Source organism: Larus michahellis, chromosome Z, assembly GCF_964199755.1.
Source record: "Larus michahellis chromosome Z, bLarMic1.1, whole genome shotgun sequence".
NCBI classification, from domain to species: Eukaryota; Metazoa; Chordata; class Aves; order Charadriiformes; family Laridae; genus Larus; species Larus michahellis.
The window spans coordinates 62238173-62481965 of NC_133930.1; the positions used below are offsets into that span (position 1 = coordinate 62238173).

The 243793-nt window shown below is 39.3% G+C and overlaps 1 protein-coding gene across 4 annotated transcripts; it reads right to left on the reverse strand.

The window, feature by feature from the left end:
* Positions 1 to 15590: 15590 nt before the first annotated feature.
* Positions 15591 to 227547, reverse strand: EFNA5 (ephrin A5). Of its 4 annotated transcripts, XM_074569672.1 has the most exons (7): positions 226741 to 226989; positions 226459 to 226631; positions 225272 to 225381; positions 52046 to 52338; positions 25363 to 25428; positions 24891 to 24971; positions 15591 to 19816 (listed from the first exon to the last, which is right to left on the reverse strand). In XM_074569672.1, the coding sequence occupies exons 3-7, from the start codon at positions 225379 to 225381 to the stop codon at positions 19695 to 19697; spliced, it is 672 nt and encodes a 223-aa protein (XP_074425773.1). In that variant the 5' UTR covers positions 226459 to 226631; positions 226741 to 226989; the 3' UTR covers positions 15591 to 19694. The 4 variants fall into 4 exon arrangements, with proteins under 4 accessions (XP_074425773.1, XP_074425770.1, XP_074425771.1 ...); XM_074569669.1 differs by lacking the exon at positions 226741 to 226989 and adding an exon at positions 227133 to 227547 and having other exon boundaries at positions 225272 to 226631; XM_074569670.1 differs by having other exon boundaries at positions 225272 to 226631.
* Positions 227548 to 243793: the final 16246 nt, after the last annotated feature.

The following is a 243793-nucleotide window of genomic DNA, read 5'->3' on the forward strand; positions in this document are numbered from 1 at the left end:
GAGCACAGAACAGAAATAGAGTGTGTCCAAGACAAAACGAATAATTTTCAACCTGAAAATCGTAAGTGTTCAAAATTAATGAAGTAAATAGAACAAACTGTGTGCCACTGGAGAATGAAAGAACACAAGAACAAAAAGCATAATCTGATACCGACCAGGTTCTCACCATGTTTCTCAACCTTTTCCAGTTTGTGAACTTCAATGATTTTACATCTGTAAGCCTATCAACTGCTTTGGTCTCCCTGTAGGTTAATTCACACAGTAACTATATAGGATATGTAACAATATCATTTCCTAATCATGGCACAACATGAACCATTTGGTTAACTAAGAGTAATCTGCCTACCAAATAATGCTCACACCTATTTAGACAGAAACCTAAAACCTTAATAAGGTGCAATACTTTAAGCATTAAAAATGCAGATCTAAAGGGATGTGAAGATTTTAAATTAGCAAGTGAGCATCACACTGGTCTAGGCAACACAATGAATCATTGTGAATCACCTGGCAGAAACTGCAACTCAACTTCAAAGCAAAAATTAGTGGCTTGGACCTCTGGGTGGAGGGAGCCATAAAATACTAACATCAGCTTTTGTATGTAGCAAGCTCATTATTGAAAGCTAACCCAGCCCAGTATCTTGTATTACTAATCTAGGGACTCTTCTTGCAACTCACCTTCTTTTCCTACGCTCTCTCATTTGCAAATGCAAATGCAACAGGTAATACGACTACAGTATGTGAGTAGAGTTTCTCTCTCTGCAGCAGTTTTTCCCCTTTTATTTGCTTTGGTCTCTGCAGCAGCTTTCTGAAAATTCATGTTTTCAAGCACAGCACTCCCCGAGGAGGATCCCAAAAGGCATTCTCAAATCATTTGACCAACCTTTTGTATGGTGTTCCTCCCCTCGTTGCTGTTTAGTCTTATCTTTGTTTTGAATTGTGAGTAACTAAACTGAGTTCAATAGATTTCCTGAGTTTGAGTCTGAGAAATGGGCATTTGGTGGAAAGCTGCAGGATCCATCCACCTCTGCTGCACCCTGCTCTTCTACTCACTTTGCAAAGCAGATGCAGAACACTTTTCTTCCCCTAATTGTGTCTTTCTGGAGACTCAGTACTGAAAACCAGGCTGAAAACACACCATACCACCCAGAAGCAACACAACTGATTTAAAAATTATTCTCCAAGTATTAAAGCGACAAACTTTTGTCTACAACCAGGTGTTTTCCAGAACTCTGGCCTGCGTAGGATGAATGCTGGAAATGGTCTTCACCAACTTACACTGTCAGAACAATGTATTCAAGCCTTCAGTATAGATAAGATTGAAACTCAGGATCTCTCAGTCTTGTATAACTCAGCTGTGGATATGTCTGCATGCACTAAGACTTAAGTAAGAGTGAAACTGGACTGAGAAGATACCTCCCTACTTAAAGAGGACTAATTAAAAATTGGAATGCAAAATAAATCAGCTAACTCCTCTTAAAACGCAGAGAAGCACATCCCACACAGGAGAAACAGCCAAACTACTGCCATCCTCCTTCCAGGGGATAAAAGGGGACATCTGTGAAAAGTCCTCCCTTCGGTTTCTCCAGAGTAGCAAGCGCGGGAGTCGAGAAAACATTAATCACATTCCACCCTTTGTATCTGAGGGAAAAAAAACCTCTGTGGGGGGAATAATATGACTGAGAAAAAACACCTACCTCTGGGATCAGATTTCATGATGAAATATAACCACCTCTTTGTTGAAGAGGTTCTGAATCCCTGCGTCCGTGTAAGTGGGAAGTTAGCTGTGTTTCTCTGTTTTACAGAGGGAAAGATTCCCATCAAATCTCTCTGTCTCGGGATACCTTCCAGCAATGGAGGGGAAAATATATACAGACTTCTTGCAGCCTGAGTGTACTCTTAAGCTGTCCTTTCAGACAGTGTGTAAATTCAGACCTTTGATGGTCAGTGCTGGTGCCACCACCCAATTAGTGCCTGTGTTATTAAGGCTCTCAGATGTGTGGGTGCTCTGTAATAATTTCATTTGAATATGATTAATGTTCTTTACTTTCCAGCTCAAGCTGTATTCTTGTGTTGCTTTGCACAGGCAAACAGTTGACACCCCAGTGGTGGCTAAACTGCACATAGTAGTTGAAGTGATTCATGCATATATATTATGTCTCTAAAAACACTTCGTGATCCTACAGGATAAAAGACACGTTTAGAAATGCAAGTCGTCATTATCATCAATAATTTGGATGTTGGAGACACAAAAGCCAAATTCAGAGGCATGAACATTTTTTTAGTTTCATTTATATCTAAAAATATGGGAGATATACACCCCAGTGCTCATGAAATTCTTCAGGCTGATTTAATAACAGTCATTATGTTAAAAAATGAAACTTCTCCTTGTGTCAGAGATGAACTGGGAAGAAACAAAGAAAGAGGAGTAACTCCTGCAGCACCTTTGTGCCCTCATAGAATTGCTGTTCATCATTCTTTCTTTCAGCAGTTCCCTTGCTCCTTTTGTGCAAAAGGTACCACCATCTAATGAAACAATTAAGGCCTGACAGTTTAAATACGCTATTCTGTTCTTTTCAAGCATAAGTGCCAGCCATCAAGACAAACTATACCCACTCTTCACTATCAGCAGAGTCATTGTTATCCCAGATAGAGTGCCCTAAAAATAAAAGCCATTCTGTATGTGCAGCTTCATCAAGTCAGGTCATGTCAGCCCCGCAGGGTAGACAGCACTGTACTAATTTTATTATTCTATTTTTAAGCATGGCCTCCTTAGATCTTTTAGTGTGTCCCACATAACAATGCAGAATTGACACATTGCACTGAAGTTCCTACTCCCAACCACCCCCAATTTCTGAATATCCCACCCAGTCAGTATGTTTGCTGTCCAAAACAATGACGAAGTGGTCACGTTTGTCTTCACATCACCTGTTGTGCATTGCTTGGCTGTTGAGTGGTCATGAGATCAAATCAAAATGCGTATCTGCAAGACTGATCAGTGTTAACAACATAGTGCCCCGGGCACTATATTTCACAGACGGATCCACCCCCAAAAGCTGAACTGAATTTTACAAGCCCATGAAAACAGTTGCAGCAGGGAGGGTTTCATGCTGAATTACCTCAGATACGTTAATGGCTAGAAGTCACCCTAAGGGTGATCATGTCTCAGAGATAAATCAAAAATTCTCATGTCTTTTTTGGTACATGTGAGGAATTTGGCCCCCAATAGCTGTCTTCCCACAACGCCGAGGTCACCCAAGCTATCTAAGAGTTATAATGCAAGCACAGACATGGAAATTGAAGAAGATTTGCCTATATTTTTCAAGGCAAATTGAAGCAACTCCATTGATGCATAGATTTATATCAGGCAGTAGCTCTTAGATTACATTTCATATTTGAATTTTTTGCACCAGTTGACATTGGGCAGGTACATACAGCCTTTTATCAAAGGGCTGAACAAGAAAGTACTTTTCCTTCCCTTACACCTACCCCTTACAGCAATAAAAATTAAAAGCTGATTTCAACCAGACCCCAAACTTAGCCCAGTATTGACTAGAAACGTGAAGCAATTTCAAGGCAGATAAAAGATATTGCTGGTGGTGTCGTAGTGGTGGTTTTAGAACATAACAAGAATCTATTCAGTGTTCAGCATGTGCACAGCAAAAATTACACAATCATATGGGAGAGGAAGGTAATCAAGAGGAACTAGGATGTTTTCAGCAATTTGGCGTGGCATGTTCTTTAGACATTTAAACTGTCATTTTTATCATATGCAATGTCATATTCCCAACGGTCATACAGGCACATTTTTTAGGAGATTTAGGCTGAATCTGTGGACAGCAAACAGCTTTCGATACCCTGTCACGGTATGTCCTGAAATAGCCATACTCTTCCCTTGCAGTGTTGGCCAGTGTATTGGGTTTACTTGGCAAGGTTTTGGTAGCGGGGCAGGGTCAGGCTACAGGGGTGGCTTCTATGAGAAGCTCCTAGGAAATTCCCCTACGCCTGATAAAGCCAATGCCATCCGGCTCCAAGATAGAAGCAACCCTGTCCAAGTCTGAGCCCAGCAAGGGTGGTAGTGCCCCTCTGATAACATATTTAAGAAGTGGGAAAAATTGCTGCGCAACTGCAGAGTGGGAATATGTGAGATAAACAATTCTGCAGACAGCAAGGTCAGTGAAGAAGGAGGGGCAGGAGGTGTTTCAAGAACTGGAGCAGAGATTCCCCTGCAGCCTGTGGTGAGCTGGGCTGTATCCCTGCAGCCTATGGAGGTCCACACTGGAGCAAGTTTCCACCTGCAGCCCATGGAGGACCCCGTGCAGGAGCACATGGATGTGCTCAAAGGAGGCTATGATCCCGTAGAAAGTTCATACTGGAACAGGCTCCTGGCAGGACCTGCGGACCTGTGGATAGAGGAACCCATGCTGGAGCAGGTTTGCTGGCAGAACTTGTGACCTCATGGGGGACCAACACTGGAGAAGTCTATTCCTGAAGGACTGCACCCCATGGAAAGGACTCATGCTGGAGCAGCTTGTGAAGAACTGCAGCCCATGGGAAGGACTCATGTTGGAGGAGTCCATAGAGCACTGTCTCCCATGGGAGGAACCCCACGATTCTGTGATTCTGTGAAAAGCGTGAGGAGGAAAGAGTGGCAGAGACAAGGTGTGATGAACTGACCGCAACGCCCATTATTCAACCTCCTCTGCCACTGAGGGGGAGAAGGTAGAGAAATTGGAGGTGAAGTGGAGCCCAGGAAGAAGGGAGGGGTGGGGGGAAGATGTTTTAAGATTTGGTTTTATTTCTCATTATCCTACTCTGATTTGATTTACAATAAATTAAATTAATTTCCTCAAGTTGAGTTTGTTTTGCCGATGATGGTAAGTGAAGAGAGATCACTCCGTCCTTATCTCAACCCATGAGACTTTCATCATATATTTTGCCCCCTGTGCGGCTGAGGAAGGGGAGTGATAGAGCAGCTTGGTGGGCACCTGGTGTTCAGCCAGGGTCAACCCAACACATCTGGTAATATCACCCCAAAGAAGTTTTGCACAAGATAATCAGATCATAGGAGACAACAGGTTCTTAGAAAGGTCTGGTGCCTGCTGCACCATATTCTGTTGGTTAATCCCCAGCTGGGCTTCTTCAGACTTGTGAGGGTGCTGCAAATATTTTAGGCATTTTTCATTCTGCCCAATTATTTCTTGGTATGGGTAAGGGTCTGGAGCTTGTTTTGTTGTGGGTTGTTTTGTTGGGTTTTTTCTCATTTATTTGGATTTCAGCCAGGAAAGAAGGAAGGAAGGACATTGGCCCGATATTTGAATTGTACATTAGAGATTACTTAATATCTCTCCCCACATACCTCACTAGCTAAGAAAATAGTACTGAAACAGGACTTAACTTAGAGGTGGCTATCATCTCCTCCTCTGCTTGACTACTTCCACAAAAACTTATATACCTTGGTAAACATAAATGATTGTCTAACACAGGATGATGACCTGCAAGCAAGCTTGTTCATCCAGTTTCCAAAGGCTTTCCTGCCAGAACAAAACTGGCTTATTCCAAGAAGCCGACTGTAGAGAACAAAGAGCATGTCTTTGTAGAAATGCAATGTCATGAAAAAACGTGGAAGATAACTGTGAATAGGGCAGTTTTAAGCACTAATATGTCTGTGTTAACACAGAAGCCTGTCTGACACACTTGGCTCCCAAGACATTGTGAAAGTTTGCTCAGGTGATTTTATTTTTTTTTTTGCTACCCTAGCATAGCTATGCTATTGCCATTATCCCAGTCAGCCAGATGGCACAGAGCCAAGTATTATACCACAAGAATATACCCAAGGGATCAGTGTTAATTGGTCAGATATTGAAATTCAAACTTGACAAAATAGGTACCTATTTATCTCAGATTGTTCTTCTGTTTGCTTTTATTTTGTATTCTCTATCTGTCCTTTGAATGATCAAGGCTACAGTGAACAAAGGAGGATGACAGACCCAAGGTCTGTGTTTATCAGACACAGTCTGAAAGACTTGCCGCCTCCTGAATGTTTCTCTCCATAGGAAGCAACCCTGATGTGTTCTCTTGCCGTTGGGCAGAACAACATGCCAGCCTCACACTTGCGTCACTAATATTTTCTCCACTTCTCAGAAAAATGGAGAAAAGGCATACTAAAAACTTCTCAGACACACTTTCACATGTTCTGCTTTAACACATTTTGTAGGCAGGCAGAAGAATGTTGAGGAACAGCAAGCTATGGAGATGCTAATAAATATATTTGTTTGAAACATATTAAAAGTTGCTCATGCTGAACACATGGAACAGTGAAAGTTTCACACAAATCAAACCAATCAAAAATTGTTTTAATGTCTCTCACCAACATATGCTCATACTTTATGTCCAAACAGGCTGAGATGTCTCCCCAGTACAGCTTTTGGAGTTTGAAGCCCCCACACATGGTCTTTGAGAATTTCATTCTGGCACTTCCCGTACAGCCATCTTTGCTGATGTAAGCTTCAAAACTGTTACTAAGTGGTAATTCTACTGGAAAGCAAAGACCTATCTGTGCTGTAAGAGCTTAAATCCCCCCAAAATACAAAGTGCAGTGAAATGTTTCGTTGTTTGTTTCTGTTTGTTCTGTTGCAGAAGTGTGTTCATGTAGTGATTTTCAGGCCTTGCAGCTGACTATTTCTGCAGGACATTGGCATTCAGTGCCTTCTTTGTTTCTGGATGAATATGTAAAAACAAAAGTGTCATGTTGTTTGAACAGATTTCTGGCCAGCCTTAATTTAGAACTGGAGTGTGTGCGCATAGTTGGCTATTTCAAACTATCAGTCATTCCAAGAGGTTTGCTTTGTTTAGTTAAGAGGCGAAAAACAAGAGTTGGTGAGGCTAATTCTTGGAGGCTGGAATTATCATATCAAACAGTGCTCCAAACTTGCGACAACCCAATGTCTCTTCATTTGGCTTGTGCTTTTCGAACAAACAGTACATGACTTAAACTCAGTTTTCACACACATCATAAACTCCAGCCAAAGGGAAAAATAAAAAGAAAACCCTAGATTGTTATCACATGGCTATAAATAGAGACAGTGAATTGTAACAGTAAAATACGCTATGCAAACTACAGCTAATTTTAAAATATCCCAATCTGAGCGCCTATAGAGTGCATGAAGAATTATATAGCATCGTTCAAACTCTTAGTTCATTTTTTACCCCTGTGAACCATTCTTGTTACTCCAAGTTTTTAGTTTTAACAGCCATTGAAAAAGGATTTATATTGCCACGTAAAAATGGAATTGGGTAGATCTGTAAAGCACTCTGAGTTACAGAATTTTTCTAATTAGCATTTCTTATTTGCTTCAGGTGGGTAGGTAATGATTGCTTCTCCTTGTGCACAACAGAGCTTCTGCTGTCTGCTCCTTTCTGTGACATTAGACAGATTTACAAAGATGCCATTTGGCAGAATATTTTAGAGAGATTTGTTTTAAGATGAGTGTTTCTTCAGTGTGAGGCATCACAAGTGGTTTTAGCCTCCCAGCTGTGTTTCTCAGCAGATGGGGCTGGCAAAAGCTGCATGTGATGTGACAGCACAGAATTAAGTTTGAAACAACACTTAAAGAAAAGATTTGAAGAAGAAAACAAGGTCGCTATCCATCTGATGGAAATCACACTGGGTAAACAAATTTAGTGAGAGGTCAATGAATTCTGGTTAAGAAAAAAAACCCAGATCTTTGGACTGGCAAGACAGTGCCTGGGAGCCATTTAAAGAGACCACACTACTTGTCACTGTCCTTTTCTAGCTGTGTCTGTCCTCTGCTCCATGTAACATATGTCTTAGAAGGAGAGCTTTCTGATTTGGGCAATATCTGCCTGCCACATAAAGAGCTCCATCCTTCCTTCACCCTCACAAAAGCCTGTCGAAGGCAGAGTGAATTACTATATGTAAAGAGTTTCAAAGAAATAGGGCAGGGGGAGAAGGAGGGGAGGGAAGATAGCGGAAAAATTGTATATTAAAAAACTTTTGGGGAACCAGCCAAGAAGCAATGCCAACCTCTGATCTTAAAACTAAAATATGTTTGTCTTAGGGGGCTTTCCCGTCTCCCTGGTTGTGTGTGGACGGCCAGACGGGGTTCATAGTGGAAAATCTCAGGTTGGGATGAACTGGAAACTCAGCAGTCCCCAGAGTGGCTGTTGCCTCTGTCCTCACCCTGCCAGCATGTCCCCAGTGGACTCATGGCCTACTGCAATTAACTCTTTTGGGGAAGATGGAGCTCTGTTTCCTGTGTTCAATAGCCAGGCTCAGCACAGACTGACAAGGTGTTTACAACGTTTCTTAGGGCCTGGAGCACTCTTACCCATGAATATGTAGTTTGTCATAGTCACGGTCACCTTCCTCTGTTAAAACCAGTATTTCATGAGTTTTTACCTGTGCAAAGGCTTTTCAACCACATACGTGTATCCACATCTAGCACTCTGCCCAAACAAGTTTGTCACAGCATCTCTCCTGGCCACCTATCCTGCAGCATTAGGTAATGAAGGGAATGCTTTCAAGTTTATTTACTAAGAAATGACTGTCTGTTGGGGTTGGGCAAAAGAGAGAGTACACTGGCTCACAAGGAAGATCTGATGTATTTCCTTAATTCTGCTGTAGTTTCCTACCCATTCTTGCTCCCAGTCCATTCAACAGCTGTGTTTCTAAAGATTCAACTTCTGCCGCTAGGTTTTTATTTTAATTCCTAATCGTGGAGTTAAGAATTCCCTGAAAATTAATAAACAGGCAAATTACACAGCCATATTACTGTAGAGTAGTGTGTGAGTATATTTGTTAGTAGCTGGACTAGAAGGACTGTCTACAAGACACTCTTTATATGATAATACAGTGTTTAAATTCTGTTCTTTCCAGCATGCCCTACAGACAGAATCGCTATTAGATATGCTGCCTTCTCTTCTAACTTAGTCAGAGACAGATCAGAAATTAAAAGCCAGGGATCACAGCACAGCACCAGGTGCCCAATTCATAAAGTTCCTCTCTGTTTATTGCTAGATTTCAAACACTTGCATTGTTTCTCACTTGCCCTTTTCAACTAACAGTGGATACTCTGAGGTTAGATGAGACATGACGATTTCCAGGCTTGGTATCGCTCACTCTGTGTATGCAATAAGCAGCGTATTGTGTTGATGTAAACAGCTCCCAATTCTGGCATGTTAATATTTCTTACCTAATTTTTCCAAATGGAAACTGCTTGCCCAGTGAGTCACTATGTGTTTTCTCCCTCCTTCAGAAGGTTCTTCTTGGGAGTCTCCACGCCCTGCTGCTCTACCACAAGAATGGCTTTCTTTTTTCATTTCTCTGTAGGACGCCTGATTAGGACATTCTTTTCCTTTGGGTTTTTGTTGTTGTTGTTGTTGGTTGGTTCTCCCCCCCCAAACTGCATTGCAAGACTGTATGTATTTTCTTTTTCCATTTCTGAAAGCATTATGCTTTCCAATTCCTCAATCCCAGATTCAGTGTCTGGGATATATATTCCGAGGACTTCTCCCGGGTTATATCTGTCCCTCCTCCTGCAGATACGACATGTGCTTCATATGGCAGAGGTGTGTGTTTTTCATGCTTCAGACGTCACGATTTATTCAGGAGAGGAAGAGGGAAATGCAGAGTTCTTGTAACGTGCTGAATCACAAGCAGCTAGCAAGCTGCACTACATCTCAAAATAGAAGAGTTTTATTATTCTTCAGTGTATCAAACCACACATTTAAGACAGTTATCTGCTGCCTGAGAGAGCTGAAGCCAGGGTAGTGGCTGGGAGCTTTAATTTTCTCCTTTGTGATCTTCTTGTTTTAATTATGTTTGAAACAAAGTAAATAGCTTTTGTGGTGTCTTCTGGGACAAGTTTTCACTGAAAGGATGCAAAAAGAGCAAACTGTTGAAAAGAACAGTGACAAGACATCCAGATAATACTGTCAGGGATAACTTGCTCTGTGATACTGGTTGTGTGTCATGTATAAACACGCACAGAAGAGGATCTACCTGTTTCATAGTAAGCTTATTGTCCCATGATGAAAGTTTTAAAAAATAGATTTAAAATAGTTTAGTTGTATAAAATCTGAAAGAATTTTTCTTCTTTTCTGACAGTGTTAGATATAACACCAAAAAAAACTTCCATATGGAGGAGACAGCAAGAAAGTAACATAAGACTTATGTTTATTTATTTCAGCCTGCACTGAAGATCAAAAGTCTTCTTTTACTTCCCTGTCCATCCATGCAAATTAAATAAATCTTTCTAAAAGCACTCAGCTGTGACTACTTTCAAGCCACTCTCATTTTAAATTTTATTTCCTTTTTTTTTTTTAGAAAAGCATTTCTACCATAATAAATTCCTTTATTTTTCCTCAAATGCATGTGATATCACAGTCTCTCTGACTCATATAGAATCCCATGCCTAGCCCTAGGCAGCTTTTCCAGTCCAGCTCTCACCTGAAGCATCTTTTAGCTCCTACTTTCAGAGCAAGGCTGCTGTCAGTGGCCCAGTTTGAGACCTGATCTTCATCAGATGTGCAGTGAACTGTTGCAGGCAACCTTGCAATGAGCAGGGGGGTACAGACCTGAACATCAGCCTTGAAGGACAGGTATGGCCAAAGGTCAAAATTCAGGCAAACGTTTTTTGGTATCTCCAAGTGGAAAAAAATATGGAATGGAGAGCAGCTACCCAGGATCCAAACCAACCCCTGAATTTAGCATTTTTACCGGGACAGTGGCAGCAGGGATGGCAGCAAAGCAGTCTGACAACAGGACTGTGCAGGGAGGTGCTGGCTGAGAGAGAAAGGATGAGCACACAGGTCTTCTAAGTGGGTGTTTCTTTGTTTGCTTGTTTGACATCGCTTATCTACATGCGCATTGCCCGACACCTGCTCCCACAGATCCAGCATACCTAGGTATAGTAAACATGCAATAAACCCTTGCTCAAAAATTCATCAGAGGATAAAATGCTCAGTGTTCCCTCCAAGCATGCCATTACGATGACCTTACATTATCTCACTTTGACAGTAAAGAGATCAGGCTTTGAGCGGCTGTGGCTATAGACAAGTACAAAGAGGGCTGTGGTCCTCAGGACCATGCAGCTTCCCCTGTACGTCACCAAATATGAGAGCCTAAAGTGATCTCCCTCCAGCATCATTCAGCTGGAGCAGGGACCAGCAGGGGTTGCCCCTCCCTGCACCAGCTCATGAAAGCCATGCTACTTTGACTTACAGCCTTCAAAGCTCCCTATCTTGTAAACACCTGTAAGTCAGTTGCTCCTGAACAGACAAAGCAAAGTGGCAGCTTCAGATTCAAATGCAAACACTGCTGGAGAGTATCTGAAATAAACACGGTGTTCAGAAGTTGAAGAAGGTCCTCTTTTAGTCAAAAACCTTGGGCTTCCTTACAAACGAAGCATGTAAGAGGTGGCTGTAGCACAAAGCACAGATAAAACACCTGCTTTCTGCAAAGCTATCTGGCAGATCTGCATGTCCCATCAGACTAATTTTGGTGCTAGAGGAAGAGAAAGGGGAGGGAGGCATGCATTGCCTGCTGCTCTCAATGGACTCCCCCACCCCCACCCCGCACAGAGAGGTTGCTATATTAACCACTTCACTGTTTTGTGCCAATCTTGTTATCTGTTCTTGTTAAAACCTTTATTATTCATGGATGCAAAAATCCCATCATTAAAACAGCATAAATATTCATACTGTGTGCATTTCATTTAGCCACTTGGCAAAACTTCTCTGGAGTACAAGAGTTTTGAGGAAATCTGGCTAATGAGACCAGAGCACAGGAAGTGTGCATGGATTTTCCTTTCTTTTTACCTGCAAATAAATGCAGAATAACTAATTAAATAAACAACAACAAAAGGGGCACGTATTCACTAGCAAGGATGATATGCACACTTGTTTTGGCTTCTGTGTCAAGGGGAACACAAGGCCTTTTGTAATGCAAGTATGTGCAAGAACCAGGATATTGTAAAACTAATGTACAAAGCCTGATAAGCATCACTGCATGGGTTCATCCGGCTTTGCCTCACATTTAATGCCTAACCATTAACATCATCCACGCTCTTGTTCAACCCATTATAAGGCAGAGCAGCCATCCTTCTCTTTGCAGTCATCCTAAATTGAAATGTAGCTGTATCCTGCCTCCTTAAAGTCAGGGGGCAGGATCTGTGCTGCACTTCTGATTTAGCTTCAGGATATTTTGGATGGCACAGATAAACCAGTAACAACAAAAAGTTACTCCCAAAACCAAGTTTAAAAATGACTATCGAAATACTCGCTACACAGAGTGCTCAGAAATCAGGGGAGACCTCTCACAAGGGTTCTTCAAAATCCTGAGCTGCTGGCTCCACATGCAGCAGCTCCAGATACAGCCTTAAGGAGTCTTGCCAAGTGCAAGATTTCAAGTTTTCCCTGTTTTAGAATGGCAGGGGTGAGGTGTATGTTTTTAAATGCTAGTGGGTTTTCAAAACTGATCAATGTTGGCCTGATTGAATGGTAAATCTATCCCTGACTTCCACGAGCATAGCACTTGACCAGAGAACCACTTTTAAAGAACATAATCCGGCACCTTGCAAGTTTTCTATGTAATGTTTTTATGAATTTCAACAAATAATGAAGACTTTTACTCATGGACAGTTTACACCAGTAGCCATTTCCTTGGCTCAAAGTCTGCTGCTTAGCCGCCTGTGACTGAATGAGCTCTCTCTTTCTTCCCCACCCCTTCTCCATCCCCATTGTAGCACACAGAAGCACTGGGATACACGCAGTGCTATGTAACGCACAGCATGCCAAGTTCCCACTGAAGCATTCACACCCAGCCAAAGGCCGGATTCTTCTGACCCTCCCCAGGCAAGGACAGTTACTGCAGGACCACAGCTTGCCATTTGCAGTATGTAGCACCCCATTTATTCCCAATACCCAAGTATAAAAGGATCAGAACTTCAGTATCACCTCAGGAAAGCCTCTTAAACTTCTTGGACTAGGTGGTCAGTGGTTATTTGAACCTTTAGTTGAGATACTGCAAGTTACAGTACATGAGAACAAAAGGCACAATTGGTTCTCTGCAGTAGAAGGAACAGAAGGATGCTTATACCTACAGTATCCTATCGATTCACTTGACCTTTCCTTTTACAAATACCATCCAGACAAAAACTTCAGTTTTGCCAACAGCAGTTTTGTCTGTGGATAAAGAAATGCGTTTAAATGTTAAAATCAGTACTGGAAAATATATGTTGCTAAGTGGGCAAGTGTGTCCCACAAAATAGCACTTAGCTATATCACACTTTGAACATAAGAACTGAAAGACGGCTGTGTGTAACAACGCACTTAAGATTGTATATACAGAAAGAGGTACCTTCCTTCCTGTCTTTACTTCAGAGATACACTACAAGGTGGATAAGCATATAGAAATCACTCTATATTCTTGATCTTGAATGCAGTGTATGCTTTCATAAGTTCTAGGTAAAACAGAAAATTCTCCTTCTTTCCCTCCAAGTAGACATCTAGCTTGTTCTCCTGCAATTTTTTTTATTTATATTCCTCCTTATGTAACCAAACGACATGAGAACTTGCTTGAAGAACATCATAGGAAAAATGAATGTTTCAAGATGTGCTGGTGGCTGCGGGAGTTATCTTGTGGTTTGAATTCTTCCAAACTAAACATGATTGACAGTATCAGTAAGCTACAGATTTATCTGGAGGGACAGAACCAACAAAAAACCTGCTTAGCTCTTCAACATTTTTGCAGTGTCACTTGAACATTTTGAATTTTCTTTAAAGGATATTTTTGCATCTAACAAATACTTCATTTTAAAAGCTTCAATGTGGTCTAGGAGAAAATTTTAACAAAAATTTTAAATGGGTTCTTCATCTTGCTTTGATTTGTAGCAGCAAATCGAAATGGTGCTGAAAGCAAACAAACATAAATAGCTGACTTGTACAAGAGCTGTCTGTACAGTGCCTTTACAGTGAAGACTAAGTCTTGATCTGGGCTCTCAGGCATACACCTGTAATACAGCGTTAAATCATGTTTTAAACTAAACTTCCCAGTAAGGGCAAATGCTAACAAAAATAAGAGTTATAAAGAAAGAGGTACTTTTCAATCCTGTGCTGTTAAAGCCTGTAAAAAATTTAACCATCCCAGTTGGTTACCACATCGCTAACCTACATAAATCAAAGCTTTGTTTTGAATGAATAAAACCACTTTGGCACACAACCATATCATAGTGGTATGATGCATGCCTGAATATTCCTAAGAATGCCCTCAGAGGTACTCTGTGAGCAGAATTATTCTGCAGAAGGAAAGATGAGGGAGCACAAAGGCCCATTGTGCACAATAATGCAGAAAAATGAAATCAAATACCATTCTCAGCAAAAGCAGAGTGTCTTCTGAGCAAAGGCTATTAAGTGTGTCAGACTGCAGGATATTTTCTGGACATGGCTATTATGTTAAGACATACTGAACATGTGTCACTTATAACCCTGCCCTGGTTGTAATATCACAGCTACAGAGGAAAAAAGTCTGGTGCATCAATTCTTTGTATCAAATATTCACACACACTTCTCCTCTCACAAAGCTGTCACTTCTCATTTGTAAAGAAGGTTAGAGTAAGTTATAATTAGTACTTGCTGCCCTGTCAACTAATTAAATGTAATAAAAAGCTTTCAGTGAGTTTAATGGTAACATGGTGTAATTACAGCTGAGTTTTGAATGCACAGAGCATGTATTATAGGTTTCAGTGTGTGCCCCCCACCTTCTATGACCTAAATTCTCAGGTTAAACCTATCATATGATTAGTGAGCAGGCACTGCCAAAGACAACCATTTCAGACCTAAATACAAGCCAACACCAATCCAGTCCTGTGCATCTTTAGAGGCACTACATCAGCCTCTGGGGGCAGGGGTGGAAGGAAGGAGGAGGAGAAACAGCCAGCCAGTTGCTTGCTTCCCCATTCTTCCTCTTCCCTTAGGGAGGCACCCTTGCTCAAGTTCTCCCATCTACATGGCTCCCACTGCTCTCAGCCCTTTTCCTCCCTTTTGTAAAGAAAAACATGGCTGAGATTTCAAAGCCATTTCCAACCCCATCTCTTTGTCAGCTTGAGGGGCATCCTGGGTAGAGGGGTACCATGTGCAGCTGCCCTGTTTGCACATCTCTGGGGCTGGCTCCGTTCCTCAAGAAGCGGGAGTTACGCCATACAACCACCTGTTACCCAGGGGAGTAAGGAGGACTGCTTGAGAGGCCCAGAGCAGGGCAGAAGAGATGATGGAAACCATGTAATGCTCCAGCAGTTTGTTGACATAGTTCTTTACTCTCCTGTGTATTTGGAAGAGCTATGAACACATTAAAAAAAAAAAAAAAAAAGTGAAGAGCCGAGCAGCCACACTTTAGATCAGCCAGGATAGTGGTAGTTACAGCTCTAGATAGTCAGTCGTTGTGCCTACTGCATTCTTCACACTTTCCCACTCCTCATTGCTTTCCATTGCCCACAAATATATCAGGTAGGTACAAATAGTTCCCCACATAAAGACGTAATTGATTGAACAAAAATGTAGCCTAAGAGAACCAATTAAAATGATGAAAATCTTTAATTTTATTTAAGTATAATTGTACGGACACGTGTATATACAAATACAGATCTTATAGGGCAGGGATTTTGGGTGGGTTTTGTTGTGTTTTTTTTTTAACATTTTCTTTTAAGTTCATATAATGTAAGCATTTCAAAAACAGCACTCAATGAATAAGTGCAAAGAAACTGCAAAGCAGGGCAGTACAAGCACAGGACCACACTGAGCTGGACTTTCATACCCAGATGCATACACAATGAGTGTCTTCAATGGGGTGTCAAGAGTAAGCATGGAAAGCGGATTTCGCAGACTCATGGGTAACCTCCAACATGCCAGCATCTATTAAACTGTACAGACAATGGCAGCAAGCCTATTGTAGGGAGATTTGTCTCACATCCGAGAAGCTCGAGGGCGAATGCATGGGAAAAACGCAGTGATGCCAGACCAGAAACAGATCTGCCCATTCACAGCTCCAAATTAAAAAAGGAGGAGGGTGGGAGAGGAGGAAGGGCAGGAAGAGGGAAGAGAAGTGCGGATGGTTGTACATTAAAACTGGTGATTACAAAATCCAAGTGTAATGAAAGGAGGGGAAGAGTTAACACTCTAAGCCTCTGAAAGTGACTGAACAATTGCTCACACAAGGCAATGGATGAAGTTCAGTTTTGAGGGTTAGGGCTGGGAATCAACAGGTACAAATACAACCATTTTCCTTCCACAATTATATAGGAAAGGAAACAATCTACTCATCTACTCTCAGTACCTCCCAAATGTCTTTCTAGTTTTTTTGGAACCAAGTACATACATATATCGCACATGACACTGGCAAGATCCTTTCTGGAAAAAACTATTAATGGAAACAAAACCAGAAGGAAAACAGGAACAAAAAAAAATAAAGAAAAAAGAAACAAACAAATAAAACAACAGAAGAGCTGTTATATCCCCAAAGCCTTTTTAGAAACAAACATGATACAAAAGAACAAAAACTAACACAGAAACCACAGGGCTCCAACATCAGACCTTTAAACACTGAGGACAAAACATTGATCATCAAAAGTCATGTTGTTCCAGGTCTTGACATTGTGAAGTCTTGCAATAGATGAACGATTTTCAAAGATGAGTCCTGTATGCTGCAGTGTCATGGCCACTTGTCTCTCAGTTCTCAGCCATGATCACACTTGATGCTTCAAAGCTCTGTCTTGTAATCAACGCATGATTTTAATATCCTGAAAGTCTATTGTTCTCACTTACAAAAGACATAAGAATCAAATTAATACTTTATTATCAAACACTATATACAACAGAGGTTGCTAATAATACAGAATTTAAAGAACATAGCTTTACTTGTCTTTCCTTCGCCATCCAAGTAAGTACAGTACAAAACAATATTCTAAACTAACACGAAATGTTACCTTGTCTATTAAAGGATACACAGTATCCACTAAACTGACTGATCCCTATTTTCCCTGCTTCACATTGCAGTGCACTTGGCATCCAGGAGTGCAGGTCATGGGGGTAAGCAAGCCACCCACCTAGGCCGAGGGAGAATCGGTCCCTCAGATTCGCGCTGGGGCAGATAAAGGGGAAAGGAGAAGACATCTCCTGAATTTGCACCAACACCTGCATTTAAAGCGTCCAGAGATTTGCAACGCAACATGAAGCCCATCAGCACTTACGTACTTGGTATGACTGGGATTGCCTGATGCCACCAAGTATCAAACTGGAGAGTGTCTGGTACGCTCCCAGCCATGCCATGCCAGGCAGCACAGGGACCTGCCTCGCAGCTGCGTCACTCGTGTTGTTCCTCGTCTACTCTGTGATAAAACGAAGGGGTGAATTTCACCAGGAGTAACACTAGTGAAAAATCCTTTGCCATGGATAAATGTACGTCTTGAACTCCGACATCATTCAGAGACAAAGGATGAAAAATGAAGTCACCATTTCTACATTAAATTGGCGCTACTGGTATGACTGCCTGCAATTGCTATGAATCATTTTAATATGGTTACCTATCATGCAATATTATCTGTACTCTGGTTAATAGTCCATTTGATAAGGTGCATTTTGATTAAGCTCACCTCATCCAAAGCTTTTTAATTCCTACCACCAGGAAGTATTAGTGTGTCTACCAAGCACATCCACATTAAAGAGAGCAAAGTACCAGATAGCCTGTAATGAGATGACGACTTCCCTCACTGTTTAGACTGCGTATCTTTATTGTGTGCACTTCACGCCAGAGGAAATTTCCTACATTCCTTCTGTAAGCACAGGCCCTGCATTAATGACTGTGTTGTAGGATATCAGGCAAGCCCAGATCACAGTTTAGCATGCATAAACCTCCCCCTACATCTTAAATTTATTTCCCCCTTTCCTCCTTTTTTTGAATGGCGGGCTGCTTCAACTTCTGGAAAGCTTTTCTTCAGGAAAAACAATCAATCCCACGAAGTCCCATCCATTAATGGTATCACTCAGACTTCCTCTTCACGATTCATATAGAAAACCCTTGTTTTGCTTGAATACGCTCCAGGTTTTGTTTCGCATTTAACATAATTATCACAGTTTTTGTTAGAAAAGCTCTGTTTCAGTCTTGGTCTGATATTTCCCTGATTATGCTTAGCAGTCCAAATTTCATGGCAGCCTAGCCAAAAAATACCCCAAGGTGTGCACTTCCTGGCAAATGACTTTTTAAAGTTCTACTTAGCCAAGGCTCAGATTCCTTAAACAGGGTCACTCCTAATCCCATCAAACAAGACAGTCCCATTTCCTAATTGCATCAAGGGTTACCACTTCTCTCACATGTTTAAATAGGACAAGCATATATACTCACTCTCAGCATAAAGTATATCTAAATAATGTATTTTCTATTCTAGTGGATTTTTAAAAAAATATTTTGTTAAGTCTTTGGGAGCCCATCTAGTTTATCTCCGTCTGATAAACACGTTTCCTCTACTCTTCAAACTGTGCTGGAAGGGGAAAAGATTAAAAATCAACACTTGAATTCATATTTCACACTTCTTTTCTTTCCCGCCACCAAACAATGCTACTAGGCTGTCCTGGTTTCTTCTACATGTGGTTTATTCCCATGGTTGAGGAACTTGCAGGAGAGACAAATCAAGAGCACACTGGAGATCCTGTGTCCCAAACATGTTTCCTCTGGCCACTGATGTCCTCTCTTAGCATGTATTGACACCCAGAGCAGCATCCAAGGCTATCCGCTACTAAGTCAGCGCTGGGGAAGGTCACTTTATTCTCAAAAGTGCCTCTGCATTTCAAGAAAAAAATTGTAGCACCACGGTGATTTGTTTTAAAATAAAATAATCCGGTGTGCATTATCCCCTTAAAACGAAATAACAGAGGCACTCACACCCCCAGTGAAGTTTCCTAAATCTGACCTTGCCTGCTGTGTGCTAACATTCCTAAATACTAACTTCCTCCTCTCACCAAAGACAGCACGTCTACTCATGAGCACAAATTTTGCTGTCAAACATGTTTCAAGACAGTCCTATAAGAAACATCGTCTTTCCCTTTCAGGAGCCTGTTCATTTAGAAACTCCTGAAGGAAATGGTGTTATATTATATCTACTCTTAATATTTCCCCTCCAGTCCTGACATGGTGACACGATGCCTTGCATGATCATCTTACAGTGCTGAACGAGAAGGCATAAATATTGTATCAGAGAGAAAAACTCTCCCAGGCTTTCACTCACTTCCCTTATCCTTCACTGACTGCATCTGCCACTGTTCTTCCTTGTCCACATACAGATGACACAGTGAGCTAACAGAGGTGACTTCTTAAAGGAGAATGCAGAGGAAAATAAGAATCACTAGTGTCACTATTATAGTTTGGCATTTTCATTTGGAGTCCTTTTATTTATATGGAGGGGTTAAGAAAGTCACAGGGTAGGTAGGGATGGGTGCTGAAGCTAGTTATCCCCTTCAAAGTTTTGCTGAGTTCAGGCTAAAAGGGAGAAGAAAAGGGAAAAGGGAAAAATAACAATTTGACATCTGCAAAAACAATAAAGTCCCTTTCCTGGGATGAGCAGTTAGGTGGATCTTTGATGTTCCAAGACCCTGATATTTTCTGCGACAGGTTGCCGGAGCATACTGTGCTATAATATCAAAAGCATTGCCAGGAGGAACAATAGAGTTGCCAAAAGCCGGCTGGGTATCCTTGGTGTCTGTGCCGCGTTCTCACCACGGGATGGCTCGGCTGACTCATGTACGGTATCATCTGTTCAAACAGAAAGCATACATTCCAATGAGATTTTGCATCCTTAATAAACTCTCACTGAGCCGACAACTGTAAGTAGATTTCAGTGCCTTTATGAAATAGGGCAATGAACCTTGTGCTGTCATTGACTTTCACAAGCGTGTAATACCTCATTATGTAACCAACTTGGGGCCAAGTCCTGCATTTCTTACTGGCAAAACTCCCACTGAAGACCAGAGGAGCAGAAAGTAAGTCTGATTTCAGCAGATTGAGGAATGAAAGATTCCTCTTCTAATAAAACACTGTAGCTCTAGCTTTGGATGGCTCATTAGATAGCAATGTCAATAGGGAGGCAGCTAAATAAAAACACCTGATTTTCAAAAGGGCTTGAAGAAGAGTTGCACGTGCTCAGAATTAATTTCACAGTTAATCCCCTTACTGAGTTACAGATTTTGGCTTCTGGGTTTGAAATGACAGCCTGTAAGCCCAAGCATATATTCCACTTCCACGCATAAAATTCCCACTGAAGTATACCACATCTGGAGATGCGCAGGGGATATAAGACCAATCTCCCTTTCTTGAAAAAGAATTTTAAAGGCTAACACATGACAATCTCCAATTTTATAGAATATACACTCCATCTGGAAAACCTCACAGGTAACAGGCTACCTTTTATGGTACACAAAATACAGATTTACATATACGGCTGCTAAAACTAATGAAAAAAAGAACCGGCTGAGATGGGAAAATATGCTTATGCATTAGTGGCAGGAGAGAACACAGTAGCAAATAATAAATTTATGATACCAAAAAAAGCCCTGTTTCGTTTTTATAAACTAAGATCAGCCTTAAAGCCACAGCTTGCAACATACAAAAAGGCAGGTAAAGTCAAATTCAACTTCAGTGTTCTTATAGGTGTGGTATTTTTCTCTGGAAAGCCCTCCATATCCCCATCTATCTAATTTGGATATTTTAAAAGTAATCTGTCTGAGGCTTGACATAAAAAGTGAGCTCTGGGTTTGAATTTTCTTAGTACTAAATGAATGAAATAAGATAAACCTTTTTAGGAAGTGTGAAGTGGCCTCAAAATGTATTCCTAAGTTATTTTAGAGTGCCTAAGTTTCCACGAAAATTAATAGTATCTCACTACTTGGTGTAATAAGCTCCCCCATTTTATGAGAAATGTCGACATATCTATGATATATCTGTCTCGTAGCTCCCATCTCAACAAATTGCACTGCCAGGATTAAACTGGGTGAGAGCTGTGCAATTCCAATTAAAGGCACTAAGGGAAACAGGAGTCAGGACACTGGGATCACCATGCCGCTCCAGCGTGGAGCCTTTCACGTTACTTGGCTTTAGCTGGAAACAAGCTCCCTTCCCTTCATACCCTTGACACCCAGCACACATGCAGGTAGAGCACTTAGCATAATTTAGGTTAATAGGCTCTTCAGGCCCAGTTTGGTTACACAGCAAGAGGCACAGTAAACTGGATTAGCAATTTTTCACATTTTTGTCTAGCACTAAATGATGCTACAATCGCTTCAGGCTTATCAACAGGTGATGCCCAAGGCAAGAGTATGAAAAGCAAGCACTGATCAGCCATAAATAAGTTCACATTAATAAGAAAGGGATACCATCAGATCAAAGTCCCACTGATGTCAGTGGGAAAGACGGGTCGGAATGACTTTGGTTACAGCTCCTTACCATGTATGTCAGGGAGACCCTCCCAGGCACTCTGGCCCTGAACAAGGCCTTAATATTTTTCCTCAAGAATTATTCCGAAGGAATCTGAAAATTTCAGTGAATGCTGGCTACTGAAAAGTTCCAGTTCCAGTGGCTGTCAGTACCAAAAGCTGTTTCATATTCCGCTTCCAGGGCAGGGGGGTTGGAACTAGATGATCTTTAAGGTCTCTTCCAACCTGAACCATTCTGATTCTATGGTTCTGAGTTAGTTACACTCTTGTACTTTGGTGACACTGCAATGAGAATAAAGTACTTCGCAAGAGCAGCTTCACAATCAAATCATACTCTAAGAAGTTACAGGGAAAAAATATTCCTGTTCTAACTGTCACCACTACGTCCTTCATATATTTAGTCAGCTCTTCCCGATTTGGAAATGTTTACTCACTGCTGATGAACTAAAACTACAGAGGAGAATGATGTGCACTACCTTCTACCTCTTGCATCATCAATAGAATTGCAAATAAGTCTGAATTTGCAACGCTGAATGTCAACAGTTTTGTCCTAATTACATCCGTGAGTCAGCACTAAAACACAATAGGGCAGAACTAGCGTAGAGCAGTAATAAATCCTCATTCTCTTTGACTATCAGATACTGCCATGACTGGAACGCTGGCTACTGCTAAAAACCCTCAACAAAAAAGCCCTAAACTAAAAAGATTACTTCTCTTAGATGAAAAATATGGAGATCTTCTATGATGTCATTTTTATAAAGCCATCCTTCACAAGAATTAATTTTCATGTAACATTAAGGGGTTCCTTTCAAGAAACCATCTGGGTTTTCTGTCAATGCAGTCCCAAGGTTTCTGCACTCATACAGTTAGAGCACGATTCATCTGTGGTTCTCAAAATCACTTTACAAATATGATTTTCCTTGGAGGTGCAGAGTTATAACACTGCACAATCTTTAATGCTAGGGGAAAAGGATTTCTTTTATTTTAAACACTGAAGGCAAGTGATGAAGAGGACAAAATTCCTGAGTAAAATCTGTAAGGTCATTGCTAAAGACTGGGAACACCAGCAGTAATTAGAAAAAACTATTTTGACAGCCATGAATTTTCCAGATCACATAGCTTTATATCTTATGCTTCAGGTATAAGTTTTCCAGATATGCACAGCTCCCATTTTTGTTTAGGGACTTTTAATTTTTATTATTAAGGAGGAAGAGAAGGGGAGGACAGGAATAGGGTCAATTTCTTTCACCACTTCTGAAACAAGTGGGATCTCTCTAGACCAGTTTCCTACAAATTCCTGAACAAAACCAGTGAAATTATAAGGGTTCAACAGTCACACAAATGCTGATTTTTGAAAGAAATGTGAGAGCAAGTAATCTGCTGAACATGATCCTCCTGCCTCCCAATTCTTCTGTCTACTGTGGAAGAAGACAGTGGCAGGCTAGGGGAGAGCAAAGAAGCAGAAGATGCACGTCAGAGGCAGGTAAATTAGTACACCACACAGATCACATGCAGTAAGATCCACCCAGGCAGCGGCAAGTCTAACAGACTAATAACAGAAAAGCATGACAGCAGTCGGCAGATCGGGGAATGACTATCTAATGGTGACTGGTCCAAATAATAATGCAAATATACACTGATGTCAGGAGTGGGAACTTTTCAGTACCAAACCTTCTCGTTAAAGCTATTATTTCCTCCTGATAACACAAACAGCGTTTCTTCTTAGACTGCAGGATGTTCTTTGTACGATTTTGGTTCCCTGGTTTGCCTGCTGCTTTCTAATGATATGCTTTTGTGATGGTGCTAGTTAGGTATAGCCATTCAATGGGAAGTGAACGGCACTGCTGGAAAAGAATGCTCAGCAAGTTCACTAAAATGAGGCATTTATTGCTTAGATGATCTCTTTTGCAAACCAGTAACAGAAGAAACACACATTAATTAGCATAAAGAAGTGCATTGAGTTCCTAGATTCATAGGCTACCTAGAGGTAGCAAAAGATCATCCTAATGCCTTCTCTGGAAGAATGCTGTTAATAAAGGTACAAATGTAGCTAATGAAAATGCACTCTCCTTGCATTTAGATTTGCTTAGAGAACATTTTTGATTCTCAAAACCAGAATTTTTAGGAGAGTTCTGAAAGTCCTCTTAAAGAAAAATAATAAAATCTGTTGTGTATCCATAGGTAAATCATTCAAACTGGATAACATGTGAAAGCCTTATTTATAATTATGTATAAAGAATGACTTTTATTTAAATGAACTGCAAATAACAAAGAGCAAAAAAAATGGTATGTTGCTTCATATCAAAGGGCAAGTCTTTGTCAAATAGCATAAGAGTAACAAAAAAAAAAAAGAAAAAAAAGATCTTGGTAATCTGGTCCTTAGGGTATGTACTAAATGGTATGTGTGTAATTCTCTTCTGGTATAATTTGGTTATTTAACTGTATATTTTAATTATTGATGCTTGAATACAACCACGTGTGAGCAGTGTGTAGGTACTATACATTGTGTAGGTAATACTGCTATTGCAAATACTTTTCCTAGATATCCACTTAATTTTAATGTCATGAGCCATCCCATTGAAGCTGGCGGGATTACTCACACCCCTAGAAGTAAACATGCTTCTATCTGTCATAAACCTGAGCCATACGAACAATACGCATGCACTTTCTACACAGAGACACATCCGCTTGACTGATGGTGAAGGTTAACATAACTTTGCCCTGGGCAGATGAGGGGCTTTATCATAGCAAGCATTATTCTTATTCTTAAGGCAGTGTTTTGCAAAAAAAGACAGAAAACCCCACCAAAACTTAAATCTGCTTCAATAAAAAGAGGAGAGGAATTTATACATATCAGAGTGTGTGCACGTATGTAAAAATGATACATTGCCTAACGAAATACAAATGTATATAATTTTAAAGGACTAATTTCTTTCTTAAACACTGGCAGTTGCATGCCTGTGTCATGCACCAGCATTAAACAAGAAGTGGTTCTGCTTTTCTGAAAGTCTTCTGAAACCACATAATAAATGAAGTGTGCCCATTGACTTTATTTCTAAAACTTTGGGCCCATTTAGTAAATAGAGTGTTTTGCCAGCATGCTGGGTGTTTGGCTTGGATGGGCCAGTGACTTCAGAATACTGGTGAAAATTTTACACTGGCACACAGAATATTTTATTAAACCACATCACCCAAAAAGCAAATAAAGCAACATTTTTCCTCCCCTGCATTAAATAAGGATATAGGAAATATACCATAAGCGATATTAGCACTGCTAGAAATGTGCAAAAGCAGAGCAGTTGTACCATGCAAAGCATGCAGAGAGAAGAGGAAAAAAAGTACTGAAGCACCAGAGGGACACACGCATTTGTTAAAAGAGATTCTCTAAGCATACTAACCTGCTGGTTCTAATGAATTTTCTACTTTGTCGTTAACATCGAAAACACGATCATGAACACCTATAGTTTTCATACAGCTGTCTATAATAAAAATAGAGATAACAGCCAAATATGTTAGTGAGACACCCTTGAACTCCCCACTTTCCTTTTTTTCTCTTTTTTTTCTCTCTATTTACTATATAATTAAGCATATTTATATTTAAAATCTGTGGCACTTGTCCAAATGCCAGTATAGTCTTCCATTTGTACAACAGTTTAAGAAACAACAAGTTAGCAACTGCCATGTAATTAAAGCTTTATGAAAAATGACAAGAAAATACGATGAAAATCATAACACAAATGTTGCTGTACAGAACAGATACACAAGATTTAACAGTAAAAAAAACCCAAAAGATTTACCGCTGTTTACTAGACCACACAGTAAAGCATGCGCTACAAAGCCACCCTTGAAAGCTTAATCTGAAGAACTTACTTGCTGGCCGCACAAAGACCTTAAGCTTTAGACAGGATCTCCTTCCGTTATCTGGGATCGCAGAAGCTGTACATGGGGAAGAAGGAAAAGACAAGTGGAAGAGTAAGAGAGTGAAAATGCAAATCATCTTTTGTGCTAAAATAAAATATCCTTTATCTTCCCTTCATCTGAAGGGCTGGACACATTTCAGCTTCTGCTTCTAAGGACTTCAAGTGTACAAAGTAGCTTGATTATGCAACAGCAGGGAAAGAACTGCAGATTTTATTCTAAACCCTTTTTTGATTATTTTACATGGAAGAAGCGAAGCACATGGTATTTTCAATGTTTCATTATCTCCTTTCACCTTTCCACACCGTTTTCTCAAGAGGTTGCTTCATATGGTTTCTGCTGTAATGCAGGTGTCTACTCTGAAAAATTACACTTCAGAGTAATTAAGATCATTCAGAGAAAAGCCAGTCTTGAAATGCTAGGCCATAGGCCTCAGCAACCCCAAAACAGATGAAGAAACAAAATGACACTGAAGGTGACAATGCTAAAAATAGGACTATGTATATACTCCCACAAAAGCAGAAATGCACAGCGTTAAATTTTACAGCAAAGTCAGCCTCCATATGCTCCAGCACATCCACCTTTGCTGAGAAAATACTTATCTTGCATCAGTCAAAACATGATTCCCCATGTTACACGACTAAAAAAACAAAAACAGCTTACTCCTCCTTTCTGCCCTCCTTCATCATTTCCCATTCAAAGTATTTCATTTTAAGAGTACTTACTGTATTAGGAGAAAAAAAAAAGTAAGTGGAAACAACATGTCTAGCACTAATGCAAAAGATCATACACATAAGCCTAGTGTCAGCACCTACTTATTTCCCAGGAACAAGTGCTGCTGTGAAAACTTCCTTTCTAGAAGTGCTCTTGCCTCAAAATACACGATCATAGGGAAATACACCTGCCTCTCACCACAGACCAGACTTCCTAGTGTATTGTCGGCCAATCTGAACACACTGGTATCTTTCATAAATGTCTGCAATTTTGAAATTGCACACCGGCCTGCAGTTCAACATGCATTCTGGCAACTAAGCAACTTGACTTGGGCATGCAGATTTTCACTTGTGAAAGACCATTCACACACACATTTATTTTTGCCCTTGCAAAAACCCTCAAAAGCTAGAGCTGAAAAATATTGACCGAAGCACTGCAAAGTAATTTTTATTTCATTGCATCGTCTCCCCCATCATTCAAAAAGCTACATACCAGGGCAGAACAAGTTGCCTTTTGCAGAAAATAGCAACTATTGGAAGCTGTCTTGATTTTAAAAGGATGATTGGGCTGGGAAGATGTTAGTTTGTTCTGTTTATCAACTGTTTCATCCAGTTTTATTACTTCTGTCCCCGTTTGTGACAAATAACTAAAATGATTTATACACAAACATATGAATGCACACTCTTTGTCTTCATGCTAAGCTCACATTTGAAAGGCTCCTCAACTAACATGAAATAAATTCCCTTAGTCTTTGATGATGTGTTTCCAAGCAGGCATCATCTTTTTCCTGGAAGAACTTACCAAGAGGAACTAGCAAATTCAGTACAAACACAAAAAAGGAGCAAAGTAAAGAGTCCAATACAGCTAATGCTGTGGTTCTGCACCTGTTGGGAAGTCCTTGAAAAATTGTTTTCCTCTTTTAATCAAAAGACAAAAGTGTGTAGAAATGATGCTCTCCCCTTCTCAATGACAAGCACTTAAGAAGTGTTAACAGCTGGCTTTGCCATAGGCTCTTACTAAATCAAAGTCAGAAAAACTCCCTCTACTGACATTTCCAGTAACTGGTGTGTTATTTAGGGCACAATATTTGCACTCTGTGGTTATATTCAGGAAATTGTGTCCTTTCTGTGGCCCTCATTGAATATATGCAACTGGCTAAATGCTTTGCTCAGACTAAACAGACACTTGTGGATTTCTCAAAAGATAAGAATTCTATAGTCATTACCACATTACCAGCATAAAGGTGAAAATAGTATTTCCAACGTTAGCCAAAATAGAGTCCCTACAGTAATTTTAGAACTAACGGATTTTTCCTGCTCAGAAATCATTTCAGAAGTGGATCATGACATACATTTATTTATAGGCAATTTTTAGCTTTGATGCTTACATGCTGTTGCTTATGTCCAAAAATAAGCACATTTTGCTCACTGATGTTTATTACAATACTCTGTTAGTCAGTGACTAACTACGATACCACTGACTAGCTAGGATAGCTAGGAGCTAATAATATTCTATCTGGAAAAAACAGAAAATTAATCCTTTGTGCATATGAAGTGTATAGAGCTACGCAATATTTGCACACATTTAAGAGCAAACAACAGCTAGTGACTGGCCATGTTCTTTGGAGAAAAATATTAAAACCCATTCCCTGCTTAAGTCTTTCTTTTCCAGCAGTGTGGTGTTTGCAACTATAGACTATATCATGAACTGCAATCCTCCTGCAGCCATAGCAGTTGCATTTAAATCATCATCACACAAACTGATGCAGTTTCAGCAATAAGTATGAAAAAGTGCCTTTTTCCTTTCCAGGCAAATTATGTACTGTCAATGTTTGCAGTAAACCCAGAAAGCTTCCTCTTCAATTAGTGTTTTACTGCTTCAGAAGAAATAATAATGAATAAAAAAACAATAATCAAGTGACATACTGTTCCAGTCTCGCATCTGCCTCAACAACCAAGACTAAGGTGATGAAGGGATACAACGAAAGAGGTTGCTCTTTGGCCTTCCTGAGAAATTAAGAACTATGTAGCAAGTTGGATGACTGCAATAATTTTTTTTTTTCCCTTTCTTTCTTCTTCTCCCTCCTTCTCCCTTCCCTTTTTCATCTTAAAAGAAAAACCACTGACCAATTGCAGTTTTTTGCCTTAAGACCTGTATCACCCACAGGGAAGAGTCAGGTTGGCTCACATCATCTGTCTTCCTCTCACACACATTGCAGAAAGTTTGGCAGTTTGTTCTCTTCTCTGTCTTCTTTATTCTGCAATATTTTCACTAGTATCCTATGAAAACTCTACCTGTTGAATTCAGATGTCCAGGATATGATGGCAACAACTGGGATTTCTTTTTTCCCCTCTTTCAGCAACAAGCTCCAGATATTTTTTCTCTGAATATTAGGCACACCACACTTGCTCTCTACTACAGATTACTTCTACTCATTAAATCTGGGGGGTTTTTTTGTAAGTTAATGCTTCAAAGCTGAACTCAAGTTGAAGTCCTTTTTTTCCTTCATTAAAGTAGCTTTAATGGCAAACTCTTGCTGAAGAGGACAAAACTCCAAGTCAGGGTGACATGGTTGACAGCATTTAACTAACAGCTGCAAAGAAACACTAAATGACCAAGGCAACATAGTAAAAGAATAAATGGCACATATTAACATTTACTAAGAATAAATGCTAAATATGCTTTTTCTGCTGCAGAAGTAATTCTGCAGCTAGGACCTACAAGCTGAGGCTTACATGAAAAAATTCTGTGATCAGGTTGAATCAAAAATCTCCTATCAAACTGACTGTAACTGGAGAAATACAAGTCTTAGCTTCAGGACCTAGGGCTAGGAAAGAGCAAAGTGTTAGCAGAAGGAAGTTCAGTGGTTTTACAGGTGTTTTACTTTCCAGGAAAGGTGGGTTTCCAAAGCAGCAGAGTCTGGCAAACTCCCCAACATTCTCTTGCACGCTTGCAAGAGAGCAAATCTGGTGAACTCTGGAAAGGAGAAAGAGAACTGCTCTTCGTCAGTTGGGATCTGTTAAAGTTGCTTCCCAGGCAAACTATTGCTGTTGTTGCTACATTCCACTGAAATTAGCTATAATGTAGGAAAAGATGTCCTTTCTAGGTGGTACAAAGAGAAATTTCATTCTCTGTTCTGCACAAAACCAGGTGAGCCCCTAAGGCTTTGGTATAAGGCTTTTCTATTCGCCCATTTTAAAGGTGATATTAGCTATAAAATAGAGGCCAGTTCTGAGAGCAGGAAGCCTCTGATGCTAATGGAACCTGTCCCAAGCAACACTTTCCATTTCAAAAGCTGAAATTCCCAAGGAAAAAAAAAAGGCAATTGAAAGCTTGCTGAACAACAAAAAGAAACCTTTGAAAAAAAGACCCCTTATATGAAGTAAAAGAGGTTATATCCTCTGTTTGCCATGAATGATATTAGAATAGAAAAGGTCTGACTGGTTTAGTTTGTGTCAGGAAGAATTACAATGAAAAACAGAAGAGGAACTCTGCAGTGGTGCTAGTTCCTATGTTTCATTACAATTCCTATGATACTTCACTCTTCCCCCTGCCCTACCTCACCTTTACCAGCAACTTCATAACAATCTCCTGGGTCTCTCTTTTAAACAACATATTTTGTTTGGTTGGTTACACAAAGACTTGGGGTTAGAAGGAAGTGCACACTAAAATCCCTCTGAAATCACAAGACATATGAAAACACCTCCATGTTTATAAAAATAACTGGTTTGGTCTCTTAATTTTTTTTTAATAGGAAAATTCCACAATTCAGAAAAAATTCAAGTCATGATCTCTGTATTCTTGAGATGAAAATTCCATCTCCGTTAGTTGAACTAGAAAAAAAAATAAAATGCAATGAAGCACTGCACATAGGACTAGATCCAAGCTGGATCCAAAAATGGCCCATAAAGACAAATTAGATGAGAAAATTTCTCTTCTCTGAACATTTCTGGTTACCATTTTATACCCTGTAAGGAAAGGAAAGAGAGTAAAAAAAAAAAATCATTCTCTCCTCCTCCTCCTATGAGCCAAACCATAAATATTTCAGTATTTGCTAGCTATATTTAAATATTGAAAAAAAAATAATAATCCAGCTCCCTTCATCCCACTCCTAAGCAGTCCTCTGCTAGAAAACACATGGTACATTATTAATATATTAGATATAAATAACAGGTTAGGTCCTTCCTCAGCCTCATAAGGCTTAGCTGAGTTCTTCAATGACTGCAGGAAGCCACGGATAGAGAATGAAAAGTAACATACACAGCAAACGATGCAAGTTTTTCTTCCCCAACCAGTTGAATTTACTATGTTAAATCCCAAAGACTACTTAAAGGAGTCATCAAAATATGGGCCGATCAACCTACAAAGCTAATTAAAAAGTATATGTACAAAAAATAAAAGGTATTAAAATTTCAAAAGTAACTTGGTTATCAGGACCTGCTAGCCATGTGACAAAAGCCGTAATTAAGTATTTCCTTTCCTGAGACAGGCAGCAGTTTGGCTGGCAACTGAGGCTCAGTTTCTAACCTAAGAGCAAGTTATTGGGATGCCACATATAAAAAGGATCTCCACCATCCTATTTATTGTTATTCACATGTAATCAGTGGTTTTCTCTGCTTGCCTCCTCACTCATTCTTAGCTTTCTAATCACAGCATTGTTTCCTAAAACGCAAGTTCCGATATGGAAAAAAAAAAAGATCACAAATGCAATTCAAATCATCATTTAGCGCTACAAATATATTTCATATTCAAGGCAAAATCCACTGTGAGCCCTATTAGACAGCAAAACCAGAACCGTTCACTGTACAAATAGCACTCCGTTTATCTAAGTCACTCAGACGGCACCTTTGTTTCAGAGCAGGGGGACAACGGTAAAGAAGCATCCTTTCCTTATGCAGAAACCCACCACCCACCACCATGTCTCCTCATGGTCCTGGTACAACATACTGCAGATACTCTGCAGATGATAATTCTCTTACTATTTTGTATTCCAAGTTTCTATTACCAGTTCACTTGGAGTATTCTCTGAAGGATTATAAAGTAGTGTTCACGAAACACTGTGGAGACAAGTCTGTTCTCACTATTTTTTTGAAAACTGCGATGAATGTTTTCTTCTGCTCTCTTCTAAGATGTCCAGCAAACAGGGTCTGAGAAATCACACCAAGATCTCACTTCAGTTCATTGCAGATATACTACTACCTGCACCCTTTGTGTGTTACACAAATTCTGGCACTGACAAGTGCACCCCAACCATAAGCACTGAACGGAAGTATTGTTTCAGACTGGGAAGCCAATAGAGAATTAATTCTCCCAGGCACGCTAAATCGAGATGGCACATGCATAGAGCTGGAATAAACACCTAACACTTATTGCCCAGTCAAATGGGTTGCATGTGTAACTTCTGTAATCACTTGGAGAAACACCACAAAGAGAGAACCTGCAGCAACCCCATACGCAGGGCGCAGCGTGTTGCAAATCAGAAACTCATGTTTACGCAGTCCTTCCACTCTCTTGGTCCTGTAAGTTAAAGACAATCTTTTCAGGAGAAAATATTTATAGCTGAGATTTGCCTTTAGCCCTTTCAGGAACAATACCACTCCCATTAGTCAAATCCAATATCCAGGTAACGTTATACAACCTGCAAAACATAATTCCACCAACCTGAACTGTTTTAGCATCCAATATCCTGTGTCAGCTACAGAGCTTTAGAAAGTTTTATTTTTAAGAACAGTCATTTGCTTCTTTCTTTGTAAAGAAATGAGTATGTGTGAGAGCATTAAAAATGCAGTTTTCCATTATGTTTGCCACAGGCAATATTTCTCAATTTGTGCAAGTCAAAAGAAAAAATAGCCTATTAGTTGTTGGAAGAGCTGAGCCTTTCCCCTGTAGGTTTTCATGTGATTTACCATACAACACAAATGTATGCAAATTAGCAAGGTAAATGCAGAATTAGTTATTAATATTCTTCTCACAGTTTAGATTGAAAAAAGTTACAAATTAGCATAAAGAGTACAACTGAAAAAGTCAGGTAGAATTTAATGAATTAATAAAACACTCCTTACATGAAGTAAGACCCCTATCTAAGGACAGCAAAGGGGTCTTCAAAATTATTAATCAAAAAAGAAGCTACCTGAAAGGATCTACCTTTCATTTTTTCCTTTTAAGTGTTAAAACAAAAAATTAAAAGTAGATAAATACTGGTCCTATGGAAATCCCAGCTTTCACCAATACCTGAGTTTAGTTTAAAAAAGAGTCTTTGCATGTCTGCTCTCTCATTCCAATATATCAGCAAAAGTTTTGTCTTGGTAGCATAAACACAACTCCATTTTGAGCGAATTAATGACTTACTCATTTTTCATACCTAATAATTAGGCACGCTTACCTCAGTAAAAAAAAAAAAAACTAAAAAAAAAGTGCCTAGACTTATTTGTACCTTTGCTATTGCCGAGTCTACCATCTCGCTGTATTTAGTCATCACCGCGATGACATCACCAAAAGAAATTACTCACCAAGTTAAAGTCTCAGAAATCTCAAGCCAACAGAGAGAGAGAGAATCTCGTCTGGAAAACCACCTCATCTAGGACTGCCAACATCACTTGAAAATTAAGAAAAATATATCTAACAAGTAAAATAAATAAATAAACAATCAAAGAAACAGATGCAAGGTCACAGCTAATACTGCCTGTGCCTCAATACAGGCAAAGTACTATGGGTACTAGTATTTCCAAATGACGTTTTAAAATCCACAGTATTAAAAGGCTCCTAATGCAAATGCATATTTTGCTTTACTCCGGCATGTTCAACTATATCTGTATGAAGTGAAGGTAAAAACAATCATATCGTATTTCTGTACTCATCTCTGTGTGTGTGTACATACGTGCCTACACACGTACACAGACTTACATTCTGTACTTCATGCAAAATAGGTGTCACAAACTGCACACCAACGGAGAAAAAGACTTGATAAAAGCTGTGTGCACAAGCAGCTGATTGTGAAATACCGCTTTTATTTCCTAATGTCTTATATCTAGTTTTCATTAGCTTTGCACTGTGCAAAAACACTAGATTACTATGGCCTATCTCACAAGTGACTCTATTTCACAGATCCCCTAAAAACAGCCTAGTAAATGGAAATGACTTGCCAGACAAATGCTATTTTAGTGAGAGCTCTTGGAAGAAAGTAATACACAGTTACTGTTTCTGCATTAGCAGTTACTGCTGAATTAACCGTCCCATTGCAAATGCTCGGCCAGGAAGAATATAATTTTTCTTGCAGTTTCTAATCCACTCCAGTTTATACATCTGGTTGAAGTCTGCATGGATTGAAAGTAGGTTTCATACCAAAGTCATATAAAACAAAACCAAATTGTTTATGATAATAGATGTAAAACATGGACTTCGAGTTTAATTAAGCCATTTGTCCACTATTTCCTCTTAGCATGGTTTATCTGCTCTGGAGGATGATTTAATGACAAGACCTCTCTGTTGTTGGCCTGGCTGGTGTACTGGAGTCAGACTTTTTTAGTGCAAAACACCAAAGCATCCCAAAGCCCAGTCCTTCACGGCGCTGGGCACCTCCAGAGGTGAGCAGCTGCTGAGGGCTCACACGAGGCAGACAGCATCGCTTTTGGATCCAGTCCAAAGGTTTATTACAGTCATACTGTTATCATCTGTCCTCCCAAGTTGCCAAGTCCAGTTGAGTTCAGGAAAACACAAAATCACCTCGGTGCAGGGCAGCCTGTACCCTTCACACCTTCAGGAGAAAACAAAGCAGACATTTCAGCTGCAGAAAAAAACCAACCCTGTCTGAGCTGCTCCTATGAACCAAGCCCTCAACCAAGACGAGAACCAAGTTCAGCTGTTCTTTGCAAAGACCTTTTTTTTTTTTTCCATAAAAGAACGAACAGTTACGTTTGTTTATGAACCAGTGCAAAGCTGTCATCTAACTGCAACCTGAGCTTCCCAGAGAATCAGTCTTGCCTCTATGGTGTTTCTTCTCATTAAAAAACAGACAAAGCTTAGCTGCAAATACATGAAAGGCATATGCTACTTTGAATGGACTTCTTGTTGTACGTAAACTCATGTGAAATATAAGGAGGTATAGATGAGTAGATCATATAGTTGCTCACACATGAAATATCTGCAGGCTTTCTCTCATATACGCAGGTTTCTCTTTCATAAATGCAAACTGTATTACATACCATAAAATAAGGGCTAACATTTCTGCACTAGCACAATACAAATGACTGATGTCATACTTTTCTATTGCAAAAAACCAACACTTATTAACTAGAATGAAATAAAAACCTCAGATCTCATTACTGTTTTCAGTGGCATTAACAAAACCAAATACAGTTATTGTACAACATTAAGACTGTATTAGAGTAAATTGCTAATAAAACAAGTTAATACTATCAAATAGAGCACTTAAAGAAAAATATATCCTCCTCATACTTTTCATAAGCACTTTTGTACTTTGATTTTCCCTTGGTATCACTAGAAATAAAATGTTTTTCTTCAAGCAGGCTATCCATTTTGCTAATTTCCATCTCTAAGAACTAGACATAAGTAAATCCTTTGAAGAGACATTATAGTCTTGTTAGTAATGACCTTCTCTTTTTGATCTTTAAAGCAACATGTTCACCCACATGGAATTTGTGGGTATTGTATCATGTTACTAAACCTCATATATTTTAATGGACTTCATATTATCCATGTCTAGCTTTACCACTGCTGACACTATAATTAAAGCATAGAGAAGCATTCCATTCTCCTCCATCTTCATGGGCTTGCCACTACTTTTAAAATATTTAGAAACATTTCTAGCTTCCTATGCTATGCTTGAAAATTCTGTCAGTTTATAAAAATACAGAAGTAATTATAGATGTTGTATTGTGCTAGGAGTGTGACATGTACATAGACACAAAAAGTTGCTTCTGCTGACTCACCCAAGCAAAGCAACAAAATATCTTGTTTATGTCTTGTGGAGGAGGGAGAAGATGTAAAGGCAGGAAAAGATCTTCAAGAAGCTGCCTTAGGACAGGGGAAATTTAGAAAACAAGCACAGACTGAGGGCAAACAGTAAAAATAATGTGAGTTTGAATGTGTTTGAGTGCACATGCACACCCAAAGTTTGCAAACACACTGCTTAGAGAGAATACCATTGCTCCAAAGATTTCTGAAGGGCTTTTTCTCTTGGCACAGTTCTAATAGCACCTTGGCACAGCCTTCACAAAAAACGCCTGTATGCGCTTACACAGATAAATCCAAATTTGTGCAGGATGGAAACCAGATATGAAATTGAAAAGCTAAAGTTTGTAAAACACACGACAGTCCACTGTAACTCAAGTTCTGATTCTGACAAGTAAAGATTCTCACGGCAGAGACCTTCTGTTTTGTTACACCTACTACGGCAGTGTCCCAGGCCATGACCGAGTAGAAAACGAACACAGTAACAGATGCCAGAACTATAATAATGACAGTACATCTTTATCAGGTGAATTCCCAGTTTGCTCAAGTCCTGCAGAGGGACTATTGAACCTTCAATCACTCCACCATACGAGTCAGAATTTTTTCTTCAGTTCTTAAGAAGGGTTTCCTTAACCCTTCAATTTGTCAGCTTTACTATGAAAAATTCTGGATTACATCAGGCTGAAGTTTTCTCTTTAACCAAAATTTGTCCAGTGTATCAGGTGATAGAAGTTTTATTTAAACTTCTAGATCTCTGCTTTTTTCTTTCACTTGACTAGTTTGTGTTCAGTGCCACAGGTTGCACTCGTGCTTTGAAATCTGTATTTCAAAAAAGCCAACCTATACGTGAGAATAGCCTCAGCCTCATCAAGAACTTCTGCCTTGTCAGGAATTTGACATGTCTCACCTATGCCAGAAAAGGACTGTAGACTGTCGTAACTATGACTGTGGGAAAGTCTAAAACACCCACGGGATAGCTAACCTTTCATTTTACTCTGCCACAAATTATTTCCTTCTGCGCGTTTTTTTTTTTAGGTTAATGTATACCACAGGATGTTTAGCCCTATTTCCAGTGATCATTCCCAGATGAACTCAAAATTAGATATATATGTGTATGCTTTTCCATAAGTGGGACTCAAAAGCCCTGGTTGTTTGGAAACCATTTCTTAAAAGCAATGAATACTGCATCAGACTGTTGAAACTCACAGGTACCTCTCGAGCTTTTTTCTTCCTGAATGCTTTAACAATTGTTCCCTCAGAACTGAAGCATTTCTCCACCTCTCTTCCAGAGAAGTCCCTGTTTCACACTAACAGTCTTTCCAAGCAGATTTGGAAATTCTCATCTCTCTTTTCCACCCGCTATTTTCTGATCTAAGCAAGCACCTCCCCACTGCAAGCTTGCTCCTCTATTTTTTACACATTAATCAGTTAAGGAACTCGCGTAACCAAGCTGTGAGCAGCTTCTAGTGGTGCTTCCCATGTGTATCTAAGATCAGACATATGGAAAACAATATGGGATAACACAAAACCACTTACTTGAAACTTCCTTGCTGACGCATATTTCACTTCAAAAGAGATGGACAAAAACTCTGCCAAATGAACTTCTCTCAACCACAAAGTATCCTTCACAGCTCGATTTAAGCGCCTCTAACCTAATGTGATGTCTCCGCTCCCCAGCGGGTGGAGATCTGAAGCCTGGTCATACTGAAGCAACCCTGACAGTGAAGTGCACACTCCCTGTCCCGCATTCTGTAACCATGAAGGGCTACTTACATTTGTATCTCAGGTCCTGGCTAGTCCATATCAACAAACATCTGCAGTGGAATATAGTTCTGGCAGCTGTGCAGAGCTGCATGACAGTGTGCATCAGACGCTTCTTTCCTCTCATGTCTGAAAGATCGTTCAGTGTACTGAGTTTCTCCGAAGAAGCCCGGGTACACCCTCATTTACCTTTGTTAGGAAAAGAGTCACTTGAAATGCATGTGTTTTCTCCTTGAGTTACTGCAGCAAAACATGCAGCACTCAAAAAAACTCCCAACCAACCAGCCAACAAAACCCAGTCTGAGACTAAATCTCTCACTTTGGGGTGGGGGGAAGCATCAGATCTGCAAATAGGTGTGTACTGTTTGATCTGGAGCCTTAAACAAGCAGGGCAGTGGACGCTTTCACACACATCTATGAATTATACAATACGGTACTGTCTGGCTGGAAGGCCAAAAAAAACCCCCCGAGCATGCCTACACGGATGCTGCAGTGCCAGCTAAGGCAGGCTATGCGTGCCTGCTGCTCGCCCATCCCGCTCCCACAGCTGCCCCAGGCACTAACCGTCCTGGAACACGGAGACACATGGGGTCCAGCACGCCCCAGCAGGACTTCCAGCCATGACCACGGTAAATTGGGGCCTGTCTTTTGGCCTCTTTTGGAGACTGACCAACGACACAGAAGGATTCTTCTCAGTCTGTGTTCCTAGTTAATTTTTTAGGTCTTTGTAAACTTCCAGTTCACCTTTTAGGGGTCACTGAATAATTTGTTCTTTAGCCAAGTAAGAGTGCTTGTGGTACACTCCTGCATTTTTCTGTTCTCCCCTTGTGAAATACCCTGCAGAGACAAGAATATTTTTTTCTTGGATCAAGCTGGATTTTTTTTTTGTTTGTTTTTGAAAGCCCACGAGGTGTGTAATCAAAGCTGGCACAGGAGCATCCTAATTACGAAACCCAGCAAGGAACTTTCGCACACATTTTGTGGACTTTGGATTTCTCATTCACAGAATCTTCTTGCTGAGAAAGTAGAGATCATGAGAAAAGTTCAGGAGACAGAATCCAGACTGGCAGTAAATCATTTTTCACTTCTGCCTTTAATACCAAGATCAAATAAAGAAAAATTGACCCTGTATTTGTAACATGTCATTCCATTTTTGTCAGAGAAAACATCCTGAACTCCTCAGAAGGAGAATTGACATGGTGGGGCGGTGTGGGAGGGTGGAGATCAAGGTTTATGGTCTGGTTTTGTTTTGTTTTGTTTTGTTCAGAGAAAACACGCATCTTGAAACAGAGCTGCAGAAAAGCAGTGGGTCTGAAGCGCTATCAGTGCTAGCTGCTTTCTGCTGAGCTGAAGTGACCATTTTCAGATCCTTTCAATCTGTGGTGAAAAGATCATTACCATGCTACTCCCGGGAAGTCAGTCCTCCTGCAAGTGAGCTCCTTTGTTATGAATATGGAACAGATGGAACCAAATCTATCTGCTCCATAGGAACAAAAACACTTACAACCTAGCTCTCTCTATTAAAAACTCTACTTAGCTCCTTTATAGCACTGGCTTTCTGTGCACTGCTGTGAGGTTTTGACTTTATAGAAAAAGGCACTTCATAAAAGCAATAGTTCTTACTCTTAAACCAAAAGCGGCCTAAGAACTGCAGAAGATGAATGCAAAGTTTAACCCGCATGGCTCCTTGGAGATATGCAAATATTCAATTACTTTTTTTTTTTTTTAAGCTAGAGAAAGGATTTTTTCTGAGGAGGAAATATAGCCATATGTTGCAAAGATTGTGCATCAATGGCAGTGAAGTACATAGATGGTAATATGCTAGTCACTCTAATAAAGGTTGACTCTAACTATGTTATTGCAAGAAAGAACATGGATTTTATTGGTACTTATGTAAGTGCTGATCAAGATGACACTTCTGCACAGAAATCTGTACCAGTCTTTCAAAAATTGACTTTTTTTGGTAGGAGACAAAACCCCCTGAAATTAGGTCCCCACCATGAATACAAAAAAGATTTAATGCGTCAATTTATCTCCAAATACTGCATCTTGTAGGGCCTATTTCCTAAGATTTTAACACAAGCTGCATCAATATTATACCAATTAACTTTGCAAATTGAAAATATGCATAAACCGTAGCTGAAACCAATAGATTTACTTACTGACTCTGCTCATTTGCAGCAGAGTTAAGCAAGTACATGTAGAGTATCTGTCACTTCTCTTACTGTCAGAACAATAATGAATGTTTATTCCTAGCCACACATGCACACATACACACAGATATGGTTTATATCAACTTCTTGCAAAAACCCACACAACAGAAATCAGTGGCCTCCTTTACTCACTGTTTAATATGTTAATACATTTACCGTCTGGCTGCTTTTTCAGAAGTAATCGAAAAAAGGATTTCTGTGGCAGGATGCTTTGATTCTGACTAAATCAAGTCTTCAGGCAAATCTCCCCCTGCCAGCGAAGGCACAGCTTGCCTGAAGTCGTAACCTTTGTTGGCGGAAGGGAACTGGCCTTGAAACAGATCATGAAGCAGATGTTTTATGCCAAATCAGAGTCTAGGGATACACAGGCTACTGCAAATAAAACTCTGCTCCTGTCTGTTCAATCATTTCAATTCCCTGCAGTGTGAAATATGAACTTGCCAACAAATGGCCAGTGCGCTATGCAGCACAGCAGGCAGAGCAAGTGCCACAGATGCACCAAGGGCTGGAAAACTCCTTCATTAGGTCTGCTTTTCAGCCCAAGCCTCAGCAGTGACATGTGGGAGGCACCTCCAATGGAAGGTGATGGCGTTTGTAAAGACAAGTTTCCATCAGCTCCAACTGCAGAAATCGTGTGCACTCGCTTGGGGAAGAAGGAGGTTCATATGGTATCCACAGATCATGATCATTAGCGGCTCATGACAAAAGTGGGGTTCTTTTAATGATTTTTCTTTAAAATTTTCCCACTTGAGACATGACTGCTGATAAAAGACCCACCTACAGGCTCACAAAAAAAATCCATCAGCTTGATGTCAGGGCTCTGCTACACAATTTACAGCAAAGCCCAACAGGAAATCCCGTTGTTGAGTAGTGGAGCACCTTCACATGAGCCCTGCTCCCACCACCTCCGAGGAGCATGGCAAGCCTCTACTGGCATCTGAGCAAAAGGCCAAGATAGCCCAATGCTCCAGCTTGCTCTGGTATTGGTCTCTCTGTCTAGGTGTTTCCGTCTGATTAAAGCATTAGCTATCTAGAGACACACACTTGCTCTTGAGAGATATCTGCTGAAAACACCAGTTAAATGTAAAAGAAACCTTGTACTTTCAAGTCGGTTTCCATCCACATCAACACTACAATGACTCTCTTATGTGTTTCTAAGCTAACAGTTGCACTTTGTGTTACAAGAAAGGAACAGCTAACAATGCTAGACTATCTTGGCCCTTGATTATGGGAGAGCAGAAATGGGGCTCAAGTTGATAAGAATATTGTATTTACACTCATAAAAAACAACATCCCAAACATAAAAACCTGGTAAAATACAAACATACCATTCAAAAGAACCTACTGACATGCTTTCAAGATGCTTACAATCTGCAATAGAGATCACATTTTCATAAGAACTCAGTGCTTCATGTGCAAAGCATTTTAGAAATCTGGCCAACTATTTGGATACCTAAGTGACAGCTAAGTACTTCTAAATTTATGACTCTAATTGGGAATGCTAAGCACTTCTGACATATGGCCTGTAATATGCAATCTATTTATTTTACCTACTTTTGGACTGGGATCAAGGAAGAACAGGATTGACGATGCATATGTGCAATTTACATAGAATAAATTACAGATATTGTAACTCCCCTGGGTTTAGGTGGGTTGTTGTTTTTTTGTTTTGTTTTTTTTTCTTTTTTGAAAATTTGTGTGTTCGGGTGCATTTCAGATCAGTTCCCTAATGCCTAGATAAAGATTCCACTTAAATGTAGATGCACTGAAATCAATGTCATTTGCACTGATGGTCAAGTTCAAAAAAGACCATGATGATCAAGTAATCTGTGAGCACAGTTGTCAGGATTTTTTTTTTCAGAAGTCCAGTTAAAGTGAATCAAATTCATATTTTTTTAGGATTCAATGTACATACACAATCTCTTTTTACTTTTCGAATGGGAGCAAAAACCGTCAGTGGGAAGTTTATGCCTATAAATAAAAAAAAGACGCTTCTTCATGAAACAGCACAGAAAAAAACCCTTTACTGCTACTTTTAGTCTTTTTTTCCCCCTCCCCTTATAAAAAGCTATTATTTCAGGACTGCCTTTCTTCAGCCTAAAATACAGTTGCTGAAGAGATGGGGCAATTTCATGGGACTTTCTGCTGATGTTTTATTTGTGTGGCTTTCATTGCTGACTTCTTTGTACAATGTACATGTGCTTATAATTTCACCTCATGTTTATATGGGTGGAGTGCAGACTTACATGTATATATTAGCACACAGAATACCATATGTTGTTCACAAGCACTCTGTGGAACAGCATACATCCTCGTGAAAACCTTGTGAAAACCCAGCTGTACTCGCGCAAGTATCAAAAGTGTAATTTTAATTTACATTTATAAAGCATGATGTTCCTCATCCTCATAGTCAATACAGTTCCAAAAATTTTCTCTTCCTTTTCTGCCTGCAACTTCGATGTGGTACCAGGTATCCCAAGACATTTATTTTTGGTTTAAGACTATTTTTCACTCAAAATATTCTTTAGTTCACTAAAAAGTCCTAGGCAGAAATATCTCTTCTTAGCTAAGTTAGCATATTAAGAAATATTCTCCCTAGATAGTCCTTTGTATGAGCTTTTCCCAAGCTAACTCTTAATGTACATTTTAAACCTGTGCAAAATCTGGGACAGACTATTGGATTTCCAAATTATCCTGTACTTTGGTTAGAAGCAATGCTATTGTTTCCGATGAGCACAAGCAGCTGGTGTGTCCGAGCAGAGAGCCGTCCAAGGGTCTGAGAGTGCACAGCACCCTCAAATCACCCCTCACAGCAAACACTGGCCACTACACAGGATTAGGTGCCAGGTAACTGCAAAGCTACTGGAAAAGGCAGTTTCTCCCTCTCTTAAGACGACAGCAATAACATGGCATGACACATAGTGTGGAGAACTCCAGTGAAAATGAACATTTTATATTTTGCATCCCAAGGATTTTGGTGGCAAACTTTCTGAAAAGCGGACATATTTACTCATGGAAGCTGGAGCACATTTGTAGGGAATGGCTCCTTCTTGCCATTTTCTTCAACAGGAGAGATTTCAGTGGGAATGTTTCTGCTCTAATACACATCCATTACCACATTAGTTACCAGGAAGAAAGAAAGGGGAACTAAGCACAGCAGGGAAGTAAAGAGAGGACAGTCACACCTCTACCCCAAGGAGCGTCGCAAGCAGTTCCCTATCTAAACTAGGGCTGAATTGAACCTCACTTTCATTTTGGAAAGTGTAAGTGATGTGTAGTGATTATGGCATAGTTATGCCACATCGAGGACAAGAAAGAACAACTGGCCAGCTCATTCCATAGAGGAGAATGACAATCTACTGCAAGTATAACACAACGCCCAGGAGGCACTTCACTGGCATTTTATATTACAAACATCTTATCCTTCACTGGCGTTAAAATTATGTATATTTTTAGTTTGACAAAATTAGCATTATAATCAGGATAACTAAAGCCTTTAACACAAAAAGATTATTTTTAATCCAAGATTTAAGCAATATGTGACTTTTTCATATTATTATTTTTTATATATGTGTATATGTATGTACATGTAAAAGCGCACAATCCATACACACATAGCTGCTACATAAATACATGATAAATATAGGAAAAATGGTCAGACGGTAGAGAAGCAAACATTGTTACAAATATTTTGTCATTTTTGAAAGAACAGTACCTCTAAGCCAACACTTTACCTTAGGAAGAAAAAAATAGTAATAGAACCTTCACTAAATAGATTCACTGCAAGTTTCACACACACTTATCTTAAGCCATGGATATGATCAAGTTCTCAGACCCCAGTGAATTCATCATCTGCCCCATACTAATCTGGGGGAGAGAGGGGGCACATGAACTCCGTATCACAGGAGTTCCAAACCTCTATGAAACAGCATCACCCCTGCGGAAATCTCTTAAGTTTGACGCTGAACAGAAGCCTTCCCTATTACTGTTTGAGTATGAGCCATACTAAGTTTCTCAGGGGAATAACAGTACCTCTACTGATTTTATCATGCCCTTTTCTTGTGAAATATTTCACTGAAAATAATTGGAACCTAATGATGCTTCAGAGGAGTCTCTACACGAGAGAAAGAAATAATAGGAAGAAATGTTATGTTTGAGACTACACTTTCTTTTCACAGGATCCTTAGACATCCAATGGGAACTGTCAGAGCCACCAATCAATTAATTTTCTAATCTCTCTGTAATGAGCTTTTTTCTCCTTCAACCCTTGTTTGTCTCCTCTGTAGCAAACAGCTGATTTTTCACTTGTGTTTTGATTTCCTTCATTATATACCGTCCTAAAACGCAAAAGTGGGAGAAAAAAGGAAGCTAGCCATAACAGAACAAAATATAGCATGTCTATTCTGTAATTCCTTGGAACACGATAAGCGCAAAAAGTAGTATGCTAGGAAATTGATTTTGTCTGTCCAAAACACATGAAAGTGTGAAGGTCACGTTGGCAGTCTGCCCTGCATTGCTGTTAAACCCTGCAATATTAATTTTGACCTCTTCCTTACCATTCTAGTCGTTTTTTCACACCCTCTACCGAGTTCATGGACCACGCCTACAGTATTCCACAGAACTGCTTGCAGATGCACAGAATAGGAAGCGGCCACCTCTACTACTTTTTCCTGGAGATCTAAATAGGGCACATGAAGCCATCTTGAAGAAAAAAAGGCATGATGTGGGCAAAGAAAGAAGAAAGCATGAAGACAAAATGACCCAAAATGTAGTAAGACAGCAGTTAGATAGACATCTCACTTCTCCTATTGGAAATTTTGTGGACTTGCCAATAAATTAAGAAATGTGGGTCTGGTTTGTTTTTTAACCTCATTCTGCTTTGTTGATTAACCTGTTTCTGCTCTTAGAATGAATTACACCATCTTGTGTCTCCACTGTATAATTTTATCAAGGAGGCGACAAATCATGCTGGCGGTGACGGTCTGTGCTGAAGTGGAATGTATGGTAAAATACAGTTTTCCTCAAATGAATTGCTGAAACCGTTAATCTTTATCTAAATGCCCATAATAACTGTTTTGTTCTCTGTGGCAGCTGGGAGAAAAAAATGTCTTCCAGAAAGCATTTTGGCAGCCAATCTGGTTGTTAATAAAACCTGGAGAAACATTTGTGATTAATATAAATTACTAATTCCACTTTTAATGCCTAAACGTGACAGTGACTAATTTACACAGTTTCGCTTGAGCTGCCACTGAGTATTTCAAGTGGGACCGTGAACAAAAAAAAAAAAAAAAAAAGCTGTTGCACTGGTGTATGTTTCTAAGCAAAGATACCACAGGTGCAGCGCTACAGATGAGGAACCTTATCTCTGGCAATTATTTCTAACCATACTGCCTGATCGCTCTGCTCGGGCGGGGGGAAAAAGGGTCAGTGGTGAAAGCTACCTAGGAGGGTGTCTCCTGTTGTAAGGTGGAAGTGGCACATTCCGTACAGGCGTGGGAGCTGGTTACAACAGACTGTGAGGTGGCTGTTGCTTCTGCTACCTAGTCGGCAGCATTTTTTAGCGCAACAATGGGAGACAGCCAAACTCCTCCCGGTTTAAGTTCGAAACTCAGTACCGTAGCAAAGCGTGTGGGCTGGAATGTGGGCGCTCCACAGCACAGCTGTCAAGGAGATGCTTCATTCCTCAGAGGCAGTCTTGTGATCGCACAGATCGCCCCAATGAGACCCAGGTAAGAGACACAGCACTATCAATCAATGGTAAAAAATAAATAATATCCGTACTTCAAGGCTTCAGACAACTGGTTTGACAACTAATATCTGTGACTTTTTATAAATGTACTTTAAGTGTATTCTTACACATGGTGATTAATTTGAAACCCCAGTAGCATTATAATTTTCCTGCTTATATCCAACTGCTAATAAAATAATTTAAAAAGTCTTTTAAAAGTTAAGTATATGAAAAATTAACAAAAGAGACTGCTGAACAATAACCTACCCATGTCAGTTGCTCACATCTGAGCTACACACACTGTCATCAACCTCACTGGAACAAGAAACCTTTATTTCTGAACAAACCTATGCTTTGCTTCTGCACATCTCTCCGAGAAAGAAATACATTTTCTACCTTGCTAATGTGCTTATGGAGTTTTGACTCCCTTCTACTTCTACTTTGACCCCTTCTACTTCTTGATCCTGTTTACAGAAATGACCTAAGGAAGTCAGATCCCACCTCCATGAAGTACCGATGGGAACCGCACGCATAACTCCATTCCCCTGGGGAAAAACAAGTTCATGACTTTTCTGTGCATCACCAGCCAGCAGCAGCGAGGTTTTAATACTAAGGCCTCTTCAAGACGAGAAGCTGCATTCTTTTACAGTACCTAGGATGCTGAAGAAAGACACATCGTCTTTTCCTGCCTGGGGCTACTTTATTTCTGCTCGAGATTTCTCAGGCAGAAATACATCCACATGTACACAGAGAGCAAGCCCTGCTGCAGCTGCTGCTAGGGATCCTGACTTCAGTCCCAATACAGGGCTCTATGCTGTAGGATAGTGCATTCTTCAGTCCCTCACAGCTGAACGTCTTCTGCAAAACCCTAAAATATTAGACAGAGGTAGTCCACGTGCACTTTTAAATGATACAGGCATCAAGATACAGGAAGATGAGCCAGTATTACTAAAAGCAGATGTATCAAAAAAACATAAGAAGAAATCCAAGCTCATATCTTCATAATATCCCCACCTAAAACTATTAAAACATAATGTACATTAAGCCGTTCTGGTGTATTTTTCCCCGAACACATTTTGAACGCCATTACGACTGAATTGTCAAGGCTCTTTAAATTGATTAATATACTGCCATTCTGATTATACTTCAAATAATTAAGATCATTTCACCCCCAGAAGATCAGCAACAGCAATGTTATTCCCCATATCCATCATCAGGAGCCTGGTTACTTTTGTGTATAGAGGTATGGCACGAGTGAGATTCTGATACACCTTCAAGCCATTCCTAATTCCCCAAAGCAATGCTGTATCTAGCTGGCTATACCACTTGATACTTTAAATATTAAATATCCATGATGTAAAAGAGAAGCCAGGGAGATTTTAGAGGCAGTAAAAATCTCATTTGGCCAATAATGTAGATCTGAGGATGACCTACTACTGTCCTGAGGGAAAGTGGAAACATTTGGAAGTCTGAAGAGATTTTTCTGTAATTTGTCAGAATAAAGCAATTCCATGCATTTCTGAATACTCTGCGAAAAATCTTATTCCATGTGATTTATGTTGACTTGCCAAGAATCCTGGAGACAGGAGTATGAACTGCATGTGCCATTTGGAGCCCAGAGTCTTGGCCACCTTGTCTACATAGCATGTCTCACCAGGGAATAAAAAGAAAAAGTTACTGAGAATTCTTTAACATTCTCCTATTTTACAGCCTCCTCTAATATCAGAGAGTTAGGTAGCTTAGGAACAAATTTGCTTCTTTTAAATCAGAGTATTTATGAAAATACGGAGTTTAACGTTGAGTATGAACTTACGAAACATGATCATCAGACAATTGCTCAGCACGCAGAAGCATTTTTTCATTGAGGGAGTTTGGTTTTGGTCTATTGGTTACAGGCATGCATATATACTCAGTTTGTATCATGACACACAGATAGTATCAGCAGAGGAAATGCTGCCTTGGTGAGGTAGTCTAAGGAACAGGGAGACTAACATGCTGATGACATGGAGGCAATGAAGTACAACACTGTTATTCCAAATGTCACTGCTACGTTATTTCCACTTCTGTTGGCATCTGCTCCATGTTACAAAACGCATACTTCCAATACAGCAGCTCATTAAACAGGTTTCAGTTTGCTCAGAAATCAAATTAGAACACTGTTACAGAGTTATAAGTCCTCAGATAATTATTAATAATACTCTCCACTTCTACGAGTTCTTTCATCCAAGGAATCTACATGCTTCACCTTATTAATCTCATAACATCACAGGGAAGTACCACTGCAAAGAGCCTCACCCACCACTGAAGTGCAGCCACCTCTGAGATGTTAAGTTGTAGCTGTTGAACATCAAAACTGATTTAAAGCAAGGAATGATGAATGGTCCATCAGGATTTAAAGGGCTGCGTGTAATTCATTCAATTGTACTTCCAGCAGAACACTGGAATTTAAATACTTGCTTTTAAGAAAGTTTCACTGGGATTTTTACAAGAATCACAAATGTTAAAAATTACAGTAATCCATAGCCACCAGTATGGAACATTTAGTCACCACTTCCCTTAAGGCAGTGTGTCACATATGGCCTTATCAAGTTCCTACTGCTCCTTGGAGGTCTTTTATCCAGGTTCTAACAGAGCTATCTTTTTAACATTTGTCATTTGATGATCACACAACAACATTCAATACATGTTTTATTTTCCTCCAAAATGAACTGGCCTTTGTCAAGCATGTTAGATGAGAAAGAAAAAAAGACAGAGTAAAGAAAACCCTGTCCCTCATCCTTTCTGTCTGTGGGCACTCCCTCATTTGTCTGAAGTCCAAAATGAGTACTTCAGTAGAAAGCAAGACAAGTCACTGGTCCTCCTACAGGGGCAAAGACCTTACATGATACGCTCATGAGACAGCTTTCAAAGTTGCAGATATCTAGTATATCCTCCCCTCTTTTATATTTCTCTTGCTATCAGGATCTTAATGGCACTTGAATTTTTGAAGCACATGAATCCAAATCATCTTCTTTCAACTTGTTATCTGAAAGACATTCATTCCCTTTGAAAAACTCAAACAATAGCGACCAGCACTTCCGTGGGTTCTCTCTTCATTTTCTTATATGGATTTCTCCTGAGTCCCAAATTATTCAACAGCTTTTAAGGCTCCCTTTGAGGATTCTAAGAACACTACCAACGTCAAAATCTATTAGACACTGGTGATTGTTTCTGCTTTCTTTTTAGCAGGACCAGCACTTAATCCTTCTGATGCTTTCTAACAGAAACCAGTCCTTTAATCTACACACTAGGCTAAGCATGAATTCCCTTTCAAAGGTCACCTTCCTTGTCTGTCTAATATTATCACACAAAAATATTTTTTAAAGTACACATTTACCAAACCCTTTCAATTGCTTTGATTTCATTCAGAACATCTTGAGTGATTTTGGTAAACCAGCTATCAAAGCAGGATTCATCACAGAGTGGCATGTCTGAGCCCACTGCTGTCAAAGTAGCATCAGTGTTTATGCTGATCAGATCTTGATTGAAAGGTTAATGGGGGACCTGGCAATAAACAATGTTTCCCCAAAAGAAAAGTGCAATTAACACACTAAAAATGTTTGTAATTCCCTCAGCATCCTTTAATAACATTCTTTAGTTAACCTTCATTTTTTAGCTTTTGGTGCGGACCAGGATGTCCAGAGAGAGAGTTCCAAAAGGCATCTTCTAACCTCGTGTCTTCAAAAAGCAATGAGAAAACACAAACACCAGTAGTACTTGCATTAACTAACACCTGTTGAATTGAAGACAGACAGCCTTTTTTCACTCGCTGAAAGACAAATCCAGCCTACACTTTCCAAGCAAAATATCTGCTACTTAACATCATATGTTTTAGGACTGTTTTTTTTTCCTTCCTTGCTTTTGTGTTCATCACCCTTGTAGAGTAACCCACATTAACCTGCATACCCAAAACTTACGTTCCCTTCCAAAGGATATTAAAATCACTGTCACACCACTAAGTATTTAGTATCTGCTTTCTCTATATTTCATTTCCTTCTGTTTCAGTAGTAATACTATTTTGTCTGTTTTCAGGCTAACGTACAGTAACCTGAGGTGAGCACCTGCTAAGAACTAAGTAAAAATTGAGACTTCACGTCATGATCTATTATTTACTTTCCCCAGCCTCGCACTGTGCACTCCCTAACTAAATAAAAGTTAATTTCTCTGTAAATATTTAATAACCTTTTATTCTTTCAAAAGTAAACTCAATCAGTACTTGTTGATTGCATGTCTGCAATGTTGAATTCACTTTTTCAATGTAAATTTGATATCAGAAAGATAGATTTCTTTTTTCTTGTATTTTCCTAGAATGAACATGCAAAGAAAGGAGATCCATGTTCATCTGAGCCATATATGAAGGCAATGGCACAACAAAGAAAATTGGCTTTTTCAAAACCAACAGTTCAGAAAGACAGACAGTGGTTGTTCTCAAATTATTGCATTTTCTGAAAATAATGGAAGCCAGAGGGCAACTAACATCCTTAAAATGTAAGTTGCGAAGATTTTCAAAAAAGCACCAGCTAAATACCTAACCAACCACTTAATATTTCTGTATTTCCAGAGGCCTAGACTACACAACTTTTTTTGTAACCCTTAAATAGAATATACCAGACCGATGCTACATAATTAGCCTTCCCCCTCTCCTGCAGAGAGGGCAAAGGTTTCAGATCTGCTGGAGAAAGGAAACCTGTCGAAACAGTAATTTCTTTAACATGCAGATATAGAAAGGTAATAAAGGCAGTCTCCGTAGCCTGGAATAGAGTCTGCTTACAATTTTGATGAGGAAACAAGGAGCAACGTTTCACCATCTTGTTTCTTCAGCACAAACTAAGAGAAAAACATTCCAGGATGGACAACTCTCCCCTGAGAAGGTTTGCATTTAATTGTTAACTTCGTGTTAACAGTGCTTCCCTGCAACTGCTGTAATGCCAACCTTGCTTCTGTCCTCAGCAGAGTGAAGGATGAAGGCAAAAAATTCTTAAGCTACAGAAAAAGGGGAAAAATGCTTTTGTGCCTCTGAAACATGCCGAAAAATTCAATTTCCATGAATACCAGGCCAATAAGCTACTAGTAAATGAACACCTCTTTGCTACCAATTTTTTCCTATTTTACCTTTCATTAAAAAAAAATAATTCCATCTAAATGCAGCTGAATATCATAAAGCTATTCATATTTTAAAGCACTTTGGAACAATTATTTTGAAGAGAGCCCTTGACAGTTAAATGACTCAGTTAAATGAATGTTATAGAAGATACATAATGATTTTTAGTGAAATATTGAATATAACTACAAATGAGGAAAACCAGGCATAAGCAACCTGGGTGTATTTGAATAATAATGTCTTGCTTGAGAGTTCAATGGATTTTGTATGTTCTAACAACGAAGCTATTAGCAAGACAGACCAAGCTCAGATTTCTCATATTTTTTTCCTTCATTTTCATGTTTGGTTTTCATCTTTATTAAACATACCTATTTCTTTTTTACAATTTAGAAAACAAATTTTTTGTTATTTTTTTTTTATGTTTGCAGCTACTGATGCCAGCCCTTTGCTACATTTTATTGTGACCATGTGATGGTAAAGACTGCACTCCTTAGCATAAGAATTCCTGCTTGTTTTACCGATGATACTCAGGAACTGAATTAAAAAAACAACACAAAAACAACAAAAAAACTCCCACAATAAAAAAACCCGCAAACCACCAAAAAATCCAGTGCTCCAGAGGAGCCTGATAATGGAGTTTTGAATGACACAAAACTCCTGTTGACATTAATGGGAAGCTTTTGTGAGTGACATGAATAGGACTGGGCCTACACAGTACAGATTTATTTATCCTAGAAAATTATCCACTTCACTCTGATATCTTTACATGATTTCTCATTATCATATTAAAAAGCAGTTTTAAGTAACATTATGGTTTGCTTTTTAAAATTATTTTTATTATTATTATTATGCTTCAGGACAAGAACAAGGCACTGTTCTCATGCTGACCCACCACTCATTAGAGGTTTTTATCTGCTGGAAGAAAAAGAAATGAATGGCAAACTGTCCACTAGTAATGTATTTCCCTGTAAATTTAGAAGGGGAAAAGAAAAATCTCAACGCTGAAGAAATGAAGCTTTAAAACAGGGATCATGCATACTCAGTTTCTCTGGTGAAATGACGTGGAATGACTTTTTCACAGTAGAAAGGCCAGCCACACATATGAAGGCAATATTTATTGGGATCTACAGTCTGTCTGAAGCTTTCAACTCTAGTCTACACTAAAAACAGAAAAAAAACCTACTGCTGGAGCAGTCAAAACTTGTTAGGAGTGGAAGATTCAGGTAGAAAACAAATTGATGAAATAAGATCTTTGTTGGAGGATTAAACAAACGAGACAGCTGAAGCAACATCAACTCCACAGTGGAGTCAGGGAATCCGTTTGCTTCACCCGCGGGTTTTTAACTTCCTGATGTTTTCACTCCTTAGCCCCAGATGTTATCCTGCATCTCCTCTGGGTGCCCGGCGCGGGCCCCCGCGGAGGAGAGCGCGGAGCTCTGGGAGAGCACTCCCGACTGCTCCGGGGACTGGGCAGGAAGGTGTGTGAGCCCATCCACACTCCCCTCCCACGGCACCCCACATCGCCTACGCTGACAGAAACAGCTCGTCCAAGAAAAAGGTGGGGAGTGAGGGGTGGGGAAAGAAAGAAAAAAATAAAAAGGAACCACTTGGCTTGATGCTTGCAGTATTCACCCTAAGAGATTACAACTTTAAATACCACTGGACTACGGACATCAATGGCCATACCATTTACAAACTACACAGACCTCATTTCCCTTGGGTGATAAATATTACAGAGACAAGAGTATTTCATCTGAGCAAATAAGAAAATCCAGGAGTTTCACATGCAAAGGATTAATTATTTTTCCTCATATCCGGGGACAGCGGAGTGCTGGAATAAATGTAATAGTGTGTTTTGCTTTAAAAGTCAGCCACGGTTCAGTGAACAGGCTGACACGCTATTTCATGTGAGAAAAGAAGCTGTGATTTAATCTCATTTTCACTAGCTAGATTCCTAGCTAATATCTGGGGATAGTGAAGCCTGCATTCACTGTAAGACATCTGCATTATATACCGTTTGGCCCTCTGTATTTCCACAGAGCATAGGTGAAAAATTAGCTGGGTTTCTTCCACCTGCTGTGCGACAGTGGTAAAACTCTGTATACTCACAAATGTAGAAATATTCCCGGCCTGGCCTGAACTCAAATCCTAGCGAGAAGGGCGTGAAGAGCTGGAACTTTTCCGAGAACTTCAATGGTCCATTCGGGGAATGTGGCCGATTACACTCCCACCTCTTGAACCCTTTGGAGGTGTGATCACAGGAGCTGTAGCCATCAAAGTTCACCATGTACAGAACATAGCGTTCGGTCTTATCTTCTGGCACTGAGTCTTCATAGTGAGGGCAGAACACATCCAGGTAGTCATTGATGCAGACATCGATGTGGTAGTCGCCCCGCTGGAATCTGAAATCACACAGAGTTCAGGCATAAGCACAGTTAACTCAGGATGACCTGGTTGCAGGGTATCATTTTCATAAAAGGGGCATCACTAATAGCGCTTCATTTCACTCCAGCCATGCATATTCACTCTCAAAAATAACCCTTACAATTCACCAGAGCTATCAGAGACTGCTTACGCAGGACTACGATCATACAGCCTTCTGGGTAAAGGTTTTGGTCTCTTCTCTTACTAAATGAGTCCGTTGCTAACACACATCAAGTTATAGGCTTTCTTTTCGTATGGTTTATTGAATTAAAACAGAAAAAAAAAACAACAAAGAAAGTATCTGCTTTATTTGGTTGTGGTCTTTTTTTTTTAATTAGAGAAAGAGCAAGAAGAAGCAAAGAAGCCAAAGCTGTATCAGCCTCCCCAAATCACTGTCTAAATAAACATCTACATATGCATGCAAATAAATAACCCAAACACATCCTCTTCTCTGAATCAGGCAGTAATCACCCCTGTGCTGAAAGCTGATTTGACTGCAAGTACTTAAAGTTACTATAAGAGCACAAACAGGTTTCCTCTGTCTTCAAGAATAGCAGCAGTTTGTCAAGATGCAAAGAAAAGCCTGTATCGCTTTTTAAAGATATTTGAAAAACAGTGCATCTCCTGTGCCCAAAGTACACAGTGGAGACATTGCTCTGTTCAGATAAATGGATTCTGGGATACGAATTATCAGCACTCAGCCTAATGTGACAGTTCTGGATGAGTGCCAGCTAAGAAATGCAGCACAAGGCACGAGCCCAGATGCACTTTATTATTACTATTATTATTACTGAGGACTCGTTAGAGATGCGGGGCTCTTGTTTTGTTGGGGGTGGGGAAGGCGTCCCTTTTTCTCCCCTCCATTTTTCACTTACTTCTCTAATGCCTACCATAGTATCTGGAAGAAACTACGGGAACAAAATCACTGCCTCCATGGGAGCTTATACCATGATGGATTTAATGATTCCATAAACCAGGTCTGTACGTCTATCAAACTCCCCGGGGCAGGCAAAGAAACCAACCACTGACCTACTCCACTTCAGGCTGACTGGGCTACTTGTAGCTTCTCTCATTCACCGCTGCAGTTGTCAAGTGTACCACAGAGCAATAAAAAGGCCATGACAGATTTAACTATAATACTTCTTTTTAGCTGAGGGGCATATTTTAAACACCTGATGGGCTTGAAATCTGCCATCTGGATCCTTCTATCTAATTTCAGAGAAAAAGCAATGATCTGCTGGCCCTCCAAGGATAAATTCAGAGCAAACTACACCTTTTCATATCCCTACAATAATTTAACTTCAATAAAATAGCTTTTTAAAGGGGAAAAACTGAACACGCATCAAAGCATGATATATCTGTATAATTTCAGCCAGTGCACAGCCTTACGGTTCCATTCTGTAACATGGAAAAGCCTCTCTGAACCACGGTTCTTCCAGGAGAATTTACATTTATCTAAATCATCAGTTAAAAATATATTTTTGTACTCCACTGCTTTCAAAACCTGTCACCAGAATAGATACTGTCTTAACACATTTGCAAAAATGTATTGTTTTCAAATTGGTGTCTGTTCTCTGTATCAGTTAACTGTATGCCATTTTTTACAGGTAATGAAAAAGAGTATCTTACAAGTTATGAATAGGAAAGCCACATTCTGGTAATTGTATCACTATGGTTTTTTTTTAATTACAGTTTTAGTAAGTAAAAATGAATATATATGTATTTTTTTATATATGCATGTGCTTGTGTGGGCGTGCCTTTTTTTTTTTAACCTTGCAGGTGACAGACAATGCAGTTTTCTCACGGGATTCTCAAGGTTATCTCTTATATCAGCTTGTGCCTTCACCATAATGCCCAATTACAGTTTTGTGACAGAAACTATATGCTTTCAGAACTACACTTACATAATTGTAGACGTTCAGAATCAGAGTGTTCTCCTTAACATTAGACTTTCACAACACAACCAACCTTATGTGAACTGCTTCTCCACATTCCCTTTCAGTCAATGGAGAGAAGCAGGAACTTCCCAAATCCAATTCATCTGGCCTGTTTAGGCCCAAGGTACACTGGGATGTGACGGATCACACGGCAGAAGCAGCTACTTCTCTCCTTTAACCAAAATAAGAGTCTAGACAGACACTTCCCAGACAGTCTGTACTGTAAACAGCTGAATTTGAAGGGAAGAATCCAACCACAGTCTATGATAACAGAGATGACAAGTACCAAGAGACAGACAACTAAATTTCTGATCACACCTCAAATCCACTGAATTAGCAATGAAATCAAACTTGTAATCTGCACCAGTGAGCTGTTCTACCCAATACTGCACACAAAGAGCTCACCTGACTCCCTTTAGGCAAAGTCCCCAACTGTATTCTTGTTAATCAAACAAAACTGCAACACAAATGTCCTCTTTGGCCACTGGTATTTTGGTAGACTCATTAACTGCTGGAGCAGTTAAGTGTCTTCGTTCGCCGCAGCCCACTCTTGCCAGTCAAACACGTGGGAAGTAAGAGGCAAGCACTGCCTGCAAAGCAGGTCTGAGGGTGAAGCACACAACCAAGACCTTTTTATCCCAGTGTCCTTTCCTTCCCGCTCCCCTGCTCTCTCAATATTTTCATTCCACAGTCATTTGCCATAGCCGGAAAGTGTTTACATTTACATGTCTAAAAAAGGGAGAAGATCGTGCATATTTCAAGTGATCTAAACTGGCCTTTAGCCAACACTGCTGGCACAGCAGTGAACCTGCTCCAGGGAAAACATGTACCAAGGTATTTTATCAAGCTGCTCTGAGTGAAGTCTCTTCACTCTATATAGCAACAGCAATACTGAACAGCAATTATAAGCCAACTAAGAAGCAGAAAGCCAGTATTTATTTCCCCTCTTGTAGTATCTTAAAGAACTCGGTAATCAAAACCTCAGCATGCATACGGAAGAGATGTAGAACTAATTTTATTTTTGCAAAAGAGGCTACGACATCTCCAGCATGCCTCTTGGAGTGAACTGAGACCATTCTCGCTTTTCCAGCTACAAGGCAGGGTGTTGTATTTACCTTCTTGGAGAGGAAACACAAAGGCCTCTAACTTGAATAGAAAGGCAAGGGATGGCCATGAGTAAGTCACAAAAAAAATCATCAGCTCAGACTCCTCAAAGCTATTAAAAGAAACACTTCAGAAGCACATTTACAAGAATTTTAAACCACATCCGAGAGGAAAACACTTAACATTTACAGGCTGTAAACCTCTTATTATTAGTGTAATGTCAGGTGTTAGAGTGAAACGAAAGTTCCACTTCAAATGAAAGCATTTATCAATGTTTAGCCACCTACATAGGGTAAGAAGCACAACATGTAAAGGGAAGGTGGAATCCGTTAACAGATATACACGTAAAAAAGACAGGAACAGCAGATCTCCTGTTGACTGCAGTTAAGGTTTAAGGAGTTTGTCTCTTTTTCTCCCATCCAGAATAGAAAGCTTGTTTTCCTATGCTCTCTAGCAATGCTACTGATGTACTTCTCCTTTTCTGAGTTAGGTCTTCATCCTGTTCAGGCAGATCCTCATCTGGACTCCCATGCCCTTCTGGAACCAAGCAATAACCTGGATCTTTACATAAATCCCACTATGAGGAAGAAAGCAGTCCTGTCTATGCTTTGCATAACAGAACATTGCGTTGTGGTAGAAACCAACCAAAAAGGCTTCTCAAAAACTCTGACAGGATCTACAAACCTTCTTGCAAATAATGTCATTTGTCTCCATGCACTCTGGCTTACACATAGGCAAACATAGTTATTCTTCAAGCACAATTAACCTTTGTTTTGTGTCAGGTGGCATTCAAACAGTGTCTCGAAAAACTGCATACTACAAAGCTAGCTATTAGGCAGTTGGGCTATAAAAGCTATTTTGAAGACAGAGACAGATAGTTAAGTAGCTTCAAAACCTAAACATTTCCATAACCAACAAACATCAACTTGCTACAGAGAACTTGCATGCTGCTTCCAGCACACAGTCATAGGAATGTTTCTGTGCCCAAGTGCCACTGATGAAATATCCAGGTATTCAGGATACAGAGAAAGAACTTCATGGTAATTTTAACCACAGAAACACAAGACTAGAAAAACATTTTCAAAGTAATTAATGCCTTCTGTATTCTGTTTACCCATTAACAAAAGTGAAAGTACACAGTCTGTGTGCATGCTTCTCTTCATCATTTTAAGTTCTGAAGCATATGTGGCTTGTCTTGAATTTATTAACTTTGCTGGTCACTGAAACAAGTGATGATTTATTTAAACAGATATTTAGAATGTAACAACAGTGTGTTTGGTTTTTTTTTCTTCCTTTCTTTCTTGGAATAAACACTATAAAAATCCAGTTTAAGAACAGCACAAATAACACTAATTGCCCATTATCATTTAGATAGATAAAAAATTTCAATAGCTTCTGCTTGTTGCTTCCCATACAAATCTTATTAGTTATATTCTATAACCCTTCCTGTAAAATCGACACACCAGATGCTCTACTTCAAGATAAGCGTACTGGAAAATGTTCCTTTTACTACGTCGACCTTTCTTTATTTGGAGTCTGTTCAGTCAGGTGCATGCAGCAAGGCTTCATTGGGAACCAGGAAAGACTGCAAATAACTGCTCTAACAATGACTGGTAAAATTCTGGTCTTCAGTCTGGCATCAGAAAGGATCAGATGCAAATGGCCCCAGTTCTGCTGCCTGGAGCCTGCACAGCCCATGACACCAATGCGCGGAGGACACTGCCACCGCTCAGTGCCTCACACCAGCTGCCTTGCTCTCAAATGATAATCTGAAATCCAAAGCAACATCAACAAAATGCACTGAATCGACTTATTCTATGTACAGTTCTTCAGAAGCAGCACCGCAAAAACTTACTTGTTCTGTTCTCTAAGGAAAAAAGGCTTCTGTGAGCAGCACATGTGCATAACCCTGTAACTGCTGGTCACTCAGCTCCTCCTTTTTACTTTCACGGCCACTAGGACAGTTTTAACTAAATTTAACGGAGACAGAGAGGTCTCAGAGATAAGCCCATTCCTACAACTATCATGAAAAAGGCAGCCAGGTGAGAAGATCCCCTAAGTATCTCAACAAAGGCTGAGCCACGAGTAGATTAAGTGTTATTTGACAGTATAAATATCTCTTACAAATGCTCTAGACACGGGAAAAGCTTCAACTGGAAAAATACAGAAATAGATTGAAAATTTAGTTTATTTCTATTAGCTAGTTATGAAACTACTTGCTTAAATTATTAGTAACAGAGGGATGAGTATATAGTAGGCATTTGTATATGCAATAACACACAAAACCCAAACATTTTCTGGAAAGTGTTAGTATCTTTTAAAAGGACGACATTGTAATTGCCCTTAGGATGTGATGATGTCAGTTATTTAGCATTCCACACTACTGAGCTTGCTCACAGCTTTTGCCTCTGTTTAGGTTGCAAGCGTAGTGCATTAGACCGTCCCTAGCTTTACTCACACGCTGTGACTGGAATACAGCAGGGTAACTTGTGCCTCATTATTCTTTGAGACAGTCCAAGCCTCCTCATTTCAACTAACTTAAAGCTGTTATGTGTGATGGGGGAAATCGTGTGGTTGTTAATTATCTGAGGGGTTGTGGGATTAAGTGTACCATTTTACTGCAGATAATTTTAAAGATGCTATTTCTGTGCTACGCAAAAATAACCTCTTTAATGCTTTTTTGCTCTTTTTACTGGCTTTGTCACAACATTTAATAAACTCTGTTCCCATAGCTCTGCTGACATCAACAATGAGTCTGATGCACAAACAATGAAGTAATCAAAGAGCTATTTTAATTTTAGCTCTATTCAAACCAAAAGAAAATCCAGCATTTTCCAGATGCTAAGAGAAGTGGGTTTGCTAACAGTAGCAAGCCAGTGACATTTCAGATCTCTAGCAGGATATTGCTACCCTGAGCAAGCAAACAAAAAACTCCTGTAATATAAAGGAGCTGTCTATGACCTTTTAGTCCTTAGGTTACAGTTTCACAAGTTAAGACAAGTTCAAAACACCATGAGAAAACACTATGTCGGAAGCAAAATACTGACTGACAAAACAAAAGACAAACAACTAATCAAGGCTGTTGTTCAAAAAAACAGTATTCAAAAATTATGCCTAGAAAAGACTGCAAGTTAAGTACACAATGCAGAGAGAAACTTATTCTCTTGTCATTAAGTCCTCTATTCAATTACCATTTATTGGAGTAATTAAACACTGGGAAAGGATGCCAGGCTAATTGTTAGATTATGATAATTACACAGCTTTGCTGTGCTACAGCTGATCAAAATAAGATGTGGTCACACGCACTCAGCTAAAGCTTCTCTGCAATCATCGGGCTTCCATGGGAAACTTATTACTATAATAAGGCCACTTATTACTAGTTCATTATCAATCAGGCAGAGAAACTTATTATTTGTAACCTTCATTTTACTCTCCCACCCATTCTGCCGGAACAAGCCTCCCGAAAGGTTGCACCCTGGTCTCTGCTTTCGGCTGGCTCCCTTCCATCACAATTACACAGCTGAGCAGAATCAGGCTCCTGCACTTGAACGAGTTCATCAGACTTCAAATTACTGTTTCACAACCGGCTGCAAGAGCCTATCACATTTCTTGAAAGAGCTGAGTGATCTCCCCGCGTTTCACTTCACATGCATCTGTTGGAGATCTACCTTCCCTTTTTATTCCACCTATGTCCCTCTTGCCTGGGAGATTTTTCACACTGCTTGGATAAGTCCAAAAGCATAAATGACAAACAAGTGAAAATCAGAAAGAACAGAGCTGCATTAAGCTGGACTTATGAGTAAAAGCGTCAGTTTTATGTGTCTTGTCTCCGTGGAGAATCTCATGCTTCTACCCCTTATTATCAGCCAACGGTCCAAGAGACATTGTGCCTTCCTATTTGGAGGTCTGGGATTTTTTTCTTGTTAAATAACAGGATTCTGATTAGTTACCATTGTATGTGGTACTTCATCGTGCCTATTTAGATGAGACAAACAAGTGATCTGCTACAGGGACTAGAACATGGGAAAAAACATGAAACAAATCAGTCTGAGCTACCATTTAGATTTTTAAAGAAAAGAACTCATTAAGCATGGAGTAGCTCTAAAGAATCAAAGAATGTTTGGCCAGAACAGAAGAAATTCACCAAAAAATACCAAACTCATGATAATTATTTTTATTCTGTGCTGATACAAAAACTAGACCTTTTGAAATGTCAGAAGCACCTGCCCCTGCATAGGTAACTGATCTGGAAACTGTCCTTAGATAGGACAGACCAAGGTCTACAACACTGGTGAAGTAACTGCTCAAGCTTCACTTTCTCAAACTTCATTTTCCCCACGCTTTCAAAGTTTACAGCTATCCTGCAGGTGACCACTTATAACCTTTTAATTCTCTTAACTTCCAAAACCAGGAAACCTCCTCAAACAGAGTCTGGTAAAAGCCTTCACCTTTCTGGGGAAAAAAAAAACCAAAAAAAACAAAAACAAAAACAAAACCCAACATTCCACTTTTATTGGTTGGTTTGGGTTTTGTCGTTTGTTTTTCTTTCAATAAAACCTGATTTCATTTGAAAACTTCCTAATGTGCCTTGACTGAAACATACCCTTTGCAAAAGAAAGCCCACATCAAGAAGGAGAAGGTTTCTATTAGCAATAAAGACTGCAAAACACAGGAGGAAAAAAAAAAACATAGGCTTGAATGGGAAAGGGATATATCCTATTTAAAATGTAAGAGTTCTTTGAATGACATATGTTGTGTTAATTCCATTAACCTGAGAGACCTGAGATACCTTTTTTTCTGATTTTATTGATGAACAAAAATTTCTGTTGCATCATAACAGTTAACAATAACATTGAATTTAAAGTATAGACACATCTTTTATTTATTTTTATGCTTTAAAAGCTCTTTAAGAAATAAATTCTGCAAAAATGTGTTTACGCCACTTACTGTTAATAATTGCCCCCTTACACTCATAACTGTGTTTATTTGTACAGCTGGGTCCTGTATTGACTTTTTATAGCTAGCACTGCAGAAAGATATATGTTCAATGATAATGCAAACATCAAAAAATAGAAACTAATTGCTCTTCCCTGAGTAGATATGAGGAAGGGAGGGAATAAACAAATCAACATTTATTTCCCACCTATAAATCTGTGTACTCCAGAGATTTTCAAGTACTGCAACACCCTCACCCACTTAACTTCCCATCATTCTGCACCTCCTAATCGATGAGCTGGACATTTTTCATTCTGTTTATTAAAACTGTTTCCTCAGACTCTGCATTTGCAAAATTTCTTCCAAGCTGGTACACATGAATGTCACCTGATCACCCAGAATTTTATTTTGCTGCAACATCTGAAGCAAAGCACTCGTTGCATCTTGGGGGCCTCAGTGACACAGTCATGCTGTGGATGATAAGGGTGATAAAGGGGTACAACAAGTCCCCGCATTGCTCCTGAAGAGGTCAGGCTCTCATTCTCAGCTGTCCCAGCTCTGACAGCTTTAATCCCCATGACTACAGAGTCTACCTGGCTATCGATTTTCCATTGCTGTGAGCATTTAACTTGCAGAGATGGATGAGGAGAGGAGAGAGGGGAAGGTAAAGGAAGAGTTACTATTCTGTCAAAGGCATCCCTTTGCCTTGCAGGACAAACTTCAGTGTTGAAGACTGCAGTAACATAATCTGAAAAGTACCACACCCAAACAGACGCTAAAGGCAGCCTGAGATTTGTGTTTGGGGGCTCTATCCACTCTGTGAATCCAAAGTGTCTGGGCTGAAGCCAGTCTCTTTATTAAGTTGATTTATGGACACAAGCTCATTACTCGTGTTCACATTAGTACTACTCTAGAGCTCACCAGCAACATTTATCCCACTTTATCTGAGGTGGAATGAGGAGATCTGGTAATTACTACTCACATAGTTTTAAATGTGGTCATCAATACCATCCACGCATGACTCTCCATTTGTCTACTTTAGACACTAACACTACACAAGATGTCAGCTTCATCTTTTATTCCACGCTTTTGCTTGAAAATACAAAACCTACCTCATCTACCTCTGGCCTATACCAGAAAAACTGCAGTTTGCTGATTCATTAGCATATGTACCTTTCTTAAAAAAGCAAGCAGGTCTTACCTGATCTCTGCTGTTCTAACGCGCTTTACTATCAGATGCATTTGGGAGAAAATAACCTATTCAGAGTTTAAATTCTTAAAAAAACCAAACAAAAATAATAGTAAAACCCCACAGGTAGGAGTACAACTACAGAGTCTGAACTGGACTCTCACAACATGTGTTGACCATGTGTCTAACCCAGAAGACACAGTCTATCAGCCTTGATGGAATGTGATTCTGTGACTGGTATTTGCTAACCCTGCCCCAGGCATGTGCTGACATCTGTTAATGGATATGGAGAACAATGCCCTATCTGCAGAAAGGTCTTGCTTCTCACACTCACAAAATGAAAGAAAAGAACACTTGCCCAACAAGCATGTTGACCTGCACGCTGAATAATAGAGATAAACTGCAGTCTGTTTCCATGAGGAAGTGTACATAATGCAAGTCAGCTTTGCAAATTTATTTTCCCACTAATATATTAAAAGCAGAGCAATGGCTAACTTGTAAAAACTGAAACCTCCATCTCTTACATACTCCTAGGGAAAAAAATGCCACATCAAATCGCACCAGTAAATATACGGGCAGTATTTGAGAAACATATTTTGATAAAAGTGCCTATCTGTTGCATGTATACGTACGCTTGCTGTTGCATTAGAAATGCTTTTCTCTGACATTAAGCTATAGCTGTTTATTATTAATCTCTCAATCTGTCAACAAACTTAATTTAAAATATTTTGTGATCAAGTTAGAATTTGGAGACTCAGATACCTTAATAACTTGTAACTGGTAAAATTTACCTCTTCATTTCCCAATATTCAAGTGTATAAAATGAAAATAATCCTCAAGATGTTTCACAGTTTTTTTATGTTTAATAAACTGTATGTTTTAAGAAGCTATGGTCATAATCCACATCCTCCAGCTAAAAGGAATCAAACCAGATGTAATATAAAATAGCCTAAGCAAAATGTAGAGAAAAAAAATAATAAATCACAGACCCACACAAACAGACCCAGAAACATAACAAGAAATTCCAGTATCAAACCGCAACTTGCTATTAACATGAAAAACCTATATATTCAAATATGTTCTCAAAAGCTATTTCAACTTGCTATCAAGTGCATAAATATATTTGCAGACAATTTGCTATCAGGTAAGCGAGCTTCAATCAATAAATTTATTTCTTGCTACACAATTGCCTTGTGTTTATTTAAGAGACCCATAGGAAAAATACTTCCTTTCCTGACACGGAAACAGCATTTTAGAGAAAGTTCTATGGAGAAATCTAATAATTTAACCATGTTCCTGTTACCCTTCCATATTAGTCTCTCTCTTATGCTAGGCAAACTAGCAAAAGAAGAACAGGCAGAGTTTTAGACTACAGACTGCAGCAGCACGAAGTAGCACAGCTATTATTAATGTTAGCATTTTTTTCTTTTCACTCCTGTAGTTTCTTCTAAAGACTTACAGCACATAGACAATAGAATTTTCTATCAGGTTTAATCTTGATACACATGGTCTCTGAACAATAAGACTTAAAATGTTTTTTCACCTAGAGAAATTTATCTTAAGCTTTGTATATCATATGAACAAGCTGGGTCCTGATTCAAACTGGTTTCTCTGTTTAGAAATATGATCTAAAAAGCTTTGCACTATAAAGTGACGGTCTGTAAAACACCTAAGACATTACAAAGATTACAGTCTAATGGGCAACAATTTTTTTTTAACTGAATGAGATCAACAAATGTTGGAATTCAATGCAGCTTTTATATTATTCCTCCCCACCTCTTTCCAAATTATGAAGCTCCCATAATGTGGTTCCTGTTATGGGTTTTGGAATTCTTATTTCTTCGAGAGTGGCAGAAACAGTTTTTCAATATGTATAAATAAAGCTTGAATTGATAAAGGGTGCAAAACCTGCTCATTTAATTTTAAATGCATGTGTAAAATATTCATATAGGAGAAAAATAAGGAGGAAAAAAATTCATTGCTCTCAGATCAATCAGAAACTTCAGAGAGGTAAAACTGAAACTATTCTCTTAATTTTCCTGTTGCATTTTTCCTAAAAGTGTTTCCAAATTAATCTTAGACGAATTCTAATCTTCAAACTGTAGTGAAATTGCTTCATTCATAACTGAATGATGATCTTGTCTGCATAAAACGTAGTAACTATTTTTAAAAGTAGAGACACTAAGGTTTAAGGTAAGAAGCAGAGAATATCACAGACAAATTAAACCAAAGGTTTCTTCCCCTGCCCTCCCTTCTTCTCCCTACTTATTACAAAGACAGAAGGCAGGTGTGAGGAAGGGATTGCACAGGACTAGCAAGAAGCATTATTGCCTGTTGGGAAGCCTTCGCGTCGTTCCTCAGATGTCAAAGTGAATTATTGAGCATAAAAACTATATCTTCCTTTCATTCTTACTTTTAAGTACTCGTTTGGCAATAAAGAAAAAAAACCCAAACCCTAAAACTCAAGAATGAAGTGTTCATAGCTTAAGCACATAGCTGGGGCATAAGCACATAAACTGAGACTAACGAGACAGCACATAGACCAATTGCGTTGGGAAAAATCCCAGCTACAGAGCGTCAACGTGAAAAGCAATGAGAACAGTCGTCCTGGGCCAGAGCAAATTCCCATCAGGGCCAACAAAATACTCCAAACACTACTAACTGAAGATGGCTAGATTACACTAAATACCTACATAGTCATACCTCCCCAACATATTCTCACAACAGCAACCAATCTTTTGCATAGCCAGAGGTTCGGGCTCTTTGTGCTTAACAGAGAATGATGGATTTTTCTTCATGAGTTGGTCTGATCATTTTTTGAACCCTTGGAAACTTTTGGAGTTTGGTGAACTACAGTCCTTGGACACTGAGCTCTACAGCTTGGTTGCCAAATGGAAAAGTACCTGCTCCTCTGCGCTTCTAAGAATGACACCTTATAATTTCTACCAGAGACACAATTTGTATCATAAATTTCATAGCTAAGAAACTAATTTATAATCTATGATGTGCTGCATTGTTTAGAAGAGTGATAAGAAATGATACATCCGATTACAAGTGTCTAACCAAATGCAGTAGTCCTCAAATTTTTACCAATTCAACATTTTCACCTTTGCTACCTGTAACAGTCAGAGGCAAGAGTGCACCTCATCAACCCCTCAGAGACAAGATTAATTTCTGGAGACAAATTTACACATTGGAGAAAAAGTAAGTCTTGATTTCCACTATCCCAGTTTGCAATTTTAATCAAAATAAACACTCACTTAAAAGAATATATTAAAATCTCTGTTTAAATGCATCTCACCAGCTCTGCAAGGAGGCTGCCACATAAAAAAGCCTAGACAAATGAAGGCTGCCTGGTTTTCTGTCTGCAATACAAGTTTACCTTAGGATTGACAGAGACAGAATACAGACCTCAAGATTTGTCCTTTTATTTTGTAAGTTCTGACTCATAACAAAAATAATACAACTGAAAAATCTTTTGTTGCACTTCAAAGATATCTTTTTAGGGATGTACACTTCATAATGAGATGGTCATTTCTTTAGGAACACTCTTCTACTGCTCAAGCTCGCTCTCTAAGGTTGTTGAGAGGTTATCTATACCCAAAGACATGTTGCAAGAATTTTTACAGTGAAGCAAATGTAATCAAACTTGGTTTGCACCTGCTTTTTCCTACCACATGGCAAGAAATATCTGTAGAGACCTCCACTTCCTTCCCTCAAATGAAAAATCTTCTCCTAAATTATGCCTTCCAAGCTCCCAGGAGCAAAAGGCAATTTAAGACTTTGGTGTTCAGCAAACTTGCAGACAACGTGCTGAACAGCTGGAGGTCATTTGCTTTGTTTTCCTAAATTTTCCCTTCATCAATGAAGTGAAAAAAAAAAAAACTTCGTTATTTTCTACATTAAATATGTCAAATGAAATACAAATCACAGTTTAAAATATATTATCAATAAGTTTATTAAGACAATAACTTAAGTATAGTAATGGATCTATCTAGCTTTTACTTCAAAGAAACAAAGCAGCCTGAATCTTCCAAATCCTTTAAAAAAGGTTAACAGTTCCTTGGATTACAGAATGAAATAAACTGACAGAAAATTACTGCCTTTTGCTAAGCTATTAGACTGCTTTTGCTGAGTTGCTCAACGAAGCTGTTTAATTGTGGTTTTTTTTCCATTTCATCAGTTATTTTGCCATTGTTTATGAACTAGTTATGTTAAAGATCAAGCATCTTCAGCTTTTTAGTGCATTTTTCCCTTTACTCACACCTTGGCATGTTTTAACTCAGGCATTTAAATGCACTTAAATATATGTTAAGAGATCTTTTGTTAGATTACAGAATGGTCTGAGTAACAGGGCATGAATATTTATTCTTTATTTAAATCACAGCTATGACTGATGTAAAAAATATATCCTGACAGAGTAGCTCCGAAGTTCCCAAAAGGTTACAGATATGTGACTATTAAGGTCCTCTGTTCTAATAAGTAGCTTTGTTCAAGACAGCAATTAAGCTGATGCTTTAGAATTAAGCACATACTAAGCCGAAGGATTTAGGTAAATGGTTAAATGCTTTCCTGAATTGAGGCCTAACTGTGCAGAAAGCATTCAACAAAGCAGTGAATCCGCATGGACTATACAGTGGTGTAAAATTATTCATTATTATGCTGATGCCAGACAAAAACTACCTCAGCCAAAGAAGAATGTGTGAACACAGCATTTTATGATATGAAACATGATAACGAATAACTTCATACTGAGAATCATTCATTACCAATATTATTACAGTAATTCCTCTTATGACTTTCATTTAATTATTCTATCTCCGGGAAACTGAACTACAGATATCTTAGCAGTCAATACTTGACTCTTAATCCACAGAGGGAAAGGGTTAAAAAGCTTTTACTTTAATGAGCAGGCACTTTTTATTGCACAAAAGACAAAATTCTTACCAGGATTAACATTTTAAATATGGTTCTTTGGTCCATTAGAAGGTCATGACATCACCACCACTATCCCCACGCTAAGCAAGATAAAAAACGACCTGAGATTTTATCAATACGCTACCATTGATTTTACCAGTAATCTGAACATAGGTGGCAGCACATAATTCCTGTGTGTTCAAACATTAACGCTTAATTCACTTCCCCCATCTGATTTTCTTGCTTTTATGTGCTGCAGTGATGCTCTTGTTTAAATACCCAGACAGCAAGAGACTAAATCGTCTCCACTGGTTAGTATCAGTTATGCATGTGTGTGTTGCATAGAAACACAGTCTGTTCAAACGTGTGTGCTCATAACACATGGGGTATGGAATATCTCCTCTCGTTAATGCATTACAAATGAGTAAACTTGCATTAAGGCTAATTGAAACCTGTTCTTCCTTTCAAAATCAATTATTTTAAACTTCTCAACCTGAAACACAGAGATCATTTTCCGGTGCAGCACAATAGAGAAGATGACTTCTTAATATGTTGGGGTTGATTGGCTAAACATTGTTTCACTCATTTCTATACACTTAAAATTAGATTTTTTGTCTGCTGAACACTGATATTTAAATTATTCAAAGTAGATAAAACTCAAAAATCTCCATACTGCTGTCTAAAACTACAAAAACCAGCTCCTGTTCCCAAAATTTTTCCAGTCACAGTGGTAGCAAGATCACATAGCTAAAAACCAGCAACCCGAGTTCTTCCATCAACAAATACAGAAAAAGAATCATCTTGACATGAATAATTACTTTTAAGAATGGATTAAATTTGGTGCAAAGCTACCAGATTATCCCAAGAAGCAATTCTTATATTCAGTAATATCTGAAGAAATCCATATTCTGAAAAAATCTCAAAAATTTTTTGTCACTCCATACTGATTTTTATGCTAGAGAAATATTATTAATTTACATTAATAGTTCCAACAAGCTTCAGAGAGTCATGGCAAGTGTTGAAGGGAATTACCAGTTCAGTCACCTTCTGTGCTCTACTTTTTCTTCTGCCTGTGTTAGGTATAAGCTAAACATGCCTTTTATATTTTAAATATATTGGGCTTGTTTTATTTTTTTAACAATAGTAAACCACACACTATACAGAAAGAGACTAGAAGCTGAGGGAAGAAAAGCATTATTGAGTCATTAAGGGTTTTTAAGAATACAGCAGAGAAAAGGGACGATTAAGTTAATGTGACAGCTTGCAATTTACTTCAGTTACACACGGTCTGTAGACAAAAATGTCCACCCCACAAGAGCTACTGGATCAGGTTTCACCTCTGTTGCAGTAGGGCAAAGCAGGGAGCAACTCCTTGGTTTCAGCACATAAATACATGGGATGAATAGGACAAAACCAGGCCTACTAACTATAATATTTAGTTCATTTAGGCATCAAGTAGACCACTTGGGTAGATAAACTCCAGTTAAGCCGAACAGCATCGGCTGTGTGCAAAAATAATAGGGGAAAACCGGAATTAATGAGTGAAGCCAGCTGCTGGCAGAAGGAGCACGTTGCCATTTACAAATGCAAAGGTTCACCACATGACACACCCAAGTTGTATATTTGATTACATAGCTGACTGTTTAAATATATGTGTTTATTCTATGTGTGAAAATAAATGTTGCTGATAAAAATACAGAATTAAGTACACATTCACAAACACATCCATGGTATATCAAAATAATGTCTATAGTTTTATACTACACACTAGAAACTTAAACTCTGCATTTATTGTCTAGGCTAGTAAGCTTTCTCTTTTGTAGGATAGCTAATGCCTTCCAGTATCAGTGTAATATAAATAAGCATGCACAGAACCAAGCACTTCAGTAGAAGAAAAGAGGGTCTTAATGACAACAGGTGGAGCAAAACAGGTATTACTCAAATACTTGTTGATAGGATTCAAGAGTGCTCAAGGCCATCTGATGCTTAGGGCCACAGGAGAAATCAGCAGAGACCTAACCTAGCTAATTGTCTCCCTTGATTGTGATGGTTCTGATTAGAAGAATAATCAGCTCTCAGCAGCCCTTAGGCAAAAATGCCAACCGAGGGCTTTTTTTTTTTGTTTGTTTGATGATGATGCACTGCAGAATGAAAGCCAGATCACATCATTAAACCACTCTTCCAAATATTAAAGGGGTTCCTATATGAACAAAGCCAATAATTCCCTTCGTAATTAGCTTGAACATTCTCCTTCTGTCATTTTGAGATTGCATTCATATAGACTAAAAAAATGCTGATCTCTAGTTTTTCTTGGATATGGAGAACCAGTCATACTTGGTGACTGAAAAACACGAGCTGTGAAATTACAGCAGTTCCTGGATCAGCAAAAGGTTACCTCATGTTAAATTAAATTATTAAGAGCTGGTTGCATATGACACAAATCAATTTGAATTCTTTTTTATCAGTGTTTTGACTGATTTTATCTAAATATGTCCATCCACAATAAAACATCCATTTTCCTTTCTGTAATTGACTACATCATCTCTCCCAGTTTTTTTCACTACATAATTTACATTCCCAGTCACCAGGAAAACTTCAAGCCAGACATACTCAAAACAGATTTCATACTTCATTTTCTTGGTACCGCTCTCTTTGGTATTCTGAGACTTTTGGTTTCCAACTACAATAATTTCATCCTTCCATTAGTTGCTTGCTGCTGTAAAAAATGTGAGTATTCATTTGAATGCAGGGTAATATGTATTGACAATTACATTCCCAGGCTAGTAATTTTAAGAAGCACGTCTTGCCACCATTTTTGCACCATGGTAGATTAGCTGATTTAATAACTTCCAAAACTGTTAAGCATATCACACACAAAAAGCTTAAAAGCAAAGGAACAAAGGAGCTCAAAACAGTTTTTCATAACCCTCTAGCTATCACGCACACAGAAGGAAAGGCTTAAGAGCAGCTTTCAGTGCTTAAGTTATGCAAGGAGATCTAGGCATCCTTCCACACAGCTGACTGAAAAAGCAGACCAAACGCATGTCTTCAAAAGAATTATCTACAATGTGATACCAGCCGTTTCATAAGGGAAAGTGAAGTCTGAAACAACTGATCTTTCACGTCCCCCCTTCAAGAATGTCCACATTAATAAAATTAAATACCTCACCAACAACAAGGTATAAATCTCTGAACAGCAAAAAAAATTAAAATCAACAGTCACTGAGTACACTTGACACCTGAAGGTAATTACATGTATGGGAATCCTTACAGGAGCGATTTCTCCTGTGTCCATTTTGAGCTATTTATCTTACAGAAAGTTCACCGAAAGAATGTGTCAAACTGTCTATTAAAGGGACAACCAAAATATGCAATAAACACATCCATATTTTAGCCTCTGACCCTTGAAAGCTGGTGCATTTTTTACATTCTTCTTGTCAGGATAAGCAAGAATCAGCTAGCTGTGCGTATCCTTGCCCAAACCTGCTCACACTGCTAACAGGTCTTGTCCAGGGAGAGATGCGCGGGACCCTTACATTTACAGCTGTCAAGTGAGTTGCCGGAAATCATTTAACCAAAGAAGGAATGAGTAAATGTGTGAAAGAGCTTACTGCAGACCTCGTTCATACATCCTCTACGTGTCAGGAGACCATATGTCTTTGCCAAATAGAAATTTGCTTGAAACAATAACCATCCCCTGCTCTCAGAATACTGTGCAAGTACTGAAAGAAAAAAATACATTTTTCCCCAACCCCAACTCCCTCCATCCAAACAAATGCCGACTGACAAAAGATCAGCTGTCTCTCCTCAACATTGTAGTTGGGGCTCAGAGTATTCTAGAAACAGAAACTTTTTCAGATGGCTCAGTATGAGCTGCTCACTTCACCAAGGCTGCTAATGAACTGTAAAACCAACATTTTGGTTCAGTTAACATCGGCATCCCAGCTTCCATAATAGATGACCACACTGACTTACTGAAGCAGAACCTCCGGTTTTGAGTCTTCAGCGTGTAGATTTCACCTGCATCATTTTGTTTCGCTAGCAGGATTTTCTGATCATTTCTAATGCATATATACACACAGACCACCTATACCTTCCCTTGGTAAACTTATATATATTACTGCAACTACTCCTCTGATACGAAATCCAGTAAGGCACTCAACAACACTGTAATTAGAACTAATAGCTAATTAAATCACCTTTTGATTGCACTGTTTTTTTCATTTATTAACTTTGTTGATGCCTGCTGGTTTACATTGATGTGATTGATAGCAGTAGTCAAGGGCACTGTCTATGCTCCTACAAATCCCGGCTGCTGCCAGAACCTGAGTCAGCTCAGGATCTTGCTTCTCTGTCCATCACCTGGTTCCTAGTCTCCACAGAGATGCTGTTGGACCTCTTCTGCAAAAGTGTTCTTAGCCCTCTCCTGAACTCCAAAAATTGGTATCTGGGCTAAAGGCTTCCCCTGCCCCCTGAAAGCAGTTCTACGGTAACAGGAGTACACGGCAACACTACAGACAGCAGAAAAGCCAGCTGCTCTCAGAACTGCCATGTAGCCAAGAAGGGTTCGTCTGAACAAGTAGAGCATGAAGTTGCACTACTTTCAAGGTTCGTAACAGTAGCAGCATGTGATCAATGTCTGCCTCAGCTTAAGGACACGTCCCAGACCTTTCAGTACCCCGTAAGACTGCAGAAAATTTAAACATCCTCTTGGAACAAATAGTAAAAATCTCAGTGTAAACACATGTTCCTATGAGCTTAACCAAACCACTGATGACCCAAAAGCAGTCTCGTACAAGAGTCGGTGCAGAAGAGTTGCCTTTGTTGCTGACTTATTACAACTTCAGGAAATAACTGTAGGTTTTTGCACTGCAAATCCCCCTCATCACTAAGCCTTAGATTTACATCACCGACAAACATTCTGCAGACCTGGTTTGGATTGGGCCGGCAAGGTCACATCCAGCATCTACAAAACTGCTCTTGTTTTTGTTTCCAGCCTGCTCTGAAGGATTTTTCAGGTCAGCATCAAACTTTTTCATTGACACTCAGTCAGCAGAATAACCTGTATAGAGTCTTACTATTTCACTATTTGCAGCTAGGGGCTATAAGATACAGTGTTCTAACCTTAGGCTGGAGACAGTAGTTCCACACTCTCTCTGTTTTGGTCTAAGGCTTTGACAACTGAAGTCTGTGTTATTTTCCATCCAGACAGCATTCTCCAGAGCAGAGCTCATCTGACTTAAAGCTCCCACAGCAGGAAAGGTAAGTGACAGAAGACAGCTTTTACTGCTCTGCCCCTCTAACTTGCCAACTGACAAAGTGCAAAGAAACCTTTTCCCACACCTACAGACTTATCAGGAACTTGCATGCACCTCCTGGCCACTTAGCACCTGACTACATATTACTCTGAGACCCATCAGCTGATGAGCACAGTGTCACAGCACCATGATGAGATTGTTACCGCAGGGGCTCCCTGTTGTCATTTTTTCTCCTGCAAAGAAACAGATTTCTCCACAACTTTAACATGAAGAAGGAGGAGCTCATCAAGGCATTTTGAGAGACTGGAAGAGCGGCATGTGTTAATAACTACCCACATTATTTCTTTAATATTACTCATTCTTGTCCATTATAGTCTGCAACAAAAAGGTGGGTAGATAGCCTCCATGAGAAAACAAGGCATGGAGCAGTAGATTAGGGACCTGAACAACATGGTCCAGTGTTGGCCTAATAACGGATTTCCTGTATGGTGTCCTACCTCAGGTTTTCCTTGATAAAAACAGCAGTATTTCACTGCTGTGGGAAAATAACCACTGATGACTGAGTCATTTGGATACTATGAGGCCACATAAATATCTAATTAAGCAGATGAGAAGAGCTGTACATCCAACTTTCAGATTTATCTGCTATTCCTGCAATTTCAACCCCCAGTTTTGTTTTCTGCGATGAATTTTGAGCAGCTGCACAGGGAGGAGACCTGCCAACAGCAGGAGTACCTTCTGCCACCTGAACTTCACCCAAATCTCTTCATATAGTCAGAAGATATAGGGGCTTACACAAGACCATTTCCTCACTGAAAGCAATCACCACAGGAATCAGCTGGAAGGAACTAGCTGTAGTATGTAGGACGAATACACATGTAAGCATTACTACTGTGCAAGTAACTTTTCGGTTTGGGACATGGGAAAAACTTAACTCTTATAATTTAATTAACCCTCTTTAAAAACTAAATTTTCTTTTTAAATGCTGAAATGATTGTTTCACCTTTTGCAACCATTTTCCCTAAACCACTCAATGAATTGAACACAAATTTATGAACACCTTTAGTCCACCTGAATCTGATTTTTTAATTATTATTTTTATGCAAATAAAAACAGTTGAAAAATAGAACTCAATGAAATACATGATTTTATTTTCTTCCTCTCTCAATAAATTCTAAACAGACACTTCAGGGACCAAACACAACAGAAGTCAGCTCCTTTCACAACAGGCAGAACTCCCCTCAATCAAGTGGAGAATGTGGGTGAGAATTTCATAGGAGAAACAACAAAAAGGTATCCAGGATCCGTATTAGTGGGTGATCATGATACGTAGAAGGAACAATGAGAAGCTGGAGCATAAGATTTGTTAACAGAGAACTAGAACTTCCTGTGACAGAGATCAGAGATCTCAGCTGGGCATGTGCTCAATGGTCAAAAGGAGTCCAAAGCAACCTCCTCTGCATGCTCTAGTGGCAGAGATTGTAGGTTGGCTGGTTGTGGGGTTTTTTTGTTTGGTTGGGGTTTTTTTTGGTGTGTGTATGGTTGGACTCGATGATCTCAAAGGTTCATTTCCAACCATGAAGATTCTATGATTCTATGATTCTTTCTCCGTGCCTGCTTCTGCACTGTGTCTCACCCCAGACGCCATGCCTGGAGCTAACCTCCACTCCAGCTGCCTTCCTGCTTCATAGATAGGGACCCCTGCAGAGGGCAGCAGCCTATGTCCCCCTGTTCTACTCCCTCCACACCCTGGGCTGTGGCTTTGGCACGATGTCTGGGATCCCCTGGGGAGAACAGCGCTGCTCGGTGGGCAGGATGAATCGCAGGGGAATCCTTGCTGCCTCCCTGCAGGCTGCATCAGGACTCCAGGCGGCGCTTGCCAAATGCACATCACTGGAGACATGTGGCACTTGGCAGTTCTGCCTAGAAACCTGGCTGGAAGAGTTTCTCTCCCTTTCAACCTATTTTTTTACTATTATTTTCTTTTCTTTTTAATAACTGCGTAATGTTTTGTTTAGGCACTTTACAACCCTGCTGCAACACTGTAAAGTCTCAAGTGTGCACAGTGATGAAATGCCTTAGGGAGCTAGTTTGCAGAACATGAGGTAACATCGGCTTTGTAATTTAATTCCCAGTGCATTTAGCACAGCTGAGAATTAGAAATAAAATCAAACTAAGTTTCAGAGAGTAAGTTTCATCAGGCAGTGAGGGAACATAAGAAAAAACTTTTTGTCTTTTTAATGAGGGATGGTGAAGCCCACTCGAGAGAAGGAATGCATTAGCTCCAAGCATCCAAGAGGTGGGTGACAACTGGCAGTGAAGGACTATACTGGAATTTGCACTCAGTGGATGCATTTATAGCATCAGCTGCCAAAGGTCAGTGAGTGCACCTGTGTACTTTACAAGGCAAGCAAACAAGGGATGATGCAGAGAGGAACAGTAACTGCACTGCATCCAACTGCAGTCACATAACTGCAGAAGTCATTCTGACTTCCTTTTCTGATTGATTTCGTGTCCTGTCCTTTCAGGCTGCCATCTTACTTCCAACTCGTGGAAAAAAAAATGTTTCTGAGATAAATCAGTGAACAGAACTGGAAAGTAAGAGTATGAAATTACCACAGAGCATGCATTCCCCAATTCCTGAACATGAGCAATACACCAGCAAGTGATGCATCCTAGATTTCTTTCTCTCCTATTTACTAAGCTTGTAACAACATATTGCTCCTTCATTCATGCTATGAACGGCATCTCAGCACACAAGAAATACCCTGTGCTTTGTTGTTGCCTGGGCTCTGGCAAGACTGGCCTGCCAAGTCAATGCCTTTGAAGAGAATTACATCCAATAAGCAATTACAGCTAGGCATGGCCCTTTTCTGCCAGTCAGACAAGATAGAGACCTTTCCCTACCCTCATTTAACTTTCTGCCTGTTACAATGTAAAAGGATTGATTTATAAAGAACTAAGAGTGTATCTGCCTTTTGACTTAGCATCTGCTTTGTACATATTGATGAGATAAGGAAAAAAACTGAAAGTGGATGAAAGAAGGACCTACTGCCATGCAGAAAGAGGTTGTGGACTCCATCCATTTTTTGCTTTGTCTTCTACTATTGCCAGATGACTATTTCTGCTTATAAGAGAGTGCAAAGTACCCATAAGTGCAAAATGGATACAGCGCAAATTGATTTGGTAACATCACAAAGACATATTGTATGAATAATGAGGTTCAGTTGCAGCCTGTCACACAGAAACATATCAGCGTAACTGATATTTTGAAAAGTTGACTGAGTAACATATAGTTCACCGAAGGAAAAATACAAAGAATAAAATCTACTCTTGATATAATTTTCCTTTGCATTTTAAAGAAATTGTTTGCTGGGAAACATAGTATTTAAAGTTACCTGAATCATATTCCCCTTACAAGTAACTCTGGTAACTCCAAATGAAAAACTAAAACCATCTTGCCCAGGTAATCTTTATTACCAGATAAATTCCAAGTTCTTCTGAAAGAGCTTGTTCATTGGTGTGAAACACTCCAGAAAAAGCAGCAGCTCCATCTGAATATCTTCAGTCTTTAATTTCCAGTTATCTAGATCCTTCACACCTATTTCTAAACTCAGACAAGGTCATTGCTCAAAATGAGAACTGCAAGCAACATTATTTCGTTCTGACCAATTCACAGGCTATGCACACTGGACACCAATTTATTCTCAGCCAAGGATGTAGTCCCCTTACGTACTCATGGACAGTATTTTCCTCTGACTAACCATTCAAGATGTTCAATATAATTGAATAGTAGTTCAGATGACTACTGTCATCTCTGAATTATCTAAGGTAAGAGGCAAACAAATACTATGCGTAATAGAAAAGCCTGGGTAACGTAACACAGGGTATTTTACTTCAATATATTCACTTGGGTTCATAAAGTCCTACTAGCTATGCATTAGCTCGGCTTTGTCAGCCTACACTGCCTTCAGAGGCACTCAGCCGTCTTTTTATCAATCTTAGACATATCAGGTAAGACTTAAATGGAGAACAAGTCTCTTTTTGCTAGCTTTCTGCCCCAGAAATGCTGTCCCCTTGGTAGCTCATGCTTGGAAATACTGACTAGCCTCCTGGCCTGACGGAAACCCCCAGCCCAATGGGGTGACAATGGTCCAAGGTAGCACAGCTTCCTACACTGCAGCTCAGCCCAGCTCTCCCGCTGCCACACACAGCTCACAGTGTTGCACCAGGTAACTGGCTTGACTGTGAACCATCCAGCTTCAACACCAGGAGATCTGCTCGCCCCATTCACCCCCTGCACCAGCAGGAGCCTTCCAGAAAGGAGGGGACATCCCGGGACCATGCCAGTTGTCCTCGGCTAGCTGGCCATGCCTGCATCCCAGCAATCCCTATTGACCCCCCACTCATCATCCCATGGTATCAGCTGCCACTTTAGCTGAAAAGTGTAGTACCGCTGAATAGTGCAGTAAGTAACGATGGAATCGAGGTTGCCTTCTTATGCAGAACACTATAGTAACAATCAATCTAAAGCACAATAGACATAAAACAAATACAGCAATAAGCTGATTAACTGATTTAATCAAGCTGATTTGTAAAAAAGTCAATTATCTAATACAGGCAATACCTTTAAATAACCATCTAACTTACACAACGGCTCCTGCAATATCGTAGACTCAAAGCTAAACTGAGTTCTGAATTTGTCACCAAATTCAAAGGTTTCCAAAAAGGCTTGACAGGAAGAAGGAACCTTCTGCTTCAGGCTACGCAAATTCCAGTGTGTTCTATATACTGTAACCTCTTGATCAATTATTTCCTGCAACTTCTCAAAATGTTCTTTATTAGGTTTGCCTTGACATGCCTTGGGTATATCAAGTGATCAGTGAAACTACAATAAATTGTAGTTCATGCTGAAGATCTTAACTGCATGCAGTTATTTGACAGACTAAGACACAAGCTTTTTCGATGCACGTAATAAGCTTTTGGACAAAGAACCAAGGCTTGCATTGAAGAATGTAGCAAATAAACAGAAAATAAAACATCTGCTCCACTGCCGAGCTGGTATTAGTACTGTAAATTCAATTGCAAACTTTGTTCCAAGCAAGCCACCCACAACGCTGCATAAGAGACAACAATTTAATACAGAAAGTCTGAACCTGTTTCCATTAATGTCACTGGGAATTCTACCACTATCTTAAATAAGATTCCACAAAACCTCTGCTTTTTGGCTGCAGATAAAATAAAATAAAATAAAATAAAATAAAATAAAATAAAATAAAATAAAATAAAATAAAATAAAATAAAATAAAATAAATAATTAGCACCTGGGTGGCTATAATTCTACTTGTGATTTCCAGATGATCCTCATGTATGCTTTTAAAGCTCGCTTTTCTTGCATGTTTAGAGTACGCTCTAGTCACTTTACAAAATGGAAAAACCTTTTCTCTTTCCATGAAGCGGTTTGAAAAAAAGGAAAACAGAAAACCAACATAACCCAAGCAGTTCATTCAAAACAGCTGGACACTAACACTGTGCCTACAAAAAAAAAAAAAAAAAAATTAGGTTCTTTTAACAAATACAAGGAAGTATTCAGATTGAATTGCTTCCCTTAAGGAGTGATCCTCTTTCTGTATCTTTGAGACTTTTTGTTGCTTTTAACTGTATGACCTTTCTCTGAACAATCCCTAAAGCCTCTTCCCAGCCAAAAATTAGAGAAATTGATCGAATATCTCTTAAATCACTATATAGCAAGGAAATAGATTAAGCTAAAAATATATTTTCTAAAAAAAACATTCAGAAATAAACTCACTTGGGCTTAATACTGCAGACAGCATAAGAATGTAATACTGATATAAAATGGAACTATAACCAATAGAATGACTAGATCTAGAGTATGTGGTTGAGAAAACGCCTGCCAGAATTGATCTATGAATGATATTGCTGGATATGTTTCCCCACACAACAGCTGAATATTATGTTTTACATAGTTTTAAGTAAATCCACAAACCTCCCCACATCCCATTTTTTCTTTCCTTTTGAGGAAGGGGGAGGGAAGCAACATGGAGCGGAAACTTTCATCTGAGAGACTTCCATCTGAAAATGCTACAATTGTACATGAGTCATGATCTGTTTTAAAGGTATAAGGATGCGGTTATTGAGCTATATATCTGTGAATGAAGTGTTTAGCTGGCAAACCTCTTCTAAGCACAGCAGTAATTTTCTTATGCAGGATCCACTTTCAGTAAGGCTGGAAGCAGGAGGGGGTTTAAGTGTGAAGGAAAGTCACTCAAAGCAATACATAAAATTTAAAGAGCACTGAAGAACTTAAAGTATGAAAAGCTTTTAAGATACAGTAAAAGCAATTACTTGCTGATACAGCATCAGTAGGAAATTTAGTACACGCAATATCACTGAGAGACAAATAAGAGGCACTCTTGCACTGGAGGAAGTTACCACGAAGTATTTTGGCCCTGGCTTCACCTCTAAAATGTTGTAGCTTTCCGTTCCCTGCCTGGCACATAATTCCACTTCTTGACTGAGGTATTAGAGTGATCCAATAAAACTCAGGCTTCTACCACACTCTCAGCTGTCCTAAATTCGGAAAGAAAGTTGCTGCAGGTTGCCTCTCCTCAACGTAACTGAAACAAACTTCAACTGAAATAAACTTCCATCCTCAATTTCTCAATTATTATTTGCTTCAGTAGAACCTGCCATTAAATCAAATACCGTACATGGCAGGTAAGTGTCTCACACACAAAAGAAGGAACGTAAACCGAAGAGATAAACATCTGGAAAACAGTTTACTGCTTCTCATTCCAAGCTCTTTTGTTTAACAGGGACGGGGATGGCACTTCATGGCCTGTACCATGACTGAGGCATGATGATATCTATTCACAATGTAAAAGACTCTTTTGTTTAGTCCTTTGTGTCAATTCACGGCCCTGTGGGCAAAACAGCATCAAAAGGTTTGTACCTGTGTCCCAAACATAACCAAACCACGTTTTCTTCAGCGATCATTTCATAATACACATTTCTGCTTTCCACCAGGCTGGTGTTTTCACAGAACACGCAGGTCATTACATGTGTTCCCTAAACACAGGAATATTGCTGAGCCTGTTGCTTGTAAAAAATACAGCTCATTCTTCTACTGATTGCATTGTTTCCACAGGCTAGCAAAGTCTTTTACTGGCTTAAGAATTACACAGAAATGAACTGTCACTTCTCTCTATCCCTCTTCCTATTCCCTTGAAAACTTCTTTAGCTTCTTTCTCTTTAAAAAGAGAACAAAACAACATATTTAAGATTCCCCTACGATAGTTATTTAAAACTGAAAACAAAACCATTGTCAAAGGAAAATCATTGACGTATTCTTTTTGTAAATACGGCTTAACACGTTGGCCAAGCAACTGTTAACTATCTTATCATAGTAACTATAGAAAGAATTCAGACCACTCAAGCTGAAAGCATATGAAGCAGATAATCAAAATACTTATTAGACTTTGCTCCTAAGTAAATTCATCATAGGTTGCAGAAAAAAATCACTGAACACTTAATCATGTAGAGTTCCCATCAATTTCTATTCCTAGTTTTCTAAGGGGATTTCCACTTAACAAAATGAGTTTGTCCAAACACATCAGCCTCACAGCTTGGGGACAGCAAAGAATGCAGAGAAAAACCAGACCAAGGTCACGGCAAAACAGTCCTCCCAGATTCCTGGGGAGGGAATGCATAGCCATGCTCTTTACAACCCTTGCCTCCTACACCATCCACTGGAGAAAGTCGCACAGATTACATCGTGTATCTTGTGACTATAATAACACTTATGAACTGCAACTGGGGCCCAGAAAAAGAAGAAGTTGAGACTGAATGAATGAGCAACGATATGTATTTACATGCATGCTATGGTAGAAAATCTCAGGTCAGACTCCCTGTAACTGTTAAAGAGTTCATACATATCTTGTCAGGGGCTGTGAAAAAGCCTAAGCACAGCCAAAGTAAAATTCAACATCTCACTTAAATCTGTTAATTCAAATATGGAAAGCCAAAACGTGCATGTACTGATCTTTATTTTTTAATATTTCTTAGTGGGGATTACTTCTCTTTTATGTTGGTTAGGATATATTGCACTCGTATGCACGCACACAGACACACAGAGCATATTCATCTGGTACTTGCTGTGACAATCATCTGCACAATCATGAAGCCAGCACAAATTGTAATTTGCATGGATGTTAGAAGAATGTTCCAGCAGATGCAACAGTACAGCACAAATCATACAGAATTAGGAGGAAAAGAAATAAACACTTGTTTTACAGCAACAGATTTTTTCCAGACTGCACATAGTAGAGTAGAAAGGCACATATTACTGAAGGACTGAAGGTAGAAAAATGTATGTTGCCTATTACTTAAATTCTCATTTCATATCTCATGTGGTTAGCACCTACTTCCCAGCTTCTTTTACATGTGTTTTGTAAGAAACAGGTTTGCTAGGTTGTTGATATGGGATTATTTGCCTTGCCCGGCTTTTTTGATGAGAAGGATGTATTTCACTATTTTTCTTTTGGTCTCTGCAGAATTCCAGTTGTGTTTGCCTTGAAACAGAAAACTAATATGCATGTCAGGTGCACAGCTAGTATAGATTAGATGGAACAAATATATCTACATAAAATCTGTCCTGAATGAATGATATTTAAAGGAACATTAAAACACAGACGCTTATTTATTTAAGTAGGAGAACTCTTGAAAATGTTTTTTCTTCCAAAGTCTGAAAGTTGAAAACCAGTTTATCACCAAATAAAATGGGATTATAACACCGATTTAAACAGGCAAAACCCATATAATCCAAAAAATGAAGACTTAATTTTAGACAATCTTCTTTAGGCAGAGAAGAAAAAATTTGCTTTTAATGACAATATTTTTAGCCTATCTTTTCAAGAAAAGGGAGGTAGGAGGGAGATGGTGTTTATGAGAAAACAAACTAATGATTGTATTATCATGAGAGCAGAAGAAAATGAATTTTATAGTTTCTTACTTGTCAGCAAACTACTTCATAAGATATCAGCTCATGCTAGAAGCCATCCTTTCACAGACATTCCTGAATCATAATTGTGCTAATCAACATTATTTAGAGGAGTGGGATCACTTTCCAAAGGTGTTTTTGAAATACTGCAGTGTTCAGCTATCACACTCCTACAATATAAGGAGTTCCCTGGGGTCCTACAATAAAACCTCTCCTCCTCCTCCTCCTCCTCCCTCCTCCCTTTTACACACACATGTATTTTGTTTTTAGGAACCAACTTTGAATCATCAGCTCTGACAGATCTAAGGACTGAAATTATATGCTAAAATACACATGACTGAAGATTAACCATTTGTACTCCAACAAAAGAGAACACAGCTGCAATGTGCTTTAGAAATTTAGTGAAAATAGACCTAAAGGGAATTGTTGAAATATAACTGAACACTAGTATGCACAGCATTATGGAGTATTGTATCTAGACAGCTGGTGGACAAACACTTTTTTTTATATAATGTTAATATCCTCACAAGAAGATGTCTGCTAATCTCCAGGAAGGAAGGACGTGAACAGAGCACGACAAGGACAGTTCCTCCCTCTCCTCTGTTTTCCCTTTCTTTCCTGTTCTCCTCTGTGCTGGAAAGCTCTGCTCCTTTTGTAGTCTTCCCATCTTGGACAGCTACGGGAGAACCTCCCAGTGAAGGAAGTGAAGAAACAGCACAACAAAAGGGCACCCCCTTCAGGGAACCTCTGCAGCCAAGAGGTAAGGGAACTTGAAGGCAAAGGAAGGAGTTTTTTCCAGTCAAGAAATCTCCTTTGAGTCTTTCTTTCCACTTACCTTTACAGCCTCCTACGGCTTCTGTCCTGCTAGAGGGAAAGGCTCAACCTATATTTTGGAATAATTTTCTTTTGAACCAGTGAATAGAAGAGGGAAACACCTGGTAAACTGTCACCAATTTGTACTTGGTGCTAGTTTGGCACAAAGCTTCCACCCCACTGGACAGCAATGCACAGTCTACAGAGTGGCACAAAAACATGAGGAGTATGCTGCTCCGCTGACATCTTCATGAATATTCTCTTCACTGCCTTTAGGAAGTGGACTGTATTAAATGTGTGTTGCTTTGGTGAACACCACTTATACTTACAGACTTTCACACTTCTTTTTCTCTTTTCTCAGTTTCACTAGACAAAATGGCATTCGAACCATGTGGACATTGCTAAGGCTGATGAGAGGATCTTATTATCTGAACTGTTTTTAATGACTGAAGATAGCACTCCTCCAATGCTTTCAAGGCAAGTATGTGCTAGTTTTGATAAAGTGAAGGGACATTGTGACCATTCCCTATGTTTCTACAGTAGATCTGAATATATAAATGTTGGTGCTCAGTGGACAGTCAAATCCATTCCTAAGGGTTGTTTTCATAAAGAACTTGAATCTGGTACGAAGGAAGAAGTTCCAGCCATCTGGAAGGGGAAAACTGCAGACCACCACTGTCAGCCTGACCTTGCCCATGTGTAATATTTCCATCCTTACTGATGTGTCTTTCAGCACAAGACAGAATGTACAAATGAGATAAAGAAAGCCAGTACCCATCTCTGCCTGTGATCATCACTGTAGTATTTATACTACACAGGAGTTCCTGTTTCTGTACAATAAACAATTTTGTCAGTGCAATTTAGCCTCTAAAAGAAATTTGACTACCCAAAAGACAACAGACACAATTTTCAAGAAAATAAACATATATATCTAAATTATACCTTTCCACCTAAAGATATGTCATATGTAATCTTTTCTGATTCAGTGATTCCAAATGCTCTTCCAATGTAAGAACATTCTCTGGTGATGAAATATGAAGAGGTGATGATTTCCTCAAATTAGGAGGACATTAACAATTAAGTGTTAATGTGAACATTGTTACAGTAAGGCAATTATAACTGTATTCCATGAAGAGCAATAGGAAATAATTACTCTTATTCTCAAGTGATAGATCTAAGAGAACAAGATTCCCAATCTTAAATTCATTAGACGGGCAGCTCTCATTTCCTAGCCTAAGAAAGAATCAGTCTGTCTTTATTGGAAAGGTATCTCCTATCTTTCATTACTGAAGCGTGCATGCACCTTCACTTCTTTTTGATAGTATCAAGCAGTGAGCTGAAGACATTTTCAGGTTATCCATGTATCTCCAGGTGCAGCTGCAATATCCTCCTCGTGAACACTGTTCACCTCTTCCAATGCAAAGAGGTTCACCCAGAACCAAGGAACACTCATGCTCATTTAGCACAAGAGATTCCTTATGTGTACACAAGTACTCTCCAACTGATGGTTCTCTGACCCAGTCTGAGGAAAAACTTTACGCAGGGACAGGTACAAGTGCATCACATAGCACAATCACCACTTAAAATTTGCAAGACAAAGAAGTTGGCTCACAGTAACTTGCATACCAATGCTTGGCTGCCAATGATCTTTACAATCTAAATCTTCCAAGAAAGCAAGAATATCACAGTCCTTCCTGTGGGTAATTAAGCTTTGATAAATTACTGGGGGGCAATCTTATTTGTGACCATAAAGAACAAAGAAAGCCTAAGTGCATTTTTGGTGCAAAGCAAAACCGAATGTAGAAAAAACTGAAATCGGGCATGATGGCAGCACCAATGCCTCTAACCACAAAGCAGATACTGAAACTCTTTGGTGCTCAGAAGCCTGTATTCTTTGCTGACTTTTAGATGCTATCACTCCACACTCTCCATATTAAACACAGAGGTACTAGTTGGCTGTAATAATTAGGAAAGCTTGCCAAAAAGATGTTAGCACAAGGAATGCGTCAGGTGACAGAACAGTGCCTCCAAGGACTCTGGGACCTGTCAACCTCTGTAACTATATCCTCCTGGCCTGTCACAGTAGAGTTAATTAGAAACATCTGTAGTATAGAGATCAAGCAGAGGCAGTAGCGGCAGCTTATTTGCACAAGAAAGGTACAACTCATGTGGGAGGTAAAGAGGGTAGAATCACAAACAGATACAGATCAGTTACATGAACCTGATCGGTTATCTGAGCTATATGCACTTCTGAAATAAAACTACCTAAGTAACGCAAATGCAAGACTGATGAAAAGCCTTAACTGTAACATTGGCAAACTGACTTATTGGAATCTTTACAGTGAGAACAAGTCTCCAATGACATGCAAAATGCCATTCATCTGTTCAGACATTATGGTGTAGGCTGCTCCACGTGTTCTTCTGAAAAGCAAATTATGTTGCCTTCACCTTATAGTTTTGCTAAGGACCTTAGGACAAGCTAAAAATGCTAATCTGTTTAATCACAATTCCTGCTGCTGCAGTTTATGGCAAGCAAATCTTTTTAACTGTGAATTCCCTTCTCCCTCCCAAAATGAGATGTACTTTGGGAAAAGTCTCTGTTACAGGTGGAACTAGAATTTTTATTTCTCCCATTCCCGAAGCACAGATCTTTCAGTCTATCTAAGATAATGTGCTACAATTAGCGGCTGAATGACTGAATACTATACGCCAGAGAGAATTCAAGAAATTCAAACGGTAAAATAAGTTTATGGCTGAAAGAGAGCTTGACAGAGTTGTGCACAAGCAAAATTACAAATCAGAGAACTTTGCATTCCTACAACTCTGCCCTCCTACATCCCCATTAGAAACCAAGAGCTTTCAACAAATTAGGGACAGGATAGCTGCAAACTTTTAGGGTGATCCCTCCTGTTTTCAACCACACAAAAGCTTCCATGCCTGCGCACATCAAAACTTGTCAGACAAAAGAAACAAAGTGAAAAAAAAAAATCTATTTTGTTTAATCTGTAAAATACACGGTTAAAGAAAAACAGGATGCAGAGTCCTCGAAGTGAGCCAGAAGAACTGCATAAGCAAATCACAGGATCGAAATATAAATCTGTAAACAATTTTTGGCAAGCATTTTGTGAAGCATTCATTCTCTGCTTAATTGTAATTTGATATGTTGTTGCCCCTTCGGCCCCCAGCACATATTCCCCAAGCAAACAGTCACAGCTGTTTAGGTGGCTGTCGCCCCAGCGCACCTCATCCCTCACAAGCTCCCTGTTACTATGCGAGTCATGGCATACGGAAACACTTGCCCATGAACCAGTACGTCCACGCTTTTGGACATCCCTGTCCATAATCGTAGCACAAGCAGATTTCATGGGCTCCCTAATGAGGTAAGCCCGAGTCCCAGGGCATGGGCACCTTCCGCCACCTCCCCTGCTGCACCAGGGTTGGCAGCAAAATACGATGGCCAGCTCTGGGTGGCAAGACCTCAGATCATCCAAGCTACGTTTGTTGAAGGTAATCTGTTAGAAATACTAATTTCCCTGAGGATTTTTGTCAAAGAAGATCACCCCCAAACTTCCAGAGGAATGCCTGTTTGCTAACTGTAGTCCTCCTCTCTCCCTCTCATGTCCAGCAGTCCCACTTCAGAGAGCCTTCTGTTTCAAAGCTCAAGAAGTCCCAGCTCTTCTTTAGTCCTTTTGTACTTACTCTTCACACTGCTCTTTTTTTGTTTCAATCCTGATTCCTTCTGCTCAACCACTTGGAAACTTAACAGGTTTGTATTACCACATTGCCAACTAACAATTTATAGTCATGGTACTTAAACAACTAATTATCAGATTTTGACACATCCAGTTTTTAAAAAGGGTTTGTGTTTTTTTTAAAGTAAAAGAAAAGATCTCAGTCCTTAAGAGCAGTATACAGAGCTGCATGAAATAACAGCTGGAAGTAGCCACATTAGTGCTTGGTAAAGCAGGGGAGCTAATAACAGAAGACTGCAAAGATTTACCCACTTTGGTTACTGATAACTCCAAGTGTGAATGTTACTGAATTCTGTAGCACAACCTGCAGCAACACAGAAGTGCAGAGTGGTTGCACAGAATGCAAAGATTATGGCTTTCTGTGTTTCATTTTCATTAAAACAAAATGCCATGAGCAGTCTATGGGCAAAATCTTAGCAGTTCATTCAAATTTGGAGTATGTGTCCCTCGAATCCCTGGCAGGAATTCGAGAAGGACCTTAGTATTCAGACACTCCTTTAATATTCTATTACATGTAAGGTACATCCTGGAAGAAACCCAATAGCCTGTGCTGAAATGGAATAAAGCTTTCTTTTTCCAGATCACTTTTGCCACTCTGAAATGTCTGCATCATACACCACCGCAGAAAGGATATCAGCGTGTGACTTAATGAGGTACCTAGACAAGACACTTGCTAATACACAGGATCCTTAAAGCAATGCAAAAGTAGGAACAGATTTTTTCAAGGGTTTGAGTTTGGAATTTTTTTTAGTATCTCCATTCAGCCAAAAAAGTGTTCCCTATGGAAAGAAAAATCTCTTTTCTTTCACACCACCAGAGACTGCTGGCTGTTTCAACTGCTTTCAAAACCAAGTGTCTGTGCAATTACAAAAAAACAAAAGAAAACAAAACAAAAAACTGTTGTTAACATGTTTCTTCTTTAATGGTCATTAGAAAATACGCATACATAACATTTTCAAAACATGCAGGTACAGGACGCATTCCTGACCTGAAGAGGAATTAAAACTTTGTCAGGTGTTCAATTACACAGATTTCTAGTTACAAAAAAATTACCTAGATGCAGCCATGCTGCCTAAACCTTTTCAAATCCATACTCTCTGTGTCAAGTTACGGCTGTGTCCACACAGTGTAGGCTGAGCTCCCCATGGCTTCCTAGCTCAGTTTAACAACCCATCAATTAAAGGCAGATATTTAGAGGAAGGAAAACTGATTGGTTGCAGAGGGATTTCTGGACATTTTAACTGATACCCACTGAAAATACATGAGAAGGATTTCAAACTCAGAAAAAATTGACTGCCAAAAGCCGTGACAGATATATAATGCCATGACAGAAATACTACACATTATGTCATATCTAATAACCCACTTGTGCCACATTACACAGCTGTTTTTGTTACACTGCAGTGCCAAATACAGTCCTCTTCTCTCTTTCCTTCTTCCTTGCTCTAAATTAAGCAAGAACAAAATTATACTAGCAGTTTTGTGGACACCACCTCTATGCAGAACACAAGTTTTACCCTGAATGGAAGCCACAAATGTGAGGTAAGTAATCTTCTTGAGCGTGAACGAAATTTTTAGTTGCTTTCCCAAACTCATTAAGAAAGGGCCTGATTCCCACAGGTTTACCCAGAATAATTAGCAGCAACAAACACTGGTAGGATTTCAGTGTGTAGGTCAGCCTATGGGATTAGTCACAAAGGTTTTGTAAATTTCAGAAGATATCTACACAGATGTTGGAGGGGGGGTGGGGGGGAAGGGCTATATAATGGATGCAGCCAGAACCATTAAGTAGTTTAGAATTTCTAAGACTCCCACAACCGATAAATTTTATGGAAAAAGTCATGAAAGTCAGATGGTAAAAAAATATATAGCATAGAAGTTGCAAACTTCTAGTCAGCTTGTAAAACAGTGGTAATGCAAGAGGGAAATGGTAAACACACTAACAAGAGTTCATCAGTCTTAATAAATAGGACAGGGTCACACGGGTTTACTTCTGGAACCCATAAAGGTCCCTAAAGTATCTAATTATTTCTGAAAAAAAAAGTCTGAGGTTTTAGTCCCTTCTGTTCCTCAACAGATTAGCTCATTCTTCATCAGATACCATTTTAATGCTCCTTTTATGCTCCTTTTAAGAAGCTAAGGTTTGTTTCTTATTGACACAATAGAATACTATGTACCATACCTTCTTCCGAGGGAGTATTATGAAGCAATATTAAACACTACATCCTAATGGAAGTAACACAAAATGTGTTTCTTAGAAGTACATAAAAAAATCGGTCATGGCATTAGGCCATATAGTAGCTCCAGATTCTGAAGAAAATGTCAGATTAAGATCAAGAGCTTTCAATTCTAGATTTCTACTTTACTACTAAATTTCTACTACAAAAACATCTTTTCTATCAACTTGCCTGGTGAAAGACAAGGCTATATTGTCACCTTTACAAGGAAGCCATCATCCTCCTCACTAGGCAGATTTTTAGTTCATTGGGCCTGACATAAAACTGACAAGTGCTGCTTGTTCATGTTTTTGTGATCAATGATCTTCTAGCTTTGCTCAGGTTGGTAACTTCAGAAATCATAAGTAACAAATGTGACCTTTGTGACCAACAAAAACAAATAATGAATAAAGCATCTGTAACTTCAGGGTACACATGTAAGCAAATTTATTGTAATGGGTAATAAAAATAGCACTTTGTTCTGACTGTGGTGCTAATTAGAATCTGATTTGACTATTTAAAAGCTGTAATTGAGCAGAACCCATGCTACCAAAACTCCCAGGCTGGTTTCACTTTTTAGGAGCTCATGCACTGACCGCAACAGCTGAAAAATGAAAGAGCAAGTGGGAGTAAGAGGTCTGTAAATGTACCCCTGCCCTCTGTTACTTCGGCCAAGTAATATTTTGTGTTCACGTGTGGTGCGTTTTTGCTGAAGGTGCCACTAAAGAACTGGCTAGGTACCACTGCTGCCAAACAGGGCATTACCAGGGAGCTTTAGAAAGTAGGACATGACACAGTAATTGATTTTGAGATTCTTTCCCTCCTCTCTTCCTTTCCCTGGTTCCTTTTTTCCCTTCCAAACCCATTGCTTTGTTTTTCAAGCTACAAACCTATATTCCATAGTAGCATACTTAAGAAATTTGACCTCAAACACAGCAGATGATTACCACCTAAGACTTAACATTTGCAAAAAGATTTGTATTCATTAAAAACATAACAAAACAAAACAAGCTAGACAGATAGACTTCTTTTTCATAAGTAATAGTGTAAATATCAACAACTCCCAAGTTCTGCTCTGGTTATATACAACAGAATGTCATGTGTGTCCCATGGAAAGCAAAAATCATTACAAAACCCAGAGGAAAAATCAAATCTCCTCCTCCCCTCACCTCCAGAAAGCAACTGATGAAGCCTCAGCTAAATGATGTATCCATTATGTCCTTATTATGTTACCTCAGCTATATATTCAGTGCCCCTCAGATATTACTTAAAACCCCTTGGGCTATTGTCCAAATTGAAACGTTCGCTATCCTCAGTATTTCAGCACTATTAAAAATACAACCTGAAGTCACAATGGGATTTCTCCCTCCCCATTGTCTCTAAGCAAAACTATTCTTATACTTGCGCGGGCACCCCCAAGCACTACTTTCTGATGTTCTCATCTGATATGAAAGTTTATGTAGGGTTCCATATGGTCATATCCCACATACTGCTATACATATTTTAAAAAAAAAAAAGTTAGAAAAGAGGAATCTGTATTGCTATATTTCTGTAGAGTGGCAAAATCCTGGGTATTATGTCCAATATCAAGATACAGGAATATCTTCTTACAAACATGACAATACTGGACACATCTGATCCAGTGCTTAGGTACGGTGCAAAACAAAAATAATTTATCAAATTAAATATAATTTATCAAGTTATATTTATCAAATCGTAATGATAAATAATTACATTAATTAAAGCTACTGGCTTCCTAAAGGAAAGCCACTTCAGTCCACAGACAAATGTATGTTCTAGACAGTATGTGGAACATTTGCACTATTTGGCCTGTTACCCAATTCATGTGTCAACTGACAGAAAAAGACAAAAATACAAAGCTGCTGAAACACTTACCATGCCTAACACCTGTCATTGCTATTCCCCTGTCCAGCCAACCTCCCGCAACACACACAGACACAGCCCGTGCAGTGTCCCCGTTCGCCTGCCTCCCCGCCAGTCACCCCAACGCTGGGTTGAGCTAATTAGCGACTTGTCAGCTCGCCTGCGCATAGCTTAGCATGGAGCTGGGCACAGGGCAACAACAGAAATCCCTTTGGGCCTCATCACAACATCATTTGGGCAGTGTAGCCTGTGATAGCAGAAAATGAAACTGGTATTTATACACGGGCATTAGAAGGGGGTCCTCCCGTCTCAGGCTTAAGATGACAAAATGTCAGCTCCAATGATCTGACAGACTTTGGTCTCCCTCTGTAACCTCTTTCTTTTTGGCTGCTCTTTTTTTATATACACATATGACACTAACAGAAAAATAAATTGAAAAGAGCACTGAGGCAGAGTGTATTTCACGCACTGGTGCCAATGTTTCATATCTCATGAACCTCGGGAAAACAATTCGTCGAACTAATTAGTTTACAGTGTTTAAGCAGCTTGTTTCCTGTCTTTAATCTTCTTTATGTAATACTGCGAACAAAGCCATATTATCTTCTGACTTTTTTTCTTATACAGTTTAACAAATATAATCTTTTCTTTTTTTTTTCTGGAGATTACTTCATTTAGACATCAAACTACCCTATCCTCCCTTACTATTTTTCTTCTTGGGGACAACAATATAAACTGCACCAATTCATTTGTTTTTCAAAGATATTCACAATTATGCCATACCTTTTTTTTTTTTTATCTTACCCAGTTCATTTAATTTCTCATTTTTAGCCATCCCTCAGAAAACAACTGTGTTTGCCTTCCTCTGAAAATAAAACAACTGCTCTTCTCCCTCATGGGTCCTAGTAATAGAAGATTGTCCCTAGCTTAAAATCTTTGTTCAACGTGTTTTTAAAAGTAATGGAAAAGCTAATAATAACTAGTTAGAAATAAACCAAGCAAACCTTTAAATCTGAAACAGGTTAATCTTTTTATTTTCATCAGCAAGGACTGGCTTGAATTAGAAGAAAATATATATATAAACAAACAAATAAACCAAATAACACCTATTCAGGAGCCTGGAAACGTGTCTATTTCCTAATTCCCTTAGAAGTTCCTTTGGTGATGTCCAGGACTGTGAGGGTGTCTGGCTCAATCACAGCACCTGACTACCACTCTCCCTATTTCACGCTGGCATCCAAAAACATGAGTAAGTCCTTTAAAAGGCTTGACCCAGTAGGGACACAGTATGAAATCTGCAGATTACTGTCCCCACCTGGTCATTCTGCCTCTTGTCATTACCATGTGATAAGCAAAATCAGCAAAAACCAGCCAGGTGCATACTGAGCTGCAACCGCGTCAAGGCAGCCAGGCTAACTTCAACCAACATTGAAGATGGGTTAAGTAAACCCATACTGAAAGATTAGATTTTCTACAAAAGCTAGTTATATTTTTAAGTCAAAACATATGCTCAAGCTTATTAATGGATAGCTGGGGACAGCAGCTTTTTAAGTGACTCCAGACAGGGTCATGGGAGGATTGTCTTTCATGCCCAACACGTAGGGCCAGGATTGGAATTTTTGCAACACAGTCACAGCCACTGTCTTGATTTCAAGTATGGAAAGGGAGGTTGTAGTACATGCCTTTTATACAGCATTTCAGTGGCATGTTCTACCAGTAACGTGCACATTACTGGTATAATTCCTGCCTTTGGTATTATTTCTGGTTTTACACAAAGGCTGCTTGATGTAAAATGCACAAGCCATCCTGGAAACGGGAAACGATACTCCAGCCACAAGGTGAGAGAGAAAAAAACATTCCTCTGTGCTTTTTAACAGCTTTTATCTCTAAGCAAGATGCCACACATCTCAGTGTTTAGTTGGTAAAGTGCCTAAACCCTTTCCTTGATATTGCCCTCCTACAAGGAGGCGTCATTTGTGAACAGTGACCAAGTCCTCTACTTGGACATTTATTTCATGCAGACTGTTGAAGTCCACACAGTCAACATTATTTTCCTTTCTGATTCTTCGTTTGCTTTAGAACTGTCCGCTGTCCCCCTCTGCTTATCCACATTAAAGTTCACGCTGTCCTTAGTTGTCAGATTGCCAGAAACCCTTAATTAGTACAGAGAGGTGACACCGCCGTGGCTTCAGAAGCGCAAGAACACCAGCGAGAGCTCCGTCCGGTTGTGCTCAAGGGATTTCTGCCTTCTCCCCCAAGGTTAATGCCTGTCACTCCTCTGGGAGCTAGCAGCTACGCAGGCTGCTTAGCTGAAGATACCCAAAATCTCCCAGCTACTCGGGGATTTAGCAGGACCGCTTGCATTATTTCTGAATGCCTGAAAGGTTACAGGAACAAACGTTGTAAATGAGAGAAAAGCGTGACAAATATTAATGCTATATTAACTTCCATTAACCTTCAATTTACATCCTAAACTACTGGATTAAAACTTTCTGGGTTGAAGTTTTGCTTAAAAATTTTCTCATTAAGAATACATGCAGTCCCAGAACTGTCTAATGTTAAATATATGCAGGCTTTTCTATTCAACACAGACTGGTACCAGTAAACAGGCTGGGAGAATGAAAGATGAAAAATGACAAAGCTGCATAAGCACATAAATCTTTAACCCTTTATTCACAGGGAAGCTTGCAAGCTTCTAAATTTCTTTCCTCATTTTATGGTTTAGTTTTGGACTAATTTAATGAGGACTGGAGAGGGATGAAAGATGTCTGATTGTTCCCATTTCCTTTCTCTCATTTAAAGCAAAAAAGCCTGTATTTTTCAACTTCTATATAATGCTTAGGAATATATGAAGCAGAACCGTTATTACTCTTAATATAATCCACCAATGTATCCCAACATCCTCTAGACAGTTTTAACTGTTAGTTCACAAGTAAAGAGAAGAGGTTTTTTTCATAGAAAAAATGGTGTTTATGACTCATGGGAGCTGATGAAATGGGCAAAATTCTGATGTTTGCAATACTTCTTAAGAGAATTAACTGCATCAGCTAAGACTGGCTAAGACCAGTTTGGCAACAATTTTTTTTCTGGTCAGCAGGAAAATTCATTCTGCAGCAGAAAAGTCAAGTCTCTGTAGGCTCATGTTCACAGATGAGTCTTTTAGCTTGTTTTTTCCCTGATTTTTCTGAACCTATTATAATGAATAACAAAATATTATGAAGTGTCATATTAAATGTATTCCGGGGGCTGAAATACTCTTATACAACATTTCATATTTTGTTTTATTTCTCATCTTCATCCTGTCACATTCCTGGTAAGTTTTTTGTGTTCTGTTTTTTTGTTTGCTTGTTTGTTTTACCTAAGAGTAAATAGCTAAATAATTTACGGTGGCTAGAAAACTTCTATGCGTACCTAGAAGAGCTCCCATGTTCTTTTCTCTTCAGTTAGAAGTCTACAAACAAGATTTCTCATTAAATGGCCATCTGACAGAAATCCATCAAACACTGCTCCCACTAAATGCAGCCCCTCAACCTACCTACTTTTCAGTCAACCAAAAAACACCACTTAGTCAATATCTGGCTCATTTCCATGATCATCTTTTTTTTTTTTTTTTTTTTTTTTTAAATCACTAGCCAAAGCCTGGCTAGTTTCCATGTGTGTGATGTCCCGCTACCTTTTCTCAGAGGTTTTTTCCTACCTTCTGGGGTTTGGGGGTTTTTTTGTGTTTTTTTTTTTTCTTTTTTTTCCACAAAGCACAGACAGTGTTTTGTACCTGATGACTGTATGCTTTGACCGCACGTGCTATCATAGTTTAAATCATAGTGCGTGCACTACACCTGGAACTCTCCTCTCCCAGCCAGCAGACGCCACTGCTAACACCTCCTCCCTTGACCGACAGCGGTCTGCTTCAAGACTAACTCCAGTAAGAATTGCTAACAGAGACCTACAGATTAAGCCCACAAATTATATTCCAAAGAGAGCTGTTATTATAAAAGATGTATCCACTCACAGCTATTGTACCTACTCCTATACAATGCACAAAGTTAGGAAATACAACATAAATTGAATGATGTAGAGCACAATTACAGATGGGAAGCATTTCAGCCTTGATTACACTTGAAAAAAAATCCACCATTTTTTTGCCTAAGAAATCCTTTACACAGCTCTGCGTTACAGATGTTATGTTATAGCTGCTCTTTCCCAAAGGAATTCTCACTCTCTTGTCACACTCAAGACATACACACACCTCTGCCTGAAAGGGCGAATGCTACAAGCTCTGCTTGCCCTTCACTAGAGAAAATCTCCCCCCAGCACTGCAGGACGGCTGCACTCTGCACATCAGCAGGAGAGGCTCCTGCCACCTATTTCAGCTCTGAATGGTTTCTTACTCAAATGTTATGCACACATCAGTAAATCCCTAGTCACTAGTGGCAAAGGCAACTAAATGCAGCTCCTCAGGTACATTACTAAAAAAATCTAAAAAAGAAATAAATAGGTAATTGTGAAATAATTGAGAAAAACTACAAGGAACTGTTACTTGTCCTCTCCTGCTGCAGTTTTATCATAAAGCAACACCACTGGGGTTTGCACTCTGCGTTCACGGGCATCAGATCGTTAATTACTAATCAAGCTGGTTCACAAGTATTAGTCAAAGGTGCTTGTTGAACACTAATAAAAATCTCACACTCATAACAGTCTGTAGGTTATTACAGTTTTACCTACAAGAAAAAACTGGTCCCACATACTTTCCCCAACGGATTATGGAAGTAAAAAGTGTTGCAAGATGTTTTAAAATAAACTTATTTAATTCGAACACTCAAACTTCCTGTCTACTGCTGTTTGCTATCTACCTACACAGCCTCATTTCAGCTTTTCACTTTGTATTTGAAAACTATATGCTTTTCACCAAATGAAGAGCAGCACTCCCACAGTAAGACTTGCTTCTCAAAGCTGTATTTTGATCTTTAACAACATTATCAAATCTATCCCCCCTGCATTTTCAGTAACATACCATCTTCTCTTTTCCATAAAGTCCCTTGTTGAAAACCATTACCATTAGGAAAAAGTGTAGGACTTTATTCAGATGTGTACAAGTTCTCTTCAAAGCTGAGAGCTCAAAAGACAATAAATTAGACTGAAGTTGCTGCTGTGAATTGTGTTTCTGTCTGAGTTGATGCTCTGAGATTTTTCAAACTATTCCAAATAAGTTCTGTCTGGTACTATTCCTACCTTGGTAAAAAGGAAACTGCTAGGTCATAACACCAGTGGTGGCTAATGTAGGATTTAATGCATCAACCTGATTACTTTTACCTGCTCATGTAGCAATTACTGTTGCTAAAAAGATGATATTGTAGGTCTCAGGAACAAAGGGAACATAAGCTAAAAATGTTAAGAGACATAAAGAAGGTTTATCTAAAAACATCACTAAGCAATTACATGTTAAACACCCTTCCATTTGCAAGCATGTGAAGAATAACAGTCTTAAAAATATTTAAGAACTATATGAATGGAAACAGAGAATAAATAGGCATTTTCTTTACTTGAAATGCTTGGCAGCATAAATTTAGTGAGCCTAGAGCAGTAACAATATGGCATAATTCCTTATTTTGCCAGTGAATAAGTCACAAGAACAATTATATTCCTACTAGCCATTATCTGTGGCTTCAGTCAATGATAACAGTGATCAGAAATAATATTTCTACCTTAACAACCTATTGGGTATAACTCCTAATATTCCAATATGTGTGTAGATATGGATTTACTTTTAGTGTTTTCTTGTACTAAACCCTCTCTTCTTATCGTTGAAAAAAAAAAGTTAAAATATATTTGTGAATCAAACTAGGATATTGTGAACTGTTTTATGTCAGCAGGCACCCTGTGAGTTGAGAATTTGGTGCATTTGATCACAAAAATTCTGAAGTAGTAACTCTGCAAATTTACATTGTAGACTGTATCAACTACAGACTTTTCTGTATTTTTTCCCCTTCTTGTTTGAGAACATTCAAAAAAAGAAAAAAAAGTATCAGTATATGAACATACTGTTTCCTTGATATTATAGATCCTTTTGATTTAATGGAATATTCTAATCTCTCACCTTCTTTATGTCACAATATGAATTGGAAGGATTCAGCTTGACTCCAATATTCTGTCTCTCTCTCGGTATTTCATATGATTGAATCTAAACCATATCTCATACATATGATAGACAGCTGACAAAGAATTTAATCTTTTGTAAGTACCCAATAAGCATGTTCTGCTTAGAATACGTTAGAACACTCACAACGCAATTTCATTTCCAAGTTACCTTTCCAATTATCTGGACCATCTCACTCAAAGACATTCTAATGATACAGAAAAAATATTTTGGCTTAGTATGTGAGTCAGCTTTAAGACAGCTTTGAAAAATTCCAATTTTGTCTTTTTGTATGTGTTTCAATGTCTTTCAGAGAAAACCCGAGCAGCGTGCGTACTGAACAGCTATTTTTTCTAGAAGCCAGTCCTGTATTTAGAATTCCCTTTAGATTTAGATCCTCATACCTCAGTCATCATCAGTAGCAATAAATAGCTGGGTGAATGAAAATTTAGCAATAGAAACACTTGTGCATTTTTACTGTCAATGCACAGGTGCTTTTTGCCATCAGAAACTGTCTGTGAAACAAATTCTAAAACTTCATTACCTTTGATAAATGACAGAAAATAATTCAGCTCTTTGCTGGTCCTTCCTGTTTGCAAAACTAAAGGTTGGGAGAGCAGATGCACTTGTGGACTGCAATACCAAAGAAGATGTGCTTTTCTTTCTAACTGCAGCTGCAGTTCTTAAATAAGCACAACTTATAAAACTATGCAAAGAGGCAACAAGAGAGATGAAAAATGGTAAAGAAGCACCACATGCAAAACAGTGGGTGAAAAGGGCCAGCTGGCTGGCTTGCATTTATGAATCTGTATTGTCTTTGTAGAACCTAACAACTGCAACAGCCCTGCAAAAGAAAAAATATCTCAGCTCTCCAAGAGAGGTACAGAGTTCTCTATGTGGTAAATTAAGAAATTACCTGCTTGTTAATTACATCCTTCCACCACTCATCATCCCAAGTACCCCTACACTATCACAAGCATCATCTCATCGTGTGAAAAAGGAAGATTACATGATCACTATAATCATTATTTTCCAACAAAAACGACAAAAAAAGCTAGGTAAGTACTCTTATTTGAAGCTATCAATGTGCAGAGAATCATAATTAATCTTTATGTAGCGTCGCAATTTCTCCTCAACTACTTAAGTATCACCATAATTGCAGGTCCAAAACAGGAACCTCTTGGCATTGCTTAATGATTCTCTCATATGCACTTCTCCCAAGACAAGGCTCTGATTTGAGAGCAGTTGAGAACAAAATGAAGTGAATGCAAATAAGAGCAAGAGCAGGGCAGGTCGTAATGTCTTGCCCCAGTGAAAAAAGAGTTAACTTTAAGTATCTGTTCACTGGACTGCTAGAAATTAAGACAACCATAGTGACAAGGAGCAAAGAAATGATAGGTCGAGACCACGGAGAGGAAAACACATTTCAGTCCGTATCTGCCCTCACTTTATTTACTATGGACAAAATAGTTTTGAGGGTTTTTTAAATGTTACAGTAAAATGCTCTTTAGAATAAGCTGCTAAAGGCCAATAAACCCTCTGTTTCCTCCCCTTTGCTTCCCCTTGAAGATCAACTTTATCTACAGAATTCTTATCTTAAGTGAATAACTGATAAGAAAAATTAAAGGGCTTGGCAGCAGAATGTGTTAAGTAATTGGACCCCATCTCCCACACCTCTTTGTCTCTCTACCGAATCTCTGAATCTGCTCTGTCTCTCTGCTAAACCAATTCTCTCTGAGTATCAATCACAGCTGAGGTTGGAAATCACTGATGGACAAAAGAAGTAACAATAATAAAATTTTAGAACAAAAACAACAACAAAAAAACCCTCCCAAGAAATCCCACACCACATTTGCAAGAGCATAATTTTCTCTGCTTTCAACCACTGCTTCATTCCTTCGTAGATTTATTAAAACCTTCTGGTGCACAGCATTTCCCCCAAAAACCCAAATTCGCTTAGCACCAACTCAGAGGTAAGCACCTAAAGACAACCCCTAAACAAGCATCTGTCTGGCAAGACAACCTACTGCTATAAAAGGAGTTATTATCCAGAAAGATTATTACATTCACATTTATCTATCTGAGGAAATCAAATCATACTACTACACCAGAATAATCACAGAACTATGGCTATATTACAAGAAATTCCTGTACAAAGAGCTTTAGAATAGAAATGCATTAATATTTTGGGGTTTGTTTTTCTGATACGGCATACACTGCTTCCAGAACAACATGAACTAAAAGAGCAATGAAATTAATCTGTTTTATTCTGTCATAAGAATGTGCACTGGTGAGCCAAAACCCTGTAGTCACTCCCACAGCTGAGCCAACAGAATGGAAAGTGTGAGTCCTTCTCCTGCAAAGTCAGCTAAGTTTTCTTGAATGGCCTAAATTCAGGGGGTTTTGTATCAGTAAAATTTCTTGCACAAACAAACTCTAGCAATGTCAAAATGATCTTTCTCTAAATCCCGAATGTCAAACTGATATGCATTCTAAATAAGAGGGGCTTATCTCACCACTACTCTGAATCCTCCAGAACACTTCTTTTGTTAAAATTACGTATAGCTGTTTAAGAGCCTACATGAAATGCAAAAGGGACCGACTATAAAACTGTTAATATTTAGTAGGATATAGTACTGGGTTTAGACACAATTTTTTTAAGCAACCCAAAGCAAGTTTCCACAACATTGATACATAGACACAAACCAGAGCTCCTGAAAAATACTCCATAATCTTCAGATAAAATTCTCACTGAATTTCTCTTTGAAAGAATTGGGTACTTCTTTCCTATCCCAGCTTGTTAAATGAGGGAGAGATCTAGGGGGAAAAAAGAGAACCCTCTGGTTCATAAAAAGCTCTGTTTCGGACGATTACATTTGGAGCTTACGAGTTCTTCTTTGGTCTGCACCTGGATCAATACTTGTAAAGTGTCTGTCCTGCATGAAGAATTCTGCAATCAAAGAAATATCTTCCTAATCGCATGGGTAAACCGAGCAGCTGCTTCCATCTTCCTTCGGTCTTGTCTACATGAAAAAAATATTCCCAAATACAACAGGCTATGAATTTGAAGTGCAGTAGGTGTTCCAAAATAGACACTCCATAGGACACTGGTTTTTTAGGTTTTGGTCTGTTTATGGTGTTTTGTTGGGGTTTTTTTTGGGGGGGGCGGTGTCATTCAAAAAGGCTTTATAGTACAAAGATTATTCATGTCCACTTCTGAGTGCCCCCAGTGAGAAGCCTTCTCAAGACAAGGTGTGTTACGTTTCCTTTCTGGAGCCCAGGCCAGTGTTATAAAGTAAAGTAGCCCTTCCAATGGAAGATACTTCCAAATACATGCCAAAAAGACAGCATGGGGACTAAAATATCATTTCCAGTTTCACTGTCACAGAGCAGACCTAGAAACAGTGACAATTACAATAGAAATATAGCACTTTTCTAAGGGCATATTCTTTGCCCCTCTGTTTTTCAGGGTGCTCTGTTTGAATGAGAAAAACCTTTCTGTTTTTTCCAGATGGCATATAGGAGCTATGTTACCACTGTAAAAATCAGGCATAACAGACCTAATATTCAGGCTTGCCAGTTGCTCCACAAAAAATATTACAACAGCAGTTCTAGTTTTGTAACGTTTTCTCCAGCTTATGACTTCAGCCCGCGGGGTCTTTAGCAACAGTTTAATGCCTGGATCTGCTTTAAATAATAATTATGCAGGTTATACTTCAGAATACCTGCTGACCCAAAATAGCACACCGCCAGTCCTCCTCTAAATCCCATGACAAAAATCACATGCTGTTAGTGTTGAAGAACTTTGTTTCTCACCCACGATGTACTATTCCCTCATAGGGTCAAGGAGGATGCCATCAGGGAACACTCAGCAGTATGCAGGTTAATTCATATTAAAGAGATACAGTGCATCTGCAACCAGCAGTTTAAATTTGGCACGCAAACATAATCCTCTTTGCTTATTTTCTAATAGTACTTGTTTGTACTTCTCATATTCGGAGGCATTTTCTCCACATGTTCACATCACCCTTGCTTTATGCCTTTTGTGGCATAAAAATCCTGACATATTTTCACCCTGAAGCTGTGATCATCATCCTTTGAAACTAACAGGCACAGACAATGACGAAAAAGCCCATAAACCCTAACACTTGAAGCAAATGCCTGGCAAAAGTTTTAGCCCAGATGTATGCTAAATATAGAGGTATCAACTAATGACTACACCAGAATAAAACATTTTTTCTGTTTTTAATTAAAGCTGCCATAACAGGGAGTTTATTTCTTCCACACTCACTCTTTTCGCTGTCAGGATAAGTCATTTTATTGTAATGCTTTATTTCAACATGGGAGAAAAGATATGAATGCCCTAAGGTGGAAGTATTACCAACACAGATGGATCAATCTTCCAAGCACGGAATGACATACAGATCACAAAGCAGGTAAACCAAACAGAGTATCTGGAGAAAGCTAAATAAACAAAAACAGGTCAGTGACTCAGTTCTGTGGTGGTCTACAGCCATCCTGGTAGAGATAATTTGCCTGGTGAAATCGTACTGATCAATAGCTCCAAGGCAGCTGTGACTTGGCTCTGTGACAGTCTATTGACTAGAGCCTTTTTTTGTTTCTTAATCCAAATGCCATACTTTTGCAGCCTGACCCAGGCTGCAAGGTCCCATCAGCAGATGTTGACATTATCTCCTCCTGATTGTAACAGCTCATCATAAACAAATAGTCTGCTTTTCGAGCTTTGTTTTGGTTGGGTTCTTTGAAAAAAGGCCACATAGGGGAATAGAGGGGGAAAGAAAGATTATCATTTATAACTTGGTACAGAATGCATGTTGGCACTTCTATCGTGTGTTTCCATTGTGATGAAAATAGCAGGATGTCATTAATCTGTATTTTCCTACCTAACCAAGTGCCGTTATGTTCTATGGTATGTGGCTGTTTCATTCAACAGAAACTTCAAGAAATGTCCAAAAACAATGGGTTTGTGCTGCTGTTGTCTATTAACATTTCTAAAAGTATCTCTCTTTCCTCTTTTGTATCATGCTGCCAGGCATAAAAGCTGAACTCTATGCTAGACCTTCACCCATGTTTAAGGTCAATGGCACACGCATTGTTTACTGTTTTACACTGTGTTGAACAGTCAAGAATTTGAGAAGCAGTCCTGTGTTACAACCACAAGTTTTAAATATGTCAAGGTAAGGGCCATGCTGCACCGTGTAACCTTGACACTACCGTACCAGAAATGAAGATTGAACTGTTCCTCATGCATCACCAAACCAGATGCAGCAGAACAACAGAGCACTGCAGAAACTGTCTCATGAACAGGGAGCTGCCATGACCTGGAAAAAAACAATTCCTTTTGATGCAGCTAAGAGACTTTTCAAGCATGGCCTGTTGCACAAAATTATTCAAATGGTTTTATGATTTAGGTTATTGCCTATGGACGCCTTCAAGGAAGCTACTGAGCACCATTTCATCAGGATCATTAGCTAGAACTGACCTGAAATGCCACAGTTAAATCTAAAAAGAGCTCAAGACCAGCTCCATCCAAAAATCAGAGGGATTTTTTATATTGATGTCAAATAAAACACAGTGGGATTAGCGGGGAGATGCAAACCCAACTAACAGTCACACCTACAAATGCCCTGTTTTGGAGTCAGTGAGCAGCTGTACAGTCAAAAAAGCTCTATTACAGAAATTCTGATTATCTCTCTATCTGCTTGATGTACAACGTGATAGGAAAGGCGTGTGACCTAGCAAATCGGCCAATAGATTCAGCATAGTCACCTATCTCCAAATCCCAGTTTGATCAGTAACGTGCTCTATGACCCTGGATAACATGCTGCTTTATACCTGTTTCCCTGCCTTGCCTTGTACCTCTCCTGCACGCTGCCCAGCCCCTCACTTCAAGGCAGCACACTTGCCACAAATGAATCCAGCTTATGATTCCAAAGGACACCGTTACACAAATAATTCCTATAATTTGTAGAAATAGTTGAAGTTTGACATTTGCTTCTGGAATCACTGTCTACCATAATTAAATGTAAGATTTAACTTCATTTAGAAAAAATGAAAAAGCTATTGAAGAATCAGCTCCGACCCACAAACTTAACTTGTCTCACTTCTCTTGTGCACTCTATACACTTGAGCAGTTTCTGCACGGAATTACACCTTGTACCATGGTGCTGTGTCAGAAATTGTGCTCATTTACTGGACTAGTGCAATCATCACTGAAGATTAAATCCCGCATTTGTTAAATTCTAGCATTATAAACAGAACTGTCTCAGGCTATTCAGAAAGTCCAAGTACTTTCACCTCTTACTCTCCTTCAAGAAGGCGAACTGAACCACTGACAGGTGGCACTGAATACAGATCAGCAATCTTAATTCCTTAGCTACCCATTTTATATTAAATACGTATTCATAACATCTTGTCATAAAACTAAATCAAATACACGTTCATTAAATTGGTAATTCAGGATTCCAGCAACTTCTGGCAGCAGCATAAGATTCTGTGATTCTCACCACTTTCCTTTTCCTTGAACCAGGATGCATAGAGTGTAAATGTATGCAGTGTGTATGATATAGGAAGGTTTTGATGGATGCACAGTTTCTTTCTTGTATCTTTCCCCTGCCTTTCCTGATTCACAAAAGCTGAGAGCTAATGGAAGTGCCCAGATTGTACGGTTCATCAACAGAAACTGTAGATCAAGCGGAGCCTCCACACCATACCCTGTTATCTGAGCAGGATTAACCCTATCTGGACTGGTAAATTCTCCTTCCACCCTTGCTGACTCAGAAAGGAGATTTAAATGAAGCTGCTAACTCTAATGAGCAGCGCACTGCTGGTTGTCTGAAGTGAGCTATACACCACTTACAATCAAACTGTAAACCAGTCATTTCACTTCACTGATCGTATTCAGGCTTTCCAGAGTTTAACAGACAACTCATTATCCACTCCATCACACTGCCTGTCTACCTCTCTCCTCCAATTGTTTCAAGACACAGGATGAAGCGACTCACCATGCTATCTTATACAAAACCTGTTTTCTGAGTCTGCCTGCAAAAGAAAGCTGCTGCTCACAGTGGACTGAAGGGAAAAAAAAACAACACTCCAAAACAAAACAAAAAACCCCACTCCAGCAGCAGACTTACTCACAGCACCTTTAACAGTGCTATCATCAGCAACAAGCAGTTACAACTTCTCCAGCATGTCAAGGATGGATTTCCTAAACGTGATCCCCTAAAATGGAATATTTCATCTGGCATCTTTTTCTTCTGAAGTAAATTAACTAGCAGGAACCTCAGTAGTGGAAATGGAATTAAAATAACCTAACCCTGACACATGGGGGTTTACTCATTTTGTTATGAATAGCAGCTGTATCCTGTTATTTGTGATGGGAGCCTTTTGACAGCCGGCTGCTGGAAAGCACACACACCTTCACACGCAAGTCGGGGAACAGACAGGAAGAATCAGGCCGTTTCTTCTGTTCACATACAAAACTGTGCCTTCAGAACTCCTCTCCATCAAACCCCAGCAGAAATACTTGATGAACGGGCCCTGAGAGAGCACTTCTCCTTGCCTTCAGCTGCAATGGCTTGCAGGCATACCACACTCCATCAATACTGAGAGCTGGCAGCTTGAAAGGCGGGAAGGACGTTCACTGATAGCACGCATCTGCTTACTAACAGCATTGGTGCTCCACTCCTTTTCCCATTCATTGCCTGCAGGAACGACTCCATTGAGATACTCACCATCAACAGATGGTCCCAGGCTAAGGTATAATCAGGAGCAGCTTGCTAAATTTACTCCAAACAAATAGAATTACAGGCTTTTGCTGAATCTGAAACTGAACTGGGAACTTGGGTGGTACAGACAGTGTTAACACCAGTACATCCCAAACTGGCGATCTAAAGTTGTCAGCAAAAATCAGTTCTGCCCTGAAGTTGCATATTTATACTCATGCTGCTTATTGTCTCAGCTTATACAATAGATGCTTATTTTGAGAGAATTTTTAGCTGCATCCTAATTAAGTCATTTACCTCCTACAGTCCTCTTTTCCCCTCAGGATATACTCTGCTAAAAATGTTTTAATGCAAAATCTACACTTTCATCACCTTCCGCTCATGAGTATTTCAGTATGTCAACTTTTAACTCCATTAAGAAAATAAAAACTACTATTGAAATTGAAAAAGCCTTTACCAAGACAAAAAACTATGTTATAACATAGGATTGGATGTGTATATGCCTTGAAAGCATCATTACCTTGAAGTTATTTGCTGTTTTGTTGAATGCAACATTTAAGTTTGGAATCATGCCCTGTTACAATATACTAATAGCAATTCCAAGCAGAAGGGGAAAAAAAAAAGGACTGATTTCAAACACAAGTTCTGTATCGAGATTTAATATTGGAATTTACATTCACTGTGCAGAAAATAAATGTTTTTAAACAAAAGTTTATACAACATCACCTTATTGGACAAAGTTATCTTGCTGCTAGAGATGTTAAGACCTATCTGCTCACTCTAATGACAAAAATAAGATTTTAAATGGCTAACTTCTTGTAGTCACACTGCATATAAAAAAAATTTAATAGAAGTAACAGCCTCCTCTGCCTCAAAAGAATCCTTTAGCAAATTTTACGAGAGAAAAATCAGTTCTCTTCTACAGACTGGGATACACACATAAAAAAATACACGTTGTGCAAGTAGGCTGCACTAGTATAACTGCATATCTACCCTCACCAATGGATTTCATACGGTAATTACATGCAAAATAATGTGCATTTGTGTGTCAGTGATTGGACAAATTTCATTTGTAGCAAAACCAGCAAAACTGACCACCGTTTTATGTTTAATTTGTTCACTTGAAGGGCAAATTGTCCAGGTGACAAAACCCATGGAATACCAAAGTCATGAGTGCCATTGCTGAGGCTGACATGCTAGTGCTGCTGTGAGGTTAAAAACCACCCATATGAAATGTAACATTTCTCCATTTTGTGTGATCCCACTGCCTTCAGATGGCAAAATCTGACTTAACAGTGAAAGCACAGATACTAGCTTTGAAATAATTAAGTACCTTTAGGCTATTTACACATTGATGAAAACTGCCTCCTGAGGCTGTAGTTCTTCAGCAACACAAGCTTTTCAGCACTGTTCTTCAACTGAAGGAGTCCCAAAACTTCTGTCTCCGGGCAGTGTACTGCCCCCTAATTGTGCCAAAACAATTGCTTTTGGGGCTACGACAGGGGACAGCAATACGTGAAGTGATTTGGTTAAAACAAGAACTGGTGGCCCATAGCAGAGTTATTTTTGATCTTGATCAATCCCTTGATCCTCTTCATAGTGTGCAAGCTGTCAGCACAACTGAGAATGACAAATGCACAACCACAGGGAGATCTCAGCAGTCAGCCAAGGACTAAGAAACTAGACCTAAAACCAGCAGATCTGCCAAAACCATTCACACCATGGTGCTGTGGCTTAGAAAAGAACTTTCAGGGTTGGGTCGTACATCACAATACGAGCCTTGAAGTTCGAATCACCATTTGTGCAGTCACTTGCTTAACCCCTTTTTAGCACTGAATGCTTGCCATCAAGACCTCCTTCAGAGTTACCATTTCTGCCATGTAAAACTTTAGGTCAGAGCTTACTGCCCTTACGGACCAGAAACTCTTCTTCTGCGTAATTATAATCTACTGCATCTAGTTGGTACGCATACCTGCACTGCAAATGACTACAACTGTGGATTTTTATTTAAAAAAAAAACAAAAACACAAAAACCAAAAAACTACAAAGGCGATTTTTAATCCTTGCCAAGATCACAACTACATTCTTCTTCAGTTTAATTATGTAACAAAAATTGACTTTGATCTAAATATTTGTCAATGTCAGAAATATTTTTAAAATCAAATCAGAAGAGGTTCCTAGTGTAAGACTTCTTTTATCTCGTAAGTTTGGGGTTTTTTTTTTTTTAGAAGTAGCTATAGATATTTATCCTTTAAAACAGTCAAGATCTAAGTGCTATGACTTAGCTGATAATAAATGTTTCTCAGTTTATAATGGAAACTCTGGCAGACGCTTAAGTACTTTGACAGAAAAGGTGAGCTGCATGCCAAATCCCTCACGCAGCCCCTGGTTCTTCATGAATACCAGAGGCAGACCTGATAGCTCCTAGTAAGCTATGGAAAAGAAGATGCTTTCAGGAATAGTCCCCAGATGGGCAACAGCTACCATCTTCAGTGACCCCTGTAGCTTCAACACGGGCTAAAGCCAGCTTACTCTGGATTGGAAGCCACGCTCAAATCATTGAAGAGGTGCAGACTAGTTGTCCACTACGTACAACACGTGGCCAAATACAAGTGCAGCTTTGGGTAATACAAGCCTCTGAGTAAAAGCAAAAAGTTTCTAGCAAGAGTTAGCATGATGCTAATAGCCAGTGACAAGGACAGCCCAACTGAATGAAAAGGAACTGTAGGAATGCTACATTCCAGAATAACAGAAAATAAGGCTGAGAAGGACATCTTCCCTGAGAGATATCTGTTTCAGATTTGGAACTATATTCATTACTGTATAAGTTTTCCTACATTTATCACATGTACTTTATAACGAGTATTAATGTTCTCTTTTTAGAGCAAAATTAATTTTGTATGAAGAGAACTGGTGAATGCTTACACTTGGAGAACACTCTGCAAGATGATGTCTTGCCTCTGTAGCACCAGTATTATCACATAAATTTAATGCAGTGGAGTAAAAAGACCAAGCTATGTCTTACCACTTACTTGGGGAAAAAAGGTAATAAAGTAATAACTTCAAGACTGCATAGAGCAGCCTGAGATGTATTGTGTGTAAACTGCAGATCATGTACAAAATCCACCTAAGGAATGCGCAATTTGTAAATGCAAAACCTACCATCCATCTATCTGATTACAAAATCTCAATGATAAAGCTGTTTCATAAATGAGTCCTAGGTAGGTTTTTCTGTAACTTGTGCCATTTTTCTGTTCCCAAGTCAAAAAAAGGAAATTAAAGTGTCCTTTGTGGTATTTACTAAATTTGGCATTGAATAATTTTCTCTTTTTTAACTTTGTAAATGTGTAAGGTTAGCAAGCCTATGTAACCATTAGCAATAGTTTTTACTCTTTGACTGAAGTGTGTGCCAATATAAAGAAGCCAGCAAAATCATACAAATTTACTCAAAAGCCTTCTGTTTGAGAAAGTAATTAAAGAAGCAGGCCTCTTCTCTGGGAAGTATGGCTTGGCTTCGTAGCCTTGGATAAGGAGACTCCTCAACTTGAGATACTCCGCTATCGTGCTGTGATCACAGACAATTTGCTCATCTGAAGTCAAAGGAGAATTATCACCAGCTTGCTACTAAATTCCTGGTAGGTGGATCTGCCAGCAACACACACAGCCCCCGGCAAGTTCAAAAGCACATTTCCAGTGTAAAGGGTGCAGAGGTTTTCCTTTGCCCATTCTTAAATCCCCGATAGCTGGCATTTAGGAAGATAAGGAATTGGCTAATGAAACCCCAATCTTTGTTTCTTTAGTTGTGGTATCAGTGAACAATTTTTTAGCGATGCTGATCTCTCCTCGCTTGCATTCCCTGAGGTCTCATGCGTAACTGGATCCACAAAAAGGCATGCAAGTAGCACAGCAGAGGTGCCTCTTTCTGTCACTCCCTCCTGTTTCGCCTTGGTCCCCCAGCTTGGCTCCTTTCTTTCGCATGCCACACAACCAGGCTGCTTCACAAAAATGCGGTATATGATGTGCCTCTGCGGGCTCTTAGGAGGGCACCTCTGGCTCTGGCCATGTCAGCAGTGCTTTGCAGAGGAGGCAAGGGGTGCCTGCCTGGTGGGAGGAGATGTCCCCCCTAGGAGTCCTCGCTGGCGGGAGGCCTTCCCTCCATGGCCACCTCGCTTCTGGTGAGGCTTTGAAGCCGCCCAGGCACAAGAGCACTGAGCGGCAGCCATCTTGCCTCAGCACACTTCCAGCTTCACGCAGCAAGCCTCCAGCAAAGGCTTTACTTTTTGTTCTTTATTATCCTGACGTCAATGTAAAATAAAGGTAATTTAGGCTCAGGTTATAAGCAACATAAAAACAGAAGGAGGAAGCTGGCAGCAGCAGCCTGACTTCAGGCTTCAGAAAGCCTGTGAGAGCCTGCCAAAACACAATCTCAGCTAAAAGCATTAGCACATCTGAGACACCCCCCGCCCCCCGGATGCCTAAAACCAAAAACAAAACAAACCCGAAAATGCTCTCTAGCAATGCCACTGTCTCCACCTCCTGGTGGGGGGAGATGCCGAGCCGCGATGCACGGGTTTTGGCTGAGAATCGACGAGAGACCAGTAACTCCTTCCCCAGATGAAACTATGTATGACAAGTCCAGCCTGCAGCAAGTTTGTGCAGCCAAGTTATAAATCCCTCAAACAGGGACTCATAATGAAAATGTGAACGCGGTCTTAATAGATGGCACCTTGACCTGACAGAAATTTGGCCTCGGTTCCTCTGCCACAGAAGCCTTGAGACACAGAAACAAGCAGTCCGTCCCCCGTCCCCCCCGCCCCGTGTGCCCCCACCCGGGAGGTGCGGGGAGGGAGGAGGGGGTTGACGGATGGTTTTGTGGACAAAAGAGAGAGGGATGAGGAATAAACTGCAAATTGATCTGTGCAGCAGAATAAAAGCAGGATGTGGCAAGGTAGACCTAGGTCAGTGTCACACAGGTGCAAGCCTTGGAATTAGTTTCCTGAACATCTGCAGCAAACATAAAAAATAACTGCCAGTACCAAGGAGGGTGAAAAAATAACACATCTCACGTTGCACGGAGCAAACCAACCAACAGAACAACACAAAAGGAAAAAAAAAAAAGTTTTTTCTGCGACCATCGCATTCACTGGCCGCTCTGTTCCTAATTTCCTGGTTTAAGCTGTGTGTTTTGCCACATCATTAAAGAAAATAATAATCCTTCTGCTTTCCCTGAAACTGTTTGGAAACATCCCCCTGTTGAGATCTTAACAGAGCCAGTCTTCCAGACCTAAACAAAGGAGGACCATTGCAGAGGGTTTCTGGCTTGCCCCTCCCCGGCCCCCCCGCCGCCGAGTACTTCAGACTAAATACAAATTGGAGTCTCCTCCTAGGAATCCACAAAGATCCATCTTAACAAAATGTCCAAGTACGTGATAGGCAAGGAGTCATTTGTGTGTTTTTCTTTGCCTATGAGAACGTCTGGGAGAAGAAGAAAAGGTTACTGTTTTGCCCGTAATTATTTCTCCTCCCCCTTTCATCCTTCCTATTCCCAGGGTAAGCAGACGAAACAGCATACCAGCACCCCAAACTGAATTCATTTACAAAGCTTTAATTTTTCACTTAGCTGCGTACAAAGCAAAGGTACTGAGGAATGACCGTTCGCATGTGAAGGGCCAAATTAATTTGCCAAGAACGTGAGTGCCTTCAGCGCTAACAGAAATAACCCAAACTAGAGGTCCTCTTACCTTGTCAGGGAAACAAACTCCTTGCTCAAAAAAATGGAAGAAAAAACCTACATACCCTAAAAATTCTTCAAACCTGTTTATTGAACCTGATGTTTTCCAAGTGACTGACTGCTTTTTAATGGTCAGAACATTTTTTTAACTACTTGGGCTTAAAAATTTGACTTTTCATTATTTTTCCCCTCATACGGCTGCTACTGCCTTCCTTAACTATCTGTGGTAAATGAAAAAAAAATACCTCAGCTAGGAACACCACAAAATCTATGAATAAGTGTTTATTAAAATTATATATATATTTATTTTTTTTAACAAAACACCTCCCAAAAGGCTCTATTCTGACAAATGAAAGGATTCTCACAAAACCACGCTTTCAAAACACAAATCTGGCTTAGCTTTCCAACAGAAGCTGGTAGAAAAATGTGCAGTTTACTTACTATAAAACAAAAAAAAGGATGAAAGAAGGAAGTACTACAAATAAGATAACTATATTGTGGGAGGAGACTGAGAGGAAGAGTCATTCAAATTACGTTGTGGTTTGGGGAGCTGGTATCTTTTCTCCCTCAAGATAAAATCCGGGCACCTAACAAGTTGGAATAGCTCACAGCTGCCCCTGAACACGAGTTCTTTTATAAGGAGTATGGAAAATGTCAGGGAAAGAGCATAAAAAATTAACAAATCCTGCTCCATTTATCTCTTGATGGATGACCTCAAAGATGCAGCAAGGGCTACTGTTTTTCTACAGGCACAACTCCTCCACAAACAATAGCATAGTTTGAAGGGTCTGTCTCCCCAGCTCAGTAGTCTCCTGCCCACCGCCTGCCTGACCACAGCCTGTAACTACCCCTCAAGCACATAGAAAGTTCTCAAACAGCTGCCCTCTCCCTACGGCAGCTGTAAACTTCTACGCACATGCAAAAATACCTGTGCTGGAGGCAGCCCCAGGTAACACGCTATCTAATTTGGTGGACACCACAGCATATTTGCCCAATTTTGACAATGACCGGAGAGTCCTTTTTCACTCTCCTTTCACTTGTCCTTTTTCAAGCCAACTAAAATTAAAATGAGAAGAAGGCAGCACAGGTTTTCCCGATGCTGTAAGAAGTCCAGCACTGCCAACACACTGCGGCGCATGAGTTTTCTCTCTCCTCTGCAACGGACAACATGACACCAGTACTACTGGTGGCAAAGGATCATACAGGGAAACCTGGGCTAGCTCAAACAGCGTAGTATGTCTGAGCAGACTGGTTTGGGTGCACAGGTGTTGCTTCCTTTCTGCAGCCAGAGCTGGCTCAGACATCTTACTGCATCACACAGAGCAACCCAACAGGGAAAAGAGGGGGAAGTCGCTTTGGAAAGAGGAGCAGCAGAATCTTCACATCTTCCCACAAGCTTTGCCCTGTTGTGCCTCCTGCTTCCCAGTTTTATCCCTTCTAACACCCTGTCTTGCGTAGAAGACATTTATTTAATAACAGTAACAGAGCTGTGTAAGAAGGCCTCGTAGTTCCGGTTTGGAGTAAGGATAGAAGGAAGACTGGAAATGGTGGGGGACTTTTGCATCCTGCGTCTTAGTAGTAAATGAAGCCAGGGTGTACTTTGTGCTGAATTCAAGTCTGGAAAAGAGTCATCTATGGTGAGGATTTGTCTTCAATCTGTGTGTGTGTGTTTTGATTTGCCTTTTTTTTATTATTTTTGGGAGAAGGGAACTAGATAGGTGTTTTTATTTAATAAAATGTAACTAACCAGAATGCAAAAAATGTGTACAATCTGGATAAAGGACTTTTTAATGAAGGCACTGCAAATGACATTTTCCCTCTACTTTAGAATGCTGCAAATAGCAAATTAGCATACCTCGGAGTGGAATTTCTGCTACAGGAGAGATGAAAGGTTAACTGTCTGAAGAGTAAAGAATATGTTTGACATCTATTTAGAAAAAAAGGAGTCTCCTAATAAAAGCAGAGGCCCCACTTGATGCTCCTAATTCTCCTTCAGTGTTTGCATACACTTCCAAATAATTAGAGAAACCCACTCCAAAAAGCCTGACTGAAAAATAAAAAAAAAAAAAAAAAACCACTGCAGACCTCAATGCCTTGTTTGCTGGGCTTGTTAGAGGGCTCTGGAGGTCACAGTGATTGACAAGCCTTTGGTGCCTGTAGGAGGGCTGCTAATGCATACATATCGCTGGAGAGGCAAGCTCTGAGTACTGACCATGCCTAATAAGCAACGGGCAGCCAGTAGGCTGAACAATGCAGCAAGGAAACCCTCGTGAACTAAGGGTGGCTGAAAGACTGCAAATTACATTTTCCATCAATTAGTACCAATTAGAAAGCAGGAGGGTATAGTATATCATGCAAATAAAGATCTCTCCCCACTCAAAGGCATTTTCATAAAGCTACCTTTGTTGCTACTTCTTAGCATGCACCTTACTGCTGCACACACATGCCTGGGCTCCCACGAGGGAATTTGCTGTACGTGTTACCACAGCAGTAAAGTTGTTTAGAAAAGCAATTTGAGCCACGGCACACAGGCTTGAGTTTCTACATCCTACTATAACCTGAGCGCTAAGACTGGGGTTTCATAAGGTGTGACAGAGACAGGAAACCACGGCCTCAAGCCAGACAAGGCTCCTTCCCCACGGATCCCACCCCAGTCGCTCACTGCAGCCTGGCACAAACACCGCCCAGCGCATCGCCGGGCACCAGCAGCTCTCGGTGCTTCCCCGTTCGGTCCCTAGTCTTCAACTTGGGCAGCGTGAAGGAGGAGAAGCACCACCGGGGAAGCAAATGATGACCCTCCTTTTTCTAACTTTTTCTGAGCTAGGTCTTGTGGAGTTCGTGTGTTTGCTCTATGTATGGTTCAAGACAGCAAACTGCTTCCACAGGCGCGCTTGTAACGGTGGTTTATGATGTGACTCCACAGATTTGTCCTCCTGTGTGTGTGCGCTTTTCTGCTTCTGCAGCTGTTTTAACTTTTCCTTGCTGTTTTGAAGGCATAGTGTAACTTGTTAGGTTACACCTCAAGTTGCATCTAACTTCAGCTAGCGTTTTAAAGACAGCTGTGTCTGTTTAGCAAAGGAAAAACAGCCTTATTCAGTGTTTAAATGTATACCTTCAACGAACAGAACTATTGACCGATAATATTGACTACGCTTTTCAAGCTTTAGTGAATCTCTACGTAGGCTAGAGGAATAATAATATAAATGTGATTAAACTTGCAACAACAGTAAGCAGCAAGAAAAAAAGAGTGTTATATTATTTTACTGAAATCACCTTAGGCACGGCCCTTGTAGTAAGAATAATACTTTGATCTTAGCACTTATCACTAGTAAAACTCAGTAGTATTTTACAAAGGAAGTTGGCATCACCATCTACATACAGGATACCATTACCGCACAAAGAACTACTGTTCATTTCTTTTCTCATGCACTTTTTCAAGTGCTAGTGTGACAAATTGAAAAAAAATATAAAAAATCTAGTAAAAATCATGGAGCCTTGGCACAATTATCTTTCAAAGACCTGCTGGTCCCTCATCTTTCTCCCATTCACCAACAGCTGGCCTTTTCTGTCCAGAAAGGATCTGGGGCTTGGTCCAGTACTGGAGACAATGGGAGCACCACTGTTGTGCGACTGATCTCAGTGGGCAGGGCTGGGCTCTTCATCTCTTTCATTTCACCTATTGTTGTGAAAGCCTAGTGTGCTGTTCAAGTGTGATATGAAAACAAGACAGAGATAAGTACAGCAACAAAGTTCCACGGAAGAAATAATACATTCGACACTACAAGAAAATTGATGCCGGAGCCCGCAAAGTCTATTCTTTTTTATACCTTTTTTAAAAAAAGGTATTGTTAGAAGGCTTGGCCGGGTAATTATTTTTGGCAAAACACAGGCATTCCTGGAAAAGCATGTAACACAAGAAAAGAATAAAATATGGGTGTACCTCTTAAAATGAAATTAACATCTTAAATAAGTGCCACAGTTATTTCACAGACTCGCTAAAAATGCTTGGGGTTAAAGAAAAATGGAGTCTTGCTTAAACAGCTTCATTTGGATATTTTCTCTGAAAGCAAAAACAAACAAAAAAAAAGGACATGAACACATTTGAGAAGCATTTTAGTATTTCAGCAGCTCTGGAACTTAAACTAAATGATACCAGGGTAAGGACTGGTTTTCTCCTTTGAACTGTAAGTACTGCTCAGCTTGTGTCAGGTGTGATAAAATGAGTGCAACTGTGACAAAGCACAGTGACTCACTTTCCCACTCTCTCCCAATTTCTCATTCATAGCTTGGTTTTTCCTACTTGGAAAGAAAGAGAAGGCCTTCCATTCATTTCCAACAGGGGCACAGAAGTATTTCAGGAGGTAGATGGACAGGATGTCACCAGGACAGCACAAGTAACCACAGAAGACAGATACAAAGAACAGACTCATTCAGTGGCATGTTTGCTGGATGTTTCATAAATCAGTGTCACTGTACAACAACAATAACCGCTCTCCCCTAAGGTACTCTGGGTTATCCCTCTCTGTATGGGCTAGTTGATATAGTTTGCAAATACCTGTCACTAACTACTATAAATGGAATAAACCAAGAGATTGTTCTTCAGTTCTTGATACGCTCTGTGACAGACAGCTTTCACAGACACAGACCACATGAGGTATTACCAGCCCTGATTACCAGGCTCAAGATAATGCCTCAAATTACAAGACCCTCAAGAGGGTACAAAGGCCGGTTTCGTCAGCGTGCTTCACACCACGGTAACTGTCATGGACCTGGTCTGCTGCGCTTCCATGAGCACTCCTGCCAAGGTCACCACCTGAGTCTGTTCATTTTAAAGCACTTTTTTTTTCTACCTAATTTCATCCAATCTAATCTAGTTTGACAGTGATAAAGGATGGGTGGGGTCTCCATGGTACTTGTTTGGAAAATTCACTGTTATTCCAGCTCCTAGCATGGGTAATCATCAGCTGCCTCAAGCTATTTATACATTCAAACATAGCACTTTAAAGTTTGCAAGTAGGGCCCTGGTTTCCCCTCCTCCAAAGTCTCTGGCCCACACCATAGCACACACTTCAAAATATTTAATGATATTTAACCGGTAAACCAGTTAGAAAAGGGTAGTCTAGAAGGAAAACTTACCTAAACATATCGAGCACAGAAGAAGAAATGAGGTAAAAAAAGAAACCTTCTCCAAAATCATTCCCATATTGCAGAAATAAATGATACTGCCACTTTGGGGCAAGTTTATTGAAAAAACGCACTTTCACTCTTTTCTGCAAATTGTATTTTCTAGTCTATTTTTTATTTCCACTACACTTCTATTTTCTCCAAGTCTTGGTTGTTTATTTATTCACACGCACACACACATGGTCGTCATGTACATGCAGTAAACTGGATTCACGATTCATTTCTGAGTACTTCATTCTGGCCTGCCCATTTAGATATTTTACCTTTCCCTAAATTTCAAGTCTTTGAGTAGCTGCAACCAACCAGAGAAATTTGTCTTCATTTCCAAAGATGAAAAAAAATCCATTCTAAATTACCCTAGTGTTTAGCCCAGCATAATTTTGTCCTGCAAAGGTGACAGATTTAAGGGTCTGATTTCCTGCAGCCCTTCCTAGCTAGAAATTTTTATGTCATGGGAAAAACATCACTTTCCAGTCCCTGGATAGTTTAAAGATAAGGGTCCTTTGTTGTTGTTTTTTTTGGTTTTTTTGGGTTTTTTTTCAATGTAGAGAACCCATTTTAGATTTTTCTTTTTTATTTTCAGTTATCACAAAACCAATTATGGTAAGCTCACGAGAAACCATGAAACCCTCTAGAATTATGTAAAATTTCTTTCATGTAACTAAAAGCTACATGACTTTGTCCATTATCTGAAGCTGCCCCATGGCCACAACATTCTGGTAGCAGTGTGGCTGGCAGACACGGCAGAAGTATTTATAGAACGTATGTATACTTAAGCATACCTGTTTAAAATTAAATAAACAAAGATACATTAAAGGAAAAATGATGCAGTCAAACTGTATTAGATATTAATGTTTCACATTCTTCTGACATTAACAAATGACTCCTGCCTTAATGTACAAAGTTTATTCAAATATGGTTTTATTCTATTTCTACTCTTGGTGACATTTACACATGTATTTTATTGGGTATTTAAAGCAGGCGGACCAGCTGAAGTAGAATACAAACATATCATCTATGAAGATGACTTATCAGTTCTCTTCTGAAAAATAAAGACTGCAAAGCCACATAATCCCTTACAGTAATCTGCGCAGATCACTTAACAGATGTTGGTCTGAGAACTTAAAAGTAACAGCAACTGACAAGCAGGCTGTCGTCATTTTCAAACTGAACAAATACTCTTAACACAACAGGATAAATAGACATATATTTTTGGGGAATGTGTTAAATGTCCAAATTAACTTTGAAATAGCTCTAAACTTCTATGACGCCCTTACATTGAACATCTTTTTGTAAAATTCTGACAATCCTTCCTTTTCTTAGTGCCTTTGGCTAACTTATGTACCAACGTGCTTAAGATTAGCTCGTGTGCTGCCATAACTCAAGATGCCATTCATTTTGCAAACACAAAATGCTAAAGCCAGATCACCCCTTCACATATGCAACATTTTTTCCTTCCACAACCCAAAACAAAAAAAATTACTTTCTATGGAGAGGGCTGCAAAGGCAAGAAAGCTTGATTTTTTTGAATTTTTGGAGCTATGCTCATCCTACCATAACCAAGTGAGTGACAGGGAAAGGCTCCTTCCACAGGCCAGTTGCATCATGTATGGTTTTGGCAAGGTGATTTATGCCAGCTCAGCTACTACATTTCTGAGACTATGCTGAAGAGTCAAAAGGCACCTGCAAGACTTTCCCTTTTCCGTAAGGATCAAGCCATCAGATGTTTCCATCAGTCACTTAAATCTGCCTGCCACATAGAGAGCTCTGCAATGAAGAAATCTCCTCCAAAAGTCCCAAACTAAGACACAACATTAAAAAAAAAAAAAGGAAATATATTTGTGTATGTAAAACATGCACCGTGGATTATGTCACTGGAAGCAGCATGTCCTTGTTTTCAAAGGTAAGCAGAAGGAAATCTCAGTAGTGCACCTGCAGACCAGGCTTTCTGCAAGGATCGATGCTTCCAGAGAAGCATGAAAGGAGACCACAGGCCAGGCCACATCGTATTTTCTCAGCAAGGCTCTATCGCTAACAAAGAAGCCAAAGCTTATCGTGCTTGGTGCCCATATTCTACAAGCTTGCTGTAATGCTCAAAGGGCTTAAGTGCCCTTATCTGCCAACCCCCTGCTTCATTTCTTCATTGAAATAAATCCCTTTGTAATAACAAACGAGACTTGCTACTTAGCCTGTATGCAGATGAGGAGGGATAGAGCTGCTTTTACATTTGGCTGGCAAAAGACAATCCATACAGGTAGCGTGAACTGTTTAGGGATTACAGACAAAATTAACTAAATGGATCTCCCTGCTTCCCCACTTCCCCCACTAAGTTCTTTAACCCTTCTTATTATAACAGAGTAACTTCAATACACAGCGATTTAATGCTACAGATTTCTACATAATTTCTACATCAGTTTTATTTAAATTATTTTAAAATTAGTGATTTTTAAGAACACATTCCTGGACTCGGAGTGGGCAGAAACAAGGAATGAGGGCAGTGTTTGCAGATTATTTATACAGTACCAACTCCTGCAGTCCTGCCATAGGTTTTCAAAGGCGTAAGTCACTTGCAGAGTTCAGGATACCCTACAGTCCACCAGCTTAGGAATGCTTTTAAAAATTGGCTGTGAAGAGGAATACAGATGTTCATTGTAGTTATTAGAAATAAAAGGAAGAGGGATGACCAAAAGCTTATTACAGAAAAAGGATTTCCTGAATGTATTTACGTGTTCCTTAGATGGCAATTCATAAATTATGTATTTTTCAGTAAACATAGAAATTAGAAAGTTACAAAAAACCTATTGGAATAATTTTAAAATATTTTAAAAGCTACAGAAATAGCCTGAGATTTCATACAGCAAGGGCACAGAGGTCTTGACTGCATCTGTGATTTCTATCACGTGGGGCTTGAAGACAAAGAGGACATTCACAGGAGTAAAGATGATAAAGGATTAGTTCCAAAATGCTGAATTGTCCATTATAAAACAAATTACACAAGTTTCCTCTGCAATTTATAAGCTCTAATGTTTTACACACCAACAACTCAAAATTAGTAAGTCACTCTATGCATGCTAAGAATTAAATAACCTTAAAAGCTCTGTAACTAAGAAAAAATAAAGAAACTAAGAGATAAACATGGCTTTACCTTCCTTCTCTTAAGCATTTAGTAAGTATTTATATAAAGACTTAAAATTTGAACCACACACAGAAATCGTAAAGGGCTCAGTAAGGCTCCTAAGTACACGTGGAATTTTCTAAAAGTAGAAACAAAGTCCCCCACCCTTTATGTTGATTCTAATACCATAATGTTATTCTTACCATTTATTCTGCCTTCAGAATTTAAAAATAAGTTAGGTATTTATGCGGGTTATCAACACAAGTTTGTGTTTTGGAATTTCTTTCCATCCTTTTCTTCTCTTAAAACAGCATTCTATTTATTACCATATTTATGTGAAATAAAAACGTAACATTTTTAATTTATTCTCTACGCTTTCTTAGTAGACTCCCTAATCTGTCCTTCATTGCATTGCCAGTGTAATAACCTTCCTCCCTGCAGGAGATCATAATCACTAAAAATATTTGTAAGATTTTTTTCTTCTTCTTTTATGCCACAATTGGAAGAAACTTCACTTCCTATGTCATTTCAGACTTTCTTATTTCTACTTGCATGTCTGTTGATTAATAAGAATTGTGATTGCAGAGACTGATGGAAACACCTTGCAGTCAAGAACTGCCCAGTTCCTGGAGAACAGAATTGGAGAAGCGGAGAAGCGGGATGCAAGACTAATTTCTGAAAGAAACTGCTGTTACTCTTACACATGTTACTATCACTGAAACCAGTAATTTACCTATCCACAAAACATAGGCATTTTAATTCAGCTTTAAGATACCTTTTCATGTATTCTACCATAATATGGAAAATAAATAAATTTAATTCTTAAAACACCCTAACATTTCTTTATTTGGTAAGGGACTATATAATCAAATTGGGTTTTGTCCAGCTTAACATGGGTACTCTTAACATAAAAGATGCAATTGGGTTCAGTAATGGACTACAGTGTCTGTACATCTTCTTTCAGTTAAAATAGCCTATAAAATCTTATGAACATAGTATACAAACCCAATCAGCATACAGAAATATACTGACAGCACGACTGGCAGCACAGATTCCTTTATATTTGCTTGACCATCTGTAACACCTTTGAGGGAGTTTTTTGGATTCTCAAGTGAAGAACAACTAAAGAAACTAATAACGAAAGTTCCTGAATTGTGTATTTCTAGTGCCCTGAACTCACACGGTTTTGCTGCATATGAGATATCCACTTCTCTTATTTTTTAAACATGCTACCAACAAGATATATAGAAAAGTTTATTTCTCTCTCCAAACAATGATTGAAGAAACACTGAAAGTTGTCTTTAATTTTGTAAAAGGAAAGGAAAGCGTATGCAAGCAGAACTGAATTGTGTTGCTGAATCACCAGAGAGCTCTTCTTATCTGAAAATCATCATCAAAAGGGTTGACTTTAAGTACTATGACAGCCAGTAACTTTAGTCCTACCTGTATATGGTCTTGTTTCATACGAGTAAATTGGAGCTGCGTAATTGTTTCAGTAATACTGTTGTTGTAAATAGATGATGTGAATGATGAGAAGCTGAAGCTGAGCCAGATAAAGAAGACATCTCATGCAGTCGCCACTTCCAGCTCTCTCCCACACAAGACCTTCTCCTCCAACCTTCTAGCATAATCCAATGTGTAGCCAGCCCTCGATTCCTCCATATCAGCTGGCTTAGTTTATATGCTTAGTAGCATTTTAAAAAATAGTTGTATAGAACCATGTTGGAGTGTAGCCACACATGCAGTAATGTCAGCAGCACAATTAGAAGCAATAACCCCTTTAACCTCAATCAGGTGCAGTTGAAACAGCACATTTAACCTACCTTCCATACATGCAATCTAGAGTTTAATGCATTAATGTATTTCCTTCCTTCCGTACACTTGTGATGCCTGAAAAATTTCTCGTCAGTCACATTTTATATTTTCTATTTTGACATCTGCGCTTACAGATACAACTGGACTGTTTGAATATTGAGCACATTGCATCTGGAAAGGGTTTAGAGAATTACACTGGTGATCACTTCCCTCTACGATCAACATAAATTGTGATTTGATGAAAATACTCATATGCATAATTATCTAGCACCCAACACAGCCTAAAAACTTCAAAAAATGCAAACATTTTTCCTAGTATACAGATCATTATCAGAAAGAAATTACAGGGTCTAGATGTTAGTCATATTCTGACGTCTTATCAAGATGTAGAGTATCCAAGTAATATACGATTGCCCGTAGCATCAGTATTTTGATAGATGCATCCAACAGGTGCCCTGTTCTCTACATCCATTTCTTCATCTTGCAAGAAACATATAAAACATTCTGTCTAGAATGGAATGGTTGATATATATAGACTAACTGCAAAAATATTTCTAGCATAAAATATTCCTGTCTGCACCAGAACAAAATACTGTTCCATACCAATAACATTTGTCTCTTGAAAATAACCCAAACACCGTGGACTAAAATATCAGTGAATCTGCCTCAGGAAATTAATTTTGCTACCATTACTCAAATCAGATATTGAGGAGTTGCATTTTTTCGTAATGATTGTTTAAAATAAATCTGTTTACCTGTTCAGCATTTACAGTCTGTAGGGTGATATCTAAGAAAGACACATTACTGTGAATCGCCTCAATTACAGTATTCTAATGCACAGATTTAGTAACATGTCTGAGAATTTGACTCATTGTCTTCAATCAAACTCAGATTGTTCATGTTGTAAGAACTCATATGTTTATAGAGCAGGTGAATTAGGCCCATAGCCATTAGTCTAAAAGTAACAGGCAGATAATTTTTTATGCTAAAGAGTGCATTTTAAAAAGCTATTATATGCTTCTGGACCCGAAACATCCCATTAGAATGTGATGTTTGGGGCTGTCCTAGAATTTCAGTTTGTAAGAGCTCAGACATGAAAGCAATCAAGCCTGTGCTGCTATATAATAGGTTTTCACTGTGAATATTAACAGACTCTGAACTGTGACACAAATCGGTAAAGTGTATTTTAAATCCAAACTCTGATGAAATTTCTCAGTACAGCGAACCTTCTGGAGGGCTGAAGGATGTGATCGAAGCTGTAAAGCCAGTGCAGCCCGGACTCTCCGTCTCCCAGCAGGGGTAGTGGAAGGTCACAGGAGTGCTTGTGCTTCACAGTGAATCAAGGAACTCTTTCTGGCCTCCTGAAATATCACCAGCATCCCGCTCTTCCGGAAAGCAGCAAATGCAGTGCTTGGGAGCCTCCTTCTCATCTTAAAAGGCAGAGGTTCGTAGCGTGTATTGCAGAGACTGGAGAAAAAAATCTTTTGAATTGACAGGCTTGTCTCTCTAATAGCGTAGTCTTCTCCCTTTACACAGCAGGTCCTACAGTTTAATTGTATCATCGCTGAGATGAATGGGTCAGTTCACAGCTCTCAGCTACAGACTTCAGCAAACACCACTGCATTGAGACTAATACTCAGGCAAACCTTTTTTCACAGTCATGAGGGGAAAATGTAAACATAGGATGCCAGAAGCTGAGACCCTCGGAATACATCTGCTGTGCTTATGCCTTAGTCTAGCCTAAAGTAAACCTCATGAAGTTAAGAAAAGGACAGTAGCAGACATATTTAAAAAAAATAAATCAAAAAATCCATCTCCTCTGCCTCCCAAACATCCCACACAAGCTGAAATTTCCATGAGCTCAGGAAGTACTGGCAAAACCAATATTTAATCCGCATTTGATGCTGGGGGCACAGGTGGCAATAGCCAGGCTCTCTTTTTCGACAGACCTGCCGACATCTAGAAGTCATTTTTGCTCCGTTTATGATCCTTTACCATACAAATAGCAAGTCTAAAATTCTCTCGACATTTTTCTGTTCTCCTAACTAGCTGTGCTCTCAGAGCATTGGAGCTTTTGTCACCTCCCTTTATGCAACACTGCTCTCAGCTATAGCATACCTATTGTTAAAGATTTCCTTTTGTTTTTATTTTTTGCACAGCGTTGAGCTATGTGCTCAGAAGATAAAAAATCAGTAGCACATGAGTCAGAAGTTAAGCCCTGAAGTTAGCACATGCGACTGATAGGTCACATATGTTGAACTGGAACTCCTAAGAACAGCACTTGGAAAAGTCATTAATCATTAAGCATGTCCTGCACACAACAGATATAGTAAACGCTTGTCACATTCTGGAGGAAACCCTGCTCACCTCCATCAGCATGAGTATCATCTTTCCAACAACAGCAAAAATCTTCTACTCCAGCAAGTGACCTCCCGTGTTATTGGAACAGCCTAGGCTTCACAGTCACTAGCGGGATTAAGTTCCTGAAAATGTACCCAATGTTGAGGCTGATGACACCTTCAGAATGATTTTTTGGACCTTGTTTTCCAGATTTTTCTTATTCCTCCTTTATCAAAATTTGATTCTACAGAACAGCACATATTATGCTAAATAGGTGTGGACAGTCCTTTACAATTGTTTTCTTTTAAGACTAAAAATGACAATTAAAAGTTCAAATACGGTAAATGGAACAGCATTACTTCTCATGAGAACATAAGTGAATGGGGAAAGCATGAACAGAATAGAAATACTGGAATCAAAACAGGATTTCTTAATGTATTTATTAACCTGTGAAAGACATATATTCTCAAAGATCATGATCAGAGCTAGTTTATTCTATTTTGGAAAATATTCTTATAAGCAAATAAAACTGGCTGACCCAAAGCTGCTACTGTCACGCAATATAATGTCAAATCATCACTACAGGGAGACTGCTCCAAAAAAGGGTAACAGGAGGTCTCCCACAGGAAAGTTCTGAATTTTAAATAGAGTCTTTCCTTGCTATGGGAAGCTACAGAGAAACAGAAAATTAGATAACTGCAGCATTCCATAAATTATAGAATGTATTGAACAGTGTGGCGAGGCAAAAATACTGACATGTCATAATTTTCATACTATACACTGCATGCAGCAAGTGTTCTCTGCAAGGTAAACAAAAAACTTTGTTTTTTTCATTTTGCACTGCAGTCATCATTAAGTGGATTTATCTGCAGCCTGTTCTAAGTGCACTTGCAGAAGAACATCACACAAATGCTAGGAAAGCTCACCTCCAAATTGCTTAGCTGTAATAAAACTATAGTAATGGTTTTATTTTGCAGCTGAGCTAAGGTAAGCTGGAATGCAGGCATATAAATCTAAATTGAATTTTTAAATACTTGTATTTAGGATTTCTTTGGAATTTCATTATGAAAACTTAAGTCTGAATTCCCAATATGGAGATTTTATGCTTTTATTAGTCATATTTTTATTTCCTCTTCTGCCATAAATTTGGTTTTACCTATATAAATAGATCCTAATAATACAAGTGGGGCTCCATTTAAACTTGTTAATTCTCTTTTAGAAAATAAATTCTGTAATATATACAGGGATCAGTAATAGTTCCCATGGTAATATTAAAAAAAAAGTTTAATATTTGCCATAAATATAATTATTGTAAGAGACACCTTTCCTGTATGCTTAAAATAGCACACATGACAGTATTACACACAATAATTTAAACATATGTATGCAGTGTTGACATGTAAAATCTTGGTTATGTATATATATATAAAATACGGTCTACATTTATAATACAGATTTATTGTTTGTATTGTCTTTATTTTCCAGATTACAATATATTTGCATGACGAAGCCTTTTTTAATGTACAAATTCTATCAGACTTACTTATAAGAGCAGTACTGCAGAAGTAGGTGTATATTAACTGGGAAACGGTAACGCACTCAGCTGAAAAATATACTGTAGCTCAGCTGAAAAACAGGCCAAATCCACATGCACAAATATCTCACTTTCATTACTCTTTCTTTATACTGCACATGCTTAGCCATAAGGAAAAGCAATTTTTACTGGATATCGCATGTTTTTAATGAGGAAAGTCAATATAAGGATTCTAGTGTGTCTTACAGCACCAGTCTTCTTTTCATTATAAAAGCATGGCAGGGGCTCTAACTCCAAGGCAAATTTAGCCTTAAACTTACTTTCCATCTTTTTCACAAGAAAAAGTGTTTGCATTTTACTAGCCACATCTGAGAGACCTGTTTTGGGGGCTTTGGGGGAGGGATGTGTGTGTGCGGGGGTGGGGGTGGTGGTGTTTGGTTGGTTGGTTGTTTTAAATCAAGATATTTCATAATTTAAAATTCTGCAGCTCTGGTTCAGAGCTGCAGAATGCTGCTTACTGCTGTGGGAAAGGGATGCTCTTTTGCTGGGACTGTCTCTTCAGGATCTCCGTACAATGAGTTTAAGATCATCTGAGATCTGCATAGCTCCATCGCCATACTTATCATTCAATTACCACAAGCATCTATGAACTGTCCCACCCTATTGGTGGTGGAAAAAAGGAATTAAAATCTGGTTTGCCAGACAGAGAATTGAGGAACAGAAAAACTAAAAGAGGCTTATCCAAGGTTATGCAGCAAGTCTGCTACAGAATGCAAAGCAAAACAAGTAATTTCCAACACTGTCCTAGCCACAGAATACACAACACCATCCTTCTGTTCCCTTTTCAGTGTAAACAGTTTTAACAATGAGAGTGTAATATGCACCATCCATATCAAGTGTACAAAAATGCGTGACGCAGCAAAAGGGACAGAAAACACAATCAGCAAGAGAAAAATCACAAGGAGGTTGTCTTTTCAGAGTATACTTTGACACAATCCCTGGACCTTCAGGGCACGTCAGAGGAAAGATCTCCAAGAGTTCTGTAAGGTCTCAAAACCCCACTTTGTTCATATCATTCTTTTTTTTTCTTTTTTCCCCTAGTGTGTCAGCCATAAATAAATGTCAACCATATTAGCAAGGGAACAGCACGTTTTTATAAAGTGAGTAACAAGGGGGAGTGACACTCCTCAAACTAAGGGACAGCTAAGAAATATACTGATGGCAAACAGGCTGTCCTTAGACAAAACAAGTATGTATATCAATTAGGCTCAGGACATGGAGGTTAATGGAGTATGGGGACAGCTTTGTTTTATGGGTCCTGCCGAAGATAAATGACTGTAGAGAGGAGCATCAGGAATTCTCTTCTATTTTGAAGGTAGGCTTAAAAGACAAAGCAATGGAGTGTGAACGCTACATGGGACAATTACTGGTGAAGACCCCTGGCTGAAAGTGAGCAGCCTGTTGGGATACGTAGGACATTTGATAGGTAAAACCACTCTTGCCATTTGGGTCACAACCTCATTAACAGTCAAACAGCAGTGGTGAAAATTAATGACCTGCATCTGACTGTCCAGTGAAATCTACTCTTCCCAACAACATTTACATTTGAGAATGGATTTAGCAGTTACTGTAGACTATTTGAGAATAACTGATTTTAACTAGAAAGCATTAAGGCAGAAGAAATAAAAATTACGTTCTGCGTACTCCATAATTTGCAAGGCAGAAGGTGGAAGGATTTGGATGGAGACGCAAGCATAAAGCTCATGAAAGCTCTCAGTGCAGCACTGCTCCTCATTGCAGAACACACAAAACCATGTATGATGTTCAGCGCCTCACACGCTGACGCACACCAGGTAATCTGTAAGCAACACTCTGGAGGCCTTTACAGCCTATCAGTGACAAAGTACACAGCAAACTGGATGTTTTACATCAAAATGCATCAGAAAGCATGAGGGAAACGGTAACAATGTGTTGCATTAAACACAAAAATACTAACCACATCTTTTTTGGCATTATGCTGACACCAAAATATTTAAACTGCTTAAGGTTCAAGGGTACTACATAATTATTAACCTACAGGTAAGCATTTTTTTGTGTAAACATAATGTTCATTCATTCAGATAAACTATGATTTAAAGTGATGAAATAAACAAATAATCATTATAGTAGAATTATTTCCCAATAACCATACCCTGTGTATTCGGACTGCTAACCTACCTTTGCTTCAGTTGATCCCTCTAACCTGGATTTTCCAGCTAATGAACAGAAGCAAAAATGTCCTCAAACAAAAAGTTTCTAATTGAATCAGTTGATGCAGAAAAAATAGAGAAAGGGAAAAATAGATAGAGGTAGGAAAAAACTTGATAAAAATAAAATAAATCTAATTTTTTGACTATTTTCTCTGACTCAAACTAAAACGTTATCCCATTGAATTGAATTAGGGAAACACAAAAATTTAGCCGCTAGCATCAAAAATGAGTAGGAACGTCTCAGTCCTTTTGCTTGATCCTTTTCCCTCCCTTTTTTCCTAATTTGTACCAACATCATATTTGCAACATTGTGAGAGTGTCGTCTCTGCCTCTAGGGTAATTTCTAAGACAGTTTTTTATATATGAACACAGTAGTCTGGGGCTAACTGTGTCTGTATCAGAGAAAGATAGGATGATAACAGTAAAGGATGACAGATTAAAAGAAATGGGAAATAAAAGAAGTAAGGAAAGGAAAAGAAGGTACAAAAAAGGTTCTAACTAAAGCTCAGTTTTGGTTCTTTACTGTTATGCAGCGCATTTTATTTCACTTCCTTCTCCATTTATCATTTTAGGATTAAATGACAATGTCCTAAAAATAAGGTGTGACCCAATAGCTAAGTAATAACCTCCTAACAAAACCCTGCCATTTTGAACTTTTGAACTTGAGAGAATAATCAGCACAGAAAACAGTTACCACATGCAACAAGAAGCCCCTCCAAACTGGCATGATAGCATGTAGTAACACTAATCCAAATCCACTCCTACTGAAATTAAATGCCAAAATTAGGTATATTTAAACTTTTACCTACATGTTTTAGCCCCCTTTGTTTTCAGATTTTCTCAAGACTTTTTTTTTCTTACATGCTACAGGACCCTTTCTTGGCAGATCTTTGGGACTGTTGCAGATTTGTCACCAAATTTAGAAAAAAACACCCCGTATCCTGGTGTACTAATTTCTGAAGCGGGAGGGAATTCTTCCATTTGCTCTGCTTAGTAAGATCTGGAAAGAATATTATTCCTGGTTCTTGCCTTCCCAGTTGTGGAAGAGCAATTACAGGAAAGCCATTGATGGAATATATTGACCCAAGAAATGAACAATGATAAAGGAGAGAAGCAGTAGCACGTTGAATGGAAACACGGGGGAGATAGAGGAAAGGAACAAGACCTTTGACAGATCAAGACCTTTCAAAGGATCAAGATCAAGGAGCTTGTGCAGTCCAGTGGGGCCATGGAGAGTGCAGTTCCAGAAAATCTGTCCATTCATGGACACGGAAGGATTTATGTGATGATCCTCAGAAAAGACTGATTCTAGAGCCAATCTCAATGTCATTGCCTAATGTACTTCACAAAGGTGATGATGAAAGCCCAATTTGCAAAACTTGGTAGGAATGTAGCCACCTTCAGACACAAAGGGGACTGCTGAACAATCACTAGAATCTGTCCTACTAGTTATTCACAACTGCTCTGAGAGGATAAAGCTATTTACCAGTCTTCTTAAAGAAAACTATTACTTTCTTTGACTACAGGGGAACTGGAGAGCTATCGCTTCTATTAAACAAAACAAGCACAATGATCTTTGTAACGTGTATGTGAATATATCTTTCCTTTCAAGAAAAGAAGTGCTGTCTCCAAGCAAAGGATGGTTTAAAATAAAAACCAAAAACCTAATAAATTTAGCAAATGAGGGCTTCTAGCATCTCAAAGACAGAGCTCCTGAGATCTACCTCTATATATTAGGGGTGTAGAGTAACGGTTCTTGTATTGGATGGTTTACGGTTTGTAGATCTATGGGGACCCATCTCAACTGAATTCTTTAACAGCTGATATGACAGAGATGTCCATTACCCAAATGGACAGCACTCTCTATTGATCAGTGCTCCACTTAGCAATCCCATTTGTCATTCTTTTGTCTCTGCCGTCATCTGCACTAGATAAAAAGAAGGAAATTAATCAGGCTCTACAATAGTTAATCCACCTATAAGGCACAATGAGCAATTAAAACACCTAAGGCACAGAACCCTTAGAATGTCTACCTCAAAAACAGACATATGTGAGTGCTTTTGTATCTTACCATACGGCAGGCAGGGAGAACTGCGAAACAGCCTTAGTATCAAAAAGGAGCTAAAGAAATGCTACAGTCACTGCAAACCCTACATATGTCAAGTGTCATGTTCCCTTCACGGCTTCTTTATGAAATGTTTTTGTTTCTCTCAACATACAGTAGGGAAAAAAAGCCAAAACACCAACAAAATAACAGAGTGACTACCTAATCAGCCAGTGAATCACCTGGGGAGATGCAAGTGCAATTAATTAGATTTATGCAGTTGGACTGCAGGCATCCAGTATTCCCATACACATAGTATGTTTTTTACATAGTTCTCATATGAAAGATTAAATTAGCCATGAGAAAAGCAATACTGAAACATTTAACGTTCTCCCTCATAGTATACATAAGCACCCATGTCACGGAGGCAGAAGCTTTTTTATTCCTTCACCGAATGCAATAACAGAAATAATTAAACATCTTCCAGACCTGAACTGCATAGTCATTAACCAACAGTCAATGATTCGAACCGCCACTAGAGCTTGAACTGCACTTTGCCCAGGCTTTTCAACCCATTTCCATTCGGAAAGCCTTCCATATCCAGATTTCCCCAGAGAAATGTTTTATGATGCTATAAAGACTGTCAACCAGAGACGAGAGCTCCTCAGCACCTGAGCCACAGACAGAACTATCAAATAACACTTAATTGCTGGATGACACTGGGTGGCTGGGCTTGAATTCTGATCTCCAAATATTATCCATGCAACTGTCTGCAGAGATAAGACTGTTATGATAGTAGCAGATAAAACCAATTAAAATGAGGAACAGTGAGCATATCAAGACCCTGACTTTCGCCATAAATACAGTTTAACACATGTAAGTGGCAAGATGTAATGTGCACTCTGCTACACCAAGAACAACAGCATAGGACCTAACTCTTCTTCTGCACTGGAAGAAGGCATACGTAGAACTGAGGGAATAGCATAGTGTGAGTGAAGGCAAATACTGCATACTCAGGACTAAACACAGCAGCTCTTAATGACTTCTATAAACACTGCTGGGTTGCAAATGCTGATACCAATAGCAGACAGAGGTTCATTTTAAATTTCAGAAGATATTTACAGCTTCACCCACCAGCATAAGTATTCCAAGAGAACTACAGGGCACGTATTTTTCTTTTGCCTCACATCTGAGCAACTTCTGCTTTCCAGTTCATGCAATTCCACGAGCATCTCTGTCTGGTATTGTTCATACCCTAATCTGCTTCATGATTTATCTCTCAGTATTGCTGCCACAACCCTCCGATAAGGCCACAAGCTTTCAATTTTTACACACTCAACAACTAAGGAACACAGCGAAGATGTTGCACATAAAAGGGACTGTGAATAAGAATTTCTTAGTAAGTGTATAAAATTTTGTTCGTTTGGCAGGAAAAGGCAGAAACACAGGAATAGAGCAAAATGTGAGGGTTGGTATCAAATCTGACTAATGGATCCCACAGGGCAAAACCATAATTGACTGCTGGGAACTAGTGTTAAAAAGGATAATCTGGTTAAATGAATTGTGGACATTAAGAAACAGAATTTCAATTTTAACCAAAGAAAAGGCTAAAACAGCACCACGCAGCATAGTGTTGCGTAAAACACCTTCCCCTCCTCCCCCAGTTTCTCTCAGAATTCAGTTAGACCTTTGTAACTGAGAAGTCGTTAGAAAAGGTGTTCATCTCATCTGAGTTAAACAGTGAAAAGAAAACTTAGAAATATATCCATACATTATTTTTTAGTGCTACTAATCTCTGTTTAACTGTGAGCTCTCCATTAAAAACTGACTAACAGTACTAGAATTAAAAGTAGAACGGAGTCCTGTCTCCCATTTTCTTTTCTTTCTGATTCTTTCCCTTTTTTAATACTGCATTGCTGTGATGTTATTTAACCATTTAATAATGTTATTCAAACCTTGCAAAGTGAATACTCCAAGTGACACAATGTAGACAATCTTTTATATACTGTTTCAGTCATTTTCAGACGAAGCTTGCCCACATTAGAAAGCAAGAATAGTCACTTTTTCTCCTTCTTCACAACCATTCTTGCAAATACTCAACCTAAACATCTAAATAGAAACAAAAAAATCCCCAACCCCCCCCCAAACTTATCTTTTTTCTATAGCTAAAGATCTTGTTTGTCCAAGCCTACCAAATGGACTTGCCTTGTGAGCATAACTCACTCAGAGAACAGAAAGGGGGAAAAGAAGTGATTGAGCATGTTATAACTGGCCTTAAAAATACAAACGAGAATGCTTTTTAAAACTGATGACATTGCTTAAAGATCATTCCTGAAATCCCAGTCATCTCTTCTTTCTTCTTTTTAGCCTTTGAGGAGCACAGTGCCCTAACTTTCATTATCCACACTCTCACTGAGCCCACAGAAATCAAAATACAGATGAGAAATGAACAAAAGCTTAACAGAACTACAACTCTGTTATTTGCGAATTGTATGTCACATTTGAGCTACAGTTTTACTATTAAGTATAGTTAATTTAAAATGTTTTCATATATTTTTAGTCCATTTATTCTGCTTTTCCTTAAGTACCTTCTTTTATCTTAATCAAAATAATAGCACTATTTCTGTCTGTATTGGTATAATTTCTGTATCACCATGCTTTCCTCTTTTAATCTGTTTCGATCCTCTGGTCTGCTTCATTTGAATCAGTGAAATAATTCTTGGATTACTATGCCTTTTCCCAAAAATATGACCAGCAGAAAGGCTTAGTGGCCTATTCCAGCTACTTATTTTACGAATCCAGTTTTGCTCATTTAACTACAAAAACAGGCAGTGCAACCCGGTGAGCAATACACTATTTCAGATACATATACAGCATCTCTTCAGCATTCAAACCATTGCTCTGCATCTTACTGAGATCAATGGCTTGCTCTTCTTCACCTCTTCAGAGAGAATTAAATACTCCCTTCAGAGCAAAACACGTTTCAGGAATTAAGATTGGCTGCTAAGGCTGCTAATGCTTCCATATTACCCTCTTATGGCGGGGGGGGGGGGGCCGGGGGTGGGGGCCAGCAGGGCACAACTTGGTTTGTCTATACAGAGTTTTACTCCTCTATAACATAATTGCAGATTTTGCACCTTTTCTGTTTACATTCACTTTGAATTTTTCTCCCTTCAGGCTTCTCCCCTCTCTGCCCTCTTCTCACTTGTTTTGATATGGCTTGAACATTTTCTGCTATTACAATTAACAATGCACGTACAGAAACAATAGCCACTGTCACAACATTCACAGCTTCAAAGCTCACTCCGACTTGCAGGACATAATACACAGAGAGGACACTAATGAAAAGGCTGAATTTAAAATCCCATTTATCCTGAAAAGGTCATGCCACATTGAGATGTCCTTGGGAGATTGCTGGGAGACACTGGGATCTTTGAATGTTGTCGTGATAATTTTCTCAGCAAGATAACTACGCTTTACATGTCTGGACTGTTTAAGGGCACAACACATGCTAATTTAATTTATGTTTTTAGGGGAGCTGAAGCTTTTACAGAGAAAATGCAAGGGGCTATGGTTTGCACTGCATGCACAAGGGATTATGCCCATCTTTCAAGAGCTAATGGCCGAGCTGCGAGAGGCAGCAATGAACATCAGTTCAGTTTGCTGGGAGTGTTTTTAATTCACGATCACTGTCTTGCAAAGAAACTACTCCCATACACAAAAGGGATTTAAGAAAAATCCTCCTGGGCTTTATAAAGATCTTGAAAAGATTTGGACCATTTATACTCTAAATAATTAGACAAACCCATACTGAGTATGGATATATTACTACAGGCAATGGCCATGCTACTGCTGTTTTGCTATTTGAACAGCTTCATGCCATGAGTGTTCAAAATAACCTTTAAAAAAAATAAATTAGTCTGTAGCTTTAGTCGCACAGTACACTTACAGCAGGTACCAGCCACAGCTCTTACACAGCATTTCACACTAAAAGACTCATTAACGATCTTATGGACATGACTATTTGTTTCAGACTATTTTAGGAAGGCTAGGAAATTCTGTGCACTGAGACAGATGGCCTGACAGACTGAGACGAAACAACAGAAACAAGGGAATTTGAAAGAACAAAAGAATTCTAGCCCCTTCTTATACTATGAAATATTGCCTATGCCGAAATACAATTCCTATGCACGTAGATATAAGCTGAACTACGATCACATGCTATCAATGAAGTACTATCTTCAATTACAATTCCAGAATTCACAGGTGTTGTAATCCTTTCAAGCCACACCTTCCAACAGAAGACTTATTTGAGTGACTCATGATCTTCTTGAAGTTTCATTCATATGCTACTGTTACCTTCTGAAGTTTGAAGAAAACAATGTTGTATATCCCAGTTTAAGGCTAAGTCTGCAGGCTATTCTCTCTTTTAGGTTTTCATTACACAAATTTCAGTACAGTATTGGGCACGTGAAGACTGGTGTAAATGATGTCCAGTAATGAGGACTACAAGTTCATGTGACTACCATCCTCAACATTAAACTTTCCACTTTTGTTAACAATCCTTGTCGTCCACTATTCTGTCAGTATCTTAACAGGTTATGGCCTCAACTAGATATTAGTCAGAGGCCCTGGGCTACAACTCATCAATGAAAGGATGAAAGAAGAATAAAGAAATACCGTAAGAGAGTGTATTTTATATCTTAATTCTTCCATTTTCTTAACCATTTTCTTCTGAAAAAGCAGTTTTGTCTCTGTATTTGTTTTATGACTGCAAAAGACTTGTGGGAAGCAATGACAAATGGCCTCAGGAAGCAAGTAAAAAATACATTGACAAAATAATATCATGGTACTGATGAAGAGATCGGAATGTAAAATATTCTTTTTTATGTAGTCCTTTAGGCACATGAAGAGCTTGCTGTGCAGAGGACCAGGAGTGCTCTGTAGATTCCAGGACCTGGTCCTCCAGTGAAGACAGAATGCTAAACTCAAATGTATGTAAAAAGCCTACATCATGCAGGCAAATAGAAAAACACATGCCTTCTCTACTAGTAGCAAACAGCCTCCACGTGTGCCGAACCAAGGAAACAGAATACAAGCCTGCATTCTCTCAATTACCAGACAGCATGGTTCAAAAACACTTGACATATTAATGCAGCAAGACTCAGAAACTCTGTGCAGCACCTTAGAAAATACCTAGGATATCCATTTCTCAATTTTATGTCATTAATGGATTTTTTTTTTATTCAATTCAAGTATCTATCCTTGTCCCTTAAGAGGGGCAAGATAGCATTCTTTACTGTCATTGTTCAGGACTGAAGCGCTGAATTCAAATTGTCTTCCCTGCTCCCTTCGTCTTTCTCCCTGACTCAGATCCCACGAACGCAAAGGCTTGTAAGTTTGTTCACATAAGAAACTTTAGCAGAACTCATTTAGAAAACCATTCAGTCAAGCTCACGCATAAACATTGGAGTGACTGAGGCTTAAGACAATTAGAAGGCATACTAATGGACAAATTTAATTCTTCACTGGTGTACCTCATGCCAAATAAATAAAATAAAAAAAAAAAAGAAAGAAAAAAACAGAAAAAGCTTAAAGCAAGCTGACATCTGGCAGTTTCTTCTCAGGAGAGAGGTCCAGGATGAAAATAGCTGGGGCTCTGAAGAGCAGAATCAGCGTGCATTGGCAAAGGTGTCTCTTCAACACAGGTGTTCTCTGTCTCTCACTTTCATGAGTACGAAACTAACTTGCATGTATAAAAATAGAAGACAGGAAAAAAAACCACAATCAGTCCTACTCTTGGAATGTTTTGCAAGTAGCATCAGCACCTTTGTAATTTATTTTAATGTGTCCACTTTCTGTTACAAAACCCCTGCCTACAGTGCTATTCTGCACTTCATCTCTGCATCTAAATGGTGGGAGGGAGGGGGAAGAATGAGATTTTAAACAGTTATGTTAAGGATTTTGTTTGGAAAATGTACATCATCTTCAGGTATATTAATTGCTATGGATTCTGCCTATTATTTCAAATTTAGGACCATATACATTTGAGCGTAGTCTTAGTAATTCACGGCCCAAAACAACAAGCTAAATAACATGGGCAATACATCTGCGTCCACAGTGGGAGATCACCTACTATTGTGCAGATGGGATGATATCTGGGGTTTCCATTCATTTCTTTATTCATTTGTTCCTTGTTATTACTACAATCCTGGTATCAGGACTGAACAATAACATACAGAACTAACTACTGCAACTGAGAAATACATCAGACCTTTCAGTAAAGACATTTTACATTGAAAGTAACACTAGAGGCAACATCTATGAAGATAATCCAGTGTTTCCCATTTATAAAATCCAGTTTTTCATATGGTTCTTATTTTGCTCAACTTTACACAATTGGAACGTTTCTGTTGGGTATTTTAACAGAAAAAAGACTGACACAGGACAGTACAGATGAGAAGGCAGAAGGAAGGATAGCAGAATCTGTGACCATTAGAAAATGCTTCCCTATAGAGCCTGGCATGGAGATTCCCAACTCCCACCACTACTCTGCTGTCAGAACATATCAAAGCCCATCAGCAAATCTCTCCCTGCAAAGTGCTACTATGCAAAAGATGACAACCTGCTGCTATTCCCATTCATTCAGTTAGCTCAAATAGCAGAGAACTATGGAGTGCATTACAAATCCCAACATTCCCGATGATCCCTGACAGTTTTATTTGTTATGGAAAAGATGCACTTGCACACTTCAGAAGAGTGTTAAAAACATTTGTCAGGTTACAAAGTCAAGTTTTTCAAAGTTAGAAAATGCTGAAAAGTTGGCATTTTACCTTGGTCTCAGTTTTCATCTACTACAATACAGTCTGCAACTACATGATCATAGTACTATTTGTTCTATGGGACCCCTGCATCATTCAGTCAGAGTAAGAAGAGTCTATTCAAGGAAGAGTTAATTCTTTTTTCAGTAGAAAACTTTTCAATTAATGGAACTGAGGGGTTTTCCCCCTTATTTAAAAAAAATAGACTTGCAACAAAAAATGGCAGAAGCTTCCCATTGCCTCTTACTGCAGTATTTGCTTAGGTTGCAAGTATTGACAAACCTTACATTTTAACACTTCTGTCAGCTGAAGGGTATTATTAACTGTACTGTACAGAGGTGGAATTGAGGGAGAAAAAGGTTAATGCCAAGAGTGACCAATAATTTGGGCCCCCTGATTTGCAGTGGTTCAGGGTGTTTAGCACTTTGTCACTCATGTTCAAAGCATAATTTCCATTGACTACAATTGCACCTGTGAGAGTTCAGCACTTTTGCAGATCGGATCCCATAGTTTCAACTCAAGTCACCCAGAAAATGAGGAACATGTAGTTAGTAATCAACTGTGAAAAGTCTAGGTAAAGCCATTTGCCTAAAACCAGCCAGAAACTCTTTTTAAGAAGTTTACTTCACTCAATAAATCGTATTCTTCCCATGCCCAGCCATTCCAAGCACTAGGTAAGAATGGGGATAAAGTAGCTTATTACCATATAATAAACTGTACCACTTTCTGTCCAAGAAGATGCCACTGCAACCAATTCTACTTCATAAAGGAAATCAATAAAATAATAAACCACCCAACAACAAAATTTCTAACAGAAGCAGCATTTTTACCTTGAAAGAGAAGGACCCTAGAATCCTTCAGATAACCCCAAGCACTTGTCTATAACTATTAATCTTTCATGAAAAGATCTTACATAGTAAGGTGAAGAAGAACAATACAAAAGGTGTAAGATAGCTTAGACATATAGGAACGCACAGAGAGAATTTGGTTGGATGACTAATTTCTTTTCTCTTTTAACCAGGTCAAACTAACGAAAGGTAGGAGGCAGAAGGGAAAAAAAACAGCAACAGCAAGAACTCCTATCAGCATTTATATGGCACTTCACACGTGTAAACTACTTTTAAAAATTAACTAATTAATCCTCACAACCCCATATTCCCATCTGATGCAGTCAAGTATTATAAACCTGCATTTTACAAGAGGAAACTAGGGCACAGAGATTAGAAGCTGTATTTCCAAAGTGTCCATTAATTCCGTGTGTCAGTCTGGAGTGCCCAACTTGAGACATTGAAAAAGAGGCCATAAGATATTCCGAGGACCCTCAGCTCCTGAGAAAGCCAGCACCAGCCATAAAAAAGGCATCTGAGAAAAATATCTGAAGTTTAGCACTGTGATAAAAACATAAAAACATTAGAATTTAGAAACATTTTGGAAGGGATTGCTATTGATACACATGAGTCAGAGACAGAGCTGGGCCTGATATTAATTTAAAATTGAATGCAAGACACTGAATTTAATATTCATTCATTTAAGGAAAGACAGCTAGCAATGAAAGAAACCTCTGAATGAAGCCTCTGTGCTAGGCAACTAAAACAATTTAGGGAACAGAGGAAGAAGTCCATGGAGAAATGGAGAGCACTAAGTCATGGCCGGTCGGCACAGTTCAGTCAGTGCACACTGAATCTGGTATTTGTTGAGTTAGAAAGGCAGGCAAGGGAGAAAACCACAGTGCTTTTACATACAAGAGGCCTTTCTACCTCTAAAGAGCATAGCAATAAGCAGTACATAGCTCCTGAAATCTGGCACCCACGGCAGCCTCCCAGAGCCCCGCCACTGGTCGGACTGCAGATGGGCTTCTTCCTCTGTTACCTGTGTGGGTACCAAACCCCATCCGCTCCTCTCCCCACGTGAAAAAGCCCGCTCCTCAGAGACTCTTGCGACTGCTTGCAAAACTCCAGGCTTTAAAGTAGGCACAAGAAGTGCCTGGAAAAAAACAAATGTTAAATTTTTGTAAACTTCAAAAGTAATTCTTCTTAACCTTCTGAAAACCAGACTGTGGATCAAGACAACATGAATAAACCTTTTGAAAGACACTATTTTCCTGTGGACAGACACAATTCTTAGAAGTCACACTTAAAAAGTGATAATTTCCTCCTAATTTTCAAACTGTGGCTTCACACAAGCCTACCTATGATATTTACTATTTGCAATTAATGTGCTTCAGTACAGTGGTAACAAACAAAGTTGACAGCTTGCAGCAATCCCAAACTGAACAACAGGCTTGGAACATATGTTCTTCCCTGTCGTCTAAATCCTTTCTTCACTCCCCAGTAAATGAGGAAACAAAACCTATGCAGTGAACCTCTCCCGTTTCTTAATGCATCAAAACCACATCTTTCACAAACATTACCTGTCTGTCAAGACATCAGGCCTTGGTATGCCAAACAGTGCACACATTTTGTGATCTCAGCTACCGGGTATATATTTACTCCATCAGCTGCTGTATGAAAAGCCTCATGTTTGTGCATCTTCAGTGGAACATGAAACATTACTGGTATCACAGAGGTTAAACAGTTCATGCTCCTTTTTTGGGCATAAATGAAGAAAACCATTATGAAATAAAAAACCCATGCTGCAGAAAACATTCAGACCTGTATTAAATACACAACTAAGTATGGTGTTTCCAGTGTCTAAAGGAAAAATATTCAACTTTTTCTAAGCACATTTCTTATACCAGTCTTGTTTAAAGAGAACTGAACACAATATGCTCCCTCATCCGCCATTCTGGCCAGGCCATTTCACAATAACCCCTCTACTCTGCCGCCCCAATCCATTTACAAAGGTTACAAAGAACTCCATTTCTGCTCTCGTCTCTAAATAAAAAGGAATGTCTGCTTCCAAACCTTTCCATTTTTTGAAGAAGGACAGGTATTTTTTCTCAGCAATTCTTACTGAGTACTGCATCATTCCAGAGGCTGCTGTTAATTACTTAAGGCTGGGGTCAGAAACCTGTGGTTTGAAAGCCACATGTAGCTCTTCAGCAGCATGTGTTTAGCTCTTCAATCCTCTGGCACCAGCCCACAATTTTCAACAGCACACAAGCACAAAAGGAGGGGGTTTTTGGCAAGAAAGGTCCTTAATGGCTGTGTAATCATCACAGCTCCAGCAGTTCTTTTCTGTATCTGCTAAGAGCAAATCAAACTTTTCAAAGTCAATTTTGACAAGTAATATGTTATCTCTTGCTTCCCATCAACTTTGCTGAAACAATGATATGCATGCAAGGCAAACAACAATTAAAGTAAATCATCATAGCAACAGCTTGATAAAACAGCAAGCAATACTTCCTAAAGAGTTATAATTCTGCATTTTGCATGCTGGGGATTTTGTTGTGTTTTGTTAAAAAAAGACTAGCAATACTAAATGTTGCCTTCCCTCATGGCATTATAGATTGGTTTGCAGCAGAGATGTTTCAGTACAGACTCAGTCTTTGCCTTCTTTTTTGTCTTGTACTGGAGAGTGTCTCTCCAAATAAAAAAAAACGCGTGCACAAACACACCCCCCCATACAAACGAGTTTTTTCGTTCCTCCTGTAACTTTCTGGAGGACAGTTAATGACTGAAAATAGGAAGAGGATGGAGGGACCAGAACAAGAGAGAGATATAGTTTGTAAAGGCTGCCCTCCAACATTGGTACTGCTGTGCAGTTCATCCTTGTGATCAATTTGGTTGTCTCCAGAACATCTGCTCACAAGCTGACAAATGATGAATCCCATCTCAGAATCCATAAGCAGAAAAACAGCAGTCTGATAAACAGCTAACAGAAGAAATATATGCACCTTTCATAAGGAAGACAAATCACTCATTCTCACTAAGTGCTTCCAACAGGAACACTAATTCTGTATTTATTTGCAGAGCATATGTACTGTGTCCAAAGCAGTGCATTAAAAAAGATCTCCGGCAGCCAATTGGTTTGATTACATTACTCTTCCCCCGTGTAACAACAGCTCTGAAACAATAATAATAAAGGAGCCTTTATAGAAAGAAGACCCTCTACCAACATTTTGTGGGGTTTAATTTCTTCTTCTTGCTTTGGGGGTGTGTGCAAGGGGAATACTATTTTGAACATTTTTCTCCGAAAAATACCCACAAAATATCAAGGTCACCCAACAAAGGTTTTCATGCACTTTCCCTTCAACACAGCAGTTATTTTTATGAATAACTCCAAGAATATATTGCAGGATTCTTTTTGTTTTAGATCCGGTCATGTGATTTGCCTGACACCAGGGGACACTGGGTAAATTGTAATGCTCTTGCAAGCCAAAGAATGGTCTTTTTTAAAGCTAGGATGTTGATGAATTGTTATTTGCCAAGGCCTAAGCAAGCACAGAACACTATATCTATTCCTCTTTCTGTGCTTTCAGGAATGATGGATGGAAAAATGTGGCAGGAAAAGAGTTGGAGACCAGCCTGAGCTGACAACCTAGCAGATATAAGCAGGATTGTTTTAATCAAACTGTGAGAAAAAGCAGCTCTTTGTATTATTCCTCTAGTCTTGTACTCTTATTGCAAACATAGAGCATGGGAAATACTGCACCGCATTTCTCTGTCTGAAAATTGTAACACGTTGAAAATAATACAAATGGTCACCCTGCACACCCTGAGACACAAAGAAGACACTTTTAACAAAGGCAGCTTCACATAAACCCTGACTTACGAGTTGTGACCTGCTTGTAATGCCAGCAAAGATGCTGGGGTACACATGGATTCATTAGTTTCTAAGTGCAAAGTAATATTTACTCTCCTAGACTAGCCGGGTAACTTATATCCTACAATCTAGTGCCTATGCCATGCATATTCCACACCTCACGGATAACGGAAAGAAATTTAACAGGAATATCTGAGATCCAATTAGCTGTTTACTAGGAGATGGACTGCACTGTCCACTAAACGTATGCACCCCTCTATTTCTAATGGGGATTCAGACAGAAGGGCTTAGAGGCAGGTTCAGGTTGCCGTTCAGTGGGACCTGGACAAGCTCAAGAAGTGGGCCCATATGAACGCCATAAGGTTCAACAAGGCCAAGTGCAGTGCCCTGGGTCTTCCACCTGGGTCAGGGCAACCCCCAGTGTCACTACAGGCTGGGAGATGAAGGGCTAGAGAGCAGCCCTGTGGAGACAGACGGGGGCGTACTGGTGGGTGAACAGCTGGACATGAGCTGACAACATGCACTCGCAGCCCAGAAGGCCAGCTGTATCCTGGGCTGCATCAAAAGAAGTGTGGCCAGCAGGTCAAGGGAGGTGATTCTACCCCTCTACTCTGCTCTGCTGAGATGCCACCTAGAGTACTGTGTCCAGCTCTCGAGCCCGCAGCACAAGAAGGACACAGACCTGTTGGAGCGGGTCCAGAGAAGGGCCACGGAAATGATCCGAGGGCTGGAGCACCTCTCCTACGAGGACAGGCTGAAAGAGTTGGGGTTGTTCAGCCTGGAGAAGAGAAGGCTCCGGTGAGACCTTCTAGCAGCCTTTCAACTTAAAGGGAGCTTATAAGAAAGATGAGGATGGACTTTTTAATCCAGCCTGTAGCTATAGGACAAAGGGCAATGGTTTTAAACTAAAAGAGGGTAGATTCAGACTAGATATAAGGAAGAAATTTTTCATGATGAGGGTGGTGAAACACTGGCACAGGTTGCCCAGAGAGGTGGTAGATGCCCCATCCTTGGAAACATTCAAGATTGGGCTGGACAGAGCTTTGAGCAACCTGACCTAGTTGGAGATGTCCCTGCTCATTGCAGGGGTGGCTGGACTAGATGACCTTTAAAGGTGCCTTCCAACCCAAACCATTCCACAATTCTATGACAGCAGAGAGGTCACTGCTCGGCAGTCTGGTGACACTGCACAGCTGTCAGGCAGTCTTCGGGCGGGGGGCAATGGTCTGCCTTGATCCACTGTCTCTGCTTCACAGAGGATAAAATCCTGCTAGCATCTTCTAGTTCATGCCTGATGGGCAAGTTTCTGCTGTGGTCAGAAGTGCCTCCCATGGTGTGCTCTCTCAGCACCCACATCCAGCATGGAGGAGCAGGAGTTGCAGATTTTGTGTCACCAGAATCAAGAACTGCACTTCTTTTTGTGTCTTCACTGAAGTAGTAGTTACTATACGGTAATGGCATGACCTCCAGGGCAAAACCACGAGTCTTGCCACCAATGTTAGCCGAGTTTTCACAGGGAGGAGGAAGGTCCCAAAGGGAGGCTCAGAGCTGGAGAAGGGAAGCTGCATTAGCTGCCACCAAGGCAGTTCTGTGATATTTAATTACTGCCTTTAGCTTCCTGCATTCACTGATACTTGCAATCAGTGCAATCCAAGCATATCTAGCAAAAATTTTCTTTGACAGTGAGACAAATCCGCTTTGTTCCTGAGAAGAGGTGGAACATATGGAGTAAGAACACAGTTAATGGGGTGCAGGAGGGCTCAGAGACGGAGTAATCTCTAGGCACCTGATCTCAGTACAGTCCTGTACCAAATGAAATATGGCTAGAAATACAGGCTGCTGACCTATATGAAATTCATCAGTGATTTCAATCTTATTCCTCCTGGCAGGAAACTGAACGCATGGCACAGAAAAAAATCAATCAAAGCAGTGGTGTTAATTGGCGTATTTATAAGACAACTTTGCCAAGCAACACAAAACAGAATGAACCTACAGGCTGAGCTTCCTTCACTGGCCGAGTAACTTGTACTTCCCACACCCTCTGCTGCAGAGAGGGCCTGGGATGACATCCTGCAACGGCAACGGCAGACCATGGACCGCAGAGAGTGAATGAGTGATGCAGCACGCTGCAGCAGTGTATACTTCACAAGGCAGGCAGAGAGCCACCATACATACAAGCAAGGCACCAACCCCAGGGCTATTAATCCTGTGTTACACTTGTCTACTGCATGTGCCTGTAAATATATACGAAAGAGAAGAAATAAATAAAATTCATGAGTTCTTAGGCAAAAGGACTTAATGCTGGTAATGCGCAGGAATGGTGTAAGTACATTCTTCCCATAAAGGTATAACAAAATTTTTTTTTAGCCTTGACATTTCTTGAAACATGGGTCTATGGAAAAGTAAAACTTGTTAGCTGCTCTAACAGCTCAGAAGTGATACACAAGTGCTTAGAAGCAATGCAATATTACTTCAAGAAGTTCCTCAAGCACAGTGACAAAACGCATTAGGTCTCCTATCAGCTGACATTCCTTAGTAACTGTCAGAAGTATGTTGGTGGTCTTCATCCATGCAGACAGGTACCAATGCACAGGAGCTACCATTACTTTTGAAATAGTCTTAAGTGTTGCTAATAGTCTTCTGCAAAGAAGACAAGGCATGAATAAACTGATCTCCCACTTCCCTCGTTCAAATAAGTGCTTTAAAACCCAGACAGGAAAGCAGTGCAGTGAGCTGAGCCTTTTGTTCCAGTATTTGGGATGAACATAGTCTGTGGATAAAAGGTAGAATTCAAGAATGTGTCTTGCATTTCATCTAAACACGTCAGCCCACTTCAGAGGGACTTCTAGAAACATGTCAACTGTTAACTTTTAACAAACTTGTCTGTACACACAAACTACATAGGCATGCAAATAGTAAACCAGTTTTTCCTGTTCTCATGGAAGTCACGGCTGCAAATTGGGCACACAATTGTATATAATTGAGTTCCGAAATCCTAACTGAGAAGTGGGGTTTAAATGGCAGAGGAAATAAATGCATTTAAAAAGATAGCTCAGCACACAAGGAAACCATGAAATTCTGCACAGTCTGCCTGTGTATTTTAGCACTGACCAGTGCCAACCACATAGTTCAGTGCTCTTCCATAGCAATTTTGAACATGACTTACTGATATAAATTAATTCAAAGTTATTAAAACAGATGTGTGTAGTGCTGCATAGTTACAGTTTTCTCCAATTAGAATTTCAACTGGAATTTCCATTACACAGATGATGCTTTGCTAAAATGGCATTTTTACTTTGTTTTTCTTCCCACTCCAGCCTCCTGCGTATTCTTAGACCTCAAATAAAATGTTTTCAGGTTTGTTTTGGTTTTTTCCCTAGCATGAGGTTAATATGGATTTTCCTCAGAGAATTTCTTGCACACAAATAAATTTCTCAAAATTTAAAAAATGACTGTAGAGAGAAAATAGGACTTCTACAGAACAATTCAATAATAAAAAGGTTTGAGAATCCCTGGACAATCAAAACAGGGAAGTTCAGGGGTTTTTTTTAAAAGCCAGATTTAAGGAATCACTATTTCTTTTAGTGAAGAACAACAAAAGAACAGAGATATTATCTGGGCTTTGACAGTGCTTAAAATACAAACAAAAAGCAAAGCAGATGTTAGTTTGCCTTTCTCCTACTTTACTACATTTGTTACCACATTTCACTATGGTGGGATTCTCCTCCTGCGATCACTGTGCCACAAAGGCGCCTGAAGTCATTACTCACTCTGTTAATCACTAATAGGGATGGGGAAGAAGGGCCAGAACCTTTTCACATTACAGTCTCATACTGCTCAGGGGGAAATAAATGATCCAAGTATTGAAAGGGGATGAAATATAAAATGCCCTCCTTATAAACTTAACTTAAAGGTAAAGCTGCCACTTGTTTCTAAACCTTAGCTATCCTTCCAGGCTACATTATCCATGGTCCATTATAGCTCTGTAGCACTCGTTACTAATTATTTCCATTGTTTTCCAAAGCCTGTAGATATGAGAAAGTACTTAAATAACATTCTAAGTGTCAAATTTAAGCCCTGTGGTTTCTCCAAGTTTAGCATCATTGCTCATGCAATCAGAGGAGTAAAATTTGACCTTAAGAAACCAATTCAATTAGAAATACAGAATCTATTTATTTTCTACATGCTACAGCAATGCAAAGAGCTTCTTCCTCTTTGCCTTTCAGATAAACAAGCTAAAGGAAAACACTGCAATGGTGAAAACACTGCAATGGTAAAAACACTGAGGCAAAAATACCTGCATATCTGCTCCATACACTTACAGCACAGTTCTTGCCTGCTTTGCAGCCCAGGACTTATGGTTTCATCTCTTCCACTGAGCAATGTGAAAAACATCGTGCAGTTCAATACCCCTGTTTCAGTGACAGAATTTTCACAGCTGTCCAGGAGGCAAGAAACTGACATTTCTCCCACAATTAAGGAAGCTAATACATTGCATCAATTTCATTCAGGGAGAACTGAAATTAGTTCCTCATGTTCTCGCAGAACAAGACTAAGACCCATAGCCGCTACCTTTCAGAATAAACACACCAAACTGATCTATAAAACTACAGCTTAAACCACGCTGCTCACACACACAAACCTTGAGTTCTTGCCAGAAAATACTGCCATCACTTTTCACTACAACTAACAGGAACCCTTATTGTTATTAGCAATGTTTTCCTCTTTTTATTGTGCAGCCAAAACTTGCTCCTTTGGAACAAATTAATAGCACACTTGGGATAGGAAGGTCTTCAGGAGACCATTACAGGATTTCGACACTATTTGTGTCGTCACCGTGTGGCGCCTCTTTTACAAAAGGGTAGGGCAGCAGGTTGTGCAGTGTGCTTGCAAGACCGTAATGCTGGAGATTTTGTTTGTATATCCAGATAGAGGAAACACTTGCCTTTACTGGCTTTAAAAAGGTCAGTGTTTGATTTAATAAATTCCCTGCCAAGAAAGCAGACTCCATTCTCAAAGGTTTAACACTAGCACTCGCTGGGTGGCTGGGTGTCTCAGAGCATTGCTAGCAAGCTACAAAGACTTTTACATCTGTGGATTTTCCCAGTTTGAAACCAGCCCAATTCAGCCCTTTCTATATTTAGCAGTCTCTCTAAATACATGAGAGATGAGTTTGGCAAGCCTCTGTTCCAGCTCTGCATTACAAACTCATCACAAAATCCTGTAAATTCATAGGTTAGAAAACCATCTATAGGGAAATGTACCATTTTACATTTAAGTTAATAGACCTGTCTTCCTGGTCTCTGTAAGGCATACTACAGTTCTGCTGCTTAAGTTACACATGCCCAAGCTTTTGCTCATACAAGCAGTCCTTATTGACTTACTTCAGAGAAACGACGCATGTGAGTTCAGTCATACACGTGCTTAGACATTTGCATGATTAGGCTAAAATGAGTAAATGTGAAGCAGACTGTCAAAATAATAATTTAAAACTCAAGTGCATAAACGCTGCATGCAACTGAATATAAAGTCGAAAGGAAAACCTTACACTCTCAAGGAAAATTCATTTAATAAATACTATAGCAATAATAACAATGATAGTAGCTACACTAATATACTACTTTCTGACTTCAGAACGTCATAGTAACAACAAATCAGAGTGACCAGAGACAACTCCTATGGATGGCAGGTATTTGTGCCTAAGTCCATTCAATGGAAGGGTCACAGAGTTTCATTTTTTTCCAATTTTTCTGGGAATATAAATTAAAGGAGATTATGGCTCTTAATCATGTATTCAAATTACGCACAGATGCTATCTGCCCTGACCTGCCCTCACAAATCTTGAAATGAAATAATTAATAAATAATGCATGCATTACGTTTGCAGAGTTGTATTCAGTCAGAACTATCTAAAGACAGCAACAAAACTCAGAACCAAGTATGTGTGCTGTTTCTGCTTCCATGAATGTTTTTTTTCAGGTGTTATTTCCTTCAGTAATACTTTGTGTCCTAAGGATGATTCATCCAAAAAGGAAATAGTAAAAATCAAGACAGATTTTGCCTATGAAAAATAACAACACTCTGTATGTATTGAACTATCATTGCACTCATGCAATATTTTAACACTGCTCTCTGTGCTACATCTGAGACCTGGCTCCTGGTTGTCCTACCAGTCAGGCTATCACCGGCATGCGAGACTGGGAACATGACAGAATTTGTGCTCCCTCTGTTGGCTACCTTGCTCTTTGGTAGGAAAAACATCAGCCATTTCACATAAAAAGAAAAAAATCTTATTGGGAAGGAATACTATTTTAATTTTTTTGATAGGATGTGAAAAATTATTTCCCATGCAATAGAGAGTTAATTTAGAAGGAGAGCAAATACACAAGCAATTAAATTATAGTCATAGAATCGTATGTCTGACTCAAATGTCTGAACTCTGAATGGGAATTGACCAGTCCTTAAATTTTGCACGCACAAATATCTGCTCTCAGAGTTTTCTGTCTGTAACAAATCAGTGACACGTTACTAAAATGATCAGGCTTAAGCATGCGAACAAGCATTTATATGTCAAAGTACTGGCATATCGAAGCACAAAAAAACACTATCAAAAACTGTGCAGCTGCTTGTAAATGCCAAAGTTTAGCCACAAAAGCAGATCTGGAAAAATACCAGACTATATATGCATATTCATAGCATCTCATACCAAGAATCCTAAATCAAAGTTTCAAATCTGGTTAGTAAGAAATCTCCTTTTACAATGCTTTGAAAGAATTCCTACTTTATAGAAATGAATGCCAACAGCTATTTGGTTCTGTAACACGAATCAAGCAATTATATTGCCTTAGTAATTACAAAGTCTCCAAGTGATGATACTGGTCATAATATTGCCTCCGCTCTCTAGACAGGTAATTAACTTGTATGATGTCAACAGCTCAGACCTCCTTACTCAGAAACACCATCAAACAACTGTATGGCAAGCACACCCGAAATGCGGGTGCACCTCCTGCCAAGCGCCGTCGCCTGGGAGCTCCTGATCCCAGCAGAGCTCTGGGGCAGGGGAGAGTAGAACAGGGAGGGACTACAATGCAAACAGGGCTCTCCTGCAAGGCCCCAAGTTGTTAAACAAAAACATATTAGGTAACGACAAGGCTTAGGGAGGCACTGACTTATTAGTCAATGCATGGGTGCATGGCTGGCTGGAATTCCCAAATCAGATTGTCTGCCAGACAGTCAATTCCATTACCCTGCTCCGATAAAACCTGCAAAACCTTCAGACAGCTATCCTCCCCCATTGCCTGGCAGGACATCCAGCAAGCAAATCTGTGTGGTCCCAGGAGCGTGGGTCTATTCTCTCCTAGCTTTCTAACTGTTTTTATTGTGACTTATTTCTTTGTCTCTCCCACCCACAACAAACAGAACTCCAGCCTGCAGAGCTGCAGCAGTTTACCAGTTGACATCCTTGACGCAAAAACAAAGGTGCTGCTTGGAGCATCAATGTGACATTGTATTTAAAGTGAGTATCAACAGCTTAAAGGCTTTCTACCTCATTTTATCAGGCTCAGACATCTTAACATAAGTTAATATGCTACTAAGTATTGTATAAATTGTAAGGAAACAAAGTTATAGTTTTTGCCTGCTGAGGAACTGGTGTGTATGTAGCACTGACGAGGACTGGATGTGAAATATGAACATGTACAGATATTAGGTATTTTCCTCTTGATTGCCGAGAAGTGAAGATACTCTGGTCTTTGTATTGCAGACAAAATGTCACTAGATCCCAGCTAAGACTAACGGTTAGAAAAGCTTGTCCTTATTCTGTAACCTGCAGAGATGAAGATCATTCATGCCCTTGACACTAATTAAGTTAACACATTCTCTCACCTTCCTTTTTTTTTTTAAGGAAAGAGGAAAGGAAAGAAGAAAAAAAAAAAGAGCACCATATTCTATTATAGCCTGATTATTCCTATATGAACATTCCTCTTTCTCCAGCAGGACTCAGAAAACAATAGCTGCATCACTTCTGCTCTGTGGGGCACATGCCTTGGATTGCTAGGGTAAAATCCTCATAAACACTCACACTCTTTCCATACCAAAAGGGATGAGAGTTGTCTAAAGAAGATCTTGCAGTACGCACTACTCTGGCAGAGGGTATAGCTCAAGAGCAATAGAAAGCAGCTGTGTAACTTCTCTTTGAAAAGTGTTCTGCCTGTGGCACTGAGAAACCTTACAGAAATCCAGGCTGAGGGCAGGCGAGTGGACAGCAGTCTCACATGAAAAGATTTTGGGGCATGATGGCAGAATGCTAGAAAAAACCCAAATGGGTTTTAAGATGACAAACATCTTATAACTACCCCTTATTTTTACTAACTCCTCAGCTCTGAGCTTTGCATTTGCATGTTTCTTGAAGAAACAAGCACAGCATGAATATCAATGCTAAGCATTTTACACAACAGAAGAAGAAAGCAAGCTCAAAGCCATACAGTTGTCCACTCATGCTATATGCCATATGGAGTAGGTCTTATCTACAAAGATAAACAAGATCTGGAAGAGCTCACCAGCTAAGACAGTAGACCATCAAATATGCAGAAACCTAGCATACAAATATCAGGTATGACAGTCATTTTGAACCTGGGAAGCCATGACTTTAGCCAGTGAATACCCCCCCCAACAACTCCCTTCTTTTATTAAAGAAATGAAATAATATAGTAACGTTATTTTCAAAAGGAAAAAAAAATTAGGGTCTTTAGAGAATATGAGAAGGTCAAGTGTAACCATGTGGGGGTTCTGCTCCATGGAGTTTTAATAATGAGAATCAATGTGCTTGCTTCCAAAGATTTGTGAAACAAATGTGACTAAGTACTTATTTTCCTATATAACCATTGCTTAAAGGATATTTAAAAACAAACATAGAAACATGGTTCCAGTGCCATCTGTCCTTTTCAGAAAACACGTATACAGTGAATTCTTCAACTCCTTAGTGCAAAACCTAGTAATAATCTGTGGCGCTGCTGATCTATCTGTGACTAAATGCAGAGTGACTGTCCCTCAAGGATTTCATCAGCATGTACATAGAGTTAAATGACATAAAGAGTAGAAAGAATATTTTCTCTCAAAGCAGGGGAAATAAATTATTGAAAAGAAGTTTTTTTAAAACAACTCTCTGCTGCACTGAAGAGGGATTCTTCCGTAGTGATCTCTGCAGTATAACGAGTGGAATTACTGAGAGAAAATGTCAGTCGCATTATAACTCAAACACAAACAGCAAAGATAGTTGCTGATACATCTGGAAAGCCCATTATCCTTTAGAAGAGAAACTTATTTAGATTTGCAACTTCGAAATAGAAAAATACAGAATGCTTTAAACTGAAATGCACATATATAGCTTACCTCAACATGTATTTTGAAATTTACAAGATTTTGATATAACTTATTCAGATTGGTTCTAGCCACTAACCAATTCTTGTGAAGTACTCTGAGATACAAAAAAATCTGAAAGACGCTATATAAAATTTACTTTAAAAGTCCTTAGATTCCTACCACTGTGGTGTAAGTTCCTTGCACTTAACTTTTTAAACAAAAAAGACTTTTCTTACATTATGAACCAAATTACAGTACAAATCTATCTATTCATAACACAACACTGACATAAGAAATATTTGCATAATGGGCAACAGGAGAGAATCAGGTAGTCAGCTCGCATACTGTATAAGTCCCTATAATACAGCCTTGCTTTAAAACAGCAGCATGGAGAAGTCTTACTGCTGAACAGCATTCTACTCAGTCTGAGAGCACGCCTGTGAAGATCTCTACTACCTCAGGATCTACGTAATCTACAAATGGCAAACATACTTTTGTAAAGGCTAGAATCATTGACAGTTAACCAAAATATAATATATAAATAAATATAACCATAGAAATGTAAGTAGTTGTAAAAGGACATTTCAGTTTTAATGACATTTAAAAAAAAAAACAAACACAGCAATAAATCACCCATCAGGCTACAAAAAATTACTTTGTCCTCTGACAGCTGTGCAGTGATTACATATCTGATACATTTTTCCTGACCATACTTAAAAAACAACAAAACCCCAAAGAAACAAACAAGCAACAACAACAAAAAAAACCCTAAACAAATCTTTCAGATTAAGTGAACAAAATTCTGAAGTTTAGACATGGGGGTTTTGAAATAATAAACATTCTTCTTTTCCTGGCTTTGAGACCATGCTGGACTACTGCAGTAGCTATTTACTACAGAGATAGCTTGTGACATAGGTTCACAATCCCTTTGAACTGGCATAGGTCCACACTGCTGCACACATGTTTCTGCTGACACGAAGGAAGAGGTAATGAGAAGGGAGAAGGCAGGGGATGAGAAGATAGCCTTTTGCTGTAGCAACACCACTTTGTAGTGAACATTTTACTACAGAACTACATTACCACGTACTCTACTCTGCTGGACTACACCAAATTCTCGGTAAAATACTGCATGAACTATTTAACAAGTGAAAATCTTCCAGATTCTTCTTTTCACAGGTATCCTAAAAGTCCAGACGCTGGATACTGCTCTGAAATGTCAACAACACTTTTGACCTGTCAAGGATTCCTTCAGATCGCTGCAAATGAAACTGGTACTAGTTTCTAGATTTATTAGTCTACTTAGGGAAAAGGAATTACTGTTCATCAGTGATTAAGATAGTATTTCATGCCTTTAGAGCACCATCAGTGTTTCCACATGGTTTTCTGAATACCACGGTTTCTCAACAAGAAGTGATAAGGAGACTAATAAGAGTTTGTGATAATATGAGTGGTCCAAAATCATTTATGAATAGAAAGCAAGCATCAGCTGTCAACAGCCCTGAAGATGCATGCAGTGCAGAACTTGTTCTGGTGACAGGAGTATCTAATAGTAGTTGTTATCGTACTGAGAACTCCATCTCGGTCAGTGACAAAATCGACCTTTCCTCACTTCGACTAATATATTCCTCCTTAAAATGATACAATCTCGGGTAAAAATTCTGTATCTACAAAGGTGGTGGTTCAGGCCTGACTTGGTTTCAGACAGGTTTCAGGTTTCAGACATCTATGTCTTTCAGTTAGTTCTGGAGTACCTGCAAGGCATGCTTTTCTCACATTTTCAGCATTCCAGACAACAGTGCTGCTCACTTTGTTATACGAGATTTTCCAGAAGGTATTTTCAGACAGAGAAGTAAAGAAAATACACAGGCCAATTTCTAAATAACATCTGTGAGTAACAAACCACCAAGTCCCTGCAATTCTTCTATCTGTTTCCTCCTTTTTCACCAGTTTCTAAAGGGTGCTTCTTGAATATCAAGTTATGAATATGATAGGGACAGCGAGTAATGTGAGCCAGCCATTTGTTTAACAGGGCTAACCCCAAGCCACTAGTGCTTGCACAAGCTGTTAAGCTCTGTCATTATACCAGAGCTTCCCAGAGGCCAAGTGCAGAAGGGTCATCTCTTTGAGAAACTGTATACCCTTTACTTCGTGTTTTACTGTCTGGGGTTAGCTGTAACGTGACCTTCGTCATGACTTGAGGCTTGAGGTTGGGGAAGTACAGATGCTGCAGCAGATCTGAAGGCAGCAGTGGTGTGAGAGTAGATCCAAGGCAAAGCCACGAAGAACGTTCCACGATGGGGCTAAATGATGCTGCACAGGAGATGTGTGCGCCCCCCACCTCCCGCCGCAGGCTCTGTGTGCTTTCTACACACAGAGAAGGAAAGAAGGAAGAAAAGTACACATTATGCAGAAAACAAGCCTTATGAACACTTAAGGAAGAAAACAGTACAAAGCCTGAAGCCCAAGAACTCAGGGCTAGAGTTCTAGAAACGACTTTGAATTTCGGTAGGATGTTCAGGTGATCAGAAAAAAAAGAACAGAAAAAGTATGCACGCTTGATGCTTTGTATTTGTTATAATCTTTATGTAAATGTCACGGTATCTTTTATTTTCTCTGCTAATACAATTTCTGGCCTTCCACAGTGAAGTTTGTGTTTGTCAAAAGTACACTTTTATTGTTAGAAAAGATTTTTTAGCATCTCAGGGTAAATGTTTAAACAAAAGACTAGGGAAAACAGCATTCAATTGCAGTTTTTTGATGAGGCAAACACCACGCTTTTAACACACCATTTAAAAACTTGTCCTTTAGCTACCGTTTCAGTTCATGCTCAGCCTTGTTATCATAAACTATAAATATAATAATGACGCATATGCTCTGACAGTGGCTGCTATGTGTCTGCTTTCATGCATGCACCTAAATAGAAACTGTTTCTGTTCCAAAGAATTTGTACTCCAAGAATCCCGTGAAACAAAGGGGCTCAAAAGTTCTCCATCTATCATCCCTTTTATGTCCAAGGGACTTGAGGAGAAGGGAGGGAAAGGACATCAATACCCTTCTCTTCAGGTTCAGCATTACAAGCATGCCCCAAAGAAATATACTATTTTTTTTTTTGCCTGTACTCCTGACTTGGTTGTTGGCTGTTTCGGGTTTTCTTTCCCCCTCCTAAATTACGAGAATGATTCAAAATCACCTCAGTTTTCAGACAGGAAACATAAAAGAGAAAAAGAAAGACAAGACCAGAATGCGTAATGCTCGCCATTCACGGATACCTTTTAAGGAATTCTTATGCACAAATGGGTATGGAGAAAAAAGGTTAATTATAAATGACACTGTATAATTCCTATCTAAGAATCCTGAGGTTTGCAAAAGGAAAGGTTATCCCAAAGTCTAATAAAACATTATGCCTGAATGTCCCTTTCTCACACGCCAAAGGGTACTGCTATTGTTCCCCAGCAAGGCAGACAGCTGGCACTGCGCTCCGAGCGCCAACCCAGCCGCAGCCAGCAGCTCATTTACGACCCCAGCATCAGTCAGTGAAAGCAGATCATTTAGCAGAAAACCTCCCAGGCTGGTCGTCCTCCCATCCCTCACTCCCCCCACATGGTAGCAGGCAGGTCCGGTCAGGCTGCACAATTCCCTGGCCTTCAAAAGCCCAACATTTTTCATGTTCGTTTGAGAGGTTCTTTCCCTTGGATTCAAAGCTGCTTTCACAAACGTGTTAGTGTGTGAGAGCTTTCTATTCTCACGCTAGATGTGATTAATTTGTGGCATTCACGTGGCTAGTTCTGCACAGACAATGGGAATGGACTGGCTCACACCCCATCTACAAGCAATTTATGCCACAGAAGTTCAGACTTAAAGAAAAAAGGCTTTGACAGTAGCAAGTTTCCTGCTTGTTGTGGATGGCGCTGAGTGAACTGCAATCAAATATTTCTGCGAAAAGAAAATAGCGCTATTACCATTAGCACCAATTATTATTAAAACAGACCTGATAGAGACGGAAGAGCATTTTTATCGTAGCTGCACAAATGACAACAAAACACATTAAAAAAGAAAAACCCGATTCTTACATTTTCTTTAGTTCATGCAGCACACAATATGCACTAAGGAAGCAGGAACATGAAACTCAAATGGAAATATCCCCTTTAGCTCAAATACTCAGATCTCCCTCTTCCATGTACAATTACAGTGGCAGAAACGTAAAGTTAATAAATAGCAAGAGGAATATTTGTTGAATTCTCTTCTCTCGGTACATTATTCTGGCTAAAGCCCTGAATGACAGTCCTATCCAATTCTCTAGTCAATCTTAGCTTACCTTTGATGCACTAAGATAGTAAAAACTCAAAAGCATCTGCAATCATCTCCTTCAAAGAATACTCAAACTTTCTTTATTCCCGTTTCCCTTCTGTACAGGCAAGTGTTGAAGATCACCTTTCAGCCCTCCTGAATAAGCTCACTTGCACCATACGTTAGAAAGATGCACTGACTCAAATTTATATATAGCTACATAGATACAAGAGTGCATTAGACTGAGATTTTATCTCCTATACACATTTGCTGCCCTAACAAAGCACATAAACTGCGTTATCAGATGCATATGGTAAACATGCACACGTTCTAATCTGCATCAAAAAAGCAGCCCTTAGTGTTATTCACAAAACAGGGTTTTGCGATTCTTCTGAATGTCTAACATAAGCTAATGACATTCTACACAGCAGTCTCAGAGCATGCTGCCTATCATTACTTGAAGTATTTCATTGTTTGCCGTGTCTCTGGTAGGGTTTAAGAAAAAATTTAAAAGTACAGAGCAGAAAAGCAAAAAACAGACAAAGTGTGGATGTCTACTTAACCATATACTGGCACATGTTTAAAACTAACTGGACCAAATTGCAAAGAAGGAGCCATTGTGGTGAGCTGGTATTCTGAAATGCTATGTCAGTAAATGGAAGGTCCTCTTAATTTCTATCAATTAACCCAGTACCTTAAAGTCAGTAATTACATACAGAAGCATGCCCTGCACTGGCCTTGAATTTGTTTCATAGCCAATGTGTATAATTAGTCCTGATTAATATCCCACATTGCACATCAACAGTATCAGCAAACCCAAATGATCTACACCGCTGCTGCCACAGGAAGCCTTAGCGGTCTGATTGGTACCTTTATCAAAGCACTCTGCCCAAATGGGATCGAGGGCTGATTTGGCACCCACACTGCCTGATTTATTAAGAGAGAAACTGCATTGCCTTCCATATAATCATCTTAATCCCTTGCATCAACTAATTAAAACACAGGGAAAGCTTTTACTTATGTGTGAGCAATTACAAGTTCCTGGTTGGTGTCCAAATGGATTCATGACATTAATTTGTGAACAATAAAACCTTGTGTATTAGGGAATTTTAACAGGTGACTTTACATACACATTTTCATTAATTGTGAGCACATGAGGGAGCAACAGGTGTGAGCCTGACCCAGACTTAATAGTGTTCACAAGACTATTTCCAAAGGGAAACAATTAAAAATTAAAGAAGAAGAAATTTGCAACAACAATATACACAAAACCTGACAAAAACAAAAAAAACACTGAAAGAGTAACTAATTGTCTGCAGCATGTAATTTCAACTGCTCCGCCAGTATGTACATTTTGTTAACATTATCTTCTTGGATTAGATTTGTCTGTAAGTGAAACTGAGTGACTAATAGTAGAACTGGTAGCAGCTGTTATTGGGGATCATTCCCAGTTAAGAGAAAGTGGTCTGTGCAAAAAGCTTCATCAAAAGCTGTGCAACCTGCTGCGTGGCTTCTGTTCTTCTGGTTTGCCTCAGTTAGAATGGGAAGCGCTCCAGCATCAGGGATGCGCATAATCCGACATGGGGGATAGTGCATGGGAACCCACTGGGTCGGTCATTCAAGCCAAGGCACTCAGTGATAAAGCAATACGCTGTGGTTACAAGCTTGAAGCGCACAATCAGTGAACTTTTCACTGTGCAGATGGCTTGCTGTCTGGGTACGGCACAACACACCTAAAGCCAATAAAAGAGATCTTTCATTTGATGTTTTTTATTTATTTTGCTTGTTTTATTTTTTTAAGTGTGACTCACATTTTGGGGGGATGATGCTAAATTATGCCATTCACCTTATGAACTGCAATGGAAGAAATGTACATCTGCCAACTGAAATGTAACAGCAAACAGTCTATGTGACCACTTCACTTTCTGAATAAAATCGTACCACAACTAATAACCTACTTTCCTCCCCAAGGCGACACGAAAAAAATACAGCGGGATCTCTAGCTAGAATTTCTAGCACGTTTCAAATGCAAGGGCAGTGAATGGTTCTCATCCTGACAAGGGAGTGTACATACACCCTTGTATGTGGAGGAATACACAGCAGAGGAACAAGCTTCCCTTACTCCAGAGGAATGAAAGGCTTGACATATTTTAGCAACTACACAACATAACTTGGGAATATTACTGTCTGAAAAGTAATGGTTGTTCCCTAAAGATGATGTTTATTATTCATACACAGCAATTTCCCTACAGCCCAGCAAAATCTCTGTGAGAGCGGTACAATAGAGAACCTGCCGACTGAAATGTATTTTGAACCGACGTGGGGTACTAAATATTATAAAGAATGCACAATTCCCTGGCTTCTGTCAAGAGCAAAACAGTATCACTGGGGCTTAGGGGGAGTGGGAGGAAGCGGTGGGAAATATGGGGAAAAAATATGGAATTGCTTCAGTGATGACTAATTTAGTAAAAGGAGAGAAATTTCAATTGATTGTGTGAACTCCTCCTCTCTCTGCTGATCCGGTACTCTTCCCACATCTGTCTTTAATTGCCCAGGGCACCTCCTGCTGTCTTCCTCAACATGGACACTCTCCCTTGCCAGAGAGATCCTCAACTTGATCGGCTGTATCCTGACCAACTGTGCCACTGCAAGATCTTACCACAGGATAAAAGAAAAGATAATGGCTCGGTAAAATACAAACCTTAAGCCACAAGACTTTTCCAGCCCCAATTCCCTTCAGAGCCAATGCAACCCAAGCTGGCACCAGCAAGCGGCTGGCAGCCCCATGGCTCTGCACCCGAGGAGCAGAGCCACAGCGCCGAGAGAAACACGCAGATTTCCTTCACTGAAAAGTAGGAAGTCATGCAAATGCTGAAGTTTCATAAGCAAATATTTATGCGGCGCAGTCACGAAACAATTTTACATCCCGCTAGTCAACACTAGGGCACATTATTTGGAGTTACTGTAATACAAACTAAGAGCTCTGTATAGCAACATAAGAGTTTTGTATCTCTTTCTCCCCCTTTTATCATGCTCCTATTCTTCATCCCACCTTCACACTTAATTCCACCCTCCCTTTTCACATTGTTTTGTGACTGGGGTTTGACAAAGATATTTTGTATCAACAGTTTTCTGCACCACCAGAGTGGGGGCCCTTTTATCAACGCCCCTGTAGTACCTCAGGGTTTTGACAGAAAATCCTGTGTAACACAGGCAGTGAGCTTGTCCGCCAGCACATTCCCACCATCATCAATTGGAAACGCTTACTTAAGAAAATCTGCCAATATGTTCCACTCGGCTCTTCCCGCTCCGACGGCAATGCCGCTGCTGGAAACGAGCACTGGGCAACTTACCGCGAGCGCTGCCGCTGCCACCCTGGGAAGTTTTCGCTCTCTTAACCACCCGACTTCAGATGTGCTATCCCAGGGCAAAAAAAACCCAACTCCTGTTCGTCACCCGTGGGAGAACAACCTGTCCCAGGGTGAGGATGGGGTGGCTGCCCTGGGGACGGACCTCTGCCCTGCACCTGCTCCCTTCTCTCTCCTCCAAACATCCTGAAGAGAAGGGGGGGATCTACAAGCGAGCAGAGACGTAAAGGCTAAACCAAACCATCAGTTGTAACAACCTGTGGTTCGTCTGGCCGTGTTTTACTATTCTACTTCAGATAAGACACTAATCACGTGAGAAGGGGGAAAGGGAAGAAGAAAGTACTAGCGAAAGGAAGTTTGCTGTTCTCTCCCAAACACATCTTACCTTCTGGCAAAATATTCTGGGTACGAAGTGTTTGGCAATAAAACATCATGGTTTCCTTCTATTGGTCATTATTCTCAGCATGCAACAATAAAGTCTGTTTTCTGCAATAACAAGTCTTTGAGGGTTTCACTGGTGCAATGTTTTAGCCTATTGAAAGGTCTAAAACAGAGTTCATGATTTCTCTTTTATTTAGGGATGGGAGCGAAGCTGTTAAAAATTTCAGAAAAGAAAAAAAATAAATCAATACGTATCAACTTTGGTAACAGCAGCTGTTGGCAAGTGTTCCGTCTTTGAAAAAAGCTGTCAATATAGCTAAGAGCTTAAGGGCCAATTTCCAGAGAGAGTTACCTTCCCAGACTAAAAAATTAATGATTATAAACATTCTTTCTTTGTTTCTGCCCCATCCCCTCACTCTTTGTTTTCTTGTGGTAATCGGCAGAGGCAACCTGTCACTTTTACGTGCATGTTACGAGCACAAAGAAGGGGAGTGTGATGTGATGGCAACCCTACTCCCCCCAGCCTGCCTGCTCATAAAACAAACAAACAAACAAACAAAAGGCAACAACAAACATCGTGCTAAATCCTCTGGGGGAGGGGCCAAAAACCCCCCTAATTTGAGTGATTGTGCTTCAATCTGTGGAGGAGTCGTCCACAGATAACTACCACACTGGATCCTGGCAAGCATCCAGAAATTTGAAGCACTAGAATTATATATGGTGGCATGTGTCAGGCCATCTCACTGCACCTAACAGTTGTCTCCAGCTTCATTTCAAGCTAATTAGCTGCAAAAGTCACTTGAGAAAATTCCCCCCCTTCATGGGGATTTCACATAAAGGATTCTAAAAAACATCATCACCTACTAGAGAACTGAGGAACTGGGAGAGACTAGAAAATTCTGTATTAAACTGAGATGATGAACATTTATCAAAAATCAGTTAATGCTATCAAGTACTAATAGGACAGAATTAAAACAAACAAAAAAAAAGTAATCAATAAATTAGCTCTGGCCAATGAAAAACCTCATGGGTTTAACTTGATATGCCATTAATATGAAAAGAATTTGACAGTTTACATAAGGGATGTGACCTAGTGCCAACAACCTCTGGCTTCTACATTTTCCAGATGGCAAGAGATTAGGTTAAAGTCTTTATTCTCATAAGAAGATTTTTTTCCTCCATGGAAAAACTATAAAGGACAATTCTGTTCCAAACTTCAAGTCTCCTTCACAAATGTCTACTCAATTCCAGGCCTTAACTAATGTCTATTAAAAGAAGTCTTTGGGCCTGAAGCTGTGAAGAAGAAAAAGAATAAAAAAAGAATAAAGAAAAGAAAGACTAAGGCAAACCTAAGTTTAATGCTTGCCTTTAAAGGATATATTGACAAAAGCAGTGGGGAGAGTTTGGACTATCATTAACTTAAAGGAAAAGGTTGGCAAGTTTCAATTGTGGATGTGAACGCCTGCTTGAGTTTGATCTTGATGGACTTAAGACGGGGAAAAAGTTAAGCCTACTTACATATTAAAAAATGCAGTTATGTTAAATTCAGTATGTACCGTTTTTCTCACTTTGATTTATACCTATCATTGACAAAGACTTTGAAGGACATTCCTGTTTAATATGGTAAAGAGCCACAGCACAGGGCACTGTCTCTACTTTGCAAACGTTAATATGAAAAATCGTCCCTTGACAAAGCATGACACTATTTCCCATTAGTCCCTGAAATACAGCAAAGAGGGAAACTGGAGTCTTTCATAGCTTCTCATCCAGGGGAAGACACGGATGATTAATCAAAGTGGACCATAAGGTGAAAATATACTGTGTGAAACGTAACTCTTGCAGACAGAAATTTGTAACCAATTAATCAGATTAAACATTAAAAAAAAAAATCAAAACATATTCTTCAGTGCCCAAGGTATCAAAAAAGTCATCTGTGAGAGCTGTTCACTTCTCCCTCCAACCATCACAAAGTATTACCTCATTTCTTGCTTTACTGGCATCACCATAGTAACCTTTCCCCTGCAAGAAATATTCCCCAGGGGCCACCACCCCCTCCAGCACATGCCTTCAACACCTCCTCTGCTGTGCTGTATAAATTGACTCGTCTCTGAAGACGCACAGTAAATTCAAGTGTTCGGCGCACACCGGACCTCAGCCATTAAAGGATCATCTCCAAATGTAAGCTCAACAAGTGCTCTACACAGAACAGATTTTAAAGCGATCAACGTTTTGGCTCAGTCCAAGATGTGGTGAAACAGAGCAACTATTACCATGACATTGTTTCTTTAACTAACCCTCTCCTCCCCCCCACCATTGGTAAGTCATTTTACACATGATCATATTTCATTCTCAAACATATAAACCGGCAAAGATAAATTTATAGTACTTTCCACATAACAATTGTGTCACTCAGACTCACATGCTAGAACAGTCCTGCAATCATATAACTTCAGAATGTTATTTAAGGAAGTGAGCTATGAGGATTACATCATAGTGCCAGGTTTTCCTTGATTGTCCAAAAAGAAAAAAAAAAAAAGGAAAAGAAAAAAAAGAGAGAAAAAAGAGGAAAAAAAAAAGAGAAAAAACTTGTATGATATACCAAGCAAACGTTTTATAGACTTCATTCTGGAAGGAGTAAAATATAGAGTTTTGTTTGTAAAATAATTTGGGGAATCATCAAATACTAGAATTCATAGTAGGGCTCAGGGATGTAAAAATATTTGCCATAAAGTGGTCTCACACAAAAGACAGGAGTTTGGTTGGGCTTTTTTTGCAGGCACAGTATTTTAACATTTTGCACCAATTCTGGAATCTTTTGTGATTACCACATTAGGAAAACAGAAGGGTTTGACATACTCCTAAACAACGTTTCTTTTCAGTCCCACCCTTGGCTGGTCTCGGGCTACACTGATCCCATCCAGCAGGTGGGGGCAGTAAATCCTCCCAAAATCCCCTCCCCGCCTCCTCACTAACAGAGGATGCTCCGCACCAAGTACGAGGGGTAAATGGGTTTCATGACGATTCAGAAACAAACTCTCACTCTTTGCCCACGATGCTGCTCCAGGTGACAGCCCCTCTGCTACTGCCACCCCACCCCACGCCGCTTCTGCTGCTTCTGCCATACAGCCTGGTACAGCCCCAGTACGTCCAAGGCAGGTTTGTACACCTTTACTGGTATGATTTTGTTTTAAACTTGGGCTATCACAACCAAAGCACAAGCATTTATTCCAAACACTCTGTGGCACCAGTACCTTCTGTAAGAACATCGAAGTGGCGAAAAGCAACTAGAGGAGCAATTGCCTCAGCTTGCTGAGCTTTAGCTGATGACAAACCACGAAGTTTCTGATGTTTCTCAAATGCTCAGAGAGGATTTGATTTGTTTAATGAATAAGGAAAACGTAGAAGGTTAATTCAGCACTGTAGAGGATGGAAGAAAGCCATACGGAGCTTTTAATGTTAAACTGCCTTTTAATGTTCAACTCATTTATGTGGGCAGCCTCTTTTTCTGCTTTCAACAATGCATCATCTGCCTAGGATTTCCGAGTGCCCTTTGAAAAGACAAATTTCTTCAGATCCTCATGAAGACTCGGCTCCATCTCTGCTGAAGTGTGCTTTAAGCTCTTCCCCTTTTCCTTCTCATATATCCCTCAGTTTCTATACATCCACTTGTTTTCTCTTTAGTTACATTGTACTGCATTTCTACTATGTTCTCTAATTCATAATTGTTTATTTCATGCTTTCCAGGCATACTCAGCAGAAAAGTGCAGAAACAGAAGAAAAAGAGAGTCTAAATTACTCCATGTCTGTAAGGAATTTATAGGGAGAAAAGATCTGGTATTTGACTGCTATTGAGGGAGCACTAGATTCTAGAGATGCGTGGGACAGCTGGAAATGCCTTGGATATATTTTGCCTTCCATCTCCAAAAAGCCAGTCTCTTTTAGGATTAAATTGGAAGGTTCCTTCTTGACAAAGAGAGCTGTAGATTTGTTTGTCAAAAAAATTAAACAAAAACAAAACTAAAGTTCTACAAAAACCAATGCTAGTATAGCGCAGTCTAACAAAGGAAGCCTGGTAACTCAGTTTATCTAATTAACTAATACATACTTTGATGCAAGGTTAAAATACGATTCCTGTGCAATCTAGACAGCAATGCACACATCAATAATGACTAGCTAAAAAAAAGTAATATTAACAGTAGCAAATACCAATTTTTCTTGGCTAGCTTGTAGTGCTCCTTTAAAAAAAAAAAAAGCAGCTTTACAAGTATGTAAAACAAGTTTCTGGTTTTTGGAGGGGGGAAGCTGAGGGCGAGGTGGGGAGAGGAATTGTTAAAGCCCTGGTAATAGACTGTAATAGGGATATGATTAAATATATCTTTGTAATCTAGTATCCAGTGCCTGGGTTAGCTGTGCATTGTACTTTGCAGATGTACAGTTCTAGTCCCTTAATCAAAATGAGACTGAACAGAATCAAGAGCAACAGAAATTAAAGTATATTTGGACACTGTTCTTGGTTTCTCTACTTCCTCTCTGTGCCAGTAGAAGACATTTTCCCCAGATGGTATGCTAAATTGTGTTCACAGATCAAAAAGACCACAGGCCAATCAAACAGGTTTTCACCTTCCATTGCCAGCACTTCTTTTCAGGTCACAAAATCTAAGCCAAGATCCTCCTCACTTTCAAAGCAGCAAACAGCATTCTCATTTCTTGTGTCCTTCAGAGTTCATCTGAAGCCATCACTCGTATTTGGTTATTGTTTTCTTGAACAAATGAATCACAAATATATGAACTGTACCCCCCTGCGATTCTGGCAAAGGGTTTGTTTGTGTATTTTTACATAGATGCTGCTTATACAGCAATGTTTTCAGTACACAGAAAAAGCACATCTGCCTTTGTCTCAAGGATGATGACCTCTATCTGTTAAACCCCCCAGAGATAATGTTGACAGAACCAGAGTCGCAATTTGTCTAGTAGCACTTGGAAATTAGAGCAGCTCTTCTCAACAGTGGGATGTTTGTACGATGCACCTAACATTCCAGATGGACTGCATCCAAAATCCTCTTGCCCAACACAGAACAAGAAAGAATATCATTACAAAATATAAAGAGAGATCAACTTGGCCTCTCCCTACTTAGAAGAAATCTGGGCACAGTGTTTTGCCAAGTTTTGGAAAGGCAAAGATTATTTTATTTGAAATTGCTGAGCTCTCTAAAGAGCTGCTTTTGTAGTGACCTGAAAAGAGAGATTAGTTGGTTGATCTTTAAATGTAAAATGTGCCCCTCAGTAGCTTCAGCCACAGAGCTCATCTCTCCTTTCTGAACAAAGCCATATACCTTGCCAAAAGTTAAATTATATCATTGACGGAAATCACAGATCTTGTTTAGCATCCAAAAGCTGAGAAAAATCTCAGCATGCTGAAGATTAAAACAACCTAAGGGCCCCAATTCAAACTTGCAGGCTATGCTTCTCAATTGGGATTTGGCTGCACTGGAGGGTGGGGACACCCTCTTCTAACTGCAGATTTCAGGTATGCCTTTCATTAGAAAAGCGTTGTTCTCTTTGTATAATCAAACACCTTGTTTTTAAAGGAAAAAAAGGAACTGCACCTCTTCATCCTGCTTAGCAGAAATCTGCGCTAAACACTTTGTAAAACTTTGGTCAGGCAAAAGACCACCTTCAAATTGGGAAGAGACAAGAAAATTGATTTTGCACTAGTAAGCACAAACCTGTACACATGCTGGAGTGGAGTGCTTAGTACGCCAGCTTCACAGCTAATCCGAGGGGAAGCTAAGGTTCTCACTTCAATGGGTGAGCTGTCTGGCAGAAAGTAACAGGCAGCCCTCCTACCTTCAACGATAACCAAAGCAAAATGTTTTGTTCAAGGTCAGCTCATTTTCAAGCTTTCTCTGTGCTCAAATGGCTCAGCTGCTCCCATGCATATCTTTGAAAGATCCCTGCAGTGAGCTGCGAAAGTCCTTCAAATCCTCACCAGACTAAAACTGGAAACTCAGGATGACGGGAAATTGAAAAGGAGCAACAGCAAGCCCCAGGAGGCTACTGTAGCACCAGCTGCACTCTACCTCTCTGTTCTAAAAGACATAGTTTGTGATCTCTAACATCGCATTTAAGACTGTATTAAGCCATAATTCTGTTGCTGCTTTGTTCAATAATTTTATATGATGGTTATTTTCACTCTCCCCTCCTTTTTGCAACTGTAACTTATGAGGAAGAGAATGCCTTACCAATTAAACAACACAGAATACTCACTCTTTGTTAATAAATGTTTCGTAAGTTTAAAGTATATCATTGACTACACGGAACACAAAAACTGATCTTACATGCTCTGGACAAGGAGTACAGCATATCTCAGTCCTGTCATAAAGATAACACATTAGTCAGCTATGTAATCAATTCTTGAAGCTCCAAGAAAGCATATATAGCAACACAGACATCCATGCAACAGCTTCTGACAGCCACACAGCAGCCACAGTACTGCTTGCTACTGAAGGTCCATGGATTTAAAAATAAAAATTAAAAAATTACCCATATAGATAACTTTCAATTGTACTCCACTCTGCGTTAACTTTGTACTGAAGTTCTATTCCCCAGCTGTTTTAATTTCAAAATGACAATCACTAAAATAACATTTTAAACATTCAATCTGTTTCTACTGAATTTTCTCTGCTTTTCAAAGTCGATCTTTAGATCTTTGGTTTCAGAAATTTTATTGCCACCAAAATATCAGAATCTGTCTACTAACTGACCTTGGGATGAAGGTATTTTCAAATTGTGTAGCATTTTTTCCAAAATCAAAACACACTTCAGTGAGATGAACAATTCATATAGTTCATCTCTATGAACTATAGAGATAGTTCATAGAGATATGAACAATTCATAAAGAAAATGAGATACATGAAATAATTTACAGAAGACTCTGCACAATAAAGCACATGGGAAGACTAGTCAAATTTTTCACTAGCACTCTAGCAGTTTTACCTTCTCTTTTTTAACTCCTTCCAGCCTATGGGCAACTAAAAGAATGATTTTGTGAAATTTCAGGCCATCATAAGTCTTCATAGAAGTATTCCCGCACAGAGAAGAAACCCAGTATCTGTTCAAAATTGCAAGAAATTAAAATGCTTCCAAATCTCATTCTTAACCAATATTTTAACAGAATCTCCATTTCAAACAATATTTTTTTTTTCTTATTCTAAGTCGCCAACTGCCAAAGGACAGGCCAGCACACAGCATGGAAGCATACTGATTTATATTTGCAACATTTTTCTAAACTTTCTTAGAAGCCTCCAGTATTGTTACAACCAGAATCAAAGATCTGATTCTGTGCAAGACAGAGCCGATACTGCTGCTCTTATTATCCAAAGTAATCTCTGCACACCCGAAGTAAAAAAAAAAATAAATTGATTCTCTGTGAAAGCATCGACAGCGTTTCTTCCATAGTTACAAACAGATGCTTAATGACTCCTTCCTTGCAAGTTTATAAAACTTACAAAGCAATTGCAGTAATGCCAGGTGCATAAGCACAGACCAAAATTAGCAACAGAAGAAAGCAAGCTGCTGCTACCAGTTTTACATAACACTAGAATAGCTAGAACAGAACTAGGCTCCTCTGAGCTCCTTTCAGAGACCTCAGTGATATCACGCAACTTGAAAATAACCCTTCCAACACAATGTTTTCCTACCTTTACCAATAGTCATGATCAGGAGTTAAATGAGACAGCTTGCTCCCCAGCTCAGTTCTAAGAGACTGTTTACCACTGAATTGGAAATTTTATTGCTTATGGTGCATGCACTCGATCCTAAAATGACAACAAGCTTAGCTGCTCGAGAGATTCTGCTCTGAAAAAAATAATTCCTGTAAAATCACTGCTTCTCTGCTTCCACATTACAACAGAGAATTACTTTATAGCCACAGTTTGCTGTATTAAAGAAGTATGAGAGACACAAAACAAAACAAGGCTCATGAACAGTCATCCAGTCATTCTAAACAACAAACAAGGAGAATTCTGGCTTTTTGGACAAACAGCTTAAAAAAGGATTCCTTTTATGGTTTTAAAGAATAAGAAGAGTCCCCATGCTATATCTACAGCATCTTAAGAAAGTATAGTTGGGTACCTCCTGAAGTGCAAGGCAATTATTTCATATTTTATATACTCCTTAAATACTACAGTGGAGGAAAGAAGGTGATGAAAAGAGCTTATCATGCTTTTTTCACAGCTTTTCATTATTTGGGTAAACATATCACATCTTTAGAAAATAAAATGGAAACAACAGCTGAACCACAACTGTTCAGCTTGCCAAGATCTACAATGTGTGACAGAAGATTTAAATAAAATAGGGTTAGTAAAGCTGGAAGCTTATCAAAATATTACAGCAGAAATGCCTCATTTCTTGGTTTGCATACATTTTTATTGGAGGAGAAAAAAAAAAAGAAGAAACTTTTTGGGATGACTTACATTCGCAAAGAGGGGCAAAATCAAAATGAAAGCTGAGGGGACTGAAAGCAACTGTTAAAAAGAATTGATGTTTCACAGAAATCTCTGCAGATTCAAATATGCGGATGCTGTTGGCTGAACCTGCATAGAAAACATTGCCAATCAACATGCGGCTTCTCAGCAAAAAGCAGCATTCTTCCAGAAATGTTTCATCCCAAGAGAAACTCCCTCCACAGTACAGCCCTAGAGAAACTATGTACTAACCATCAGTAGGAAATGGAATCTGGAAACACACCACTTTGGATAGGAAGGATGACATTAGTCAGGTAATAAATCAACATAAGATCCCACTTAATATGAAACACATTTATGCTATCCTAAATTACATAGTTTAGAAGCAAGCTGATCCAGAAATATATTTTATGCTTTCCAATGAGCTGCCGCAAGTTGGGACAACCACATCATTAGTTCAAAACTCCTACAAAAAGCTCTGCTTCTTGCTGATCTTTTGCTCCTGAAGGCAAAACCCCAGCCATCATTCCCAACATGGAAATCACAATGACATTTCTGTGGGTTTCGTTTTCTTCATCATTTCAGATGTGCAAGCCCTCAGCTTTTTACAGCTTCATTCTCAGATAATTTTAGCAGGCCATTTAAAAAAAATTCACATCTCAGAGAAGTACTAAGAATGAGTAAGCTGTTTGTAAACCCCATAAAATAAGATTTGCAAGGTAAATTGCACTTTTTACTGTTTTCATGGATAAAGATAATTTGGAGGAGCAAAATATTCAGATACACTATATACTTTACAGAATAAAAAGGCCCTGTTAAGCCAGCATCACGCATCAAACCTGCAACAGAAACCCATTTAATCAGACAGCATGTCCTGGACTATCATAATACAGGTGTAAAGGGTAAGACAAAAGTTAGCGACAACATGAGCTCCGGGCTGCTCAGCCAGGTTTTCAAGGGTAAATCTGAAGTACGTGCAAGTTTTTATACAACTCACTGTTCCAAGTTGAGCAGCAGCTCCTGGGATATCTCCCAAGAGCCAAAAAGGTGTACCCGCAGCCCAAACACAGCATTCCCAGTGAAAGGGCATTTACAGGATGGACTCCTAAGAAAAAAAGGTCTCTGCAGGTGCCCAGATATCAGTGGGTATCCAGATATCCACTCAGCCGGTGCAGCTGGTACAGGTCCCTCAAAATATGTTACCCTACAAGGCCTTTTTTCTTTAAAACACATCTTCCTCAGCCTGGACACTAACACGCTTAAAAGAAAAACCCAAGGTTGGTCAAAAAAGAGGACAGCAAGCAGAGGTAGCACCTGGGAGGAGCATCAGGAACAGAAACCTGTTGATGTGGACCTACAGTCCTGCAGACCAGGACGAGACAGCAGCCAGTGCTAAGCTCCGCTCGCCTGCGCAGGAGGCCAGCTCTCCCTTCAGCTTTTTGTCCTGTCGTGTTGCCCTACCCTTAAAGAACAAAAGGCTCATGAGACAGGACAAGAAGATTTTGGAGTTGGCGGAAGGGAAGGGAAACAATCCCATGCAGATTTTTCTTTTTTTTGCAAGTGAAGCTCAAGTTCTCCCCATATTCATACTTTCCTTATCCTGTTTTCACTGTGCTGACACTAATCCGCCTTGAAATTGGCTGATTCTGACCAAGCCATGTTTACACGGAAGCAAGTTTCATCTGGTTGTCCTCATTCAGAGACCAGTTTCTGCTCTGTGGCAGGAGAGATTATTAAAAACCATATATTACGAGCACATGCTTTAAAGTGACTCAGCTTGGAAAGATAACTGTATTATATCAGCCTTCCACTCCCTAGGTCACAGAGAGGGAGAGGTAGCAGTAAAAATCTCAAATGGAAATTGCTTCCTAAATATATTATCCTCCATAAAAGCCATTTAGCAACTGCTAGTACCCACAAGACAAAGGAAAAAGATAAAAAGTACATGTGACAGGACAGAGTCGGGAGCGGTATGAAGGACTCATTTGCATTATCACACTGAACATTAACCACAAGAAGGAAAAAAATAAATGCTCCCTGTTTTGCACAAACATCAATTACGTCTAGTAATTTCACTGATCGCTCTTGTGGAGCAGGTGCCTTGCCTCTATGGCAAAGCAGAAATGCATACGCCATTCTGGCTTTTATGGCGCAGGCAGCGTTTCATTGACCTGCTCTGCATCAGAATTCCCCTTCGCTTGGGGGAGAGGGGGAAAATTTTTTTATTTTCTCCTACGATCAGCAACATGTGCAGTCTCACACGAGGCCTTAAGCTATACACAGTACCTAAACCTGCTAGCACATTTTATGGCAGAGAATATATGATGATTTTATATCAGCACATTTCAGTGCAACACAAACACGCTTTTCTCCCTAGGTTTTGGGTAACACTTTCCTGCTTTACAAGAACTCCAGCAGAACAAAGGAGGGGCAGCACTTCTTCCATTTGTTGGGCTAGGAGGTACATCCTTTGCTGCTGTTTCCTCATTATTGTTCTAAAACATTCAAAAATGATCAGCCTTTAGCTCCTTGTTTATTCATTGCTTCAGCAACTGCTACTAATCCCAAGAAAGAAGGCTTTCATTCCAAATGCCACCAGTCACCGTTGCTGGGTATCATCCCCACCAGAACTCCCCCAGTAAGTAAGCCAAAAATTATGTTAGTCTTTCACAGTTGCTAATTCGTAATTTTCTTGACCTATGAGCCAAGCCAGAGAAAATGAAGTGTTACCAGTTTGCTTTCCATCCGTTCATCTTACACAAAAAAAGGAAAGACACCAGCCACACAAGAAGGAGTGTTAATCTACGCTTTCTTGGACATTACATTTCGAAAAAGATCTAAATCGCTATCATTTTCAATTCCAAATAAAAGGTACCCACATTAAAAAAATATATATTCCTTTACGAGTTCAACAGCTTTTCAGCCTCCTAAGGTATGGATCTGATAATTCCATGCAAAAAAATCCCCAACATCTGTAGTTGCTACAGCAGCATCTCGAATTAAAAGAAACCAACAAAGCCATCAGCTGCCTACATACACATGCACTGAACCCCCCCCAGGCGGACTTTCACAGTTCAGTAAAATGGGCAAAGCTAAAGCAGCTCCTCACCAAATTCTGGAATAACAACGACACACTAGACATGGAAGACACACAGCAAAATCCAAATCCTGACAATAACTGCAATTAAGGTCATGTAGGGAGGCTGATGTACTTAATATTTATTCCCTGTCCCCCAAGAGATATTTCCTAAAATTATTGCAATTCCAAGAGCTCCTTAAAGACAGCAAGGGACAATGGAGATAGGGATGAAAACAGCAACTTGCCACAAGGTCAGCAACAAGACAGTTTTGACTAATTTGTAAATGGGATCCAAATATACTCTGTCATCTGAGAATAGGAGGAGAGGCAGATATTACCCACCCACAAAAGGCCTTAGGGAAAAAACGTATTTGCCAATAACCACATATTTCATCAAGCTTAAAAAAATAATCAGACACAAACTGCAGAGTGTTACCAATCCCTAAATATATATTTGAGCTTCACAAATGCAAACAGAATTTGGCCCTTCTCCTGGGATGCATTTCTTCTACAAAATCTTAAACTCTAAGGCCAACGCTGAGAAGGATGGGATTCTTGAAGTGCTTGAAGAAATACATTCAAATGCCTCTTAGAGAAAGGAAATTTATAGCTCAGTGTCAAATATCCATGTCCCAGGGCTCTCTTTGCAAGTGTGAGTACACTTTATGCTACACAAAGAAATCTACTGAGGAGATGTCCACCGCTCCTTTACCATTAGCAACAAACTCCAAAAAATCACCCCAACCCTATCACCAAAGGCTGAAATGAAATGTGATCTCATTTTTAGCTCCCGTAATATATTGCTACTTTCTGAAAGAGATGTCAGTATGTAAATTACACAGTTGTGCGCTCTTTCCCAGCTACATCAAGAGTTAACCAAATGGCGACGCAGCTAAGATTATTCCTCCAGTACCTCAATACTTGAATGGACTGTCACTTCGAGTATACAAACTGACTCAGCCTGCACACCACATGCACACACTTCATACTGGTTTTCAGTCCACATACAGCAATGATGAGTATATCGCTGCCTGTCTCTGTCAAGAACATGGCAGGCAGCGTGGTAGGGAACCAACTGAGATGTAAGGTAGAGTGGAATTAAGTGTGCATCATTTTCAACCGCAAAAACAGTATTAACAGCGATTAACAAACATTTAACCCACTTTGCTCCCGAGCTCCCTGGCCATTCTCAAATAACACGAAGACAAAATCTCTGAATTAGATCCAAACAAGAGCACAGGCAGGGGTTGAGCACTGTAATTCACCACTGCAGGCAGGCAAAAAATTACCACCTTTATAACAAAAGACTGAGGGCACTGACAGATGTCTCTGGCAAACCATGCTGGGAGGGCTGAATACCAGCTGCCTGCATGCCCCTCCATCACTGAGCAACCTCTCAGCCATCTTCATCCACAGCCTTCAGTGCACTTGCTCTCCTCAGCGGCTCGGACTAATGCACTGACCTGTGAAGGGGGAAGAGGCCCATGTTGCCTTTTAGCACTTAGGTACAAAGCTGGTAACCTCTGGCACAGGGTTAAGTGAATAAATCACACTGAACAGGCAGTAATTTTGAGTGACGGGTTGAAGCAGGTTGCTGGGGGAAGTAAGCTATTAAAATTGACCAGAGGAGAACTGTTAGATCTCAATTCTCAGACCCACAAATCTCTGATTTGCAGGAGTTGTGCGATATTCATGTCGAAGATCATCTGTCATGTTCCACGTTCATTCAGATCTTCCTAGGAGCACAGTGTACTGCACAGCACTGCAGACTGTGATGGGAAAGCGAAGCTGGGGCAGAAACAAAGACAACCACCCACTGGACGAGGTGAGGAATCACCCACAAGGCAAGATGAAGAACTGATTTCTAAAAGCTGATCCCAGACAGTGACCATACTATTTAGCTATCAGTGGAACAACCAGGTATTCCTTAAAGAAAGGGATTATGTCAAGGAAGCAATCCAGAGACGTCTTTATTTTCTTTCTTCTTGTAAACTTACTATCATTTAAAAGATAACCACTGTAAGCCTAGATCAGAAGGAATGGATGGCTAGGAAGCAGATGAAAGTAAACTATACTTTCAGGTATTTGCTACAGATTAAGTGAGAACACAGGGGAGAAAAGTAGAGACTAGAGACAGGTAAGAAAAGGTGTGTACATGTAGGCTGAGAGAGAAGGAAAATTCAACCTGGTGCCAAACACTGCAATGTGATTACCTTGTAGCTGCAGTTCTTGTACCTGAAGTGACACACACATTAAGATCAGATCTCCAGTGCCCTTCATCCCTTGCGGAAAAATAAATCATCACTCAACATGCACACAGTATTCACCTTGGTCTACCGGGCTTTCTTCCCAGGTTTCTTGAGACAGAAAGACAAGGCTGCCTGTTCACACCAAATCCACTCTCAACTAAAAGCCAGTATGTATTCTTAGGCATTCAATTTATATTACCGAGCAACAAGATACCAAGCACTACAGATTTAGAAGAAGCCAGAGTATTAAAGATTTTCTTCCCAGAGCAATGCATATTTAAGCATTTTGTGTTTGTAAGCTCCAGTTTGTATGAGTTTTATTGAAATACAGACATACTTCTCTTGGCAGGGTGGCACATTTCGGCTATAAAACAACAGAAAAGCATTTGCAGGACTTGCCCCACATGACCAGCTTCCCTATCACTGACGGCAAAACGTACACTGAATGAGGCATAATAGAGGAACTTGGCTTTAAAATTGTTGTTAAAGTTCTCTTACACAGTTGGGCGATTTTATGAATATGGTAATAACTATAACCTTTAGAATTCAAGACAGGAACAGCAGATGGAACCTAATTAAGAGAGAAAAATTATTAATTCATCTTCGTAAGGAGTGGGAAAGGCAACAACTCTTTGCAAAGGGAGGTCCTCTGTGTCATTTAATAAATGCAGAAACAACTAACTAGACCAGGGACTCGCTGAGAAATAGAGGCACCTCACACAGGAGGCCAAGATCTATTACCTGCAGCTTAAGACACTGAACAGACAAGAAAAAAGAGTAACAGCAAACAGTGGCAGTTTCTTTCACTGTACACGACTGCTGTGGTCCGACTGCACTCTCAGCTTTAGCATACACAGAAAGACCATGCAGAAAATTGTATTTCTTTCAAGCTGTTTCAGTTACCTTCGCTTCAACTTCATGGAAATGTCTGAAAAACTTGCATTACTCTGTCCTTCTAACAAATACCACAAGGCAGTAGACACACACCTTCATCGTTGGACTGACTTCCCCTCATACAGCTTAGGGTGCAAGACAGAGTAGGAGGCAGGAGGCGGCTTTTTAATACCTTGAGCAGGAGGGGCATTTTTGTTCTTTAGGATGGAGGAAAAGATTGGGGATGGGGGGAGTAGACGGGGGCGGGGGGGGCATAAATACCATCTTAGAAAAATCTAAAGCACTAATCCAAAGCAAAGATCTCAGCAAATATTCTGTTTTCTTATTAAGCTTCTGCCATGTCGAGAATGGAACCCAGACTATGTTTTATTTGTAAAAATGTTAAGGGGAAAAAAATAAATAACAGAGCAAAAGATCTCATTCCCAACTAAGTGCCTCACATGCATCTTCTCAAAAATCAGCTGGCAGTATCTGTACCTGATCCTTTTCTCTTTTCCCACGCTTTAGCATAGAAATCAGCAAATATGTAAAGATACAGCTGATTTATTCCTCTTATTCCAGCAGTGCTGTGTTTACTTCTAAGGCAAGTCAAGAGAAGGTAATGATGCAGCTGAAGTAAAAGCATGTAAAAACAGGTGAGAGATGACAGCCACACAAGGCCCTTCCTCCATTCCAGGCGACGTTTTTCTAATTGCTGTTTCACCCAGTGAGACAGTGGGTGAGAGAGAGAGAGTGTAAAAACAGTGAAGCTAAATACATACACATACACACACACACACAAACCACGCAGCTTCTGCTTCTGTTCACGCCGTCCTTATCCAGGCCCATTAAACAGCATTAGCTGGAGATGAAAGGAATGTTTTGCAGGAGACAAGCATGTGTTACGATAGCCAGTGGGGCAAATAGTGGTGCCAGCGATAAAAATCCCATAAACTGTGCATCATTGATGCTTATTTCAACACCTACCCCTGTCATAGTAGCATTAATATACACCGCCCCTTCACAGTAGCATAAATAAACACATTTGCATATACACATTTTGTGCGCATGTGATGCGTGCGTATTCATTCATGTCTGCCTCCTTATTTCTGCTCCCGCTCCCAACTCCTGCAGAGGACACCTCTCCCTCCCTCCCAGCCTCCTCGCCAGCTCTGCCCCCTCCCTCTCGCTCACATTTCCTTTAACTCTTTAGCAAAAACTGTAACTAGGGAAATTAATGTATAGTTCACAACATAACTTGTTCACTTAGACATAAACCTCCAGCAGAAATACTTCTTCAACTTAGACATCTGATTACTGGAAGTTTTTTCTAACTCCTGTTTTCTGGGTTTTTTTCCCCGGGACTGTGCTTTTCTTGGTGTATGCGCTGATAGGCCATATCCTCTCTCCAAAGCAAAAGAATCAAATCACAGCATACACAGACACTCAGTTTTGACAATGAAGTGTCAGAAATGAAAAACAGTCCAGCACTTAGGTTAAGTAAAAGTTAAAAAATGAACCCAAAACCTCAGGGAGAGCAACTCTGGCCCTAAAGTTCCCTTGTTGCTTGTCCATGAGATCCACATCAGGCATAATAAGATCCATTTCAATAAATGTTAAACAAGAAATTTTCAATGGGATAAAGAGACATATATATATTCTCTTTTTACAACTGCTAAGGCAACAGAAAACTGGAAATTCCTGTGTTTCTGATAAGGTACGGACTGAGTTTATGCCTTAACACAATTTTAAAAATAATAATCAGAATGTCCATACACATACACTGTTCCCTAGTATGAAACTGCACAGGAACTGCTCTTTCATTTATATAATTTTGTGAAGAGGAAAAATGGTAACCATACTACTGTACTTTACCAAAACAAACACTGAGACAGTTGCAAAATGTTGGGAGGGCAGGGAGAAATTTGGAGTATTTTTACTGAGATAAAAATTTACACAGATAGATGTCATGGCAACACAGTAACAGAAATAGTCACAGCAAATGCTATGAAATGTGTTGGTTTCACCAGTCACTCCAAATAGAAAAAGCCCAAAATCCTTGTTTAAAAAAGTAGAGTAAAATTAAAAATTGTTACTGTTAACAGTGAGCAGCATACAGATAGCACACCTACTGTCTATATTGAACTACAGTTCAATACCTCAGCTGCCCCCACCCCAGAAGACATCTGTATTTGCCCCTAAGCTCAGCTTCCCACTGGCATCCCAGCAGCAGTCGTAACACGCACAGACCTCTGGGTTTCTCTGACATTTCACTAGGCAGCCCTGCAATTTCATAAAAAAACACATACGAGGCACCTTATGCCACCTACAGGCTCTACTGCTTTCTTTCTCTGAAATTCAGTGTTCATTTAAGCTCGCCTCTCTCTGTCTGTTCATAACCTTGGCTGCTGCCAAGCTCCAATCGTTCCCCCTAAAGCCTTCCCAGAGGTGTCCTGACCCCAAGCTCCCTCTAACCTGCCTGTTCTGTCTAACAAGGCCTGACTGATCTCAGGGTCCATTTCTGCCATACATTTCTCTCCTCACTTTCAGCAGATCTAACTTTTCTGGGCAAATACATCCAAGCCCCAGCTGGTCCTCACTATGTTGCTTTCCTCCACTACTGCAAGGACTAGAGCTTATTTTACCCTTCAGGAACCTGAATCGCCCTTGGATCCCACTTCTCCCTGAAGTTTAGATGAAGCCAACAGAACTATTTGCTTAAGAAGGAATTAGGCGTTCAAAGCCAATTGCATTATTCTTTACCATTAGAGAATGACTTCGGTATTAGTTATTTCAACATAATGGAAAATGATGAAGCAAAATTAAGAAACACAGCTCACTTTCTTCTAATGGATGACTTCTTTTGAGAAATGGGAGAACCTGCAGAACACTGCATTAAGCCCCGAGAGCTGCAAAGGCACCATATATCATTATATATATCATTACAGCAGGAATCACCTTTATGAAAATTGGTTCTCATACAAAATGTAGACAAGATGGAAAAAAATCTTAACTGGTCTTCCTTCCCATTCTCCATTCAACCCTTATCCCCTTATCCCTACCCAAAAAAAACCCAACAAAAAACCCAAACCCAAGCCACTAAAGCTAGAAAATTACAGGAAGAGAGTCTATGTAGACATACCTTCAAATTTCAGTGGAAGCAGAGCTTCAATAGTAGAGTGATAGGCTTCCACAAACACACCTAGATAGCTGGCAGGATAGGTTTTACTCTAATACTGTAAGGCAGAGCCAATAATGACCTGCAGGCAACTAGCTACAATGACATTTATTTTGGAGACGTCAATATAAATTGTATTATTTTGGCATCAATTCTTGCTTTGGATTGGAGTTTTTTTGGAGGAAATGCCATGGAAATCCTTTATATCCTTCCTAAACATAGACTAGAGAAGTTTTCAAGTGAAATGATAAATTACTTTGTTGAGTTTTACAGTCATGATAAGCAATTTGTACTTAGAAGAGATTAACCTAACTGGACAGGCAGGAGAAAGCTGCTCTGACATGCTCTATACATCTCTAAGAAAAAGGTGGGTTATCTCCCTTGCTCTTAGACACTCCTTTACGTAAAAGGAAAGATACATTCAGACTGTAGGAAACCTTATCTTAAAAATCAGCAAACAAATGCAGCATCACTGTATTTGGCAATTGCATACTCCAACAGGTCCCTGTGAAAAGGGTCTTGAGATCTCATTACCATTAAGTGTTGTGATTTTTTTTTCCTTGGGTCATGCACCCTGTGTATTTTTAATCTAAAAGCCTTTTTTCATTAAGAGGTTTGTACACATATTAACAAACAAAATCAGGCCTCCCAAAATTTATCTCCTGGACACACTGTGACCACATTGTCTTAAGGAGACTTGACCTGGAAATACTTTTCTGGTCCACACAGGCATCAGATTTCAGTCCCATTTTCCCTTCTTACCTTCAAAATAATATGCCCTCTTCTTCCTGTCCAAGACACCTGAAAGCTGATGGTCCATTGACAGCTGCCTGAATTGGTTTATTCTTTGTTAACTGTTTACTTTGGATCAAATGAAAGCAAAAAGGAAACGGAAAACAGCCCCATTGGGAGAAGACTCATGTGGGACAAATTAGGAGCCACTGTAAGATTTAAAAGTCTGGGGGAAAAACAGGACTAACTGGAGGCAGCTGTCAGGATGTGGTTTTTCTGTTTGTATTCTTCTCCTTCCCTCCCTTAACCCCCTTATGGATATTATGATAGAAAGTAAGCGTGTGTATGTGTGTATGCACAAGCAAAGCATGCAACACTGATCCCCCTTCTCCATACAGAAGGCATGAGAATATAATGTAATCTGTATGAGAGAAGCAACCTGGTCGTAGAAATAAAAACAACTGGTAGAGCCACTTATTTAAGAAAAAACTAACTTTTTTCTTATCCAAGTACCATAGCATGCTGTAAAATTGCAATTTTAGAACATCAGTTTTAATTATTAAGTGAGCTGCAATCTGGAACTGGAGACCAAATGCTCCACTTCAGTTTTGTGAATGGCAGTCCTGTTGCTGGATCAAACTTTCCTTGTACTCCCTCATCCAACTCCCCCTCTAAATACCAAAACACCAACTGTTAACAAGGCACATCGCCATGTACAGAAGAAGTGGTGCTTATTCAGAAAAAAAAAAAAAGAAAAAAAAAGAAAAAGAAAAAATCTCAGTAGTTTGATTTTTAACTTTAACATACAGTAAGTAATGCATACATAGGAACAAAAATACAAAAGATAAAAAAGAAAATTTCATACCCTGGAGGAATTCTTCCCTTTCACAACTTTTCGTGACTACTTCCCCACTTATTACTGTAATACTCCACGTAATGCACTCAAGGAGAACAAGTTCAGTAGCTATTGTTAACTAATAGCTAAATCAGTACTCCTGGGGATATCAGGCCCCCATCCCTTATCACAATCTTCACTTTCATGTCATATCAGCTCAGGTCATTTTAGGGTGGGATGAACACCAAAGTCACAGATAATAGAACAGGAGACAGAAGGAACAAATGAATGGGACACAGCACAGGCTGCTTGTTCCAAACCACTGAACAGCTGACAATCCCCAGTTCCTCCAAAGGTAGTTCGGCCTCTTCCCATTTTTCCTCTTGCTTCTCCCTCTGTGCTTATTGCGCCTATGAAGCCAGAAGTGAACTGGCAAATACCTGTATTTCAAACCTCAGGCAAATCATAATTGCATAGAAACCAAATTATACAAGAGCCACAGAAGTCCCCTTCGCTCTTTCTATTCCTCTTAAGAAAGAATACATCAGAAAAGCCGATCTGACTCCATGGGTGATCAAGGTATTTAGAGGCAAAAGAGCATGAAAAGTTTTAAGTGCAATCACAGAAAAACAAAACACAAATGCTTGGCCAAAGCTGACAGGTGCAATCACGAATGATTTTCCTTTAGCTGTTCAAATGGTTTGACTTTCCCTGCTGGGTGAATGAATCAGAGATAGCTTAGTAGCAGGCATGTGCCTTTCACAGTCCATATTTTCTGCGTAATTATGTACTTTGGTCCTAGCTTGCCAGTGTATTACTGCATTAAGCGCCTCAACAGGTGATGCTAACAAAGACAATGCTATAACGATACGCATTTCTGCAGTCCAGCAGTCACCTAAAAGTAGGCTCTAGTTTGCTATGAGCATATCCACAAGTCATATGAACAAAAGAAAAGATGAGGTTTTGTCCTTCCTTTTGTCAAAAAGTTCTAAATCCAGTATCGCCAACAGGAAGCTACTTCAGACCCCAGTCAGAGGCTGCTCCTCCGTTTGTTACTGTCTGTGATTAAATATATTCTCATTTCTTTTGAAACAAATAATCATGCCTTTCATTTCAGTCCTCAAAACCAAATTTTTAGGCAGAAAAAACAGAACACAAAAAGCATCTAGTTTATGACGGATGAAGAAGGAAGATTAGAAAGATTTTTTTCTGAACGTTTTGCTTTCACGTCCTTTGCAATAAACAACAGAAAACAAACCCAGAGCTAATGATTTCATTTTATTCACCTAGCTTCCCATTTTTTGAGAAAGTTAACTAACTCACAATCCCACCATAGCACCCTTAATGACTTTAGGCAGGAAAGGTATTTCTCCTTACTAAGAACAGACATAACAGAAAAGACTGTTTTCCACACCAAATTATGGGTTCTTCTTGCAGTAACTACCATTCCTACTGTTATTTTTATGAGGCATGAGTAATTCTAAAAGATCTAAATGTGTTTTCTGAACTATCACTCCAAGGTGACACCTAATAACCTCTGGGAAAAGGGAGCAGCATTTTCTACATACTCATACAGGAAAACACCATGCCCTCTCAGTCTTTTTAGTACATGTATTTATATGAACCCATTCACCATCATAGGGTGCAATGTTCAAGAAAGCACTCTGCCACACATCTAATTAAGACTTGATTGACAGAGTCCAAAAAAAACAGTATGAGAGCTCAGCCACTAAGCTATCCCTATCACCCTCAAGGAAAAAAAAAACAACAAAAAACAACCAAAACCGCCCCCCCCAAAAAAACACCAAAAAAACCAAAACAATCAAACCAAAACAAAACAAACACCAGACCCAAACCAAAGAACCTTCACACAACAAAACAGAACAAAACAACCAAAACCCTGTACTTGTCTTAGCATTGTCATCACATGTATTTATTCTCCCAGAGGCTGTAGAGGCTGAAACCTGAAAAGACCCTTTCTTGTGACAAAGCAAATTTACATTTTTCTAGACAGCTATGCCCATTGTTGTTACATTAAAGGCATAAATTATTCCTTGTCTGCATGAGATTAATCAAAAGGAAAGAAATATAAGCTAGTGTCACTGAAATATGCTGCAAGGGAGTGAGAGAAACAAAAATTTTTCATGTGCATATGAATGGCCTTTAAATGGCAGTAACCTAGAGCAGGCTTGACCTATTAAACATTTCCTGCATTGCTTCCCCTCCTGAAAAGGACCAAAACAGCCTGGCTGGGAAGGCTGAGAGTTCCGGCAATCCTCACTCCTGTACTCCTCAGATTCTTCGCTGGTTGGAAGGGAAGGCAGAAATGGAGGAAGGGGAAACAGAAGAATAAAACAAAATAGGAATAAAACAAAAACTCCTAAACAAATAACCACAAAAACGGTGCAGGGAAGAGCAGCAGAGCAGCCAAAGCAGACATTAGCAGTACCTTTCTTCACTGAACAAAGTAACGGGAGCATTTGCCACTGTCATTGGCAAGCACTGCTCATTGTCTGACGACTTACACCTACAGTACAGATGCAGTGGATCAGACACTTAAACAGCTAACACTCAGTTCTTTATTACCTAAGTGTCATACAGTAAATCTGTCCGGCTGCTCACCAAAAGCTAATCTGGCAAGACCCCAACGCTCAAGAATCAAAAATGCCTTGCCCCATGCAGACCTCGCTCCGAGCACATTCGCTCCCTCCCAAACGGACTCCTCCTCGTGAGGGAGATTTCCAAAACCACGGCCGAGCCGTCCCACGCCTGCACAGCACCAGGCTCCCCTCCCTCGGCACGCACCCCTCGCCACGTGACGCCTTTCAGTCCCAGGCTCTGAAATGTGACTCCCAACGCCACTCTGTCCCAGACAGACAACCTCCTAGGCTGCTGATGGTTAAATTCACATCTACACAGTTAATCCAGAAGCACGTTGCTTTATTTAAAAAACATTTTTTTCCACAGTGATCTTATCAGTCAACACAGTGCCACGGTAATGCGAGGAGAGTAGCAGAACAATCCCTACCCCAGACAAAAACTGTAAGGATGTGTCTACTGGTGGCTCATTGTGAGTGGGAAGGAAAAAAAAAAAAGAAAAAAAAAGAAAAGCCAACCCTGCTTGTGAATGAAATAAAGCTGCAATGTTTTGCTTTACTGCCATGCTGTGGAAAACACAGTACAGCATCCAAGCCAGGCTTCTTTTTCCACAGCGTGGCAGTAAAGAGAAGCAGCACAACTGCAACCCACCTTGGGATGCAGAATGACTGAAGAAGGGCAATGACTGGACTACTTTCACTACTACTCAAACAACAAAGACACAGTTTAAAAAGGAAGCTGATTGTGTCACTTACTGGACAGAAGAGAAGGCTTGCTAATTAAAGGCAAGGATCTCCATCTTCTTCCAAAGGATGCGGCTCTTCCTCCTTACTGTCCGTTTCTGGTTTTGGCTCTGACCAAAACATCCACTCCGCTGAAAACGCAGACCGCAGACCTATGCACAACAGCATCTGGGACAAATCATTGCAAAACCAAGTACCTTTCTTTGTTTGGTGTTAATCTAAAACAGTTATTAAAACCGTTTTGGCTAAAACCTTGCTCCTCCACAGCAGGTTCTTCCAGCACTTGGTACACACATTACAGACAGGCCTGCCTCTTTGGTAGTTTCTGCAGACTTGGCCCTGTGATAACTCCGCATGGTGTCCAGCATGGCACCTACTAGCCTGAATCCTCCTGCTCACCGGGTGGGCTGCAAGCAGCCTTGCTCATATTGTTTTCAGGATTGGGACAGGGCTCCAAGTCTGCATACAAAAAACTATTATTCTTAAGCCGTCATGATTTATCATTGAGAATACTTACTTAATTCACACAATTTCCATTACTAAAGCTTTCCTATAGATTAAAGAAATAATAATCCTAACAATTAAAATTAATTGCCTTTTGTGCCAATGAGGACTGCTCTACTTCCCTCTTCCTGGGGCTCTGACTCCTTTGATCTGTCCATCTCTGTTACAAACATGAGCCGCAGGAGTGGCAGGTTCAAGTAGGAATGAAGCGAATAATTCCTGAGTGGAATGAAGCTGAAACTGGCAAGCAGCCGAGATGCCAGCCTGAACTGTTCAGAAAAAATAACAGTAATAACAATAACAACTTTTGTAGTTACCACTCCAAATAATCCCAACAAAAAAGTATGGCTGGGAGATTCAGCATCATGCTGAATCACCAGCAAAACAGCTTTCTGTCAGCATACAGCCAATCACAGCTAATCTTGAACAATCATAAGAAACACTGTTTTTTTAAAAAAAGGCGCTTTTTATTTATTCCTTTTGTATGTAACTTTCTAGACAACAAAATATTTGTGTGCAAAACTAGCCCGTATTCTACTTTTCCCTTATTTCCACACTCAACAGCTAATTAAAAAAAGATGACCAAGTTGAACATCTCAGAAGATTACAGTAACAAATACAGTTTGTTTTGCCAAAAGAAAAAAATAAGTGAAAAAAACATGAATAAGAGCAAAATAACAAATTTTGAAAAAAGAATGTGACCAGTAAGGACAGTGAGAGTAAAGGATAGGTAACGCCCAAAAGGACGGCAACATAAAAGAAAAACAACACCCTTCTGTTCAAAACACAGGCTTAAATTATACTCTCTTTCATTTCTAGGCTTAAATAGACAGATTGATAAGGGTACGAAATACCACACAGCACTGTAATTTTTTATAGAGGGAAACAACATACTTAGACAATTTTTGCTTGGGGACAAAAAATTATAGCACTTTGTGCCAACTATAAAGACTTTCAGACTTTTTTTTGTTGTTTCATTACAATACTGTTATTAGATTCTCCCATTTCTGAACATACAAAGACAATACAATATAAAGAGAATTTCTGCTGAGCACAATAGTTTTAGGAAGTATGACCTATTTTTTTCTTTTAGGTTCAGAGGTTACAATACCCATTTCAGACAAGCTAGTAAACACTGCATCATCGGTATTTCCATATTTTCCAATAAATGAGGCTTTGAAAGCCTAAACAGTGTAACAAACGCATGAACTGGCTTTGCGATTCAAAGACAGTCTTTGTAACTAAGAAATCTAGGTAGAAAGCAAAACAACCCCTTAAACTGCTGAGCTATTACCTTTTACATCTTATCATGAAAAAATGTCGAACCACTCCCTTTCCTCATTGCTTCGTGGGTGCTTCTTTCCCAGTATTTTGGGTTTTACTTCACCGGGAGTTAGACAGAGGATAAAAAACACACACGGCTGCCGAGAGCTAGGCTTTTACTGAGAGTTTCACAAAAAAGGCTAGCTGCCATTTTCAGTGCAGCTACACAGGTTTCAGGCATCAAACCCAAGACTATTAAAAACCAACTGCTATGAAACACAATTACGTGACCGGCCGCGGCCATCGCCCACGCTTTATCACTGTGTTGACTGGCACTTTTACAGTCACCCCGACGCTGTCACCCGGGGGTGTTCCCCCTCTGCGGGAGGGAGGAGGTCTTGGCTTGGGAGAGAAATTTCTGGAAGGGTGGATTTGGGCTGGCGCTGCCTTCGCTGTGCTCCCCAGAGCATTGCGTGCCACGAACGGCAGAGGAGCGTGAGGGAGGCACTGGCGGTGGGTGATGCACCGGGCAGTCACGGGGCTCCGCCGCCCGCTCCCCACTCTGTCTCCAATCATTTCCATACCCACAGAAGCATGAAAGAGGGGCAGTGACAGACACGAAACCTTGCACGAAACACCGTGGAGGAGCTCCTGTCTGGTATTCATTGGAAATTAACTCCTTACTGACTTATGTGTTGTTCAAACAAAGCAAAAAAAAAAAAAGAAAAGGGGGGGAAGGAGGGGGGACTGACGATGGGGCGTGAGCCGTAAATCAGACTCACAATCCAGCGTGGGGTGAAATGGGAAACATCGGAATTGACCTGCACCCAAAAAAAGGTGGGGGGAAAAAAATAAATCTCTTATTCAGTTGTACACTGAAATGAAATTCTCTCCACTCAATGGCTCGCTCATCCCAAGCCAAGCCTTTGTTCAGGGTACCACCTTGCTACCAGTAAGACAAAGTGGGAAGAACCAAAACATCTGCTCATTCAAGAAGTGACGTTCTCCCTCTTCTGCACAAAATGTTCTCTCTGGATTTTGGCTACAATAAGCGGAGGAAAATCAAAATAAGGAGCATTAAACAGAGTGTGGTTTCAGCTCTTCCACTTCCTCCCTCTGAAATGCTGCCATATAAGCAGTGAAAATAATTATCATGTTTTACAAATAATTTGTATATTTATATACAAATTACATATATTTAAAATCAATGTCATTACCATGTTAGAAAAAAACAATTTTTTTCATTTGTTATTTTTTAATTAATATATACATATACACACAGATCAGAGGAGATGCACACACACACACTTGGACAGACATATATATACAAATATATTTCTCTGCATAATGTATAGATCATATTTTTAGATTATTTAAACTTTGCTAGGCTATTTTGCACGCATTTTTGCTCTGCCCACATTCATATTGTCTTCATATTTGATATTTACTGAGATTTAAGTGTCACATAATTAATAACTGTGTCAGATAATGAAGGCAAATTGCGGTAAAACTAAAAAAATCAGAGAAAAAGCCACCTGGCATAAAGCAAAATATCCTCTCATAAAATAAAAGGATTACATATCTTCAATATCACACCTTACTGAACAATCCTTAGATCACATTTCCAAATTATTTGTTCTATTCTGACTGTTTGTTGAGATTAAGAGAAGGCTTCTTGTTTCTAGCAAGTGCGTATTACAGGGCAGTGATCCAAATAAGCACAACAAAGGCACATGGCAAGGTAAAAAAATGCTTCTTTTAGACTTCTGTTAGATAAATATCAATGTACTTTTAAAATAGGCTTCCGTATTTCTAACTGACATAAGACCTTCCCCTTCTTCAGTGTACTTCAAGTCTGCATGAGACAGAAGAAAAGAAAAGAAAAGAAAAGAAAAGAAAAGAAAAGAAAAGAAAAGAAAAGAAAAGAAAAGAAAAGAAAAGAAAAGAAAAGAAAAGAAAAGAAAAGAAAAGAAAAGAAAAGAAAAGAAAAGAAAAGAAAAGAAAAGAAAAGAAAAGGAAAAGAAAAGAAAAGAAAAGAAAAGAGAAAAGAGAAAAAAGTAAAAAAGTAAAACAGTAAAAAAGTAAAAAAGTAAAAAAGTAAAAAGCCACCAGAGCCCCAAAAACAATGCCGGGGAAAGAAGATGGGGGCAGAGAAGCAATGATTAAAGGAATAAAAATCTACAAATTTCTGCAGCTGCACATGAGAAAAGCTGCCAAGAGTATGGCAAAGCACAAAACTGTACAGAATGGACTGACTGGGGCACCTTACGTGGAACTGCAGCTCCCGGCATTTGCATCGGTCACAGTATTAACTCAATGGAGTAACTGCCAAAGGAAAGGAGCTCCTAAGAAACTTTCTATTTACTATCCTGTAAAATCCATACTACGCTGCCAGAATCCTCTTAGAGGGAAAGCTGCTGAAAAAATGAACCTTCAAGCACACACCATCAGGCAAAAGACAATGAGGAACCAAACAATCACCCAGATGAAACCACTAAAAAGACGCATTTTCCTTGTTCACAAGCTGCAAAACAAGCCTCATTTTCTTCATCAAGTCATAAAAGAACATAAAACCAGTAAAGAAAATTTCCATGATGCCTAAGACTATATAACCCTAACAATTTTCTTCTGCAATAAAAAAAATTAAATAGTAATAATGGGAAACCTTGGGAAATGTACAGATTTTATTAGTTTTATTAACTCAACAATATAAACTTGAATTATCTCAGTTTGTTTATTTGCTAGTTACTCATTTCAAAGTGCCTCTCAGTGCTAATGAAAATAAAATCTCAAGTGCTTTATAAAAGCAATGGGGTTGGCTGAAATGACTAGAGATTTTTATTTTATTTATGTTAAAATGTTTTCTCCTCAATTAGTAAGTAAATTGTTAATTTAGGAAGCGGTAGTTACATTTTTATATCTCCTGTATTAGTAATGCCATCAAAATAATCAAAGCCAAACAAACAAAAACCCTGAGTACTGAAGTAAATACTATTTGGGCGATTACTTTTTATTTATTGCCACTAGGTATTTATTAATACCACGATGCTAGAAAGGAGTATATTTAACCTTTTTGCCCCATCTCTAAATTCTTCAGCTGTATGGCACAGTGTGACTACTTATGCTTAATCTCTTTTTCCCTCCTCCATCTACTTGTTTTCCTGCCAGTCTGCGCTCCCAGCCTGAAAGAAATTAAAAAACTATTTTCAACCGATTCGGAACTATTTAAACTTATTATTCCTTCAAGGATATTTTTACTTGAAGCACTTCAGGAGTTAAATTGCTAAGTTAAAATCAAAGTAATGACCCCAAGCAGAGATTACTGAGTTGCAGAGTAAATTCATATAAATAAAATTGGACTGAAAGGCATTTCCCGCTGAATGATAGTGTCTCGATTAAATCTTGTACTGGCACTAAGCATGCCTTGTGGTTCTAACAGCCCCATCACTTGCATTAAGATTGTCACCAAGTGAATGAATACCAAACAAACCCAATCAGAACTTTGCCCTCAAAGCTGTGAAAGCCTCCAATTTCCTAATATTTCCAGACCACTTGAGTGACTGCCTCACAAAACATACGGATAATTAAACTGACATGAAACAACTGCCCTGTTTAAATCCTAGGGGCAGTTTGTCTAACCTTCTGATCCCAGGGGAACCTACAGCCACTCAAGCACCTGTCCGTGGTCACTATCTGACAACGTTCACAAAAATACTCTTCCTGGTGTATGGGACCATCTACCACATGCACTAACATCATCCATATTTTACTCTCACTTATGAGATGCAGGAAATGCAAAACATCTGATATGTCTTTATAAATCACCTCACTTTTTAGTTATTAAAACTCACAGAAACAGTAATTGCCAAAGCAAAAATTGAGCATGTGTGACTTGCTTTAAAAGAAAAAAAAAATACACTGCAATTATTAAAGGTTAAATCAATTTTTGTTCTCAGAAAAGATCACCCTCCTGATTTTACTTAAGGCAATGGCAGTTTTTCCACTGACTTCAATGATATCATGAGTTGGACTTAAAAATTGCAAAATAACACATCTTGTAATTTATTACCCACATTTGCTGCCAATTTTCTCCCTTAAAAAGAAAACAGAAAAAAACTTTAATTGTTAGGCCTTGTAAATGATTCACTTTGCCAATTCTGTTCTTAATTGTGGTTACCAATTGCAAATACATTCACATGTTTTATAAAAGCCAATTTCCTTCTGTCATCTTGGATACTCCATAGCACACAGGTTTGCAGGGACAAAACCAATTTTGTTCACCATTAAATTGTAAAATAATAGAACAAGAAATTGCTGAATCTAGAGGACGCTCCATCAGTATCTTAAAAACTCAGTCTCCATCTGCATTATGAGATAAAACAAAAACTACAAAGTCAAATGTCAGAAGGACATGGGAAAAAACGAACTCCCAATACCTGTAAAAAAAGAATCTGCAAGTATCAGTACTTTTCCGTTATTTAAAATAAATAAATAAAAAGAAAACAAAATACCATCTCTTTTACATGTTTTTCCTGAAAAAAATCAATTTACATTTTGACTATTACAGTGTCATGATCTCTAACTCCTTTCAATTTAGGACCAACTGAAAAGCTTCTCCTGAGGAGTTCCTCACATTATGGAAAAAATGAGACCACTTATCTGTCTAAGATCTTCTTGTCTGAGAAACAGTTTGGCAAGACTACAGTGTGCACCTTCCAAACATTGATAACATTTGCATGTAGTCCCTTTTTATCCTAAAAAATCAGTTCTTTCGTTAGCTCATTTATAGGTATCTTTCTGAAACTTCAAAATGACTTGACAATTTCAGAAAAGATTTCAAAGGGTCACTTGATTTTCCTCTCATAGTACATTTGCAATATTAACCACACTTAGAATAACACCATCAGGGGCCTCAGTTTTATTATTTCTATGTACCCTCTAGGGCTTTCATTTTCATCCTAGAGCTCAATCACAGTTTTTCACATACTGCTCCTGCCCAAGGATAGAACAGTGCTCACCTTTTTTTTTTTCCTTTTAAGCTATATATTCAAATGAATGTCAAGTGCTGATTGGGAACACATTCCATGATGATCCCTATTTTCAGTTAAAATACATACTTACAGTTTCAGATTTAACTCCCTGCCTTTTCAGTCAGAGCCATTTAGCTGGAGTCAATCAAGTGTGTGATTAGAAATAATAACTCCCAAGCAATGAATTCAAAAAGATCAGATCTTCGCCAAACTGTGTAAGTGTGGCAAACTGCTACCTCTTCTCTCATACCCTAAGGAAGATACTAAAAACATACCTCAATAGACACAATTCTTGGACCTTAAACACTGCACTTGTGACTTAGAATACGCAACATTTAAATTCTCGCTTTCCATAAGGTGCAATCACTACAGGTGTGGCTTCCCTTGGGTGGATACCTCCAATTAGCAACATTGAATTAGACATTACCAGAAATAAAAAAAATATGGGGATACTGTCAGACACTTTTTAAAAGCATGAAACTACCCACAAGGCAGAACTTTTTTTTGTTTTCAAGTAAAACTCTACTGCTAATGATCTAAGATATAAAACTGTATGTTAATGACAGTAATGGTATTTTAGTTAATCTTCAGTTACCCTCTTTCAGAAATAAATGATCACTGTGAGGTACAGTTGTCAAAAATGGCAGACCAGAACTACAGAAAATGGCATCTTTAGGAAGGAGAAAATACAGTTAGCTTTCTCCATAGGTTCTCTCCCTCCAAAATCAAAGGTCAAAAAATGGTCTTTTCTTGTTGTTGTTTTACTTAACTAAATGAAGAGACAAATTCCAATGTCTAGCGTGCAGATTTCAGAATATTCGGATATCACTCCACCTGGTTTATTTTAACAGACTCCAAAGAATTACCTGCCTTTAGAAAAATCTACCATGCTCAGATTAGCCTAAACGGGTTTCTCACTTCACCCATCTCGTTTACCATCTATTTCCCACTCTTTTACTGATACCAGAACACAAATACAGGATTTTAAAATCATTATTTGGCAGCAGCTCTCAAGAACTGTATAAAGCCCTGCTTTTAACGTCAGTTTTTACAGTTGAGATTCCTGGCAGCAGAGATGCCTGGAGAAGTTCAAGTGACTTGCAATAGTTTACTCAGCAAGTTATTCATCAGAACATCTGGAGGTGCTCACAGTTCAACGACCTTACTAACTTGCCAGCAATCCTAATATATTGACCTACAAATACTTTTAAATATTGTCCTTTCTGAGGTTTCCTCTGGTACATGTTAAGTGTCTTTTTCAGTTTCCAACGATGATTTGCCATATAGTCCTGCTTCCCAACTGCTATTCTATGTCAGCAATAGCAATACATATTTGTCTCAGGCCAACTGTCTAAGCAATCCAAAGAACCAAATCTCAGCTTGAGTAAACTTTGAAATATATCTGAAATACATCTCACATCTCAGTGTCAAACCTTTAGATGGACATTGAATACAAAGAAGGATTCGCCACTACGTACCACTTAATAACCAAACAGTACTTAAACGGAAAACTTGCTACACTCCCCATATAAACTGAAAAAAATGCCACACAATTCCCCTGAAAAATTACATACCATCTTTCCAGAACAGTCCTTTAAATCAGAAACAGCACTGAAAACATCTAGATCAAATGAAGGAGGATGAACCATATATGGGATATCTTTCAAATCAGCATTTTTTTAATAAGTTGCTTTGCTTTTTTTCTTTTTTTCTCTTAGATTCTCCTAAAGACAATAAAGATTATTTTCTTGAGAAAAGAATAATAAGGGAGTCTATGTTCTTGTGTAGTGCATAATATAAAATGGCTTTAAAAATGCTTCTGACGACAACAATCAGAAAACTCTTTAATTTAATCTAATTATGAATACATTGAAAGGTAACTACTGTACTTTAATAACCTTATTCCTGTGGTAAGACCCTGCTAATAATTCTGTCACATAATCTATGACCAGTGAAACATTTATCTCTCATATGATTTCTTTGTAGGAGTTTACATTCTGTCTGTAACTTTTATTGTCTTCACAGGAAGTATAGACAGGATCATGAGCATAAATTTAACTTACACCTAGAAATAGCACCACAATTTTAAGATTCATCTAATTAAAAAAAAATATTAACCACTCTCCAGCTCTCACATTTTATAACATATAACACATTCCCACAAATTCCTACTGTCCTACAAATGAGACAGTTAGCAATAATTTTAAAAAGTCCTCACAGGCACACTGGGCTCTCCTTGAAAGCACTTAACCACAACAATCTTTCCCCTCCACAAAATCTCAGTCATGCAAAACTACAGAGCTATCACTTGTTTTCAGATATACATTTATAGAAAAATAATCAACGAAAAAATTTTTTAAAAAATATCTTATTTAAAATACTGTTAGGAAAGATCATTTGTTACTCCTTAAGTGAGCTATTCATACACAGTTATCAATCAGTACCATTTTTAGTTGTAATCTATTACCCACAGCTTTTACATTTATTAAAGCAAGTGCAATGAAAGATTATTTTTAAGGGATGAAGGGAGGACAAAATGACATGTTCAAGATAAAAAGTAATCAAAGCAGCCAGATTTCTTTATCTAAAACTCAACTGAAATCCAAGAATATAAGGAGAACAATTCATTCTAGAGCTTGACAGATATTTTATACAAATTTGGAAAATAATCAGGAGAAAAGAAATGGAATTATTTCATCTGCTGCCCAAGCTGTCCCCTCCACAGATTAAAAAAAAAATCTGTTTCAAAAAGGTACAAATTGCTTTTTGCCCTTCAGTTACATATACAAAGCAAATGATTTTTGGGCCCACCTCCAAAATCCATATACTAGTGAAAATAATCCTTTTTCACTTAAAAAGGATCAGTGAAGTCAAAGGATAATGGCTACTCAATAGCACAGATGACTTTCATGACTAAACGTTTAATTAAGTTTGGTTAGTATGTTCTATTTTTAGACACAACATTCACTAATATTTTAGAATAAAAAAATACTATACTACAAATACATTTGTAGGTTAAAAGGCATTTTTGTCCGATCTATTTATTATGTCGTATTATTAATTACAGCAATTACCATATTCCCATTTCTTGTCCATGAGTTAATAAATGTACACACACTCTTCTACTCATTTCTTATGAGAAAAACAAACAGAAAGAAAAACCAAACCACGAGAAAGTACTTAAACGTTAATGCAGAAGTAAGAATTGTCACAGATGGTAGGCATATCCTGCCGCACCATTTGTGGGCCTCCAGTTTGGGGGAAAAAAAAAAGAAGAAAAGACTGTGACATTAAGTAAATCATGTGAAATATATGGCAATGTACTCTTTCTACTAATCTTTATTGGTAATTTATAGCTGCAGGACATTTGTAAATTTAACAGCCCATCAAAGCATTTGAGAGGACTCAGTCCTAAGTACTCATTAAGTGAAATTAAACATAACTTTCCATAAAGTACTATGCAGCATGAATGGGTGGGCAAGCTTGTGAGCAGCTACCACTATAATAATTTATAGTTCGTAATCCTGCCTTATTACTTCCAAAAACATTAAAAAAAAGCACTTGGCAGCTACAAAAAATACTTAGTCCATGCTATAAATTACTCTGGCAGAAAAATCTTTTATGTCCCTGAAGGATGCACTAATTCTTCCTTCTCCAGTGGAAAAAGATAAGCTAAATACAGAAATACACCACCTCCCTTTATCTGCAGGACAGTATTCCCTGCCTGTTTTTTTCCCCAGCTATTTATGTTCTCTCCACGAACACAAGTCATAAATAAGGCTGGTATGAATTCAGGTAAGTGCCATAGAGCTATCCGGACCATCCAGATATGCAATTCCCTAGAAACAGTCTATACACTTTAATAAGTATGTCCTCCCCCTAAAGACACCCCTCTCTCCCCAAAATCAAGCACAGAACTATATTGTTGGACACAAAAAGAAAAAATGCAAGGATCAAGAAAGGAAAAGAGGAAAACTACGTGTGATAGAAGGTACCTTTTCAAAACCACATCTTGGCTACAAGTTTCTGAGATAACTAGTATAATTTTAAAAGCATCCAAGAAGGCAACTGGCAGATTTTGTAATTTAGCCTGGCTCTGGAAATATCTGTCTCAATTTTAATTTTTTTCTGACCTAGGAAGCACACATAAAAAAAAAAAGCACAGACACCCACACACAAAAAAACCCCACAAACAAAACAAGAGCAACTTTTGATATCAAGATGTTTTGAGATTTACACCTGAGAGTGGATTACACCAAGCAGGATGGGAGGTAGTACGTGAAAAATTCATAAAAGAGACCCGAAACAACCCTAATGATTAAAGTCAAAGATTAGATTTAAACTTACTTACAGAGAGCAAAACATTTTTCAGAAGCCTCCATCTCCTGCACAGTGAGCTGACTAATTGCAAGACTGGCTATGCCATGTTAATTTCTTTTTTGGGTGCCAGCAGCACACTCCCTCTGCACTGATAGCGTACAGAGGGCAAGCCCTGCATTCAGGAAAAGATTTGATGCTTGAGTGAGCCTGAGCGGTCGAAATGGCAGTTGGGAGGTAGTGACACCATCTTTAGAAGTACACACTCAGCCCCTTCCTGATTCAGCAAGATAGATGAGTGGTCTGGACAACTTGCACAGACCCCTCTGGGCACAGCACTATAAGGTCTTGTGTTTCATGTACATTATGTGTAATTCTCTCATGTATTATTACTCCCGATAGACTGGACTGAGTTGAGCTGGAGGCCACAAAGACCATCATGGCTGCAGGGGCACCTGGCAGTGCTAGAGACCTCCTGAAGTCCCTTCCAGCACGGATTGTCCTGTGATCCAAGATTTAACTGTCATCCTTTTGACAGAAAGCTCATTAGCCATCTACCACCATGTCCCAGGCCAGGCTCTCACCAGCATACCTCTCCAACCAAACCAAAAATGGCAGAATTCATAACTTTCCCATCTGTTAACTCCACTTATAAATACTGGCTACTATTTACTAAGTGGAAAACATGATTAGTGACGAGCTACACCACTTAGACACAGACAAGTCTATGAGGCTGGATGGGATCCACCCAAGGGCACCGAGGGAGCTGACAGCAGCTCATCAAGCCACTTTCAATCATTTATCCACAGTCCTGGCTAACCAGGGAGGTCCCAGTTGACTGGAGGCTAGCAAACATGACACCCATCTACAAGAAGGGCTGGAAGGAGGATTGGGGAACTACAGGCTTTGGTGCCTGGGAAGGTTAAGGAGCAGATCATCTTGATCATGTGGCATGTACAGGACAACCAGGTGATCAGGCCCAGTCAACACAGGTTTGTGACAGGCAGGTCCTGCATGATTAACCTGATCTCCCTCTATGACAAGATGACCTGCTTAGTGGATGAGGGGAAGGCTGTGGATGTTTTTTACCTGGACTTTAGTAAAGCCTTTGACACCGTTTCCCACAGCATTTTCCTGGAGAAGCTGGCTGCTCATGGCTTGGATGGGCGTACTCTTCACTGGGTAAAAACCTGTCTGGATGGCCGGGCACAAAGAGTTGTCATGAATGGAGCTAAATCCAGTTGGTGGCTGGTCACAAGTGGCATTCTTCAGGGCACAGTATCGCGGCCAGTTATGTTTAATATCTTTATCAATGATCTGGATGAGATGATTGAGTGCACCTTCAGCAAGTTTGCAGATGACACCAAGCTGGGCAGGAGTGTGGATCTGCTTGAGGGTAGGAAGGCTCTACAGAGGGATCTGGACAGGCTGGATCGATGGGCCGAGGCCGGTTGTATGAGATTCAACAAGGCCAAGTGCCGGGTCCTGCACTTGGGTCACAACAACCCCATGCAGCGCTACAGGCTTGGGGAAGAGTGTCTGGAGAGCTGCCTGGTGGAAAAGGACCTGGGGTATTGGTCGACAGCCAGTTGAATATGAGTCAGCAGTGTGCACAGGAGGCCAAGAAGGCCAACAGCATCCTGGCCTGTATCAGAAATAGCATGGCCAGCAGGACTAGGGAAGGGACCGTCCTGCTGTATTTGGCACTGGTGAGGCCGCAGCTCAAGTACTGTGTTCAGTTTTGGGCCCCTCACTACAAGAAAGACACTGAGGTGCTGGTGCATGCCTAAAGAAAGCACAGTGAAGGGTCTAGAGAACAAGTCCTATGAGGAGTGGCTGAGAGAACTGGGGTGGTTTAACCTGCAGAAAAGGAGGCTGACAGGAGACATTATCACTCTCTACAACTACCTGAAAGGAGGTTGTAGCGAGGTGGGTGTTGGTCTCTTCCCAAGTAGCAAGTGATAGGACAAGAGGAAATGGCATTAAGTTGTGCCAGGGGAGGTTTAGATTGGATATTGGGAAAAATTTCTTCACCAAAAGGGTTATCAAGTGTTGGAACAGGCTGCCCAGGGAAGTGGTGGAATCACCATCCCTGGAGGTATCTAAAAGATGGCTCGATGTGGTGCTTAGGGACATGGTTTAGTGGTGGTTTTGGCAGTGTTAGGTTAACATTTGGACTTGATGATCTTAAAGGTCTTTTCCAACCTAAACGATTCTATGATTCTCTGATTAACAGTTTAATTTTGGATCAATAAGAAATGTAATTCTACAAGACAGATTCACTATAACTTAGTGCTAATTAACTATTACAACAAAATATTAAAGGATTGAAGCCTTCTCCTTACAGTCTAACAAGGAACATGACTGGACAGATTTGAGAAAATAGAGCCCATCTTTATTTCTGGAGAAGTAGGAAGGAGATTCTTTAATTTCATATCCTTAACTATTTATAGCTACTAAATATATATCTACCTTACAAATATACATTAAATATATAGATATATACAGATGTTTATTACAAATAATATATATATAGCCATGTATACATATATATATACACACACACATATTAAAAAAAAGTGTCCCAAAAACAGAAGGTAAGTCAAAAACAAGCCACAAAACCTTGGAGTCCTGAAGCCCTGGGACATAAATGTTCTATTAAGAAAGCCACACATATCAGTAGCCCATACCTGAAGATGTTTCATAGATTGATACATCCCATTTTAAGAACTTTTGACCTAATACCCAACTTCTTAAATTGCAACTACTTATATCTGCTGACTCACTAAGCTGTATAATACACAAGAAGTGCTAACTGCACTTTGATTATCAAAGCAGAGTACACATCTGGATTTTTAAGTGCTGGCATGCAAGAACTTCCCTGACACAACCTTTAAAACTCGGCCTGTCACTATTGCCATTACACCTCTGTAGCTGGGATATGAATTTCTGCCAGTGCTAAATCCTTCACTCACCTAGACGACTACAAATCTTTTTCTTTAAAGTAGGTGTTTTGAATAACATATTAAAACATGGAAGGCAAAGAAAAACAGACCTCGATTCATATTTCATTCATTCTTTGCTTCCTCCTCCAATTCATTCTTTTCTTCCTCCTTCTCTTCCAAAGCCAAAGGTAGGCTGGAGTCTTGATTTAGACACTGATATTCACATACTTGTGGTTCAGAAAGAAACTACAAAAATGTGAGCTTGTATAGCAATTATTTACACAAACACATGATTGTGTATCTATACAAACAGATATAAACATAAATGGGATGTACCTATCTAAAACCACTGATTTCCTTATTCTGGAAAACAAAAGTAATTTCCAGTGTGCAAATAACTTGGACAAAATGAAATTCTTCAAAATGTTTTCTAAATAAAAGAATGTGCTTCTTAATATCATATCCTTACAGCTCCTGTTTAATGCAGTGCCAGGCAAAAAGATTGCTTGAGGATTTTTCTTCCTCAGTGTCTAATTACTTTTCTCTCTGGTTTTGCCTCCCTAATGTTGTGGCACAGGACTATAGTTATTATTTCCAACAGGACACAGGTTCCTTTTTTTACAGCTTATTAGGGTATTTTATAGCACCATCATCAAAGAAGCTGTAAGGATTTGTGTTGTTTCATTAAATGTTACAAGGCCGCGTTTCCTATATGAAGTATAATTTTGTATATTTTTTGTCATTTTTATTGTCATAATAATCTTTGCAAGATTTCCTTAATTTCTTTTTTTCTTTTCTTGCTGTTTGTTTGTTTGGGCCTTTTTGGCAGATTTAATATAGGAAATATTAATGAGACAAGCTTATTAAAGCATAGGGATGAAATGATTTGGGATCTCTGCACTATTCTTAACAACGAACGGGGATGAAACATTCACTTTCTCTGCTTAGAGATAATAATAAAAGTTATTAGCCACTTTATCACCTGAAGAATTGTCACAGAGTGTACATTTAGCATGCAAATGCCAGCATTAGCACTACCACTGTGTATGAAGGTAACATAAGCAGAGGTTTAGTTAAATAGTGTGTGGTCATTTCCAACTTGCACACAAGAAAGTGTGTTACTTAGTATAAAAATATATAATGAGTTCAAGTGCATCAAAACACTGTGTTTGCATAAAGGGCTCCAACTATTAGAAGTGCACCAATTTCCATCCAAACAAAAGTGAGGTGCATAAATGTTTCGTTATTTCAGCCATGCATCCCTTGTCATAATATGTCCATTTCAGCGACACCACTAGTGTTTACACAAGCTGCAGCCCTTGTTTTCACAAGAGTGGAGAAAGTCCTGCTCATTAGCACTATTCATTGCCAGTTACACAAGAGGTCTACTTGCAATTGCACCACGTGGCTAAACACTGGTTGCCTCAAAGGCAAATATTGCTAGAAAAAAACATTTTGGTGTACCTAGAGATCAATAGTACAAACCACAATAACTTCCCAACTAACTTACTTTGTTACTCTGACCATCTTCCTTGTTTCTGTAATGAAATATCCTTTTTTATCTTGATGATAACAACCAAGAAATGCTGGGGGGTTCAGTGATTAGGACATTCATCCAGAAAAACTAGCAACAAAGGAATTGCTGCTGTTCCAAAATAATTTAGTACTAAACTTTTACAGACTTTATTACATACAGGCCAAAGCCCAAAACAACGATCATTATTGTTTAATAAAAAGGTTATTTCTTTTCATATTGGAGAAGTAATCATTCCTCCTCTGTCATAGCATAGTGTGAGGTGCATTACCATACGAGGCACACATGTAGCATGCTGGAGAGACAGAAAAATAAAACTGCTGACTTAAAATTTAAAAAAGACCAACAAAGAGAGGGGAGGGCAGAAATGAATCTTTAAAACTAGCTCATATTTGTAAATTACATACATTCTTTACAAAATATTTCAATATTTGTCTCAGAAATGAGATATTAAGTTGCTCTATAAATTGGCAGAAGCTTCTGGAAATAACGTAATTGGTATTTTTAAGTAATTGGGTGTATTCCATATTGCATTAATTTGCATCCAAGATAACCAGAATATTACAAGAGTCATTCCAAAATAGGGCAGTCTTTGGATTATTTTTGTGCGTGAGAGATTCCTGTGCATGATAAAACGGTCAGAATTTCTGCAGGTCTGTTGCCTTTAGAAAATATTCCTGGTTACACAATTCTCTGTACTAGAATGACCAGGGCACTACGACCCTTTTGCCACCCACTGATACCTGTCATCGCACCATCCAAAATCAAGCAAGATTCATGGTAAACTACCCCTTTCTGTGAGTACAACTTCCAATTCCTCTGAAAGCTTCACAGAGGCAGTTTGCAACAAACTGCTAAAGCCTTCAAGTCCTCGCTAGTCACTCTTCGGCTCTGCTAAAGAAATCCTTTCCCTCTCAAATGCCAAATCAAGCCCCTGACACGATGCCCGGTGCCTGCCTTCTCCAGGCGTCTGTGCGGGCGGTTCAGCCCGGGCAGGCTGAGCCAGCTGGAGCTGCCTCACTCAACTTTCGCATCACATTACTTCCGCTTTTCTAACTTTTCCACTACTGAGCACCATCAATTATGCACTAGAATAACAGAGGCTTGGCTCAGCAATGTAACATAAAGGCCGATTATGAGTGTAAATAATTTAAACACCTGCGTGCCATGTTTCTTTTAGCAGTGATACGTGGCTGGCGGATGCGATGCACTCATAGGGAAAGCTCAGCCTTTTAATGTACTGACAACTCCCCCATTCAGATGACGGGGAGGGCCTGCTGCAAAGCTGCTGTTGGTCTAACAACAGAGAGGGTTAAAAAAGTTTCTTAATGAGAAAAGAGAATCACGAAGAGTCACACATGTAAGAAGATGCAAGTTTCAAAGTCTATGGTCCAGAAAAGTTGGCATACTCTATTTACATATATCTGGTGCATAGACTCCCTCACCTCGAACTCATTCAAAGCAAAGGTTAAAAATGGGTTTTCAGCCTGGGAATGCAATGTTAATGTTATAAAAGGCAGCTATAAAACAACCTTAGGCTACTTAAGAGAGGAAGAGAAACCTGCCTTTTTAAGGAACAGCATATTAGAAAAATTGATTTTGTACTATTAACTATAGAAAGTCCATTTTCCTCTGCTAGGCCGTTCAGCACATTACTACTGCCACTTAGACACTGAGACCGCATTTTGCAACTTCTATTCCAGAGAGTTTCATTTTGCTCCCAGTATGCGACTCAGAGCTATCTCACAAAGAGCCCAAAATCAAGCACCTGATACCTCCTTCAAAATGCATAGGTAAAGGTCAAAATGGGGCCCTCCTCATATAAAAATGCCTAAGGAATAAGTTTGCAATACCTGGATTAGTTTAAGTAGGCTCTGAGTTTTCTATAATATCCTTTGCATGATTCAGCATTTCTGTCACCAGCCTTCACAGTAATAAGATGTGGGGCAGCTCTAACATATGCTATTTTAAAACAACCAGGGGACTGTTAATAAAACCTGCAGTTGAGAGAGATGGCTTTAAATTACATTTTTTGTTTGCTTTGAGAATCCACCAGTAATTTGACATTGTAATGCAGGATACATGGAATGTTTCCACTTGAAAAACATGGTGCACACTCCAGTTAAATGAGTTCTGAACCAAAAGCCCACATACAATAACCCAGTTCAGAGTTTCACATCTGAGCTGAGGGTTATGCTACACAGAAAAAGTCCAAAATACAAAGGGTGGGGATGGACAAGGGGAAAGAATTAAGAAATATGAAACCATTACATGTATAACCGAAATACACAATCTTTCAAATTGTGGTTTCAAAACTGTATTGGGATTTGACCATGTCAGTTGAAAGAAAAGGGTGAAGGGGGGCAGTGGGTGTTGTTGCTTAAAACAGCAAACCTTAATAGCATCCATATGACTTAGCAAATCAATGTGGCCAAAGTCAATAAATAATCATGCAGTTATTTTCTGAAACGATTTCATTACTTGCTTTGAGCTAACGATTGGTAATTGAGGAAAAGTGTTTTCATATTTCCTCCTGTTAGATGCATCTTTGCTAAGTTCCTCTCAAATAAAGAGGAGGATTTGCACCTTTATTGTTGTGTGAATATTTCAAAGCAACTTCTTTGGAAGGTTACTAGGTTCTTACTGTGTATTTTTTCCAGTATTGATCGATGGCAAATAGCCTTGCTTAACTCCTTGTGCACCATTTTCTCCCAGGGCCAACACATATATTTGCAACAGACTAGACGGGCACACCAGACTCTAGGAGCGCCACTAAGTTCCTCTGTGGTGAAGACTGCATGCATGAAATTGCTGCTGTACCACTGCCAGAGAACTTGGAAATCTCCTTCATCAAAAAAATGTGCAAATGAAACCAAGTATAATGTCTATTTATTTACTTTTTACCCAGGAGTTTTATTTTATGCTGACTGGTATGCAGCACACAGTCTTCACGCAGCAGTTCTCTGCAGCCAAGCATTTTATGTGCCATAATGAGGGGCATTTTATAGACATGGTAATTATCATGGATTTTAGGGCTTAGGTAGCTGACAGCCTCATAGTGGGAGACTTCCCTACACTTAAGACAAAGTTTCTCATTAAGTAATATAGATACATTTCAGTTCGGTTCCACACAGGCAGGCTGACAGATAAGGCCAAACTTGTAAAACCAGCCATCCATGGGATGAAAGGTCTCAGCAGTGAGCCAATGTGTAAGGTAATTTTAATCAAGAAGGATTGCCATGGACAACATCTCTCTATAGGACAATTACCATTTGTGTAGTATTATACAGTATTGAGAACACTAGTCAACACTATAGAAATCCTCTGACCGTCTCGCTATACATGTAAGGACAGTGTGCTATAATGTAAGGGTGTATACAAAGTATTCATATTTACAAAAAATGAGAAACAAAGATTGATGATACGTTCAACCTTTTACATTTTAACCACCCTACAGTATCCCAAATTATTTTACTTTCCCAAGTGGACTCTATTATTTATTGCTCTCCTTTCCAACTGTAATTAATCTGTTCTATTGATGAAAACGAGAGCAGTACATCCACACCCTCTCATTTGCAGGAGCACGTCTTGCAGGTTCAGTAGTTTCAGGAATGCTACACTGGGAGAGTTCATTACCATTAGTGATGTTTACTGTGTTTATGAAATAGTTTAAGTAGTCACAGTCAAGGGAAGGATTAACAAGTACATATATATGGTCCAGAGATGCTTACAAAAATAATTAAAAGTAGTAATTTGAAACCATGTGGGTGGAGCGTCCTTGTACGTGGGAGGGAAATACCACCAACCACCATGACCAAATCTCCAAAATTCGGGAATCTATGGATGCCTCTACCTCCATCTGCCCCCCCTTCCATGTGCGTGCGAAAGTTTGCCTGCCCTACTCATCTGTGAGATCGCAAACAGTCTTTAATATTTCATTCAGCCCAAAGCACAGAGCGTGCTCAAATTCAATACAAGGAAATGCTTTATCTCTTCCTTCACAGACTAATAATCCGACAAAACCAGAAGCGCCAGGGAGTCATGGCAAGTTGTGAGGAAATGACGTGCAGACACTTCTGAACACTTTTATTCCTGTTTACTGTTTGGGACACTTGGAGTGAATAAACACCAATTAAGTGCCTTTTATTCACCGGTGCATAAAACCAGACCCAATATCAAGGGCCCAACTAGTTACCAGTGGACTTTTACTCTGGTGTGTTCTTTGAAACATTTTCTCCCCCTAGCTTTGTACATACCATTAAAAATTATTTTCTTCGGTTTTTTTTTCATGAGAAAACGGGTTTAATTCATAAAATGGAAAAAAGCACTGCTAATATAACAAATCCACCCTAACATACAAATGGGAAACTATATCCACGAAATGCTTCAAAAAAAGATTCCTATTTACTGCTAAATTTCACTATATTTTTAAGATTGCCTTAATTTTCCCACATACTGTGAGTAACACTATCATCTCACTTCATATGTCCTCATCTCATGTCCTCATAAAGGACACCTAAAAATATTGGCCATTTACAGTGTATCAGATTGTGTTGCGGGACAGCACTTTGAGCAGCGTGGTCTGGATGTGCTCACGGAGACATTTAGATAGCAACACCCTTCTCCGTTAACAGAAATCTAAAAACACAGACTTCATTAAAGACATGAGACAGATGTCCAAACTTTTAGAAGTTCTGAAGTGAAATTACTTAATATTTTATCACTTACAGAATGCAATTCTGTACTTAACAGAACGATAGTTGAAGGAAATAGTAAACTAATTTATATTTGAATGTTAAACTATTAATTCAAATAGAAGGAGATTCAAAACTGCTGGTTAAGTTTATAAATAGTACCTAAAGATTATGGTAATGGTCTATCAACCACCTTTTAACTGTTTTTATTTTATCCAGCTGATCTAAGCTTATTAAAAATATTTCCACAATGATTTCTGGAATAAAAACACACAGAAGGATGGTCAACATTGTTGATAAATGAAAGGAAAACAATTTTTTACACACCTGCCTTTATGATACTAGGATCCAATAATTATTTCATGGCATATATTATTAACAACTAAGAAAAATGCATAACTTCTAATTAAAAGTTGTGCCTATTTTAAAACAGAAACTGGAGAGGCTGTAGGAGCCCTTAGCTAAACGCCCATGACATTTAGAGTGACAAGCACTATAATGCTGTTCCATGACTCCATCAGGCTTCTAGACCTGGCAGCAGTAGACACTGTCAGGTAAATTACCGCGCATACACTGTCTGCTGACACTGAAATAAGAAAATGTGAAAAGGCTAAAATCAGACACGTCATGCTGGAAGATGGAGGAAAGGGAATAAAAATATTCCAGTGCTATATGCTTTATATGTTACAAATAGGCCTTCAAATATGGTATCTGTTTTTCAAGTCTTATCTTTGCATGTATCTCTAGCATTCTTTGTTATCAACAAAGAATCCTGATAGAAAACAACGAATAAGAAATTTATCTCTTAATGGTCTTAAAAATTAGACCTATCCTAGTATTGGGAAAAAATAAGGGACCAAAAACAATTTAGCAAAACTTTGAACATTGAGGAGGAACCTAGATGTGGAACATAGTCTGAGGAATCATAGGTCTTAATATAGGAAACATCACTTTGGAGCTTAAATATTTACTTTGGTCAATATTTGCCCATTGCAGCAATGCTCAGAGGTGAGGAGATGCACATGGCAGTAACTTACATACCAGAAGTCCTTCTGAAAATACACCATTCCTGACATGAATCACACATATCAGAAAATGAAAATATCTTGAAATTATCCAAACGGATAATCAAAACCAAGTGGCCATACATCAACTTTAACATTATATTGACACACAGAAACTATCTACCATTATTCTAAATAGTTCTGCACATCCTAGCTAAAGTTTTAGCCTGTATCGCCATGACATTGTTAGTCCAGCCTTATATTCACACTGATGTCGCTGGAGAGCACAATCGCTATTATATGTAACATTACACACATATCTATTATGAAAATAAAAGCCTAGATATTCTGGCACGACTACACATCCTGCAACCCTTAGGTGAAATGCATCAGTACATGCGCTGGATGTTCTCAGACGTGTCAGACCATACACCAGACTGTTTGAAGCACTGTTTGTATATACAGAAGTAGTCTCTAGCTGAAGTTTTCCAGTCTTATCAATTCAAATTGAACAGAAGGGTCAAGTTTCAATCTTAAATAAATTGTTCTAATTTATAATGCTGTCTCTTATACAAATTGAATTTGAGGACTCAAAAGATAGTATGTAAAATGGTATTAGTTCTTTAAACTGCACAAATTTTACTCATCTTACCCACTTTAATGATTATCCCAATTATTTCAATGAGTCTACTCATCAGAGTATGGCAAGTAGAATTTGTTTCAATACCTGTAACACTTAGAAGCTACCGCAAGCGTTACACTGTCTGGCTCACTTGGCCATTGATATTAGAGTCGCTAACATGTCAGAAACCTGCATCCACTACTAAAGTCAAGTTCTCTCAGACTTACGAACATTTTATTTCTTTTTAATTTTGTTATCCTAGTAACACTTAAGTGCAGAGGAAAAAAAGGGTCTGATGGGACTGCAGTAGAGAAACAAAGCTGATTATTCAGCTTCATAATAGGAGCATATCCAAGCAATCATGCTTATCAGTCTGAAAGGGGCTAATGAAACATCATCTTCAGGTGAACTGTATTACTATTTCTGTTACAAATGATTTCTTAACCACAGAGGTATCACCTCAACACAGCTATTCTACTTGAGAAGTCTGAATATTCAGAGAAAGGAGGAAGAGTTCAGTAGCGTTATAATGAACAGGAGGACCCGTGTCTGTGCCCTAGCCATCATCACACATTCTAGAGTAAGAAATTCTCATCCTACTTTAATTTGGTGTAATTATTTGAAATAAACTGTTTACGAAGCAGAGCTGTTTACATACAGATTATCAGCATACAAAAATCCACCACCAATTTATATCTGTTATTTTTCTTGGAGGCCAATCAAATACTCTTTTTAAAGTTTGAACTGGAGTTTCAGCCATTCCACAAATTAACTTGCTACAGCTTACTGGGGTATGGGAGAAGAAACCTCAAGATCAATAACTACAGAATTAGTCCCATTCATCCAAACTATTCAGCCATAAGACAGTCCAGCTGTATGCTTTTTATTTAAGGCAATTTCTCTCTTTTATGACATGATGCATTTTATTTTCTTATTAAATATGATTTAAAAGAATGAAGTATTCATTCTAGAAGTCAAAAGCAAATGGGCAGCAACTGAGCACTGTATCAAAAATATTAACTTTAATGTGAAGAGGCACAAATTGGTTTTTCTGCCATCAGGGGGTCCGAGGATTAAAAAATTAATGTCTGTCCATCCAGACAGAGAACAGCTGTTCGGCTAATAAGCCACATTTCCCACTTTTTGCACAGGACTGCAAGACCAACAAGCTCTGCTGTACTGAAATTAGCTTTGCAAGCACTTATGTCACTAAGGAGTGCTCCTTGCAAAAACAACTTCAAGCTTCCTCTCCTAAACCCTGCACTTCCCTTACTTCAGTGGCTGAAATTTCAGAAGTCCACCACTTCATTTCCATGTGCTTCACCTAGAAGCCGTGACATACTGCAGGTAAAAGCAAACCTAAATGAGCAATTCCTTCTGGCTAAATGTTTCCCTTCTGTTAATCAGCTGTATTTTCCAGACCTTCCAGACTGTCCCAGACATCCACAGCTACCAATTAGTTCTGCCTGCAATTTTTGTCCTCTGTTCCCAGTACTGGAGTAAGAAGAGATCTCATTCTAGCCCTTTGCAGGTTATTTCTTCCTGTGGGGGCAGCTAAGAAATACTCTTCGTAATCAGGGGTATTGTGTTTTTAAATTACAAAGAGCAGCTGCCTTACAGTGAATAGGGATACGTAGCCTGAAATTGCAATTCTTAAGAGGTCACAGTTTAAATCCAGTTATGTATAGGAGGATGAGCAAACTTAGCTTTGATTAGCTGCAAAGTGATAGAACCCCCTTATTCACTTCCTTTTCTCCCCCTCCCCACTCTTCATCCTAAACAGCAACCAAAAAAAAAAAAAAAAAAAAAAAAAAAAAAGCAGCACTCTCTCTTTGCTCCAGTGATCTGTTGTTTGGGGAACGCTATCTGCCCGTGCGCAGCCCCTTGGCCATCTGGGCCATGAAGGGCCCTCAATCCCAGCCCTGAATGGTAATTGTCTCAGAGAGCACCCTCACAGGCATTTCAGGCAGTGGGGCTTATTAAAATCCTGAAGGGCAGTAATCCCTGAATGCCACTAAAAAGATCTCCAGCTGCTACCATTTATGAAGTGGGCTTGACAAGAGAGAGAAAAGGAGAGGGAGCTGGGGGGGAGGGAAGGAAAGGAAAAGAAGAATTTAGAAGAGGCAAGTTATCCAAACAGGGCCCCCATCAGAAGAGTCATGTTTTATCAGCTTAGGCTTTCTTGCCTCAGTTCCCAAAGGTATCTCCACCCCAAACCCGCATTAAGTCTTCCCTTTACTCGTTCCTGCAGGGGTGGGGAAGGCGGGGGGAGGGGAACACCTCATGAACATATGCTTACAGAGGATCTAAAATTAGGTAGGAAAGCGAAAGGAGGATAGCAGGTGAGGGAGCCAGAAGCAGAACTGAGGACTGTCTTTTCCCAGCTGGTATGATGAAAATTTCTAGATGTGAAAGCATTCAAACCCAGCTTTCTCTGTATGTGCATATCTCTCCCCCTGTAATTCTGAAAAGGTCTTTTCATCTCATTAGGTTAAGCTGATTAATAAAAATTCAGCAGTTTGCCCATTGCTTCTTCAGAAGTGGTGAAGCAAGTTGAAAGATGCAGGCGGAAGGTTTTTGTGTTGGAGACAATAAGTGGGATGACTTCTTAAATCCTTCGTTGTCATCCTCCATTAGAGATAAATAGACACCTTGGCTCAAATTCTTCAAACAAACACTACATTGCTACACTTCTTTATTTTCTATTAACCTTCATGAAAGGCTTTAACCCTTCCAAAGTGCAGGGATTTGTGTGTGTGTGTTTTATAATTCACCAAGTAAATGAAAGCTTTCTCTCATTTCAGCAATTATTTAGACAAGCTGCTGAAAAGGTGTTATTGAACACCTATCTGGAAAACAGAGGCTGTGGAAAATGAAGAATATGAACTGGTCAATTGCTATATTTTAGTACAAAAATGCACTCAGAACTGAAGTTGAACGTGCAATTTGCATATCTTCAGAAACTGCTATAACTTGAACAGTTTTAAAAAATATTCTAGAGGCCAGAATTTAAAAATTCTGCATCAATAACACAGAAAGCCATTACATATATTTGGTTTTTTTAATACTATGAATGAATGTAATTCATCATCTAAGGCCCTAAGGATAAAATTATATATCTGTTCTCTAGCTGAAAATTATAAATTTTGTATTTTGAGGCATAATAGCTGCAAAATCCATTTCTGAAAATAAGTATTTTTTCCACACTATATCAGAGGTTGACTGCTCAAGTAGAAGATCAAAAAAGCAAATCGCTTCTACCTGTTTCCTGACTATTCATGACAGAGCCTATTAAAAATTATAAGTTTCTTTATTTTAAGCAGAAATATCACAATAATTTAATTAATACAAATAAAACCACCCCTCCACAATTTCATACTTTTCTAATACACTACAATGTCCCTGTACTATAGAGAGCTGCTTGATCAGACAGGCACTTATATGACACATTCAAATTATTTTTACAGATATTAGACCATAATTTCAAGACATTTTTTCAAAAATGTGACCAATAAGAATAACTCTCATGCATAAATGTACATATATGAGTCTGTATCATTTTCTTTATTCTCCATTAAGGCAGAGTGCTAGACCAAATATCATGAACCTCATCTGCTGAAACTTGCACAGGTCATTGTAACACATGCGCCAATTTTGACATTCCACGAGTCAGAATTACCACAGCTTTTAGCAGGAATCCTTGTGTCAAATCAGTGACTATCTCTCTAGGCATCTGCTTTTTAAGGATGATTTGGGCTTGTATCTAACATCCACAGAGATTAAATACGCATTTTCGTGTTCCATTTACAAAAATGACTTAAAACTATGTTGTCCTGAACTTTTAAGAGACTATAAACTAAAATGGAAACCCTCAGGAACCCCTTGGGTTCACACTTTGTTACGCCCTGTTTAGTACAGCCATTCTAATACTTTGCAATAGGATAAGTAATTATGCAAAACAAAATGCCCATGCATGTTGTGGACTCTATACCATAAAGAAGCAAATTCTAACGCTTCAAAAAGAACTTTCATTGCTGCATCCTGAATTTTCCTGGCTGTAAAATACCAATCATAATAATAAAACTGTTATGTTAGATGAGAAATAAGCAAGGCATACACACAAATGTGAAGAATACAGAAAAATAGAAGGAAACTGGCTTAGACGTAACAGTTTGCTAAGAACTGCTTTTATTTCATTGGTATAAGTCACAACCTTTTTTTAAATAGAAATATGAAATATAATATACATATAGGATATATATGCATATCCTCAGTCTGGGCAAAAGCAGCCATTCCGGTAATTCTTCCTAGGAATAATTGAAACGAATCATAATAAAAATACACACCTGCATATGGTCCTAATTTCATGTCCTAAATTATCCTCTCGTTACAATTAAAATATAGCAATGAAACCCAGTATTGGATTGTCAAGAAATAAAATTATGTTGCCCAGTTACAGTACCATTGTTTGCTATTCTTTCTGACTAATCAAGCCAAGTTAAGTTTAGTTCTACAAAACCTCAATTTTACATTTCTCATTAGTCAGAAATGAACAAGTCAATGCAGAACCCGGTTAACAGACGAATACAGAAGAACATAAAATTCAACCCGTTTCTGAGTCCGAAACACAAAGGCAAAGACACGTGAATTGTGTTCAGTTAGGAGGTTGTGTACATCCCTGATTAATCTACCTAAAGCAACAGACTGGCTGGGTGCAAACCCCGTGCTCTAGGAGAACAGCTCTTTATCGTGTTTTCTGCTTTCAAGTAATTGATTGAAAGGCCACTCTGCCACAGGAAACGGGCTGTACCAATCAAACGGAGAAACTGATTATGGTGAAGCTGAACTGAAAATCAGTACCTGCACGGATGATGAGGGTTTTTCTTCCCTTTGTTCTGTCTTTTTCAATGCGAAAGGTGTAAATGGTTAGCAGTGCACTAAGCAATGTAACTCTATGTTACCACCTGCCCCCGCATCCGTTGCTTCAGTCTTCATGGAGACGTGCCTAACAGGTCTTTGCATGATTTTGTTCTGTTCTTTGCAGACTCCTAGCGTAAAATAAAACACTCTTCTTGAGAAGAACGTTGGAGAAATTCAACTCCTCCCAGCCCTTGCAACATTTTAATTCTTTTAAGTTCCTTTAAGAAAACACTGGCAGAATTAGATTTAAAAAAATAAAATAAAAAGATTGCAATAAACCCATTCCGTTTTGTGGTATTTTGTCATTATAAAATTTTGTTATAATAAAACAGGAAAAATAAATCTACAACTTCTAAGAGAAACAGAGGGCATGACTGCATATGAAGGAGAATATTTTGCATTAATACGGTAGTTTCTGTTGTCATTTGAAATTTGGATAAATGTTTGCAGAATAAAAGTTTGAAGAAAACAGATGCAACTCAGTGCACAGTGTTAAGTACCAACAACTACCTGTTTTTCAAACCGACTTCTGCTAAAATGGGAAAACAGCTGGTAAGAATGTTAGCATACAAAATAAAGTTGCATTATGGAGCTGTCAGGCACACATAGCATTACAGACACAAAAAAAAAGCAACACCATATTTCTACCAAGACTTATAAGCTTTCTAAAAAACTCATGGTTACAGTTGAAATATCAGCTGCAGTAGTGAAGGAACACAAGTTTAGGGTTTTTTTATCATGAAGAAAAAGAGCATATAAATACATTACAATTTTGATTGGTCATTCTTTTTTAATGAAAGCCAGTCAATACACAAATGAGTGTCATCTAGAATAGTTACTTTGGCAAGTACAAAGAAACAACTCTACACTGAATTTCAAAAGTAGAGGAGGGATAATTTGTACAACAATATGTTGTTCTCCGGTCTGAACAATAAGCCCTTCCAGAACACAGGCGTTTTATGCTATCTCATACACACATGCTTTAAGGTTAAAATAAAAATCTTACAGCTCCTGTAATAGAGAAGTGTCCCAATTGTTGCAGAAGGAGTAGCTCTGAATTTTCCTGTTTGTAAAATATCAATCATAATATTAAAATCGTCTTAGGTGAGGAAGGAGGAAGGGAGGCATACAGGCAAATAAGGAGGATATTAAAAAAAAGTAAAAGTGGCCTAGATAAGAGTCTGGTTGCTTGTCTCCTTATACTGGCTTTATTGAAAGTCACTTTGCATTCAAGGCATACACAAAAATTCCTTCTAATGATGTTGAACTTTTTCAAGTTGGTGTTTGTGATACAGTGGTTTTCAGTAAAATATATTTTCCAGATGTTGGTTTAAACTCCAAGACAGAAGAAAACATAAGTAATGGTTAAAATTGTAAAACTAACAAGATGTAAATCTGTTATGTGTTTAAAATACTAGGTCAAAGGAAAACAGAGTCATTGCAGAAAAAAAAAAAAATCATAAACCTTCCTCTTCTGGACCACAACTACAAATGCTTCAACTACATATTTCTGTCTTCAGAACAGATAAAGGAACTTGAACAGGATCTGGTGATCAGTATACAATATTTACGTATTCTTCTCATTGGGGGAAAAAAAAAGAAAAAAATGTTTGCCGGGGTGGGTGGGGGGGGACGGATCTACTTCAACTTAACAGATTTTATATTCTTAAATATTCTACATGCCAAATCGGCTGATCACTAGTGAAATGAAAATCATGGTTAATTAAAATTCAACCACATTGCTCCACAGCAATTTATAATAATGTGTTACCTACTTACAAAAGACGTTTTTTATGGCTTTGAAACAGTACTGCTCTCTATAAGCTTGAAAAACAATGCTTTTGCTAGCTTTAAGGCACTGTTCTTGAAGTTTCTTATCAACAGTACATTCATATTTCAGGTAATTCCCCATCCTCGTTTTAATTTCTCCTACCCCACCCTTGAAGACTGGTTCTTTTCCTGCTATAGGGCTGCTAGAGGGTGTAAGAAAACCACAGTGTAAACTCGTTGTTATTAGCATGGTGTCGAGCACTTCTCCTTCCTAGATAAAGGACCGGTGCAGTAACAAGACAATCCTATTCCCATATGAGGAGAGTAAACAGAATTTGCTTTTATACAGCTCCTTTCATATTCAAAATCTCTCAATATGCTTTACAATAATGAGATAGATACACTGTCATTTCTGTAATCTTAAACGCAGAGGGCAAGGCTTTGTCTTGCGAGTAGGAAGAAAAGGAGGTCACGGGTCCTTTGAAGTTTCCTTACATCATCCAGACTGAAGGACAGGAGGGAACGGAGAACATAACTGAGACAAAATAGAAAGGGAGGAGGACAGCTGGCCGCTGTGAAATGTGAGAGACACATGTCTCTCATCACATTCAAGGAGCACCTATCTAGAAGCAAAAATTAATCAGCAGGATTTTTTTTTTTTTAAGATTGGCAGCAGGTACAATGTTAATATTTTTCTTTGAAGGCTTTTCTTGGACGGGAAGGGAGGGAGGGAGCTAGGAAGCCTGGTGAGATGAATTTCACTTTCATCACAGCAAGTCAGGGATCTATATGCATACAGAGATTCAGTTCAGGTGAATGCAATGTAGTAGGCTGTATTACCCACCCAGCCAACACAAGTACTCATCCTATAAAGAGGTGAAATATCCTGGCAAACAAGAATTTGGAAGGAACTTAGGAAAAAACACTCCTAAGGAAAACAGAAAGCAGTCAGGAGGGTATAAACAGATGAGACAGCTCCCCATCCCACCTTAGAGCAAGGGTCCATCACCCACGCGGGACTGGCTGGCAGAAGCTTCTCCAGCGAGAAAGGACTGGCCAAGAAAAGCACAACAATCTGCAGTCTGTGTTTTATTGCCAAGCTGTGTTCCCTAATGAATTAATAAAAAGTGGTGGCCTAATGAAACTACATCCTCTGCATCTTGCCTTCCTTCTGCACAGCCAAGACAAGAGCTACACGGAACAGAACAGCAGTAGTTAAACTCTCCAAAATACTTCATCCATCGCTGTTCTGATTAGGGCCTCAAACAGTGAGGGAGAGAGAGTTGCCCAAGAATCCACCTTCGTTGCCTAGTTGTTTACAAAGGACTGCAGAAGCTTTGGCAGGTACCATCCCCTGAAGGAAAAAGTTGGTACCCCCTCTCTCCACACCCTACCCAAACGATGCTAAGGCTATGTTGATCTAGCACCTCGCTCAGAAAGACAGTGGACAGCGTTGGGACACTCCACTTCTGCAAAGCTTCATGCAACCTGCACTGAGTCCTTGCTCCTGTTTTGAGAGAGGCTTCCCTTTCCTCTGCACTGAGCAGTTGCGCCTTCAGCTGCGTTCACAGTTTAATTTCCCCCACTGCCTTTCTTCTTCTCCTAACACATGCATACTTTAGCCTTGGCTATGGAGTGCTGACTGAGAAGGAACAATAGGAGCCTTTTAAGTCTTCAGAGTGAGCTTTGAGCAAGGCTCAGCTCAGAGACCCAGTCAATATTTACTGCAGTTTGAAGCCACCGTTTCATGGCTCCTTCCAAGCGGAACGCGCTAGCCGGGAACCCTGAGACCTTTCTTGATTTTATTCTAACAAGGTAAAAATACGGGGATAAACAGATTACAACCAAAAATACTTTTTCTTGGAAATGCTTATGGTCACAGAACAAAAAGAAAAAAAGGGAAGAGGGACAGGAAAGGTATAGAGAACACCGAATAATACCACAACCTATGTCTGAACAGTAATCAGCTTATAATTAGGAAAGTAATTTTTCCCCTAAAGCTGATTAGCAGAGTTTGAAAATCACACATCAGATGGCTACTATATGCAAATCCATTTAAAGTGACTCAAGCAAACGAAGTATGCAAAGAAACCCAGCTCATCAACCATCCAAAGCTCTTGTTCTCTTTGCAACACCTAGGTCACAAGCATGACCATACACTATAGCAATGCACCTTTTTGCTCAGATGTTTAAAAACCATAAGTAAAAAACACACTTTCAGCTTATCAAGAAAACAAAGATAGAAAAATGGTTAAGAATTGACATTTTTCACATTAAGGACGTAAGTCATATGCAAGATGTAATTACTTGCCCCAATAAAGGGATGACTTCATATGCAATGGAAGTACAATTAAATGTTTTCAAATAAACATTTTTCTAATTAAAATCTCAGGATTTGTGTTTTCTTTTTGCATTGCACTCGTGCTTCTGTTGAAGTATTAATCTATTTCCAGAAGCTTGCAGAACTGCAGCAAAACCAACAAAATCAAAAGAAGCGTCGTGGCAGAAAAGCAAGGTTGTCATTTGTAGAATCTCCCCCCTCCTTCTTCTTCAGCTTCTTCCCTTACTACCCATAACCATCCACATAAAAAAAAAACAACCTCCCAAAACCACGATTCTGACAGTGAAATACAACTGGACTGACAATCACCATTTACCTGTTCAAACTGAAAGGCAGCTGTATGATTTTTTTGTTTAGAGTGGTTGGAGTCCTGTCTGAGCATGCTTTCTCATGTTAGACTCCACTGAAAGTTTTGAGTCAGAGTGTCTGACAAGCCACTGTTAAAACAGGAAAAATTACAGCTTTAGCTTCAGATGTGTCAGGATCTTCTGAAAAACACATTTTATGTCAGCCCTGGGGTTAAAGGGCAGGCAACAGCAGAAGAGACGCACCTCTCCACCTCGCATGTTCAATTTTCAGATGCACGGAGTTTTGATTGTTTGAGTTGCTTTATTTGAGAATGTTGCATTATTGTCATCACATTTGTTTAATTTTTAAAATTTGATTCCCAGTCGCTTTCCATTGCACTCCTCTCACTTTAAGGGAATGCAGGAAAGCTTATAAGCACCAAAATACAGGTAGAAAGAATCAGTACTATTAAAGGAAGACACCAACACCCCTGCAACAGGCCTAAGACTCCTGAGTAACTGAGAAATGCTTGTTTCCAAAACAGAGTTCAAAAGAATAAAGTTACAAGGCTTCCCAGTCCTAAGGAAACAAGTACAGGCTCCTTTATACAATAATCAGTTTGTAACAAATTTCTCTTACCCATCTTTTATATTACCTTCTCCTAACCCCATATGCAGGGTGAGAATTTTAATCAATATATGGCCAAATAAGCTTTAACATATATACAAAATAAATACATAACCATGCCCGAAACAGTAGCTAAGATGGAACCAAAGTGTTGAAGGGGAAAAAACATTCAGTTAACAACAACTGAAATAAAAAGTAAAATGCGCTTGCAGAAGTGGTGAAAACACATGGTAAATCTTTTTAGAGAGATTTAATTATGTTGTATTTTTTAAAATAGTTTAGCATTGCTAATATTGGTTTTGAAATTTGGAGAGGAATAAAAGAGAATGAGGCACAGTGAAGTACTTTGACTGAACGATTGATACTTACCTTCATTCTCTTGTATTACTGCAACTTAAAAAAAAATAACTTCCCCAACGATTCAGTAAACTCAATGGGAATTTCATGCAAGTACAGCATAGCGTCTGGTCAGAGTGTGTTAACACACTATTTCTTTTACCCTCTGCTCATTAGATAAATATTGCAGGATATTACTTACAGCCTATTCCCAATCACTTATTATGGAATACTGTTGAAAAAAGTAATCCCACGTTATCACAAATCAGGATATTCTGTATTAATCAGATAATTTCTCAACTGACAAGGCATAGTTGTGTAAACACTATGCTTGCTTCTGATATATTATTTCGGTAAGAACATTACTGCAGTGAAGTGGACCACAATAAGTAGAGACTGCAAGAAAGGTTCTCTCTAAAACCTATGCATTTATATTAAAAAAAGTAATTATTTCTTTTCTGTCTCGAACTGGGGAATGTTTCTCAGACCAAAGCCATTAAGGCTACTATCCCTAATAGGAATCACGGGTAACAGTACTAATCTCTAGCACATTTAACTGAAAACCACAGAACTTTTTACCTGGGTACATCACCATACTTTTGGGGCTAAGACACTACCAAGACTTGCTTTGTCGCTGACATTTTCATTACAGTGTGGAAAGCAGAGGACATTTTGTCTTAAGAGTGGTGCTGAATATGAAAGAAAAGAGACAATTCAAGAAGATTGGGTTACACCTACCTGATACTAATTCTAATTTAAAAATCAAGTCTTGTAGGCACCTGCTGTACTACTTTTACAAAGAAAATAACCACACAAAGAAGATGCAATCATTCCTGTCGCACGTAAGAAAAGAAACAGTACAGAAATACTAATTGGGCACTGCAATGGTCTGATTTACTCACAGAAGTTAGAAAGGCAAAATTGCTTTCATCGGTAATAATATATTCGCTCCAAACTCTACACCTAAAATAAAGTGCTTAGGAAACTCTTCCAAATGCTTTGTTCTGAAGAAGGCCATTATATCAGCACTAAATCAAGACAGCTAGTATGAAAAATGGAAAACGGAGATTTCTTTTTACAGTAAGCCATAAAATGAAGTTCAGTCAGAGACAGGGTCTGAAAAAGTAATATTAAAGTGATGCTGTAAATCACTAAAAATACTTTTCTTTTTTTTTTTAAAGCTAACTATCATGCTTTGGACTAGAAACAGTGAACTGGAGATTCTCTTCATAAAGTGTTCTTTGCAAGTAAGTTTTATATAATTGAGATATAGAGAAAAGGTTTGCTTGGAATTTGAATGCAGTGAATAGCCATGATATAATGAGAAACTAGTATGATCTACCTCTCTAATTAATTTTTCTTCTTCACCCACACTGTCACTTGTTATGATAATGTGAATCTTAACCTTAATGAGAAATTTCATACCACCTTGATTAAAGATACTGCAAATAACAACACTTTTGTTTTTATTTTAATGAAGAATCTCTTTATACTCTCAAAACCTTCAACAAATGTACTGAACTTCTACTAGTGAAGTTCCTATCTACAATACAACTTTTGAAAGACTCATTTATATTTCATGTTTTTAAGTGAGGATTATGTTATTAAGCATGTTACAAAATTATCATGTTCTCTGCAGGAAGTGTTCCTACTATTTTTTGTAACAGTGGTTTGTCTGAGGGCTGTTTAAGACAGAAGTTCTTCTAAAATTCTGTGCATTCCTTTACAACATTTGTAAACTCAACATAAAAAGCCATTAAACATTCAGAGGGCATTTCTGAAGTATATTTTAAAAATCAACTTCACAGAAATTTTTCAAAAATTTCTGGGAACGTTGCAGGCAACTCACTACAAATACATATAAGTAACATTAAACTGGGCCTAATGTCTTATAACTGGATCTACCAACACAGAGACTGCAAAACATGATCAAATTTCAAATGTATGCACAATGCATACAGTTTAAGAAGTAGAACTTGATTTTTTTGTGTGCCTCGATTTTAAGAAAAATTGTTTATTTCATCAACATGTGCCTTCTCAAATAAAACATGCACCACGCTTCCTGAAAGATGCATCTTCTTCTCATTACATTGTATCTCATAGCCCCTAGATATCAGAAAGTCCACTGGAAATCAATAAAAATGTAATACTTGGTGCTTCATTAAATGAAATTACGTCAAGAAAAATTCATTCTGATTCGTACAGCAGCCTCAGAATACAGTGACATGCCACATGACAAGAATACCTGCTCACTAGTTTGATAAACCGGTAATAAATTACATGATTACATGTTTTATATATTAAAGACTTTACATGTGCAAGGAGAAGCAGCATTCTACAGCCAAATAGAGGCTTCTGTTTTGTAGAAAACTGTTGTTCTATTTTCTAGAAAACAGAGACTTCTTTCCCTAATACAGTGTTTTAATTATTTCAGTGAGGAAACAATTTAACCTATTTGGGCATTCACAAGATCCATCCCATCTTTAAGGAATATCTTATCAGGAAGACAGCAGTATATGGCATAAAGTGCTTTGGAAAATACATAACCTGTATCCCAGTGGTGTACTGCTATACCCGATTAACTTTACCTTCGTGATCTTAAATTAATGATTTTTTTGGCATAAACAAATTGTCCTCCATTGTAAAAGGCGTTCAACACCTCAGAGTCTCACTAATGCCTATCTGCTAATCATGTATGATAAGACAATTCTCATTTTTGAAACCGCTGATGGCAAAGTAACTACCCATTCCACCAGGTTCACTTTTACCCCCTTCATCCCTGGAAAGCTGGAGGTCCAAATTCTGCAAAAACTATTCAAAAAAATCTCAGTCTAGAACTTATTTGGACCTAATCGGACAAATACACACAGGGTCCCATGCTCTTGTGCGCTCTCACTAGATTTGATTCACACAAATTGTGTGGCTCCACAAAAATTGACAATGCTAACTACTGAAACTCTTACTCATTAACTACATCATAAAGTCATCAATACAGGACCTGTATCAACTCCCATACAAAGCAGTGGGAGAATCTTTTTACTCCAATACAGTTGGATCTGAACGCAGCCGAAAATACCGCAATAAAAAAGCATCAAAAGGTGGTGTATTTAAAAAAAAAACCAAAACAACATTAGATCCTACAGTATCTATCGAGGCATACAATTCCAATTAATAAAATAAATAGACAGAATCCCATTCCTCATTAGTACCCACCAGTTCCTACTGACTTCGGCAACTTCTAAAAACTAGGATATTTATTTAAACTACTTTCCATAATCAGTTTTACAGACCATTCTTTGAAAGGTTTTTAAGTACCTATGGGTGTAAAAAAGCAGAAATAAAATCTAAGACAGTTAGGCAACAAGCAGTCTCAAAAATACCACACGGCTCCTGTCTGCAACTCTAAGTACATAAATATATTCTAAATTCTGATTCTAAGGATCTATTCTTCCTTACATCAGTGGGCTAAAAAAAACTGCTTAAATAAATTACTCATTTTACACAGTACAAAAAAAAAAAGTAAATACTAGTGTGAAGGCACAACTTCACTCTTTCAATGTCTTTAAGGACAGCATTCAAGATAATTCACTCTGCAATTATGCACTTATGCTTATAACATTTGGAAATAATTATGCATTGATAAATAGACCTGGCACACATTTCACCAAAGCCACCACTGCAGTACTCCAAAATCTTAAACCTGATTTCGCTGAAGATGACCTGCACATCATGGGCTGAAACCAGAAAAAAAGGTGAACATGCAAAGTAGCTGCTTTCATTCCGCTCTTTTTTTTTTTTTTTTTTTTTTATCCGGTTTACTGTGCGGGACACAAGCAAAAGCATACAAAGGATAAGATGATTTGCACCCACTTAATAAATGCAGGCAAATACCGGCTTTGATCTCAGCAATTTTATTGGAAAGCTCCGTTCACCAGAAAGTGTGCACGACAGAAAGAAAGAGAGAAAGGCAAAACTGACTGAAATGCAAAGGCAAAAGTGTATGCAACTTAGGCGTAAGTGAAGGGACAAATACAACCCTAGAATTAAGATCTTTTGAATGCGGGAATAATAAACTTCCAAGTAAATGTCACTTCACTATGACTGAGTTTCCCCAATTGGGTACTGTATATATATAATTTTATATATATAATTATTAGGCACACACTTTCTATGTTCTTTCCCCCCAAAAGCAGAGCTGACAATGGTGACAGCAGAGTGTGTAATTAGTTTTTATTGTTCCCCTGACAGCCATAGCTCTGCAAGGACCCCTTGCCTTTTCCATTGTAAATGTTATGGAAAAATACACTAATGACAGGCATTTAATTACGGGCACAGCGACCATGATGGGAGCTGTGCCAAAAGTGATTGGCAGCTTTGGATACCAGATATTCAGAGCAATGGTTCTTTTTCTCCCATACCTTGTAACCCAGATTACTGAAGACATAAGTTTTTTAAAATGTCTTTTCTAAAGCTTTGCTTATTGTCTACAGATACTATTATTAATAACCACCACCTTAAAAACGGATAGAAAAAATAAATAGACAAAATGGTAATTATTTTTATTCAAAAGTAGCATGAGGTTTTTTGAAAGAGGTCTATCCACTGACAATGCCATCAATGTAAAAGAAATCCCCACTAACTTTGGCACAGCTGACTTTTTTTTTTTAATTATACATAGCTATGAACAAAAAGAAACTATGCCCTCTTAACATATCTTTATTCAATATTTACAATAAACTGTCCCACATTCAACTGCAGTTGCTGAGGTGCTTTCTCGCCTGATTAATTAGCAATTGGGAGACACGCTTTTTGGCAGCTTTTGTATCCCTATTATTTCTTCTGGTTTGGCACAAAAACTCCCTTTTGGGAGCACCAGTATTTGTACTGTACTTCGCTTAGTGATGGATCACTAATTTTTAATAAACCAAGCCCCAAGAGAACTGCAAAAAGATGTATAAGTGTATTGGAGCAATAACTGTAAACAAACAAAAACAACAAATAAAAAGGTGGGGAGCAGGGGAGGGAAGAGCTGTTGCAGTATATAAAATATTAGGTCTTTTCCAGACTACGCATGGAGAGGCTATCCAGGAGACCACATGTAGTCTGAAGACAAGGGTCTGAACTGGCTTTCAACTACTTGATCCAAATCTCTGCCTTTATCTTTAAAAAGCTTTAAAAAAGCGAGTAGCTAATGTGGATGCGCATTTTCCTCGAAGAATGCTATATCTGAATGTCCCTTCACTGTTTCTCATCCCTCCCCCACCACCAGATGAATGAAATGACTCTGTGAAGCAGATCTCTATGAAGAATGACCACACAATTCTGGACCAAACGGTTCTAAATCTATGTAGCAGTCACAAACCCCTGGCTAAGCCGAACAAAGCAACATTATTCCTAAGTGGTAAATTTGGGAATATAAAAGTGAAGCTGTCTGGCTCTGAAGTGGTAACTTGCAAATAGCTGCAGAATCAATGTTGGCTGTCCATCCCCCATCCAGCTGGCTCTCATATCAGTAACTTCAAAAATGCAGTTTGCCATTATGGTGGCTTAAGGCACTTTGTGTGCCAGTGCAATGACCATGCTGTGTGTGCATGTCAGAAGGTCAATACTTTCAAATTCCAGAGTCTCTCTTTATTTCCTTTTTTTCTGGAAACAATAGGAAAGAGAGCAGGATTGATAGCTCCTACTTTGTTAACTTCTGCTCACCAAACGCCCTGCCTGTATGAATACATAACCGTTTTTTAAGAATATGATTAGACATTATGTAAAAAAAAACAAAATCACCAAAAAAACCCAAAAACAAAACAAAAAAAAAACCAAAAAAACCAACCCCAAAAAACCCAAAAAAAAAAACAAAACAATGCAGCTGGTTTTCCTGCTCATTAACAACATTAATTAGCAAATTTCTTTGCAGTAACTCTTAACAATTCCAGGGGACCCAACATCATTAAAGCTGCTAGCAGTCCTTATCTAACGTTGATGAACCAGCATCACAGACTGATCACTGTGCTCAAAGATCATCATCAAATCTACCAGTATTTACTTTTTTCTGTCTCTTCACAAAAAATGCATCTATATTTTACTTCTACAACACTGCCAAAATAACAAAATATTAGACATTGAGAGATTTAGTATTTTTTGTTTCGTTTTGATGAAAAGATTTAGAATGTATTCAGCTCCAGTTTCAAAGGCACAGACTAAGACAAGATACTTAAATTTATTTACAAAATTAAACCAAACATAAAGTTAAAATTAAAAATCCTATGTACAGCACTAGTATGATAAAAAATTATATATATTTCTTAGCAGTTCCCTGTGTGATAAGATAATGTGATTTGTATGTCTGTAGAGAGAAGGAAGTTATTCTGAACTGTAATATGAATACAAAAAATACTACTTTGAAGTCCACAAAAGCAAAAAGGTAGCGCTACATTGCTACCCACTAGGGAAAGGCCACAGCGCTCAACTACTACTGATGAACAACTCACACAATGTCAATGTGCTCGCCATGGGCCAGGATCCATCCCCAAGCAAAAAAATGAGATATTTTGGGGAGGAAAAATTACATTATTTTAACGAACAAAGAATGTCAGTGCTACACCGCAAACATTAATTATGGCACAAAATACATTCTGTCAAAATACACATCCTTTCAAATGTCATGAGACCAAATTTTATCTTCAGGAATGGAACAGAAAGATATTTTAGCAGAGGCTGATCGGAGTCAAAGCAAACGTATCTCCTACTCCAGTTTTTAGCCTCACCAGGTGATTCAGAAGCAAATCATTCCTACTCTGTACTCCAGGAACATTTCATTACTGTCATCAAAAACTGAAAATGGCGCCTTATCAAATAAGATGGTTCTTTAAAGAGTTTGATGAAAATAAACAAAAAAAATACTCAGTGATAAACACGAAGTAAAATTTTTTATTGAAGGTATTACTGTTGAAAAGTTCCTCGTTAGATTAATATGCTGACTTAATGACGGAAAAGAAAATTAACAAAGTGAAAATTAATTAATACTGTACTTACAGGGTTTGTCAGTCTAAGATCATTTTTTTCCACACCATATATCAGCATAGATGGGTAAATTCTTCCACTAGATTATAATGCAAGTGACAATAAGAATTGTAGTTTTCAAGGTTTTTCAAGTAAAAATTGCCGAACTTGAAGAATTTGCTATAAATTGGTATTAGCTATTGAAGCAGATCTTGCTAATTAACAGGACTCTTTTGTATCTTCTCATTAGCTGATTTTTCTTTCAACAGCGTTTTTACTGGTCGTGCAATTTAACAGAAAAATGGCCATGAAGCTCCTAGCATACCAGTTAACAGAACATGGGCATCAAACAATTTCTCTACATTTTGCAGCAGTCAAAAATAAACAAACTCATTTTTTTCATAAAACTAGGATCTAACAATGTATTTTCATCCACCTGTCAACAGTAAAATATGAAGGATGCTTCCCCAGATGGGAAAAAAAAAAAAAAAAAAAGGGGGTGGGGTGGGGGTATTTTTCTTTTGTTGGAAACCTTGGCGTGCTACGAGAGAAATATCTCAATCCTTGTGGAACAGCAACCTTTTTTTATATATTTTCAAATACTTGACTTTAACACAAATTATTTTAAAAAATGTGTAGGAGTGGGAATTTGTGGTTTTGTAATGTAACAATCTCTGCTCAATTTCTTAAAAAAGAGGATTTCACACATCTGTACATGTTTGCACACTATAAAATAATACCCACCATTTTACTTGAGCTCAACTATAATCTGGCTTGTAGAAACTACAATGAATAGGGAGTACGCAAAAATGCAAGGAAGACTTCTAATGTGTGAAGGATTCTATTCTTCCATTCAGCTATGCTCAAGCACATTACAGTAGAGCTTACTCACAATAACTGTAATACCACCAGAAAGCAATTTCAATAATGTGTCTGTTTATTTTAAACCAAATGTTTCCATTTCATTATGTTGGTGTGCTGCTGACTGACTAAATTTTAAGCACGAGTGCAACGAAAACTTAAACAAAACAGGGCCCTTTATTCTCAACAGTGAATTACACCATTCAGAAACACTGGAAGATTAGATTAATCATGAGACTAAAGACTTTTTTTAAAAAACAATGCTCAGAACTGGATAGGTCAGCAAAGAGTGATTACTGGAAGAAAATCCCAGTTCCAAAATACTTCTAATTGCATTAAAAAAGAACAACCTGAAAAAGAAGCAGTGATCCAAAGCAAAAGAGGTATGTCTCACAGCTATGGACAAACTACTGTCTACCCATGCTTTCTTCGTGAAAGGTTGCATCTTCGTTAGCATCTTCTTTAAGGTGATCCAAATGACCAGCTTTCTTTACGCGCTTTCTTAAGAGTTTAACATTTCAAGGATGAAGGACTCTGCCCGGCGACAGGAGTGGTTTAGGAAGAGGCCGTAACAAGGTACTTTAATAAGCCCATGGAGTTCTCAAATTATATCCCTACAATCTTCTCTCGTTCATTTTATGTTTGCGTGCCTGAGTACTTGCTTATTTACCTGCCCACCTACTGACGCGGGGACTACTAGTGTGCGAAGAAACAGCACAATGGAAAGATGGCCAAGAACTAAAACACAGATTCTGCAAATAATTTTTTAGTTGTTTTTTTTATTTTAAAACGAAAGGTCTTAGCTGGAAGGTGGGACCTGCGAATTAGTTCATAAAGCTGTTAATTTTCTAAGCCTTTAAGAGCTCACAAATTAAAAAATTGCATTTTCAGAGATTTTTTTTTCCTCACACAACATTAATGATTTACTCTACACTACATCACCTTCTAATGACACACTTCAATGCATACATACATACATATATATGCATATATGCGTAAGTATACATATACATACGTTGAAATGCATACATATTCGCATACGAATGCATATATATTACATATGCCTCTCCGTATGAATGCAAAGACCATGACTCCTGAAGGACTAATTGCATTCATTTGTTCTCTCAGCCCAGCATGAAGCTAGTAGATTGCTGGGATCATAGCAACAGGGGAGAGAGAGGAAGGCTCATCTTTATCAGTCCCTCTCCAAAAGGAGAGCAGAAAGAATGCAATGAAGTGTCCTCACTATGTCCATTTGGAAAAGATTTAATAAGAAGCATTTCATGAAGACCATGTACCACTTAACAAGGTGCCTTTCATACGAAGGTGGAAGCCAGTGAAACTATTGTTCTTTGTGTATTTTTTCCATAGAATGACTCAAACTGTTTCAAAACCCCACTTTTAAAATAAACACCAATATTCTTTTGGAGACACAAGGTGTTAGTGAAACTACTAAAAGCACAGAAAGTAGGTGTAAAGAATTGAAGGCTCTATTGCTGATCTTTTAATTATGAGAAATCAGTAAGAGATTTCTTCAGCTCTCAGAGCAAGCTTCTGGATAAAATATTCTCAAAATACAAGCTATGCTGTTTCCAAATGGCCGCTAATATACATATATTTGTGTGTACGTGTGTATATCCCAAACACTTAAGCTTTTATGCTTCCCTTGACAAGTAACAATTACATGGAATACCAAAACCAAAGCAAATGCCTTGATTTTGCCCCTCTTCATCTCCAGCTTCTTAGCTGTTCTTGACAACATGTAACTGCCTCCTTCCTATTCCAGCCATTTCTGCATGGTTTCCCTCATCTCCGTACCTGGGCAGAACTATTTCTAGATGGAAAACAAAAAAGCCAAACCAAAGAAAAAAAGCAAACAAACAGCCATATGATTTCAGCACATACAACCAACATGCCATGGTGAAATCTGCAAACGTGTACAAATGGATGGTAGAATACTCAGACATCCATCCAGCCGGCCAGTGTACTCTCGAGAAGTGCCAGGCGTGCCTGAGCAGCCGCGGCCAGAGCTTCTCAAAATTAAGTCTATGCATTTGGCTGGTTCAGGGAGGCACTTAAGTACACATCCATTCATCCACACAACCACAGCAGAACTTAAGGGTGTCAGTACGCACTTTGGGGAAATCATAGACTTTTATGAATTAATGCCTAAAATACTCAGATACAAATTTCACCTAAGTTTAGACATCCAAGTTGTGCAATTCTGGTCTATACAAAGAATTTTCAGAAGCATCCACTCATTTTTTCTGTTCGCTGCTTCCAAGTTATCCATCTTTAAAAAAAACCTCTAGCGATATTGATCAAATTGTAGTATCAAGCTTAATTATGGGAACACACCAGTTGAAATGATTTTTCAGTCTCTGAATTCTCTAATTAGCATCTGATTTCTTGATTTTATTATCCACACAAATACACAAACAGAAAATATGTCTGCATCCTATGTCTTTATAATAATTCTCTTGTGGATGTAACTTTATACACAGTTTTCTTGTGTAAGATACAGCCAAACCCAGTAATACTCCTAATAAAAAAAATATTTGCTTTCGTGAGACTACAAGGCTTGGCGTCTATATATGACCAGAAACCAGACTTGAAATGCAACCATTTTTTAACTACCTTGAAACTAGTAACAATTTATGAAGCTACATAACCTGCCACTGAAACAACTTATAGGGAAATACCTAAATATAAACCACAATCTTGAAGCACAAACCTGCAAGCAGAAAAATGTAGCAATAATTACAGCAAGTAGTTCAGCTTGAACTCTGACAAGATTAAAAGCAGTAGCAAGCACTAAGCACGTAAACCGCTTCAAAATTTGGCCCAGTTACACGTCATTTTGGCTGAATTCTATTTACAAGGACACTAGTAATCAGGATTAAATAAATATGCTCCATTACAAAACAAACTCCCCAAACTATTTTAAGTGTTGGATTCAGAATAATATTCTTTGATGATATTATTTCACTGTCCTATGTAAGAACACATAACAAACAGTGCTGAAAGACTAACGCACTTTTAAGGTGATAAGTAGAATTTATGTACACTTAATTCTAAGCCTACATAAATAATAAAAATACTAGGACACATCTTCAAGCTTACTTGAAGATTAAGTTCCGATCCACAAGGAAAGGATTAAAAAAACTTATTTTATTATACTTTGAAATCCTAATTCTTAAACACATCCTCACCTGGAACTGGACTACAGCATTTATGGTACTTTGTGTATGTTGATAATTAAATACATAACAAAAATAAGACACGGAAATACTTAAAACATTTCTAAGAAAAGACTTAGGCTCTGTAAGAATATACTACTTTGTTACTCATACATGCTAACAATTATGATCATAGAACATTATTTTTTAATTGTTCTAGCAGAACTTTGGCAACTAACCAAGAAATGTAATATGAATTTTGCTAATAGACTCTTAGGATTTTTTATTTACCAAATATTGTTCGCACCAGGAACACTTGTCAATTGGGCCACTCATCAATTTACTAATGTGTCTTTTAATAAGGATTAGATCTTTATGTATTTCAATAAATTACTGGAGTGTATTACTAAAAACCTAAACACCATCGTATCTGAGGGAAATACAATCATTATTAAATTCTTCAAAGTTTTGATGAAACCTTAATTTAGAGTGCCTTTAATCACTACCACAATTATCAACACTTCATTTTTTAAGTGAATTAATTAGTTCTACAGCAGTTTGTTAATTCTGAATAAATGCAATAAAGAAGTAAGCTAAAGCACAATGGCGGCATTTTTGTTTACGACAATATATTTTGTCTTCTAATTTCAAATGGTTACGACCAAGTAAGCATCCCTACTTACTTCTATGTGTATAAAAACTAGATTGTTCATCTCCTGAGTCTGTTTCTGGAAGCAGATCAATCACTGTGAAGTTACTCCTGCAACACTGTTAACTGCTCTAAAAATTTTGATAACCAAAGTGAATTTTGCCTTCAGGTTAGATTCTGATGAAACAAATTCAAAACAGAAATGTTTTCTTTTCTTTGGGTCTCTTACACCTACCATTCAGGTGTTTGCCTGTTTTTCTGTAATTATCATGTAACTTGGAAAGCACACAAAAACTCGTACACTGTATAAAACAAAGGAGAAATAGATCTGCACCCTGCTCTTTCTCATATGTTTAACTCATGGACAAATATGACATGTCCAAATAGCTACTTCCATTGTGAGAGCCAGTGAGTATTTTAAGACAAGAAAAAAAATGTTTGTTTTTAAAAGGGAAGGTTTAGAAACATCTTACAATTAACTCTTCCTCTAGCGTTTGGAAGAATAACAAAACTAAGTTTTCTTTGCAGTCTGATGCTGTTTAATGTTGGACTAAGAAGAGATTTCATTAAGAGTAATAAAATATGATTAAACTTACTGGAATCCTTACAAATCCATTCAATGCGTAATACCTACTGACCAGGCAAGTATTGCTTGTACCTTCAACTGTCTTTACCTATGTGCAGTTATTGTGTAAGCTCATCACACACAAGAGAGCAGAAGTGAAAAATCTTGAACGTAAGTTTATTTTTGAAGTATTCTAGCTGTTATGCCAGCAACGTATGCATTTAGTCAAACCTATTTCTTTCAACAATCCTCCTTCTGCCCAGTGGGATTTGTGAATATTACTTTATTTTTTTTTCCTAGCAGTTACATTTCATTTCAACAACAGAAAAAACTCTGATTTTGAGAGACAAGCAATTTTTTGAGACGCATGTTCTTTGATGTGTTTGATGTGAAATGTAACTTTTCGTCTTATTTACTCTGAGCAATTTTTTTCAAGTAACTCCCATAAAGAGAGGAAAATGTAGAGATCACTATTTAAAATTACAGATGCTCACCATTCCCAAGCATTATTGTGACTTTGGATAAATCCTCTGTCTCAAGCGTTTTGTGCCAACTATTTATTGCTGAGGTGTTGTTACCAGGAACACAGCATTAAAGTGCTGGACAGACTAGCTAACTCTGGGCACTTGAAAATTCTGCCCGTTAACTTCTGCATCACCTATTTTGAAGCCACTCCGGAATACAGAGTAGAGGAGTTTTCTGCAGGCAACACAGATCTATTAAAAAACATGACCTGTGACAAAAATCAATGTGCTAATCTCGAACCAAACAGCAGTATCAGAAGCATAAAAAAGAGATAACCTAAGATAAAATGTCCCCAAATTTACTTAGACTAGCTTGACAGTTATATGGGGAAGTAAAAAAAAAAGTAAGTCTGCTCACACGCACTTTAGCAAGGCAAAAAATTTAATACCCAGGTGACTTTTTACCCAAACACATGGATACCATTTGGAGCAAGACTGAAATTTCCTGATGCTAAACATGAGGGAAAACTCCAGAAAAATTAAACGAAACCTGCCTCTCCAGGAGAAGGCTTCGCTGAACTGCACGCAGAGCTTGCTGTCAGAAAACCTCTGGCGCGCCTGGCCGCGACGGGAGCGGGGAGGCTGCCTCGGCACCGCGCAGCCCCGACGGGAACACCGGCGATGAGCCGTCCCGGCCCCGGCGGCACCGGCAGCCCCCTTGTCCCGGGACGCCGTACCTACCTCGCTTCCTCACGGCTACCTCTAGCCTGCCCGGGGGAGCCCCCCGCCGGGCGGGCAGCGCAGGGCAGGGCAGGGGGAAAGCCAACCCTCCGCCGCGGCTGCCTCCCCCGACAGCGATGCTGCCCGGGGCTGTCCCGGCTTGGCTCCGTCCCGCCGAGGGGGGAGACCCCCGCCTCCGTGCCCGGGGCCGGTTCCACGCTACCGGCGGGCGGCTCGGGGCCGGCTCCCCGCTACCGCAGGAGCCCGCCGGGCCACAAGCCGGGGGCCGCTAGCTGCACCCCCTCATCCCACCCAAACTCCCGGAGCAGGCTCGGCCGCAGGCGCGGGTTGCCCCGCTACGAGGGGCGCCCACGCCGCAGCGGGGGCGCATCCGCCCGGCGCCCACGGACCGGAGCCCGGCGAAGCGGTTAACCTGGTGCAGCGCTGGGGAAGGGGAGGGTGGGAAGATGAAAGAAGTACCACGACCACCCGCCCCACCGCCGATGCCTGTGGCCCTAACCCTCCTAAAAAAAAAAAGTTTTCCACCCCATCTTGCTGCCGGAGTAGTTTCTGCAGGCGCCGGGTAAGAGCCGCCGGCGCTGGGGCGCCGCTCCCCGCCCGCCCCCTCCTCACCCCCTCCCGGCGCCGAGAGCCCCTCGCCCGCCGCTGCGCGCCCGCGGCCGCCCCGCGTACCTGGGGTTGGTGCTGTTCCAGTAGACGGCGTAGCGGTCGGCCACCGCCTTGGCGCCGGGCTCCTGCCCGCGCACGCACACCCACAGCGCCGCGGCCGCCACCAGCAGCATCTCCACGTGCGGCATCGCGCCCGGGATGCGGGGGGGAAGAATTAAAAAAGGCGGGGGAAAAGGGTAAAAATAATAAAATAAAATTAAAAAAAAATTAAAAATGGGGGTGGGGGTGGGGGGCGAGCCGGGGCGCGGGTGGTAGGGGGGGATAAATAAATAAAAAAGCGAGGCGCAGAGCGGGAGGGCTCCGCGGAGAGCCGCGCCGCAGCGAGCGGAGGGCTCCTGCCGCCGCAGACGGGCAGCCGGCAGGGAGGCGCGATCCGCGGTCCCTCAGGGAGCCTCACCCCGGCAAGGGGAGGTGGGGGCCGAGGCGGGCGGCGGCGGCAAGCGGCGGGCGGTGCTCATTCACCGGGAGTCCCGTACGGAGGAGCCCACGGCACGACATACACCGGCCCGCCGACGCGGCGGGCGGGCGGGCGAGGGGCGCCGGTCCTCCGCCCCCTGCGAGCGGGCCCCGGCGGCGCGGCCCCGCGGCTCGGGGGCGGCCGGGGGACGCGGGGATGGAGGGAGCGAGAGGGAGAAGGAGGGGAGAGGAGCGGGGAGGAGAGGAAGGAGATCTTCCCCCTGGAAGCCCACGCGGGGTCCTGGCAATAAATTAAAGGCCGCCGGCTAGGAGAGAGGCGAGAAGTATCAGCAGATTCTTAAAGTACAAAGTTTGTGTCTTCCTTCCTGGCCCTCCGCCCCCCGGCAAATGAAAAACAAACAAAAAGGAAAAGAAAAAAAAAAAGGACAAAAAAAAAGGGGAAAAAAAAGGGGGGGGAGGGAGAGCAAAAGCCCTGAGGAGTTTGTTTGGTGCGCTGATGGAGTTGGGGAGCCTGTTCTGCAGCACAGAGAGTGTCTTGAAGGAGACTTTGTGGAGTGGTTTTCTTGTCCTTCCTGTTCCTGGGCGGTGGATGCACCAAGGACTGAGCAACAGCAAAGGCGGAAAAAAAAAAAAAAAAAAAAAAAAAGGCAAGAAAAAAAAAAGGGGGGGGCAGAAAAAAAAAGAAGGGCCAATCCAATAAATATTGCGGCGTGGAAACCAAGGAAATGGAAATAAAAAAATTGTTTTATGAGAGGGCGTGGAAAAAGCAAAACCTCGGAGAAGTGGAAAATCAAGCCTGCAAACTCCTCTGATGATGCTGGTCTTGGCTGGCCTCTCCTGCTCGGGGGACGAACGGAGCGATACGGCGAGGTGCGGAAATCTCCTGCTTCAGCCTCCCGGAGCCTCTCTTTGATAAAGCAGGGTCCAGTCCCGGGAACATCAACTTCTGCGGAAGGACAAAACAGTTTGAAAGAGCAGGGAGGGGGGTGAGGGAGAAAAAGAATCCACCCCTCAGATGACTACATAAGGAGATCGAGAAAAAAAAACCACACAACCCCAGTTCTTCTTCTCGGTCTTGCCCAACAGCTGCTCCCCTTTTCCCTCTGAAGCAGCAGCAAGAGCAGCAAGGAAAAATATACCACGCCAGCAGGCAAATAAATAAACTTGAATGCAGCGGCAGGCAGGGAGGGATCGTAAAGAGCGACGAGGATTGGAGGGGCAAAAGTCAGTTTTGAAAAAAAAATAATAAATTGCTTTATGGGAGGGAAAAAAAATCTTTAAACAGTCACGCCCCCTTTTGCAATGACCGGTCCCTTCACTGCGTGTAAATCCGACATCAGCAGCCTGGAAAAAGCTAGGAGCCTGGCTTGGCTCTGTGCATGCGTGTGTGCGACAGGCAGCCGCAGAGACAGATACGCGGTATATAGAGGTACACACGCATACATACATGCACACGCGTGTGTCCGAGGCGGGATCTGGCGCCGGTGTGCGTGATGGATGCAGCCGAGGAGGAGGCGCAGGCAGCCAGGTCGCAGCACGGGCGCTGCTGCTTGATCATGTGGGATTTTTGCATGCAGTTTACTTGGGAAAGGGGGGGATTTGCCGGCGCAGCCAGTCAGGGCACAGCCTGCTGTTTGCTTACAGATTGCATTTTTTTTTTTTTTTTTTTTAACACCTCGACCTGATTGGCTTGCAACACGAGAAAGGAGGCGCCGTCCCCAGCTTCTCCTCCTCCGTGCCAAAAAAATACCCAACCCCACCTTCTGGAAACCTGACTAATTGAATTACTAAGACATCGGAGTGGTTCCTGTGCAGCCTTGCTGCTAAACGTAACCGTTTCAACGCCGGGTGCTATGATAGGGGCGTACGCGGGCTGCCTACGGATGAGTTTCCGTCTGCCCACGGAAAACAGCGCGCCGAGTAATTCAACCGTAAAAGAAAACTCCTTCCCCGCTCCATCCCGCGGGCGATGCGCGGCACCGGCCGCGCAAACCTCCGCCGCCCGAGCCGGCGACACCCGGGCGGCTGTTCCGCAGCCGGGGAGGAGGCTCCGCTCGGCTGGGCTTCGCCTTCCGTCCCCTTCCGCCGCCCCCCGCGTCCCTCTGCCACCGGCGGCTGGGGGATGCGGCCGGCGGGGCCGGCGCTTCGCCGCCAAAAACCCGCATCGCCTCGGAGGAGGAGCAGGCGGCGGAGAGGCGCCGCTGGCCGCCACCCAAGCACCGCGGCTCCACGGGGCGCGGGCAGGTGAGCGGCTGCGGCGGGGCGGAGCGGGGCGGGGGGGGCCGGGCCGGCGGACAGGGCCTCCTCCGGGGGGGAGGGCGCTGCCGCCGCCGCCGGCGTTGCCGGGGTGACGGCGGCCGGCGCGGCGGGGCCGGCGGGGCTGGGCGGGGCGCGCCACCCGCCCGCGCGCCCTTCGGAAGCGCCCCGACGCCCCCCAGCGGCCGAGGGCGGCGCCGCGGGGAGCGGGGGCGGCGGGGGCCGGGGACCGGGGACCCGCGTCCCCCGGTCCGGAGGCGACGGGCCTGTGGGGGCCGGGGCTTCTCGGCTTTCGTTTAATTTCATTTTATGTTTTTCTTCTTCTTTCTTTCTTTTTCTTTTCTTTTTATTTTTCTTTTTTCTTTTTTTTTTGCGTGTGTGGTTTTTCTCAGCGTGGAAAGAGGCTCCAGGTTAATCTTCACCCGTCGCACCACCGAATCTGTCCAGCCTTTGGCCGGAGGACAGTGTGATTCCTGCTCTTTGCCCTCCCCTCTGAAGTGATTGAAGCCAGGGAGCACAGGCTGAAGTTAAAAAGAAGCGCTCGGATCCTTTATTTCATTTTATTTTATTTTATTTTATTTTATTTTATTTTATTTTATTTTATTTTATTTTATTTTATTTTATTTTATTTTATTTTATTTTATTTTATTTTTCTATTTTATTTCATTCTATTCTATTTCATTCTGTTCTATTTCATTGTAATCTATGTTATTTATTTTTAATATGTATGATTTCCAAATCTTTATTATCAATGGCCTAAAAACTTGTCTAAATTTTGTCTCCCTGTGGTCTCCTCTGGCCCTCTTTTTATAATATGTTGATGGCTGTAGATTAGTCTTAGTAGGATATGAAGCACATCGGTCGAATACCCCAGGTATAACAGGCACCATAAACCCAAACTTTTTCATTCCTTTTCATTAAAAAAACCCCAGCATTTCCAATTTTTTGCTATCTTTGAACTGAGTTCTTTGAATAGGAATGGGCACATCCAATGTCTCCTTAGTCTTTTTTTTCTGCAGCACGGACAGACATGTGGAAATCACTGCCATTACAGGAAGCAGAACAAATAATACTTTTTTTCTTTCCTGAAGAATCTCCTCAGCCACATTTGTAAGGAAAGCTTAATGATTTATATTTTTTTCCCCTCTTTGTTCAGCCCTTGTGAGAAGCATCACAGGGAAAGAGTGAGGGGTCAGTTTCTACAACTTAAAACGCCTTTTAATAGCAGAGCCAGAGCTTAATCTATTATATAAAATATCCTTGCAGGACTATAGTACTTGGGTTTTTCTTTAACACATACAAAACTATGAAAAGGACTCAAACTATTAATAACTGAAAAACCCTCCAAAAAGACTGACTGTAGCAGGAAGGTATTTTTTTTTTCCAGCTTTAGTTAGCAAGCAAGCTGTAGGTGGCTGTATCTTATTAGTTTATAAATAATACAAAGACATAAATCCTTTGGACTCAAAATAAGAAATAAATTAATTCCGCAAGTAAAATAACAACAATGAACAGAAAGTGAGCTTTTTGTTGCATCATAACCAATTCATGTGAACCCACCAGATACCCAATACCCAGAAGCATGCCAACGTCTAGTCCACTCTCCATTTTTGTGGTTACATGATTAAACAATTACTGATATCATAGTTGTAAACTGCTTCTGTGTACCAATGGCCTCTGGCACTAGCCTTCATTTGGCAGAAAGGTAGAGGCTGTTAAGAAGTGATTCAATGTCGGTTCAGCTATTGTGAATACGGTGTTTAGAAAAAAAAAAAAGTACGTATGCACAGTGAGTGCCTGAAACTGCCTCTGACAAGCCTCTGTAGCTGCCCCCGGATCTGCAGCTTCACAGCATAAAGGCATCTTTAGCAGACACTGTACAGCACATACTTTCTTGGTAAATGCACAGAATTTCAGTATATTGATACGCTGTGCTGCAGTTACTAGGCTAATTGATTACATACCTCAAAATAATTAAACTAAGCACAGCTTAAGACTTTGTCTCAGGGAAAAGTGATAAATCTGTAGATTTTCTTTTTTTTTTTTCCCCCCCAATTTCCCTTAAAAATACACATAGTATTTCTATCATTGTTCAGCACTATTTAGTATCTTAAACAGATACAAATGACTTTTGGCATTGCAATGTCAATAGTATTGTTAAGTAATTTAAGTGATTTGCTTTGCCATTCAAAGATACTTTAACACCCATGAAACGCAGAAAATAACGTAGATTCTCTACGTTTTTCCATAGCTTTTGTGTATGATTTTTATCTTTTATAAATTTGAGTAGTACTACAGAAGTAAAACTAGGTGGTAGGGCCCAGTCCAGCTTTTTCTGATGTTAACTCCAGTAACTTTAAGTGAGTTAAAGAAGTAAATCTCAGGGTTTTTTTCCTTTAGTTAAAACCCAAAGAATTAAGGAATGACCTTTCTGGGAAAATGGGTGTGTGCTGCAAATCAGTGAAGAATATAGCTGCATTTCAAAACTTTTTTGTCTAAATTTTGTGAAAATGTGAATTTTTAAATCTTGTGTTTACCTTTCAGTAGAATTTTGTTAAAGGTAGCCAGGCAGAAAAATATATAAACTTCTGGCTGCTCTGTGTTTAAATAATCTTTTATGTTTTGTTAAAAGGACTGTACAAAAATACTGCTTTTTTGTTTATCGGTGACATTCCTAGAAATGTGTTTTTCAGGACCTGGAAAGCATCACACTTTCTTATGTTTTTAATCACTCTCTGATCCCATAAATATGTTGCTGAAAAATGACTTAGAAGCAATCTCAGCTTCAAGTTTTGGAAATTAATAACTGAATAGAACAGTTAATCATTACAAATTCTCTCATCTTTTACTGTAATCCCTGATACTATAAGCTGTCAAAGAGTAATACAGAACAAAAATCTGAGACTAATTTCCATATGAGAGGAGTAGGTACCAAAGGCATAAATAATACTGTTGGAGAGAATCACTGAATTCTTTATAGAGAAGTGTATTCATCGTTTGATTGCAAATATTCTCCAGTAAGATAAGAGTTCTCTTTCTAGGTGTTTTCTCTAACTTAGAGGTATTTTTTCCCCTCTCAGATATATTTACCCGTGAGAGACTGTGTGTGTGTGTGTACTGCATACATGGAATATTTCCCCCCCCCCTTTTTTTTTTGTCCTGAGGGGAAGAAATAATCTTATGGAAGAGAACAGAATGAAATGGCTGCAAACGAACCTGACCCAGTGTCTACTTGTGTGTGTGAGTATTTTCAGCTGGCTAGAACAGAGATTCTCAGTATTCTTTTTATTAAACTGTCTGGCAACTCCCTTGCTTCTCTAACCCTCATTTTCCACTCTACCAACCAGAGATAACGTATATGCTTACTTTACTGTGATGTACTGAGCTCAATAACTTCACATTTTCAGATGTTCAAAAGAGTAACTTTGAGATCCTTGTAAAAAAAAAAAAATGCCCTAACACTAAATACAGTAATGAATTCTAGGCAACTTTGGGGGTGGGCAGCAGTGGAGGAAATATCATCCAGAGACATTTTCAGCATTTTCAGTCTTGTTATTGTGTCCAGAAATCATCCATACTTCTTTTTGCGTATTATTCTAAAGAATTTGCTATTGTTTTTAATTAAAATTATCTACAGTTATTAGCTTTGCTTCCATTTCAATTTGTCAGTTCAAAATCTGCGTGTCTGGCTGAGCAGTCAAAAGAGATTCAGGTCACAAATTAGGCAAGACCTCTTCAGCACGTCACTATTTGGATGTTATTCTGGAAACTTCAGAAGTTTAATACATTGAGGAAAATTCTGAGAAGAAAACAAAAGATTTCCTGGCGTCATATCGACATTTTATGATATTTTCTTTTTTTTTTTATGTTTGCGATAAAAAGAATTACAAGGGAGGAGATTTTCAAAAACATAAATGGAAGCAGGATACTTACCTACCCCTTGAGACAATATAAAAATCCACTTTGAAGTTCAGTGTAATGTTCCCTCCATGTATATAGGTAATAACTTAGCTATAGTGTGTTGCCATTCAAATTCATATTTGTTTGTCTTTACAAATACTTTTTTTCATGTTTGCTAAATAGCTAATTATGAGGAATTTATTTGCTGACACACTTTAAAGAGCTCTAAATTTATGCCTATGTGAAGTTAAAATATTTTAAATACAGTCATTTTGAAAGTCCAAATAAAAGCATATGTTTCTATCCTGTCAAGATCCTACATGCAGTTGCTGGCTTTGCAAAAAGTAAATCCCATTGCACTGATTTGTTGTTAATATTGAGTCAATAAGAATAACTGAAATAGCCCAGGGATAAAGTCAAAGCAACAGAATCTGTGGCCCTAGGATAAACTTATAGGTTTCCTTTTTGCCATCCACTTCAGTTCTTCCACATTCTCCAAATTGAAGATGTTAATTTAAAGATCTTTTTAGAAGACTTTTGAAAACTATTGCTCAATCTTAATTTATTACAGAGCCAGTATCTTACAAAACCTCCAGTTTTGGTATTATCACTGTAGAAAAAAGTACTTAAAGCTTGTAGGTGCAAGAAAGATTAAGTACTATACTGGGTATAAGGTATATAACTAAGGTACAAGACAAAAAACAGCAATCAGATACAGTGGACAGAATGAATATAGCTATCCCAAAGATTCCTGTTCACTCCTGCAAAAAGCTCCGTATTGAGCAGATACACTATACATGTTATACATATTACATTACATCAGCAGGCTCCCACTTCAGCATCTGTGCATCTCCTGTGATGACGTGGCAGGATTGAAACCAGTTAAGGTAAATAATAATCCCGTTTGACCTTGGGATATTTTTAAATGATATTTATGTTGCATGCTGCTCAAAATGCCTGTGCTGAGCGTGCATTTTTCCAGAGTCCACTTGATGAAAGTTAGCTTTTCAGGATGCTTTCTCTGCACTGAGTAACTGCAGCTGCTGGTCTGGAACATCAGTGTTTGCGTAGGAGCCCTGTTTTTAAACGGTCTTTTCAAGACAGACAGAAGGAGATCAAAAAAACCAACAGACAAACAAAAATCCAGAAAACCAAGAAAGGTACACATGCAGGTAAAACTGAATACCGAACTCAAAATAACATATGACAAGAAATAGGTGTTTGCAGGTATATGTGATTCTTGGTTTTGTAGCAATACATTGTTTAGTGGACAAATCATTGATCTTGGTTTTGGGCATGCTGTCTTGTGTTTGTTGCTTGTTTAAGTCTTGCTGTGTGGGATGGACAGCTAGCAGGGTTTTTTTTTTTCTGTGTTCAGTTAGAGAAAACAAGTTAGAAGATCAAGGCGGGCATGGACTACTGTTATCACCTGGAAACATGATGGAAACCCTCCACTTGATTGCCTTCAGGCCCTATGTAGTAAACATGATTATTAATTTTGGTTATTAATAAAACACTTTGCAAGAGTAAAAAAATTCCCAAGATATCCCTTAACACTTTTCAGAATTTAATCAACATTCAGGATCATTTTCAATTTAAGTTTGCAAAACTGTAACCATTACTCTTGCTGCCTATTTCACACAGGTATCATGAGCCGGAAAATCATAAACTGTTCCTATCTGTTGCAAAACGCTGTGCTTGCTTGTGCGTATCTTCCAGTGCATAGCAAAGTCTTAGACTTTGACACCATTCCCTCCTCACACAGCACCACCCATCAACTAACATTACTCACACTAGTGAAAATGAATCAACAGGGGGAAAAAAAACCAACAACAAAGAGCTGCAAAGTAGGTTGTTAGAGTTCATGCTACAACTCCGCTCCCTTAGCACTGGAGGCTTTTGCCCTGATAGGTAGCACAAGTAATAAGTGGAGTTTTATAGTCTAAAGACAGCTCTAAGAAGTTTGTATGCAAAGCTAGCTAGATGTCACAGGATAGTCTTTCCGTTTAGGAAGCTTCAGAGCTCCTTTGCTAATGCAGGCTTTGTGTGCATTACATGCTGGAGAGCCGTTTGCAGAGGAGCTGCTTTCTCAACAGAAGCAACAGACCTGACAGTGAGTCATTACGTGCCGCAGGCGGCACATGGTCTATGCAGATGGTGGTCTTCAAGACGTCTGTCAGCATGGCATAGAGGTTACCTCAGTGGGTACTGGGCGTAGCTTCTCACCAGAGCTGTTTGCTTTGTAGAACAACAGTTAACACTAGTACTGCAGCAGTGAAACAAGGTCCTTTGTGTTGTGGAGAAAATCTTATCTGGTTAAAAGAACAAACAGAAACAAGACTGATATATATTATTACAATTAATTACCAAGCAAATTCTGGAGAAGTCTGTGCGCAGCTATGCACCTGGGAAGGTCTTAGTTGGAGAAAGGAAATCTCAGAGGCTTCAGTGGTGAAATGCTGAAGACACATTTACTTTAGGCAATGTGGAAGACACCTGCGGTGTCTTTAGCTGTACTGTTTGTATTACAACAGTGTTTTCCATGAAAAAGCCCATTCTTAGAATCATGTGACTAAGAGAAAATCCACCCTTTCATTTAAAAAATATGTTTCTGCACAGTTTGCAGAGTAGAGTGAACCTTAAGTGTATTTTAAATAGCAGATCTCACATTCATGACTGGGTACCTGGCATTTGCAGTCCTGCGTTTGTGTCAATTCCAAGACACAAAAGAAAAAGAAAGAGGAGAATTATCAAAGACATTTTGGAAAGCAGCTAAACCGCAAATTTCAAGACAGGGGCATGAGAGAAAGGACTAGGAGAACATTTTCTTAACCCTGTATTCCTAAATGAGAGAGGGTCACTAACATAGCACTTCTGTTGTAGATTTCATATGCAGCCTTTTCCATGGCATACAGTATACCGAGTCTGGCTGACTCTTAAATTCCAGTAGATTAGACTCAGCCAAACAAGAACACATCAGAATTAGCTGCCGTGTGTGATCTATGCCAACAAAACAGATGTCAGCTTGACAAATGCCAGTCTGAGAATGGTCATGGAAAGCCAGAAGCAGAAAAGGAATAAGGTTAAAATTTTTTAAGGCTGCTTATCAAGACTTTGATTATAGTCTCATTGTCAGTGAAACTGCTGTGGGTGTAGTGGAGAATGAATTTATGAAAACATGGCAAAAATTTGAAAGGCACTGTCTGCTTTCTGCCAGTTCTAAGTGAATATTATTCTCCTTATCATCAGCTGTGCCATAACCTTGCAAAGCATTGTACCGTTAAAGAAGAAAATATGAGAATTTTATTTTCTTAGGCCATAATGTCAAAAACTTAGATGAGAGAAAGTACTCTTCTGGCAGTCATGATCCCTTTTGTTTCATTATGATTTTTTTTAAACGTGTTCCATCTCAGCTTAGCTTTTGTACAGATTTTGCACTGCTTAATGAAAATTGTTCATGAAAACATTGCTTTTTGAAATTGAAGCTACAGAAGACTTGTACAGTTAAGAAATTAATTTCACAACTTTTTGGCAATCGTTTGCTTTTACTGTCCTTCATTTTGGACCTTTGCCATACACACTCCGAAGACATGCGTCTTATATTTGACATTGGAAAGGTGTTCGCAGAACTAATTATATCAAACTTACATTTCAAAGTGAAGAAACCAGAGGAGAAAGTGTAATCCAGCTAACAGATGACTAAAGAACAGTTCTGAAATGTAAGACTATCTTAGAATCGTGGAGGGGAAATGCCCAAGTCAAGAATTGAGCAATTACTGATAAATCACGAAAGGGTAGAAATATGATCATGAAAAGAATTTATAAGCAGATTTCTTAATTAGAAGGGATTATTAATATCTTGAAAAATACGCAGTGAATTCTTTGCATTAGAGCATTTAGCATTTCTGCATAAACAAAAGAAAACAAACAGTAGTTGTTTTATACTTCTGAAATCCTTTGTCAACAGGCATATGGCAGAAACAGTGGAAAATCATATTACTCTAAAGGCTGCTGATGAAATCAACAGATCTGCAATCACTTATGACAGTAAAAAGGTTTTCATTTTGAGTGACAATTGATGTTTTCTGCTGTGCAAATGTCTCTGCATCTTCTCTGAGCAAAGAAATAGGAGTAACAATTAATTTTGTGTAACTATTAAACCTTACTTCACGGGGGCGGGGCGGGGGGCGTAGAAAAAAGGGAAAAGGAAAAAAACCCCGGACAAACCAAACCAGAATGTGACACTCGATGTCTGAAGTCAACAATCACAGTCGGGTTTTTTATTACAAGTTACCTAGGATTTGACCAGTTTGGCATTCCTTTAATATGTATTAGAATATCAGAACCTTATTAGAAGGAACTTGCCACATAATTTATTGCCACGTCTTCCCATTTAACAGACCCCTGAGGTTAAATTCTGCATTTTTCTACATGACCTAATAAGCAGCAGAATGGATGTTCTTTATTCATACAGAGTGCATGACTAACATTTGCAACTGCTGTATAGTAGTGCTCGGCTAACTTCCTGCTCCTGGAAGGCACTGAGTGAGACTGTCACACACTGAGCATATTCATTTCTCATTATCTTCGGTGCAGTAAAGGATGCCTGTTTCTTTACAGGACTGAATTCAGCAGGATCAGGCCTACAGCACCTAAATCTCCCATGAGTTACTGTAAAAGAAAATTAGCGTATTGTTAGAAAACATACCCAATTGTGCCCAGAATCCATGCAAATTTTCAGAAAGAGTGACTTGCAAGTCACTTACGAGAAAAGCTATAGCAACACACTTAACGCAGTCCTGCCAATATCACGCAGACCTGCCACAGCAGGGTTTCTCTTGCATGGCTTGTGGCTGTAAGATCATGCTCCACTGCATAGGCTTCAGCACTGAAGGGATTCTTGTATCTGCAGTGTAAATTTAAATATGTGATAGGCAAGAAATCAAGATTAATAAAATGTCTGATAAATTTTCTTTAATAATTGAAAAGCTTATGTGAAAAATGAAAGAATATTCAACTGAGTTGAAGTTTTACCTGCAAAACTTATGCTTGCCAACAAAAACATTGTGCATCGTAGCTCAGGAAAGTGTAGTACATGTTATATAGTGTAACTGGGCAAAACAGCAAAGGATATCATTATAGCACAATAAATAACCCTATAGTATATAAGGGGTCATATATATGACTGTTTATGTTGGTAGGCTAAATAGGGAACTCTAAAGCTTTTTTGCCACAAAGTCCCTTTTTATACACGTATATCTGGAAGCAAGCATATTTTTTCTGAAAATCTTGAAAGGTTATAATCATGGTTTAAAATAAGTAACTCTCATTTTTTCCTTTGTGGTCATCAATTCCACTTCTCCAAAGAACCTCATAAACACAATGGGCCCAATGCCAAAACAAAAATTAAATGCTTGTGTGATCCCCAAGGGAAGACATACTTTAACTATGAAGTATTCTCGCAAGAAACCTTGTAAACCTTACATGAAAGTGAATGATCTAGAGTTAGTGGCATTCACGTTTGTTGCTTTGACAGCACTGTTTATCAAAATAACTACAATTTTCAAAGAAAGACTACTTAATTTTGCCTATTGCTGTTCTGTTGGAAAGGACCTACAAATAGTAAGTTCACTAAGTTTTTGGGTTAGTTTGCAGTTGATCTAGTTTGTTCCGCAGCAGTCAGTTAATCCCTTCAAAGTATCATATACTCCTCAGTTCATTATATTCTCTAAGCATAGATGGAATATATTAAAGCTATTTGGAAGCATTTAAAAAGAAAAAAGGTTGAAAAAGAACAGTACCCTGCATGTCAACCCTTTAGAGAACTAAAAAGAACAGACGCTTTGTTGTATTATTTTCCTAAAATATTTCTACTATCCTTTCCCCTTTTCCTCATCTACTGTATTTATCTGTTTTTCTTACACTCATTTAAGCAACTGCACTTAAAAAGCAAGTCAGGTTACATTTGACAGCTATAGTTGCACTTGTATTACCCTGATATTCTCTAGCTTCTCTTTGCTTTTGTTACTGATTTATAAGACCTGGCTGTAATTTGGTAGCATGCATTTTAAAAGAAGTGGCAGTTTAACATCAAAAGATACAGAAGCAGTAAAGGTCTCAGACTTGCACAAAGTTTCCACATACACAATATACTATTGTTTGTACTGCATATGCATAACAATTGTTTGAAAGTATTTAGCCTTGCTTGCCAATAACTTCTTACTTATGTGTATGGGCCTAGACCTTTTGCTGTTGGAGTTTTTTATTTGGTCTGCTTAGAAAGATAGAGGCAAAATTCCTCCTGGACTTTAGTGAGATCTGGATTTCACTCACACTGAGTAAGTAACCTAACAGCACCAAACAGAATATCTGCAATATGCAACTAAATGGTGTTAAATCTCAGAATACCGTGCCAGATCTCCTAATATAATTGTGTTTTTGTTGCAGCTAAACAGAAAAAAATGCATGTATATTAATGTATTTCAGAAGCTTGCAGGTTTCACTCCAAAGTATAAAAAGAAAATTATCTGATTTGTTGCATTCTGCAGGTATGAAGATAGATCTTGCTTAGTCAAGGAGTGTGCAAGAGAATATGTGGAAAATATAGTTGGTTGTAAACAAGGGAAATATATGAGGCTGAATGTGAGTTGTAGTGAAATAATGCATTACATTCAGTCTTATATTAGCATTTTTACTTGACATTATATGCAAACAGGAGATGATTCAAGCAGGCATAGAAGTCATAACAATCTAGCAGTGATGAACTAGCCCATGGTTATTCAAGCAGTAGTGTGAAGCAAGGCTCCCCACATAGCAAGGCATTGAATTCATGGCCTCAGTCCTAGGAGTCCTTTCCTCTGTTGTATTGTGTTTCTAAGAATCACCACTGGACACTGCCAATCCACCCTGAAGTATGAGTGGCCCCACAGGAACAAAAATTATAAAGTGCCATGCTTAGGTACTCAGAAATTTAAATATATTTTACAAAGGAACATAGAGAAGGGTTTTGTCTTCTCCTTTCTTATCTGGGAGGTCCAAGGCATTTGAGTTTGGTACTTTTCTGGGGGCATCTGCTTCAAACCTGTAGCTGTGACTTTTCTGTAGGTCCCTGAAGTTAGTGACGGCTGTGGATTACAGATCACTGCGAGGTTAGCTGGTTGCTGCCTACAAATACAACATGATGACATTGCAGTTCTGAAACCTACAGTTCCTTTTTGTGTACTTTCCTCATCTGTTCTTGAATCATCAACAGCAATACTTGCCTACTGGTGTCATGGTTTCTGTAGGAGCCACCCCATTAAGAAACCAGAACTGTGGAATACTGCTGTACTGGCTTCATTCTCCAGAGGTACCCAAAATACACTTCCATTGGGAACTGCACTAGGACCAAACTCCTCAACTCAGGAAGTATGCTGCAGAGAAAACACTGTGAAAGGTATGCCTTAGAGCTTTCATTCCATTTTCACACATTCTCCATGGACCAATTTAATAGGATGTTGCAAAGAAGAGGGAGAAATTACTCCCCAGGCAAGCACAAGGGGAGAAATAAAATTTAATAGCAGTGAAAACTCTAATTTGGACTGAGAGTTTGGAGTGACACAAATTAAAAGACTGAAGGCTGGAAGGGTTTTACTACTGACTTCAGTGAAATCAGAATTTTGCCCAGTTTAATGTGGAATAATCCAGGCCAGGATTTATGAACACCCTGCATGCTGATAGCAGGCAGCACCAAGCTGTATTTAATCAGATAGTGAGTGGAAAGTCAGAGCCTGCTGTCTGTAGTGAGTAGCTTCAGTAAATAGTGCCTTTTAAAGTCTTTACAAATGTATTGCACCATCTTTTTTTAGACAAAGAAAAAGCACTGCACCCTAAACTTTATTAATATCAACAGCTGGTTTTGGTTTTGTTAAATAAATTGTATTCTCTCATTTGTATCTTTTCACTAACCTCTCGGGCGTCACAGATCAGCACTCCAGCCCCTCATCTCCTCTGTTCAGACCTGTTTCTTTACCATTGCAAAAACTTAGTTAACACCATCTGACTGCTAAGAAATTAAAAGGATGATGTTGTTGTATCCAGAATATAACACAGTTATCATAGTTATAAGATTACTCACAACTTAGATTTTCCAGCAGTCCAGATCTGATATTTGCTGGTTTCACAACCTTTGACAAATCATTTAACCTCCCTGATCCACAGCTTACATATCTGCGAAGCAGATTTAGTAATAATTACCTACTTTTCACAAGTGTTGAGGGGATTAATTAATTAGTGTTTGTTAAGCACCTAAAATCCCTTGGATGTAAGGCACTAAATTAAAAAAAATAATTTACTTTTAGGCTCAGAATTTTAAATGCCAGAAAGGACTATTGTAATAATTCATCTGATCTTAAATATTAGAGTCCCTATGAATTCACTGCATTTGGGCTATGTGATTGCTGAAGAGTCTCTCTCCTCAAATCATGTCTAGTCTTGGATTTAAAAAATTTGAGGGATGGACAATCTGGTATTCCTGGACGGCTGTAATCTAGTGATACTATAAAACTAGTTGTTACACAACTGGATCAAATTTGCCAAGCTACAGCTTTTGTCCTTTTTGATTTCATCTAGCCTTTGTCTGCTATGTATAAGTGCTCTGTTATCATCCTGTATCTTCTAGTTGATGCTTATGTTTCCTTCTGACTGTCTCTAGGAGCTCAATAATAACCTGCTTTTCAGTTTTCCATTCATTTCTGTATGAATTGTTTCTTCATAGAACAATTTCATAATTTTCAGCATTTTTTGCTGTGGATACTTGAACTGGATGCAAATGGACTCAGCAAGCCAGATAAAGATCCTCTCACTTCTCACAGATAAATGTTTCTGTACCTACGTCTCTGACTATTGCATTAACTCTATGAGTAAAGTTGAATCAAATATATAAAAAGGCTCATAAGCACTTGATTATTCACCCTAAAGAGAAAAGCAGTGGCTTTTAAAGAAGCCTTATAGCCTATTGCTCTGTCAAAATGACCAATGTTTTCTTTATTCTGCTGCTTGTGCATTAAATAAGATTAGCACAAATGAATTAGCACTAAAGCATCATATGTCGGAATATCAGACTCTTCCTTCACAGGAGCGGCACGTAAATATCTATGTATTCCCCTATTGCAGGGTTGCATTTAAAATTTTTGTGAGACTAAAGGTATGAGTCAGTAGCCTTTCTATGCGCCACATTTTTGTAGTTTTAAATGCTTTAGCACTTCTGTGATCCACAGGCAATAACTGCATTTTGCAAGAATTTCTCTCACAGAACCTCTTTTTTGCTTTGCCACATTTCTTTCCTCTGATTTTTTCTTGCACTTTGCTTTCTTTCAAACTGACTAGAACAATCCTTAAGAACGCTGTCACCTTGCTCTGTTCCTCTGGGGCCTCCATCTTCATACCCATCTGAACAATGAGTAAACTGCATTTTGTTCAGTTCTTTTTATTCTACATTAGTTAGATCACTGTAGCCTGGTTTTTCCACCTGAAAATATATACATTTCCCATTTAATAACATAAATTATATTCTTGACTTTCTTTGTCCTGTTTTTAAGGTAATGGTAAAGATATCAGTGACAAGAGAACCAAAGACTTACTGCAGTTAGAAAGAAGCAGTATTGTAAGCATATACAGTAGATTTAAAATAAATTACGTGCTATAGAAACCAGAGATAGACAGACTTCCTCTGGTGTAGTCCCTAGTGGAATACTGCCAGTGAAATTTCAAATGCCAAGTGTTGAATATTCACCTTATCTTCAGAAGCTATTCCATAATGTTGGAGATCTAACCATGAAGATTTTTATGCTAACATTCAAACTACATTTCCTTGTACTTTAATCTTATGCCATATCCATAAAAAATTGCTCTTCCTTCATGGGATTTACAATCTTGCAATGCGTGTGTTTGAATTCAATTAGAGAATGTTTCAAATCAAAATGATCAAAATTAGTTTTGCCTCTATCTTACTGGACCAGATTGATTAGTTAGAGTCCAATTATCTCTTACCAGGTTCTTTTAGATATTCCACACAAGGACAGTTTTCATGTTTTAATACCAAATTCACTTATTTGACATTACATGGCATTTTGATTCAGTGGAGTGATACAACAATATACTGAAATCATAACACAAGGATAATGAAGCAATTGCAATATACAGTTGAATAGCAATAAAGATGTGATTCCTGTTACCAGTCTTCATATGCTTGCCATCACACTGCTGGGCATCCCCACCTGCTGGGAAGGAATATATGGGTTGAAGCCAGCTCAAGCCTGCTTCTCTTTTCAAAGTTCATTTTGTTAGTTGCTCAGGTTTTATACTCTATGTTGGGCTGAGCCACTTGTACACTTCCCCCATGCTGGTCTGGGCTGGCTTACGTCTTGCTTCTTGATTAACTCAGGGAAGGCCATTTACACAACTAGTTGATACACTCGACTGAGAGAGCCATTGATCTTAAACAAAGGCCACCCTTATGTCCCCTATGTGTTGAAGTAAGTTCAGCTTTCTTTACAACAGCTGTGGTCACTCCTTGTGTTCTTCCTTGAGCTTCATGAAGATGTATCTTTGCCCATCTCCTCTGAGCCTTCTTCCATTGTGAGGGCTCATTGATCAGTTACAGTTGACAGTGACCTGACCCTTAGTGATTATGCAGTTATTTCCACAGAGAGAGGAAAACAATTATGTTAAGATACATGCACTTTAGCTAATGCACTAGTGAGGTCATCAAGAATGAAAGCAACAGGGATGGCATGGGCTGCTATACACATATCACACCATGCTGGAGAAGCAGATAGCATAATAAAAATACAGTTCAGATCCATACATGATTAAGTACTTGTAGCAGTGAAGTCAGAGTGCATTTGCCATCCAGGATTTTTTTTATGCTTATCCTTTCCTGATGCTTTTTTTTTTTTTCCTAAGTTTCCCTAATGACACTTCCATGACAGGACACTGGGCTTCACAAACCTTTTGTCTGACCTGGTGCAGCTGTTCTTACATTCTTAATGTAATAGGAACACCACCAGGGCCACTACTAGTGTCAGTCAAACTTGAGAAGTGTTTTAATCCAAAAATCTTTTGTAAGAAATACGTTCCTTAAATGGATTATGGCCCATTTTCTTAAATTACCTTAAACAGCAGGATGAACAAACCAAGACTGATATGCTTAAAACACAGCTAAGGTTTATTTTAACTCATTTCAGGCAAAGATCTCAAAGTAAATACTGATCTAAGACCACAGTATTCCTCTGGGAAGTATGCTTGACTCTGAATTATTCTAATAGCTTTACAAATGCATGAATAGACTAAATGAATTATTCCACCAACCTCTGGCATAATACTGTTATTACATTTGACTTGAAGACCTGAGCAGACCACATACATGTAATGCCTGAGTGAATTAGTGGTACACAAACACAGCTAGGCACAGTTGCTACCACAGTGAGGTTATAACCTTGTTATTATAAAGTGAATATGTTAATATATGCATTAATGTATCTACATTTCAGTGAATATATGCTAAAAAGCTGTATTCTGGGACACAGAACAAGTCACAGATGAAGATGAAGAAGCAAGAATCCTCACAAATAAAAAAGGACCCTCCCTTTCCACTGCTGCTTACCATCCTCCTCCCTGTAGCACAGTGTGTAAGTTGTCTCCAGTTCCCAACTGTACACACCAGACCTGGGAGGCAGGTGGCATTTGATGGGTGGAAAGTGCAGCCACTCTTCATCATTTAAACCATGTCATGGGTCTTTCCTTCATCCCCATCCCTCAGAGGCAGTACAGTTTCAGAGAAGGGTGTCCCATCACTCCTGCTCCTTCTCACATTTCTGAGGATTCATTCCAAGATAAAACTTCCATTCTGAAATGTCCTACTAGTTTCTTAAGAGGTAGAGCACTCACTGGAAACTCAAGGTGTTAATCAAG

Excerpts from the sequence above, each read along its gene's own strand:
- EFNA5 (XM_074569669.1), bottom strand. The coding sequence starts at position 225,396 with ATGCCGCACGTGGAGATGCTGCTGGTGGCGGCCGCGGCGCTGTGGGTG. Across the intron at positions 25,429-52,045 it reads CCGGGAATATTTCTACATTT|CTTCTGCGATCCCAGATAAC; the intron begins GTGAGTATACAG and ends CCCCATGTACAG. Across the intron at positions 19,817-24,890 it reads AAATTCATTAGAACCAGCAG|ATGATACCGTACATGAGTCA; the intron begins GTTAGTATGCTT and ends CTGTTTGAACAG.